The sequence below is a fragment of the Bolinopsis microptera genome, chromosome 1 (genome assembly GCF_026151205.1).
Source record: "Bolinopsis microptera isolate Bmic1 chromosome 1, MBARI_Bmic_1.0, whole genome shotgun sequence".
Taxonomy (NCBI): Eukaryota; Metazoa; Ctenophora; class Tentaculata; order Lobata; family Bolinopsidae; genus Bolinopsis; species Bolinopsis microptera.
In genome coordinates, this window is record NC_087072.1 from 4,723,141 (window position 1) to 4,966,077 (window position 242,937).

Consider the following 242,937-nt stretch of genomic DNA (forward strand, 5'->3'; position numbering starts at 1 on the left):
TATTATAAGTGTTATAAGTGCCTTATACATATCCTATGGGCAAAAAAACTTCAGAATAGTTGTATAAGGCCATTTTCAACACAATCTGTGATTTACAAGAAATTTAAGAAAGGTCGATTTTTTTGACAAAATTAGGTACTTTTGGCAAAATCGAACCTAATTTTGTCACCCTCTGTAACTTGAACAATAATTGCGCTAGAGACTTGAAAATTTGTACGTATACTTCTGCTGTAGAAGATATTTGAAATATGCAATGGCATGAAGCTAGCTCAATTACTTTTGAAATAGCAATAAATCAAAATTTTGAAAATTCCTTAAGAAAACCTTAAGGATCTCATTTATTTTTCGGGTTAACAGTTTCGCCTTCATTTTTGACACAGATGCAAAAGAGCTAGAAACTTAAACTTTGTACGAGCAGTTTCAGCAAAGTCTAAGCTTTCTTTTTATACACAATCCTTTTCTTTCAAGCTGAAATTCCGAGCCGAGGCAGTTTTTCAGAGCAAAATGACAAAATTAGGTACCCTGACAAAATTATGTGCCTTACCCTATTGGTTATTGGTAGAATATTTAATGTGTTAACATTTTTAAAGACTTTTAAAACATTTCAAAAAGCAAAATGATTCCTTACAGTTATAAAATCTTGTATGATATGAATAATAGGTTGCATAACGGATCTTATTTGTTTTAATTTCAATCTACATTTATTTTTGAAAGCTAAATATCCTTCAATTACAACAGATTACAGTAAAACACAAATTCAAGAAAATCAATTCATTTATTTTCAAGAAATAATACAGCACAATAAAGAGATTTAATCTAAATCAGGGAAGGTCACTGCAACAATACAAACAAAACTTTTTAGTTTAATCCAGGAAGTTAATAGTTATCAAAAATTTTCCAGTGCATACAGTAAAACCCTAATTTTCAGGGATTTCTAATAAAAATCATGGTACAAAAATCCAAGAAAATCAGGGCTCCCGGTTTATAGGGGCACGGTAACTAGTGGCCGGGTATAACTGGTTATCAAAGCAATCTACAGTCATTATTCATCCTTAAAACTTGAGGTTTTGAGCAATGAAATACAAGTAAGCCCCACAAGTACCCATTGAAACCAAAGACATAATCATGCTGAAACCATGGCTAATTTGGAAGTTTGTTAACAGCTTCTTGTCATCATCAGTAGCTTTATCACTATCCTTCAATGGGCTCATCTGTCCAATTTCATCTTCCAGCCCCAGTAGGTTCTCTCGAGCGTGAATTTTAAACATCAGCTGAGTAGTGGCAGGAATGAAGTACAGTGAGTTTGCCAGATTTCCCAAAAGACCACAAGCCAGCATAAGTCCCTCCCATTTATCACAAATTAGTGACAGACCCTCAGTGGGCCCAATCTCATTCAACTGGAGATATGTCACCAGGGCCAGCAGCGAACAAGACGTGTTGAGCATAGCGTATTTAGGGAACAATTTTGATTGTACTCTACCAAATGTGCGCCTCTTGAGAGCTCTGAACATTGTAAGTCCTGCAATGGATCCCACCCAAAATTGGGTTCCAAATGAAACACTGCATGAGCCAACATTCATAAACTTGATGATCCCACTGGGCACGTAAGGAAGTACTGTGGGCATAACAGCTGTTCCTGCACAAGTGAGTAACACCATGCCACCAGACGAAGTCAATAAATCCATGTTTGTGGGATCTGTGTGATAAAGACTGATTAACTTTTTTTCCTCTAAAAATACCAAATGTATAAAATAATGTATATTTATATTGTGTGGCAACTAGTACTATATTCTAAAGTCAAAAAGTGTTAATATTCCAGCAATAGAATCCTCAGAAAAGTTATTAATCACAAAAGCTATCTTATAAAGAAAAAAAAGCAAAGTAAAATTTATAAAGTCAAAAAGTGTTAATATTCCAGCAATACAATCATCAGAACAGTTATTTATCAAAAAAAATATCTTATTAAGTAAAAAAAGTAAAGTAAAATTTATAAAGTCAAAAAGTGTTAATATTCCAGCAATACAATCATTAAAGTAAAAAAAAGTAAAGTTAAATTTATGACATCACATCATCTACAAAATATCATCAGGCAAATCAACATTTAACAATGATGGCACTCATTGTTCATCATCAAAACTTAAGGTTTTGAGCAATGAAATACAAGTAAGCCCCACAAGTACCAATCGAAATCAAAGACAGAATCATGGTGCAAACATGACTTATTCGAAAAAATTTTAACAGCTTTTTGTCATCATCAGTAGCTTTATCACTACTGTTCAAGGGGCTTTTCTTTCCTATTTCCTGTTCCAGCCCAAGTAGGTTCTCTCGAGCGTAAATTTTAAACATCAGCTGGGTTGTGGCAGGTATGAAGTACAGTGAGTTTGCCAGATTTCCCAAAAGACCACATATCAGCATAAGTCCCTCCCATTTTTCACAAATTCGTGACACACCCTCAGTGAGTTCAATTTCATTCAACTGTAGATAGGTCACCAGGGCCAGTAGCGAGCAAGAGGTGTTGAGCATGGCATATTTAGGGAACAATTTTGATTGTACTCTACCAAAAATTTGCCTCTCAAGAACCTTCCTCATGGTCAGTCCTGCAATGGAGCCAACCCAAAACTGGGCTCCAAATGAAACACTGCATGAGCCAACATTTATAAACTTGATGATGTCAGTGGGCACATAGGGAAGTATTGAGGGCATAACAGCTGTTCCTGTACAAGCGAGTAACACCATGCCACCTGACGAAGTCAATAGATCCATGATTTTGGGATCTGTGTGATCATATAGATATCACTGGTTAGAAACTTATATAAGACTGGTTAGATTGCTTTCTTTTTAAGATATCATGAGTATGTGTGATCTTTGTATCATAACAACAAGTATTATATTCAGAGCAGAAAAGGTCATTAAACAATATAAACATTCAATTAAATCAAGTGATGCAATTGGCAGAGCACAATACTTAGGTAACGGGAATGGTCCATTGTTACCAATATTGTTGAACTTGAAACAAACAAGTGTTATATTCTAAACTCAAAAATACATTATGCAAGCTATCTAATGTCTGTTGAAGTCCGGCACTTTAAGCATACTTATAAAAAGTATTTACACAATTAATATACACAAATAATTCCAGCAATGGTCCTTGTCCAGCTATAAGGTTAGGGGCCATCAACTACGGACGTCCGGCAAATAGGGAGGGGTGGTTTTGAAAATTCAGACACACCCGGACAGGGGGAAGGGGTGGTCTGAAAATCTGCAATTTTGGCGGACGTCCTAATCAAAAAAACAATACTAAGCATCAGTGCCAAATAAAAAATTAATTGTAGCGCTATGATCAGTGGCGTAACGAAAGGCCCTGCTGACCCCGCTGACCGCTGTGCAGGGGGGCGCCGTCTTAGGGAGGCGCCAAATCGTCTTTTGAATGTGAGACAATTTCGAAAACTTGACTAAAATACTAGCAAAACTGCGCGTTTTGCTCTAGAGACACACTTTTTTAAAAATTTTACCGGCGTATTCTTTAAAATCTGAACCAGACTGAGTGAATTACGACCTCCATCGCCCTGAAAAAAGTGCGAATGCTCATTGGATGTTAAAGCGCACGTGACTTGCATTCACGTGATCGTTCAGAACCAATTACAGCCGCGCAAAAGATCACGTGCACGCTTGTCATACGTTGTATGACCCGCCGCGCACGAAGTGCGCGGCTCCCCCTGTAGCGTCGAAGACGCTACAGGGGTAGCGTCTATAGTGAAGCGACCGTGGGGGTCACCACGTGATACAAGTGCACGCCAACTACCAATCAGAAAGAAGTGACGTATTTACTGGGCCACGCTCAGCCTGTCATTCCGCCGAATCTCTATTGTGTTAATGTTTATGAACATAATAGCCTGAGGTCCCCAGGAAATGACGTATGCGCTACAAAAGCCACGCGCTGAGTTAGATTGTAAAATCTGATCATTTGATTGTCAAATCGCATAAACAGCGCCTATGTGCGCGTTTTAGAGGGTTCAATTACGCCAGGCTATGTTTATAAACATAATAGCCTGGGGTCCCCAGGTAAGCTAATTTAAAACATTTCCCAAAGTTTCAAGTTCATTGCTCAAAATTTGGCTGAGTTATGACTATTTCAAAATCTATCGGATACGTGATCCGAGCACTCAGTCAGTGATCTTTGTACTCATTCAGTGATCTCGTTACCCAATCTGTTGCTCTATCCAGAGCCCTTGCGCTTGCAGTAGCGCGCGCCCGCCTCACGGCGGTAAAAGGGCTCTAGCCATCAACCCACCCAACGATTTTGGCACCACTCTACAGTGGTGCCAAAATTACCCGCGCTTTTGTCCTCATATGCGACGTGTGTAGCTTTTCAAACATGAGGTGTCGTACGTCACCTCAAGATCGGGTGACAGGGGGCTGACCATGCCCGAACCTAATTGATCATTGATTGGGTCTGAGGTCACGTGATTATGAGCCTATGAGATCACGTGACTATTACGTCACCAGACCTTGTCCTCCGTTTCCCGCTCATTGGACCAGGTGAGCTTGCATGCTTGTGAATGTAGGTGTAAGTACAGCTGTACTGTAGTTTATACCTAATTAACCCCTATACACTGTCACTATGCACTATAGAAACCGGAAAAGTGGTTACTGCATACTGGAGGGAAAAGTGCCAAGACTACCTGCGCTATATAGACGCTGTTGTCAGCACTGCGCACGCGCGCACGAACCTTCCCATCGGGGTTCGTGGATAGGTGCTTTTCTTGACTTGTGAAACAAGCGCGCCCGAAGTGGCGCGAAAGCACATGGTTAGGTGAACCCAATCTGATCAAGAGTAAGTCGTTAGCGTTGCTCTAACCAGAGCCCTAGCTCTTGCTTGCAGTAGCGCGCGACCGCCGAAACAAGCGCGTCACGCAGTACGCGTATACACATGGCTATGTGAAGCGTAAGCGTGTATTAATGAGGTTCATTAGGCTTTACCAAACATAATGGGGAGATGACGACCTGATCATCATTGATTTGCTCTAACCAGAGCCCTCTCGCTTGCAGTAGCGCGCGACCGCCGTAGGCGTCACGCAGTACGCGTAGGCACATGGCTATCTTAAATCATAGATTGGATAGCGATAATGACTTTGCTTGACAGGGAAACACAAATTTTTAGGATGAATCAATAAATGAAATCAACTGTACTATTTTATTATGTTGTATTTGATTCACAATGTCAATCCTTCGCAGCTCGGTGAGGTACAATGGTGCATCTCGCCGATCTACCGAAGTGGTTGCGAGAAGAATTATTTGATGCGCGGCGCGACCCAGTAGTGCATCGCGCTACAAATGTTGAGTATAATTTTACAGATGAAATGATCCCAGGGGGGACTCCCAACCCATCGCTTCGGCGCACCTTTCACAAGCAAGAGCCACTTTGGTCTACTTGCTGTGAGGTGTCTCAGCTTGTCATACGTTGTATGACCTTGTATCACGTGGTGACCCCCACTGTCGCTTCGACGATACAGGGGGAGCCGCGCACTTCGTGCGCGGCGGGTCATACAACGTATGACAAGTATGACCCTCCACGCACGAGTGCGCGGCTCCCCCTGTATCGTCAAATCAGGACGACATAGTGAAACGACCGTGAGGGTCGCAACGTGATACAAGTCTCAGCTACATGGGTTGGGGTCCCCCATTAAAAAAGAAATGAAATCAACTAATCAAAATTCTAACACAAAGCAATTCAATAAGTTCCCCAGATGCAATCACCTTGTGGCATTGTAGGTTTACAACCTACCAGGATGCGCGCCAACCATATTAAAGTATATTAAAGTATATCCCCGGGTCAAAATCGGAAAAAATCCTACATTTTAATATACTTTAATATACCTACAATTAGAAGATTTATATTCTTCGTTAAGATTTACATGATGAACTATATTTTTCACTCAGATTCGCAAGATAAGCCTGTTTTAGGACGAGTACATGAATTTCCATCCAGATTGGTCAAAAATTGGCTGAGCTATGACATATGAGCTTTAAAAAATATACCCATATTTGGGCATACGCTTTTGCCCAAATTCGCTTTTACCCTAATTCGATGAAATTTCAATACTTTTTAATGAGACTAACTCTTGAATCGATACAAAAAAGAGGTATCAAGTGGATCCTTAATGATATTTACTTGAGCCTTAGGGACAAAAAAAGGTATTTCATAGCGTGTAAGGAACTAAATATCCTTCCACTCTCGGTAAGGTTTGATTACAAGGATATATTATATTTTCATAATATTTTTTATGACATGTCAGTTGTGACATTTCCACCTTACTTACGACGTTTCATGGGAAGTAGGTTAAGGCGATCACATCTAGACGATCTCAGTATGATTAGTGACATTTCTCCTCAAGTTCCACAAAACCTTACGTCAAGCCAGACCAGATGTTCAGGCATATCTAAGTCTTACTTTAACAGAGCACACATTCTTTGGAATAAACTCCCTTATGAATTAAGGGAAATCTCAAGGCCATCCGTGTTTAAAACCCATTTAATTAAGTACCTCTGGACAGTTCTAAACGACCATATAACATCCTCTGACAGTTAAACAATTTACCTTAATGTAACTATATTGTCTAAATATAAATTGATATGAAGTATAATTAATAAAATATGTTAAATAAAGTGTGTTTATAATTATGATTTATGGTACATTGTTATTTATTATATTTATATTTTAGGCTGTAACCTTATTAGTTCAATGGAATAAACCTAGCATGCCTTGGTTGCAGCATCGCTTCACTTATAGGTGCATTTAGGGCCCGATGTAATTGCTATGATCAGTTTACTGGTCAACTGGTGTTTCGGTGTCCCTTATTTTGTTTACACTCGGTCACTTGTCAAGGCATGTAAGGTCATTCGGCGATATTTTTCTTTGAAATAAAATGATGTATTTGTGTAACAATTTGAAAGTTTATTGATTAAAAAAAATGTAAAAGATAGGGGGGGCACAGTGGGGCTCCATGCTGACATTAAGCAAAAAAAAGTCATGTCTCCAAAATCACTTTAAACTAGTTTAATCTAATAGCCAGGTTGTTTCTGAGCTCAGATTTTGATTTTTGATTCTATCTCATTCCTGAGCAAAGTTACAGCCCTGTAAAGTCAGGCGCTGGGATATTTATAGATTTGGCAGTGAAAAATATTCTGAATGTGCATGTCCAGGCAAGATATCTTAACATCGTATTTTTATATTAACACTATTGGGATAGTCCCACATGAGTTTTCCTAGTAATGTCAAGCTCGTTGGTAGTCAATTTAAGCAAAATTGAGATCCTTTTGGCAAAAAATCGAGATTTTGTGAACTTTTAGGGATAATGTTGATAAATTTGCCAAATTTCGAAGGTAAAATTGTCATTTGCTCTGATGTCAGGCTGCTGGAAAAGTTATGCCTCTATATGCCCCATATCAACTATACTTTAAATGATACCTCAGAATGTCTATAAACACAAAATAATCGATTTGCTTCAGAACAATTCAGACTTTTGGATTAGATTAGATTAGATTAAGAATAATGACATAAACATCATCACTAGTTTTAAACATTCTTTCTGATTTCCTCATTATCAGAACTGTGAACATTTCACAGCCTTCGTCATTAAAAAACAAACAAATTCTATAAATAACATAATTGTCATAATTTATTTACATATAAAAAAGTTTAAAAAGTTAAAAACCGTTAATTTAAAATAAATAAATAAAAACAAATTCATGAGATATTTATTCCCTTTCTCTTGGCAACACGAGGATTTTTATATAAATATTGGACTTGTTGCTTCTTCTTTTCGATATAATTTACACCCTCTATTTTTGCTAAAACTATATTTGACACTTCCCAAAAGTTGCCTGTGTCTACTAAATTATTAGTCTTTTTAAATTCTTCTAGATTAATTTTAAAATCAATAACAGACACTGAATTTCTAACAAAAGATGGCAATTTATTCCAAAAGCTGATAACACGCTCTGATAAAAAATTATTAGACAAGGTTTTAATATTTCTATCAATATTGTTATATTGGAGAAAAAAAAATTTTTTCGAGCCCAGCCTCACGCTATTTTGCTCACTTAAAAAGCTCACTGATAGACTAAAAACTGATATTTTTCATTTATTTCATAGCTTTTTGGGGCACACTTCGATCTTTTATGCTAATACCAGCAAAGTTCAATAGGAATAAGCAATATTTGGATGGAAAAATAATGCGGATGAGCCAAAAATAGCCAAAATCTGGCAATTTGAGCTCGGAAAATCCAGGGGCAACTCTGATTTCATAGGATTTTTCTTATGTTTTGGTCATATTGCATAGTTTTTCTGGTTCTCCTTTCTGAAATATCATTATTTACAATCACATCAGCATGATTGATGACCATTTCCATACGAAAAAGCAGAAAAATGGGACAGAAACCGCTTAAAATTCGATGAAATCTTAAAATTGCTAGTCAAAAAAGATGCTTTTTGTGTGACAGAAAGTGCCAAATTTTCAAAAAAAATGATTTTTTTGCCCAAAAAAGTAGTGAAAGTTGTCCTATTTCACTGAAATAAGTCATAATTGACGATTTAACCCAAATTGACACCACCAAGATGTGGCCAGAGGCATAAAAAGGCAAAAAACCCAAAAGTCATAATGCCCTATTAGATTGCCCCTGTGGGGGGGGGGGGGGGGGGGGGCAACCATATTAAAGTATATTAAAGTATATCCCCGGGTCAAAATCGGGAAAAATCCTACATTTTAATATACTTTAATATGGTTGGCCCCCGGCCCCCCCCCCCCCCCAGATATAACTCAGTGTTTGTTGAATACAGTGGATACTAAGTAAAAAGACCTCCATGAACAAAATTGGGAAAATTGCACATAATATCTCGGTTCGGAATACTAGCCAAAATGACTTCATTAAAATTGAAATAACTCCATCAGTTTTCAATATTTTTTCAAGAACTTTTTGGAATCGATTTAGAATTGCATTTCAAGCTTATTTTGAGCAACAATTTTTGATGTAGGCCTCCAAGGAGATAGGGATATATTAAAGTATATTGTAGGTATATTAAAGTATATTAAAGTATATCCCCGGGCCCGGGTCAAAATCGGGAAAAATCCTACATTTTAATATACTTTAATATGGTTGCCCCCCCCCCCCCCCCCCCCCCCCCCAACTTTGCATACTTTTTCCCCAAGTTTGATTGCAAATTGAGTGTTGTTGATGTCAATCCTTCACGGATGATGATTAATCACTCTACACTCGACTGTCACGTGACTTTTTCACTCTCTTCAGCAGATATTGGTACTGAGACGTCTTATAGAGGGTGTCAAGAGTCAGAAACTGCCAGCTGTTCTGACATTTATAGACTTTAAGAAGGCTTTCGACAGTGTACATCGTGGGAAAATGCTCAAGATTCTAGAAGCTTACGGTATTCCAGTCAAAATCGTACACCTTATACGGCTCATGTACGAGAAGACAATGACCAAAGTCCAAACTCTAACCAGAGCCCTCTTGCTTGCAGTAGCGCGACCGCCGCTACAAGCGCGTCACGCAGTACGCACAGACACATATTGGCTTGTACTGGAGCCATATTTGAAAATTCATTGAGGGGGTGTCCTGCCAAAACATAGTGAATGTTGTAAAGGTATTTCAGCAGTGTCCTGTAAAATACACTGGTTTCCTATTTATGAGTCAATTTCGTTGATAAAACAGATCACATCCGTTATTATGTTTTAGTTCAACAACAATTCTAGACTACAAGCCATGTCTTATGCTAGGATCTCATTCTTTAGAAAATGCTGAATAATTTTTACAAGAAGACATTTTCGTGGGATCGGCCTACAATTTGGGACCTCATGTATGCCCCTTGAAAGAAATGCACAAAACAAAAGGATCATTGAAGTGGAACATGGACTCGACCAATTGCACCAATAGTCCTATTAAAAACTGATGCATGGAATGGAAAGAGGAGCAATACCTACTTTGAGAAGCTAGCTGATAAACTGTTCAGAAAATCAGGTCAAATATATGGTATCAGAAGAAGAGTAAGATTTGACCGATAAAGTAGTAGTGCAGTGAAAATATCAGATTTAGACATAAACTTAGAGTCTGTAAATTAAATCTATGCACATTACACGTCTGTAATTAACCGTGATTAATGGTTAAATTCCAAAAGATCAAAAACTTTCTCAGGATATCCCTTCATGTTCAGTACATCTACATCTACATTGTAGTGTGAATAATAAATACCTATTTACCCTCCGATTTCAAAATAGGTATTTATGTATATTTATGAGGTTCCCCCTACCATATTGTTTATATGTTTGGTTGCATTAACTAAGATATGATTGGTATCATGTCAATTGCTGTAGATAAATTCTATGATTGTTTACTGATTACTTCTAGATGTCAATGAAACAAGAAATTTAATTTTAGCACATTTTACAGAATAAAAAGATGTAAAACAATTCATAAAATATAATGCCCATTTGGTGTATGACTTTTTGTCCTTGACTGCTAGTTTGGGTTTGGAAGGACAGGTAACTAACGGGGCAAGGAATGCGCGTGCTTAAAAGCTTTTGCACACACCGAAACGCTAGTTCAGTTAGGTTTTTAAAGACAAGGCTCATATTAGGACTAGAAGATGTATTATAATAAGTATAATTACACTCACAACTACTTTGTTTAGAAAGGTACACTTATGGTTTAAAAGAGATGACGGAACACACGATAAGGATAATAAAGAGGGGTGGAGCAGATGGAACAAAATACCCTGTAAATCAGAAAGAAATTACTTTTGGAACGTGAGTAACAAATCCAAACCTGTAATTTTTTTCTTTGGGGGTTCACACAGAGTTTATACAATAGTTATCTGTTGCACTAACCATTCCTAATTTTTCAATGTAATAGAAATCTACTGACTTTACCTAAACAAAACTTTTCAGTGAGTCAACATGTGACATACGGGTGAAGATCCCAACAGTTGACAAAGTTCACACTCGTCTGGAGTTTGAACACAAACAGGTATGTTAGAAATGAGGTTATTATAATTTTTCATAATGTAAATTTTAGCTTAATATTTCGATTATCGGGGGGGGGGGGGGGGGGGGGGGGGGGGACAAAAGAGACAAGAGGGACAAAAGGGACAAAAAAAGATAATAGGGATAAAAAAGACAAAAAAGACGGGGCAAAAAGGACAAAATGGACAAAAAGACAGGGACAAAATGGACAAAATGGACAAAATGGACAAAAAGGACAGGAACAAACGAAACAAATAGACAGGGACAAAATGGACAGCAAAGGGGGGGGGGGGGGGGGGGGGGGGGGGTGTCACGTCCGTCTATGTCCGCTTGTCTCATAGAATCCAAAAAGGACAGGACATAGGCGGACATAGGCGGACATAGACGGACATAGGCGGACATAGACGGACATAGGCGGACATAGGCGGACATTAATGGACACCTAAATTACTAAATAAAATGTTAAATTTTTGCTGTTATAGGGGGGATCATGTTTTTTGTCCGTTCGGTACCCTATATTTTCAAAACGGACAAAAAATAGAGCGGACAAAAATGGACAAAAAACGGACAAAAATGGAAATAACATTTAGATGCTTCCTCCTCCTACTCTTCCTCCTCCTCCCCCTGGGTCTTCCTGATCTTCCTCAGTCCTCTTCCTCCTCCCCTCCTCAGTCCTCCTCCTACTCCTCCCTCGTCCTCAGTCCTCCTCATCAGTCCTCAACAGTCCTTCTCCTCCTGGGTCCTCCTCCTCCTCCTGAGTCCTCCTCCTGGGTCCTCCTCCTGGGTCCTCCTCCTCCTCTTCATCCTCCTCCTCTTCCTCCTCAGTCCTCAGTCCTCCTCAGTCCTCCTCCTCAGTCCTCCCCCAGTCCCCCTCCTCCTCCTCCTATTCAGTCCTCCTCCTCCTCCTCCTTCTCAGTCCTCCTCAGTCCTCAGTCCTCCTCCTCCTCCTGAGTCCTCCTCCTCCTCCTCCTCCTCTTCCCTCTCAGTCATCCTCCTCAGCCATCCTCCTCAGTCCTCCTCAGTCCTCCTCCTCAGTCCTCCTCCTCCTGGGTCCTCCTCCTCTTCATCCTCCTCCTCTTCCTCCTCGGTCCTCAGTCCTCCTCCTCCTGGGTCCCCCTCCTCATCCTTCTCATCAGTCCTCCTCCTCCCCAGTCCTCTCCCAGTCCCCCTCCTTCTCCTCCTATTCAGTCCTCCTCCTCCTCCTCCTCCTCAGTTCTCCTCAGTCCTCCTTCTCATTTCTCCTAAGTCCTCCTCCTGAGTCCTCCTCCTGAGTCCTCCTCCTCTTCCTTATGAGTCCTCCTCCTGAGTCCTCCTCCTCCTCCCTCTCAGTCATCCTCCTCAGTCATCCTCCTCAGCCATCCTCCCCAGCCATCCTCCTCAGCCATCCTCCTCAGTACTCCTCAGTCCTCCTCCTTCTCAGTCATCGTCAGTCCTCCTCCTCAGTCCTCCTCCTCCTCCTCCTGGGTCTTCCTGATCCTCCCCAGTCCTCTTCCTCCTCCCCTCCCCAGTCCTCCTCCTACTCCTCCTCCTCGTCCTCAGTCCTCCTCATCAGTCCTCAACAGTTCTCCTCCTCCCCAGTCCTCCTCCTCCTGGGGCCTTTTCCTGGGTCCTCCTCTTGGGTCCTCCTCCTCCTGGGTCCTCCTCCTCCTGGGTCCTCCTTCTCCTCCTCAGTCCTTCTCCTCCCCCTCCTCAGTCCTCTTCCTCCTCTTCCTCCTCTTCCTCCCTCTCAGTCATCCTCCTCAGCCATCCTCCTACCCTCCTCCTCAGTCCTCCTCATTCTCAGTCCCCTCACTCAGTCCTCCTCCGTCCTCCTCCTCTTCCTCAGTCATCCTCCTCAGCTTCCTCCTCCAGTCCTCCTCAGTCCTCCTCTGGGTCTCTCCTCTGGGTCTCCGACTCCTTCATCCTCCTCCTCATTCCTCCTCTCAGTCCTCCTCTCTGGTCATCCTCACTCTCAGTCATCCTCCTCAGCCATTCCTTCCCAGCCTCCTCCTCGTACTCTATCAGTCTCCTCGTACTACTTCTCCTCAAAATGTTTGTCCTCTTATATTTCCACCAATGTCCCGCTAATGATCCACCATGTCCATCCAAGTCCGCCTTTGAGTCCCTCCGAGTCCGCCATGCCTCCGAGTCCGCCATATGTCCTCGTACCGTCTCGCCAATTCCCAAAAAACCGTCCCGTTGTCTCATAGAATCCAAAAAGGACAGGACCTAGGCGGATCATACGTCGTCCTCCCCCCCCCATCCTCCTCCTCCTGCCTCCTGGGTCTTCCTGATCCTCCCCAGTCCTCTTCCTCCTCCCCTCCCCAGTCCTCCTCCTACTCCTCCTCCTCGTCCTCAGTCCTCCTCATCAGTCCTCAACAGTTCTCCTCCTCCCCAGTCCTCCTCCTCCTGGGGCCTTTTCCTGGGTCCTCCTCTTGGGTCCTCCTCCTCCTGGGTCCTCCTCCTCCTGGGTCCTCCTTCTCCTCCTCAGTCCTTCTCCTCCCCCTCCTCAGTCCTCTTCCTCCTCTTCCTCCTCTTCCTCCCTCTCAGTCATCCTCCTCAGCCATCCTCCTCAGCCATCCTCCTCAGTCCTCCTCCTTCTCAGTCCTCCTCAGTCCTCCTCCTGAGTCCTCCTCCTCCTCAGTCATCCACCTCAGTTCTCCTCCTCCTCCTCCTAGGTCCTCCTTCTGGGTCCTCCTCCTCCTGGGTCTTCCTGATCCTTCTCCTCCCTCTCAGTCATCCTCCTCAGTCATCCTCCTCAGTCATCCTCCTCAGTCATCCTCCTCAGCCATCCTTCTCAGCCATCCTCCTCAGTACTCTTCAGTACTCTTCTGTACTCTTCAGTCCTCAAAATGTTTGTCCACTAATGTCCACCAATGTCCGCTAATGTCCACCAATGTCCATCCAAGTCCGCCAATGTCCGTCCGAGTCCGCCAATGTCCGTCCGAGTCCGCCAATGTCCATCCGTGTCCGCCAATGTCCCAAAAAACACGTCCGTTGTCTCATAGAATCCAAAAAGGACAGGACATAGGCGGACATAGACGGACATGACACCCCCCCCCCCCCCCAGTAAAGAAAATAAGGTCAATTATCCGTTGAAATGCAAAAAATAAGTTTAGGCACAGTTCCAGCAAGCTAATAAGTTGGGTAAATTCAGACAGAACAGTAAAGTCAATCTTGGTTATATATCAGCCTTAGTGTACTCACTGTTCAAGACAACTTGGTCTAGTCCGATATGCCTGCTCACTGATTCACATTTGACGTTTGAGCTGAACTTGCATTGCAAACAACACTCAAAAAGCAAGAGGGTACAGTGTTATGATATTAAAAGATTATGACTTTTTTGATATCACCACTTGATTAATGGGATTAATGAAATATTGACTGAACCGTGTACACATTTATTTATGTGATGCCGTTGATGAATTCTGCTTATTTAAGTCCCTTCAGTGGTTTCAGTTGAGTCTAAGTACAGCAAAACACTGACGTGAAAATCTAAATTGTTGATGTCGAGTAGAATATATATATACATTCTCTTCATTTGAGCTTGTCTAATTTTTTGTCTCATTTGTCCAAAATTTTTGTCCCTTTTGTCCCTTTTGTCCCTAGTATTGTCCATTTTGTCCCCAAAACACTGTCCTTCACAAAAAAATGTAAAAAAAAGACAAAGACAAAATGGACAAAATGGACAGTGATACCCCCCCCCCCCCCCCATTATCCGATTGCACACTCATTCTTCTAGCTCTAAAACACGTTGTCGGAAAACAGCAGTCTATAAAGTGTTGTCCAATTAATGGTCAAGTCACTTCTAATTAAGCGATTCTTAAGTATCAGAGCTTTCTTTTAGAAAAGTTTGTAATGACAAATGAAGGAGACTCACAACTTGTATATCCTAGAATTTATATATAGAAGAATATAGGAGTGGGATTTATAGTCGGCTGTATGACATATGAACTGTTTATAAGATATGCGGCATCACTTGAAGTATGGCTTATGGCAATTTGGAAAATTGTCTTCTCTGAATGATTGTCACGAGAGATGTTCTACAGTTTAGAGATTATTATTTGCTCACATAAGATCTACACAAGCTGAAGACAACTGTTTATAATATCTAATACAGCAAGGATCCCGTTTGAACAATATTATTTCAGCAATAAAACAGCACAATTTTAGTATCACAATTTACAATACAGCTCTTATACGTTATTGATCTAACATCATATAATGCTTTTCAAACAAGATTCAGAATTTTTAAAGTTTACCAGAGAATGAATATTATGTAATCTTAAGAGAGATCAGAATAAAAATCAGCGTTGATCCCCATTCCCCAACCCTCTGTGTGTACTGAAAACATAATCTCTCATTTAAAAGCAATGCTATCAATACCAAATGATTCTAAAGATAATTTAGCAATCTCTGTCTGCGCATTCTTCTCTTATTCTAACTTTCACAGTTTCACAAAGCTGAATTGTTTGCGATTTTCTCTTAGTTGTCCTCTATCTTGATGTTAAAGATTTAGCGCCTGATCGTGACTTGAATGAACACGATTCAACTGTGTTCTTATCTTTCTCTTTTTTGCACAAAGATAACGCTATGAATTTACCCCACAACTCTTTAATGTGTGCTTTCATGTCCTTTTTCCTGTAGAAGTATACTACAGGGTTACATGCAGAGTTCAATGGAAGTAGGATGTGGTTTGAAACTTCTATTACTTCATCAGGAATTGCAAAATAGCTTGTTAGAGAGTAACAGGGCATAATGAACTGAATAACAAATCCGATGTTACAAAGACAGTAGATAACTGATATTATCCCGACTGTCACTGTAGCTTTCTTTTTCCATGTCTCTGTCTTCAACTGCGACAGATACAACTTTCCTATGTTTAAAACATTTGCTAATACAATTATTACAAACAAGCTAGCTATTATCAAAAATTCTATATGAAAAACAACTCTAAAAACAATCAATAAGGCTGGAGTAGGTGCTCCTGCTTCATTAAAAATATCGTATAGAAAATATGGATAACCTGGTTCGCCAGTTAGCATTCGGATATAAAATGCTTGTAAAGCTGAAATGATCACACCATAAACTGTAATGGACACATAAACTGCACTCCAATTAATCACCTTTAGAGGAAGAAACATGTGTATCGCCCTTACAACTGCCAATAAACATGTCAGAAATCCAGTGGCGTAGACTGATATTCGACGAATAGCGGCAAAGGTATCAAATAAGAATGGAACATAAAAGAACTCAAAAAGTAGCCGCAATGCAGACGAAACACTGACCAAAAGATCGAATATGTTCAAGGCAAGAAAGAGTTTAGTGTGAGCTTCAGTGTTTCTTGTTTGGTTGGTTGATTTTAACTTGGCGACGAAATAAGATAGGGATATGATGTTGGTTATTGTCCCGAAAATGGCTATCAATATAGCAACGTATTGTATAACTTGCTTTGATGTGTCGGCACTTGTTGATGTTGTCCAATATGAAGTTGATGATAACATATTTAACTGTTGATGGCGAGATGAACGAAGTTCTTCTAGTGCGCTAGATTCTTCCATGACCTGGCAAGAGTTGAATTATTGTTGTTGTCTTATATATTATCTAAATAGTACGTATTTAATCCTGATCATAATTCATATTAATACAGCTATTTATTTACTAGGCACGGCAAACAGCATGAGCTATAAGATATTAGAATAAAATCTCCAGTTGCCATAATAACTTGCATTCTCTCAGTAACAAACCTAGATGAGTAGATGCTTGACGCTAAGAAATTTGTAAAACTACCGGGTCAAATCGTCCAATGTTTTATTCGATTGTATCTATCAAACATAGAGATTACTCGGCTGAAATTTTACGTATTCAACCAATTAACGACCGCCGACTAGGCACCAAGAATCCTTGTTCTATAATATAGAATGATTAAACTATAGAAACCCCAGAAAGAAACACATTTTAAAGATTATTACTAAATCTTGGTACAATCTAAGTGAAGATATCGGTCGTTTTAATTTAAATCGTTTTTAAACGACCCTGGGGCCTGGGGCCTGGTTCAAATTGATAATCACTTAAAAGTAATTATCAATTTTGAACCAGGCCCCAGGGTCGTCGAATTAGTTAATAGTTGCTGAATAACAAATGACTCAGAACGATTATAGAACTGCTCTTATAGCAAAGCTACAAATTCGTAATAAAAACGCAGCGCTCAAAGCAATTGAACCAACCGTCCTTATCAATTGTCAAATAATGTCACGTGCATCGTCTAAATTCCACCACCTCGCCACTAATTGTTCCCTAATCAATAAAGAAAGAAAGGGAATGAAAGTAGCTTTATCTGACAGTAGCTTAACAATCCAATACAGTTTAATCAATGATCACCTTAACAAATTGATGAAAATTGTGTGAACTAATTTACTGTGCTGCCATTTCTGTACACCTTGTGTCCAACAAACACAGGGAGCAAGGATAATCACGTACTAGTCTGATCACGTGACCAGTAGCTTCTCTCTATTCTCGCTCTTATAAGTGAGCTTCTTACTTCAAACTAGATACTTTTAAAACAAGCTTCAAACTGGTCCCTATATCTGGACTAGAAACCTAAACAATAAGCACTAAGCAGGCTACAAAACGGAATAATAACAATACACGACCCCCGGCCTGTCCTGAATGCTAATGGTGGCTAGTTGTCAGTTCGGCGTTAAACAACGTTACCATCATTACACTGCTGAATTTGTTGGCTTCACTTTGGGTTCCTCCTACATTATTACTTCATGTGTCAATACTCAACATATTACTACATTTTCTGTAATTTAAAATATACATGACTAATATACCTTAATTCCCAAAAATTTGGGCGACCAAAAATTTGAGCGGGCCTCTCGCCCAAATTTTTTGCAGACCAAATTAATTGCATAAATCTTTTCCGCCTGCTTAATTTTTTGCCAACCAAACTTTTGGCATTTGGCCTGTGGCCCTGAAATCTATAGAAAGATGGCTTTTTCTTCATATCCAAGTGAAAAAATATTTGAAATTTTAGTTTTCTAATCTGTCATTCATGGCGTGACCAAGTAGCAGGGGTCTGGGGGCGCAACCCCCAGTGTGGTCAAGGGGCGGAGCCCCTTGTCGGGGGGATAGGGGGCGAAGCCCCCCGGAAAAGTTATAAGGAAATTAGACAATTTTGACGCATTTTCCAGTACTTGAGGGACACGAATTTACGTTAGCAGCAACTAAAAGAAAAAGCAAATTAATGTAAGTAGTCCGAATTTAAGCTTGACAGTACATACACGGAATTCATCCATTGTTCGTGGTAACTGGCATGGTATTTAAAGATAACACAATGTAGGGGGGGGGGGGGGGGCTACAGTGCAGTGGGGCTACAGAGCAGTGGGTGCGAAAACAAAACTGTATACCATAGCCGTCTGGTTTAATGTTATGTTGAAGAATACATTTTCATGTTTTTGTAAACTTGTCCCCCAAATCCCAGGGGGGCAGCTGCCCCCCTGCCCCCCGGTGATGTAGCCCATGCGCAACACACCTTTGTTTCTCCAAAGCTAAGCGTATGTGCCGCTTAGTTTGATAGATCATGATGTAAACCTTCTAATTTTCTTCCAAACCTTTCGACCATCTGGTGAGGCGTCATAATGATAGTTGTATGTGAAAGGGGTATGATAAGATATGCTGAGTGTAAGTAGACTAAACTATCTGATTGAGAGACTAAATATCACTATTATATATCTATCATTTTGTACTGTGCCATCATCACTGTATTTTTTAGTAGTTACTGGGCAGATCGTAAATTTCATAATGTGAAACAACTCAGACTACCACCTACATGCTTAAAATTGGCAAATATCTAACTGAAATTTTAGTGGAAAATCTTTCATTTTTCGAAGAATTTGTGCCCAAATTTTCGGTCGCCCAAATGAGTTCAAATTTTCTGCCCAAATTTTTCGGGCTCAAATAAATTGTGCTCAATATAATGGCACACAAATTTTTGGGAACTAAGGTAGTAAGGTCGGTTACTGTTGCTCATTCTTCACCAGTGATGACATCATGGATTAAGAGTGGCTTTGTATAAGTTGAAGTTGTGTAATGTTAAAAAAGTAAGTTTCTGAAATAAGCGAAAACTGACAAAAATTTCAAACTTGTACGCTGTCAGTGTTGATTTATGCACATAGCAAGATAACGAAAAAAAGTTGTGACCATCCTTCTTTAATTTAGTTTAATTGAACCCATTGAAATTGCTATACCAAAGATCCTTTTACTCATTATAACTTATAAGAAGTAATGATATGAGAATCGAGAGTTAAGTCGAGCATAAAATTCTACTGAAGAATAAAGTAACTGTAAAAGAACATTCTTTTTATAGCCTAAAAATCAAAATTATGCAATTTTTTGTTTGTCATGGTATTCGTAAGAAGTAATGATATGACAATCTAGACTAAAATAAGTCAAGCATGATTCGTACGAAAGATCATTCTTTTAATGGTATAAAAATGAAAATCGTGCAATTTATGCTGGTTAATTGTCAAGATATTACTTATATAAGTAATGATATGAGTATCAAAAGTTAAAAGTCAAGTACGACTTCTGCTAAACGATAAAGTACAGGAGACCGACCATCCTCTTTATGGAGAAAATTATATAATTTCATAGATAGTTCATGCAACATTTTGCGATCAAGATATCATATTTCTTAAATATTTAGCTTGAGTATTTAAGCTTAAATTACTATGTCTGAGCATTACTACGTCAAGTTACTACGGCAATTTCAGGAATAGATCGGCTTATATCATACTTAGTTTTGGTATCGAGTTTGCGTAATACTAAGAGAAGAAGATATGGTCATTGTTCATTTTGATCATCCTAACCACGACTACAAATCCAAAACTGCAGATACAGTTGATGACTGATATTATTGGAACTATTATTGTTGCTTTTCTCTCTAACTGCCAATTAAATCACGACCTACACTACACTATTGAAACTAAGATGGCAACAGTAAAGAGTTACATGTACAGCACAGCTGAGGTGGTCTCCATTAAAACCAACTACCACTATTATGGGCTATAATCAACATGCGATGACTGCAGTGGTAGACCAGCTGTTTCTGAACAAAAGGTACACTTAAAGAGTAATAACAGAATAATAAGAAAATTAAGAAAGAGAGAGAAACACCGAGCGAAGCGTACTAAGAAACCACGTTGCTATTCTGAAGCTCACCTGCCTGAACGAGGTTACTAGCAATACATACGGGCACGTCGTGAAACAGAGTGGTCTATCTATCAAGATAGGGCAACGGATAAAAGAGAAGATATTACTGATAAACTAATGTACCACTTCCACAAACAACTTTAAAACATGCACAGCACTCACAAACTAGACTGTAATATGATATCACTTTTGAGCTAGACAACAGTTCTCAGACCTCAGTTCTCCGACCTAAAGGGGGGGAGACACGGCCACTGAGCTGCAGCTTCGGTCAGCACTACCGTAGTGCTGACAACCAATGCAGCAAAATCATAATCTATAATCCACTAGCAAAGCACTGTAGCTTAGGATGGAACATCTAACTCATAGTGCGCAGCCTGCTCAAACTCGTGATTGTAGATATAAGGAAAAACACTTAAATTTAATGAGAGAAATCCAAAGATGCACGTTTCCTTGTCTACAACAAACCAGCAAAATGACAAATCAGAGCTTTGAAAACTAATTGGCCAAATTTCTAGGCGAATGATTTACATCGTATAATTTACTGTTTGTGTTTACCGCAGTTAATATTTTGTCTTCGTTTGTTTCAGCTTACAGTTACGTCACTGACCGCATTTTTCAGTTAATGCTGCACTTTATATATTTTTTATTATGTTGATTATGTATTACAGCATTACTTAGAGTCAACTTGTCGCTGCCACGGATCAGGGTTGATCGTCATAATATATCATATATTTGTTTATCTAAGAGATCAGCTAAATTCAAGATCTGCAGTTTTATCCAGTGTCCCGCCTGTTATACCACCACCATCATAATTACATCGTTACTAATACCAACTGTTCTCTTCTGTGCACAGAAAGTATTGTACCCTTTAAAAAAATGCCGTGTCAGACTCTAGTTAGGACCAGATGTTACTAGATAATGCAAGCCATGTAATAAGGCAGAAAGTCATGCTGAAAATTACCGAAATTTTGAACGATACGATCAATAAATACAATACTGCAGAAAATTGTTATCAAAATCAAGACTTTTAAAATAATATATTAACTTATGTATTAATATATTAACAATATGAGTATTTTGTTAACATTCTCAGACAATTAAAACGAAGAGAGATATATTAAAGCCATCCAAGCGTGACTAAGTATAGAAAAACAACTTGCTCGTATAAATGAACATGCCGTGCCCTACCCGGGCCGTGGCCGTTATAGATATAATTCTAACTGCTCAGCTATACTACCAGCTTTTCATATTTAAATTTTATAGGTAAATACGACATTGATCCTTCAAAAATGACGTAAAATTATGGGCATCATGCGTGGAGAGATTATGGTAGACTGGAGCTAATAAAGTGATGAGCAGACACGCGTTAAAAAAAGAAATTACGGAGGAGAAAAGTAAAAATGAAAATTATAGAAAGAAAAATAAGTCTGGTGACGTGAACATAGATAAATGAAGTGAGAAAATTTATTTACACTCCGCCCATATCAACAATCCACATGGTTAAAGGTACAGATAGACGGAATCAAGGCGGCTTTCCGATACGTGTCTCGCCAGAAAACTTAAAAGTAGAATAATTAAAAGACAAATATAGGTTGAAGTACACTTTGTTTAATTACAAACAATCAAGGAAAACGACAGAGAAAATTGTTGAGTTTTAAAATGTTGAACTGAACACACAAAGATAACGACGAGTTTTCCCATCCAGTCCTAATACTGACTACTCAGCGAGAGAGTTCCTCAAGATAAACGAAAATATAAGAAAAGTAAATACAACACTGTTAACTGCTAATCGTACAATTTGAATCATCCAATAGAAAATTGGGTCAAATTGTTTAACTCTAGCTCAGCTCTGATTTGTCACATAAAGTTGGTTTGTTGTTGACAAGTCAACCACGCTTCTTTGAGTTTCTATCAATAAGTGGGTTTTCCTTGTCAACAATCTCAAGTTTGAGGTTAAGAGGGCGGCTTATGGTTGGATTTTTCTCCTTGTATTGCATTCCTAATTTCCTAGCGGTTTATCACTGTAGGATTTTAAAGAAGGGTTCATCGAACGTGGAGCTCGGTGGTCGATATGTTCTCTGAAAAGGAAACACTAAACTGCTATCGATTTGTCAAATTGGCATAAACGGGTGAGCGCATATTTTCCTGCTGATGTCAGAAACATTCCAGATATGAGTGTGATAATAAACTATGACCGTTATTCATATTCCTACAAATTAAAGGAGCTCGTGCCTGACAAGCCTGATAAGCCTGACAAGCCTGACAAGCCATGCACTGGATCAAATCTAAACAAGGAACAAAGGCTTACACAAATACAATAAACTAATGCAACTGCATATTATCACTATATCTATCTACTGATAGACTAGACGTCATGATACGTCATGGTACCTTAACTATACCTCTAGCCGTCTCAATCTAAGAGATACGGCAGAACCCCATCACTCACCAGGCTTTATTCGTCTCAAAATACCAGAGACCCTTAAGGAACAGCCATCTAAAATGTTGTAATTATAATTTTGTACATACTATGGTGCTCCGTGACTGCAGTTGTATGCAGTTTAAGTGCACACCTTACTTTTTATTAACAAAATATTTGAATGAGCACCGCTATGCCTCATTCGCCCCGAATGGGACCAAGGTTATGAGACAAAAGCCTACACAAAACACTAACTTATACCACAAAAAATACGTTATCGGCATATTATCAATCTGTATATTACTGTGGTAGGCTGCACGTGGTACCAATAACACTGAACATATAAATAACTAGTCGGAGGAACCCATGCTTACAGCCAGAGCTAATGCTGTGAGTGCCCTTCGTGGCCTACACTTGTGGCTCAAAATACTAAAGACCCTAAAGTTTAAAGAAGTAGTGACCGGAAATATTTCCATAAAGTATTTGATGAACCATGACTACAGTTGTAGAGCTGCAGTTATAGTGAACACGTAATAGAGGGTGTGAGGTGGTATGTAGGGTATGTATGACATAATGGTTGTGGTTGTAGTGGTCATGCTAGATATTACAGCTGCACTCTGGCTTCACAACTACAGAAGTTATGTATGAAATGTGGGGTTCTCGCGAACCTATTTTATTGCCGTAAAATCTATTACCTGTTGCATAGACTCTCCAAATCGTTTATATAAATTTGATTTACAAATAATTCAAAGGCTCTTGAATTTGTCGACTTAGGACCTGCAGTATAATAGTATAATTTTCTTGAACTTCTTGTATTTTTACTCCCAAAAGATATACCCTTTAATTAGAGTATTAAAGGCTACTGACAGAGCACGTTGCTTGATAACAATGTGTAAGAATTTTAAATTTTACCACAAATCATTGAAATTCCTGTTTTAGAACTGAATTTAGATATAATTGTCATATTATGATGTACATATCATTATGATTCATAGCTCAAAATTCTAACGTACATATTATGATTTTGAAAGAGTTCTACTGAAAATCGTGTTGCAACTTGCAGTTTGGTAGCATTTAGTGTTCGTCCACCAATAAGAATACACTGGCTGCCCTCTTTAAGATTATATTCTCCATCTCTGAAGTGCACAGATCTGCTTCGTTCTCAATCTTCTTCTTATTTCCTTCGACAAATAATGAAGATTCTGCTTTTGAAGTATATGAACCTGTTGCTGTGTTTTCTTTTTTGTTCCTGCATAAACACGATGTTATGAACTTGTTCCACAAGGTTCTAACATAAGATCTCATGTCCGCGTTTCTGATGAAATAAACAACAGGATTACAAGCAGAATTCAGCGGAAGGAGGATGTGGTTTACAATGTTTATAAGTTCATAAGGAATGGACTGGTAACTTGCTACAGAGTACGCATCGTACGTGACCGTACCGACTACGATTACAAACCCAACATTGCAGACACAGTAGATTACTGATATTATTGCAACTGTTATTGTAGCTTTTCTTTTCCAGTTTGTTGTCCGCGGTGAGTGTGAAAGATTTAGCCTTCCAATGTTGATCATATTCGCTAATACAACTATTATGAATAAACTTAATAGGATACAAAACTCAATATGGAAAATAACTGTAAAAAGTTTAACAAAAGCTGAATTCGGCCTAACACTCAAACTTTCTATATATTTTTGAAAAAACGATTCCCCAGAACTTAACAGTTGGTTAAGATAAAAAGATTGTAATATTAAGATGATAACCCCGAAAACAGCAATAGAAAGTTTAATTGCCCTCAAATTAATGACATGCCCAGGATATATTAAATGTATCGCCCTCAAAACTGCCAACAAACAGGTTAGAAACCCTGTCATTAACACCGATATCTTACAAAACAGAGCCAAGGATTCTTGTACATAATAATCAGATCCCAGCAATTTGAGCCACATAAGTACGGACAAGGAGGCGCTTACTAACAGATCGAATATGTTCAGTACTAGGAAAAGTAGGGTATGTCCTTCAGTATTTCTTGTCAGATGGACGGATCTGATTTTGCTAACAAAATAAGATAAGGACAGTATGTTTGTGAATATCCCCACTATCACTATCAGTATGCTGAATCCAGATATCACTTGCGCTGCTGTCTTGCCACTTGTTACCCAGGGCCAGGAACTCGACGAGTAGGGAACTGATGTTGTGGACATGTGCTGCAGTTTCTGGAACTGTTCCATTTCCTGTAAAGAGTTCAACATTGAGTTCAAAATTGAGTTCAAAATTGAGTTCAAAATTGAGTTCAAAATTGAGTTCAAAATTGAGTTTAAAGAGTTCAAATTGGGGTGGTCACACAATGTGATGGCCCTGTTAAAGCTTAACGAATCTCAATATAGGTCACATAGGTCACAAATTAGTTTTAAAACTTCAGTTCAACTGCATCGTCAAATACTTAGATCACATTTTAAACGTTCTGAGGTTAATCGATAATCGCCTAGGTTTCAATCTTCATGAAGATTGATGACTATTGACTGATCATAACTACTGCAACTGATATAATGGCACATCACAATGCAAAATTGAAACGATTCAAATATACTATAAAACTGGCGAGGTGGCCGGAGTAGTGCTCATTTGTTTTGACGTATATTCAGACGTATTTGACAAAGCTCTCGTCAGCTACCAATCAAATTCTAATATCGCTAAGCAACGTACAATGGAAAATATATTATACATATGTTATATTAAACATGATGCAATCTAAATTATAAAATGCTGACGTATCGCATAATGCTTGATTTGATGAGTAATGCTAAAAACTATCAAATGAGGAACCCGTTGACGAAATCTGGATAATAAGTCAAAAAGTTGCGCAAATAGTACTTCGAAATAATGAAATAACAGAGTGTATAGATTGATTAATTTCCAGCATAAAATTTTGGTCAGGATCAAAACGAGATTTTTTAATGAGTTAAAAAGATCACGATAGGACTGTAGATCATGATAGAGCTATAGATTTCGTTTTCTAAATTGATAAACTGCACTTCAACAGTACACGCCAATGAACACAGCTCGATTACCGACAGGAATTTTAAATGCTCAAGCTGAAATCGTATAATTACTAAATATAAATGCATACATGTTTCATACGAGCAGAAAAGATATGTAAGCAAGCTGGAATTGATTTTATATATCCATTCCATTAATTTCGGTAGGGTCAAAGAGATTTTGAGCATAGTTTGAGTCATACGATGAAAATATAACTCTGGATAAGTCGCTAACAATAAATAAATAACGATAACCAACTAACCGAGCCTGAGATGTGTACTAAGTAGATGAGGTAACATCTACTTCTGATGATACAGCTGTTTAGTGTCTATACGTAACGGCAGGTCAGCAGAATCACCACAAAAGCAAAAGTAAGCGTAGTCTCACATTTATACAGCACCAATTGTGTAATATCTATTTATCGACTGACTAAGCTTGCGTCAGTAACCAATTAAATTTAATATCGCTCAGATTTAGAAACAATATAAAATAAATATAATTTAAGGCACAATGCTCGGCTCGAAGTAATGAAATGAAATGAGGTATTTATATCCCGCTCATATGATTAACCAACAACACAAGGAAGGTGGTTAACCATGTCAAAGCGGCTACCTGTGAGTGATGTGACCAAGTATAACTCATCATAAGGCAAAGACAAAATAAAAACATCTTTTATTGTAAACCACACTAAACTAAATAGAAGCAGAAACCATGACAATACATGTAGGTATAATTAAGGTACAATGACATAATAAATAAAAAAGAGACAGATCCTAGAAAGGTAGAGATCAAGACATAAAATGGAGTGCGGCAAAAAATAAAAGCCAAGGTGTCTTGCAAAGTGAAGACAATGCAAATGGAAAGAAAAACATAAAAACTGATTATATAAATGGTTTCTCAACATCAGCAGAAGAGTTCCATGCAACCAGTGCATGGCTTGAGAACAAATAAATTTGTAAAGTGACAACTAAAGATCAGGATGCCCACGCCATATAACTGATTATCTAAGACTTCGACGAAAAGTAGTCATGAAATACCAGAGAGTGCGATTGATTCCTTTCTATCACGTAAACGATCATGATAGCTTGAACGTACATCTCATCTTCTATTAGTAGAAAACTGTCATCATACAAGCTGACAAAGTGTAATCGAAAACAAATGCATAGTGGACCAGGTGTATTGTAGGCGTAACACAGTCAAGCTGACGTTATGTCTTTATTTCTATAATTTCAGTTTAGTCAAATAAATCGAGAGTATCATGTTTCTTAAATTACAGCCATGTGATCAATAGTCAAACCCTAATTACAATAGCCGAGCCTAAAATTTTTACTTTAGTACATAAACTATACGAAGATCATTCTAATGATTCAGATTTCAGCCTGATCAGCTGATACGCCCCAAACTGTACCAGGTTAAAATGAATGCGGCATCTGTTGGGTAACTCCCCGTTGTCTATACACGCTATATACTACACAATCACACAATGATATTTTGGAGCAACGAGACAATATACTACACAAAGTGAACTTACAACAGGGCAACCCTCCCGGCGCCTGCGTCAGTTCAATCAAATGGCCATGCTACAGTAGATTAGTTGTATTGCATGGGAAATTGGGGTAAGTTGCGCAGGGTGGGCCAGAATTAACATAATGTCGAGATGTCAACATGTGAACGTATCTAGCTGCTAGAACTAGCCTACAATAGACAATATAACAAGTCTATTAGATGTGAACTGGCTTGCACGATGTAGTTATTGTGGTCACATCTGTACAAGTTTGACCTGTAAACCAGGTTATGCTAAGTGAGCCTTGTTACTAAGCTTTCTAATGCGTTGTCTTGTAATTTCCTTGTTAGAAAGTGGAGATGCAATAATAATACAGCGTTGAATTTCAAGTTAGTGGCTGTCACTGGTCATCATTAACTTAAAACAAAAGATGAACATGAAGTTAACTTCAGAATGTTTCACTTAAATTGTTACTTCAATACTCAAGAAGAGTTAACTAAATAAGAAGTAATGCTGGTAAATGTTGGGATTGTAAGAGTGAGCGATTAGAGTGAACAGCACACACGTACTAGAGGTTGGAGAGGGTTCTGGGATCATATAATAGAGTTACAACATTACAAGCTACTTGATCCACATACTTTAGTGCGATATTTACCCTAGTGTGACATGTACCCTAGTGCGACATGTACCCTAGTGCGATATTTACCCTAGTGTGACATGTACTCTAGTGTGACATGTACCCTAGTGCGATATTTACCCTAGTGTGACATGTACTCTAGTGTGACATGTACCCTAGTGCGATATTTACCCTAGTGTGACATGTACTCTAGTGTGACATGTACCCTAGTGCGATATTTACCCTAGTGTGACATGTACTCTAGTGTGACATGTACCCTAGTGCGATATTTACCCTAGTGTGACATGTACTCTAGTGTGACATGTACCCTAGTGCGATATTTACCCTAGTGTGACATGTACCCTAGTGCGATATTTACCCTAGTGTGACATTTACCCTAGTGCGACATGTACCCTAGTGCGATATTTACCCTAGTGTGACATGTACTCTAGTGTGACATGTACCCTAGTGCGATATTTACCCTAGTGTGACATTTACCCTAGTGCGACATGTACCCTAGTGCGATATTTACCCTAGTGCGACATGTACCCTAGTGCGATGTTTACCCTAGTGTGACATGTACCCTAGTGCGATGTTTACCCTAGTGTGACATGTACCCTAGTGCGAAAACCTCCAAGATCGACACTTTTACATCACGGTTATCCATATATTGTTGTATCTATAAGAACACGGTTACAATTGCAGTGCAGTAGGGAGTTTCATAGTACCTTACAAGACATATTTATGGCGGCCTAATTTGCGACGACCGTAATTTTGGCGGTCCGAAAATATGGCGAAATTGAACAAAAATCGTCAAATTTCGGACGTCACAGAAAATAAGGGTATTTTTCATCATTCTTTGTGACGGTAAGCAGTAAGGAAATTTCTGAAATTCGGTAAAATCATGTTCAAACTTAGTCTGTATTAAGACTGTAAGACTTTCATGTTAGCACATACATGTATTTTAATGCAAATTTAAACTGTATTGCTTGACATTCAATTCGTCATTGGTGTGGTGATAATTTGTCCCAAGATGCAAGAATTTATTTATTTATTTTACTTGATATTACTTTTTAGAAACAAAATAAAGCAGTGAAGGCACAGTCATTGAAATAAGCTAAAAGATAATGCGACGGATTCTATTACGACGACCGAAATTTTGGTGGTCCGAAAATATGGCGAAATTTTCGGAAAACCGCCACATTTCCGTACGTTATAAATATGTCTTGTAAGGTATTTCAAAATAAATATTCAAAGATGCTCTGCGATTGGACAATTAGTATGATTTGGAGCTTATGAATGGACAATCAGATGGCTACGTTGGAATGTAAAATCCTCTTCTACATAAAGTAAAACTCCTTTAGATGTTAAATATATTATATAACGTACTGCCACATAATTGGTCTAGAAGGATCACGATCACATGCTCTAACTGATAATCATACCACCACTGCAGACGACTCATGACCGTAACCGGGGAGGGTTCAGAATTTACGTCAGAATTTTATGCTAAGGAGGTGGGGTTCGAAAACGGCCGTAATGTATGAAATTGCTGATCGAGGGGGTATGAAAATGACAACATATTCCTGACGAAATGGGTACTGTAGCTACCATCGCGGCGCCGGTCTATGGCAAACTATGAATTCCTATTGGACGAAATCGGGTGTTTTTGGTGCCATATTGTTGAAAGCAACTCAATGGTTTCATTCACTAATTACCAACGGAATCTAATCTCCTAACAAAGTAGTTGCCTAATGAACAGGTTTCACAAAATATAACAGGTGTTATTTCTCATTCATTATTTATTATCAGTATTATTATATTAATATATTATTATATTAGGTGTGATTAAGGCTAGTGGCATTAAAATTAAAATATTTCGCTATAGTCTTGTTAAATCATTCTATTTCAGGTAAAGTTATATAACTTGAGCGTGAAGAACCCAACCAGAGTGAACGGATCGCCGATAGCGGGGGAATGTTTGTTGCGGCACGGTGACGTGTTTACTATTATAGACAGAAGTTTCAGATATGAATCTACTTTGGAGGGTCAACTTATTGCTGAAGCGGTACGAGGTTTTCATGTGTTTTTAATTAAGTACTAACCAACAAAAATGATAAATTCATAGGTAGCAGAAGTATATTATCACATTACTTGAATTGCTGGCATGGACGAGCAAGTCTTCACAGATACGCGGCTATTTCAAATTCTTTGCTCAACATTGCGTAACGCGCGACGACTTTTATTTGATTCAAGACTATTTTGTAATGAATGGCAAAGTGTTTCGCGCCTAATTTAACAACAATTTTGTTTGTTTTTACCGCGCGACTTTAGAATTTTTCTACTGTACCTCTCACTTCCTTGAGGTAGCGTTATTAGCAGGGGCTATCGATAATAGTTTTAAACTCACCCTGATTCAAAGTACGGGTAAACCGCCCCTAAAATGTCACCCACCCCTAAAACGCCACTCTTGATTGATTGGATCCCATCTTCTTAGAAAGTATCTTACCTAATCATTTGTAACTCCTAAACATAAAAAATATCAGTCAGACCCTGCCACATCCTGAAATTGAATCTAAATGATGCCATAAGGGCATTTTTTTCACTTTGTACGAATTTTTTACTTTTGAAAAAAATCGCACAATTTTATAACTCTGTACATATGACTGGAGATATGGAAAGTTATACATTACTCAATATTACTACCCTCCCCTAAAATGTCACCTGGCCGCCCCCTAAAATGTAATTTTATCAGATTCTGGCTTTGAGACTACAAGCACCATAAAATGGAGGTACCAGCCTATTAAACATCATATTTAGCATCTAATGGTAATATTGGAAAGCTTTGGCAGCTCAAGGAATTAGTTTTATTTTATTAATCGCAATAAACATCCCCTAAAATGTCTAATTATCCCCCCTAAAATGTCATTTTAACCTGATCAAATTACTCAGGCTTTTCCTAAGATGCAATGCATACTCACATTTCGTTAATAGTTGATGTTAATAATTAACAAGTGCCAAAACAAGAGCTATTATCGCACACCATGCGAACAAAATACAAATTTGACATTTTAGGGGAGAAAAAAATGACATTTTAGGGGGCATATCATAGGTTTACCATAAACTAGTAAGTACCAAAAACCGTAGTTTTTGACATTCAATTTTGCTAAAAGCAGTCAAATCTAGTCTATAGAGAAGGTCAGATCGATTACTGGGTTGGCTTAGTTAACTACAGGTCACTAAAATTGCCAAAATGCAGGATGATGTTAAAAATCCCAAAAAAAGCAATTAAAACATGCAATTTGCACTAGGTTAAAATCACATTGAATCCATTTCTTTTGTGCCAATTGTTAGTTTATAACTAGATAATCCAACTACAGGTGTAAATTTTGTTGACTGAGTTACTGTTTTGCCGTAAGTTCTGGGTATTAAAAAAAAGTCCCCAAAATGTCACAAAAAGTAAATTGACTAAATTCCACCATTTTTTTTCAGCAGAGAGAGAAATTCTGGTCGACACCTCTCAGAAATAGGTTATATTTGTCCCAGAAGTGATTAAAATTAATAATTGAGCAACATTCTGAGTGCTACACAACCTGTTTTAGCTGACGTTTAAGGGGTGGTGCACGTGACATTTTAGGGGGTGATTACGGTTTTGAGGTACTTCCTTTAGTGAGTGAATGTTTTCAAGTAGCTTAATGTTTTAATAAGACAAAACAAATAGTACTAGTGACAAAAGATAAATCAGGCCTCTTGTACATTTTGTAATTATCACACATATAGAGTTGACATTTTAGGGGTGGTGTTTTAAAAGTGACTCCATTTCAACGTCAAAAAAATTGTACCTGATTTTATTTTCAAATCTCCAAATCTTCCTGGCAGGCTAGAAAAAGGTTTAAATATTATTCCTAGACACTTCAGAACCCTGTAAATTTAGCCCTAACTCGGCAATCTGGGCCCAAAAAACAGGTGACGTTTTAGGGGCGGTTTACCCGTACCTCTTAGACTAAAATCTATATCTCACGGTCCCATATCTAAAGTTTTTATTCCAGCAGGAGAAAGAGAACGTTGAAGTGACTCCTCCACCGAAACCAAGGAAGAGTAAGATTATGTTTGGACCGGAGCTGACTCCAGAGGAGTTTGACAAGAAACTGCCAGTTATTAAACCTATTTCTAAAGGAAGGACGCCGCCCCGCCGAGGATCTACCGGTTTCTCGATACTCAAGGGAACTGGCAAAACTAAGACTGCCGGCATTCTTTTTGAAGCTGATGAATCACCAGATAAGCTTACAGTTGTTGCTGAGATGCCTGTCACACCTGTTAAAGCCAATAACGACGACTCTGACACTGTTCCTGTCATGAACTTAAACGAGAATGTTCGCGAGGAACGGAAGATTGAAACTGTTGAGGAGGATAAAGAAGATATTCCCTCTAGCGAACCTCAGGAACCAGAAGTGGAACAAACTGAGTTGAGTGAAGAAGAGTGTGATTTGGAGAAAACGCAAAAAATTCCTTCAAACGATTACAGAAACTCTTCAGAACCTACCAACCTCAACAAATCAATGTCTGAGGAACCAGACACAACTCCTCGACTCTCACAAGGCAGCAGTGCCGCGTCCTCTGATAATATCGTAATCTATGACTCTGAATCTGGGGAACCAGACACAAATTCTCGACTCTCACAAGGCAGCAGTGCCGCGTCTTCTGATAATATCGTAATCTATGACTCTGAATCTGGGGAACCAGACACAAATCCTCGACTCTCACAAGGCAGCAGTGCCGCGTCTTCTGATAATATCGTAATCTATGACTCTGAATCTGGGGAACCAGACACAAATCCTCGACTCTCACAAGGCAGCAGTGCCGCGTCTTCTGAAGATAATATCACAATCTATGACACTGAATCTGAGGCATCAAACACTAATAAAACTGATAAGGCAGATTCCGCGATCAAGCCTGAGCTAAACAATACTATTAATGATTTCTTAGCCAATAAAACCACTGATTCAGCCCCGATTGAAGACAATTTAGATGAAACTCAGAAATCAGAGATCATTCAACTTGAAACAAGCAACAGAGTGAGTGAGCCGGTGAAAACACCAGATGTTTCCATGCTGGACACATCCTCTCAGTCCGAGATTATCAATCTCAACAAGTCTGCTTCTGATGGGGACGAAAACAAGGAAACCAAAGCTCGGTTACTCTCTGAAGGTAGCAGCTTAGTTTCAACGGAGTCGGATGACAACATTGTGATTTATGATAGCACTCCAGAAAGTTCTCAACAACAATCTGATAAAACTGATTTAGTTGAGTCTGTAGTGACGGAGCCAGGGCTTAACACCACAATCGATGATTTCTTGAAAGATAACAAGACACCAGCCACAACTCCGGACACAACTCCGGCTCAGGAGAAAGCACCTGCTACTCGTAAGTCCACTAGGAAGAGTGTAAGGTTTGGACCGATGTTGTCACCACAAGAGTATGATAAGGACATGCCTGCTAACACTCCCATCAGACGAGGAGGTATGCCCGGGAGGTTCTCAGTTCCCAACCCTCAGCTGAGTGCAGGACGCACGCCACTTCGTAAAAGTGTTGCTGTGTGCAGTGGCACTCCAGTAGGCCAGCTCAAGCTGGACGACAGTTTGGAGTCTTTGGGTGCGGACTCTCTGGGCTCACTTGATTCTGCTAATCAGGACAGTGAAACCAAGGCTAAGAAGGAGAGGAGGAAAACTATGACTCCAAAAGAGGTTAAAGCAAACATCGCATGGGCGGACCTTAGTCTGAACTCGGAGCAAACGAAAGCCCATGTCGACTCGCCTATTGTTACTCAGACTCCTAAATCAATGCCTAAAGCTACCATTCCATTCGTTTTGGTAAGCAGAAATTTATTAGTGAGTAGGCTGTAGAATTCAGATGCGTGTAAATCATGGGGGGGGCCAACCATATTAAAGTATATTAAAGTATATCCCCGGGTCAAAATCGGAAAAAATCCTACATTTTAATATACTTGAATATACCTACAATTAGAAGATTTATATTCTTCGTTAAGATTTACATGATGAAATATATTTTTCACTCAGATTCGCAAGATAAGCCTGTTTTAGGACTAGTACATGAATTTCCATCCAGATTGGTCAAAAATTGGCTGAGCTATGAGCTTTAAAAAATATGCCCATATTTGGGCATACGCTTTAGCCCAAATTCGCTTTTGCCCAAATTCGATAAAATTTCAATATTTTTTAATGAGACTAACTCTATGTGAAAGATATAACTCAGTGTTTGTTGAATATAGTGGATACTAAGTAAAAAGACCTCCATGAACAAAATTGGGAAAATTGCACATAATATCTCGGTTCGGAATACTAGCCAAAATGACTTCATTAAAATTGAAATAACTCCATCAGTTTTCAATATTTTTTCAAGAACTTTTTGGAATCGATTAAGAATTGCATTTCAAGCTTATTTTGGGTAACAATTTTCGATGTAGGCCTCCAAGGATAGGGATATATTAAAGTATATTGTAGGTATATTAAAGTATATTAAAGTATATCCCCGGGTCAAAATCGGGAAAAATCCTACATTTTAATATACTTTAATATGGTTGGCCCCCCCCCCCCCCCCCAATCATGATATGTATTTGTTTTTTCAACTATTATTTATATTATCGTTCATTTTTATCTCCATGATGAAAGACATTTACATTATTTATTTTATTTCGATAACTTTTTCATGAATTTATAATCTATTCAGGAAGAAGAAGAGTCAGTTGAATCCCCAATGCCAACGAAGCCCCGGTCCACGCCGAAAGAGACTGCATCAGGAAGCAAGGTCTTCGGTAAGCTGTCCACTTCAGCAAAAACTCCTGTATCCGCTAAAGTTCGGAACCCCGCCAAATGTAGAGCGTCTCCTCCAACTCCTGTTCCGTTCTTGTAAGTAACAGCTCTTTATTATTAGCGTAATATTCTTACGCAAACAACAAAATAATTTGATTATTGTGCGAAATCAAATATTATATTGCTGCTTAATTTCTCCTTACTGAGCTTGCAAATGAGAAAGTCAGAGAAAGGCCGATTTAGCACGAGCATGATATTTTATATTTGAACGTTTTTTGATGTCTTATATAATCACGATTGATTATCTAATTTACATTTGAAATTTGAGAAGTGTGGTGATATTACCGTCATTATCATGATTATGATATCGCCCCAATAGCTATTATGTTTGAGTTAGTAAGCCGCGATTAAATTAACTGAGTGGAAACTTACATTCATTGGTGGGATTGTTAAGTATTATGGTATTAGTAATATTTATATATGTAATCTCTACTATGATCTATTTTTAAGCTTACATTTTCAGTGCGAAGGGCCTGCAGAAACCGCAGAGTTTACACACTGCCCTACAGAAGGCGGCTGGAAGGAAGGCAATGATTCAGCAATCTCAGGTTTGTGATTACCAACGTTGATAGGATTATAAATTTGTAATACTCATGAGTCATGATGACTTATAACTTATTAGTAATAATGAATTGATGTGGAAATGATGTTCATATTAATTTAATCGATCAATTTGACAGTGAAAGGCTAAAAACAGCATTTTAAACAAACAAAACTACTACACAAACAAAGCGAGGCCGCTCAGAACATTTCTTAATTTTTACTGTTTCTTTTTGCAGATCCCAAAACCGAAGACGCCTCTGAAGAGAAAATCAACATCTGCCACTTCTCCGGCAAAGGTTGCCAAGACTCCCCGAAAGTCAACCGGAAAGATTCCAAAAGACTCCTCAGAAGACTCGGTTGAGGAAATACGACAGAAAGTTCTGGAGAAGAAAAAAGAGATCCTTGAGAAGAGGAAATCTATCCAGCAGAAAAGAAAGAGTGTTGGACCAAAAACTTGGGCCACTGTTGCTTCCAAACTCACAAAATCTCCCTGGAAGGCTGTTCCCGCAGCAACTGTCGTCAAGTTGCCTCCTAAGACTCCTTTGAGAAAGCGAGCACTTAAAGCTATGGGCAAAACGAAGGTTGTGAGGAAGAACGAGCCGAAACCTCCCTTGAAAATCGGATCCAAACGTAAATCAACAGGTACGATAAAAATATTTTCGCTATTAAGGTCCGGTGAGCAACTTGATGGTAAGGGTTTAAACTAATAGGCCTATTAGTTAAAACTTTTCAGTCAAAACTGATGACAGCGGGGTAACAGCACTCTAACAGCTGTTTTATTGCCCGCTAATAGACATAACCAAAAGCAAGTAAGCGCCGGCTATTAGCTGTCTATTAGAGGGCTGTTAAGATTTTCCCTAAATATTAAATGCTAGGCGAGCTGAGGTGGGAATTTAATCTAATTTTCTTTGTCCACAGGAATGTTGAAACCTGTAACGAAGCCAGTGGTGAAACGGAAAAGTATTTCCACTAAAACTCCCGCAAAGAAAGCTCTACAGTCTAAGGTGGGTAATATTTCATGGGGGCCATACCAGAGTAAAAGTCCAAAGCACATGTGCTCTAACATGGATGTTACTGGTTTTCCCCGATCATATATATAGTACAGCTAATTTCTGATTACCTGTTCCTGCCCTAACCAATCTGAGCATTTTCCCAGCCTAAACATTCTTTGTCGCCATTGATTTTATTCAAGTTCCCTTGCTGTATTATTTGATGAAAGTTTCAAATCAAATCATCTAACATAATATGCTGTATTTCAAATATTTCATTAGGGTGAGCAATTGAGTCATGAAATTGAATTTTTGAATTTTTATATCAAACTAAGTTTGGTCCAGTGTGAGAGCTAGAAATTTGGCTGAACTCCCTGACCCTCCTTAGACTCAGCGCCCAAATAAGTCTTGACAATATTTTGAATTTTAAACCCAATATCTGACAACGTCATATTTCAGGTACCAGTCCCGGTGCCACAATCACCTTTGGCTGCAGTGGTGAACGCTCAGACACTGGAAACACTTCTCAAAGCTCCAAAAGGATCTCCACAAGCTCAACTGATCACCAGTGCGATCATGAAGCAGTGCGAGGAAGTACTCCAGAACAGCTTCTCTGAGGACCCAACAGAGTCTAAAGAGGTTCCTCTGAAGAAGCTGGAGGAGGTACTGTGTGACGAGAACATGGAGATTAAGAAGAGTGTTGATGTCGAGGAGCTTGTTGAGATCTTTTCTGACGATTACCAGCCAGACTCTGTTGATCAGCTCTGTAAGATGATGGACCCCATTGTCATGATGCAGTACGAGAACGATCCGGACTTTGAGTTTGGAAGCGTCAACAATATCATGAAGGAGACCGAGTCAGGCCCAGAGATTGATCCTGCCGCTTTGAGAAAACTGTTCAAAGCTACGAAGAAACCCAAGAAGTCTGAGTGTCTGGATGCGGTCGCCATGATGAAACTGTTCGCTAATCCAAATCTGATTAAGGAGAAGCGGCAGTCTGCCATCATCGATGGTGAAGCACTTAACAGCCTGTTCGACGAGGCAGTGGAGACATGTGATGTGGAACAACTCTACAAAGCTCCGGACTCCGAGGGGAGGATTGTTACGGAGAAAGAAGCGACTACCTTTCTCAGACGATCTTCTCTGGCCCTCCGCAAAACTCTTCTTCCTGGTGACCTTAGTAGGCTGTTCACTGTAGAAAACTATTACACAGATTCAGATGGTAGTGAGGATGAAGAACCCTTGCATTTAGATGAGACACTTCGAGAATTTGAAGAAGAAATTTACGAGAACATTGAAGAGAAGATGGAGGACACGAATGACGAGTCAGTAGAACTTAAGGAAAACATAAATGAAAAAATGAAAGAAATTGATGAGGAGATAGAGGAATCAGATGAGAAGGTAGGGGAAACTGAAGAAATAACGGACGAAACTGCTGACAAAGCTGTTGACGTCCTGAATGAATTTGACAATCAGGAACCTCAAGAAGCTTGCGATGAACTGCAAGAAGATAACGCTACGCCAACTGGGGAGGATACTTTTGACGAACTTGTTGTTGCTGATGATTCTAACAAAGAAAACGAAGAGCCAATGGTGATTGAAGAAGAACCATCTGAAGAAGTACCCGAATCTTCAAAGAAAATCGAGAATATTGATACAGAGCCCGATAATCTTGTCATCTCTGATGGAGAAGAAAAATTAACTGATGTGATCACAGATGACGCTGAGCCTACAGTTGATGAAGAGGCTCCACTTGAAATTGAAGAGGGAGTTGACGCTGAGAAGGTAGAAGACAGCGAGTCTGACGAAGAAAGCGATTCTGAGGAAGAAATGGGCGAGGAAGATCCAGAGTTACAACAGCAAGTTAACACTCTGTGTGCAGTCATCACCCCCATGGTCAGAAGACGCTGGTCCCAAAACAAGAGCTACGATTTCGGCGCTTTAAGCACTGTCCTGACGTTGGAGGATGACGACCAACATCCTGAGGTTGACCCCATTTCTATGAGAAAAATGTTCGGAATACCCAGAAAAATGACCTCTGCAAACGAGGAAATGGTCCTCGATCCTGTTTCTCTGATAAAGCTCTTCTTGAATCCCGATGTAACGAAGAAGACCTCGGAGGAAGAGTTAGAACTTGATCCAATAGCGCTCCAGAATTTGTTTAGACTGCCCAAAGAACCAAAACAGGAGCAAGAGTCCGACCTGGACCCTGAAGCTCTGATAAATATGTTCCACTGTGAAGTTAAAGAAGAAGAGGTCACCAAACTTTACAAAACTCTAGAGGTGGAATCGGTGACAAAAGTGCTGGACAAGGCAAAGCGTACTAGCACATTGCCCGGTGACATATGCAAACTTTTCGTATCAGAAAATGTTCCTAATTCTCCTGGAGCCCCAAATGTAGATGAAGTCATTTCAAAGTTTGAGGAGGAAGTTAAAATTGAGCTTAGTAAGCCTACATCTAGACGAGGCGGAAGAAGGAAAAAACAAGAACCTGCTAATACAGAAAATGCAACAGCTATCAAACCAACGCGGGGTCGACGTGGGAGAAAACCAGCTGTTGAAAAAGATGGTGCTTTGGTGAAAGCTGAGGAAACTGTAGCTGTTACAGAAGATATAGTGGTAGAGGTTGATCAACCTAAGCGCAGAGGTCGGAAAGCAGCCAAAGAAATAGTTAAACCTGAGGATATCTCCGTTCAGGTGCCAGCTATAGAACTGGTCGAAGACGCTCCTAAGAGGCGTGGGCGGGGAAGACCAGCAAAAATTGAGGAAATAGTTGCTGAACCCGAGACTGTTGAAGTAGCTGAACCAGAGACTATAGAAGTAGCTGAACCGCCAAAACGTCGTGGGCGTGGAAGGCGAGCAAAATCGGAGGAGGAAGTAGAGACAAAAGAACCTGAACCACAGCCGATCACTGAACCTGAGGAATCTGACTTAACTGTAGAGAAAGATACCGAAGCTCAGCCGGCTTCAAGACGTGGAAGGAGGGGCAAAGTAGTAGAGTTTGCTGCAGTGAACGTAGCCGAATCTGCAAAGCGTGGACGAAAAGTGACGGCTGAGAATGTAGAGAGTGAGATAATTACCGAGACTGAACCAGCCACAGAGGTCGTAGCACCAGCACTAAAACGTCGGGGGAGGCCCGCAAAGGTAGTCAAGGAAATAGAAGCACCTGGGCCAGAGAAACCAGTTTCAACCCGGGGCCGTAAAGGCAAGGCCGCTCTAGTCTCAATCAATGATGAAATCGAAACTCATGAAATTGAATCAGTGTCAGTTGAGAAAAGCGAGTCCATTTCAAAACCCACTCCAAGAAGAGGACGCAGAGCAAAGTCAGAGGAAGAGCCAAAACCAGTAACCCCTGCTAGAGGACGAAGAGCAAACTCAAAAGAAACACCAAAGGCTGAGAAAACCCCTGTCAAAGGCAGAAAAGCTAAAGCAGTCGAGATTTCTGAACTAGAGGTAACAGCTCCAACTCCAAGACGTGGTCGACGAGGCAAAGCTGCTGAGATCGAAGAGGAAGTTTCCGAAATGCCGGCAAAGAAAGCCCGACGAGGAAAAACGCCCACTCCTTCAGAAAAAGTGGAAAGCTCCTCGCCAGCACCAAACACCAAACGTGGTCGATCTGCTAAGGAAGTTGAACCTACAGAAAAATCGGTAGGCAAAAAGAGAGCAACCAAAGGTAAGGAGCAGCCAGACTCGAAGAGAAACAAACAGGATGATACTGAGGATGAATTAGCTACCCTACAGAAAGCTTTGATTGCTCTAGAGAAAGAAGACCTCAATCTTACCATGGAGGAAGCAATGTTAGACGAGGTCATCGCAAAGTCACCGGCAGCAAAACCTGCTACTCGTCGTGGCCGCGCCGGTAAAGCAGCTCCCAGCCCTAAGAAACCTGCAAGCAAAAAGGTCGCCGCAAAAGCGACTCCTAGCCCAAAGAAGCCAGCTGCCAAAAAACCAGCCGCCAAGAAACCTGCTGCAAAGAAACCAGCCGCCAAGAAACCTGCTGCAAAAAAACCAGCTGCAAAAAAAGCTGCTGCTGCTAAATCAAAGAAAACTGCTGAAGTCGAGGAGTCATCCCGTTTAGTCAAAAAACCTAAACTATCCGTGATCAGAGAAGTGAATACTCCTGCGAAGACTCCAGCGAAAAGGAAGCCGGCTCAGAAGAAAGGACCTGTGGTGGAGAAGAAGACCCCGGTGAAGAAAACCCCGGCTAAAAAGGCCACTCCGAAGAAGAGTCCTGCTCAGAGGGTCACAAGAAGTAGGCGCCGGTGAAAAGCTTTCCTCTTAACTTCTAAAGAAGGACTTTAAATCTACTGTTCGAGTTGAAATGTCACGCCATTGTCGATTTCACTGTTATCAAGAACAGTCCGCGAAACAAGATCTACAGAAAACTTAAAAGCACAATTTCTTGATTTTGTTAATTCATACTGGAACAGCTAGGTTATTGTTTTTTTTGTTGACGAAACAGCGTCCTTTCATGTGCGAATTGAAAGCAGCTTTGACCGAAATGTATTATTTGTGAGACCAAGATATCGACATAGGGAGTATTGAATTAAATTTTCGTATGGCACTACGCTTACAAGCTATAAGTTAGAAAATTTACTTTTAATAATTTTATTTCAGCAATTTGTATTTATAATGTTAGTTATTGAATTGCTCGATGTAGAATGCAGTGGATGCGTGTTATTTAATGATCTATAATAATTATTTATAATTAAGGTTAGAGGGATATGTGAAAGGGCTTCGAGCCTGAGAAAAGAGGATGCGATCTTCAATATGATTACGTAACTACTTAGTTTAACAGATTAGTTTTGATCACTTGGTGTCAGGGTTAAATTATTTTCAGAATTTCTAGAAATTTGAATCTTGATTTCAGAATTAGCACCGTAAAATGTGGGAATACGTAAGATAAGTTCCGGTCTCCTGAAACAGTTATTATAAACTAATCAATCGTAATCTTATTGATTGGACGACGCTTAATAAAACTGCGACATCGTTTATTTTGACATTTCACTCATTTGACTGACAATGTAATGTAATGATTGAACGGACGGGAAGCTGACTATTTTTATTATTAACTGTATTGTAATCATTGCAACAATTATATCGGTTTTCAATTTAGCAAGATATACTTTTTTCCTTTTCCATGGGTAAATTAGTGTAAAGATCACAGACTAGATAAATTGCAATTATCCTAAATCGAAGACAATGATACCGAAAGCGGAAAGATACGACCACAAAATTCCATAACTCTTTAGTCCGATTCAAAGTCTAGGGAAACTTCACATTATCCTTGCGGGTTAGGTGCTCTGAATCCATCCCTGTACAAGAACTAGAATTATTGGATCATGGATATCTCTTGGCATTGCAGATAAGTTACAGACTCTAGTGGGGGGGGGGGGGGGGGGGGGTGGGTACACTACACTTTTTTACACCATAAAAGGCAAAAGTGTAGTGTACAAAAGTGTGGTGTAAAATAGCCTAAAATAGCCTAAGGCTGGTGTCTGAGGTTCAAAGTGTAAATTATATTTTCGTCCCCAAATCATTAGGTCATCGGAATTATGTCTGACATAAATATGTCTCGTAAGGTATTTAAACATTTTTTTGTACGTGAGCGCATACCCGCTTTGACAAAGATCACGTTTGTGATTAGATTGCACCTCCCTTTATTTTACCGGCTTGCACGCACACAGGACATGCAACGTGGAGCAAATACCCGCTGCAAAAGCAAAATTTCCTTTCGGCGTCTTTCGTCCTTTTTGTTGTTATGATTACGATAACTCTCATTAAATATTGTTATTCAATATAACAATGACTGGAGTGTGGAGGCTTCCCACTTCGGGGAATGCTAATATAATAGTAGTACTAGGAATTTCATTGGTCATTGGCCGCAATAATATTGCATTATGCAATTGTTTTACTTTTGAGTGCGAACACTTGTTTTAAGTAATTTGACCAAAACCCATAATCATGGGTAGAGTGAACCGCTGCCAGTGTCTCTCTTTTCCAAACAAAAGAAAATGATATTAATTTGAGGAACCGTCCGCAAATGCAAATTGATACCGAGAATGAAATCGGTCGCTCGCTTTTCCCATTCAATAAGCTTTATTACAATACGTAAGCCGTGAATGAATGGGAAAAGCGAGCGACCGATTTCATTCTCGGTATCAATTTGCATTTGCGGACGGTTCCTCAAATTAATATCATTTTCTTTTGTTTGGAAAAGAGAGACACTGGCAGCGGTTCACTCTACCCATGATTATGGGTTTTGGTCAAATATCATCTCTTTTTGATTATAATGTCAGGATAATTTACACAGTCGAAACTTAATAAGGAGGTAATTTCAACGATTTCGAAATTTTACCTTTGAAAACGTTTCCTTGTGTTTAGGTAGGCATATCTGTCAATAACAGACTGAATATAGCACTTTTTACTCATTCAAGTTGGCATTAAATTCATATATAATGCCATTTTAATATCGTGGGAAAGCAGAATATATTCGAAATCACGAATGAGCAAAATTCTCACCTTTCGCACGTGCAAACTTTGAGCGGACGTTGCGTGCGCATAAAATATTGAATCACCATAAATTTTTGCATAGTGTTATTTAATATATAGTTTGATAAGCATGAAAAGTTTCAGAAGATTTCAAAAAGAACTTGGATCACAACGGGACTCCAAAGTTGGTAAAAATCGTGAAAATAACAATTTTTAGTGATTTTAGCTATTTTAAATGAATTTGGGCGTGTCCCCACGTGTGCAACTTTTCGATTTTCAACTTTAAAACTAGCCTATAACACAATTTAGACCTTTAGGAAGCAAAATTGAGCTCCACAACCCAAGGGATGGCCCAACACCAGAGAATACTAATTCACAACTTTTGTGTTTTTATAAAATTATTCTTCAAAAAAGCACAAACTTCAATAGCGAATATCTTTATGAAGGAGCAAGGTAGGAAAACTTTCCGGTAGATTTTCAGAATGCTTGAACAATTATCTAAGATAAAAATGTCCTCAGATTTTGAATAAAATTACTCCTTAATGCTTTAAAATCGATTTGAAAAGTTGTTATTTTGTCAAAAATCAAGTTTTAAAAACACTTAAATTGATGACGTCATCAAGTGATGATGATGACGATAAATTATTTTTCGATATAATGTAAACTAAAGTATAAACAATTATCTTTAAAACCTGTGGTTCGAAATGACTGTATCTTTTATACTTTTGAATCTACGGACACTTAAATGTAGGCTACAATTTACTGCAAAAGCGTCTATACATATATATATATTTGACCAAAACCCATAATCATGGGTAGAGTGTACCGCTGCCAGTGTCTCTCTTTTCCAAACAAAAGGAAATGATATTAATTTGAGGAACAGTCCGCTAATGCAAATTGATACCGAGAATGAAATCGGTCGCTCGCTTTTTCAAATCAATAAGCTTTATTACAATTCGTAAGCCGTGATCGAATGGAAAAAGCGAGCGACCGATTTCATTCTCGGTATCAATTTGCATTAGCGGACTGTTCCTCAAATTAATATCATTTCCTTTTGTTTGGAAAAGAGAGACACTGGCAGCGGTACACTCTACCCATGATTATGGGTTTTGGTCAAATATCATCTCTTTTTGATTATAATGTCAGGATAATTTACACAGCTAGTCGAAACTTCATTAACAAGGAGGTAATTTCGACGATTTCGAAATTCTGCCTTTGAAAACGTTTCCTTGTGTTTAGTTAGGTATTTCTGTCGATAACCGACTGAATATGGCACTTTTTACTCATTCAAGTTGGCATTAAATTCATATATAATGCCATTTAAATATCGTGGAAAGCAGAATATATTCGAAATCACGAATGAGCAAATTTCTCACCTTTCGCACGTGCAAACTTTGAGCGGACGTCGCGTGCGCATACAATATTGAATCACCGTAAATTTTTGCATAGTGGTATTTAATATATAGTTTGATAAGCATGCAAAGTTTCAGAAGATTTCAGAAAGAACTTGGATCACAGCGGGACTCCAAAGTTGATAAAAATCGTGAAAATCAAAATTTTTAGCGATTTTAGCTATTTTAAATGAATTTGGGCGTGTCCCCACGTGTGCAACTTTTCGATTTTTAACTTTAAAACTAGCCTATAACACAATTTACACCTTTAAGAAGCAAAATTGAGCTCCACAACCCAAGGGATGGCCCAACACCAGAGAATACTAATTCACAACTTTTGTGTTTTTATAAAATTATTCTTCAAAAAAGCACTAACTTCAATAGCAAATATCTTTATGAAGGAGCAAGGTAGGAAACTATTCCGGTAGATTTTCGGAATGCTTGAACAATTATCTAAGATGAAAATGTCCTCAGATTTTGAATAAAATTACTCCTTAATAGTGTAAAATCGATTTAAAAAGTTGTTACTTTGTCAAAAGTCAAGTTTTAAAAACACTTAACTTGATGACGTCATCAAGTGATGATGATGACGTTAAATTATTTTTCAATACAATGTAAACTAAAGCTTAAACAATTATCTTTAAAACCTGTGGTTCGAAATGACTGTATCGTTTATACTTTTGAATCTACGGACACTTAAATGTAGGCTACAATTGACTGCAAAAAGCGTCTATACATACATATATATCTTCACGACAATCTGTTGTAAAACAGGGGTTCCAGAAAACCCACTTCCCGATACTCCTGAAACATAAAATTTTTTTTACAGTCGATTTGGACAAGGTCTAGACGCCCTGCAAAGTTTCAGATCTCTAACTCAATTTTAACATGGTTTTTAAGGCACCTGAATATGGCGATTTTGGGTTTTTTACCTAATTTCGTATAACATGCTGGCGCGTATTTTGCGCAAATTTCTTAAAAACCTCCATACAACTATTTCTTATTCCTGTCATCTTCAACATTGAATTAGAATGTTTTGAACTTAAATGTACCTGCTGAACTACTTTCGATGAGTCTTAATGCCTGGAAAACAATAAAGGGGATATAATCGTATAGGGGGTAAATAGTGTTGTGAATATAAGGGCGACGGTAATGCTTGCCAGCATTGTGATATATATATCTTCACGACAATCTGTTGTAAAACAGGGGTTCCAGAAAACCCACTTCCCGATACTCCTGCAACATGAAATTTTTTTTACAGTCGATTTGGACAAGGTCTAGACGCTCTGCAAAGTTTCAGATCTCTAACTCGATTTTAACATGGTTTTTAAGGCACCTGAATATGGCGATTTTGGGTTTTTTACCTAATTTCGTATAACATGCTGGCGCGTATTTTGCGCAAATTTCTTAAAAACCTCCACATAACTATTTCTTATTCCTGTCATCTTTAACATTGAATTAGAATGTTTTGAACTTAAATATACCTGCTGAACTACTTTCGATGAGTCTTAATGCCTGGAAAACAATAAAGGGGATATAATAGTATAGGGGGTACATAGTGTTGTGAATATAAGGGCAACGGTTATGCTTGCCAGCATTGTGATTTACTTGATTTGACTTTTGGTTTGTACAAGTAAGACAGCTATATAAAATGTGGTGATTAGAATAGCGTCTCACATTAAAAGTGGTTCAAACATCCTCGATCTTATAAAGTTTGTCATCTTTTCTGTTTGTTTTTCCATCCATTTTTGATCGTCAAAACACACGTCCTCGTTAAAACATCCATCTTTAACTTTCCGCAGTCACTCCTGTCGACAGGATATAAATACCTTATCGGACCTTATTTAGACGGACATTAAATGAACGGACATAATTATGAACGGACATTAATATGAACGCTAGAAGGCATTCAAACCCACCAAGAATCCGAATTTTTTCCCCCATTTTTTCTGACGTTTTTTATTTCAGCAAATTGTTTTTAAATCTATTTCTTATACAGTAAGTAAGAAATACAGTCGTTAAGCAGTAAAAATGTTAAAATATGTGTACACGATCAGTGTCTAATATCACATATCACATTCATCAAATTTTTAGTTTTCGTGCATGAAATAGTCCATGCTTAAAGCATCAGTGATTTTTAGCTTTATGGAAACCTTTTTTTTGTCAAACTACGCTACCCCGGTCCTGCATTTCAGTGTGAACTTTTACAAGCCATTATATTCGGCGTGAAGTGGTTTTATCTTAGACAACTTTAGGCTAACCTTAACATCACGTGAAGCTTTCCTACCCCCCCCCCCCCCCCCCCCCCCCCCCCCCCCCCCCAGTAATATGAACTATAACAACGTCGGACAATGTCCTTGACAACACGATTTACCGTAATATCTAGAGGCTGGAACAAGTTTGTCATGTTATGTTAGCGGGGACTAGCTCATGAACTATGTTGTTGAGTGCACCATAATTTCGTTGACTTTTTCCGCCAAGTGACCCTTGAAAACATCATATACTAGTACATAGTAGAGTTTTCTGTGCCTCCGGCAGACCAAGGAGAACCTTTACGTCGTTAACTTACGGCACAATAAAGTTCTCATATATTCACAATAATAGTTGTCATATTCTGGACAAGAAGTTCGAAGTGGAATTTATTAAATAAGGTCCGATAAGGTGTATATTTGATTCACGATTGGATGTCAATCCTTCCCAGCTCGGCGAGGCCCGGTGGTGCATTTCGCCGATCTACGGTGGTTACGAGAAGAATTATTTCATGCGCGGCCCAGTAGTGCATCGAGCTACGAGGTATAACTATATATGTACAATTGTGGACTCGAAGGTTCCCCTTGTAATCAGTAATGCGATTTCGGAAGGCAGGCCTCCCCTTTTGCAATTTGCCTTTGCAGTGCGAGCTCGGAAGCTGGAGCTCTGCCTTCAGCGGTACGTATCGAGGATGACTCGAACCGAACTGCGAACATTTTTCTACATTTGAGTCAAAATCTTTTCAAAGTGTTTCTGGAAACTACTTTTGTTCACGTTTCATGCTACCTTGATGGATGTTACTCGTCTAAATTTCTTCGAAGTAGCGCGCGCGCACCGCTTTCTTCTCGAAATATTATGGCCCGAATATGTCAAGTGCTACGAAGTAGCGCGCGCCGGGCCAAATCATTAACAATTAACAATGGTCAACATTTTGTACTATACATTGTAGCGCGATGCACTACTGGGTCGCGCCGCGTATCAAATAATTTTTCTCGCAACCACTCGTATGCAGATCGGCGAGATGCGAAGGATTGACATCGTGAATCAAGTCAACATTGAACATGCTACCCTGATCATTATTAGGCGAAAATATTTTTCGATTTTCGAAGTCCGGACATAACACTACCCTCCGATATACGAGGGTTCCCCCTTGTAATGCGATCTCGGAACTCGAAAGGCAGGCCTCCCCTTTGCAGTAGGTAGTGCGCCATCGACAGTGAGCCGCGCGTGCCGACTGTAGGATGGTTTTTTAGCGCTAATTTCGGCCAGCACAATTTTCTTCAAACAAATGGATATTAAGTATCCTTTCCGACCTCCGATTGCAACAAAAATTGGTGAGATTACTCATAGACTTACAAGGAAGGTGTCCGAAAAGTTTAAAGCATATCCAACCATCAGACATTATGTTACAGTAGGGGGTGCACCATAAAAATAAACTTGCTCGGATTTTACAAATTTTTGCACCGTTGTTTTCTAGAGACTGTGAGAATTTTCACAATACCAAATTTGTCATACCTTTTTGGAAAGATCAGTGAGTTTCGCTTAGGTGCCATACTTGATGGTGCGCGGCTTTTGGAGCAAAATTAGCTGTAAAAGTCGCGTAATTTGACCAAATTTGGCCAAATTCGTTGATTTTTGTCGTATTAGTTGGATATATCTTCAGTTCCTTGAATGAGATCATTCTGAAAATTGGCAACGACCTTTCAATAGGGCTTTCACAACTGTCCGAAAAATTTGGTGGATATCGGAGTTGATTTGTCATACGTTGTATGACCCGCCGCGCACGAAGTGCGCGGCTCCCCCTGTAGCGTCGAAGACGCTACAGTGAAGCGACCGTGGGGGTCACCACGTGATACAAGGAGTTGATATAGTGATCAAAATGGGGCAAAATACGCTGCTTTTAGCTGTAACATAATGTCTGATGGTTGGATATGCTTTAAACTTTTCGGACACCTTCCTTGTAAGTCTATGAGTAATCTCACCAATTTTTGTTGCAATCGGAGGTCGGAAAGGATACTTAATATCCATTTGTTTGAAGAAAATTGTGCTGGCCGAAATTAGCGCTAAAAAACCATCCTACTAGTAGAGGCTCTTACGGGGATTTTCTGCTCGATACACCAGAGTCATCAGACATGTCTTAAAAGACGTATTTTTGGCCCCTGAATCGATTGGTGATAGTGGGGAGTGTTTAAAATGGAGGGAACCTGGTTTTATTTAGAAAAAACCGATTTTTGGCCCCAAAAATGGCCATTTTTTGAGGTTTTTTAGAAATTTCGACAGGTTAATTCAATCGAAAAGCTTGGATATTTTGGTTTCTTGTACATTTTTATTTGCCGCACTAGCTTATACCAATATAATAACCATACAAAAGAGTTAACCTGGTCAAAATTTTAAAAAACCTCCCAAAAAAATGTTTTTTTGCGCGCTAAATTTTTTCTGCTCTTTATACATCCACAATGAAATATTTTTGCCCACAAAGTGTTTTAATACTGTTCAATAATAGTATTTGATAGTTTTTCAGCGTCAAAACAAGTTTTGAAAGCGGAAGAAAAAATTATATTTTTCGTGGTGCTGAGCACTTTGAAAATTTTTGAATAAAATCGAGCGCTACCGTAAAATTTTAGTTACCCTTCCCTGAAACTCATTTAAGTTTTTGTACCGGTATTGTTTTGTCCTTTTCTGAAGTTCATGCCTTCTCTGGCTTAATTTCATTTAATATTGTTTAATACAGTACAGTTAAGTGTTTTATAATAGTAGAGTGCCATTTCTAATACTTCAATGTTATATTGTTGAGATACCTTTACTTGGCTGATTACCTTTTGTTAATACAATTTCACCAATTTAGTATTGCATTGCTTATGTGACTATTTGGATTTATAATTTATCGATTGTGGGTATGAATAAACTTTTGGTTCACAATCAACAATATAATGTCTACTGTGTGGTACCCTTACAAGATTAATTATAGATCTTTTGACAGGAATGCCTGACTTAAACCCCCTCATCCATCACTCATTCCGTGTTACCTGTTGGATGTGGAGGAACCCTACCACAAACTAAAATATTGTAAAGGTACCCTTCAGTACATAAATAGAGCACTGTAAATAATATAGATTAGTTACTGCTATCTTCTCAATGCAATTTTGAATACATGTCAGGAATACCTGACTTAAACCCCCTCATCCATCACTCATTCAGTGTTGCCTGTTGGATATGGAGGAAATCTACACCACAAAGTGGAATATTGTAAAGGCACTCTTCAGTACACATAAAATAGAGCACTGTAAATAATATAGATTAGTTGCTGCTATCTTCTTAACATGATTTTGAATTTATAAATAGTAGTAGAGTAAATGTCAGGAATGCCTGACTTAAACCCCCTCATCCATCACTAATTTCGAATAAATGTATAGATGCTGCATTGAATTCATGAAGATATCATTCGTTTTGAGCAATCATTCCCTTAGCTCCCCCGTTCTTTGATTGTTTCAAAGAAGTAATCAAACTACAATATGTATTGTTTAGTTACATCTATTGCTTGTTATTTAAGCCATTTCATCTCTAGTAGATTCAAATAATTTCTGTAATTCTGAATTATGTTGCTGAACAAACTTGACAATCACCATTAGAAAGAAGGTGACATGTTTATGGACCCAGAACTAGCTAAGACAGTTCTCTGTGTACATGCGAATCACTTCAAGAATCTTCTTGATGAAAGAAGCTTGTGTGGTTTGTTAAAAGACTTCGATCCGCTCACAGCCATGCAGATTAAGACGAATTTAGAACGACATTATTTTGATAACAATGAAAACTCAAATGGTTTGATTTTTAGCTAAATTACCATTATTATTATAATTAATTAAATACAGGCTGACAATGTTTCATTTCACAAACTGTATATGAATAATGTAAGCTGTTCAAACAGCTTTGTTAGATGATGTTATCGATGCTGTATAAGTTGAAACCTTTTGATGATGAGAGGTACATGAACAAACCTACACTAAACAATACTACATTCCAGCTTGAAACGAAATGAGTGGAGTTGAACGACGCCCTGTTTATCGAAACTACATCAATCAACTTTTCAACTATGCAGGTTATTAATGAAATGAAATGAAATACTACTACTTTGTCGGAACTAAGTCCGATCTACGCCAGATAACCCCCTCCATATATCCCTGTCCCGCAACCAGGGTTCACAGTTCCTCTTTTGAGTTTGTCCCAATTTCCTTCAGTAACATAGACAAGTAGCTTTGTCTTGGTCGGCCTTGCTGTGCTCTACCATGCATAGGTTTCCATAAGACTAAATCACTGGCAAGTAGCTCAGGATGTCTGATGCAGTGTCCCGCCATTTTTAGTCTCCTGCTTCGTAACTTGTTTGACAGCCTTGGTAGACTACCATACAAAGTTATATGGCTGACCTTGTCCTTCCATGAGATACCCAGCACCATACGTAGCATCTTTGTGTATGTCCCGTCCAATACAAATGAAACAAATTATTTTTATCCCGCTTATATCAACAATCAAAATTAAAAACTTATGGACGTATATCACTCATTATTATGTATCACTCTCTAACATCTTGTCCTCACTACAAATATTACCACTTCTGATATAATAATGTTTTTTTGTGTCTTCTTTGGCTCAGGCATGGCTCCAGCTCAAAATCTTTGGGTGGGTGCAGCTTGGCGCACGGCGGGGGGGGGGGGGGGGGGGGTTGAAGCCCCCTAGAAAATTTTGCAATTTTACTCTCCTAAACGTATTTTAATATCTTCAAAACAGTCTCAATTGATTACAGAAGTCAATTGACCCTTAGTTTATACAAAATTTGACAATTTTTGTGTGAACATTTTCAAATCGTTTGGGTGGGTGCAACACCCTTTGGGTGGGTGCGCACCCACCCGAACCTACACGGTGGAGCCATGCCTGCTTTAGCTATCTGTTTCATTTCCAAGACCAACCGCTGATGGATAACTCGATCTTCAGGTGATCGATCTGGAGAGATGAAAACAGTCTTATGATCTTCACATAGTCTCAGCTTTTTGGCATTTACTAATATCTGATGAACGGTTAGTTAGAATTATCTAGCGAAACTTTGACTGGTCTCGTCTTGTTGGCTGATTTTCTCCCAACCCAGATAGCTTCAAAACGTGGTTTTTCTTCAATCTGCTGAAAAATCACGGTAGCTTTATTGCACAGTTCCTCTTCATCAGTCTCCTTCAAACCAAAGATGAACACATTCCTACTGCGATCCTCTTCCGATACAGCATTCTGTACAACCTTTTTAAAATTATCTTCTGCAAGCGCAGGTGCATTTTTAGTCACAGCTTGACTGTATGACTTCATCTCAGCTTGGACAGTGTCTTGAACGGCGGTCTTGACGGTGGAGTGCATGGATTCCAACTGCTTTGATTTAGTTTCCAGAAGTTCAGCCTGCAGCTTGATAACAGTACTTTGCGATCGGATAAGATCGCTCTTCAACTCCTCCATATCTTTCTTGTTATCCAGAAACGTACTTACATGATTATCGGTAGTCTGGTACGCAGAATACAAATTATAAATGTTTTACTGAAACTGACTTCACTGGCTTTTTGAACGTTTCAACTGAAAACTCAGATTTATTGTCACAGTTCGTAGCTTACGCGAGTTCAGTAATCCAACCGTTATAGACCTCATACTCTTCAGTAATGTAGGTAGAATAAACTGACAATCTTTGAAGAGTATCCATTTCCTCCATCGTTTACTTGTACTTGTATAAAGTAAAAACACAGTACCAGCAAAATGGCAGTTGTAATGTAGCGATAAAATAGAGATAAGAGCTAGATTATCAACACGTAAAAAAACTGTAAAACTGTATCATAATATTATTGGGGGGGGGGGGGGGGGGGGGGGGGCAACCATATTAAAGTATATTAAAATGTAGGATTTTTCCCGATTTTAACCCGGGGATATACTTTAATATACTTTAATATACCTACAATATACTTTAATATATCCCTATCTCCTTGGAGGCCTACATCAAAAATTGTTGCCCAAAATAAGCTTGAAATGCAATTCTTAATCGATTCCAAAAAGTTCTTGAAAAAATATTGAAAACTGATGGAGTTATTTCAATTTTAATGAAGTCATTTTGGCTAGTATTCCGAACCGAGATATTATGTGCAATTTGCCCAATTTTGTACAACAAAACACTGAGTTATATCTTTCACACAGAGTTAGTCTCATTAAAAAATATTGAAATTTTATCATATTTCAAGGGTAAAAGCGAATTTGGGCAAAAGCGTATGCCCAAATATGGGCACATTTTTTTAAGCTCATAGCTCAGCCAATTTTTGACCAATCTGGATGGAAATTCATGTACTAGTCCTAAAACAGGCTTATCTTGCGAATCTGAGTGAAAAATATAGTTCATCATGTAAATCTTAACGAAGAATATAAATCTTCTAATTGTAGGTATATTAAAGTATATTAAAATGTAGGATTTTTTCCGATTTTGACCCGGGGATATACTTTAATATACTTTAATATGGTTGCCCCCCCCCCCCCCCCCCCATTATTATGCTTTTAACATCATCTGTTGTGATATACATGACAAAGGGTTGGAAATGTACAGTAACCTTACTATATTGCAATTACACAATATTATGTGAACGACCCCTAACCCCTTATAGGCTCTATAAGTGTTGAATAATGATAACTGCAGGATTTCAAAATGTACAAGGCATCATATCAAAGATTGCATATGCCCGAAAGAAGGACAAATCCAATTTGGCTCTCTGGATGTATGGAAAGCTCTCAACCTTCCAGAAAAGGACTGTTCAAAGGAACACTTAAATCGCTCCGACAGGTAATTATTATAAATAATAATTTAGTCTACACTTCATTATGTCAAACCACCTACTATAATGAAGAACTAAAATTGTTGTGTTAACCAAGTTTAATGTGACTCAATTTTGGTGGAACTTTAGAATTTGGACGTTATATCTATCATGTTCATCTTAAATCTCATATTATATACTCAATATTCAATTAAACAGACAAATATAACCTCTCTAGGCCCTCTAGTGGTGACGTATAAGTGCTTTCTCAGTACTTTTCTCGCTTTTGGACAAATCCAGTGAGTTAACTTTTTATTTTAGGGCCTACTTTATTTATACTTTTTCTTAATGACATTACAGAGGATTTGTCACCGGAAACAAATATAACCATGTATGCTGATGATACAAAAATATGGCGTAGAATCACGTCCCAGGATGACCATTGGCTGCTCCAGCGGGATATTAACAGTCTTCAAAGTTGGGCTCATCATAATAAGATGGTGTTTCACCCTTCAAAAAGTCACGTTCTTTCTATTACCCGAGCATATTCTATGAATCGTAGTGTTAATTTTGTGTACTCAATGAATGAAACGGCTATCGAATACACAGATATTGAAAAAGATCTTGGAGTACATATCAATAGTAAGTTAGATTGGTCACATCACTGTGATATGATATACTCTAAGGCTAGTCAGAGGTTAGGCCTTCTAAAAAGAACATGTTACTTCACCAAGAACACTAAAAAACGTCGGGCCTTCTATCTATCTCAGGTTAGAAGTCATTTCGAACACTGCACAATTGTCTGGCGGCCTCATTCAGAAACCTCGGTGGAGAAACTTGAATCGATACAAAAAAAGAGGTATCAAGTGGATCCTTAATGATATTTACTTGAGCCTTAGGGACAAAAAAAGGTATTTCATAGCGTGTAAGGAACTAAATATCCTTCCACTCTCGGTAAGGTTTGATTACAAGGATATATTATATTTTCATAATATTTTTTATGACATGTCAGTTGTGACATTTCCACCTTACTTACGACGTTTCATGGGAAGTAGGTTAAGGCGATCACATCTAGACGATCTCAGTATGATTAGTGACATTTCTCCTCAAGTTCCACAAAACCTTACGTCAAGCCAGACCAGATGTTCAGGCATATCTAAGTCTTACTTTTACAGAGCACACATTCTTTGGAATAAACTCCCTTATGAATTAAGGGAAATCTCAAGGCCATCCGTGTTTAAAACCCATTTAATTAAGTACCTCTGGACAGTTCTAAACGACCATATAACATCCTCTGACAGTTAAACAATTTACCTTAATGTAACTATATTGTCTAAATATAAATTGATATGAAGTATAATTAATAAAATATGTTAAATAAAGTGTGTTTATAATTATGATTTATGGTACATTGTTATTTATTATATTTATATTTTAGGCTGTAACCTTATTAGTTCAATGGAATAAACCTAGCATGCCTTGGTTGCAGCATCGCTTCACTTATAGGTGCATTTAGGGCCCGATGTAATTGCTATGATCAGTTTACTGGTCAACTGGTGTTTCGGTGTCCCTTATTTTGTTTACACTCGGTCACTTGTCAAGGCATGTAAGGTCATTCGGCGATATTTTCTTTGAAATAAAATGATGTATTTGTGTAACAATTTGAAAGTTTATTGATTAAAAAAAAAATCAGTGGTCGACCGGGGGCAGGATTCTGACCGGGGCCGGGGAGCCCCAATATAGCCGGGGGCCGGGGCTGACCACTGAGAATTGGCCGGGGCCAGGGTTTACCCCCGGCGAATTGCCAATTTTTGGCCGGGGCTGGGGGTTGTGATTTTGGCCGGGGCACCGGGCGACCACTGCTTTTTATGTCACGATTTTTAAAACTTTATTCATAAGTTTATGAAACATCAAAACTTTGCATGCTCTGCATTATGTAAAGTCAGTCATGCACTAGAGCACAGTTCACATATAATAACCTAATCCAGCCTAGGGGAGGGGGTTTGGAATCGCTTGTGCTAGAGTGATTTATACTCAATAGCTATGTGAAAAGTGGCTCAAGGAGGGGAGACCGACGTAAACAATTTTGAATTGGTAGAAGTTAAGTTTAGGCTTTAATAAAAAACTATTTAAAGAATATCATTCTTTTACCACAGACATAAGACTTTGCCGTAGGGTATACAAAAATGTGACCATTCATCAATTTTCAGAGTGCTGTATCTGTACCCGAATAGAAATAAAGGATTCAAATGGCACAGTTTTCTTCCGCTCTGAAAGTGAACGAATGACAAAACAGTCTAGAGAATTCCTCGCCCTGCTGCAGAAGATCAATCCTGGGTTGTGCTCACCAAAGCAAACCTATTTTTTGTGTATTCAGTGTCTTAACTATGTAAAAGACAACTATAACAGGGTGAGTGGTTTCCTCCTGTTTTACTAACATTTAAAAACATTATTATTCAAAGGTAAATAGACAGCGAGTAGTAATTTTTAATCCTAGTACAGGGAAATCCGTCTGAAAAAATCGATTTGCCGACACACAAAGCTTACAAAGGATTTTTGACGTTTTTGTGTCCTAATAGGTGTCCTTTATGGCTGACCAACTTTTCCAAACTTTTCCACGTGTCTTAAGGCCACTTTTTGCCACTTTACCACTTTTTACCACCTTTCTTGTTTGTCAAATATCTTTAGTTGTGAACATCGTAGAAAGTTGCAGATTAAACGAGGGTGTTCATATTATCAAGATGAAAAACTTTTGTTGAGACAATTTTTTCCTCAGATAATCAATTAATTGGATAATTATCAATTAGCTAATTAGCAAAAATTTAAAAAATTTTTATTGGCTCTAAATGATTGGAATAGCTTAAAACACGGAGAAAAGTAGTTTTTAGAAAAACTTCGAAAATTTTTCACTTACATTTTTTTTTCAAGACTTGGAAAAAAATTTCGAATTTTCGAAATTTTTTTTCGCCAAAAGTTATCAAATTGCATGAAACGTAGAGAAAAATGCTTCTAAAAAAAACTTCGTGAATTTTTGTTTTCAAGAATACTAAAATCACTTATATTTGTAGTTGGAGTTCAGTAAATCTCGGCAGATTTTAGTAATCAGGAATTATTAAATCGAAATAGATAAAAGGACTGAAACTGAAAAACGTTAACCACAGGATATTAGAGTTTTATAATTAATTACAGTATATCCTTATCGATTTTTACAGAAACTGCACCAAAGGCACATTTAAGATCGAGCCGATAGCCTGCTGTACTACGATAATATGTAATAAATAAAACATCTCTGAGTCTGTACCGTCAATCGTGCTAATCTGAACCAGCCTACCTGGATTACCAGCTACCTCTTCTTTTCATCAATAATTAGACCGAGTTGTGCAAGAAATGTGATTTATCATAGCTCATATTGCATTTAGTGGGTGATGTAAGTACTTATCGAGCTGTATTCAATCACAATAGTAATATACGACACAATACCTTTGTATTAAATGGCCCTTAATGCGGTATATGAAACGCTTTATACCTCGATAGACCCGGTATAGTTTATCACGAAAACGTCTCCTTGGCCTCATGGCTCATTTACAGCTCGAAGAAGGCAAGAAGAGACCATGGATACCAAGGAAGAGCTAGGAAGTAGGAAACAAGTGTAAATACACCTTCCAACATCTATTGTGACTTGTTTTCTATTGTTCTGCATACCACTTCATTCGCTATGCGAGATACCTCATACCTCAAATCACCCCCATATGTCAGGGTTGGCTAAATTCAAAAAGAGTAATATACGGGCAAAGATAAGATCTAGATACGAGCGTCGGACATGGGCAAGAGCCGTGGGGTAGTCAAGAAACGGTAATGATTATGCTGGTTTGCAATCCGGATGTTATGAAGTAAAAAGACAGGTTCTTGCCGCAGGATATTTGGGGGCCATGATGATAAGCTCGGGATCAATGTGGGACGGATCGAAGAACATTAAAATGAGCGAGTTGACATTTTAGGCTTTCTGATGTTTTCTTGCCTTCTTCGAGCTGTCAATGAGCCATGAGGACAAGTAGAAGTTTTCGTGATACAGTAAAACCTCTCTATACCGGCCTTTCGCGGGAGAAACGAGAAGTGTACGGTATAGTCTATAGATTTATAGAAACACCCCGATAAAGAGCGTTTCATATACCGCATTAAGGGCCATATGATGTACACGTATTGTGTTTTATTGTGATAGTGTGATTGAAAACAGCTCGATATTATTTACAGACCCATCAAATGCGATATGACTCATATTGCATTTGGTGGGTGATGTAATTATTATGAGCTACAATAAATCACATTTCTTGCACAACTCGGTCTAATTATTGATGAAAAGAAGAGGTAGATGGTAATCCAGGTAGGCTGGTTCAGATTAGCACGATTGACGGTATAGACTCAGAGATGTTTTATTTATTACATATTATCGTAGTACAGCAGGCTATCGGCTCGATCTTAAATGTGCCTTTGGTGCAGTTTCTGTAAAAATCGATAAGGATATATTGTAATTAATTATAAAACTCTAATATCCTGTGGTTAACGTTTTTCAGTTTCAGTCCTTTTATCTATTTCGATTTAATAATTCCTGATTACTAAAATCTGCCGAGATTTACTGAACTCCAACTACAAATATAAGTGATTTTAGTATTCTTGAAAACAAAAATTCACGAAGTTTTTTAGAAGCATTTTTCTCTACGTTTCATGCAATTTGATAAGTTTTGGCGAAAAAAAATTTCGAAAATTCGAAATTTTTTTCCAAGTCTTGAAAAAAAAATGTAAGTGAAAAATTTTCGAAGTTTTTCTAAAAACTACTTTTCTCCGTGTTTTAAGCTATTCCAATCATTTAGAGCCAATAAAAATTTTTTAAATTTTTGCTTATTAGCTAATTGATAATTATCCAATTAATTGATTATCTGAGGAAAAAATTGTCTCAACAAAAGTTTTTCATCTTGATAATATGAACACCCTCGTTTAATCTGCAACTTTCTACGATGTTCACAACTAAAGATATTTGACAAACAAGAAAGGTGGTAAAAAGTGGTAAAGTGGCAAAAAGTGGCCTTAAGACACGTGGAAAAGTTTGGAAAAGTTGGTCAGCCATAAAGGACACCTATTAGGACACAAAAACGTCAAAAATCCTTTGTAAGCTTTGTGTGTCGGCAAATCGATTTTTTCAGACGGATTTCCCTGTACTATCCATTTCTATCGGATTTGCAAACTTTTAAAATGATATTACACTTGTACGATTTCAAACTTATGTGATATGATACTGTTGATATAAATGTGGGAAGTAATAAAGTATTTGCAGGTGTACAGTGCTGTTTCTGAAATTGACGAATCCTCTTGTGATGAAGATTGAAGAAGCTATTGCCATCCAAGTGGAAAAAGTCCCGCCTTTGTCACCCTCCTCGAATAGAACTAAGAAAATGTGGAGACTTCTTCATTTAGTTCCCAATCAAGTGGACCAGATGTTGATTTGTTTGAAATGGACTGAGACTTGTGTTTCATATGCCAGGTTGAACAGGTTTGTGTGAAACTTGCTCGCAAATATAATTATTATACATATTATCTCGATTTAATTTTAAGAGTATGAGAGGTTATTCTTCTTTAACAATACGAATTTCCCTAGACGTTAGAAACGAAAAAGGATAGTCTGATTCAAGGAAAAGATAAAAGTTTCTTCGTCGATTTCGCAACATACTATCTGTGGACATCTACAGAAATCGTCAGGATCTGTGCAACATCGATGTTAATCCTAATTCGCACATGAACAAGTGCCCTGTTCTTAACCCGGAGAGTCTCGGAAAATATCTCTATGGCAAGCTAGGTAGATATCACAAAACATGTCGTTTGAGGTACAGCAACTCGAGGGTGAAACAATTGAAGGGTAAATTATCTGAAGCTGTAAGTTTAAAACCTGTCTCTAAGGCAGGTTTTAAAATGGAAAGACACGTGTCCACGCACGACAACACCAATGCTGCATTAATGAGTGCAGGTATTGATGCTGTACGGACCTTTTAACTGGAGCAGGAGAATGTTTTACCAGAACTGTACCTCGTGTCTGACCTGAAGCTTAAGTACAATGACTATGTGACGTCTAATTTATCTGAGAACGCTGCAAACTCCAGCAATGTTTAATCTGATCACATCAGTTCTCAGAAAGACAATGTCGGTAAGACGAGTTTGTTTCGACAGCAGGATCGTATCTAATCTTGCCGCAACAATAGATGCGGATAGAGATGATAACACTTTAACAAAGACAGCACTCATAAAGGAGATTAGAAAAGAAATCTTTCAATGTAGAAACGAATTCTATCAGAAGATTTATCTTCAAAAACATGTTCGATTTACTGATCGGTGGCATCTGTAGAAATATAGTGTTTATGTGGATTAATCTGTTAAAGCAGGGCTATTGTATCATTTTAACATTAACTTTGCATAGTATAGTGATGATACGTTTATTGTGTCTCTTGTGATTATCTATTTCTACAGTGTTACTATACGGTACCACGAGGTTTCTGGCGCAGTGACGCGCTTTCGAGCAAATATCGTGCTAGATACGTCACGCGCCGCAACCGAATCAGATTTAAGTGCACTTTTTCTATTGTAAACACTACATACGACGCGCAACACGTTCTACGAGGTCGAAATTTTCGAGGTCTCTAACACCAAAATGGAGCAATATTTAAACGATCTGACACTTTCTAGGGCTTAAGCAACCTAAGAGAAATTAGGGGAACAACTCAGAAAAAATTTTTAGTCGATATTCCGGTGTCTGTAGATGTCCGAAGTTTTGGCAGTAAAGTGCTCACAACACAGCTTCTGAAGGCTCTAGAAGGTTCCCGATACCGTCAGAGTGTTCAGTACAATCCATACTATCATATAGGATCCCTAAAAGAAGTCCCAGGGCTCGTGCAGAAAAGCGTGATATTTGCCCGTAACAGCCTCTACTATACAGTCGGCACGCGCGGCTCACTGTCGATGGCGCACTACATAGTTACAGCTAAAAGCAGCGTATTTTGCCCCATTTTGATCACTATATCAACTCCGATATCCACCAAATTTTTCGGACAGTTGTGAAAGCCCTTATGGAAGGTCGTCGCCAATTTCCAGAATGATCCCATTGAAGGAACTGAAGATATATCCGAATACTACGACAAAAATGGTCAAATTTGGACGAATTTGGTCAAATTACGCGACTTTTACAGCTACTTTTGCTCCAAAAGCCGCGCACCATCGAATATGGCACCTAGGCGAAACTCACTGATCTTTCCAAAAAGGTATGACAAATTTGGTATTGTGAAAATTCTCACAGTCTCTAGAAAACAGTGGTACATGACAAAATTTTAAAATCCGAGCAAGTTTATTTTTATCGTGCACCCCCTATTTGCAGTGCGAGCTCGGAAGCGGGAGCTTTGCCTTTAATATAAAGGCCCTTAATATAAAGGTACGTGTCGATTAACGGGTGATACTCGTATAATATTTGTTCCAGGACTGTCGATGAGTCCAACTCGGCGCGCGTCCTGGTAGGTTGTAAACCAACAACGTGTCGAGGATGACTCGGACCGAAAATTGTCGAAGTCAAAAAAGTTATTTTGATTATTATGACTATGAGCCAAAAATATTTTTCGGAACCTTAAGAATTTTTTCTAAAAATTAATGAAATTTCTGATTGATATTCGGCCAATCACCTTTTGATATATAACTACTTACTATTATATATAGCCGGATATCCGAACGATTTCTAAATTGTATATCACTATCAGAGTGAAATTGAGTGGAATTTGAATTGCAAAATGGTCGAATCGATCTTGGCCTCTAGTAGTAGTAGCCTGTTAATTGACAATGTCAATTTAGCGCCGATTAAGCGAGAAGCATAATTGAGTGCGCGGCGCGGCCCATTAACGCATCGCGCTACAAGTAGCCTGGTATTTGACGGATGTTATTCGTCAAAATTTCTTCGAAGTAGCTTGTAGGTTTACAACCTACCAGGACGCGCGCCGAGTTGGACTCGTCGACGGTCCTGTATATATATATATTCCAATATATGGAACAGATATTTTACGAGTATCACCCGTTAACGAAGTAGCGTGCGCTGCTGTCTTCTCGAAATGGCAAGTGCTACGAAGTAGTGCGCGCCGGGCCTGATCATTAACAATAGTCAACCTGGTATGTGTCTCTAGTTGCCTGGCATGAGCCTCTAGTAACTTCGTATGAGCTTTGAGTAGCCTGGTATGCGAAAATAAACATGTTAGTGCATAGTGTGTCCAAGTAAGCTGCCACATACCGAATTCAATGATCAAAATTCATGGCATAAAATGAAGAATTATTTAAGGGTTTTTACTTTTTCCATTTTCTCCATAGAGAAAGTCTCTTAATTTATGCCATTTTATCCTTGCCCAGGGGCCATGCTAATCTTTTCTGTATCGTTCCAATTTTACTTTTAGTTTAACTATATGCACTACCGAAGTAGTACAATTTGGGTGGATATGGATGTCTCACCTTCGGCTACCTGGGGACCTCAGGCTATCATGTTCAGTAACATAGAGATTCGGCGGAATGACAGGCTGCAGAGCGCCGCCCAGTAAACCTTTGGGTGAGACATTTTTAGAGAAACACAGTTTTCTCCTGGAGACGCTGCATGGTTGCTGCTATTCGACTTCGACCAGCCCCCCGACACAGTGCCCGATCCAAAAGGTCTTAGTACCTGTCCGGTGAGGGTAATTGCAGATGCTGCACGCCACGTCCCCAACACCAAAAAAAAAACAGGTAAAAATCATTATTAATATTACTCTGTTACTCAAATCAACCTTAAACGCAAGTACAACGCTTGGAAAACCCTGCTGGTGAACACTCATGGCAGGAAAAATCCTATTGTACTCGCGACTGAACCATACACCAATAACAAAAACCTAATCCCACCAATTGGCAAAGAACTAACCGAGTATTAATATTATTACCAAGGCGGGGACATTATGATTAGGCCCCGTGCCGCCATACTCATAGTAATACACAACAACCTAGCTGAAAAAAGTTGGGAACTATCGCAATTCACAACCCCGGATCAGGTAGTTATTAAGATTCAACTTAGCTCGACAGAAGTAATTCTGGCAGCTTCGTACATGGATATTAATGGACCAGCTCCATCCCACGAAACCACACCTCTAGCCAAATACGATATAGACAACAAAATACCGCTCATAATAGGCTCGGACACCAACTCCAAACACACTCTTTGGGGTAACAGGCTGTGCAATATAAGAGGGGAGGAACTCCTTTACTTCCTGTCGTCGCTAGCAGCTAGGGCTCTCGATCCTGTTTTAACAAAGGTTAAACTCCAACATTCCTTAACTCATGCGGTCATAATTCCATCATTGACCTCACCATAACCAACCAACTGGGGGCTGAACTGATCAGCAACTGGCACGTTAGCGATCTTTACTCAAACTCCGATCACAGATATATTATGTTCGATATTACATCTGGTCCCAAAAAAGAACCAAAACAAACACTGACTGGGTGAAATTTGACGAGATTCTTTATAACAACATGAACAACGATCTCCAGCGCAACAGGCTACCGGACAACTGAACCCAATTTGGACTTTTCCTAGGCAGGGTAGCTTGGGAAAATAATTTTAAACCGCATCAGTCTACCTGATCAACTTTGAAACGACAACTGCCTTTCGATCGCGAGATATGATCTAACAAGCTTACGTGTTCACGAAGCGTGCCAAAAAGGATACGATCCACTGCTCCTCAAGCATCGAGATCCGACCCAAGGCTCGAGATCTGAACCATTGCAGGCCCTCCCAAAGCATCAGAAGAAACGAGATCTGACTCTGAGCCAATTAACCTGAACCACTTTATTGGCTAGTGTAATCATTCGGAAACCCCCCCTCAGCTGATAACGTAATACTAATATGTGAACGACCCTTATCTTACTATATATAAAGCGAGACGATATATATATATATATACATTTATCCGTGCCATTTTACTGACATCACGGCATCAACTTTAACGCAAATTTCTGCAAAAACCGTCAAAGATATACAACTGAAAATTGTTTGACTGGGTCAAATGCTTTAATGGCCTCCAAATCAGCATGAAAAAATAAAAAATAGGCCAAGAAATAGGAGTTTTAGAGCCCAAAATTTGGTACCAGAAGTGGTGTCAAAAACGCGAATTAAATAGGTAATAATTGTTTTAGTCTCTTGAGTCTTGACACCATTTTAGGGTTAGACGGGTTCCTGCTAGTAGTGATAATGACCACAGTCTCCTGCGAATAAGGAGAACCTGAAAATCCGATCGTTGGGTTCACTTGTCCATTGTCGTATTTCCGATTTCGGTGCAGTTGTGATATGACCTGGGTTCAGTTGTCGTTTTGGGATTTAAGCTGATTGGACACCCAATTAAGCTGATTGGGTGCGTGTTAACTGCGTGAGAACTAGGTTCAGTTGTCGGTCACCCCCACAACACTTATTTCTAGTGACGATTGGGTTCAGTTGTCGTTTCAAAGTTAATTGGGTAGACTGATTGGGTTTAAAATTATTTTCCCAATGCTGGCCCCCAAACTAACCTGAAAATCTGATCTACAAAAATTTGGGTTCAGTTGTCGCATTTCGGTACAATTTTGATATGACCTGAGTTCAGTTGTCGTTTTTTTTACGCTGATTTTACGCTGATTGGTGATCACCCAATTAAGCTGATTGGGTGCCTATTAATTGCATGGGAACTAGGTTTAATTGGGTTCCGTTGTCGATTACCCGAGGACAGATCTTGCGATCGAAAGACACCTGAGACCTTTTCATCGCTTGTTATACAGATCGGATCAATTACATAAGGAAGAGAGATGGTGGTCACAGTATCGAATCATGGTTGTCTTCAGCAAGTACACCAACGGACAAAGAGGAGCTCAACTACTTCTGGACACAGACGGTTTCTCTAACAGTAAAACCCGGAGAAAGGATCGAGATTTTAATATGATTTAAACATGTTTGTGGACAAAAATCAGTCGGTGGCTGTGGAAATATTATTATTACTAGTGTAACCCGTGCCTTCGGCCGGGAATTTACTGTCACAGTTGCAATGTAAAAGTATACAACCGCATTATATATTTGATATCACGCATAATGCTGTCTTATGAAAGTATGAAATCTCCCTACAGTTAAAACAAAGCGGCCGCAAGAGTGAGCTCTGATATTACGTGGGGCTAAACTAATTACGGTACATGTTATCCTCCTCGTTCTCTCTCCCATCCATTTATGTCACATTTCTGGAACAAAATCATCAATTAAACCACTTACCACCGGCCGATTTTTATAAAATTTTCTTATGGGCTTCATCAGAGTTTTGTCGGCACTATACCGAAAAAACCAGTCCTGTAACTATTACCGTTTTTTTTGTATAACTGTTCGGAAATTACACACAGACACACAGACACACAGACACACAGACACACACACATTCTGGTGTTATTAAGTTGATGGCTAGGAATTAGATTCTTAAATTCCTCACTTTATGCCACTGGGCCTCTAGGCTTGTGTTTTTCTGGCATTTTACCAGGCAGTAGCTAAACTAGAGCGGCATTTTGATACCTGTTTATCTGTTAATTATTTCTAGTGACGATTGGTTTCAGTTGTCGTTTCAAATTGTTAATTAGGTAGACTGATTGATAATTATTTTCCCAAATTGGGTTCAGTTGTCCGGTAGATCGGATCAATTATCGCATGTTTTGTTGTTAATGTTATTTTGTTGTTATTATGTTATTTTGCTATTATGTTACATTATGTTGTTATTTGTTTTGAGTTATTATTATTTGTTCTTTTGTTGTATCTTTGCATTAGTATTATAATTTTGGTGTTCAGTAATGTTTTTAAATGTTTAGTAAATTTTGTTTTCGTAATTATATTTATTCAGGACGTTACGGAAGGAATGTATTTAATGTAGTTATCGAGGAGTCCTAACTCTCCTCCCGTCCGTAAATGGAGTTTTCTTTCTACCATATATAATATAATATATATAATAATATATATTATACGACCGGGACCGGGATTGGGACCGGGATCGCATAGCTGAGCAAATTTACTTTCAATATTCTTTGATCTTTTTACAAACGTACCTTGATTGCTTGATGCTTGTTTACGATTAAACGAGTTTGTACTTTTTTGTTTCAACATCGATAGTGAACTCCCGGCCGTAGCTGCCTGGGTTACACTCAAGGATCGACCGGGACCGGGACTGGAAAAAAGTGCCGGGACCGGGATTAAGCCGTTAGCCGGGACCGGGAATAAGACCGGGACCGGGAATAAGACCGGGACCGGGAATAAGACCGTGACCGGGAATAAGACTGGGACCGCTGGGAATAAGACCGGGACCGGGAATAAGACCGGACCGGGATTGGGACCGGGATCATAGCTAAGAAAATTTTTTTAAATTTTCAATATTCTTTGATCTTATAAGGTATAATATAGCGTTAGGTACCTACAGTATTTTAACAATATTTTATGTCAGCAGTGTATTGGATTTCTAGAATATTCTACATTTGATTTTAGCGTAAAACATACTACTGGTATTTGGTTATCCGTATCTACTGGAGTCCGAATAGCCGTCGCATTGTGGTTTATCAGAGCGACTCTTTACCTACAAGTCTAAGAGAGAGGTAGGTTTCTGATAAAGAAAGAGTACAAGAATCAGTGTGGACGATGATATCGAGAAAGGAAAAACAATGATACTGACGACTCAATCAGAGAGATTGGCGATGATGCAGCGACTTGGAACCACCTGACCAACTCCTACGCAGTACTTCAGACGAGCCCAGATCTCTGAACAACTTGCCCTTGGTATGGAACGAGGTTACCAGATATTTAAACATTAAAGGACAAGCTGGAGCCCCAGAGATGTAATCACCTAGAGTTCTATAACCTTGGTTATACATAATATATTGTATTTTCCAAATTGCGGAATTTTTATTTTTAATGAACCGCTTTTTATATTACAAACATGGTTCTACCCTGATTTTAAAATTTTCTACAGTTCTATTACATTTACTGTATTTATTATAAGCATATATTGTTAAAGATGTCTAACTCGAGCGTGCCAAATCCAAATCACTCTACAGTCAATCTTTGAGCTTTTTATAAAAGAGCCCCCGACAGTTAAAACCAACTTGAATCGATGTATTTTCGGACGCTGATTCCGAATCACCCCCATGGCATAGGGTTAAAATGCTCCCCTGACGAGATATTGGCGAAACATTGTCTCCATCACGTGATATAAGTCATAACCAGATAAGGAAGTTGGTCCAATTTCTCGTTAGGGTTAGTAGGGTTAGTAGGGTTTCACATGTGCTTTTGTTAGGGATTGGGTTAGTGGTTAGGGTTGGGGTCAGTGAAGAGGGTCAGGGTTTCAAAAAGTTTGTAGGTTTATAACCTACCAAGACGCGCACCGAGTTGGAACAAATTACAAATATCTTACGAGTATCACCCGTTAACGAAAATTCAATCAGTGCTAACCATGCCATGCAGAGAACGGGTGTATATTGTTTGAATAATAATTTTAAAAAAGCTTTAGATAATAACCAACCCCCTTTCGTCTATATGGGCATTAGTTGCACCCATAATTTTATAGTTTCAACCGGTTGAATTATTTTCTACCGATCAACAACTTCGCCGTCTAATTTTTCGCTGATCATGATTTTCACCTGCCAAATATTTTCCAGCTATCGTATTCTTTTATTGAATTGTGTTCTGCAAATACGTTTTTCATATATTATTTTGAAAATTTGGTACGGTAGCTATGATATTATTACACTGTGCTTGGAGCACTCAAAGAATCTATAACTTGTATCGGTCAATTGTTCTTCAAACCGAAGCTTGAAAAAATGATCTTTCAACAACCTTTCGAAAAGTACACACATCACATAAATAATAAAAGATCCATGTATTTTGAAGGGCACGATGAAACTCAGGAACTAACATTTTCACTCAATTCGATTACTTTCGGTCGGGTATAAAAAGGTTTGAGAAATTAACAATTTGGCAACTCGCCCTATACCTAAAATAATTATAATACCTATATTTAGGTCTTTTTTTCAAAGTTCAAGCAGAAAGTGAAAGGTGCTGCAGTGCTATGAACGGGGAATACCAAATAGTAATCGAATCGGATAAAGAGGTAAGGGACCTATCACATCTTAAAGTTACACAATAATCTCAGAATTTGTGTCTGTATGTGTGTCTGTATGTGTGTCTGTCTGTGCACGTGTAATTCCGAGCGGCCTTATAGAAAACGGTAAGAGTTACGGGACTGGTTTTTTCGGTATAGTTTCGACAAAACTCTGACGAAGCCAAATGAATAAGGTTTTTCAAATTGGTCGGTGGTAAGTGGTTTAATTGGTCGGTGGTAAGTGGTTTAATTGTCACATTTTGTACCACAAATGTGACAAAAAATGGCTCTCTTTTTCTCCCTCCTCGCTCTCTCTCCCATTACTGCATATTATGTAGCGTTGGTACATGAATCATAATTAGGTTAGCCACAAAATAATACTATAAGCTTATTAGGGGGGATTGCACTCAATATTGCGGTCTGTTTGGACTGTAGAGTAGAGTTCATAGAGAGAGTTCATACTTTCATAAGACAATGTTATGCGTGTTTTAAAATATAATAGGCGGGTTTATAGTGCGATAATGAACTCCCGGCCGTAGCTGCACGGGTTACACTAGTATTACTAGCAGAAACCTGTCTATAACCCTAAATAACCTGTCTACAACCCTAAAATAGTGTCAAGACTCAAGAGACTAAAATAATTATTACCTATTTAATTGGCTGCACGACGGCCAGGCCCCCTCATTATTAGGGGTCCCACGGAGATCAGATCATGTCACCAATTAGTGACGTATAATTAGTGATGTGATCCATCAGTAGAATTTAACTGACCTAGAAATGGGCTTAGGGCTAGATACAGGGTAGACTCTACGGTAGAGTTGATCACATGTCAACTCTGTAGTTTGTATCATAGCCTTATATTATAGTACGTTTGATTTATATTAACAAGTCAATACAGTTGAATACTGAATACTGAATACTGAATACTGAATACTGAATACTGAATACTGAATACTGAATACTGAATACTGAATACTGAATACTGAATACTGAATACTGAATACTGAATACTGAATACTGAATACTGAATACTGAATACTGAATACTGAATACTGAATACTGAATACTGAATACTGAATACTGAATACTGAATACTGAATACTGAATACTGAATATAGGTGGTAATCCTGCGCGGTCGATCGCTTATTTCGAGACGTAATACAGCTTAAAAGTTGAAGACAAGTTCAATCAAATGGATCTTTAGACACTTATTCATCTTTCGTGCAATTATCTTGAAGTAAAGTTTTTTAGAATGGAAATACTTTTAGCTTTACTGATGGAAAGTTTCACGATGTTCTAGAGTCAACGTCATCCATTTAAGTGACAAAAGGACGCTACATGTCACAGAATGACTTGATTTTCCGTTAAAAGTAGCCATTAGGTAACTTCATGGCCTTAGCAATGTTTATTTCGTGTTGGAAGTAAATTATAAGCTCTCTGTGGAATTTGGCTAAACGTGGTATTGACGAAATTTACGAAATTACGTATAAATTGACAAAATGGCGACAAAATGGCGTACAAGGTCAACATTCGTAACGGAAACAAAACAGCGCGCCAAACAAGGTAGACTGACTCGAACATTTCTCACGTGCGAGAGCTCTACTGCGCGTTCCACAGACTCTCTGGCGCCATTTCACCGAAACTGCAGTTGTTTTGCGACGTTTGTAGCTCGAGTTATAGTTCAAAATGTTTGCGAGTAGGCGTGTTTCTGACTTGACTTATATTATTGCGTTTATCAAATACACGGATATTTGTAAACTTATCATACTTTATGCTATCGTTTGGAAAAGTTATTTGTACATAGATTCCAGAAATTTTCATGATTGCATCATTTTATTACAATTTATCATGAGCTTTTGAAAACAGTCCGACGCTGAGCCCAAATTTCAGCAAAATAACGCCGTTTTTTCGTAACACTTTTTTTGATTCAAGGCCGTTTTAAAATCACGATATTCCAACAATGCAAGTTTTCCCAGAATTATGGCCGTGTGTTCTGATCTCATCATCGTTAGAACTATACCATGATACCAAAAATTTATAAATCCGAGAAACAAAATAATTATTGATTATCACCTACTGAATACTGAATACTGAATACTGAATACTGAATACTGAATACTGAATACTGAATACTGAATACTGAATACTGAATACTGAATACTGAATACTGAATACTGAATACTGAATATTCGCGTTTTTGACACCACTTTGGGGTCCAAATTTTGGGCTCTAAAATTCCTATTTCTTGGCCAATTTTGATTTTTTTCCCTCTGATTTGGAGGCCATTAAAGCATTTGACCCAGTCAAAAAGTGTTACTGTTCAGTTGTACATCTTGTACGGTTTTTGCGGAAACTTTTTCTTGAGCCTTTGTCAGTGTCCAGGTTTCTGATCCGTAGAGCAGTACTGACTCACAAGCCGCTATGAACAATCTAATCTTTAGGCTCTTTGAGAGTTTGGATTTCCAGATATCCTTCAGTCTATGTAGGGCACCCGATGCTTTTCCCTTTTTAACCCTTATCTCCCTATCTGTGCTGTCAATCCAGGAGCCTAAGTAGATGAAATCATCCACATTTTCTATGGCTTTCCCAGATCGACTTTGGAGGTCGCTAGATCGATCCTCCATATTCAATGTCATAACCTAATTGGTCTTGCCTTCGTTTATGTGAAGCCCCACGCTCGCTGCCGCCGATTCTACTCGGAGCAGGAACTCGTTAGCCATGTCCATGTCCTCAGATATAAGTGCTATATGGACACGTTCATTGAAGTTTGAGGATATTGGTAAATTCCTAAAATAGCGTTTTCGACGATAGTGGCTTAATTTTAGCATCTATCTTACTATGTTACTATAATATATAAAGCGAGACGATAGTTTTCCGTGCCATTTTACTGACACCACGGCATCAACTTTAACGCGACTTTCCGCAAAAACTGTAAAAGATATACATCTGAAACTTTTTTAACTTGGTCAAATGCTTTAATGGCATCCAAATCAGCATGAAAAAATAAAAAAATGGCCAAGGAATAGTGATTTTAGAGCCCAAAATTTGGACCCCCAAGTGGTGTCAAAAACGCGAATTAAATAGGTAATAATTATTTTAGTCTCTTGAGTCTTGACACCGTTTAGGGTTATATATTATACGGGTTCCTGCTAGTATTATATAAAGCGAGACGATATATATATATATGGATATATGGATCCGTGCCATTTTACTGACACCAGGGCATCAACTTTAACGCGACTTTCCGCAAAAACCGTAAAAGATATATAACTGAAACTTTTTTGACTGGGTCAAATGCTTTAATGGCCTTCAAATCAGCATGAAAAAATTGAAAATTGGCCAAGGAATAAGAATTTTAGTGCCCAAAATTTGGACTCCCAAGTGGTGTCAAAAACGCGAATTAAATAGGTAATAATTATTTTATTCTCTTGAGTCTTGACACCACTTTAGGGTAGACGGGTTCCCGCTAGTTAATCTAACGTGTTCATAAGTTCCGAACATTAGCCACGTGACCCATACTCCCATATGCACTGCTCAGAAATAAAATATATTGCTTTTAGGCACTATAATGTAAAAAATGTCACATTATTGTGACATTGTTTACCATAGCTGCCCAATTAGCATTTTTTGGTCTAAAATATAGTAGATTAGGTCAATCTAACAATTATGATACAACGTAGGCCTTAAGGGCAGTGATCGAACGGCTTTAAGGCAATATTTCGAAACTTTGTCACACTCAGAATAAGAGACCTCTTTTCTACTGTGAGGTGTCCTCAAAATCCTTTCAACTCATTATTTGATGGTTCTTCTGCCAATCATAGCCCTAAAATATGTTGTTTGAAAAGTTAGCAAATACATGCACTTGGTTATTGGGAAATGATGTAAATTCTGTCACATTATATGGAATTTGAAATTCTGGGTGAATTTCCGAAATCATTTATATATGATTTTGGTTTGGAAGGCGGGAAAACTCTATATAAGGACGATACACGGATACAGTCGATTCAAGTATAGAGCAGTCGATGTAAACATCGTCACAAAATGATACGACATCGTAAATAGGTTAAATCTTGCGGGAAAACTTTATATAAGGACGATACACGGGTACAGTTGATTCAAGTATAGGGCAGTTGATGTAAACATCGTCACAAAATGACATCGTAAATAGGTTAAATTTGGAAACAATGATTATAGAATAAAATAGTCAGTGATTAACATATTACGCACATTATAAAATGGGTATGGGTTTTTATATTTCCTGCATCTCTGTATTAATCATTTCAGACTGTAATAAGGACTGTTCACGTGAAAGAAATTGTATCTATATTTTACAATGACGTACGCGTATGTGACGAAATTTACACTTCTTGACCCTATTTTGAAGAACCATACCTCGGTTAGAATTCAATGTTCTTCCAGGAATTATTGGTTGGTTATTTTTCAGCAAATTAGAACTCAAGTTTAACAATGCTGAGTTTAATTTTACTAAGTTACTGAAATGTGACAAAATTCACTTTTTCTGCCCCAACAGTATAATTTCAATGTGACGAAAAATTGGCATGGGTTTCTACATTTCTTGTATAAATCCATTCCGACTATAATAAGGACTATTGATATGAAAGAAAATCTATATACATTTTAAAATGACGTATATGAAGAAATTTACATTTCTTGCCCCCTATTTTGAAGAATCGTACCTCGAATAAGATATAATTTTACTTTATCACCATACCTATGTCGATAAACTAGTTATTTTGCCAACAAATAGCAAATAAAGGTATCATATTTTTTTACCATGTTCAGGTGTTGAAATTTTGCCAATGTTAACATATCACTGCCTTATACAAATTTATATGACCGGTGTGTGGTTGAAATATTGTTAATTAATCCATAGTACGTAATACTAATATAGGGTGTTTAAGTTGGTATACTAATATTTACTCAATTTCACACATGTTGAGATATCATACAAATGTATGTGACAAATTTGTCCTATTTCTGCCTTCTGTATTTGTATTTGCCTATAACAATGAAATATGTGAACAATTCCAAACACATTCAGCCCACATAACAATGCTAGACTATTCGGCATTTCTTGTCAGGATGTCATAAACATCCCTCATATAAATTTCTTAAATGTGTGACGGAGTTTACATGGTGCTACCATGGTGCTAAATATGTAGATAATAGTCATATGCGACTATCCTATAAATTTGAAATTGGAAAATTTGGTCAAACACGGCAACAAGGGGTCCATATAAACTCTGTCACGTTTTTATAGTGTGACAAAGTTTACAACTCACTGCCGGCCGCATTTAAGCGATATCTTATCGTCTGATAAAGATATCGTTATGCGACAAAGTTTATCTAGAGGATGAAACGATTATCCTAGGCATAGAGGGTTTATATAGTTTCATAGTGTGACACATTTTACATCATCGTGCCATTTAGTAGGGTCACTAATATTTACCAATATCCTCAAACTTCAATGAACGTGTCCATATCATCTGCAAAGTCCACATCGGTGATGATCTTGGACCCCACTCTTCTGCTTTTTCTACGTTCGAGACTCGAGAGTGAGTCCAAGTCATTCCGCATCATCACCTATCATGGCTTGCCTCATACAGTAGTTGATGACTATTGCAAAAAGGTAAGGTGCTAAGGTATCACCCTGTAACACACCTGCTAGTATCTCGAACAATTCCGTTTCTCAGTCTGGAGTTAGGACTTTTGCCATTGTCTTCTCGTACATGAGCCGTATAAGCTCTACGATTTTGACTGGAATGCCGTAAGCTTCTAGAATATTGAATATTTTCCCACGATGTACACTGTCGAAAGCCTTCTTAAAGTCTATAAATGTCAGAACAGCTGGCAGTTTCCGACTCTTGACCCTCTCTATTTGACGCCTCAGTAGTCAGTACCAATATCTGCTGGGCTGTTGACCTTCCTGTTCTGAATCCGTTCTGGTTTCTGCGCAGAATTGTCTCGATTTATGGTTTCAGTCGGTTTCAGATCAGGTACTAAGTTCTGTACGTGACGTCGACTAAGTGTAATTTTGGAATTTTGTCAAAAGATCCACCCACCCCCTTCGCGGTACTAACTGTTTTTTCGGATAATAATTAAGACACCCACCCCCTTTTGCCGGCTTTTGTACCATGTACTAACTGTGTTTTGGAAGAAAATATGACCCACCCCCCAACGTCACGTACGGTACTAAGTGTATGATCCCCCCCCCCCCCCCCCCCCCCGTTTCTCGCCTTTCAATAGAGCATTGTTACAGAAGTCTAAGACAATTTGATCAAGGTCGCATCGTTTTAAGACTTTTGGGGCTATGTTGTTGTCACCCCATGCTTTCCCTTCCTTTATACTGGACTTTGCTTTCCTGTACTCATCCAACGTGAACGCTTCTGTTTCGATATTCAGAGGTAGGTGGACTGGATCATCAATCAATATCCTTTTCCGCATTCGTTACTGTTGGTGCTGAGCCTAGAAGAGTAGCAAAATTGTCCTGCCATTTCTGAACTCGTTCCGTTGGTGAGTTGCCCTTGATTTTGCCAGTATACGATCGAGCTTTACCCGTAATCTTGTTGATCATGGTCGTAATCTTGTTTTAGCATGCCTGCCCCGCCAACTTGCCTCTTCCAGTTCCCGGACCTGCCCCTCCAGCAGTTGCTCTTGGGCTGCATGATAGGCATCGCCTAACTTCTGTTTGCCTTCTTGAACAGTTATACGGTTGTCCTCTGTAGTCTGTAGCATCTGAGTGGTATTTTATGCTACATTCCCTCAGCGCCTAGCAATCTCAACACTTGGAGTCGTTGAGATTTTTAAGTTTAGACCAGTCCAGAACCGGATCCCTCTTCTCCGTTTTGCTCATCCGGAGACTATAAGCTTAACCCTTGCTACAACTACTCTATGATCTGAGCCAATACTGTGGAAACTACCATATGCTTCGGAATTCTTGACGGAGTTCCTCCATTTCTTCCGACAAATGATGAAGTCGATTTGAGATCTACTCTGACTCATATCTGAAAGATATGTTCAGAGTTTCCTACGCATTGAGGTCTCCTACAACGAATAGTTAGTTGTGGGCTGGTATCTGATCGTTCTCTTATTGTTGGTACATTAAGAGTTCCTATAAGAATTTCCTTCTGGCCACATAGTAGTAGAGTGCCAGCCTTCGAAAGAGTTGGAGCAGGAGATTTGGGTGTGACCCGCCGGTCGAGAGATTAAGGTCTGTGCCCGGGGTAAATACCCCACACACTATGTGTTGAGTCTATGGCGGCGCCCGGCCAATAGGCAGGTCACAAATTGTTTGTTGTTGTTTATATATATTAAGATGCTAATCTTATTTTGCGTCATTAATTTGGTCATAGAATTCATATTATGATGCCACAAAACTAAAAACTTAGATTGCAATAAAAGTGTTGACAGCACGTATTGAGTATTCACTAGTCAGTCCTTATAGTAAGGCGTTTTAGCACAACGCACAGAAAAACTGAATAGTGTGGGAGCATTTTTCAATGCAGGGCTTAAATCAATCATTTCTTTTTCAAGAACACCAGCGGCCACTTTAAATTATGGGTTTGGTCAACATATTGATTTACATAAATATTTTAATTAAATAACCCAGTCAATTTCCTATATTGGCAAATGTAATACTTCATTTGCACATATTCGGCAATTCTCTTAACTACATAATTTCTATCATTCATAATGCAGTGAAATTTGATAATTTTTAAATATAAAGATTCATTTACATTAATCTGACAATCGAAAGTTGAAATTAAAGATTTTGACTTAGATCTTCTCTGAGTTACCGGAGTCGCTTATGCTGGAAAATGTAGGGATGAAAAGTGATGTAGTAATAGTAACCGCATAAATATGTATGGCCGTAAACAGTCATTTTTGCCACAGAACATAAAGTAATTGCCTCATCTCCTTTAGCAGTACCAGTAGTAAGTACACTAGTATTGCAGTACATTTGAGTGTCGTTCAGCATTAACTTTAACAGCTTCTGTGATGACTTTGTAATGATCGTAGAGAATCCACTAACTGTGTCAGTTCAAGAAAATGTTGGTCAAACCATTTGTAATGGTGCTCTGCCGAATAAATATAATAAGGTTAGCGTCTTCTTTTTTATCATTAAAACTGATCCGCAGCTCGATCGGCTCAGATCTATGATGCAGCTTGATAAATATAATGGTTTAACTATAACTGCACAACTAGCTGTTTTTGTTGATTAATCCTGGAAACATTATGAAATGTGTGTCTCATTGTTACGTGATGTTCATATGAACCACTACCTGGTTTAAATACGGAGGTAACCACTTATCAAACTTGTTAATCAACAGACTCGTTACTGATCAGTAGTGTATTTTATGATATATGTAAGTATTTTCCTTCTCTTTCAGCAGGCTACTAAAAGACAATGGAAACTTGGTAGTTTTAAGGAGTTCACAAATGAGGCGGGACTCAGAGCACTTTTTGCTGAATTTCTTGGAACCTTCATGCTCGTACTTTTCGCTACAGGTACAAATAATACAATGTCATCACTGGATTGTAAATTGAAACTTTAGAATTATTGTCTCCTTCAGTGTTTCTCTACATCTACTTTTAGGCGGCATGTTTCAAATGCAGCTCAGGGCCGTAGTATAACTAAGTAACTATAGTAAACATAATTCGAATAAATAAAAATCATAATAACTATATTACTATGTATTATAGATTATGTAGTATTGATCTTCAGGTGGAATAAACCCCAGGATCATAGCGAGATTAGATGACAGCGGAACCACGGATCTCTTTAACTTTTCCACATCCTTCGGAGTTGGGATGAGTAAGTAGATGTAATAAATATTCTTAGGACAGACGCTCGGTAATTGGTACTGGTAGTTCTAATTCTGTCAAAATAGTAATGTTTAAAAATCTTTCTTCCATCGCTATAGACTACTTATTTTCGTCAATATTAAGCATTATGATGATACTATGATGATAACTGGTACCCCCCCCCCCAGCTGTATGTTTGATGATCTACCTATGTGCGGATGTGTCAGGAGGTCATGTGAACCCCGCCATCTCACTAATGTTCTTCCTGGATACTCAGATCTCCTTCATCAGAATGATTTGTTACATTTTCGTGCAGTTCTGTGGTGGTTTCGCTGCTGCAGGTATGAAACTCTGCTCTTTGGGCATACTTGAATGTCAATGAGGCGATTCATTCAAAATATATGGCATAACACTTGAGGTCGAGTAACCATGGCTTCAAGCAAACTCCAAATAAAAGACTTTAATGGTTTTCTTTTTAGGTTTACTGTGGGGAATTGGTAATTTTGAGGGTCTTCCAGATTTCGCACCTCCAACATTTGAAAATTTTCCTTTTATCAAAGTGAGTACCTACTCTTTATTACCGTGATTATTTTTATACAAATACAATAAACTAACTGAATGATGGGAAGCAGACAATCTTTTAGTTGGCGCAGGTGATATAGTGTTACCATCGGAACTCCATATTGCAGGTAATAGTGTTCATGGTAGCTGGTAGCTGGATGTTGATACTGGTCACTCTGGCAGCAATTGACACTAGAAGAGGTCATGCTGATTGTTTCCTTCAACCATTCGCTATCGGAATGAGTGTTCACGTTGCTCTCCTCTTCATGGTAAATACGCGTTATACGGTCTCAGTAACATCAAACTTGGACTATTATAGATTGAAAAATGCAAGTTTACAATATCAAGTTTGGATATGCAAGACTCACATTTTCAGGCTTTAAATCTGCGTAAGCCATAGCATTAGCAAGAGGTCTGGCGACCAATTTAATGAAAGTTTACCATAAACTATTTACTATGGTGATAAATATAAACTGTTAGTGTTTTTGATCAAACATTACCTCCCATCAGGGACCATATGTCGTGACTGGTCTTAATCCAGTAGTGATTTGCTGGTATATAGTCTGCGGAGTCTGGACTCACCATCTATGGGTAAAAATAGGCACCCCTTAATTTTTAAGCTCTCGTTTCCGTTTCCAGATTTAAGGTCCGGTATTTCAGCACTTTGCTCATCGGACATATTCTATAAGTACCACTGGTACTACCAGCGATCCACTATATTTAAACTTCTATCGATTACCATGACAACACATAAAATTGCCCTACTCCTCAGGCTTTTGGACTTCTTCCGTTTTTGGGGACAGCTACTGCAGTTGCTGTTTACAACGGAATCCTGCGTCCTTACAAGGCGTGAAGGATGAGCTACGTGTAAAAAATTATTGTATGGCATTCTTATCAGTTTTGTGGTTATCTACTTATTACGTTGTGTTTAGATTGTTTTACAAAATAATCGGCTGTATCTTCGGTAAGGGTGGATAATTTTTGATGCAAAAAAAACTGACTATCAAAAATGTATTTACTATTAGCTTCTTCCCTGTGACCCTGGGCTTTTAGTACATAGTAACATATAATACTCAATTGTTTACCGCCGAGTTCAACAAACGTTAACATAATTATCGATGATATATTTAAAATGTTTTATTATGCCTATGGTTTATTACAAATTTGAAAATATTCTGAATATTTCTCGGTCTGACTCCATTCCGATAATTAGCGAGGATTGCTTCTCTATTCGATTCTAGAGCTTTTTCTTTGCTTATTTGAAGTTCAGGTGGTTTGTAGCCACTAGCCAAAAATTTGGCCTCCGGCTACATACAGCCACAGGAATTAAACATGAAATGACCAAGGAGAACACATATGTAGTCAACGCTCTTTTCCTGTTCTGCCACGTTGGAGCATAGGGAATGCCTTTAAACACTTAACACATAAGTGCTGTGGTCTTATTTGCGGTTTAGGTATCGTTTTAAATCAGTGGGTTTAACAAATACCGATTTTTCCATTTCACCATCTTTTAAGGTCAACTTTACATCAAGGAATTCCACTTCTGAGTCCACATTTTCTTTTAACGTGAAACTATCCTCGCTACCTACTTGATTAAGTGTGTTTATGAAACTCCCAAACTGGCGCTCTGTCCCTCTCCACACAAACCAGATATCATCCAGAAAATGTTTCCTTGATGCCATTTTTTTCTTCGGAGTGATGGCAGGGTGAATCAGTAATCTCTTATCCAACATCCATTTCACGTATATATGTTAATTAGCGATAGACCCGGATTCAGGACCACCTGTTGCCACACCATCCTATGATTTGAACTGATATGATCACGTAACGTGACATGGACATATATAGGGACAAAAGAAAATCGCGATTATTTAGGGCAAAAATCGCGGCGCCGCGACATGCCAAACTAAGCAAAATTGCAGCGAAAATCTCCAAAATCGCGGCGAACGATTCGCAGAGCAAAGTTAAATGTCATATATTCGTTAACTAGCTCGTTAGTCTAGTTAGATTAGCTATAAATACTGAGCAAAGGTTGCTTTTAGATCAGCCCTTCTAGACGATCTCGAAGGTTCCTCCCAGCTTGCCAGACCTCGCCAGAACGGAACTCGATGTTCCACTTCGAATCTGTACTCATATACATAATAGTATTAGTTAACTTGTGTTAATACTTTACCATAATACACGTAATCAAACAAATAAACCCTGTTTACAATGAGATAACATCACGTGATCGAATCACGTGTTTTGATAACAAAGCTAGAGACTAAGGGAATTAAGGAGTACACTGATTTTCATGTGTTTTATAATTATAGACTGACCATAAGTTCCTTTTCACAAATTGTACTACTAGTCTTAACTGTTCTAAAGATTATCTTTTGTGGGGACCGAGGGCTCATCGTTCGAGAATAAAGTAGACACTTCGGCACTTTGAGTCAAGGATCGGGAAAAAATCAATAGCCTAAATCAAATTTCTAAGAATGCTATAACGGGCGCATTTCCTTTTTTCGACAACTTTGTTAAAACTCGCGGGTTTTCAACCCCATTTGCGAGCTGAAATTGGTCAGAACGAAGGGTCTGTTTTTGGTAAATTTTCAGTGTTTTTTAATGTCCTCGTTGCCGGGGAGATTTCGTCAGGTTTAAAATATATTATAGATGAACCTTTGTTAACATTGCTTTGATCATTCCAACCCCACCCATATTCTTTCTACAGGCGGTCACCCATCCAAGTACTAAACCGGCCTGCAGTTGCTTAACTTCCAAGATCGAACGAGATGGGGTTATATATTCAGTGGATATGTATTATGTAGCTGTCTGATGGTTTAGGTGTCCGTGTAAGAATGAGTGTCTCTTTGCCAAGTATGTCAGCTGTTTCAAAGAGGGAGTATAGTGATATAGGGGTTCTATATTTCAAGACCTTAAAGGCTAAAGATGTCATTAATACAATGGTAGAAGTACAGATTATGGGCGCCAAATCGGCGTTTGAATGTGGGACAATTTCGAAAAACTTAACTACGGTATCATCTTAACTCTAAAATCATCTACTTTGTTCAATTTTAGGGAGGGGCGCCAAAATAGTAGGGGGCGTCAACAGGCAACGTTATGCTAACGTGTTGGATAGTCAGGAATTTGATTATTAGAGATAAAACTGTGATGTTAGCAATTTATAAATCTTTGATAAGACCACATCTTGAATGCTGGATAGTTAGTTGGATAGTCAGGAATTTGATTATTAGAGATAAAACTGTGATGTTAGCAATTTATAAATCTTTGATAAGACCACATCTTGAATGCTGTGTACAGTTGTGGAATCCATCTGCTGCTCATGGTAGTTGGTGACTCATCCTTGAGTTGGAAGCTGTCCAACGCTGGTTCACCCGGTTAATCGAGGGTATTGGCACATTGCCATACAGCAGCAGGTTGGAAATTCTGAATTTAACTACATTAGCTGAAAGAAGAATCCGTGGGGATCTTATAGAAACCTTTAAAATATCCAGTGGTTTAGTAGAATATGGTTCAGATATTTTCAATATTATTAGATCGGGTATGAATATTGTTTCAAAGATAAAGTGCAATATTACAAGCTCTAAATTAAGGAATCTTCGTAAAGCTTTTCTATCTGAGAGAGTTATATCTTATTGGAATGCCCTACCAATGGATGTTAAGAATTCTTATAGTGTTAATAATTTTAAGATAAATCTAGAATATTTTAAAAAGGACTGTATTAATTGAATTTGAAGTTATTAGTATTATTATTACCTGGGGACCTCAAGCTATCATGTTCATTAACATAGAATAAAGATTCGGCGGAATGACAGGCAGAGCGCGGCCCAGTAATATTATTAGTATTAAATTTTTTTATAAATAGTTCCTGTTCGTTGTGAAGGTTGTTGAAATTTTCCACACTAACTGTAAAACTTTATTTTGACATTAATTCCGCTATTACGTGCAGTGCTATTCAACATAATCAAAATGGATGATATCAAAATGGTAATTTACTTCGATTATATTTATTATTATACAATTAATTCAAATCTTTAGTTTCTCAAAATTGCATGCATTAATTATATTTATGTAATTGATAATGTGGCAACTGGCAGTGAAGTTAAAAATATAAAGATTAGATATTGGAATAAGTATACGTTATAATGAAACGTCTATAAGTATAAACTTTAAAAGCCCGCAAAGTTTGACTGCTACCAATGACCATGGCCCTGGTCTCTTTCCGTCATCGACAACAGCCTTAAATCCCGTGTAATCATTGTTTAAACTAAATTTTTGGAAAAAAATTATTTTCCCCGAAAATTTTAAAGTCAATAATTTTTTAAGTCAACAATTATAAATTATAAATTTTCTAAGTCAAAAATTTTCAAAGTTTTCTTGGAAACTACTTTTGTTCATGTTATATGCTAGAGCTATTATGTTACATTATGTTGTTATTTGTTTTGAGTTATTATTATTTGTTCTTTTGTTGTATCTTTGCATTAGTATTATAATTTTGGTGTTCAGTAATGTTTTTAAATGTTTAGTAAATTTTGTTTTCGTAATTATATTTATTCAGGACGTTACGGAAGGAATGTATTTAATGTAGTTATCGAGGAGTCCTAACTCTCCTCCCGTCCGTAAATGGAGTTTTCTTTCTACCATATATAATATAATATATATAATAATATATATTATACGACCGGGACCGGGATTGGGACCGGGATCGCATAGCTGAGCAAATTTACTTTCAATATTCTTTGATCTTTTTACAAACGTACCTTGATTGCTTGATGCTTGTTTACGATTAAACGAGTTTGTACTTTTTTGTTTCAACATCGATAGTGAACTCCCGGCCGTAGCTGCCTGGGTTACACTCAAGGATCGACCGGGACCGCTTTTTTGGCCGGGACCGGGACTGGAAAAAAGTGCCGGGACCGGGATTAAGCCGTTAGCCGGGACCGGGAATAAGACCGGGACCGGGATTGGGACCGGGATCATAGCTAAGAAAAATGTTATTTTCAATATTCTTTGATCTTATAAGGTATAATATAGCGTTACTGTTAGGTGCAGTATTTTAACAATATTTTATGTCAGCAGTGTATTGGATTTCTAGAATATTCTACATTTGATTTTAGCGTAAAACATACTACTGGTATTTGGTTATCCGTATCTACTGGAGTCCGAGTAGCCGTCGCATTGTGGTTTATCAGAGCGACTCTTTACCTACAAGTCTAAGAGAGAGGTGGGTTTCTGATAAAGAAAGAGTACAATAATCAGTGTGGACGATGATATCGAGAAAGGAAAAACAGTGATACTGACGACTCGATCAGAGAGATTGACGATGATGCAGCGACTTGGAACCACCTGACCAACTCCTACGCAGTACTTCAGACGAGCCCAGATCTCTGAACAACTTGCCCTTGGTATGGAACGAGGTTACCAGATATTTGAAGGACAAGCTGGAGCCCCAGAGATGTAATCACCTAGAGTTCTATAACCTTGGTTATACATATAATATATTGTATTTTCCAAATGGCGGAATTTTTATTTTTAATGAACCGCTTTTTATATTACAAACATGGTTCTACCCTGGTTTTAAAATTTTCTACAGTTCTATTACATTTACTGTATTTATTATAAGCATATATTGTTAAGATGTCTAACTCGAGCGTGCCAAATCCAAATCACTCTACAGTCAATATTTGAGCTTTTTATAAAAGAGCCCCCGACAGTTAAAACCAACTTGAATCGATGTATTTTCGGACGCTGATTCCGAATCACCCCCATGGCATAGGGTTAAAATGCTCCCCTGACGAGATATCGGCGAAACATTGTCTCGATCACGTGATATAAGTTATAACCATATAAGGAAGTTGGTCCAATTTCTCGTTAGGGTTAGTAGGGTTAGTAGGGTTTCACATGTGTTTTTGTTAGGGATTGGGTTAGTGGTTAGGGTTGGGGTCAGTGAAGAGGGTCAGGGTTTCAAAAAGTTTGTAGGTTTATAACCTACCAAGACGCGCGCCGAGTTGGAACAAATTACAAATATCTTACGAGTATCACCCGTTAACGAAAATTCAATCAGTGCTAACCATGCCATGCAGAGAACGGGTGTATATTGTTTGAATAATTATTTTTAAAAAGCTTTAGATAATAACCAACCCCCTTTCGTCTATGGGCATTCGTTACACCCATAATTTTATAGTTTCAACCGGTTGAATTATTTTCTACCGATCAACAACTTCGCCGTCTAATTTTTCGCTGATCATGATTTTCACCTGCCAAATATTTTCCAGCTATCGTATTCTTTTATTGAATTGTGTTCTGCAAATACGTTTTTCATATATTATTTTGAAAATTTGGTACGGTAGCTATGATATTATTACACTGTGCTTGGAGCACTCAAAGAATCTATAACTTGTATCGGTCAATTGTTCTTCAAACCGAAGCTTGAAAAAATGATCTTTCAACAACCTTTCGAAAAGTACACACATCACATAAATAATAAAAGATCCATGTATTTTGAAGGGCACGATGAAACTCAGGAACTAACATTTTCACTCAATTCGATTACTTTCGGTCGGGTATAAAAAGGTTTGAGAAATTAACAATTTGGCAACTCGCCCTATACCTAAAATAATTATAATACCTATATTTAGGTCTTTTTTTCAAAGTTCAAGCAGAAAGTGAAAGGTGCTGCAGTGCTATGAACGGGGAATACCAAATAGTAATCGAATCGGATAAAGAGGTAAGGGACCTATCACATCTTAAAGTTACACAATAATCTCAGAATTTGTGTCTGTATGTGTGTCTGTATGTGTGTCTGTCTGTGCACGTGTAATTCCGAGCGGCCTTATAGAAAACGGTAAGAGTTACGGGACTGGTTTTTTCGGTATAGTTTCGACAAAACTCTGACGAAGCCAAATGAATAAGGTTTTTCAAATTGGTCGGTGGTAAGTGGTTTAATTGGTCGGTGGTAAGTGGTTTAATTGTCACATTTTGTACCACAAATGTGACAAAAAATGGCTCTCTTTTTCTCCCTCCTCGCTCTCTCTCCCATTACTGCATATTATGTAGCGTTGGTACATGAATCATAATTAGGTTAGCCACAAAATAATACTATAAGCTTATTAGGGGGGATTGCACTCAATATTGCGGTCTGTTTGGACTGTAGAGTAGAGTTCATATAGAGAGTTCATACTTTCATAAGACAATGTTATGCGTGTTTTAAAATATAATAGGCGGGTTTATAGTTTATACTTTAGCATTTCTACTGCGATAATGAACTCCCGGCCGTAGCTGCACGGGTTACACTAGTATTACTAGCAGAAACCTGTCCAACCCTAAAATAGTGTCAAGACTCAAGAGACTAAAATAATTATTACCTATTTAATTGGCTGCACGACGGCCAGGCCCCCTCATTATTAGGGGTCCCACGGAGATCAGATCATGTCACCAATTAGTGACGTATAATTAGTGATGTGATCCATCAGTAGAATTTAACTGACCTAGAAATGGGCTTAGGGCTAGATACAGGGTAGACTCTACGGTAGAGTTGATCACATGTCAACTCTGTAGTTTGTATCATAGCCTTATATTATAGTACGTTTGATTTATATTAACAAGTCAATACAGTTGAATACTGAATACTGAATACTGAATACTGAATACTGAATACTGAATACTGAATACTGAATACTGAATACTGAATACTGAATACTGAATACTGAATACTGAATACTGAATACTGAATACTGAATACTGAATACTGAATACTGAATACTGAATACTGAATACTGAATACTGAATACTGAATACTGAATACTGAATACTGAATACTGAATACTGAATACTGAATACTGAATACTGAATACTGAATACTGAATACTGAATACTGAATACTGAATACTGAATACTGAATACTGAATACTGAATACTGAATACTGAATACTGAATACTGAATATTCGCGTTTTTGACACCACTTTGGGGTCCAAATTTTGGGCTCTAAAATTCCTATTTCTTGGCCAATTTTGATTTTTTTCCCTCTGATTTGGAGGCCATTAAAGCATTTGACCCAGTCAAAAAGTGTTACTGTTCAGTTGTACATCTTGTACGGTTTTTGCGGAAACTTTTTCTTGAGCCTTTGTCAGTGTCCAGGTTTCTGATCCGTAGAGCAGTACTGACTCACAAGCCGCTATGAACAATCTAATCTTTAGGCTCTTTGAGAGTTTGGATTTCCAGATATCCTTCAGTCTATGTAGGGCACCCGATGCTTTTCCCTTTTTAACCCTTATCTCCCTATCTGTGCTGTCAATCCAGGAGCCTAAGTAGATGAAATCATCCACATTTTCTATGGCTTTCCCAGATCGACTTTGGAGGTCGCTAGATCGATCCTCCATATTCAATGTCATAACCTAATTGGTCTTGCCTTCGTTTATGTGAAGCCCCACGCTCGCTGCCGCCGATTCTACTCGGAGCAGGAACTCGTTAGCCATGTCCATGTCCTCAGATATAAGTGCTATATGGACACGTTCATTGAAGTTTGAGGATATTGGTAAATTCCTAAAATAGCGTTTTCGACGATAGTGGCTTAATTTTAGCATCTATCTTACTATGTTACTATAATATATAAAGCGAGACGATAGTTTTCCGTGCCATTTTACTGACACCACGGCATCAACTTTAACGCGACTTTCCGCAAAAACTGTAAAAGATATACATCTGAAACTTTTTTAACTTGGTCAAATGCTTTAATGGCATCCAAATCAGCATGAAAAAATAAAAAAATGGCCAAGGAATAGTGATTTTAGAGCCCAAAATTTGGACCCCCAAGTGGTGTCAAAAACGCGAATTAAATAGGTAATAATTATTTTAGTCTCTTGAGTCTTGACACCGTTTAGGGTTATATATTATACGGGTTCCTGCTAGTATTATATAAAGCGAGACGATATATATATATATGGATATATGGATCCGTGCCATTTTACTGACACCAGGGCATCAACTTTAACGCGACTTTCCGCAAAAACCGTAAAAGATATATAACTGAAACTTTTTTGACTGGGTCAAATGCTTTAATGGCCTTCAAATCAGCATGAAAAAATTGAAAATTGGCCAAGGAATAAGAATTTTAGTGCCCAAAATTTGGACTCCCAAGTGGTGTCAAAAACGCGAATTAAATAGGTAATAATTATTTTATTCTCTTGAGTCTTGACACCACTTTAGGGTAGACGGGTTCCCGCTAGTTAATCTAACGTGTTCATAAGTTCCGAACATTAGCCACGTGACCCATACTCCCATATGCACTGCTCAGAAATAAAATATATTGCTTTTAGGCACTATAATGTAAAAAATGTCACATTATTGTGACATTGTTTACCATAGCTGCCCAATTAGCATTTTTTGGTCTAAAATATAGTAGATTAGGTCAATCTAACAATTATGATACAACGTAGGCCTTAAGGGCAGTGATCGAACGGCTTTAAGGCAATATTTCGAAAACTTTGTCACACTCAGAATAAGAGACCTCTTTTCTACTGTGAGGTGTCCTCAAAATCCTTTCAACTCATTATTTGATGGTTCTTCTGCCAATCATAGCCCTAAAATATGTTGTTTTGAAAAGTTAGCAAATACATGCACTTGGTTATTGGGAAATGATGTAAATTCTGTCACATTATATGGAATTTGAAATTCTGGGTGAATTTCCGAAATCATTTATATATGATTTTGGTTTGGAAGGCGGGAAAACTCTATATAAGGACGATACACGGATACAGTCGATTCAAGTATAGAGCAGTCGATGTAAACATCGTCACAAAATGATACGACATCGTAAATAGGTTAAATCTTGCGGGAAAACTTTATATAAGGACGATACACGGGTACAGTTGATTCAAGTATAGGGCAGTTGATGTAAACATCGTCACAAAATGACATCGTAAATAGGTTAAATTTGGAAACAATGATTATAGAATAAAATAGTCAGTGATTAACATATTACGCACATTATAAAATGGGTATGGGTTTTTATATTTCCTGCATCTCTGTATTAATCATTTCAGACTGTAATAAGGACTGTTCACGTGAAAGAAATTGTATCTATATTTTACAATGACGTACGCGTATGTGACGAAATTTACACTTCTTGACCCTATTTTGAAGAACCATACCTCGGTTAGAATTCAATGTTCTTCCAGGAATTATTGGTTGGTTATTTTTCAGCAAATTAGAACTCAAGTTTAACAATGCTGAGTTTAATTTTACTAAGTTACTGAAATGTGACAAAATTCACTTTTTCTGCCCCAACAGTATAATTTCAATGTGACGAAAAATTGGCATGGGTTTCTACATTTCTTGTATAAATCCATTCCGACTATAATAAGGACTATTGATATGAAAGAAAATCTATATACATTTTAAAATGACGTATATGAAGAAATTTACATTTCTTGCCCCCTATTTTGAAGAATCGTACCTCGAATAAGATATAATTTTACTTTATCACCATACCTATGTCGATAAACTAGTTATTTTGCCAACAAATAGCAAATAAAGGTATCATATTTTTTTACCATGTTCAGGTGTTGAAATTTTGCCAATGTTAACATATCACTGCCTTATACAAATTTATATGACCGGTGTGTGGTTGAAATATTGTTAATTAATCCATAGTACGTAATACTAATATAGGGTGTTTAAGTTGGTATACTAATATTTACTCAATTTCACACATGTTGAGATATCATACAAATGTATGTGACAAATTTGTCCTATTTCTGCCTTCTGTATTTGTATTTGCCTATAACAATGAAATATGTGAACAATTCCAAACACATTCAGCCCACATAACAATGCTAGACTATTCGGCATTTCTTGTCAGGATGTCATAAACATCCCTCATATAAATTTCTTAAATGTGTGACGGAGTTTACATGGTGCTACCATGGTGCTAAATATGTAGATAATAGTCATATGCGACTATCCTATAAATTTGAAATTGGAAAATTTGGTCAAACACGGCAACAAGGGGTCCATATAAACTCTGTCACGTTTTTATAGTGTGACAAAGTTTACAACTCACTGCCGGCCGCATTTAAGCGATATCTTATCGTCTGATAAAGATATCGTTATGCGACAAAGTTTATCTAGAGGATGAAACGATTATCCTAGGCATAGAGGGTTTATATAGTTTCATAGTGTGACACATTTTACATCATCGTGCCATTTAGTAGGGTCACTAATATTTACCAATATCCTCAAACTTCAATGAACGTGTCCATATCATCTGCAAAGTCCACATCGGTGATGATCTTGGACCCCACTCTTCTGCTTTTTCTACGTTCGAGACTCGAGAGTGAGTCCAAGTCATTCCGCATCATCACCTATCATGGCTTGCCTCATACAGTAGTTGATGACTATTGCAAAAAGGTAAGGTGCTAAGGTATCACCCTGTAACACACCTGCTAGTATCTCGAACAATTCCGTTTCTCAGTCTGGAGTTAGGACTTTTGCCATTGTCTTCTCGTACATGAGCCGTATAAGCTCTACGATTTTGACTGGAATGCCGTAAGCTTCTAGAATATTGAATATTTTCCCACGATGTACACTGTCGAAAGCCTTCTTAAAGTCTATAAATGTCAGAACAGCTGGCAGTTTCCGACTCTTGACCCTCTCTATTTGACGCCTCAGTAGTCAGTACCAATATCTGCTGGGCTGTTGACCTTCCTGTTCTGAATCCGTTCTGGTTTCTGCGCAGAATTGTCTCGATTTATGGTTTCAGTCGGTTTCAGATCAGGTACTAAGTTCTGTACGTGACGTCGACTAAGTGTAATTTTGGAATTTTGTCAAAAGATCCACCCACCCCCTTCGCGGTACTAACTGTTTTTTCGGATAATAATTAAGACACCCACCCCCTTTTGCCGGCTTTTGTACCATGTACTAACTGTGTTTTGGAAGAAAATATGACCCACCCCCCAACGTCACGTACGGTACTAAGTGTATGATCCCCCCCCCCCCCCCCCCCCCGTTTCTCGCCTTTCAATAGAGCATTGTTACAGAAGTCTAAGACAATTTGATCAAGGTCGCATCGTTTTAAGACTTTTGGGGCTATGTTGTTGTCACCCCATGCTTTCCCTTCCTTTATACTGGACTTTGCTTTCCTGTACTCATCCAACGTGAACGCTTCTGTTTCGATATTCAGAGGTAGGTGGACTGGATCATCAATCAATATCCTTTTCCGCATTCGTTACTGTTGGTGCTGAGCCTAGAAGAGTAGCAAAATTGTCCTGCCATTTCTGAACTCGTTCCGTTGGTGAGTTGCCCTTGATTTTGCCAGTATACGATCGAGCTTTACCCGTAATCTTGTTGATCATGGTCGTAATCTTGTTTTAGCATGCCTGCCCCGCCAACTTGCCTCTTCCAGTTCCCGGACCTGCCCCTCCAGCAGTTGCTCTTGGGCTGCATGATAGGCATCGCCTAACTTCTGTTTGCCTTCTTGAACAGTTATACGGTTGTCCTCTGTAGTCTGTAGCATCTGAGTGGTATTTTATGCTACATTCCCTCAGCGCCTAGCAATCTCAACACTTGGAGTCGTTGAGATTTTTAAGTTTAGACCAGTCCAGAACCGGATCCCTCTTCTCCGTTTTGCTCATCCGGAGACTATAAGCTTAACCCTTGCTACAACTACTCTATGATCTGAGCCAATACTGTGGAAACTACCATATGCTTCGGAATTCTTGACGGAGTTCCTCCATTTCTTCCGACAAATGATGAAGTCGATTTGAGATCTACTCTGACTCATATCTGAAAGATATGTTCAGAGTTTCCTACGCATTAAGGTCTCCTATTTGGGTGTGACCCGCCCGTCGAGAGATTAAAGTGTGTGCCCGGGGTAAATACCCCACACGCCATGTGTTGAGTCTATGGCGGCGCCCGGCCAATAGGCAGGTCACAAATTGTTTGTTGTTGTTTATATATATTAAGATGCTAATCTTATTTTGCGTCATTAATTTGGTCATAGAATTCATATTATGATGCCACAAAACTAAAAACTTAGATTGCAATAAAAGTGTTGACAGCACGTATTGAGTATTCACTAGTCAGTCCTTATAGGCTAGCCAAGCACAGAACTGAATGTGTACGCATCTAATCGCTAAACTCATCTGTCGTTTCAAGAAAACATGAACTTGAGAATAATTTCTCAATTGTCGGGGGTCAATTGTCGCAGTACCATCATTTTGCATATGCGGACGGTCATTCAAATTAATATCATTTCCTTTTCTTTGGGAAAGATAGACACTGGCAGCGGTCCACTTTACCCAATTATGGGTTTTGGTCAAATAGATACATATACTTCTTTTTACAGTCGATTTGGTCAATGTCTAACTCTAAACGCAATCGACTGAATATAGTGATTTTTTTACCGCACTTCGTATAAGTCTAACAGTGCTGGCGCGTATTTTGCGCAAATTTCTTAAAAACCTCCACATAATTATTTCTTATTCCTGTCATCTTTGACATTGAAATTTGAATTAGAATGTTTTGAACTTAAAATATGCCTGCTGAACGACTTACGATGAGTCTTAATGCCTAGAAAAACAGTAAAGGGGGTATAATTATAGTATAGGGGATGAATAGTATAGTGAGTATACGGGCGGCGGTCGTGCTTGCCAGTACTGTGATATAGGTACGATAAAAGCTCGTTATTTGTCGACAATGTAGCAAAAAGTTGCAATAAAAGTTAAATTGCCTTCTATTGACCCAGTCTCTTTAGCAGTACCAGTAGTAAGTACACTAGCATTGCAGTACATTTGAGTGTCGTTCAGCATTAACTTTAACAGCTTCTGTGATGACTTTGTAATGATCGTAGAGAATCCACTAACTGTGTCAGTTCAAGAAAATGTTGGTCAAACCATTTGTAATGGTGCTCTGCCGAATAAATATAATAAGGTTAGCGTCTTCTTTTTTATCATTAAAACTGATCCGCAGCTCGATCGGCTCAGATCTATGATGCAGCTTGATAAATATAATGGTTTAACTATAACTGCACAACTAGCTGTTTTTGTTGATTAATCCTGGAAACATTATGAAATGTGTGTCTCATTGTTACGTGATGTTCATATGAACCACTACCTGGTTTAAATACGGAGGTAACCACTTATCAAACTTGTTAATCAACAGACTCGTTACTGATCAGTAGTGTATTTTATGATATATGTAAGTATTTTCCTTCTCTTTCAGCAGGCTACTAAAAGACAATGGAAACTTGGTAGTTTTAAGGAGTTCACAAATGAGGCGGGACTCAGAGCACTTTTTGCTGAATTTCTTGGAACCTTCATGCTCGTACTTTTCGCTACAGGTACAAATAATACAATGTCATCACTGGATTGTAAATTGAAACTTTAGAATTATTGTCTCCTTCAGTGTTTCTCTACATCTACTTTTAGGCGGCATGTTTCAAATGCAGCTCAGGGCCGTAGTACTAGTATAACTAAGTAACTATAGTAAACATAATTCGAATAAATAAAAATCATAATAACTATATTACTATGTATTATAGATTATGTAGTATTGATCTTCAGGTGGAATAAACCCCAGGATCATAGCGAGATTAGATGACAGCGGAACCACGGATCTCTTAACTTTTCCACATCCTTCGGAGTTGGGATGAGTAAGTAGATGTAATAAATATTCTTAGGACAGACGCTCGGTAATTGGTACTGGTAGTTCTAATTCTGTCAAAATAGTAATGTTTAAAAATCTTTCTTCCATCGCTATAGACTACTTATTTTCTTCAATGTTAAGCATTATGATGATATTATAATAATAACTGGTACCCCCCCCCCCCAGCTGTATGTTTGATGATCTACCTATGTGAGGACGTGTCAGGAGGTCATGTGAACCCCGCCATCTCACTAATGTTCTTCCTGGATACTCAGATCTCCTTCATCAGAATGATTTGTTACATTTTCGTGCAGTTCTGTGGTGGTTTCGCTGCTGCAGGTATGAAACTCTGCTCTTTGGGCATACTTGAATGTCAATGAGGCGATTCATTCAAAATATATGGCATAACACTTGAGGTCGAGTAACCATGGCTTCAAGCAAACTCCAAATAAAAGACTTTAATGGTTTTCTTTTTAGGTTTACTGTGGGGAATTGGTAATTTTGAGGGTCTTCCAGATTTCGCACCTCCAACATTTGAAAATTTTCCTTTTATCAAAGTGAGTACCTACTCTTTATTACCGTGATTATTTTTATACAAATACAATAAACTAACTGAATGATGGGAAGCAGACAATCTTTTAGTTGGCGCAGGTGATATAGTGTTACCATCGGAACTCCATATTGCAGGTAATAGTGTTCATGGTAGCTGGTAGCTGGATGTTGATACTGGTCACTCTGGCAGCAATTGACACTAGAAGAGGTCATGCTGATTGTTTCCTTCAACCATTCGCTATCGGAATGAGTGTTCACGTTGCTCTCCTCTTCATGGTAAATACGCGTTATACGGTCTCAGTAACATCAAACTTGGACTATTATAGATTGAAAAATGCAAGTTTACGATATCAAGTTTGGATATGCAAGACTCACATTTTCAGGCTTTAAATCTGCGTAAGCCATAGCATTAGCAAGAGGTCTGGCGACCAATTTAATGAAAGTTTACCATAAACTATTTACTATGGTGATAAATATAAACTGTTAGTGTTTTTGATCAAACATTACCTCCCATCAGGGACCATATGTCGTGACTGGTCTTAATCCAGTAGTGATTTGCTGGTATATAGTCTGCGGAGTCTGGACTCACCATCTATGGGTAAAAATAGGCACCCCTTAATTTTTAAGCTCTCGTTTCCGTTTCCAGATTTAAGGTCCGGTATTTCAGCACTTTGCTCATCGGACATATTCTATAAGTACCACTGGTACTACCAGCGATCCACTATATTTAAACTTCTATCGATTACCATGACAACACATAAAATTGCCCTACTCCTCAGGCTTTTGGACTTCTTCCGTTTTTGGGGACAGCTACTGCAGTTGCTGTTTACAACGGAATCCTGCGTCCTTACAAGGCGTGAAGGATGAGCTACGTGTAAAAAATTATTGTATGGCATTCTTATCAGTTTTGTGGTTATCTACTTATTACGTTGTGTTTAGATTGTTTTACAAAATAATCGGCTGTATCTTCGGTAAGGGTGGATAATTTTTGATGCAAAAAAAACTGACTATCAAAAATGTATTTACTATTAGCTTCTTCCCTGTGACCCTGGGCTTTTAGTACATAGTAACATATAATACTCAATTGTTTACCGCCGAGTTCAACAAACGTTAACATAATTATCGATGATATATTTAAAATGTTTTATTATGCCTATGGTTTATTACAAATTTGAAAATATTCTGAATATTTCTCGGTCTGACTCCATTCCGATAATTAGCGAGGATTGCTTCTCTATTCGATTCTAGAGCTTTTTCTTTGCTTATTTGAAGTTCAGGTGGTTTGTAGCCACTAGCCAAAAATTTGGCCTCCGGCTACATACAGCCACAGGAATTAAACATGAAATGACCAAGGAGAACACATATGTAGTCAACGCTCTTTTCCTGTTCTGCCACGTTGGAGCATAGGGAATGCCTTTAAACACTTAACACATAAGTGCTGTGGTCTTATTTGCGGTTTAGGTATCGTTTTAAATCAGTGGGTTTAACAAATACCGATTTTTCCATTTCACCATCTTTTAAGGTCAACTTTACATCAAGGAATTCCACTTCTGAGTCCACATTTTCTTTTAACGTGAAACTATCCTCGCTACCTACTTGATTAAGTGTGTTTATGAAACTCCCAAACTGGCGCTCTGTCCCTCTCCACACAAACCAGATATCATCCAGAAAATGTTTCCTTGATGCCATTTTTTTCTTCGGAGTGATGGCAGGGTGAATCAGTAATCTCTTATCCAACATCCATTTCACGTATATATGTTAATTAGCGATAGACCCGGATTCAGGACCACCTGTTGCCACACCATCCTATGATTTGAACTGATATGATCACGTAACGTGACATGGACATATATAGGGACAAAAGAAAATCGCGATTATTTAGGGCAAAAATCGCGGCGCCGCGACATGCCAAACTAAGCAAAATTGCAGCGAAAATCTCCAAAATCGCGGCGAACGATTCGCAGAGCAAAGTTAAATGTCATATATTCGTTAACTAGCTCGTTAGTCTAGTTAGATTAGCTATAAATACTGAGCAAAGGTTGCTTTTAGATCAGCCCTTCTAGACGATCTCGAAGGTTCCTCCCAGCTTGCCAGACCTCGCCAGAACGGAACTCGATGTTCCACTTCGAATCTGTACTCATATACATAATAGTATTAGTTAACTTGTGTTAATACTTTACCATAATACACGTAATCAAACAAATAAACCCTGTTTACAATGAGATAACATCACGTGATCGAATCACGTGTTTTGATAACAAAGCTAGAGACTAAGGGAATTAAGGAGTACACTGATTTTCATGTGTTTTATAATTATAGACTGACCATAAGTTCCTTTTCACAAATTGTACTACTAGTCTTAACTGTTCTAAAGATTATCTTTTGTGGGGACCGAGGGCTCATCGTTCGAGAATAAAGTAGACACTTCGGCACTTTGAGTCAAGGATCGGGAAAAAATCAATAGCCTAAATCAAATTTCTAAGAATGCTATAACGGGCGCATTTCCTTTTTTCGACAACTTTGTTAAAACTCGCGGGTTTTCAACCCCATTTGCGAGCTGAAATTGGTCAGAACGAAGGGTCTGTTTTTGGTAAATTTTCAGTGTTTTTTAATGTCCTCGTTGCCGGGGAGATTTCGTCAGGTTTAAAATATATTATAGATGAACCTTTGTTAACATTGCTTTGATCATTCCAACCCCACCCATATTCTTTCTACAGGCGGTCACCCATCCAAGTACTAAACCGGCCTGCAGTTGCTTAACTTCCAAGATCGAACGAGATGGGGTTATATATTCAGTGGATATGTATTATGTAGCTGTCTGATGGTTTAGGTGTAAGAATGAGTGTCTCTTTGCCAAGTATGTCAGCTGTTTCAAAGAGGTAGTATAGTGATATAGGGGTTCTATATTTCAAGACCTTAAAGGCTAAAGATGTCATTAATACAATGGTAGAAGTACAGATTATGGGCGCCAAATCGTCGTTTGAATGTGGGACAATTTCGAAAAACTTAACTACGGTATTTAACTCTAAAATCATCTAATTTGTTCAATTTTAGGGAGGGGCGCCAAAAGGGTAGGGGGCGTCAACAGGCAACGTTATGCGAATGTGTTGGATAGTCAGGAATTTGATTATTAGAGATAAAACTGTGATGTTAGCAATTTATAAATCTTTGATAAGACCACATCTTGAATGCTGGATAGTTAGTTGGATAGTCAGGAATTTGATTATTAGAGATAAAACTGTGATGTTAGCAATTTATAAATCTTTGATAAGACCACATCTTGAATGCTGTGTACAGTTGTGGAATCCATCTGCTGCTCATGGTAGTTGGTGACTCATCCTTGAGTTGGAAGCTGTCCAACGCTGGTTCACCCGGTTAATCGAGGGTATTGGCACATTGCCATACAGCAGCAGGTTGGAAATTCTGAATTTAACTACATTAGCTGAAAGAAGAATCCGTGGGGATCTTATAGAAACCTTTAAAATATCCAGTGGTTTAGTAGAATATGGTTCAGATATTTTCAATATTATTAGATCGGGTATGAATATTGTTTCAAAGATAAAGTGCAATATTACAAGCTCTAAATTAAGGAATCTTCGTAAAGCTTTTCTATCTGAGAGAGTTTTACCTTATTGGAATGCCCTACCAGTGGAATTTAGGAATTCTTATAGTGTTAATAATATTAATTTTAAGATAAATCTAGAATATTTTAAAAAGGACTGTAATTGAATTTGAAGTTATTAGTATTATTATTACCTGGGGACCTCAAGCTATCATGTTCATTAACATGGAATGAAGATTCGGCGGAATGACAGCTGCTGAGCGCGGCCCAGTAATATTATTAGTATTATATTTTTTTATAAATAGTTCCTGTTCGTTGTGAAGGTTGTTGAAATTTTCCACACTAACTGTAAAACTTTATTTTGACATTAATTCCGTAATTACGTGCAGTGCTATTTAACATAAACAAAATGAATGATATCAAAATGGTAATTTACTTCGATTATATTTATACAATTAATTCAAATCTTTAGTTTCTCAAAATTGCATGCATTAATTATATTTATGTAATTGGTAATGTGGCAACTGGCAGTGAAGTTAAAAATATAAAGATTAGATATTGGAATAAGTATACGTTATAATGAAACGTCTATAAGTATAAACTTTAAAAGCCCGCAAAGTTTGACTTTGACTGCTACCAATTACCATGGCCCTGGTCTCTTTCCGTCATCGACAACAGCCTTAAATCCCGTGTAATCATTGTTTAAACTAGGATATCGTGTTAGAACCTTGTTAAGAACACATGCTGGTAGGCAGGGGTGTAGGAAGCGGGGGGGGGGGGGGGGGGGGGGGGGGGGGGGGGGGGGGGGGGGGGGGGGGGGGGGGGGGGGGGGGCATCGCCCCCCATGAAACCTGGGCAAGGGGCCAAAAAGGGCCATTAATTTAGGGTTCTAAAAATTTTTGGGAAAAAAATTTATTTTCCCCGAAAATTTTAAAGTCAATAATTTTTTAAGTCAACAATTTTCTAAGTCACAAATTTTCAAAGTTTTCTTGGATACTACTTTTGTTCATTTTATATGCTACCCTGATCATTATGAGCCAAAAATATTTTTTTTCGGTTTTCGAAGTTCGATATACGATTTTGGACTCGAGGGTTCCCCTTTGTAATACGACCTCGGAAGCGGGAGCTCTCAAAATTTTTCTGGAAATTACTTTTGTTCCTGTTTCATGCTACCCTGATCATTCTGAGCCGAAAATAGAGAATGTGTAGTATAGGCTTACCTTCCATATAAAGTTGGTTTCATTCAAAAATATTGATATTTGACCAATTTATAGGCCAAAATCGATCAAATTTGGTGCGTATGCCCAAATATGGGCATATGGTTTTTGGCTCATAACTCAGTAATTTTTTGTTTAATCTTGATGAAATTTCATGTACGAGTTCAAAGGACCACTAGCTACAAGTAGAGCACCTAAAACCTGGGTTTCGGGCATGTTGAGGGTATTTGGCTTAATTGGGCCTAATTTGGACCAAACCCGCGGGCACCATTGGGGTCCGGGACCCCCTCTCAAAAGTTCGGTCACCGGTCCTAGTTTGTTGGTCAATTGGCTATCTCGAAACCAAGTTTCACAAAAAATCAGGGTGAACCCCCCCCCCCCCCCCCCCCTTAAAGGAAAATGCGCAATTTGACGCGGAGAACTGAAAAAATCGCGATTTGTCGTGAGGCCAGGATCTGAAAAATCGCGATTTGTCGCGGAAACGTGAAAAATCGCGATACTGCACATGCTGCAATTTCCTTTTGTCCTTACCCTCGAAATTCAGGCTTTATTGGCGCGAAGCAGCCAAAAAAAATTTAGAATTTGGCCCCCCCCCCCCCCCCCCCCCCCCCCCCCCCCCCCCCCCCCCCCCCCCCCCCCCCCCCCCCCCCCCCCCCCCCCATGAAGAAAATCATTCCTACACCCTGCTGGTAGGCCATATTGTATTTTCTTGCATAAATCGTTCAAGTCCAAAATATTCAGGGAGGACTTATACCCTGTGAATCGCAGTATTTAACGCTAAACTTTTCAGTTTCCTTCTCGTTTTTCGGGGGCGATCAGGGGGGGGGGGGGGGGTCGGCAACAGGCAATGAGGCAACGTTACACCACTGGAGTGATGTGGGAATGTTATCTTTAATTCTATTTAGCATGCCACTACCTGGGGACCCCAGGCTATTATATAATATATTACCTCTATGTGCTGTGCATTCCAGTTTAGGTACCGCACCGTCTCGATATTAAGCTTGTCATCAGCCATGGACAGATCAATCTTCTGAACAAACTCATCTGAGCTGTAATATTCCCATACAGCGCACTTAATTGAGCGCAGTGCCAGTATTGAATTTGAAATACCCTCACGAATACCACGTCACCGATATCAGATATTGATATCCCGACCCGCTCAAAGTCAACGTACCAGATCACTGATCGTAATACTAAATCATAAACAGTTTCTGTTCGTTGTGAAGGTTGTTGAAATTTTCCACACTAACTGTAAAACTTTATTTTGACATTAATTCGACGCTATTACGCGTCAGTGATATTCAACATAATCAAAATGGATGATATCAAAATGGTAATTTACTTCGATTATACAATTAATTCAAATCTTTAGTTTCTCAAAATTGCATGCATTAATTATATTTATGTAATTGGTAATGTGGCAACTGGTGGTGAAGTTCAAAATATAAAAATTGGATATTTTAATAAGTATAGTATACTGTATACGTTATAAATATAATGAAAAGCCTAAAAATTTTATAAGCCCGCAAAAGTTGACTGCTACCCTGGCCCTCGTCTCTTTCCGTCATCGACAGCAGCCTTAAATCCCGTGTTATCATTGTTTAAACTAGGATATCGTGTTCGAATCTTGTTAAGAACACATTAGGGGTTGGTTGTTACTTGTTGATTACGAAATCAAAATTTTCTTTTTTCATAGAATAATAACAATCAACTTAATAACACCAGAATGTGTGTGTGTCTGTGTGTGTGTCTGTGTGTGTGTCTGTGTGTAATTTCCGAACGGTTATACAAAAAAAACGGTAATAGTTACGGGACTGGTTTTTTCGGTATAGTGCCGACAAAACTCTGACGAAGCCAATAAGCAAATTTTATAAAAATCGGCCGGTGGTAAGTGGTTTAATTGATGGTTTTGTACCACAAAATATGTTACATAAAATGGCTTGAGAAGAACGGCAAGAGTTACGGGGCTAGCTCTCTCTCTCTCTGCATATGTAGCGTATATATTACATGGCGTATATATTACATGGTCATATAATACTATAAACTTATTAGGGGAGGGAGTGCTCAAACGGTCTGTTTGGACTGTAGAGAGAGTTCATACTTTCATACGACAATGTAATGCATGTTCACAAATATGATAGGCTGGTGTGGTGCATGGTGTTAAGGGTTAATTTCTATTGATTATTGATTAAGAATTACTATCTTTTAAGCATACTATTGGATACGTGAGGGCACTCCGAATAGAATTGCTCGCCTAATCCGGGTTTTGACTCAGCGGGTAATTACTCCTACCCTTTTTAACTGCGGCAGTGAAATCCCGGCCGTAGGCCGGGTTACACTAGTTTGACATAATTTTAATTCAAATTCCACTCAATTTCACTCTGATAGTGATAAAATTTAGAAATTGATCGGATATCCGACTAAAGTAAGCAGTTTATAAGGTGTTTGGCCGGATATCAATCAGAAATTTCATTAATTTCCAGGAAAAAATTTCGACGGCTTATAGGTCCTGAAAAATATTTTCGGCTCATAATGATCAGGGTGACATGAACTGTGGAGAATAGTAGTTTCCAGGAAAGTTTTTGACCTAGAAAATTTTCGGCCCGAGTCATTCTCGGTATGTAAATTTAATGGCAGACTCCCTGCTTCCGACCTCGTATTGCTAAGGGAGGCCTGCCCTCAGACTCAGAGATCGCATTACAAAGGGGGAGCCTCGACTCAAATATCGTATATCGAGGGTGGGGTGGCTGGTGGGGACTCTGAAATCGGGATAGAAAACATGAAAACTTATAAATTTCGGAAATATTTTTACTGGATTGTTTTCAGCTTGGAAAAGCAAAACTTTTAATTCCAAATTTTGTTGTCATAGTTTAAGTCAAGCTAATAGCTCAGTCACTGAGTGCCCAATTGAAACAATCATTTTTTTGGTATGATTTACTACCACCACTGGTTCGAGGAATTTGTCAAATCGAAAAATATTCATTTTAATTCATTTTTTTCAAATGAAGGTTCATTTTTGCAATTATTTGATAGTTTGGATAGTCGGATCGAGCTACATTTTATTGAATTGTGTTTGGCCATTCTTACTGGGCCGCGCTCAGCCTGTCATTCCGCCTATAATCTCTATTTATCAACATTAAAGCCTGGGGTCCTCAGGTAAGGCCATTCGAACTACTTAACTATACATTTGTCCTGAATAAATTAGAGCTGTAGCTTCTCAGATGCAAGATGACCGAGATAAGAAGCATAACGATTTTATTCATTACGTGTGATCAGGTGAAATTGGCTTACCTAATCACGTGATTATGTGACCCCGTTATGTGACCTCGAATTTTCAAATTTTGGCGACAGAATCCTCGAACAAGTAGGTAAAGTCCAGTATAAAGGAAGGGAAAGCATGGGGTGACGACAACATAGCCCCAGAAGTCCTAAAATGATGCGACCTTGATCAAATTGTTTTATGTTTTAGACTTCTGTAACAATGCTCTATTGAAAGGTGAGAAACCAGACCAATGGTCAACTGCCAACAATAAACATTATACCATTTCCAAAGAAGGGTGACCTTAGCGAACCAATGAACTATCGGGGAATAAGCTTGTCATCCCTAGTTGCCAAGGCTCTAAACAAAATGGTCCTAAACCGGTTGAAGCCAGAAATCGAGACAATTCTGCGCAGAAAGCAGAATGGATTCAGACCAGGAAGGTCAACAACTCAACAGATATTGGTACTGAGGCGTCTTATAGAATTAGAGGGTGTCAAGAGTCGGAAACTGCCTGCTGTTCTGACATTTATAGACTTTAAGAAGGCTTTCGACAGTGTACATCGTGGGAAAATATTCAAGATTCTAGAAGCTTACGGCATTCCAGTCAAAATCGTACAGCTTATACGGCTCATGTACGAGAAGACAATGGCCAAAGTCCTAACTCCAGACGGAGAAACGGAATTGTTCGAGATACTCGCAGGTGTGTATTATAGGGTGATATCTTAGCACCTTACCTCTTTGCAATAGTTATCGACTACTATATATATAACTATGAGGCAAGCCATAGGTGATGATGCGGAGCGACTTGGACTCACTCTCGAATGTAGAAAAAGCAGAAGAGTGGGGCCCAAGATTATCACCGATGTGGACTTTGCAGAGGATATAGCACTTATATCTGAGGACATGGACAAGGCTAACGAGTTCCTGCTCAGAGTAGAATCGGCGGCAGCAAGCGTTGGGCTACACATAAACGAAGGCAAGACCAAGGTCATGACACTGAATATGGAGGATCGATCTAGCAACCTACAAAGTCGATTCGGGGAAGCCATAGAAAATGTGGATGATTTCATCTACTTAGGCTCCTTGATTGAGAGCACAGATAGAGGGATAAGGGTTAGAAAGGAAAAAGCGTGGGGTGCCCTACATAGACTGAAGAATATATGGAAATCCAAACTCGCAAAGAGCCTAAAAATCATATTGTTCATAGCGGCTTGTGAATCAGTACTGCTCTACGGATCAGAAACCTGGACACTGACAAAGGCTCAAGAGAAAAAGTTAGACGGGACATACACAAAGATGTTGCGTATGGTGCTGGGAATCTCATGGAAGGACAAGGTCAGCAATATAACTTTGTATGGTAGCCTACCAAGGCTGTCAAACAAGTTAGTAAGCAGGAGATTAAAAATGGCGGGACACTGCATCCGACATCCTGACCTTCTCGCCAGTGACTTAGTCTTATGTGAACCTACGCACGGTAGAGCACAGCAAGGCCGACCAAGACAAAGCTACTTGTCTAATGTCTATGTTACTGAAGGAAGTTGGGATAAAATCTAAAGAGGAACTGCGAACCCTGATGCGGGACAGGGATATATGGAGGGGATTATCTGGCGTAGATCGGACTTAGTTCTGACATAGTAGTAGTAGGTACAGACACAGTATGCCATCTGCAAAGCAACAACTCTCAAATATGAAACACGGCGGAGGTATAAGACCCAACGTAGGGGGTACTGACTTATGGCCCACACTGTGGCTGTAGTTACAGAATGTTCAACGATTCAACTTTCTTGTGATTTCTTACAAATTGTTTATATCTCCTTTATTCCTCTTCTACTTAGATTTATTGTTCTTGTCTAGGGTTCTCCAGGTACCATGTTTCCTTCCTGTAAGTGTACTAATTGCCACTTTCGAGAATAAACCCCTTTTCGGCTAGAGTTTTCTGATTAATATTGGCAAAAAGGAGCTCATTGAGGGTGCAATTTAATTTAATTGTGCAGAACGACCGGTCAAATCATTATATATGGCCGGTCAAATTATCATTTATGGCAGACGAATGAGAGTTTTTATATTTCAATTTTCCAAAACTTGAAATATCTTAACGGGTGATGCTCGTAAAATATTTGTTTCAAATATATTAGAGTTAGACCGTCGACGAGTCCAACTCGGCGCGTGTCTTGGTTGGTTATAAAACTACAAGAAATATTTCGATTCGGCTGGTATGTTAACCCAATTTCTTGTTCCGATTCCTGTAGTGGGTCCCCAGGCCCTCGAGCATGCCTATATCAAAGTAAATTTTAATTCTTTGCGATCACATTGGAGCTCCTAGACATCAATATTTGGTTAAACACATTTCTTGCATAATCCGAAAAAACAGAAATGTCAAATCAGGGTTCTACGTCTTAGGGCTTTAACATTACGAATATTTTCTGAGAATTAATTTGTCAAAAGCATTTCTGTGCAGGAATATTTTGTCAATAGTCTCATGAACCATCCTGCATGAAAGAGTTACTTGTAAAGGTAGATCTGATGGGCACAACCAGCAATAGCATGTTTTCTCCAGGCGCCTTAATAACGAATTACTATGTGTCAAAATAGACCGCAAGTTTTGGTTCAGGGCATGTTATACAAGTACAACAAGTAATCCACCGAAAGATTGGAAACACTGCAGACTAAATCTGAGTATATAGTACTGAGTAGGTACTCTCTTTATGAAATTGAATACGTATGATTTGATCATGAGCCGCTGTAATCCAGTGTCGTCAATACTCAGATCCGCAAAGTCAAGACTTAGGTTCAGTGAGCCTAATGTTTGAGCCAGTCAGCCAGATATCTGAGCAGTTAAAACTCGTGATTTGTCGATAATCTAACAAAAATAATGTAGTAAAAGTAAAATACCCCCTAATGACTCGAGTGTCATTAACAGCACCAATATAATAGTAAGTACACTAGCATTGCAGTACATTCGAGTGTCGTTCAGAATTAACTTTAACACTTCTGTGATGACTTTGTAATGATCGTAGAGAATCCACTAACTGTGTCAGTTCAAGAAAATGTTGGACAAACCATTTGTAATGGTGCTCTGCCGAATAATAAGGTTAGCGTCTTCTTTTTTATCACTAAAACTGATCCGCAGCTCAATCAGTACTGAATACTGATATATACTGCAGATTCAAATAATTGGTCAACTATAATTATAGACGCATACTTAATGTTTTGTTTGTGTCTTATTGTCACGTGGAGTCCTGCATCCGAACAACTTGCTTTTTTAGATACAATATCAACCACTTTAACCAGATTTCACTCCTGACTCGTGACCTATTTTACCTTGGGAATAGGGACCTCAGGTTTAGTGTTCAGATTGAAGATATGGCGGAATGACAGGTTAAGTGTGTTCCAGTAAATACCATTATCTGATTATGGGTAGGGAAATTTGGTGGTGGCGCACATAAGAAACCGCAACTTGCACTTGTTGAATTTTGTTCTCTTTCAGGAGCTCCCTAAAAGACAATGGAAACTTGGCAGTTTTAAGGAGTTCACAAATGAGGCGGGACTCAGAGCGCTGTTTGCTGAATTTCTTGGAATCTTCATGCTCGTACTTTTCGCTACAGGTGCTATGTTACTGATGAATTATAAATCGAAACCAGAGCATCATTGACACCTTCAGTGCAACCATGAACCATTGTTGTTCTAATTCTATATCTACTTCTAGACTTCATGTTTCAAATGAAGCCTTGGACCGTGATATAGCTAGAGTTTATAAATACTTCCAAATTATAATAACTATTTTATAATTAACTTACGGTATCACCCTTCAGGTGGAATAAACCCCAGGATCATAGCAAGATTAAATGACAGCGGAACCACGGATCTCTTCAACTTTTCCACATCCTTCGGAGTTGGGATGAGTAAGTAAATGTAACAAATATTCTTAGGACAGACGCTCGGTAATTGGTACTGGCAGTTCTAATTCTGTCAAAATAGTAATGTTTAAAAATCTTTCTTCCATCGCTATAGACTACTTATTTTCGTCAATATTAAGCATTATGATGATACTATGATGATAACTGGTACCCCCCCCCCCCCAGCTGTATGTTTGATGATCTACCTATGTGCGGATGTGTCAGGAGGTCATGTGAACCCCTCCATCTCACTGATGTTCTTCCTGGATACTCAGATCTCCTTCATCAAAATGATTTGTTACATTTTCGTGCAGTTCTGTGGTGGTTTCGCTGCTGCAGGTATGAAACTCTGCTCTTTGGGCATACTTTAATGAGGCTATTTATGTTATTAATAAATCATATAAGAAGACTTGAGATGCCATGGTATGTGCACTGTTTGATTTCAGGTTTGCTGTGGGGAATTGGTGATTTTGAGGATCTTCCAGATTTCGCACCTCCAACATTCGAAGATTTTAATGTGATCAGAGTGAGTACTCTTTAACACCGTGATTATTGTTATGCAATAGACTAACTGAAATCTGAATCATGGAAATCAGACGATATTTTTTAATTGGCGCAGGTGATAGTGTTACCATCGGAACTCCACATTGCAATTTGCAGGTAATAATATTCATGGTGGCTGGTAGCTGGATGATGATACTGGTCACTCTGGCAGCAATTGACGCTAGAAGAGGTCATGCCGATTGTTTCCTGCAACCCTTCGCTATCGGAATGAGTATTCATATTGCTCTTCTCTTCATGGTAAATACACTTAACTTGCTCTCAGTATACAATGTACTCAAGAAAACAAGCTGGACTTTAAAAAATACATAACCCAAGGTTCTAGGCTTCAAATTTCCATGCTGTATGATAACAAGAATTCCGCAGACCGATTTGATTATTAGAGCTTAGCAGAAACCTTGATTGCTAACTGTTTACAATATCAAACATTACCTCCCATCAGGGACCCTATGTCGTGACTGGTCTTAATCCAATAGTGATTTGCTGGTATATAGTCTGCGGAGCCTGGACTCACCATCTATGGGTAAAAATAGGCACCCCTAAATCATTGAATTCGTTTCCAGATTTTGGGCCCGGTAGTGTGGCTCTTTGCTCATTGAATCTATACTTTATGTTTCAGAAATCCACCATATTCTATCTTCTATTAATTACTATGACACCACATAACAACACTCTACCTCTCAGGCCTTCGGACTGCTTCCGTTTTTGGGGACGGCAACTGCGGTCGCTGTTTACAACGGAATCCTGCGTCCTTACAAGGCGTGAGATACTTCTGACTCTTTAATCGAGTGGTTCTAAATTGTTTCATGTTTTTAATCTAATGCGGATGTCAGGTCATTTAAAACGAGGAGACGAGGAATTTTTGAATTCATATTTCAAAGTTCAAACAGCTTTAAAAATGAAGAAACACTCACAAACAATGGGCAATCGATCCAATTCAAAACCAAGCACGTTTTACTGGAACGTATCTCATGTTCCCCTTGACTGCATGTATTCTTTGCTCCAATTTTTAATGTGAACTCTGGGCCCAAGTATGATATCTGTGTTAAATAAAAAACTTTGAGTTACGTTACATTTCACCCCCTTAATCTTATTCGTAGGCATAATATAAATATAATAGTATCTGCTTTGAACTATGTGTATTAGCACTTCGATACATTTTTAATTTTAAATGTTAGAATTTATATTATAAACCAATATCCGTTGTTCGTATTTATTAGTTTCGTAGACCTGAAATCTGGTACAAAATACCTACTTTGGGGTGGGGGTACCAAAGATTGTGATCTCTGCCTTACTGAAAAAACCTTAGGTATATTATTTAAGATAAAGATGACAATCTACTAAATAGGAGAAAAGAACTTATTAGCAAATGTACATTGTATAAGGCACACCAAAAAATTTTTGTTTTTCGTTTCGTTTCGTTATGTTTTGAGTTCATTTTATGAAGGAGCTTGTAAGGAAAATATGGATTTAGTAAGGGGCCATCTACTTAGGACGTCCGGCAAATAGGGAGGGGGGGGGGGGGGGGGGGAGGGGGGTGGTTTCTGAAAATCCGGACCTCTGGAAATTTTGGTAGAATTAATTATTTCAACTCTTTGAATTTTCTAACAATGAATTTGAGTTGGTTTTATTTGTACTCTTAAAAGTAGCTGGAAATCCGGACGTCCAAGGGAGGGGGGGGGGGGGGGGGGGTTGGTTTTGAAAATTCGAGCACACCCGGACAGGGGGGGGGGGGGGGCGGGGGTGGTCTGAAATTCTGTGATTTTGGCGGACGTCCTAAGTAGATGGCCCCTAATAGTAAGTTATTCTAACACTAATGATTGCATGAAACTTAAAGTTTGTTGAATCGCCGTTTTATTTGTAACACTAAAACTATATACTTGGTTTGATATCTGAGTTTAGGATCAGTATTACGGCAACATACAACATAATTTTTGCCCAAAAGTCCGAAATTGTAAATTCATGCTCCCCTGGGCATTGATTGGTTACCTGATCGTAAAATATAATATCATACAGCTGTGCATAACTAAGAGTAAGATGAGAAGTACGGACTAGTCGTACTTTTCAATTCGACAGTCTCATACGTACTTTTAAATTTTTACTGAAAAGTGCTGTCCCAAAAAACCATGCAATAGAGAAACATTTTAAATACGACTGTTTGAAAATATATTTAGGACTGTTTGAAAATATAAATACGAGCTAAGTCGACTTTTATTTTTATCCTGATTGTTTAGTACCTGAATATTTACCTTTTAAAAAATACGAAGTTCCAAAATATTGCGTCCAATATTTTATATTACAAAAAATTCAAATCTTATAAAATTTTGGTACTAAAAAGTACGTGATACTAGTCGTACGGGCCCATACTTCTCATCTAAGCCTAAGGTGCATAATGCATAGCCTAATTCTCCAATCTCGACCGCGCCTCAGTTCCCAATTACTCAATTCCTCTAACCCTGATACTTCCTTACCTGAGGACCCCAGGCTATTATGTTCATTAACAAAGATTTGGCGGAATGACAGGCTGAGCGCGGCCCAGTAAATACTTCCTTGAAATTTGCTCTTTATTTATGTTCTCTAAGACATAACATGATAAATCTATTAATTATAGGTTTATAAGTTTATTGGTTTATGAACGATTCATATTTATTCAACTTACTTGGGTCTAAAAAGTTATTTGAGCTTTTGCAGTCGTTTACTGAGGTTGATCCAATGGCCGACTTCTTCCCGTTGGTACACTCCTGGCAAATTCCACTTTCCATGTATCGATCAGCTAGACATTTGCAGTCAGAGACTGAAGTTGCTTCCTTCTCCGAGGTGGAATGTTCAGGACAAGAATTGCAGTTCAGTCCGTCATCTCCATAAGTGTCCTCAGGACAGGACTCACAGATGTTTTGAACACTTTTCTTTTCGCCGGCTGAGCAGGTTTCGGTCTCGTCACTTGATCCCTCACTTGTTGCTTTTATTGAGGTGAATACCAAGTCGTTATTGGACTTAAGTTCCATCTGTGGAAATGGAAATTTGTCAATTTAGGTTATATTTCAAATGAAGTATGGAAGTTTGATGCCCAAGTTCTTAAAAAGTGAAAACCTGTAAGATATTGGAATAATAAAGATCATTAAAGATCACAAAACTGTCCATAATTCAACCTGCTGGACTAAGGTAACCAGAATTAATTGATGGAGGACCCGGGAAGACGGTCAATAAAAGCTGACAAGGAGCAGTAATGTGGAGTGAGTTTCTCAAGAAATATTGTGAGCCATATTTGATATTTATACTGTAAAACTGTTTGTAAGTTTTGAAATCGATAACTATGCATGTACAATTTCGAGAAAACTATAAAATAATATCATGTACAGACCTCTATATTTTTATTCTTCCAATTGGATAAAGTGACTGTAAAGGCGAAATTCGGTCTCCCAACTGAAATAATCGATTGCTGATAATCTTATTTAGATTGTAATATTATATATTTTTGAAGTTTATTTTAAATTTATTTAGAATGGGCTTCAGATATGTCAGTACGTTTGAAATTGAATTTTAAGTGAGCTGCACTTACGTGTGAAGGAAGTGTCCTCTGATTTGAGAGCAAATTCTAGATTGCCTTGCTTGTTGATATTTATTGTTAACTCAATATCCTCGTCTTTTTTAAAGCTGTAATTTTTTCCAATTTTTTTGAATTTCGTATACATACCACCTGGAATATACAATTAGGTAGGTTATTTCATTTTTAGTCGGGATTTTGCCGCATGCAGAATGGTGAAAGTCGTATGATTGAGTTGAACGCTAGTTTTATTTTTTTATTTAGCTAAATTAGAAACATGCCACTTCAAAATAAATCATGAGCCGTGCTAAACATGACACATCGTGTTTCTTAATGGACGGGATTTGGATCAGAGCAACTGTTTAAATAAATCGTTTACATTGTCATTAGAACTAAAAGCCATTATCATATGGTACGAATTCGGGGATTTTAAAAAATCGCCAAATGTACTAACTTACTAATTTTTGCTGCTATGACGTCAATACCATTATTGAGCTAAATTCACAAATTTTGTAACGCTATTTTTTCAATGCCTCTTAACTTATTAGCGTTAATGTCAAGCTAGGGCCGGACAAAAATAACCAAATAAGCAAAGCTTAAACTTACTCTGTTTGTTGGTATCGTATGCCCAAGCATTAATTCGATGTTTCTGTATAGCTATTTCGTATCCTCTGTTCGGTTCGTCAAAGGATCCGTCGGTTAAATGTTGCCCTATGTACACGGTTGCTGTGCCTGATGTTGAAACGAACGTTCCTGGAAAATACAGTCTCAGTTACCACGTACAAATATTTAATAAAACAAATATTTATTTTTACAAGCAGTTAGCAATACATTGGAATATTAACTTACTAGGATCACATGGGTAGCATTTTTTTTCGTCAGGGTCATGGGCAATATAGTGGGATTTATCACGTGGAAAACTCGAAAACTACTATAACGGACAGTGTCTTTTACCTTTAAACACAAATATCGATGTGTCGCCGTATTTTGTGGAGGCTTCAAACTCTTGACTTTCTTGCATTTCTTGTGGACTCACGTCGAAAACTGAAACAGAAATGATAATTATACTATTGTACAGTGTATAATGTATTCGAATGCTTTATAATTAATATTATTATTTTTGTGAAAAATTTTTGTTTTCAGTACACTAAAACTTAGCAAATGGCTGTTTCTGAAAACACCAAACTTAAAACCAATAATTAAGTTAAGTACATACTGGTATAAACAGAAGCGTCAGCAAAACTTCCGCTCAAGATCGCTAACATCCACATCAGCATGTAGATAATCATTTCTCTTGATTCCTTGTGCGAATTATTGTAAATGTGAGTGAATCACACATACAAAAACACAAATAATTGAATATGTTTGATATTATTGGCATACACTGTACGACCCATCATCGCATCTATTACGTTCAACGCTGGCGTAAGATCTGTAACAAAATCATTCTATCTGAGACTCGATCTACGAAATATCATCATACAAAATGTGCATATATACATATATATTATTGTCTCGCTTTATATAAGTATATAGTAAGATATGACTTATAGAGATTTGTGGCTATCGCAACTGATATAATATCAAGTTGATTGACTTTTCCTCGTTACAAAATATTTCAACCTGTTCCGTCATGCACCATGCGGTAGTAGATCATATATTTGTTATTATACTAAGAGTAATGAACATAAACAGAATATAAAGAAACGCAGATATTAAGAAACGCATCATTCACAGAGATCAGATCTAACTGGGTTCAACAGTTTATCAATACACTGGCCTGTGTTCAAGGTTCGACCGGGATCCCGGCTTAATCCTGGGAATCCCGGTCCCGGCTAAAATGCCGAATTTTCACCGGGACCGAACCGGGATTTTTCTAAATTCAAAAACATTTTTTTTGCTAATTTTGTTAAATTATCGAAACACTTTTCGACGACCTATATCGTCTCGCTTTATATACAGTAAGATACGGTATCTTAGAACTTTAGAAGCCATAATAAACCCCAATTGAGATTATATATCAATTTTAGATAAATATTGATTATATTGGTGAGCTTGGGCCTAAACTCGCTTATATCAGGGGGATTAATATAGATCGCAAATACATTAACATATTAAATCGGTAACGGATTATAACAGCGAATTGATTAAACGACACGTGTACTTGAACGAAAAGCAGACATTTGAACTTTTGTAGTACAAACTTCCACAGATTTACCAAATAAATTAAAATTTAAGAATGGTAAACGAACATCCGAGTCATGTGTCCACTGAAATATGCAAATGCTTATGATGATCGTTTCAAGACCATACTTTTTAAAACCGATTCGAATACAATTACAAATATTTGTTTGTATCGTAGATTCAAAATTTGATCGTAAGTTGAACTTTTGGTTGATCGTAGAAATGGCATTGGCGAGACATAATTATAACTCACGACACCTGTTTGTCAACTTTTAGGGACTTACGATCAACTTGGAGGTCGATATTACGCTATTACTGAATCTTTTATCTTAAACTTATATTCTTATACGTTGTATGATTTTTAATGGTACTGATACAAAATATTCTGTGATCGGATACAAGTGTTGATAGTTGCAATTGTAGGTATCATTTCAGCTATCATCAAAGGCCGATTCACCCTTACTGTAACCAGCGAGGCAAAGGAGAAATTGTGGTTATTAATAAAGAAGTAGGCGAACGCGCGATCAACGGTAAAGGAGACAGAGAATGGCGGGATGTTAGGAAGAAATGGATCGACACTTCATGCTCTGCTAGTTCCGACTGCGTGAATTAACTTTTGTTGCGAATCTCCTATTGGTCAATGTACCGCGTCACGTGATAAAACAATTTGCTCTACGATCAACCTTGAATTGAACCTTGTTTCGTGGACAAGATTCCGGAGGCTAATTAAATTAAATTACATGATCTCCGAGTACAAAATGTTTTTAGGCGCGATCGTAAAGTTACGATCGATCTTAGAGTATACGATATAACATACGATATAACTTTCGTGGAGGACACCCAGGTGCTGAGAAAATAATCTCCTGCAAAGCACAATTCAAGGAGTGAGGTGAGAAACTAAGCGAGTTAATTTTCCGAACCTCGCGACTTGAAAAATCGTAATCGACAATTTGCTCTCCTTTTTGCCGTAATTATTGTCTGAAAATCATGTCTTTAGCCACAAAAGTACCATTGCCGAAGCACAGAGCTGGGGATAATTTTCAAAGAAACGTTCATGCAGATGAAAATTGTTCTCAATTTTCGACTAATGATTACTTTTAGATTTTTTGAAAAACAGATTATCATGATCGTAAGTTATATGAAGAAGCCACTATTATATGTAGTATTATGAAAATTACTGAAAGACATTACTGTACAAGTTCGGCTCTTTGTGGGTGACAGATAGTAACGTTACGCTACAAGCACTCGTACATAACAACGTCTTGGTTGATGCGGTTAGTGACCATTATTCAACATTTGCTAGATGTGATTGTGACCACTGACGTGCCGGCAATTTGGTAATCTAGCTAGGCACACTTGGGGCACAAAATTGAATTTTCTGGGGCACACTTGGGGCACACTTGGGGCAAAAAGTTACTTGGGGTAGATGCAGTTGGGGCACACTTGGGGCACACTTGGGGCACACTTGGGGCACACTTGGGGCACAGTTGAGCTGCAAAAAATGACCTGAAGAACAGTTAAAGTAAACTAAACACACTTGGGAGTTGGGGCACAAAGTTACTTGGGGCACACTTGGGGCAGATACAGTTGGGGACCAGCTGGGGGCACACTTGGGGCAAAAATGACTAAGGTAAACAATCTTCTGGCGTAATAATAAGTTACAATGTACCTTAATTCCCAAAAATTTGGGCGACAAACAATTTGAGCGGGCCTCTCGCCCAAATTTTTTGCAGACCAAATTAATTGCATAAATCTTTTCCGTCTGCTAAATTTTTTGCAAACCAAACTTTTGGCCTGTGGCCCTGAAATCTGGCTTTTTCTTCATATCCAAGTGAAATAATATTTGAAATTTTAGTTTTCTAATCTGTCATTCATGGCTTGACCAAGTAAAAAGGCTTATATTTTAAATGAATAGAAATAACTGGAATAGCTAACAGCTACTAATAAAACAAATGGATAGAGGTACGGATAGCTAGAGATTTAAACAAGATCTGCAAATGGATTATCATCCACCGCGTAAAGTCTGATCTACAAGCATCAGTTATACCCGACTTCTCAAAGCCTTTCCTTATGTCATCTGGCCTCCCTTTTAAATATACAAAAAGTTTGTTGATCCAACGAGCGTGTACTTCACGGATCACTGTCAAGCGGATATCAATTTTCACATTGTCTGATGAAACTCCTCCATTGAGCTGACACACTATGTTTTTCGCGTACCAATTTTCGCACTTATTGCGCATGAATTTCTTAGCCAGTCCATAATTGATAGATATGTCCAGGGGCTGTAGATGATGGGTCATATTAGCTGGAACTTTCTGTAGGATGCAGTTGTTGGCTGTCATAAGATATTTTAGTGTCTGTGTGTGTTGGGCCCGAAACACATCTGATATCAGTAGCGCTTTCTGCTCAGGGTTGTTGATGGAGGCTCGAACTGATTCTATGTGGGGAAGAAGGATTTTCTCAAAGAACTGGACACTGGTCAAACCTTTCGACCATCTGGTGAGGCGTCATAATGATAATTGTATGTGAAAGGGGTATGATAAGATATGCTGAGTGTAAGTAGACTAAACTATCTGATTGAGAGACTAAATATAACTATTGTATATCTATCATTTTGTACTGTGCCATCATCACTGTATTTTTTAGTAGTTACTGGGCAGATCGTAAATTTCATAATGTGAAACAACTCAGACTACCACCTACATGCTTAAAATTGAAAGCAAAATGACTGGAATAATAAAGAATAATAATGAACTAAGGCAAATATCTTACTGAAATTTTAGTGGAAAATTGTTCATTTTTCGAAGAATTTGTGCCCAAATTTTCGGTCGCCCAAATGAGTTCAAATTTTCTGCCCAAATTTTTCGGGCTCAAATAAATTGTGCTCAATATAATGGCACACAAATTTTTGGGAACTAAGGTATACGTAATTTTTAACTTAATTAAAATTAACCTAATTCCTGAATACCAATACAACCAATACATTAATATAATTATACATTCAACTATTCAGGATAATACTCTTCTCATAAGCTTAGGGATTTCGCTATTAAAGGCTCTTCTCACAGATGAGTCCGATCGGGTGTGGTGGTCCCTCCGAATGTTAGGACATTCCACTAGAAAACACTCGTCTGTAGTCCTACATAACAAAATCCCCCAAGTATCCATTTACCAACAACTCTTTTTCCTCGGTTGTATTTTTTCTTTCAAAATTTCGATTCATCGATCTCGATAATATGGCCGGTTCCACCAATTTTTCTGTGAGCTCCGTCCTCCAGGATGTCTTATTGTCTTCAGCCATGCACTGAAGAAGGGCATTGAAAAGGGATCGGACTGTTTTCGTGTTCATGGACAGTAGTCGGGCGGCATCCAAGACACTGATGCTGTTGCAGAACATCCAGAGGAGGTGCAGGTTAAATTTCGTTTGTGTAGAATACTTCCTTCTCGAATGGATAGATGGTGAGGACTGAGGGGCTCCTGGGTACGTCCAGCAGTAGCCGTCGCTAAACATAGAGGTAGGGCAGACTTTCATATGCATGTAGCTCTGGCATTGAGTGCAGAAATGGTGTGGACGTAGTATTTCGACATCAAGGCAGTACTAAAGAGCGGAGGTATGGAAGGGGGATATGGTGGCGCTGCAACACGGAATACTGCAACTACGAAACGTGAAACTGAAGAATGTCTTCCCTATCGCATCTGATTGAGGAGCACTACCCGAAGGCATTACTCGGCACTAACGCCTTAAAATCTTTAATTACAATCAAATATAAATATATGCACACAATGTATAAAATATTAATAATGTATAAAATATGATTATGCTATTAGCAAATTAAAATAGTACTATTAAGAATTTTAAATAACTCTTATCTCTTGACATAAATTTAGAACAGCGACACAGGGTCTGAAGAATGCGCGGTGATATTTTTATCTTTTAAAAGTTGTAAATGACAGTGAAATTGCGCGGTATCGATAGCATTGTAAAAAATGCTCGAAGATAGTCATATTTCGTTATGAGGTTAAAGTTTTGTTGCTCGTTATTATGATCAACGTATGTTGTGCCAAATTATTTAAATTTCTAAAAGTACGAAATTTGAGTTGTTCCAGTCCTTGTCATCCGGGTTAAGTGCTTGTGCAGTAAGCACATGCTTGCTGACTGTAGACTTGAATGAATTTAGGAATTTGTCTTGTAGGCAAGTGGTGACGTATTTTATGTCCTTGTTAATAATGTTGACTGTTTTGTTATATAACTTAGGCCCAATGTAAGAAATGCTCTTGTCTGAATTACATAAACGGTTAAATGGTACTGCAAAGAACTCAGGTTCTCTTCTAGGTGCGTTTAAGTTTGAAACAGTGAACATTCTTATAATATTTGGTGGTGCAGTGTTAAAATAAACTTTGTGCATTAAGCATAATATACATTTAGCTATCACGTTCGGTAAAGCTAATACTTCTAGTTTATTGAAAATTTCCTTTGTGTGTGAAGGTGTGCTATTCAGATCTTTGTCATAAAAATATCGGTGGTATTGGTTATCTGCAGCGCGAATGCCCTTTTTCTGGGCCGAGAAGACTCTTTTAACGGAGTTTAGCGATTTGTTTAGCAATTTGTAACAGGAAATCAGCTGAGCTGAGAACTCTGCATGCTGCAGGAACGGTTCTCAAACCGAAAAGACAGTATTAGATAGAATGTATAATTTTACTAATGTATTAGTTGTTTAATGTATTGGTATACAGGAATTAGGTTAATTTTAATTAAGTTAAAAATTACGTATACATTGTTACTTATTATTACGCCAGAAGATTGTTCACCTTAGTCATTTTTGCCCCAAGTGTGCCCCAGCTGGTCCCCAACTGTATCTGCCCCAAGTGTGCCCCAAGTAACTTTGTGCCCCAAATGTGCCCCAAGTGTGCCCCAAGTGTGTTTAGTTTACTAAAACTGTGCTTCAGGTCATTTTTTGCCTCAAATGTGCCCCAAGTGTGCCCCAAGTGTGCCCCAAGTGTGCCCCAAGTGTGCCCCAAGTGTGCCCCAAGTGTGCCCCAGCTGTGCCCCAACTGCATCTGCTTCAAGTGTGCCCCAAGTAACTTTATGCCCCAAGTGTGCCCCAAGTGTGCCTAGCTAGATTACCAAATTGCTGACGTGCAATATCTTCGTCCCAGACAATTAATAGAACAATTATTTTAAATGAAAGGTTATTTTAATCTATAAAGCAGACCTATGAATGCAATTGACCACTCAAATCGGCAAGTTTCCATAAAAGCGCTTATAAGCGCTTTTAAATAAAAAAAAGCGCTTTTTTGAATTATGACATCAATTATAGTCGATTATAAGCGATTTTTTTTGAACCGTTTATAATCGTAAAAAAATCGATTATAAACGGTTTTTTTTTTAAAAAAGCGCCGAGAAAGCGCTCAATAAGCGATTATCGGCGCCGATCATAAAATATCGTTTATGGAAACTTGCCCTCAAATCATAAAGTTTTACACTTTAATAGTTTCCACTTTGGTTTTATTTCATTATTTCTTATAATTATTATCTTGAAAGATTTGTTCGAGGACATTTTTAAAATTAGTTATGTATTAATTTCTCTTCATCATCTAGATTTGTACTGTAGTATGGCTTTTATTTGGCAACGACGAAAAGGTTGTTATAATATTTGGATTCCCTAAACGATACTTTTTACCGCATCAAAAAATATCGATCACAACCAAAGATATGAATAGTAATAATATTGAGCCTAAATGTGGGCTAGAGTCATGACGTATTTCGTCAAGTTTAAAATATAGTATAGATATATGTAATATTAACTCTAGATGTAAGGTACAAGATAATGATAAATTTAGATATAAGGCACTAGCTAATGTTCTCATCGTCACCAGCACTTTCACTAAAATCACCAGCCCTTTCACTGAAGTCATCAGATTTGATTCTGATGAACGGTATAGTTGTGAAACACAACAAGAAAATTGAAACTCTAGACGTAACGTTAACTCTAGATGAAAGGTATAATGTAATGTTAACTTTAGAGTCTAGATTTAAGATATAAATTATAATGTAATATTGGCAATTCGGTAATGTAATTGTATCTACGCACGGTTCACCCTGATTTTTTTGTGAAACTTGTTTTCGAGATAGCAGTTGAACAACAAACTACCACCGGTGACCAAAATTTTGAGGGGGTCCCGGACCCCAACCGCCAAACAGTGCCCGCAGGGCAGCCACGCCCATATTTGGTCCAAATTAGGCCCAATTTAGCCAAATACCCTGAACATTCCCAAAACCCAGATTTTAGGTGCTTTACTTGTAGCTAGTGGTCCCCTGAACTCGTATATGAATTTTCATCAAGATTGGACAAAAAATGGCTGAGTTATGAGCCAAAACCATATGCCCATATTTGGGCATACGCACCAATTTTGATCGATTTTGGCCCATAAATTGGTCAAATATCAATATTTTTGAATGAAACCAACTTTATATGGAAGGTAAGCCTATATTACACATTCTGTATCAGCTCAATATCTACATAACTGTGGATTCTGTGTCCAAATAATCGCAAAAAATGAACGAAATTGCCCATATCTCAGTTCGCAATATTTGCAAAACTGACTTCGCTCAAAACAATAGAACTCAATAGGGTTTCAATATTTTTACTTGAAATTTTCAGAATCAACGTAGAATCGCATTTTGACCTTAAGTTTTGGGACAGAATTTTGAGTTAGGCCTTTAAAAAAATTTGGCGGCCAAATTCTGAAAAATGCCCGGCAAATTTTGGAATTTGGCCGCCAAATTTTTTTAAAGGCCTAACTCAAAATTCTGTCCCAAAAATTTAGGTCAAAATGCGATTCTACGTTGATTCTGAAAATTTCATGTAAAAATTTTGAAACCCTATTGAGTTCTACTGTTTTGAGCGAAGTCAGTTTTGCAAATATTGCGAACTGAGATATGGGCAATTTTGTTCATTTTTTGCGATTATTTGAACACAGAATCCACAGTTAACCAAGGCACAAGGGTTACATATTAAGGCACGGTTGAGGCACGGTCACTAAAGCACGGTTAACGCACGGTTAAAACACTGTTAAGGCACGGTTGGGGAAATATAACCTATAAACATACAAGTGGTTAACTAAGGCACGGTTACGGTTATACGGTTAGGGAACAAAGCTGAGGTATGGCACAGTGAATAAACAGCCACTTAAGGCACGGCTCCCGTGTCCTGATCGTAAAATGTGTTTTTTGCGTGATACCACATGCCCTCACACTTCACAGGTGTTGGTATGAACTTGGTATAAACTCCGGTGGTGGTTGTACCGTTTCAGAATATCCACAATAGATGTAGAAATATGGATAATGAGATATTCCGATTAGAGAGGATACTTCCAGCTCTGATGGAGAGGGTGTGCACAGCTCCAGCACAGGACCAATACAATCCATCTCGGAACAGAGAAGGGGAACAGGGCTTCAGCTCCATGTAGGTCTGACAATCTTCACAGAATTGGTGAGGTGTGCGGGTGGTGTCAGCACGCAGCAAGGTTGGGTGATGTGATCTGAGCTACTGGTACATGACTGCGAAGTAGGTTGTGCAGATCACCTCGCTCAAATAAACAGGTGTGCAGATGTGAACTCGAAGAAAATTGCCGTCTAGTGAGTACATGAGTCTAGTGAGTAGCATGAATCTCGGGATTCTTGCTTAGGAGATGTAACTTAATTTGAAGAGCCTGGTTACTTGAAGAGATCGTTAATCGAAACAAGGATTTCAAATATAGGACGGTCAGTGGTCACACGAAGCAGGGCTGTTGCTTTAAAATTAGAATATTTATTCATAGCGGGAATCGCACTGTACAATTTACAGATCGTCACATTCAGATCATGTGCCTTAGTTAACCACTTGTATGTTTATAGGTTATATTTCCCCAACCGTGCGTTAACCGTGCGTTAACCGTGCGTTAACCGTGCATTACCGTGCCTTAACCGTGCCTTAACCGTGCGTAGCTACATTACCGAATTGACTCTTTAATTCATATTTCAAACAGCTTTAAAAATGAAGAAACACTCACAATCAAAAACCTAGAATGGGCAATCAATCCAATTAAAAACCAAGCACGTTTTACTGGAACGTATCTGTTCCCCTTGACTGCATGTATTCTTTGCTCCAATTTTTAATGTGAACTCTGGGCCCAAGTATGATATCTGTGTTAAATAAAAACTTTGAGTTACGTTATACCTCACCCCCTTACTCTTATTCTTAGGTATAATATCAATATAATAGTATCTGCTTTGAACTATTATATATATGTGTATTAGCACTTCGATACAATTTTAATTTTAAATGTTAGAATTTATATTATTAACCGATATCCGTTGTTCGTATTTATTAGTTTCGTAGACCTGAAATCTGGTAACACTAGTCATATATAACACTAAAAGTATGATATTTATTTGGAGAAATTCAGTTTCAAGAGTGTTCTACCCGGGAGGGGAGCTTCGTACAATTATAAAACGGCGATTCAACAAACTTTAAGTTTCATGCAATTAATACCGAACGCAATCATCAGTGTTAGCTAGTGTTAGCTAAAATAACTTACTATTACTAAAGGATCTTGTAAGGAAAATATGGATTTAGTAATAGTAAGTTATTCTAACACTGATGATTGCGTTCGGTATTGATTGCATGAAACTTAAAGTTTGTTGAATCGCAGTTTTATTTGTAACACTAAACTATATATTTGGTTTGATATCTGAGTTTAGGATCAGTATTACGGCAAGATGCAACATAATTTTGGCCCAAAAGTCCGAAATTGTAAATTCATGCTCACCTGGGCCTTGATTGGTTACCCATACGTACTTTTAAATTTTTACTGAAAAGTGCTGTCCCAAAAAACCATGCGCTAGAGAAACATTTTAAATACGACTGTTTGAAAATATATTTAGGACTGTTTGAAAATATAAATACGAGCTATAAGTCGACTTTTATTGTTATCCTGATTGTTTAGTACCTGAATATTTACCTTTAAAAAATACGAGTTTTGATTTGTTCATTGGCTAAAAACTTGAAGTTCCAAAATATTGCGTCCAATATTAATTGACGATGTCAATTCATGGCAGCTCGGCGCGGCACAGTAGCGCATCTCGCCGATCTAGCCACAGTAACCGATCTAGGCCTAGCCACAGTAACGCATCGCGCTACAACGTCCAATATTTCATATTACAAAAAATTTAAATCTTATAAAATTTTATTTTTAGTACTAAAACGTACGGGGTACTAGTAGTAGTCGTACGGATCCATACTTCTCATCTAAGCCTAAGGTGCATAATGCATAGCCTAATTCTCGAATCTCGACCGCGCCTTCCTTGAAATTTGCTTTTTATTTATGTTCTCTAAGACATAACATGATAAACCTATATATAGGTTTATAAGTTTATAGGTTTATAAACGATTCATATTTATTCAACTTACTTGGGTCTAAAAAGTTATTTGAGCTCTTGCAGTCGTTTACTGAGGTTGATCCAATGGCCGACTTCTTCCCGTTGGTACACTCCTGGCAAATACCACTTTCCATGTATCGATCAGCTAGACATTTGCAGTCAGAGACTGAAGTTGCTTCCTTCTCCGAGGTGGAATGTTCAGGACAAGAATTGCAGTTCATTCCGTCATCTCCATAAGTGTCCTCAGGACAGGACTCACAGATGTTTTGAACATTTTTCTTTTCGCCGGCTGAGCAGGTTTCGGTCTCGTCACTTGATCCCTCACTTGTTGCTTTTATTGAGGTGAATACCAAGTCGTTATTGGACTTAAGTTCCATCTGTGAAAATGGAAATTCGTCAATTTAGGTTATATTTCAAATGAAGCAAGGAAGTTTGATGCCCAAGTTCTTAAAAAGTGAAAACCTGTAAAGTGGAATAATAAAGATCAATAAAGATCAAAAAAATTTCCATAGTTCAACCCGCTGGACTAAGGTAACCAGAATTAATTGATGGAGGACCCGGGAAGACGGTCAATAAAAGCTGACAAGGAGCAGTAATGTGGAATGAGTGTCTCAAGAAATATTGTGAGCCATATTCATATTGTAAAACTGCTTGTTTTGAAATCGACAACTATGTACAATTTCGAGAAAAACTTTAAAATAATATCATGTACAGACCTCTATATTTTTATTCTTCCAATTGGATAAAGTGACTGTAAAGGCGAAATTCGGTTTCCCAACTGAAATAATAGATTGCTGATCATCTTATTTAGATTGCAATATTATATATTTTTGAAGTCTATTTTAAAGTTATTTAGAATGGGTTTCAAATATGTCAGTACGTTTGAAATTGAATTTTAAGTGAGCTGCACTAACGTGTGAAGGAAGTGTCCTCTGATAGCGATTTGAGAGCAAATTCTAGATTGCCTTGTTTGTTGATATTTATTGTTAACTCAATATCCTCGTCATTTTTAAAGTTGTAATTGTGGTTTTCTCCATCTTTTTTGAAGTTCGTATGTATACCACCTGAAATATACAACTAGGTAGGTTATTTCATTTTTAGTCGGGATTTTGCCGCATGCAGAATGGTGAAAGTCGTATGATTGATTTGACCGCTAGTTTTATTTTTTTATTTAGCTAAATTAGAAACATGCCACTTCAAAATAAAACATGAGCCGTGCTAAACATGACACATCGTGTTCCTTAATGGACGGGATTTAGATCAGAGCAACTGTTTAAATAACTGTTTACATTGTCATTAGAAGCCATTTTCATATCATGGTACGAATTAGGGGATTTTAAAAAATCGCCAAATATATTAACTTACTAATTTTTGCTGCTATGACGTCAATACCATTATTGAGCTAAATTCACAAATTTTGTAACGCTATTTTTTTAATGCCTCTTAACTTATTAGCGTTAATGTCAAGCTAGGGCCGGACAAAAATAACCAAATAAGCAAAGCTTAAACTTACTCTGTTTGTTGGTATCGTATGCCCAAGCATCAATTTGATGTTTCTGTATAGCTATTTCGTATCCTCTGTTCGGTTCGTCAAAGGATCCGTCGGTTAAATGTTGCCCTATGTACACGGTTGCTATGCCTGATGTTGAAACGAACGTTCCTGGAAAATACAGTCTCAGTTACCACGTACAAGCAGTAAGCAATACATTGGAATATTAACTTACTAGGATGACATAGATAGCATTTTTCTTTTCGAAAACTACTATAAGTATAACGGACAGTGTCTTTTACCTTTAAACACAAATATTGATGTGTCGCCGTATTTTTTGGAGGCTTCAAACTCTTGACTTCCTTGCTTTTCTTGTGGACTCACGTCGAAAACTGAAACAGAAATGATTATTATACTATTGTACAGTGTATAACTATATGGATTCGAATGCTTTATAATTAATATTGTTATTTTTGCGAAACATTTTTATTTTCAGTACACTAAAACTTAGCAAATGGCTGTTTCTGAAAACACCAAACTTTAAACCAATAATAAAGTTAAGTACATACTGGTAACAGAAGCGTCAGCAAAACTTCCACTCAAGATCGATAATATCCACATCAGCATGTAGATAATCATTTCTTTTAATTCCTTGTGTGAATTATTGTAAAAGCGAGTGAATCACACAAACAAAAACACAAATAATTAAAAATGTTTGATATTTTTTGTCAGACACTGTACGACCCATCATCGCATCGATTACGTTCAACGTTGGCGTAAGATCTGTAACAAAATCAGTCTATCTGAGACTCGATCTACAAAATATCATCATACAAAATGTGCATATGCAAAAAACTTATTCCTGGGCAACTGACCCAATAAATAACTTTTAAAGAAAAATAGAAATTAACATGAAAAAACGAAAATTACAACAGAGTTTGACAATTTAGAACTGAAAGACAGAATAATAAAGTTACAGTAACTGTCTGATATAATTACTACTACAGGCTACTTAGTGCTCCTATAACGCTCCTAACCGGTACTTCTCTAGTACAGGTGCTAAAATACAAATGCAGCTGTGTTCCGTTCATTATAATGGTTATACTGTCACTAGTTAATAATTGATATAGTAATACGTCAGCTTGCAGAGTGATGACTGAGGGTACTTAACAAATTCAGTAATACCCCTTAGAATATCTAATGAAATATAACAAGACGCATTTGTTTATTTTGTAGGTTTATACAATTATAGCCTACCAAGACGCGCGCCGAGTTGGACTCGTCGACGGTCTAATATTTGAAACAAATATTTTACGAGTATCACCCGTTAATTGTATATCCACTACCAAATGCTGTGTCGTCTTTTAATTAGAAATTTGAGCAAATTGCATGCTTTTGTTTATAAACAATAGCTAGTTGGGGTATTAGCCTATAAGTCTGCAATGGGGGAAATTATATTATTACTATCTAAACGACCCTTCCGATCATCAAATTCAATGATTCAATAATCATTTATCATTGTCATTGTTAATGTTATCAAAATCATCCTCGGTCTGGTAATTATTGACAATTGTCAATTATATCTAGATTCTTCAGAGACGAAATATAATTATCAAACTGTTTGCGATTTAACATGGCAGTACGGCACTTGCCCGAATTATCTAAATGATAAAACTAAGCCTAAGGCTAAAACTATACAGATACTAGGTACTTAGTGGTTAGTTTTATAATGAAAGTGTAATGTGAATGAAGACTGAAGTCCAAAGATGCAATGCCGATTTAGCGCCTTGTGGCGCGTCACTGGACTTCGGTAAAAAACAAACTAAGCTTTTCAAAGATAGGTGATTAAGGATGGTTAGGTCAATTGGTAACGCGCGATTATTCGTAATCGTACACTATTTGCGTATTTGCGCCTTGACCGTGATCTTCAGGGATTTGGATTCAAGCTTGTTTTAATATTTGTCTATCGCAGTTATCATATCAGAGATGTAACACAGCCTAAAAATGAACCTTAATTTAATGCTGATATTAACACAGCAGCTAATTTATTAAAGTTAAAGTTAACACTAAACCTTATATTTATAATGACATTGTGATTGATGGATCAATGGTCTTTTCAAGTACTAGTAGAGAAAGGCGCAATGGTACGACCAATATACCTCATGTCCAGGTCATCATGACGTTGTATATTGTACATTGTATAAGTATAACACCTTCGCGTCCAAAAAGTCTAAACCATTAGAAAAGTCTAAACCATTATAAAACGTTCAGACTAAGAGTTAAAAACAAAGAAGGTTGTCTGATTCTATGTCCACCGTCCAGGTCCTTTTCCTCCCGCGGCTATGATAACCACGTGATAGATAATTATATCCACGTGACTATGAGCATACGCCATAAATAGCTATATGTAGCGTAAACTAACGTGAGGGTTGCCGGTTGGTGCTACTACAGTGCGGAGGAAATGAGTCTCGAGAGTCGAGACAAAGAGCTGCGGAGGATAGAAGGAACAGCATGTGCAGCTGTGCAGACACCACGGTACAAGTGTGAATATATAGTTTAGACATCTGCTGTATAACTGAAACTATTCTTATAATTACGTCATAATAAAATTTAATTTCTCCGACAAATTGAATTAATGACATATTCAGACCAACTTCATAATCATTTCTCATCAATTTTGGCAGACAGAATTATCATTTGTTCAAAATTGGCAACTTTGTTGCTCTTTCATTTTATGCTTCAACAATTTACATAATATTGATCAATAACTTGTTTACCAAAACTCTGGAAAGAACTTTGATGGGTTGTCTAATATGAACAACATGGTTGTGACAAGAAGTGGCTACCTTTATTAAAACCACTGGGGCTATTTTTACTGTAACCGAAAAACAGTTTTTAAGGTCTAAAGACTGGTTTAATCTTGTGCATTTCATGCTTAGATGCATGTTCGTCAGAGTGATCGAATGAATTCGACGAACCTCTAAAAAATACAAAAATCAGATGGGCTGCTTCAAGAAAACTAAAATGTTCCCCTGCTGTTTGCCAGTTCGCCATACATTACAATTACAGCTAATTGAAGTTATAAATTATAGCATATATTGCATGTGCTTTCCCTTTATGTTGTTAGCAGGAAAATAAGAACGTCGCTATGTCTTTAAAACTCTGATATAATGGCTAAATAGTATAATCGTTAAAAATTATCGACCTATAATTACGTTTACAGATGCATTAGTTGATAGCCCGATAAAAAGCAAATGGACAGCTGCTACGTTAGCGTTTATAATGGACCTCGTGAACAGAGTTCGATTATGGTTTCATCGGTTAAGTACTTGCAATGTTGAATGTTATAAATATATATTTTAATAAAGCTTTCGCTGACGTTAAGGAAAGTAGAGATTGTCCAGCAAGGGTGTTAATTAGCCGCAATCCTCCCAAGATAAAATACGTTAGGATCTTAAGATTTTTTAGATATCATTGAGCATAAGCAGTGATACAACGTATCTCGGGATGATCCGCAGAGTCTCGACTAGTTTCGGCTTACCGCCATCAACAGGATCGATGAATCATCTAGCGGGAAATTTGAAATCAATTATCAATAAACAACATTCCGAAAGTATAAAAGTAAAATTCAAAAGAAAAAGTCAGTAGGAAAATGTACGAAGTAGGTAATGTAAATAAGGTAACTACTGTGAAAGCATGGAGTGGGCCAAAACAACTACAAAACGTGCAGAGTAAGACTGAACTGAGATAGGAAGTTAAAAGGAGGAAACACGTTCGCAAGCAAAAAGTACACTTTACTGCTAATAACCTAAGAGAGAGTGTGTGTAAGTGTAAAGGGTAAAAATAGCCAAACATCGGACCTAATTCCCGGTAACTTTGCTCCTATTTAACCCAATAATCCTCGCTTTAAATTTCTCGATATAAATATCTTCAAACATGTTAAGTTCCTCCTAATGGCCCCCATTTCAACAACCAGGAATCGAAGAACTGAAAACAGAAATGAAACAACTTGTAGATACAATAGTACTGAGCAGACCCACCCCCAACCTGACAAAAGCGGAAACTAGAGGCCAAAACTGGTGTAATCTAGCATGATGCGCCTTGGTAAATTGGTTTTCACAAGAGCTGATAAAGGAGGAAGTGTCCTTGTGATGAACCCCCAGGATGTGGATAAAGCTATAAGAGCTGAACTTAGCAAATCAGATGGTTACAGCAGTCTACCAGAAGACCCTAATGATGGAATTCTTAAAAACCAGAAGTTGCTTATTGAAAATCTAATCAATAACGGCTCTTTCAACAACAAGATTTTAGAAACCATTACAGGGTACACAGAAAGAGGAGGGAAAATGAGAAAAACCTGTTTTAAGACAAGGACAGGAATACCATACCCACTATTCAAGATCCACAAACTAGACCCCCAACAAATCCTAGACAGGACCATTCCCCCATCGAGATTAGTACACGCTCTTACCCAATCTCCAACAACCAGGCTTGAACAATTCCTTGCTCACCACTTCGGCCAAGTTTCACGTAACTATGCTAGTGATGAATACATCAAGGATACAAACGATTTCCTACACCAAATAAAAGAAGTCGGAATAGAAGAAGGCGAATTACTCTATACTCTAGACGTGAAAGCCCTTTACCCGAGCATGGACCAGACCATCGTTCTACAGTCAGTCAAAGCAGCACTGGAAGAGGATAGAACCCTAACCCCTGAAATCAGAAGCGGCATACTCCCATGCATCGAATTCTGTCTTCAAAACTCTACTCTAGAGTACAGAGGCATGTATTTCAAAGCCATCAAAGGAGTACCAACAGGCGGCTCCATATCCAGACCTTTGGCTGACACATTCCTCAAATTTCTCAAACTACATCTCAAATCTAAAATACCAGAGTGGGATGTACTCATCAGACTATGGAAAAGGTATATCGACGACATTTTCGGTATATGGAGAGGTACGAAAGAGGAATTTGAGGATTTCGTCTCTAAACTCAACAGTGAGTCATCAACTTACGGGATAGAGTTCACAGGGGATGGAGGTAGAGAGCTAAGCTTCTTGGATGTTAAGGTCAGGATAACAGATCCAGAACACGACACACCAGTAACTCTGGCTACCTCTCTGTTCAAGAAACCTACTGATAACAGATCTTTTCTACAGAGGAACAGTCACCATCCTCCTCATGTCTTCAAAAGCGTTCCTTACTCACAACTTCTAAGAACAAAAACCATATGCTCAGATGAGGACACTTTTATGGAAGCAGCACAAGAGATTATGGGAGACTTCAAGAAAAGCGGATACAGGGATGCAGAACTTAAGGCAGCATTAACCAAAGCTAGTCTGGTTAACCGGGATCAACGCCTTACACCGAGGGAGAATACCAATGAGTCTATGCCAAATAGTGAACACTGCAACTTGATCCTCTCAACACAGTACTGCAAGGAACTCAACGAAATCAGGAGCTTCCTTGAAGATAAGAAACAAACTATTGAGCATATCATTGGTAAGCAGGTATCCATAACAATAGCTCACAGAAGGGACAACAACATCGCAGATGAAATGTTCAAGAGGCGGAGATTTGCGACAACACCTGCTGACTCAGCACCCAACTCCATCAATACGGCGGACATAACATCACAAGCTTGCAATAGACCTCGCTGTCTTACATGCAAGCTAACTAGTGGAACAGCAAATGGTACTTTGACAGTTAACAAACAGATTATCAGAATTGACATGCGGCTTAACTGTAGTAATGAAAACGTGATTTATGTAGCCCAATGTAAACTGTGCGATAGTGGCTTTTATTTCGGCCAAACCTGGTTGACTTTAAGCACACGAATGAACAGCCACAGGGCAGCTTTTAAACCAGTTTGTTACACTAAATCGGCCCTTTCCATGCACATATCTGAAATGCACCAAGACAAACTTTCTGAGAAATTAAGCAATTTTAATTTGGGTATTATTAAACAATGTAGTAGAGAGGAACTTAACATGTTTGAAGATATTTATATCGAGAAATTTAAAGCGAGGATTATTGGGTTAAATAGGAGCAAAGTTACCGGGAATTAGGTCCGATGTTTGGCTATTTTTACCCTTTACACTTACACACACTCTCTCTTAGGTTATTAGCAGTAAAGTGTACTTTTTGCTTGCGAACGTGTTTCCTCCTTTTAACTTCCTATCTCAGTTCAGTCTTACTCTGCACGTTTTGTAGTTGTTTTGGCCCACTCCATGCTTTCACAGTAGTTACCTTATTTACATTACCTACTTCGTACATTTTCCTACTGACTTTTTCTTTTGAATTTTACTTTTATACTTTCGGAATGTTGTTTATTGATAATTGATTTCAAATTTCCCGCTAGATGATTCATCGATCCTGTTGATGGCGGTAAGCCGAAACTAGTCGAGACTCTGCGGATCATCCCGAGATACGTTGTATCACTGCTTATGCTTAATGATATCTAAAAAATAAATATATATTTATAATACCTATACGTACGACTAATTAAATAATATTCTATGTTATTATTAATAGTTATTGTTCTTGAATGCATAACTTAGTTAGGATGGGCAGAACAGTTTCCATGGAAGTAATAAGTATTAAACGCCGCAGTGTACCAGAAAATAATCTAATAATAACTTGCTGCCCACTGATAACGAAGCAGCAGGAGCTGAGTCGGTTAAACGGCATAATAATGATAATATCGATAACAGGGTATAATTTTACTGGTTATGGCGGGTTATAATACTACTTAACTCTAACATCATCTGAGAATGGGTTGGGCATGGCTGGCCGGTTTTGCTAGGCAGATCAGATCGAAAATTAAAAGAATAGTCACTAGTCTTACTTCCAATGCTCATAATATTCAATATTTATATATCCCACTCCCAGGGGTATAACTATATTCTAGATAAGAAATAAAACATAGCAGTAAAATAGATGAAGCTAATATAGTGTTATAAGTTATAACTACAGTGTCATAGTCGCGGAGAAGAGATGCATACAACCCTTTTATTTGTCTCTAATGACTCATATTTATCCGTAACATGACCTAATAACAACCTTTTAAATTTGATATCGTAGAGCCAAAATACGGCTGTATCTGGATCACAGTCAGGAGTTATCACAAAATATGACTCAGACTAATTTAGGATAACAATATGGCCAATGTGATGTTATTGGCTTATTTGGCAGGGGTCGACTCGGACTATCATATTCAATAAAAAGATCAGTACGGGGCCGTCAAAAGGTAACGGCTCACGACATAGGAGCAAAGCTGTCCCACATTAATGGCGCTCTCGCATTTATAATCGATAAAAACTATAGCTCTAACTTTTTGCTATATTAATGAGAACTGTTTCATGTGTCATGGTCACTTTCATGCGACTAAGAGCATAACTATTGAATATAATTTTAACGAATCACATAATTTGGAGTAGAAAAGCACCCAAACTTGACCAACTAGATTAAATACAGGGGGCTGCACCAATGGTCACTCCTTTGGGTGGTGACGAGTAACGGGTCTGATCAAATGACCAGGCCACCTCATGCTCAGTTATGTGACTATTTTTGCAGCTGAACAGCTGACGGATTAAAATACGTGGCAACAGGAATGTTGGGCACCAACACCAGCGTTTGGTGTTTTCAACTAAGTCATTATACCGGTACATCCTCATTTTGACAGAGGAGGGTCTGTGTTGAGTGTTCTGTTATTTACAGTTGTGGGAGGGGATATTTGTCATTTCATTGTGGTGGGTATAAGTGAAATAACTAAATAAGATACAGCGGTACTTTGGCAATATACTACATATAATATAGGTAAATGCAGTGTGCAAAATACGCAACCAGGCGGAACCATCAAAACGAATTAATAAACAATTCCTGCTATGTTACTACAAACCAAGGTTGTAACTAAAAATTTTTGACAAGAAGCACTCGGAGACAACTGTACCTATGCCGTCCGAGAAAAGTGGTTTAAGTTTAACGTTTATATTTAAGACGCCCCCCCCCCCCCCCCGAAAGATTTTTGGCGCCCCTACAAACATTTTTTGACCTACAATTCGGGAACCGCAGACCCTGCATGCTATCCAATTGTGGGCCATCTAGGTTCAGCCTCTCTTAAAAAGGTTCTGCGGGATCCCCTCTGTTGTACCAACTGTACTGTCCGATAGCTTGCCCAGGATAACATTAGTATTTGAAAATTGAAGTAGATTCCAATGATTCTGGATTTACAGAATTAAAACGGAATTGGGAAAGCAGTTCGTTGGAGCGAACAATGACAAAGCAAAAAGCAAAGATAAGACGGATATATAATATATGACCTAATATTCTAAAAATATAGCTAGGCAGCGTCAGTTAAATTTTATTTCTATTATCTTGCTTAACCGTATCATTGGATATTTAAATGTCGCCATCTACATGAGTCCTTTGTTTAAACGCAAGAGTGACGCTAAGACATTTAACAAGTTGCTTACTCGAATCGATTCACTTCGTCCTGCTCAGATCCTAGTACCCAGGACCTTGGACGCAAAATTTTAAACCTCCTTGACTTACTGCCCAAGATCGAACGTGTTGGCACCAGAATGTTATGCCCAAGTTCATCAGCCCCAGAGCATCGTGCCTCATGACCTAGTAGTTGTATCACAATTCACAGTGAGCTTCAGTGTTCAGGCTACAGTGACGTGAAGCCTTAGCCCTAAGAGCTGAGGATAACGTCATAGCTGATGAGATCATGAGAAATAAATAATAATAATTGCAATGCCAGTAGACATCAAGGATCTTGGGTACAATCCGTTTATTTAGGATTAGGATTCATGCTTAATATGTAATGGGAAAAAGAAGGTCGTTGGGGAGGTAAAGACAAAAAACCAAGCCACGGTGGATATATATTAATGATATCTCAAGAGATATTAGGGCAGTGTGAGTTATGTTTCTAGATTTCTTCTCGTCCGGCTTACCGTCAATATATTTTCCGAATATCTAAGAATTGCCACCTCCGAGGAGCCATTGTTTAAAAATGGTTTGAGTCGTAAGTTAAGAAATTCAAACAATTGCTTTCTCATGACAGTGATTTTTAATACATGGTATCAACAATAACTTTTTACAATGATTTCAAGCTCGTATAAATATAGATACTGATCCTAAACATGATCCTATAAGCTTGTATGCAGATTCAGAGTTCTTCCAAAACACCAAAATTAACACAACCATAACATAAGAATATTTTACATAATGATATCGTATGATAAAGTGGGACGGTTATGTACAATTTACAAATACAGGAATACTATTCTAATAACGATGCAACATTCTTCGGGTGGAATTCTAAAAAGGTACCAGTAAAAACCCTAGCCCTAAAAATAATTAATTTATGATAATAATATTATTCTTAAAATTATACATTTTAAAATTAACAATCACCTTTGATCGTGCTTACAAAATAAAAGCTACAATTACAAAGTATACAATAAACCAGCAATCGTCTTGGTTTTCACTTTCAGCCTAGCCTAATAATATAAAATCAACAATACAATAATGGACATCCATAATGAATCACTATCTACACGGTGTCCAATAGACTGGGTGGCGAACCATATTTTTCCTGATGCGTCGACAGCGATTAGCCAATCAAAACCCAAAATCACTGTCACAAATCAAAACAAATATGGTTCGCCCTTCCAGATATCTATAGACGAAACTGATAAAGTGATATTTGCCACTAAACAAGTTCCTGATTTCAATATAGTCACTGACTGATAAAATCGAAATCGATATTGATCTGAATAAGAAAGCATGAGTGAGATCCGCCCATGATTTGAGGCTATCTCGACACAAACAATGAGTAACTAGCGAATGATGAGACTTCAAATTGTCTCTGAATCCAGAGAGGGTGTTGGTGACTGGATCCTAGCTCCACTCATGAATACACAGTAACTACCTGTAATGAGGGGTTACTATTAGTGGGCTATTTCCTCGCGATAATTACAGGGTGTTTAAAGACTCGTGTCCAAATTCTGAATGGCCGTTAAAATCTAACAAATAGGTCAAACAGTTCGATTTTTCTTTCAAATTATAGATAATAATATAATATGTATGGTAAGTTGCATTCCGATCAGGAACTGATCCTATTGCATTCCGATTTCCGGAGAGACATCGTCAGTCTAAGATTTTAATCTGACAACGCATGTCCCGGCCCCAACCCTTTGTAGTATTTCATCTTCAGTTCCGGAGAAATAGAAGTAATTGTCGTTAGTATAGATCGTGAGTTAGCCAGATGGAGGAGTAGGAACACGTCATGGTTCATCATGTTAATTACCACTACAAGTCACAAGTAACACCTGTAACTTGTTCTACAATTATTGAGCCTGGTAATTACAATCCAATAATTACCAGAGCCAGGCGCCATGCAGCTGTCTTGACAGGAGAAGAACGTTAGTTCCTTAACTTCAGCTAACGACTCAAACTTCCTAATTAAATAGGGACTCGACTTCTGCTGCTATTCAATGTTTCATTTATGCAATATTTAATATTAATTAGATTGATCTTCGCCAGTCTTTGGGACTTGTTAGTCTCGACTCAAAATTATATGCTGTCCTTGTAAAGTGTTTCAAAGGTGTCCCTTTGAATTAAAATATTTAGTAAGCGTCTTGATAAAAATGTTTGGATTTGTTCAGGACCAAAGTTTATGACGATCAACTGCCACTCAAAAAAGTCTCGATTGATTTTTAAGAAACAAAAGTTGACCTGAAACGTGGCCATAGAAGACGCTACCCGTAAAACTAAATACATCAATACACAATAAGTACACAATGTACACAATAAGTACATAATGTACACAATAAGTACATAATGTACACAATAAGTACACAATATGTACTCAATAAGTACACAATATGTACTCAATAAGTACACAATATGTACTCAATAAGTACACAATATGTACTCAATAAGTACACAATATGTACTCAATAAGTACACAATATGTACTCAATAAGTACACAATATGTACTCAATAAGTACACAATGTACTCAATAAGTACACCTCGTGCTCCTATTGATCCTACCTCTGTACCAGATCCCCTAACTAGTAGAACTCTATTGAGCCCTTCTGTTAACACGTCCAGGTACTCTACATAGTTCTGATCTGAAATGTAAAGGTGGTATTTAGAGTCATTATATGTGGACAATTCTCAAGATTATAAATGCAAAAATAAGTCTGGATCAATATTTTCACAAATATTATAACTCTAAGTCTAGAGAACTTTTAAGGAAAATAATTCCTTGTGTTTCACATGAAACAAAATAGTAAAAGATTTGAAGAATATGAACCTGTCATAGAGTCGACGAAAGGAGTTACAGGGGGAGGCATGTTCATTAACACTAACACTGCCTCACTGGAATGTTCTCTGACTAAACCGTTCAGTTTTACACTAGTGTCCATCGCTAACAGCTGGTCCGTCTTCAACTGACTCCTTCTTACCGTAACTGATACGTGGAAGTGTTAAACTCTGTGGTTTCAGAGACCGGGCTCATCATGCTTCATTCCTACTAATATCCCAATCCTTTACTCATTCTTATTCAAGCATGTTTGTACTTATTCCTAATCTCATTCAAAGTTCGCAAGCTCATGCCCGAAAACATTACTACAGCGTCATTCATAGCAGTGTCAAACTGAAAGTGTGTCCTCGTGAAGACAGATTTTTACCAGTGAGTCAGATTGTGTTCCACTTCATAGCTCCAATTGACTGGCAATATAACAGATTGTATAACTGTGTGCTACTTTATTTATTGTTTTGTATAAAAATTGTAAATTAGTGATACATTTTCAGATAGATGTGCTCTTAATCTTGAAAACTGTAGTTGTAATGATCGTTACTATTTTCGAACTTTGATTTCGTCAATCAGTTAAAGGGTGAGTCATGATATTGAAATTGATCCGAAAAGTGAAAGTAGTCTTCCAATTATGGTAATTATGATTAATCCGGAGGCTCAATCTTTATTTTACAGTGTCTATCTTTGTCTCTTTTCTTTTTGTCCTTATAGCGCCGCAATTTTACATTTTGACTGTGAGTACGTTGACGTGGTGGTTCTCCTAGGTAAACTCGATGAACAAATTTGATAAACCCTTGCTTTTACTTTACTTTAACCAGCCATCCCTTCTAACTGATTAAATAATCGCAAAGAACTCCATAAAAAACTGCCCAACTACCCACTCCCCTTCCCGTATCCACCTCACCCGTCAACTTTCACCCAGTACCCCCTCAACAATGTAAACCTCCCCCTCCCCCGGCTCCTCAGAGTTAACCCACTGTCCCGGCTCCCCAGAGTTAACCCACTGTCCCGGCTCCCCTCAGTTAATCCACTGTCCCGGCTCCCCTCAGTTAACCCACTGTCCCGGCTCCCCTCAGTTAATCCACTGTCCCGGCTCCTCAGAGTTAACCCACTGTCCCGGCTCCCCAGAGTTAACCCACTGTCCCGGCTCCCCTCAGTTAACCCACTGTCCCGGCTCCCCAGAGTTAACCCACTGTCCCGGCTCCCCAGAGTTAACCCACTGTCCCGGCTCCCCTCAGTTAATCCACTGTCCCGGCTCCCCTCAGTTAATCCACTGTCCCGGCTCCCCAGAGTTAACCCACTGTCCCGGCTCCCCAGAGTTAACCCACTGTCCCGGCTCCCCTCAGTTAACCCACTGTCCCGGCTCCCCTCAGTTAACCCACTGTCCCGGCTCCCCTCAGTTAACCCACTGTCCCGGCTCCCCTCAGTTAATCCACTGTCCCGGCTCCCCAGAGTTAACCCACTGTCCCGGCTCCCCAGAGTTAACCCACTGTCCCGGCTCCCCTCAGTTAACCCACTGTCCCGGCTCCCCTCAGTTAACCCACTGTCCCGGCTCCCCTCAGTTAACCCACTGTCCCGGCTCCCCTCAGTTAATCCACTGTCCCGGCTCCCCAGAGTTAACCCACTGTCCCGGCTCCCCTCAGTTAACCCACTGTCCCGGCTCCCCAGAGTTAACCCACTGTCCCGGCTCCCCTCAGTTAACCCACTGTCCCGGCTCCCCTCAGTTAACCCACTGTCCCAGCTCCCCTCAGTTAACCCACTGTCCCGGCTCCCCTCAGTTAACCCACTGTCCCGGCTCCCCTCAGTTAACCCACTGTCCCGGCTCCCCTCAGTTAACCCACTGTCCCGGCTCCCCTCAGTTAACCCACTGTCCCGGCTCCCCTCAGTTAACCCACTGTCCCGGCTCCCCTCAGTTAACCCACTGTCCCGGCTCCCCTCAGTTAACCCACTGTCCCGGCTCCCCTCAGTTAACCCACTGTCCCGGCTCCCCTCAGTTAACCCACTGTCCCGGCTCCCCTCAGTTAACCCACTGTCCCAGCTCCCCTCAGTTAACCCACTGTCCCGGCTCCCCTCAGTTAACCCACTGTCCCGGCTCCCCTCAGTTAACCCACTGTCCCGGCTCCCCTCAGTTAACCCACTGTCCCGGCTCCCCTCAGTTAACCCACTGTCCCGGCTCCCCTCAGTTAACCCACTGTCCCGGCTCCCCTCAGTTAACCCACTGTCCCAGCTCCCCTCAGTTAACCCACTGTCCCGGCTCCCCTCAGTTAACCCACTGTCCCGGCTCCCCTCAGTTAACCCACTGTCCCGGCTCCCCTCAGTTAACCCACTGTCCCGGCTCCCCTCAGTTAACCCACTGTCCCGGCTCCCCTCAGTTAACCCACTGTCCCGGCTCCCCTCAGTTAACCCACTGTCCCGGCTCCCCTCAGTTAACCCACTGTCCCGGCTCCCCTCAGTTAATCCACTGTCCCGGCTCCCCTCAGTTAATCCACTGTCCCGGCTCCCCAGAGTTAACCCACTGTCCCGGCTCCCCAGAGTTAACCCACTGTCCCGGCTCCCCTCAGTTAACCCACTGTCCCGGCTCCCCTCAGTTAACCCACTGTCCCGGCTCCCCTCAGTTAACCCACTGTCCCGGCTCCCCTCAGTTAACCCACTGTCCCGGCTCCCCTCAGTTAACCCACTGTCCCGGCTCCCCTCAGTTAATCCACTGTCCCGGCTCCCCTCAGTTAACCCACTGTCCCGGTACTCACGTTTGTCTTGTTCCTCCTCCGGTTCCACTATCGCGGGACCTGCTAATGAACTAGTTGAAGAACAGTTGCTAACTGTAATCAGAGGCACATGTCCCCACGGACTAAGCGGACTTCCACCTGGTGAAACAGCTTAAAATCATGCTACAGCTAACACTTAACAATTTTACATACTGATTGCTGAACACAGTGTGTCGAGGGCTGAAAAGTCATCTCCCCTTTCACGACAATTAGGTCAAAAACATTCTCCATTCGGTTGTTTGTTTACATACAGTCGCAATTTTCAACATCACAATTTGGTCGGGCAAAGAGATTTAATCACTTACGTTTACTTCTGTGTGATATCATGAATATACAGATAATCACAGTTGTCTGAACATGTATAAGCAGATCTATTCTATGCAGCGTTATTCAATTATCATTAACATGACCACACGGAAGACTTTGGAGTCCTCATAATTGTGATAGCTTCTAAACTCACCTTCATGTTGCTGTGTTGCTGTCTCCATCTCGTTGAGAACTTCCTCTGCTTCCATGAGAGCAGGATCTAACTCTATACCACTAGTACCCGGGGTATGAGCGGACTCAACTACGAACGAGAGAGTGCGCTTCTTTTGCTGTTAGTGGGCCGTGTGTTACTGTGACGCTCACTATCTAGGGTAAACAACAAGCCAGCTGTTTATTGATAACTCACATACTGCTGTGATGGATTATGCAGAGAAACGATGCCTTTTAATCTTAGGAATTCTTAGACTTACTCTTTTTGTGAGACCCATGTATTCCATCATCTTGTTCCTTTCAGCCATGTTTACAGTACGTTCGTATGTGTACGCTGATATGTCTTTGTTACTCTGTGGATGTGAACCAACGTTAACGATATATCGCCAAAATAAATTATCGAGTGGCACCAATGTTTTAATAACAACGCGTGAATGTAATAAATTACCATGATATCTCAAATATGGCTGTTGGAATGTCCGGAGTAAAATAAGTATTAGATAAAAACAAAGGTTGTTTTAAGCAAAGTTAGATAACTTACCATCTCAATAACTTGTACGGTGGCATCAATTCTCAGTTCGTATAAGATGTTCTTCAGATCGTTCCTCATCTTCACACTGTCATCCTCCAACTGAATGGGGTTTTAGTCATGGTATCAGAAACATTAGAATATGTCTAGGATGTCATTGTTGTGGATAATTTTAAGATCTCTCATCTTCAGAAGAGGAGCAAATTGAATAAAAAAGGCAATTAACGTAATCCCTCAGTACCTAACCCCTCCCTTAATTAAAGAGTAACCCCTTCCACTCTAAAATACCTGAGCTACAGTGAATATCCTGAGTCTGCATTTCCTCCAGGTCTTATGCTGCTTAATTAGATGAGCGATTAACAACATCATCCCACCATCATGCACCACCCACCACACGTCTATGGTTCCTCCTGCTAACTTCTGTTTCCTCTGAGGGAAAGAACCTCGTGCTACCAGCACAGACTGTCGCAGTACTGTTGCACATCTGACAACTCGGGAGAAGTTTTCGAAGCTGTTTTTGGTCTTCCAGTTTTCCGGCCAACCCATGAGAATGGTGTTTGGTTTAAGTCCTCCCAGTCCCGCTGTTTGTAACCTGTAAACAAAGTTGGATACTAATATGAAAATACACTATGTTTTTCTCTTCAATAACTCTATTCAAAATCATCCCCCTGAACTCCTCTAAAGATTACGTTTTTAAATATCCAAAAAGATAAATAACTAAACACAAGTCTGAAAAAGCTAAGCATATTAAATCGGTCACAAAACGAGCACACCGAGTTTTACTCACAATGTGGTGGTTCCTTTAGGAATGCTCTCTTCACACGTGACTTGAATAAAACCTGCCAACTTGTGCTCCTTCAATCCCTGCTCCAGGAGTGACCTCTGTTTCTCCAGTACATCATTATCATCAAGCAGCTTTATCAGATCATACGGCACCACGGTGCCCACAATGACCAGACCGTTACCGTGTTTCAAACTCCTACTGAAAGAGAGAAGCCCCTGGTTGTCCTCAGTCAGTGTTTCTTTGTAGGAGAGGAGAGCTAGAAGCTGGGGTCTCCAGTTCTTGATGTGCAGTGACTCCCGATCGGCAGATAGCAGAGAGTATTTAGCAGCTTGAAGCTGCAACCCTCTGATACCATCTCCCCATTCCTTCTCAGCTCCTTTGAAGTCTATGTACTTGTAGATGCCCACGGCTATGGAAAGGGCTACAATGGCGTATATCCAATTGCTGATGAACATGAGAGTGAGGCACATGATAAGGCCCAGAAGAGAAGTTGCCCAGTGATAGAGTGTGAACCTAGGTCTCCAGTTAGGAGCTTGTAACAAGCTCTGGAGAGTACAGGCCAGGTTTACACACGAGTAACACACAAGGAAGAACATAGTGATGATGGGAGCCACCAGATCAACATTTCCAATAGCACAGCCAATACTAGCGATACAGAAAGTAGCGATCAGAGCTCGGAAGGGTTCACCATTCTCAAGGGTGACGCTAAAGAACTTGAGAACGGGGATAACGTCATCAGCGGCAATAGCGTAGAGGAGTCTGGGAGCCCCGATCAGGCACTGTAGAGCAGCCCCTATAGTGGAGAGGAGACAACCGAACACCACAACGTAAGGGTGAGGGAATGCTATCAGGGACATTACTAAACCACCGTCAATACTTTCTCCGTATTTGTCACACAACACTAAGGGGGAGGCAGTTAATATTAGACGACTGGAAGTTTCTAATTGTTCATCAGTAAATAATTTGACGAGCCGATTCGTAAAAAGGTAACAACAGCTGTTTCAAATTCATTGAACAAATCGTTAAAAGCTTGTAACCTTGTCTGGTGGCAGCAGCTCCGCAAAGAATAGCAGTTACAAGATAAACGACCGTCGTGGTGAGATTAGCCGCTATCGTCCCTTTGGGTATACTCCCTTGTGCGTTCTTTAGATCACCGGATCTGTTGCTACCCGCCATTATACCTGAGGAATGTGGAATTTGTGTTGTGGTTATATGAGGTTTATATAATGAGGGTTATATAATTAATAATATGTCTTCTCTGAGCTTTATTATCATCGTTGATCAATTGCTGACTGCAATCGGATTGTGTTGCCAGACGTAAGGAAGTGTTTGAAATATATTATTGTGCCACAAAAACATACAACTAACCAGTGACGGATGGGAAGAAGATAGCGAGAAGGATGGTGAAAGAAGTAGCCAGATCATTGTACACTTGAGTATCTTTATCTCCCACTTGGACACCGGGTGCTATATCTCCGGCACCCTGGTAGTAGGGTCCAATGTTGCTTTTAAAGTTCTCAAAATCCAGCAGATTTGTCAGCCCAGTCGTGACTGAGGGTGATTTAATGTGATTCATTTAGAAGATTGGGATTGTTAACTATGATAATTGTGCCACAATCGGTGTACGTTCAGTTCACAAGATGGGCTAGACAAAGGATAGAATTATGACGATTTCTAAGGCAGTTTATGACATGGTTTCTTCATCTAGATCATTATTACAATTGGTCGAAATTTAGCTGTGTTAACTTACTATGTCCACCATAAGTCTCATTCTCACACTCAGCTAGCAGTAATTTGTCTTTACCCACTTTGAGCAGGTAGCTGAAGGTTTCATTGTTATACTCAACCGACTTCTCACACACGTCTACAGATCCCAGACTCCCGAGTATACCCACGTAGATACATAGGATGGACAGAATCACACAGGCTAAAAACAGGGTCGCTAGCTTGTTCACCTGAGGAATCGGTCTGTTTTAAAACCGAATTTTTGGCTCAATTCTCTCTCGTGAAGTTTAGGAGCATATTTATCTTATATAAATAGCACAAGTAAACTATGGATATAAATAGAAATATTGTTGACAAGAGCTCACCAGTTTAACACCCACAGCTACAATACAAGTCAACAGTATCAGCATGAGTTCACCGTACAACCTCATGTTGTGCCATATGTCATCAAATATTATTATTTGTGGGACTAGGTAATTCTGAAATACAGTTTTATAGTATTTATATTTTATATAATGAATCCTTTTTGAATAAATGTTGAAGCAGGCGAATGAACTTTTCTTAAAACAAACTCAGGATCAAGCAGAGGCTTCTTACCAGCAATATCTCTATCGCTCCCACGATGTACATACTAGCAGCAAAGCTAACACCCAGGAAGAATATAATGCCCACAGAACCACCAAACTGCGGTCCTAGAGTCCTACTTATCATGAAATAACTACCACCAGCAGGAACCACCCCGTTAGTTGCTATCGCACTCATAGACACCGAAGTCAGAAACGTCTGCAAAACATCATTGAATTAGTTATTAGTGATAGAATTCAGATTCAAGATGGATGTTGTGAAAAGGCAAACAACGAAGCTGAAAATAGCGCCGAATATTTCGAATTTTATATTTTTCAATATCTTTTCTTATGCTAGCCTAAGCCTAAGAAGTAAACTGAATTGAACTTACGGTTAGACAGCAAACTGCGATGATCAAGCAGGCCTGAACAACCCCCGCCTGCCCGACAATCCATGGCATTCTGATAAAGAGAATAACTCCGAAAATATTCTGTAAACAAGGTAGATATACACCCATCAGCGTTGACAAATCTGCCTGAGATTAAAACTTCATCAGAAAATGTATAAGTTTTGGGAGGTCTTAAAAGCTGGACTATCCAATTAATATTTTGCACAAGAGAAACGCGAGAAGGACTTGAAGTTTTCTAGATACATTCAATGTATTTCTTCTGTATCGTCATTAGTAAATGTATTTATTTGAAGTCGTCAAATTGATTTCAATTTTGTTCTAAAAATTGATTTGATGAAGGAGTTATGCCGATCCTGCCTGAACGTACGTGATCTGGTCGATACATAAGAGAACATGTGCGCGCGGCACAACCACTGTCACGGTGGGTAAACTTAATGAAAAGTTTCGAAGTAATTTTGTCGTCGCGCGCTCCACGAAAGTTATCAAAAATATCAGCCTTTTGTGGGACCGGTGTTAATTCTTCAACTAATGTGTCTCGGAAGTCGGAAGCCTCATCGTGCTTCGTAGAAGAGGTTTTAATCTTCAACATTTTTAACTCTATTCATTATCAATCAGACATGCATAATTAATGTCAACTTAGACCCTCAAGTTATTGTATTACGATTTATCAGTATATTTAGAATATTCTACTAGAATATTCTATAAATATGACTTATTATAGAATCAGATCAGAATTCAGAAAATACCGAGCCGATAATATAATTTCTAAGGCAGTGATACTGGTCGGATGAATGATGACTGGTATGGCGACTGCATGTAATTTGTAAAGAGTATTCATATCGCGACTGGCGTAAGATCATATATCATGGTGAAGATGTAGTAAAGTCTGAGTCAAGGTGGACACTGTAGTTTGTAGTCATGGCTTGAGTGAAATCCTCCTGCGATTGGATTATACAGCATTATATACAGTCGTACTATAACGCACATAAATTACGCAACCAAAAGGTGGTGACACCATGATAAATCATGGATGGAAGAACTACTCTAATCTTATTCTTAACCGAAAATCGGTCAATTCTTAGACTTCCACCTTCTCAGATTTTCAAACATGTTAAACGTACGTGACCCAACACCACGTGACCCAACACCACGTGACCCATTACCACTAAATATACCCCACACAAGCTTCTCCTACTGGAGAGAACTGATTAATTGAAAATACATACAAGTTCACAGAGAGTACACAATGTACAATGTATACCCGTGCACTGCAGAGAGCATGTATATGACGCTCTACTATTGTCAACACATTACTATGTTCTCCTTGCTAACTATATAACTACAGTTTTCTTGATATAAAGTAGCAAGACGTAGCGGCTTCAATTACAAGCAACTATACCTCATACTACATTTGAATTTGCGAGACTCATTGTTTGAAATACAGTGCAGTGTGCATATTCTTTAGTTCACATCAAGAAATTTTCAATCACCTGATAATGATTCACTGTAAACACAGACAGACAATGTTTGTTCAACAATCAACATGGTTTAAAGCATAAAACCTGTGATATTAACTGTGATGTGACAAAGAAATGCACTGATGTACATATTAACAGCTTAGTAATAGTTATTAACAACTAATTATCAACAACTAATTATTAGCTAACCTCTAGCTAGCTCACAGATATAAGTAGATCTTGATGAGTTAACAAATCCTAGAATCTTATATTGAGTAATTTCACGTATAGTCAAATTACTATCATCGTGAATTGACAATAAAACACGCATAATGCTTGTCTGTGTAGCGTGCTGTAGTATAAATAGTGCTCATCAATAAAACAAGTTAAGAACCCTAACAAAACCTAACCACTCACACGTCTTCATCCACTCATTTTTTGCATCTTATTATATTTTTATGTTATCATGTTTTCATCCTGACATAAATAGAACAATGTTGGTGTAGTTTCTGCTGAAACCAATGCCCCCCATCGAGTGCAACAATATTTAAATCTGTAGTAACAATGCAAGATATTTCTGTAGCACGCTCCAATTAATGAGTAAAATTACAAGGCAGATAGTGAGCCTGCATGTAACTGTGCTTGTCATTGAGTAACATCTTGATTCAGCTTTCAAAACGTCATATCAAATGTTATCATGTACACATAAATATGCTTGATATAATGAGTACTACTCGATGCTATAATAGTATAATATGGCTGAGAATTGCTTTATTGAAGAACATTCCCCGCTCAAGAAGTTGCCAGAGTAAATTGGAACAAACTTTTGAGTTTGGAAGGTAATAACTTAATAATATTGATCTTTTCCGTGTCATTTTATTTGGCTTATCAAGTTTTTACGGTTATTATTTTAATATATAATTATCAGTACGGTTAAAAATAGGGGAATTATTGACAGTCAGACGATCTGTTTTCAGCCACTTTAGTTGTTTTTTAATCGTAATACAGCAACTGTTCACATTTTTATCGCAACTATTGACACGAAAAGTTTTAATTTCTTAGTTTTAATTTTACAAAGCTCTGTCTGTTAGTGCAATGCTTTAGATTAACAGGACTAACGGACAGTTCAAATAACTCTGAAGAATCTATTCATTCCGGGAAGTCATGCCGCAATTTCCTATGAGCATTATATGAAATGAGCACATAATATGCATTGCATAATATGCATAATGCATACTACACAATTCACAGACCTGACAGTGCGTGGTACAGGGTGATCCAAAAGTTTGGCCCTAACTTACTTTCTGAGTAATTTCATAAATAATCTTGCACTGTTAAGTGCATATTGAGTCTCTGAGGCAATCATGCAATTGTACATAATATAGCAAAGCTACGAAGCTGAGGATGCAAGCCTTACATATCCGACGAAAGGGCTTTATAAAATCTTTATCTGTCGCACATAATCAATATAGGGTCGAGGTTGCACCGATCTCTTGACAATAACACCTAATAAGGCTAAAATTGTGGTTTTATAGCCTCACAAGGCATGATTGTCAGGTGATCCGTGATATTAGATTGCCTATCAATTATGACTTATTTGTGTGACCTATGTATTGTGTGATCTTACAAAATAGATGAAACACCAATTTCGAAAATGTCCAATATTCTCCCAAAAGCTGCTACTTGTGCCTGGATGAATCGGACGATAATTTCGTTTATTTCCGCAGTAATATCAACTACTTAATCAAGAAATTGAATTTCTTGATAATCGTAAAAACCGCTTGCTTATGGATTTTAAAACCAAATTTATACTTTTCTATTCAACCAAATTTATACTTATCTATTCAATCCTAAGATAGCTGACCAAAATTTAATGTGTTAAAAATGTTTTTTGCAAGACTTCAATAATGCCATTCAACGCTTACATCCAGACCACCCTAGTGCACTATCGGCCTTTTGTAAAATCTAACAATGGAGATTGTAAGTTGTAACCTACACCGTCTGTTTTATTCTTCATCTGCAGGACCGTGTTATAGCTACCAATCCTGGACAGGAACGTGCTCATTGTCGGGGCTTTCTTCGACTCGCTCTGAAATAGTTTAAGTTAATTGTGTTTAACAATTTTTCGAATACTTTAATTATTAAGAAAATATTTTGGGCTAGCTTTAATAGGTACTTTCAACACTTCTAAAAATTTTAGTAAGTTGTCTTTTAAAGTTGATTTAATTAAAGAATTTAAGAACCTAACCCTGGGTGTTGCTAGGATTAAATTTGTAGAACTAGAAGTGTACTTTATTAATTTAAGGTATTGTGGACCGAGAAGTGTGATATTACCAAGATTATCTCCCCGGACTATAAATACATATTATGTATCTAGATACATATCTAGATACATATATAGATACATATCTAGATTAAGGTTTGAAGTGCGAACGTAAAGTTTCCACAGAGCTAATTTAAGGGCACTAGACGCCCAACTATTAACATTTCATCACATCTAATTTCGCAGTTCTACGGTTTGATATATAACCCATAGCTATTAGCTAGGTAACCTCTATAATTGTTAGCAATGTGGGACTTTAGTGTAGATATATCAAGTGTAATACTATTAAACAGACTATAATATTTACAGCCGATAGTTATTCCTAAACCCTACAGTCTACAACTGGAGAGTAGTAAGAGAGACATTCTGCAACACACTATACATCATCTAGAGACTTGTCAGAAGTACGGTACAGCAACATTGACACCTCTGACTCTTCCAGCGTCTTTAAGTTGCTGACAAGTTGAATATGGTACATGTTCCTGAGATGGTTTTTTTCTAGGATCCTACAAAGCATATCCTTGTGGAACCGAATTGATTATACTAAAGATTAAGGACATAATAGAAGCAAAACAATTTCCTAAATTGGTTGCTTCTTAATTATTGTAGACTTCATCCTCTGAAACACCCAGCTTCTTCTTTAAAAACCTTGTTGACAAGCCGAAATTAGGTCATGGATTTTAACTTTGGGAGGAATAAAGCAACGATGGGAAAAATAAAGCAATGCCAATGGGTGAAATAAGTTTTAAACTAATTACAAAACTACAAATCTATTACATTTATTGAGGAAGTTACAGAAGGAATTAATTTAATGTAGTTTGAGGAGTCCTCACTCTCCTCACGTCCAACAATGGCGTTTCTCTTGTCGCTAATATAAATGATAGTAATAAACGGTAAAACCTTAAAATTGAAGCAGTGATTATATCACTGAAATTGGTTTAAGCTTCACACATTTATTTCCATTATATGATACATATAAGCGTCTAGCTGATTGCCTCCAACATAGTTTATTGCCGCCAACATTTGGCTAAGTTAAACGGTTGAATATTGTATCTAACTGATGCTGTCCATTTAGACGTGGCTTTAACTTCAATACTTGACCTGATGAAGGGTTTGTTCCCTCAGACTCTTACAGCAGTCAGTATTACTAGCGGTTTCTATGTATTAATGACATTATTGTGTACTCCGGGTAGCTCCTCTCAAATGTGTGCTTGTAGCAGTGCTGAGTAGTGTATATCAGGTAATACTAATACACTAATATCCAGTTACATGGTACTACACGATACATACTACGTACAACACTAGTCATTGACATTACACCACAACCCTACTATACAGACATCACCAATCATGGTGTAATACAGTGGTACTACCCTGCTAATCATACAGCATGACGTCAATGGCTTAACTCCTAGCTTTAACTACTGCAGGACATACTTCCTATACTTCCTATACTTCCTATGGTAGCGTAATAATATTTTGACTACGATCAGGATAGGACGAGGGTAAAATGAGGGATTAGAGTGAAACATTTCAACAATGTGTTAATCTTGTGACACTGTCACACTTTGACACTGTCACAACTCACACTTTGACAATGTCACACTTTGACACTGTCACACTTTGACAATGTTACATTTTGATGCTGCCACATGTTGACGATGTCACAGTTTATACCATAAGTTTTTAATGAATAATGAGGGACGAGGGTGTACATGCTCACTAGACTGGGGGTTTATAACAATATCCGATTACTTCTAGACTTAGAGGATACTTTATGACTTTAGAGGAATGAGATCCAATACTCAGGTGAAGATTCTGTAGGATATTAAATCACGTACCTCACCTACATAGCTAGGAGCTATTTATAGATTATGATATTAGTTAAAAGTTATGAGTTGCTGGGTTGCATGCAAAGAAATTGTAATCAGTGAGAAAATTGCACATCCTGTAGAGTGCAATAACATTAGATTTCAGTCATTATTGTGATAATTTCGTTCAGTTTAAAGGTAAGGTTCCCAGAAGAGATGGCTAAATTGCTATTATAAATTAATTAATACCATCCTCCTCAAGAGGACGGTCACACGTTCATTTTCATTACCTTATTGCTAACTATTGCACAGCGTTATTTATATTACATGATCTTCTAAAGACTGCATTGTCTTATATTGAACAGATGAGATTAAAATTCACTAGTATATTATATTTGAAATATTGCGTTCACTGATGTAGTCAGAATATCAATAAACGACTACCTTCGAAAATATCAGCCTACAATCTACATTACCCAATTGTAGGCTGTTGGGTAATTTTATTACCCAACTCCGATATAAGGGTCACTCACTCTTAAGGGGGCCGGGGGGGTCTTCATCAAAATTCTCTCGAAATTGACTTTGTAGTTGTTTCTGATGGAGGGGAGTGATATATATCAGCTGTTTTTGGTCCCATGGAAAAATATTGTTCCTAGCCGAAAATATTGCCGGTCAAAGGTCAGCGCTTATGTGTAATTGTATTGCGCGAGCGATTTTCAATCGCGCGCCCTGAAAATCGAGTCTAAAAATCTATCTTCTCTTACATTTTTTGAGCAATCACCCTGAAACTTTCAGGATATGTTCTAAGGACCATTTAGAAGAGATTGTAGGGCCAGAATTTTGAGATAGGCCTTAGAACATTTTTTATTCGATTTTGAAAATCTTGGACCTGAAAAAATCGTCAAAATACGAGGTCCAAGATTTTCAAAATCGAATAAAAAAATTTCTAAGGCCTATCTCAAAATTCTGGCCCAACAATCTCTTCTAAATGGTCCTTAGAACATATCATGAAAGTTTCAGGGTGATTGCTCAAAAAATGTAGGAGAAGATAGATTTTTAGACTCGATTTTCAGGGCGCGCGATTGAAAATCGCTCGCGCAATACAATTACACATAAGCGCTGACCTTTGACCGGCAATATTTTCGGCTAGGAACAATATTTTTCCATGGGACCAAAAACAGCTGATAGATATCACTCCCCTCCATCAGAAACAACTACAAAGTCAATTTCGAGAGAATTTTGATGAAGACCCCCCCCCGGCCCCCTTAAGAAGGTTATTTTAGATAATTTAGCTACGGAACTTACACTTCCCTAACGTGTGATCCGTGGAACGTGGCTAATTCACAAATTTAATAATTTTCATACTTAACCAGATGAATAGTTAAGCTAATAATAACTTGATGATCATTGAATTTCAAGCAATGTAAATATACCTGATATAGGAATGTATAAATCTTAGTGCCCGTTATCATACCTGATAAAGATATAAATCTTGATCTGCATCTGAGTCCCCATTTTCAACATCTAGTAAGTTCGTTCTTTCACTGCTCTTTGGCTTGCTATTTTGAGTATCCGGTACTGAAATTATTTAAAATTTATTCCAAAGAATAACATTATATTAATATGATAAATCTTACATAAATCCACCATTAATGGTTGCCTTGAAATTTTATAAATCCACACTCAGTTACAAATGAGTTTATCTACTTATTTAGTAATGTGCTATTAATAACCACCCAGGAGCCAGGACCACCGAGTATTTAAAATGCGGTCACGTGATTTTAAATTAATGAATTTAAGATGTAGCACGGCTCATTTTCATTATATTACTAACATTTATTGTGCAACAATATTGAATATTATTTTACACTGTAATACATTTGTCATGTTTGTGACTGCGAATAAAATGATTTAAGTAACTCAGTAATAATACCCGACGATAAAACTTATAAATCGTGGCCTGTGTCAGTGTATCTGGTATAATCGATCATGAGGACCGTAATTACGTAATTCACTCTGGAATAAAAATTCGGAGTCCATGTAATATGCCCGGGAATAAAGTCCTCTTTCATCAGTTGTTTAGTACCCAACTGATTTTATAATCTCTGAGTGATTACTGATTAGGGTATCAAATCATTGTGAACCTTGAAAAACGGGGTTTCCCTAGTATGAGATCGATTTGAAAATTCATTATTTACAGTTCTTATCGTGTAAATTTCTTCAATTCTCGTAATTAAATCAGAGGGATGAAATTTAATATTACGTCGCCGAGTACGCTTAGATATTATAACATTAGTGATAAGATTTGGGGGCAATTGTTGGGTAAGACGGACAAATTTTATTATCCGGTTAATTTCAGCACCCTAGCAGGAACCCGCGCCACTAGATAATATTGTCTAAATCTTCAGACATTGTGGCCACTGTGTTAATCAGGTATGATTATACAATTGAATATTATTATGATTACATTGATTCCCGTAAAATCAGTTATTAATAATAAAACTAGAATCAATGGAGATATTTTATGAAATTTGAATTAGTGGATTGCAGAAATTCCACTTTCTGCTGTTAAAAAAACACTTTTTAACAGCATAAAATTAGATTTGCCGTATTTGGCAGTTAAACATTTAAGTTCGTACCCAAAACACATGAATGCTGAATTCTTTGGTGAAAACAACTTTGACCTGGCATTGAACCATAATTAACGAGAATTTGCAGTCCATGAACCAAGGAAGGAATCAGGAATTTGAGCGATAAGATTTCATTGTTTAATGTAACTTGATCTGATGAAAACCACTTAATACTGGATGTTCAGGGAATCTAGTTCTCACATGCACAGTAAAAATGTAGGGTCCCGTGTGGGGCCTAATTTTATAAACCCAGGGGGCAGGTAGCATTAAACTGGGACAAAAATGCAAAAATAGAGCACCCTCTTCCACGATACTGTACCACACTATGAGAAAATCTGAAAAATGTTTCAAATATTTCCAAGTTTCATAATATGTGGCTTAAAAACTGAAATCCAACTATTCAACTGGTGTTCCTTGATTGTCACATAAAACATCGCAGAACGATTTGAATGTTAACTTTTAATAAATACAAGCTTAAAGAGCGTCGTAACCTTATGCTTGGTCTATTATTAAAGATATTCAATACATGCCGATATATGGTATAAACATGTTACTTGTCACGCGAATCAAGCTCCGTGGTCGGCCGGGATCATGATAATTGAACCTATTGTAGGGATGATGTAAATCCCCCAATTAGAGAGAGACCAATTACACAGTACACAAGCCGTGTATGTACACTAGAGGGCTACTTAATGTACCTTCAGCACTGATAAGAGATTCAGGTATAGTACCGGGCACTAAATCTACAAATAACTCCTGCGAGCATGTTACTTTTACCATAGAAAATTTCCATTGATCAGGTCGGATACGGGTTATTAAAGTATTAAGGAAGCTCCACAATCACAATATTAAATATAAGGAAGCCGTAGAATATTTTAGTTTTAAGTGACCTGGTATGAACGGTATTTTTCGAATAACTGTCAATTTCAGGTCTCGGGAATTTAGATTTAGGATTATAAATATAATAGGATCCATGAACAGTGTTAGCCTCATTCCTCTATTCAGATTTACATTCTTGTAGCAATGTAGCATGCCTCTAATGTAGCATGCCTCTAAGCCTCTTTAAGTCTTTACTCCAGATCAGGATAATATGATGAAAAGTATTGAAACCACCGTTCAAAAGTGTTTAATTAATAGTTCCTAATTGGGCTAATAGCTCAATTAAGTATCTCTAGAACTGTCACGGGCTTCTTCCTTAGCACCGGATACTTATTGAAACAGATGTTACCTTGACTCTAGTGGAGGAGGAGTTCAGATGTGGACAGTGTTTGGGGCTGCTAGGTGTATGCAGTGGGCAGTACACGGAAACTATTAATACAGTAATTACCAAGCTGCAAGTAGACACTAGAGGAGGAACCAGCCAGTGAGCCAGTGAGGGCAGGTATTCTAGTCACGTGATATGGGAACCAATGGTGTGGTTATTGGCAGTGATGTCATTGCATTACAGACGGCATATTGTGAAAAATACTTGAGATATCGTGACGTCAACATGCCTGTTATCAGATCTGTGTTGTAGTTTCCTAGCTCTGTGAACTTAATAACAAAGTAGACATTTGTATCGTATTTAGAGATAGCTAAAGAAACATTGTAGATCGAATAAAATCAATACATTTCCAATTCCATGATTTTTAAATATCTATTTATTTTAGAGCCAAAAAGTTGATTATTTTAAGATAAAATATTACAAAAATGAGTCTTTGTAGTGCATTAACAGGTAAACCATGTCTCAGTCAGATTGCTATATTAGGAGGGGGCATGCACCGACCACAACTTTTAGTACAATTATTAGTCATAAAACTTTCATAAATACTGTTAGTACAATAGCTCTGGCTGGCCCAAAGTGGACAATTTATTACATCAGAGTCAAAACAGTCCAGATCCCCCTCTGTAGGTTCCTCTTTAGTAACACACAAATCACAACTTTTGATACAATTACGAGTCATGTAAGCTTCATAACTCCCTGTACAATATCCCAGATTAGACCACGATTTACAATACTCATCATCGTCGAAACAGTCCTCATCTATCTCTATAGGTTCGAAATCCTCATCTGTCACCCCCTGGACTGGCACATACTCACAGTCCATCTTGAGAACCTGAGCATTCTCCAGCTCCCTTGTGGTATTACACCGGTCTAAAATTGTGTTGCCACAGGGAAACACTTGTTTTATCAGAGAGTAGAGAGGGAGATCGTACTCTTTAAGCTTTTGACGAGTGTTTGTAGGACCCTCTCTTCCGTTAGCGTATGGTGAGTAACTGTTAACGTTGAAATAACTTTGTGCACCCTCGGAAAACAGCTCCAGGTATGTGGACATGGAGTACGTGTTAGTCCATCTATCATTCTCTTCCTCCCGCCTGTAGTACAAGTCCTTCAATTTCTTGTCCCAGTCTTGTATCGCGTCAGCAGTTCCTAGAAGATGAATTCCGTGGTTGAGCTCGTGGACCATGATGTCCTGGTTGGGATACCACCTATCAGAGGAGTAACAGAGAATGTTCTCCTCCGGAGCTGTGGAAATGGGAGTTGATTTAGTGCCTCCCAAACCTCTTGCTCTGGCGTTCCAATAGGTGGGATCCAGGTGACTGTGTTCAGGTATTGAGGTGACCTGCTCCGAGGTAGCTATTACTCCGACACGGCCCCAGTTTTTGTAGAACGCTCTTCTGATCCCGGCGTGATCTGCAGCTAGGAACCTCATTACATAACACGCTCTCTTTAGTGCTTCGTCAGGAACGTTGTTGGAGGATATGATGGGGATGTTGTATGCTTCTGTGTACTTCTGGTAGTAATCACTTAGTCCCATGTTGGAATCCTTTCTCAGCAACTTGGGTACTTTTCTTACTTTGTCACAGGAATGTGTTTTAGTGGCATCCCCTCGTCGAAGACGTAGGTATCCTGGTGAAGTTGTGAGGCTAGTTGATGCCAAGTCTTGGGCAGAAATAGCGGACAAATTTAACCATGCAAGACAGCTGATGAAAACGAAAAGAGAGTCCATTATTCACAACAAGGTGAAAGCAGGTGCAAGTTGCATGGGTCATAGATTTATAAAAACCTCGCAAACCTGATTAATAATCCAATCAAGCCTGTCCGGCTCAAAATTTAGGGAAAGAGATAAGGGAATTATTCATTTACTAGTTCAGTTCATAATCTTAGGTTTCAGGTTTTTGAAATATCATTGCCAGTCCTCTTTGATCCAATAAATAACCCACAAATATGTTGTTACTGATTCTGATTACGTACGTGTAAGTGGTACTCTCCAATACGTTAAATCTACACGTCACGTCCATTCAATCTTATTACTTTACTACACGTGAGCAGTATGGGACAGGTGAGGTAGTATTGTGGACTACTAACTGTATACCTTGTTTATTTATTTAGTAATTCAGATATTGTAACTTGGGTTAAATATATTGTAGCTAAATCACAACAAGAAGTTTTAGCCAGATTCAGGTTTCCACATTCCAATGTTTTTTTATGCACAACTGTTTACATTTTATTAGCGGATGCTGCTTCAGAAGGGAAACATACAGCCAGTTTAGTTTCCACCAGTGATCAGATAATTTCAATAGTTTTAAACTCTACAAGATAGCGTTTCATCATATCATTAGTATGAGATATGAAAAGAAGAGTTGCTGTCGGTTGATAAATAAGGAGCAAAATCATATTTGTTCAGAAAATTTTCAAATTCTAAGGACTATTTGTCTATTTCGGTGATAAAGCAAATGATTTTTGATTAAGTGAAACGCTTGATACGAAATAAGCTTATTTATGTTAACACACTGAATTAAATGTTAAATTTACACTCACCTTGGATTGAATCTCTTTTGGCTGCAAAATTGAATCGCACTTCTTTAGGAGAAATGTCATCGTCCTTGAAAGAACTGTTGGCTATGGCTGATTTGGGTATTCTCAGCGTAACAGGTGTCACAGGATGTTCATTGATTTCAGCAGTTGTGGTGATGGGTTCGGAACCTGTTGATTTTGCAACAGCAGTATCTGCGTTGGGATCAAAAGTAGGGATTATACTGGCAAGTTCTATCTCTGGCTCCGCTGCTTGGACAGAAAATCTTGTCATGACTGAGTGGAGTGTGCATTAAAAGGAATCGAATGGTAATATAATAACATGTAATCTATTACAATTTACATTCTGAGAAAAAGTAAAAATTGAAGAAGATTTTAATCAATTACTACATTTTCATCACTAAGCAGTTAATTGGTACAAAGATCCAAATTTAGCACTTAATTCTCTCCTGATATTAAAGCAGGTTACAATTTGTGATCATTTCAAACGATTTTTGAAGACAAGGCTCATATTTGGACCAGATAACGATTGTGATTGTTGCTAAGAGTTATTGCTATGGATTCCAGTATTTTTGTGACAGATTGTCTACACTATATGCTTTAATTAATGTTGTGTAATAATTCGAGGACATAAAATGCAACTCGAAAGTTTATACGATTTATTAAGTAAAATACAATTTAAGTTTTTTTTTTAATTATTGAAGTGTCAGCGAAAGATTATGGCCTATGTATCAATGTTTATTATCACCATGTGACAGATCAATAATTTTTTACAGAATTATTATTCATAAAAAATAAATTACACATAATACCAATAGATTAAGGTGCACAATCGATCCTAAAATAATTTAAAACTGAAGTTACTGCTTTGAATAACTCAAGAAAACAACAATTTGTACAACACACAAACCGGTCATTTATAAGAATACAAATTTTAAGAATACAAATTTGAATTTTGATCTTTATTACAGATTATACATATCATAGATAACCATAAAAGCCGCGCGTCGGCTGATTACATCAACTTGGATTAATACAAATAGTAATTTCAGTTGACAGAAGCTGAAGGACGTCAGTTCAAAAGGCCCAGTGCACCATCGACAAGATCAAGGACTCGAGTTCCGATAATGGCTTTTCCGATCCCATTTTCGCCGATTTGCTCAGTGGTCCTAGTGAGCCGCGTCCTACTGCTAAACGGCACATGATGGTTTTTGTTTTAATACTTATTAATTTAAACGATAATTCAGTTGATGGTTTATAAATTATATTTTCATGTTTCTTTTTCGTTTAATAATTACGGCCTGACAATTCAGTCATACCAGAGTCATCAGTGTTGAACAACCAGCTTCCACAGTTGAACTGTTGGAGACCGAATAAATTTGAATTGATCGAAATTTACAATTCATCAAACACTTGGTCAAGTCAACAATAGTTACCAGACTGAATCAGGGAGATTGGACCAAGACAAACTAAGCCAAATACTATTAAATCTTGATAGATACAAATTTATTGAATTTGTAGCGCATATATGATATCAATTTAATTGTAATTAATCATTAGCTGTCTCTCAAAGTGGGCAATAACATACCAAGCTGAATCTAGGGAGCAAACGTGTCATCCAAAACCTTAATAAAGCATAATAAAGCCTAAGGATACAAGAATACAAGGATACAAAAGTGATAATTACTTTATTGAGTACAGAATAGCTGTAATTCTGAAATAATAATTTAGAAATGTTATATTATGCTAGTTAAATAAAACAAATTGAATTTGTTGGGTTTAATTTTATTTTGAGGTCCTATAGCATTATTCACTGAAATGAAATGAGGTATTTATATCCCGCTCATATGATTAACCAACAACACGAGGAAGGTGGTTAACCATGCCAGAGCGGTTGACTGTGAGTGATGTGAGCGAATGTGTAAAAGTGAACAAAAGTATAACTCATCATTCATAAGGCAAAGACAAAATAAAAACATCTTTTATTGTAAACCACACTAAACTAAATAGAAGCAACAACCATACAATAAATGTAGGTATAATAAAAGTAAGTACAGTGACATAATCAATCAAGAAAGAAACAAATCCTAAAAAGTTAGAGATTAAGACATAAAATGGAGTACGGTAAATAATAAAGGCTAAGGTGTTTTGCAAAGTGAAGACAATGGAAAAAAACGTCAAAACTGATTATATAAATGCAACTGTTGCATGACTTGAGAAACGTCTGTCATCAACTTTGGACTTTTTATTTTTTGGTATTGTTCCGCATCATCCACATCATTTTTGCTTTGCATCTGCATTTTATATCGTTGCTTTGCTTTTTAACAGGCGATATTCGTAAAATATTTGTTCCAAGACGCTATGATGATGATAGCTATTTATAAAGCTTTGATAAGATTGCTGCCATCCAGAACCTTGACCCCCATCCAGAACCTTGACCCCCATATCAAGCACCTACTGGTAAGTGACAAGGGCACTGCTCCAGCATGGGTTGAAGTGATGGAAGGAGATCTAAAGCAGCTGAAAACTTCAGTTGACTCTACACTCGGAAAGGTTTCTGAGTCTGATAGTGGCCTAACAGAACAGATTAAAGTGTTGAACAAGCAACTGCAGGACTTTTCTACTCCTCAAGTAAGTGCTCAATCTTCCTCCAAGACCAACGATCTCATGGAAAAAATAGAGAAGAATCTGCAGGAGCTAAATTCCAAGCAGTCTCTGGAGACGAATCAGGAGCTAACAGCCATTAGACAGTCTTTGAACACTCTTGAGCAAAATTCTTTGGCTTCTTCTGACCATTTAAATGCCCAACTTACCAATTCTTCACTTGCCCCTGGCCCAGACCTAACAGCTAATGAGCATCTCAAATCAAGAGAAGAACCAGTTGTAGGCGCTATAGAAGAGTTCATCACCACAGAAGAGCAGGATCTTCTCCTCCTTGCCTGTCAATCACTTGACGAGGATTTTGTTGTGGAAGGAGCTCGTGCTGTGTATTCTCTGGGAGAACCATACAAGTATAATGGCTCCAAGTCACCCAATGGTCAGCTAGAGTCAACCAGCTTCTCCAAACTGATGGACAAAATCAATGGGGCATTCTGTAGTGGTGAGAAACCGAAGATCAATAGTCTGCTGATCAACCGCTTCAAAGAGGATGGCTCCCTACCAAAACATTCGGATGATGAAGCCACCATCCACCCCGAATCCGAAATTTTCACTGTGTCCATCGGAGGCCAGTGCAGCATCAAATTCTTTGACAAGAAGACGGATGATATAGTCCTTGACCACCCATGTGTTCCAAGATCCATGTATCGCATGACACGAAGTAGCCAAGAGTATTACAGCCACTGTATCATGGATGGGGCAATAACTGGTGGGGTCAGATACAGCCTAACTTTTCGTTCAGTTAGCTTCAGGAACAAGAACTCTACGTGCATCATAGGAGACAGTCATACAGGGGGGCTTAAGTTTGGGTCAGATGCCAGGAAATCGTTTGGACAATGGTTCCCTGGGAGGCAATATTTTGCACCAGTGGTTGACCAGATTGACCCATATGTCACATGTGGTTATCGTAACGTTGTTTTGATGTGTGCGATTAATGATCTTAAAAAACCTGAGATCAAGAATACAGCTGATATTAAACGAAATGTATTTATTCCCTTTATTAAAAAGATTGAGAAAATTCATGCTATTAACCCTAAGGCACATGTATATGTTTGTCCAGCCCTGCCTACAAAGCTTGCTGAACTGAATAGAAAAGTTGTTTGCTTTAACCGCCTTATTCTGACAGAGCTGATCCCTTCAAATTTTGGTGTGACTTACGTTGATGGGTTCGGTGGGTTCTGTGATGATGCTGGGCTTCTTAGCCAACAGTTCTCCAGAAACATCGGCCGAGACCAGCGACCAGATTATCTCCACCTTAACTGGAGGGGTACAGCTAAACTAGGCACTTTGATTCGTAACACAGTGCTTCTTAGAATGAATGGAGGAGTTGATAGAAGGAAAAGGAGAACAGACGAGGTTGATGGACGCTCATATCGGAACGTGTTGAGTGGGACGGGTTCTACTACTGCTGCTGAGTCTCGACACCAGGATGGTTACCAGCCATTCTGACTCCCCTGAGTAAAGAGGTATGCCTAGTCTGTGCGAAGTTCATTAACGTAGGACAATTCATTGTTGAATGCTGTGAATGCGACTGCCCAATGCACCATAAGTGCTATACCAAATCCATTAACAATGACACATTATCTGACGATTTTTACTGTCCCAAGTGCGTACATTTAGCAGTTATTCGTTACAATCCATTTCGACTTGCATGCACTAATTTAAGTGATATTGAAAGTAGTGAAGTGGATGACACTATCATAAAAGTAGATCAAATACTAAATAACTGCGTATCGTACAATGTCAAGGAATTCAACAAAGCACTAGATAATCAAATGAATGAATTTTCATCGCTTCTCTTCCAAAACATCGACGGCAATAAGTCAAATTTCGACACTTTCGCTATTGAATCCCATAGGCTCACCAAGAAATTCTCGATCATAGCCCTAGCGGAAACAAATGAAGGTCCTGAATCCAGCAGTTTGTATCAATTAACTGGATACAACAGTTTCTACCAAAACACAATACCAGATAAAAAAAAGGGCACTGGAGTGGCTCTCTATGTTTGTGACACTCTTAGTGCCAGAGTAAACGGCAATGTATCCCATATCACTGAACATTTAGAAACTCTTTTTGTGGCCGTAAGTAGTACAACTTCCCCAGTAACAGTTGGTGTAATGTACCGTCCTCCAAGTGGTAATGTCAATGTTGCACTATCTGAACTCTCTGACATCCTTGACAGTCTCCCCAAGTGTAGTTACCTAGCGGGTGATTTTAACATTGATTTACACGATAAGAATAGCACAATCGTACAACGCTATGAAGAAATACTATTAAGTAAAGGATTTTCCCCCTAATTTCGTTAGCAACACATGAGAAACCAGGCTGCAAAGCATCCTGTATTGATAACATAATAACTAACGACGTAGAGAGTATAGTAGCTTCTGGAATACTGACTGACCGTATATCACACCACTCACCCATCTTCCAAATCTTTGATAGAAACTTGGACTCTAGCAGAATTGACCTGAAATACAAACAGTATTATGATTACAACAAACCGAATGTAAAAGCTTTTTTACAGACTCTGGAACATGATCTCAATAATAATGTTATCGACAATTTTACAACATTTCACGACATATTTAAGGACTGTATAGATAGAACTTGTAAGTTAGAAACCCCTAAATGCTCTAAAAGAACAGCACTGAACAACCCATGGATTACACCAGACCTTGTGGGCAAAATTTCATATCAGCACGAACTTTACGATAAATGGGTAAAGGTCAGAAAAGTTAAATGTAAATTTGGGGAAATTGAAAATAAAGGGGGGACATGCCAATGCCCAATATGTTGCTCAAAACGTGACAAGTATAAAAAATACAGTGACTGCAGGCGGAAGGTCAAAAAAGATCGCCGCAATGCTCAATCTAAGTTCTATGGTGGAAAATTTGCAGAGTTGCACGGAAACAGTAAAAAGACGTGGGAATTAATTAACCAAATACGGGGTAAACGAAAACGACAAACCAAACCTCTATTTACTATCAATAATGAAAAAATTACTAATCGTAGGGTAATAGCTAATGAGTTTAATAAGTACTTTGTCTCCCTAGCTTCTAATCTTAACGAGGCATACAATGAAATCGGCGAACTATTAATTAATGGCATCCCCAGTATCTATGACTACCTACCAAAATCCAACACGACCAGTATTTACATGCATGATTGTACAATCGATGAAGTATGTAAAATAATATCAGAATTGAAAAATGGCAAATCGTCTGATATCCCAATACATGTTGTAAAAGCGTCATCCAGAATTATCGCCCCCCTATTATCTGTACTATACAATGAATGTTTGAAGGAGGGAATATTCCCGGACGATTTAAAGATTGGCAGGATCAGTCCCATATACAAGAAAGAAAATGAAGAATTACTTGAAAACTATAGACCAGTCTCTACCTTAGCCGTATTTGGTAAGTTATTCGAGAAAATTATATATAGTAGGCTATACAGCTTTTTCCAGTCACAAAATATGATCTATGAAAATCAGTATGGATTCCGTAAAAATCACTCTACTAGTCATGCCCTGAATTTCTCAGTGAATTATATAGAATCATGCCTTAATAAAAAGCAGCACGTGCTCGGAATATTCATTGATCTAAGCAAAGCATTCGATACCATCTCAGCTGACAAATTACTGAGTAAGCTAGATAATTACGGAATTCGAGGCAATGCCAACAAACTCATTGCTAGTTATCTCTCTAATAGATATCAATACGTCTCGGTCCTAGGAGAAGAGTCTGACAAGCTTCCAGTTCTCTTTGGAGTACCCCAGGGATCTTGTCTTGGTCCGTTACTATTTATTATTTATATCAACGACCTATATAGGGCAACTGAACTAGGCAAGTTCATTCTATTTGCTGACGATACAAATATATTTGTCGCGGATGAATGTAAGATAAAGTTATATGAACGAGCAAACCAAATTCTCAAACTGGTACAACTGTATATGAAATGTAATCTCCTGCATATTAACATTAAGAAATGCTGTTACATTCACTTTAAACCAACGAATAGAAAAAGCAAGGTAGAACATAATGAAGAAGAACACGTACTTACTCTAAACAATGTAGTAATAAAGCAAGTCAAAAAGGTGAAGTTTCTTGGTGTTATTATTGATGATCAGCTTAAATGGGATGCTCATATACGGTCGCTCAACACAAAGCTGAAATGTGAAAGTGGGAAAATTTGTAGAATACGGCACATTATTCCAGAAAAACTCTACAAAGAACTGTACTACACACTATTTGAATCACACTTGCGATTTGGGATATCAGTATGGGGTGGCCTTAGTAACAACAGGCTTGAACCAATATTTATCACTCAGAAGAAATGTGTTAGAATACTATTTGGTAACCGAGAGGCGTACTTAGAAAAGTTTAGAACTTGTGCTAGAACACGAAGTAAAGACAAGCAAAAATTAGGAAGCGACTTCTATGAAAAACAGCACACAAAACCGCTATTTAAGAAAAATGGTTTACTAACCATACACAGTTTGTTCAAACACACATGTTTATTGGAAATGTTCAAAATCAATAAATTAGAATCCCCAGTCCCACTCCTAAATCTATTTAACAGATCATCAAGACGTGCTGATCGATTCATCACTCCAACCCCATCCACCTCCTTCATATATCAATCGACAAAAATGTGGAACGATTGTAGAAACACTGCTAGCAATATCAACTTCTCTACATCAACGAACCTTGTGAAATCCACAATAAAAAAGGAGTTACTCGGCATGCAGTCCAGGTACGACGAAATAGATTGGTGTGAACTGAACTTCGATTCCAACGAACTGAAATTCTAATGTCTACTCAATGAAGATATGCTGAGCGCTAAAGCCGATTGAAATGTTAATGTCTAAAGTATAAAATTTCGGCGGTCACGCCGCGCATTTTGCGCGCTGTGCCGCTATTTTTGGCCCATCTTATCAGATATTATTTACAATGTACTCGCACAGTACATGCAGGGCATGCCTCAAGATCATATTAGTGTAGGAATCATTATGTTTTCAACAATTCATTATATGTCGAATTCAGCAGTGGGTCCTCTCTTCGTCCGGTTTGTGTGTTTGTCGCCTGTCTGGACTCTCGTAGTCATGTAATTTTTAATTTTTAATTTCTAATTTGTTATTTTAATTTTAATTTTAATTTTTCAATTTTCTAAATGTGTGTTCTGCTCCGGGACTCGATTACCGTATCGGCTTTCTTGAGACTGTAAATTTGGAAAGCCAACTATGCGGGGCGCCTGCCCACCGGCACTGAAGAGTGATCAAAGAATTAACTAAAATTTCCTAATATAACGATTGAATATAGAGTTGTTTAACCGGCGCGGCCATGGGTGTGTGGCCTAGCTTTGGCTGCACACCTATGACTGCGCTGTTGCTGGTGGACAGGCGCAGTTTTTGTTGTGCAGTAGTGTTGCAAGAGAATAAAACCAACTTATTATGTACTAAATGGAATCAAGAATATTATTGACTATATTTGATAACGATGAATTGTAAATTTCGATCAATTTATATTTTTCGGTCTCCAATTATTGAACTGCGGAAGCTGGTTGCCTCAACAATGCTGACTATACATGGTATGACTGAATTGTAAAAACGTGATAATTGAACGAAAAATAAATGATGAACATGATTCAAAAAACTGTAAACCACCAAATGAATTATCGCTTAAATTTAAATAAGTATTTAAACAAAAACCACCATGTGCCGTTAAGCAGCAGGGCGCGGCTCATCTGGGCCACAGCAAATCGGCGAAAATGGGTTCGAAAAAGCCACTATTGGCACTCGAGTCCTTGATCTTTCCGATGGTTCACTGGGGCTTTTGAGCTGCCGTCCTTCAGCTTCTGTAAACTGAAATTACTACCAATCCAAGTTGAAGCAATCAGCCGACGCGCGGCTTTTATGGTTATATATGATATGTTTAATCTGTAATAAAGATCAAAATTCAAATTTGTTTCTCTAAAATTTGTTTCTCTAAGACCTCATCTTGAGTATTGTGTCCAATTGTGGAATCCAGTTGCGGCTCATGGAAGTTGGGGGACTGTTTTGGAGCTGGAGAGCGTCCAGAGGCGGTTTACCCGTCTTATTGATGAGGTGGGTACTCTTCCATACAGCTGCAGACTGGATATCCTCAATTTGACAACGCTGGCAGAGCGGCGAATACGTGGGGACCTTATCGAAGCTTTTAAAGTAACTAGTGGTTTGACTGAATATGGATCGGGTTTGTTCAGAATGAGCAGATCTGGTCTTAATCTAGTTTCAACCAATAGGTGTAATAAGAGTGTAACTAAAGTTAAGAATCTCCAGTCTTCTTTTCTTCCGGAGCGAGTCATTCCTTACTGGAACAAACTCCCTTCAGATGTCAAGAACTGCTCGACAGTTTTAAGCTTTAAAGTTAGATTGGAAGGATTTAAGAAAGAAATGATTTCTAAAAACAGTGTAAATGATTTTTATTTTTGGAATGTTTCGAATGAAGTTTTAGGGAAAATTGAAGGACCCAGTTATTTAAGCAATAAGGAGACACATAATGAATATCTTTGGTCTCATCCTTTTGTGGCAAAGAAGCGTTTCATAAATCTTTATTCCACTGGGAAGTATTAATGAATTATTTATAGATAATGTATTAGATTTTATTAATTAATAAAATTGAATTTGATAAATTATTAATGTTGATGGAAAAATATATTTATTTAAATTATTTTTGTATTTAGTGCAATGATATTTTGTAGACACTTGTGATGATGTTATGTCATAATCTTTACTTACTTACTTACTAAGACCGTCGACGAGTCCAACACAGCGCGCGTTTTGGTAGGTTATAAACCTGCAATTTGCTTTGCATTGTAAATCTCAATGGGTTAACATTGCATTGTCAACCAAATAGTGAATTTATAAAAACGCGCAAATGCATCTCAACATTTCATTCTATAGTATAATCCATAAAAATATGAAATCTATAGTAATATTTTCAAAAAAATTACAAAGCGTTCTTAAATTTTAAATCAAATCAAATCAAAATATAATGACACAAACATCATCACACATCATCAAAAATATATCTACTAAAGTTTAAAGATTAACTAAAATCTATTGGCCTAAACAGCCAAGTTAAAAATGAATCTAATTTACTTACTTTCCACTACTATATAAGTTGGTAAAGCGTTTTTAGCAACATGAACATGAGGATTACACATAAGATATTCATTGTGCTTCTTATCTATCTCTTTATTAGTAGCATAATTTAATACCTCAATCTTTCCTAATACTTCGTTCGAAACATACCAAAAAACATACCAAAAATACTATCATTTACAGATCCGTTTGAAATAGTCTTTTTTTTAAAGCCTCTAATCAAAAAAATTTTGTTTTAATTAAAATTTTGTTTTACTTCTTATTTTAAAACTTAACACTGTCCGTCCCACAATTCTTGACATCCGAGGGGAGTTTGTTCCAATATGGTCTCACCCTCTCCGGAATAAAAGAATTGCGGACTTTCTTCATTTTACTGCTACTTTTACTGCATCTACTGTTTGATATCACATCAAGACCCGATCTGCTCATACTGAACAAATCAGCTCCGTAATTGGCCAAACCACTTATCATTTAAAAAATTCAATGAGGTCCCCACGTATTCGCCGCTCCATGCCAGCGTTGTTAAATAAAGGATTTCCTAGTCGACGACTGTATGGAAGAGTACCCACCTCGTCAATCAGACGGGTAAACCGCCTTTGGATGCTCTACAGCTCCAAAATGATCCCCCAACTTCCATGAGCCGCAACTGGACTCCACAATCAAACACAATACTCTAAATGAGGTTTTCAAAACTTTGTAAAAATTATAACAGTTTTTGAGTCGAGATTAACGGGTGATACTCGTAAAATATTTGTTCCATATATACCGTCGACAAGTCCAACTTGGCGCGCGTTCTGGTAGGTTGTAAACCTACAAAGTCGAGAAACGTTTTAAATGATTTGGCCCCCATCGTTGACCATTGTTAATGATCTGGCCCGGCGCGCGCTACTTCGTAGCACTTGCCGTCGGGCAAGTGACATTTCGAGAAGAAAGCGACGCGCGCTACTTCGAAGAAATTTAGACGAGTAACATCCGTCAACCCCCATCGTCGTTTCACCATAGAGTTTCTACGATACAGGGGAGCCGCGCACTCGTGCGCGGCGGGTCAAACAACGTATGATAAAATTTTACTAATTCGCTCGCCCAAAAATCATCACGGGACTTAAGTTTTTATGGTTTTGCAGTCGAACAAAACGGTTTTACATAAACCCTTATCCCAAGCAACCCTAGCCCTAACCATAAACCCAAAGCTATCCATAATCCTAACCACAACTCAAATCCTTTAATAACCCAAGCGGATGATGATTAATCACTCTACACTCGACTGTCACGTGACTTTTTCAACCCGTTCTCTAGCTGGTTCTGAACGACTTTTCGAAACCCTTACCCTTTAATCTGATCCCAACCCTAACCCTAACCCAATCCTTAACAAAAACATATGCTGAAACTCTAACCCTAACGAGAAATTAGACTAACTTCCTTATACGGTCATATCACGTGATCGAGACAGTTTTTCGCCAATATCTCGTCAGGGGAGCATTTTAACCCTATGTCATGGGGGGTGATTCGGAATCAGCGTCCGAAAATACATCGATTGAAGTTGGTTACAACCGTCGGGGGCCCTTTTAGAACAATCTCGAAGATCGACTGTAGAGTGATTTAGCACGCTCGAACCCAAGCCCTAAACAATCAAATCGTTTTTAGGAAAACAAGGAAAACAAATTTAAATTTTGGTATTTATTAATAACAATCAAAACATATCATACCATAAAAATAAAGCCGCGCGTTGGTTGACTGCCTCAGTAAGGTGAATAATATAAGCTCGAAGGTGCCCTGTGCATTTACAGAACCTCATGCGGCGATCACATGATCATGAGGACCTGTGAGCGCCAAATTTAATTTAAAGTTTTTAGAGATCATACATCACTACGAGTTACTCATGCTTGCTTTTTTAATTTTTATAGGAGTGTAGGTTGTCAGGTATTTCATTCATTCATACTTAGTCGGTTTAAAGTTGATTGACGATGTCAATCCTTCGCATCTCGCCGATCTGCTTAAGGTGTGGTTGCGAGAAGGATTATTTGATGCGCGCGCGACCCAGTAGTGCATCGCGCTACAAGTTTAAAGCTGTTATATTTATGTTTAGAACTCACTATTGTTTAAACTATGAAAGCAGAACGTAGGTAATGGACAATATACCGACGACAATACCAAGGACCCGAGTGCCACAATGACTTTTCCGGATCTAGCGTGTCATGTGACCAAACAGTTTTTTCCCCATAACTTTCCAGGGAAGCATTTTTACTCTACGTCATGGGGTGGGGGGATTCGGAATCAGCGTCCAAAAATACTTTAAATTGATACCTTCAGGGCCTTTTCACAAAAATTTTCTTAAAATTTGGGCTTGGTTGACGATGTCAACCCATCGAGATCGTTGCTTTGCGAAGTAGAGCAAGAAGTCCTCCAAAATTTGGGCGAGCGATTTAGTGGAAGCGACCTTATCCACATATTTTAGTAAAACAAAAATTGTATATTTAAAATATACGGGTCTCCTGAATACTGGTGCAGCTCAGTAAAATGTTCTCCATCGCTTAATCGTAATTTTATAATCTTATCAGTGTCCGGGACTACAAAATATGGTTTATTTGATTATTCTCAACCTTGTATTGTTTAACAGGAAATAAGCCATGAATAGTTACTGAGTACAGCAAAAGGGTCTTGCAGTCCAGGACTAATGAAAATAAAATGAGAGAGAGAGAGGTAATATTCCTTTAAGGAAGCAATATTACCCCAACTTTCACTTTTTTCAGATCTCTTATCACTACTTTCAGATCTCTTATCACTACTTTCAGATCTCTTATCACTACTTTCAATTCGTTTTAAAAATCTTGCTCTGCCTATTTATTGAAATTTGAAGACATGTCTCATCATGGCAATTCTCAACAAAACTCGGATCGCCGACAGAGCAAGGCTTCCCGTAATTCCTACTGTCCCGTGACTTCTCAGTTGTGAAACTAATGTAACAGAACATGAGTCACAACCATTTTACATACCGGGTTATAATAAATTTGTACTTAATCGATTATTGAAGGAGGATGGAAAGCTTAAACACAAAGGTTCTGGTTTGGTAACGTTTTTGCGTGACAAATTTAATAATATTAATCAAAAATTTGAGCTTTGTTATTCTACCGTTGATTTTGAATCACTTTGTGTTGAAATAACAGTTAAATCTGAAAAGTTACTAGTTGTTAATTGTTATAGATCACCAAGTGGAAACTCTGATTCATTTATCGATATGTTTGGCAGTATCTTAAGTATATTGAACACATTTAAGGGACACAAAAGCTATATTCTTTTTAGGTTTTATCAAAACTTTGTAAAAATTATAACAGTTTTTGAGTCGAGATTAACGGGTGATACTCGTAAAATATTTGTTCCATATATACCGTCGACGAGTCCAACTTGGCGCGCGTCCTGGTAAGTTGTAAACCTACAAAGTCGAAAAACGTTTTAAATGATTTGGCCCCCATCGTTGACGATTGTTAATGATCTGGTGCATCGCGCTACAAGTTTAAAGCTGTTATATTTATGTTTAGAACTCACTATTGTTTAAACTATGAAAGCAGAACGTAGGTAATGGACAATATACCGACGACAATACCAAGGACCCGAGTGCCACAATGACTTTTCCGGATCTAGCGTGTCATGTGACCAAACAGTTTTTTCCCCATAACTTTCCAGGGAAGCATTTTTACTCTACGTCATGGGGTGGGGGGATTCGGAATCAGCGTCCAAAAATACTTTAAATTGATACCTTCAGGGCCTTTTCACAAAAATTTTCTTAAAATTTGGGCTTGGTTGACGATGTCAACCCATCGAGATCGTTGCTTTGCGAAGTAGAGCAAGAAGTCCTCCAAAATTTGGGCGAGCGATTTAGTGGAAGCGACCTTATCCACATATTTTAGTAAAACAAAAATTGTATATTTAAAATATACGGGTCTCCTGAATACTGGTGCAGCTCAGTAAAATGTTCTCCATCGCTTAATCGTAATTTTATAATCTTATCAGTGTCCGGGACTACAAAATATGGTTTATTTGATTATTCTCAACCTTGTATTGTTTAACAGGAAATAAGCCATGAATAGTTACTGAGTACAGCAAAAGGGTCTTGCAGTCCAGGACTAATGAAAATAAAATGAGAGAGAGAGAGGTAATATTCCTTTAAGGAAGCAATATTACCCCAACTTTCACTTTTTTCAGATCTCTTATCACTACTTTCAGATCTCTTATCACTACTTTCAGATCTCTTATCACTACTTTCAATTCGTTTTAAAAATCTTGCTCTGCCTATTTATTGAAATTTGAAGACATGTCTCATCATGGCAATTCTCAACAAAACTCGGATCGCCGACAGAGCAAGGCTTCCCGTAATTCCTACTGTCCCGTGACTTCTCAGTTGTGAAACTAATGTAACAGAACATGAGTCACAACCATTTTACATACCGGGTTATAATAAATTTGTACTTAATCGATTATTGAAGGAGGATGGAAAGCTTAAACACAAAGGTTCTGGTTTGGTAACGTTTTTGCGTGACAAATTTAATAATATTAATCAAAAATTTGAGCTTTGTTATTCTACCGTTGATTTTGAATCACTTTGTGTTGAAATAACAGTTAAATCTGAAAAGTTACTAGTTGTTAATTGTTATAGATCACCAAGTGGAAACTCTGATTCATTTATCGATATGTTTGGCAGTATCTTAAGTATATTGAACACATTTAAGGGACACAAAAGCTATATTCTTGGTGACTTTAATGTAAATCTATATAACTCCAATTCTAGTGTTGTTAGGAGATATTTAGACTGCATGTTTAGCAATAACTTTTTACCAATTATCTCACGTGCTACTCATTTTGGAGGCTTAAATGGCACATGTATTGATCATATACTTACTAACAATATATCTAACATAATTTGTAACGGCCTTATACGATGTAATATAAGCTGTCACCTTCCTACATTCGTAGTTTTGGACTATAATTTTGATCCTAACGAAAAGTGTAGAAATAGAAATAAAGTAAATATTAATGACTTTTTATTACAAGGGTTTTTGAATGATTTTAAATTATTAAAATTTGATCTTGAAAGTGATTCTGCCGAAAATATGTATTCCTTTTTTGACAGAAATTTTAAAACTCTGTATGATAAGTGGTTTATTAAAAGTCAGAAGTCTAGTGGTAATAATTCTCTTCTTCGCTCTGATTGGATTTCAATAGGAGTGGCCAAGAGTAGTGACACTAAAAACAAACCCTATGATATTTGGGTTATGAATAAAACTAGAGTTAATTGGAACAAATATGTTGATTACAAACGAGTGTTTGATGCTATTAGAAGTAAAGAAAAATTTGAGTATTTTGATAAATGTTTTAAAGCAAATCAACATGATTTGAAAAAGACTTGGAAACTGATAAACGGTTTACTAGGTAGGAAGAGATCAAACAGATTACTAGTTTTTCCTAATCAAGATGCAGCGCATAATTTTAATTATTATTTTGTTAATATTGCTAATGATCTTTTACTAAAAACGTATGGTGAAAATGCTAACGCGGATTTAACAGATTTTAATAAATATATGCCTGAGAGGAACATAAGCGAGCTATCGGATATTAATTTTTCAAGTGAAGAAATAAATAATATTATAAGTAAGCTTAATAATAGCAAGGGTACGTATTATTCTCCTAGGGTCCTCAAACTTTTAGCTACCACTTTAAGTCCTTTACTGGCTGATATTTTTAATAAATGTGCAAATGAAGGTTATTTTCCGAAAGAATTAAAAGCAGCAAAAATAATTCCTTTGTATAAGAATAAAGGATCTATTTCTGATATAAGCAATTATCGTCCTATTTCAATGTTACCTGTTTTTGCTAAGATTTTCGAGAAGTTAATACATAAAAACGTATCTGATTTCTTTAATAAGCACAATCTTTTCTGTGATAATCAGTTTGGTTTCCGCAGTAAGCACTCAACCTTTCATGCACTTGTTTCAGCAGTAGAAAATCTTCATGATGCTATCGATAATAAGAATTTTACATTAGGTATATTTATAGATTTTTCCAAAGCTTTCGATACAGTGCGGCATAATATCTTGTTAGAAAAGCTGGAGAACTATGGTATTCGAGGAAATGTCATTAAATTATTAAACAGTTATTTATCAGATCGGTTTCAGTATGTTAGCTATGGGGGATTCGAAAGTTGTCTCTTGAAAATAACCTGTGGTATTCCACAGGGGTCAGTGTTAGGCCCCCTGCTCTTCATTATTTTTATCAATGATTTGGCAAATATTTGTGAGTTAGCTAAATTTATCCTCTTTGCAGATGATTTAAACCTTTTTCTTCAAAATAAAGACCGAAATTTACTCTACAAAAATGCTAATGAGGTATTATCAAAGATTCACGACTATTGCTGCTTAAATAGGTTAATCATTAATTTTGAAAAATGCTGTTTTATGGAATTCGGAAGTAGTAAAGTTCCTAAGAATCAAAAGTTTGTTGGAATACTTAACAACCAGTTTAATCAAGTGAATAAGTGTAAATTTTTGGGAGTCATTATTAATTCTAATTTAACGTGGAATGATCATATTACCAATGTAATAACGCAAGTTTCAAAATCTTGCGGATCACTCTACTCCATAAGTTCTATAGTACCAGCCAAAGTGTTAAGACAAGTATATATTTCACTTGTTCAACCATATTTAATGTATTGTATACCACTGTGGGGTGCTGTTTTTCACCATCCTTTGCTGCAAAAACTGTTTGTGTTGCAGAAAAAATGTATTCGTATTGTGAGTAGAAAAACAACAAAGATTGATCACAAGTTTCAACATACAGTTACAATCTTTTATATCAGTTACAATCTTTTATTCAGTTACAATCTTTTATTCTAGCTTTTGCAACATTTTAATTGCTCTCTTATCGGTAGTGTTATCTCAACTTGCTGTTACACCGACACGTCGTGCTGTACGCCTTGGCTTTTGTAAAATGGATTTTTCCGTCGAACATCTGAACAGATTTGAAAAGGAGCTATCGTCAGCGATGAATGAGATTTTGAAGATGTCAAAAGCACAAAGCGTTACAGAACTGAATCATTCGAGATTAATGGCTGTAAATAAAGATCCCTTGGCTACTGCAGTTGAAAATCTTTCTAAGCTAATGACTAGTAATCTTGAACTTTGTAAATGTGCAGCCAGTACGATAGACAAACTTAAATCAGATCAGCTGAACTATCAGAAAGACCAGATTAAACAGCAACAGGAGCAACTCGACTCTTTTAAAACAACTGTTCATACCGAGATGAAGACAGCGTGGAGCGATATCGTGAAGAAGAACTGCGAGACAACTACAAGTACTCCGTCGATCAACAGTATAAAAACAGCTGTGAAAACCGTAGTTGAAGACGACATCCGTAGTAAGAATTTCATTATCTACGGTGTACCGGAGAATTATTCCCCTGATCCACACTTAGTGGCAGAAGAAGTGATCGAATTGATTTGGGAATCCTCAGGGTGTGATCCTAAAGTTGTGGCAGCAAATTCTATCGGGACTAAAATAACTTCAGGCAGTGGTAAACCGAGACCAATAAAAGTGACATTGGCTTGCGCGGAATCAGTAAAAATGGTTCTTGCTCGAGCAAGAAATCTGAAGAAATCTAAATGTACAGCGTACCACACATGGTACATCACACCTGATAGAAGCAAGGAGGAGAGAGCAGCTCATCAGAAACTTGTTGTCAAAGTAAAGGAAATGATCACTGATGAGCCAAAAAAGTATCATTATATTAGAGACGGCAAGATTTTCAGTGTAGATAAGGTTAAGGTGTAACATTCGGTGTTTTTGATATCTACATAATTACTTTGATTTAAATGTGTGTATGGCTCTTATTTATGGCTGTTGCGTGTATTTGTTGATTACGGCTAATAACGAGGAACTTTTAATTGTGAGTTAATAAACTGCAACCGTGATTGTAACTCAGGTATGTGATGACTTGTGGAGCACACATCGCTGAATAGCAATCGCGAAGCAGGTCTCACCAAGGCTAGGTATATTTAGGGTTTTTATTTTTCTGAGGACACTTTGCCAGTAGTTTAACTTTTTGTGTTGTGTGCTACGGTACAGTGTTTCAATTTTTGGATAAAGTGGTATGTTCTATCTTTCTATTTATTTATCTAATTCTAATGTAATATTTCAATATTATAGTAAACATTAACCAGTGTACCAAAAGCTGGTCCCCAAACAAACAAACATACGAAACCAATGTTCTTTCGTTTGAAATTATTAACCTTGTTTAACTTATTTACATACTTTACTGGATGTATTGCAATGAGGCTACTTAAAGAACAAATTCCTGTTGATGTTTATCGCCGGTTTAGCAAGTCAAGTAGATCATGCAGACTGCTATATCCTAAATTCTCAATGTCTAAGACCAAGAATAGTAATTTTGTTTTTAATGCATCCAAAATTTTAAATTATCTCCTTGATCATGATGTACCGTATCATATTTTGTCAATTTCACTATTTAAAAAGAGATTTAAGAACCATTTGCTTCATATACAAAACCTAGGGCTAAATGGGGATCATGGATGGCTACCATGTAATCACGATATCTTCTCGAATGTATCAATTTCATAAAATAAGTTAATTTCAACTAGGGAAATATAAATTGAAGTTAATGTTTTGGGGACGTTTGTGTGTTTTTTGTGTGTATTTTATTGTGAGTATTTAAAACAAGATGGGGACTATAATTGTAACGGTTTAAGTGTATACGTCTTTATTAATGTTGCCTCCGATTTCACTACACTGACAACATTCACTTTTTATTTTTTGTGTTATTTTTTACTTGAGATCTCATATCATAAAATTTTACCATCGCGATACGGGTATTAATTTACCTCCCAGCGGTGAGACACCGCTTCCCTCCATCGCCATGTTTGAAGCTCTCCCATCATCTGTTCTACTTCAGAGGGAAGTGACTTATTTTATATTTTAAAATTGTTATTATTCCGGTATAACAAATACATTTTCTAATCGTGTAATCGTGTTTATTTAGAACTTTTAACTTCCGTATCTGTCTCATATTCGCTCGAGAGTAGTATGGTTAACATGAACAGCAATGTCCAATGTCCATTGTGAGCATGTTATAAAACAACAACAAAATAATGAAGAATATGGTAAACTTAGTCTGGTTAAAAACGTGGTAGTTTTTATTTAGCTAAGCTTACCTGATAATGTCTGAGTTTGTAGTTTGATAACACATGATCTTTAACAATACAGCTAATACCTTGATGCCTTGACCCTTGGCCCCCCTGTCAGCAACTGTCAGCATTGAGCCCCCCCCCCTATTGTCAGCATTTGCCACTCACCCCCCCCCCCCCCCCTTCTTAATACGTACTCCCTTCTGTTAGCCAGGGAATGTGTTTTGAAATGCTGACGGGGGTGTAGGCAGGGAAAATTGATGTGTGACTTATTTGTACAGTTGGTCATCAGAGTTCAGTTCACCGAATTTCTGCTGACGTCAACAAGGCTCGGACCCCCTCCACCGTCAGCAGCCGTCAGCATTTTCAAACTCCTCCTCCCCCTTCGCTGCTGACGTCATATTATGTGAATGCTGCCACCTGTTCACAAACCAGTACTACATTTGATCCGACTGGGACTCATAAATTAAAGCCCCAATTTGCTTTCACTCTGATTTATCGTACCGCTGTCCTTTCCCTAAATGTTACCTGGTTGCAATGTGTAAGTAAATACCAGCAAGCCCTTTCTTTAATTGACCTCTACAAAACCTTAATTATCATCAGTGAACTGATGATTTTAGTGAAAAAATGAACATGTATATCCAGTGCAGTAGTCAATGAAACAAGAAATTTCAATGAAACAAGAAATTTAATTTTAGCACATTTTTACAGAACAAAAAGATGTAAAACAATTCATAAAATATAATGCCCATTTGGTGTATGCCTTTTTGTCCTGACTGCTAGTTTGGTTTAAGAAGGACAGGTAACTAACGGGGCAAGGAATGCGCGTGCCTGGAAGCTTTTGCACACACCGAAACGCTAGTTCAGTCACTGTATGAGTTTTTAGTAGAACTTAATTTGTAGGTAATTCATATTTCTCTCTCATGTGACAGCAATAACCAAGCAGCAGCCAATCAAATTTAAACCTCAGAATCACTTTAATCAGTCAAAACTAATACATTGCTCACCTCCCACTATTTCCCTAATTGATGTTGAGAATGGAAAACACCAACAAATTTATTATCAACATAAACATCGATTTGTACTTAACATCATATATCATTGCATTGTTCTTATTGAAAGTTTTCAAAAAGGTTTGAATGTCAGCAACCTCGACAAAGACCCATTCTGCGTCCAGCAAGTCAAGCCGACGTGTAGCTTTCGCAGATGCTGTCTCGGATCACAATTCTGGTGTAGGGACTGAACTTGAAAGTCGGGTTAGTCTTTAATAGTGGTTTAGAACATTTATGGATACATAACAACACTATAGTAATATGATGACCTGATTTACAATCGTTTACTCTCAATTGATTGATGATCATGGATCATCTTATGATTTGTTTTCAGAATGAGAGTGTTCTTGATTTAGCAGACATGGATCCAGGGGACCAGGTAGTACTGGACATGGCCGACCACCCTCCAGCTCCCACAACTGCAGCTAGTGATGGTCTGGAGTCTGCTTTAACCATCTATACTCCTGGTATGTTAACTTGTGCAATCATTTCAAAAACGGGTAATCATTTGGGTTGGGAGCCGGAAATGTGTGAACTGTGATTGAAGTTGTGATTTCTTCTATCACTACGAATTGCTAGTTGTATAATGATTTGAATATAGTGCTGTATTTAACCAGGTGATGAGATGGTGCACATTCCTCAACTAGGAGGATTGAGAAGGGAGAGTTGTGAGTGGACTAACACTAACCTGCCTTGTATCAACAAGGTATACCTTCAAACACTTGCTTTATTTACCACAATACTCATCCAGTTCCTCCGGCAGATGTTTAATGATGTACCAACCAGCTTTATGTCCAAAAACCGGATTTGAAAAGATAAGTTTTATTTTTCGAAATAAATTTAGCATCTGATTACAGCATGTAATTTCAGGTAGCTGCCCATCTAGCAGCATTACAGCGTCAGCTGGAAGTACCCCGAGAGTTGACGTACGATGAAATGGGGAGATTGGAGAACATGGTCGGCCCTACTCCTGGCATGGTTAACTCCATCAAAGTCACCTCTCTTACTTCCAATCCGGTATGTTACTCTCTCCTTGAATTACTCAGATTATCTCGAATATAACTTGTGGTTTAACTTCTGAATGATCGACAATTTATTTATTTAATGTTACATATAACTGGAATTACATTTTTTTTCCTTTTCGTTATTTGTCACAAAATAAACCAGAAATATAGATCTAGGTAGTAGAAGCTGTAAACGATTTCAAACGGTGTATTGAACAATTCCATAGCTTTAAAATGTTTACTCAAAAACAGCAAAGATCAAATTTGACGCTGGTCAGTTATAGTGCTATGTTAAATCCATAAAATATCCTTTTTCTTCAGTTAAATGGAATTCTTTAAAATCATGTCTGTTATTACAAGTATCAACTATCAAGTCTATCAAAACATTTAAAAGTTCGTACATAAGTAAATAAACCTAGATACCATCAGTGGTATCAGAGTGAAGGGAAGACACCACTTGATTTAATCTGCTCCTAAGAAAACGCCTGAAACTCCTCACCGTAACGCTGTATATAAAAACATTTGATGTGATGCTGAACCAGAGGAATGTCCAAGCTATTCTGTAGAAAGTTATTAAAGCTGGATCACTTCCCCCTATACTGTCTTGTAGAAGGTGAAACACGATGTAAGGCATGGTAGAGATAGAGTAGATAGTGGCCGTCAGTATTACAGTGATAATACCCTGTACTGGGGCAGTTCCACCGCATCTTTTGGCAACTTTCTTAGCTTCGAGAAGGTGTTTTACTAAAACGGTAGTACAAAAGATGATGCTAAGATTTGGAAAAAGAATGAAAATGACGTTGGAACCGATTACTAACCAAGTCAAACGGTTAGCAAAACTAAAGTCGCAGGTGTAAATTCGGTAGTCGAACAGAATGCCTTCTCTTCCAAAACTGAGAAAAATGGCAGAAATAAGCAAAGCAAATAACCAAATTCCGGCACATACCACTTGGGCTTGTTTCCTTGACAAATATCTGGTTTTGGCAGGATACTTTAACAGCAGCACTTTACAGATCGTCATAGCGCAAATAAATAAAAAGCCTACAAGGAATGCACAGTGGGGGGAATGCAACGTCAATTAATGTCAGTATTCCATGAAAACCCCAAACTGACATTGACATTAATTGACATTAATTGACATTATTTGACATTAATTGACATTAATTGACATTAATTGACATTAATTGACATTAATTGACATTAATTGACATTAATTTGTCTTGAAATTTGAGATTATCATTATTCGATAAATATTCAAGATATTCACGTCTATGTAAGTTAGACCGGTTCAAAAAAACAAAATGTCCTTGAATAATTATGAGTATATAATCAAGAGGCTTACATATGAACATATTGACATGGCTGTAGAGTTGAGCCTGTACGGAACCTAGTAGTTTCAGTTCCTTGTTTAACTTGCCGTACAGCAAGGACATTCACTACTTTAGCCCGGCGAGGCACATAGCTCACTCCACAACTCCGTGTCAAATGTTTCATATATACTAGCCAAGAACACAAGATATATCCTTGTGTGTTTGGGAAGCGCTCATTACCGGTCATTACATCATTACTGATGCAGTCAGGCAGAACTGCTTCCTATCCCTTCAGTTTCCCACAGTCTCTCGAGCTTCGTAACTGCCAGAGAAGTCTCTTAAACAATTACTAGACCCGGTGATTATATAATCAAGAGGCTTATGTTCTTATCTGTTGATCCTTAGGTTCAAAGACCACAACAAAAAATTTCAGCTTCCAACTCTTCCATCTTCGGTCTCCACCGGCCACGCCCATATTTTATTGGTTTCTTATACAGGTAAAATATCTAGAATCGGCTTTTTTAGTATGAAGGAGTAATGTTAGCTGTTTAAGATTCGTTATTCAAATATAGGGGGGGGTGTCACGTCCGTCTATGTCCGCTTGTCTCATAGAATCCAAAAAGGACAGGACATAGGCGGACATAGGCGGACATAGGCGGACATAGGCGGACATAGACGGACATAGGCGGACATAGGCGGACATAGGCGGACATAGGCGGACATAGGTGGACATTAATGGACACCTAAATTGCTAAATAAAATGTTCAATTTTTGCTGTTATAGGGGGATCATGTTTTTTGTCCGTTTGGTACCCTATATTTTCAAAACGGACAAAAAATAGAGCGGACAAAAACGGACAAAAATGGACAAAAACGGACAAAAATGGAAATAATCCTACTCTTCCTCCTCCTCCCCCTGGGTCTTCCTGATCTTCCTCAGTCCTCTTCCTCCTCCCCTCCTCAGTCCTCCTCCTCGTCCTCAGTCCTCCTCATCAGTCCTCAACAGTCCTCCTCCTCCTGAGTCCTCCTCCTCCTCCTGAGTCCTCCTCCTGGGTCCTCCTCCTGGGTCCTCCTCCTCCTCTTCATCCTCCTCCTCTTCCTCCTCAGTCCTCAGTCCTCCTCCTCATCCTTCTCCTCAGTCCTCCTCCTCCTGGGTCCTCCTCCTTATCCTTCTCATCAGTCCTCCTCCTCCCCAGTCCTCTCCCAGTCCCCCTCCTTCTCCTCCTCCTATTCAGTCCTCCTCCTCCTCAGTTCTCCTCAGTCCTCTTTCTCATTTCTCATAAGTCCTCCTCCTGAGTCCTCCTCCTCCCTCTCAGTCATCTTCCTCAGTCATCCTCCTCAGCCATCCTCCCCAGCCATCCTCCTCAGCCATCCTCCTCAGTACTCCTCAGTCCTCCTCCTTCTCAGTCATCGTCAGTCCTCCTCCTCAGTCCTCCTCCTCCTCCTCCTGGGTCCTCCTCCTCCTCCTCCTCCTGGGTCCTCCTGGGTCTTCCTGATCCTCCCCAGTCCTCTTCCTCCTCCCCTCCTCAGTCCTCCTCCTACTCCTCCTCCTCGTCCTCATTCCTCCTCATCAGTCCTCAACAGTTCTCCTCCTCCCCAGTCCTCCTCCTCCTCCTGGGCCTTTTCCTGGGTCCTCCTCCTGGGTCCTCCTCCTCCTGGGTCCTCCTTCTCCTCCTCAGTCCTTCTCCTCCTCCTCCTCAGTCCTCTTCCTCCTCTTCCTCCTCCTCCTCCCTCTCAGTCATCCTCCTCAGCCATCCTCCTCAGTCCTCCTCCTTCTCAGTCCTCCTCCGATCCTGAGTCCTCCTCCTCCTAAGTCATCCTCCTCAGTTCTCCTCCTTCTCCTTCTAGGTCCTCCTTCTGGGTCCTCCTCCTCTTGGGTCTTCCTGATCCTTCTCCTCCCTCTCAGTCATCCTCCTCAGTCATCCTCCTCAGTCATCCTCTTCAGCCATCCTCCTCAGCCATCCTTCTCAGCCATCCTCCTCAGTACTCTTCAGTACTCTTCAGTACTCTTCAGTCCTCAAAATGTTTGTCCGCTAATGTCCATCAATGTCCGCTAATGTTCACCAATGTCCATCCAAGTCCGCCAATGTCCGTCCGGGTCCGCCAATGTCCGTCCGAGTCCGCCAATGTCCGTCCGAGTCCGCCAATGTCCGTCCGAGTCCGCCAATGTCCGTCCGTGTCCGCCTATGTCCTCCTCCTACTCCTCCTCCTCGTCCTCATTCCTCCTCATCAGTCCTCAACAGTTCTCCTCCTCCCCAGTCCTCCTCCTCCTCCTGCGGCCTTTTCCTGGGTCCTCCTCCTGGGTCCTCCTCCTCCTGGGTCCTCCTCCTGGGTCCTCCTTCTCCTCCTCAGTCCTTCTCCTCCTCCCCCTCAGTCCTCTTCCTCCTCTTCCTCCTCCTCCTCCCTCTCAGTCATCCTCCTCAGCCATCCTCCTCAGTCCTCCTCCTTCTCAGTCCTCCTCCGATCCTGAGTCCTCCTCCTCCTCAGTCATCCTCCTCAGTTCTCCTCCTTCTCCTTCTAGGTCCTCCTTCTGGGTCCTCCTCCTCTTGGGTCTTCCTGATCCTTCTCCTCCCTCTCAGTCATCCTCCTCAGTCATCCTCCTCAGTCATCCTCCTCAGCCATCCTCCTCAGCCATCCTTCTCAGCCATCCTCCTCAGTACTCTTCAGTACTCTTCAGTACTCTTCAGTACTCTTCAGTCCTCAAAATGTTTGTCCGCTAATGTCCACCAATGTCCGCTAATGTTCACCAATGTCCATCCAAGTCCGCCAATGTCCGTCCGGGTCCGCCAATGTCCATCCGAGTCCGCCAATGTCCGTCCGAGTCCGCCAATGTCCGTCCGAGTCCGCCAATGTCCGTCCGTGTCCGCCTATGTCCCAAAAAACACGTCCGTTGTCTCATAGAATCCAAAAAGGACAGGACATAGGCGGACATAGACGGACATGACACCCCCCCCCCAATATAAATGTCATGAAAGCATTTCGTTTAATGTGGGTTTTAAGTTCTGATGATGTTGAGAACCACGCCCTTGGATGGCCACGGCCATTTAAGAAAATTAAATTTCGGAAAACCGTATTATTTTAGTTTTATTGTTTAATCTTTTGATGATCTACATTTTTTTCACATTTCACATTTCTATATGTGATAGTAGTGAATAAATTGATGATATAAACGTTCTAAAGTGCTAAAAATATGGTAGAACTACATAATCTCTGGTCGAAAAATATCGTGTCAATTAATGTCAGTATTCCAAAATTTTGCAAAACTGACATTGACATTAATTGACATTAATTGACATTAATTGACATTAATTGACATTAATTGACATTAATTGACATTAATTGACATTAATTGACATTAATTGACATTAATTGACGTTGCATTCCCCCCTGCACAGTAGCTCATGAAAACCCTAATGGTACACAAATGAAGCCCAAAGACCCATTTATTTGCTATGAGAGATGTTATAGATGGGAACAGGGAAAATACACACAGTATCAGATCAGAGGCAGCTATGTGTTCTATGAACACAACAAGGGTGCTATGAAGTTTGAAAGCTCTGTGCTTTACAGATCCAATAAGTATGGTACTGTCCCCGATTATAGAAGACATCAGGACCAAGATAAGCCATACCGCCCAAGTCTTCCTAGTTACAACGTCCTGGACTCCAAACATGGTGTAGTTGGAATAGTTGGCCATCTTGAATTTACCTGAGATTCTGAGGTGTGTGCAAATTATAAATAGTTTATAATTAGTTATTATATATCAGGACATTTTAATCGAACGAATAACTGAAAAGTTGATAAACGCGGTTATAAGAGACGAAGGTATTAGTCGTAAGTTTAAATTACCTTTTTGTATTGACTATTATATAATCAGCAAGAAAGCTTTCCGCTCAATTTAAAAAACGAAAATTAAGTATAACTGTATGTAGACACCTGATAGCGACATGTGCCAGTTGTGCCTCATACACAGGTGCATCATCTAGAGATACATGCATTCTTAGTTAAATATAATATTACAATTATATGCTTGAGTCATGAGTGGTAGCAACAACAGCATTTACAGCAACAGAAAGGTTCACAAATGAGAGAATTTTGCTGAAATTTACAGCAACAGAAAGGTTCGCAAATGACAGAATCTTGTTGACGTAATATGTGAACGGTCCCTAAACACAAAACACGTGAGTGCTGTAGCGACATTCAACAGGTGCCTCACAGAGATACAGAGTGCTTAGTTAGACGTAAGAATTCTAGAAAATTAAGTAAATAAATTAGATTTTTTGCAACATTAGACTTGTCTGGTATTTCAGACCAGTGCGACCCGACCCGGACCATAGTTTTTTAATTAGGATAGTGCCAGGTGATGTGGAACATGTAAGGTGTAAGCAACAATATTACAATAAGACCGAAAAAAGTTCACGACTTAATGAGATTGTTACGTTGTAGATCCTCATGGTTTGTTTCATAAACAATTGAAACAATGTTGTTGAGTAATAGCGTTAGACTGTGAACTCCATGCTACAGTGCAATAGGTTTTAGTACTATCGTGGTCCCATTTCAACCTCTACACAATAATGAAACGTGACAGCTCTGGACAATATATGTGTGATATTGTAACCTTGCTAAAGAAAAGTCAGCAGAAGTTGTAATATTCAACAATTTGGTCCTCGAACAGTTGGCTCAACACAACAGTGGTTTGTAGAAAACAAGGTTCATAACATTTGGCCTCATCTGTACCAGCTATTTGACCAGGTTTTACTATGGTAATAGCTAGAAAAATTACTGCATGCAGTTATGTCCATGAACCTGTGTATGAATATTATAATGACTGAGATATTGACCAACCACTTAGCTTATATTAAGTAAAGTGACATTCACTTAGCCCCTACAACCCCGCCTGCCTAAACCTTAAGTACCAAACAATGTTTTAAATCCCCCCATTAACCACAGCTGACCGTACACAGGGACTAGAAGTAGTGGACGAAGTAAAGACGCTGATAGCGCGGCTGGAACAGGACAGACAACAGACCATCAGGGCCTATCAGAGAGAGGTAGAGCGAGTCAAACTCCTCCAAGTTCAGGTGGACAAGGTGGAGAGACGGAGACTTTATATTTTACCTAAAGCTGTGCAACTTGGTGAGCTTGTCATGGCTTTGACGATGGTTTCAATGTTATCATTTTGTTTTCTCACGTTGCCGGCCAATTAGCTATCCTGTGACTGAGCGTTTTATGATGTTGGGGTCACCTAGTTTATTTTTTATCTACCGCATGGCATATGAGGTGAATGTTTGTCATGTTTTCAGGACAGTTCCTCAAGACATGACAAACAGTTCAACAAGTGACATGACTATTTAATGAGAAGGAATTATTCTCATTAAATTATCATGTCATGACGTGTCCAACTGCTAATATAATAAGCTGCTTAAATTTATAATTTACGTTTATCATAAATACTATAAGTAATAATATAAGTGAGTTTTTCTGTCACTGAGTAAGATGGGATATTATTTGGTTTCAAAGTTTTTTATTTATCAGCTGTCGAAAAAAGATTTTAAAATTAAGTTACAATTTTTTTTGAAAATTCTTTGATTAAAAGTAGGTTTAGTTTTAAACCATCTCCATCTTCAGAACACGAAGCGTGTACACAAGATATCTCGGAATTAAGGTGGGATCTAGATAACTGGTTGGAAGAGAAGAAGGAGATGGAGAAGCAGGTTCTTGCTGCAGTAGATAAGAACAGAAACCTTCAGAGCTCTATCGAGGAGCTAACTGCACAGTGGTGAGATAGTTGTGTAAACTTTTAGAGGGGCCAGTTATTATCGTTCTCGATAATAATTATTTATAGCGATTTCCCCCCGATTTGGCAGCATAAAGTAAATGGGGGCTGGGCCGCCAAATATTGAAACTTATAATAATTTTCCGTCCTAAATCATGTTTTTCCTGTTTTATGAAATTATATCCATTATCCATGATACCTCTACATCAGTCCGAATATCAAAGAGAAACTTGAAATCGACAAGGAGTGTTTGGAGGGAATTTCAGCTGACCTCAAGGAGGTACCATATTATTATTATCAAGATTTTTTACTCAAATCAGAGTTCACTCAGATTGCATAATACGGAGATTTATTACCTCATTTCTGCTAGAAACATTCTCAATGAATTTGTCGAGTTATTTACATGTGTTTTTAATACCGATTTTCAGAGTAAGTTAGCACTGAAATATACTCAAGATTTATACGCCAAAGCTAGACTTAAGCTTAAAAAGGTAACGCAGATCTGTGATTTGCCCAATTTTGATTAATTTAATCGTATATTACTTGACTTGACCCGGAATTCAGGCAAAGGCACAGCTGGAATCAGTTCATGTTGAGATGAACGAAGCTAAGAATAAGTCCAGTTTGGTAGGCCATGCCTTGAGCATTTGTATACGTGTTGTCCAGAGTAATATTAGATACTTTGTGTACAAGTAGTAGAGACTCCATTTCAAGTTGGTGGTTGAGCTGAACATTGACTTTCTCCTGATATTTTTGTGGGTACTTTGACAAGAAACATTATTGAATACTGAATACTGTATAGTGATTAGTGATGCAGCTCTGTTTCAGCCACCAATTTGAAATGTGTCCATTATAGTATTTTGTGGGCGATGTAAGTGTTGTAACCTATGTTTGCTGTTACGTTTGAAATGTAGAATGCACTGAAGAGTTTGTGACTGAATTTTAGTTTAAAATATGGCGTTTTAAACTGTGTGCAAGTTATTTGCATGCCACAAGAGTTGAGTGGTGTAAGAATGTAAGCATGTTTAGAATTTGTCAATCTCGGCAGAGTTGACTGCAAAATACTAGCACAACCTGAGAATATTCAATTTTGCACGAATCGCATTGTTTTCAGGAGCCCAAAAGTAGACTCCAATAAAACTATAGATCTAATACAAAATGTTCAGTGCTTTTTGTAACGACTTCATCTCAAGGCGGACGGCAGAGCTGAGTCAGAGAGGATACAGTTAAGAAGTGAGCTGGCTAGCATCAGGAAGACATTGGCCGGAGTTCAGTAAGTGACAAGCATATCTTATACTTCTTGTTAATACCGGGGTTTAGCTCTCTCTTTCATGAACCACCTACAATAACATACACTCAGTCGTTTTGATGTCTGATCTTGAAGGATCATAAAACACTCCCTAGAGGTGAGCTGCAAGAGGCTGAAGATGTCAACGCTACACACAATGCTGACATAGAAGAGCTCAACAACGCGATAGATACTGCTAAGATGGATGGGAGCGTTCTTGGTTAGTTTTCTCATTACATGGCTATTGTCATCTTTTAAGGAATCATTCACTTTCCAAATCATAATTTTTAGATATTTAGGATAATGCACTAAATAATGTTGGTGACGTTGTTTTTTCTCGGCTGAAAATTAAACTAATGTTTTCAGACAGTGAAATAGCAGAAGCAAAGAAACAAGAGAGAGAATCTCAATCGAGGGTTTGTTTCTCAAGTTCACTAGGCATACCTAATAATTACAACACTTTTCACCTTAAATGTCATATTGCATATTACATATTATTACCACACATAAATAATGCGAATTTGCAGCGACTTTTGTGGAATAATCATCCATCTAGGTTCTCAGGGATAGTTTATCTTCTGAATCCGATATTTCTCAATTTAGGAAACAAGTTTCCATGAGTAAAATACTGTATTATATACTAGATATAATAGGTGACCGATTAATATTAGGAGATCGAGTTGCGCAAATCACCTCATCCAGATTATGCTTTGTAAGCAAAATTGTCGTGTTTTTTTGGTAAAAATTTGGTCCTGATCGGATTTTTGATAAGAATCATATATCAGTCAAAATGAAAAACAAAGTAATGTTAGAATATACGAAAAAATAATGTTGTATAGTTGTATGCTTTCCAGATCTTCCAAATTCGAAAGATTTGTTCAATCTTAGAAACAGACATGTATTTTACGAATTTAAACTGGCTTTACATTAAAACTGGCTTACAGTTGGAAAACTAAAAATAATCGTGAGTTAGACCAAACCCTCGTTAGGCCAATCATACAGTGCATATTAAAGTGTATTATGACACTTTGTGTTCACACAAGAGTAGTGATTTGGTTGACTAAAAATCCAATATCTAAGTTAAAACTAAGAGTTCCATATCAGTGAGGAAGATTCCAATACCACTTCTCGTCACCTAGCAGATCAACTAGGTCTCTGAGATAGGGTTTGAAGAACTTCTCAAGTAATTCAGTCGTTTCCGTGAGAACATAGGGAAGCTTCTTGTTATTACTCATCGCGTTTTTTATCTTATGCTGCTCCAAAATGGTTTGCAATTCGTCATCAGGAAATCGTGGTATCTCCAGGAAGTCACAGAGATTATTGTAAGTTGTGATCGGGTCCCGGATACGTTCCTCCATCTGGAGTATATAGATCTGATTCTTGGGAAACACCTTCATGTAGTCGAGAATATAGACATGGTAGATACTTGCATATAAATGGGTCGCTAGTTGGTGGGTTTCAGTGCTATAAGTGCATCCTCTCAAAGTGTTCACTTTCAGGCAGTTATTAAACTTATCAACCGCCTCCACCACCAAATTATGATATTTCTCCGGTGTAATGGGCCTGTCGCAGTTGTAGGTATAAATATGGGTACAGAAAAACTGGTACGCTGATTGCATCCGCTTTATGGGGTCCCGCAAGGAGAATATAAATTTGGTTTTAGGATTAAGTTTTGCAAGAGTGTCTGCGGTAGTCACTGGTGGCTCTTTGTAACCGGGGTGAAAAGTTTCCCAAAACTCGTTGTCCCATACGTGGGAGGGGGTAGCGTCCACAGTGATTCCGTGAAACAGGACATCTGTTCCTTCAAATTCTTTATATGTCTTCATCAATTTGTCTCGACATGGTCCGGAATTAGAATAACCCATAAATGACGTGGGATTTTTGTCGGGCATTCGGTGCATTCGAATTGACCTTCCCCTCCTTCCCCTGTCAAAGTAGTGTGTTTCTTTCTTGGATCGGGCGCTTATGAGGATATGTTCGTTGAGTATGAAGAATAAATCTGTCGTTCCAGCTTTTGTGAAACCGATGATGTAAAAGTAAGGTAAGCAAAACATGGCCTCCCGGTCAAGAAGATCATTTCCTTTCCAGCAGGGGTTCTTAAATTCTTTCAGAAATTCTTCTTCTGGTGGGAGAAAGGTGAACATGTCTTTAGGATTTTCTGTGATATGCTCTTTTTTCAGAGTTCTCCCGTTCAGGTAACAAAAAGTGTCATTACAGTTCATCTCGTTCGGATCACCGAATGTAGATTTCTTTGGTACTCCCCTTTTTAGCATCTCTACATTACTTGGTGCGTATTTTAGGAACTCAATTTTCTGGTGCTTTTCAGTAACGTTGAAGATATTTGTATCGTTAACTTCTTCTAATTGCTGAACGAATGTTTCGTAAGGAGTGTCGGACGTTTTGATTTCATTCTTCGTAAAAATGTTGGATGCTGATTTGGTGATCACGTCTCCCTCTACGTTCTGTCTGTCGCTAGGTACAGTGTTCTTGTCGATCACAGCTCCTCGAGGTTGAGAAGTGAGAGTATCATCAATATCTAAGATTGTTCCAGTTCCATCTAGCTGTTCTGTGGAATCCTTAACATTGTCACGGACTTGATCTGTATTGTTGCTTAGAAATATGATATGGTCTTCAGTTGCACTTGAAATGTTTTTAAAGTTCTCAGTTTCTAACAACATCTTTATGAACTGGAAAGAAGCAATGAGGAGCAAGATCCAGACAACCTTACTTTTCAGCCCTCTGTGGGATATTACCATCTCCGAATCCTCTTCAGATGGTAAGGCACACCCAAACTCTGCAGGAATTATAGAGTAAGTCAATTTGGAGCTGGTGGAATAATTTAATTTAATTTAAGTTTTAAATGAAACTGAACCTCAGCAAATGTGGACAGTACAGCAAATAATTTCAATCACAAGTGTTTCCGCGGATCTTAAGCATGATATAATGAAGTGTACTGATCAGAGCATGCGTCGAGAAAACGGACGCAATTCTTGTTAAAATTTAAATACTGATCAGCGTGTTACTACAATCATTTTGGAGCAAATATGAATAAACTACAAGGTGGTGGAACGAATTCATCCACCTATATAAGTTACATGTATGAGACAATAATCATCATGCATCAGGGACACAGCATACATTTGAATAACACCATTATGGCCTAATTATCCTTTATCAAGTCTTAAGAATATAACATAAAATGAATGTCACTTAAATTTCAAGGCCATATTAGTCATGGATCTTAGAATATTCCCGTAGACACGTCTTCCGCCCCGAGGTTTGAGACCTGGAACGGCTCGAGAGACCCCTCAGAAACAAATTTGGCTTGGGTAGACTTTCTGAATATGGGACAGTTTTGGGCAATTGACCACGCCCTTTTTTGGCGCTTTCGCGATATCTAAACCCACATATCACAACCTCTGATTGGAGAAAAGAGATCAACTTGGGTATGAAAATGGTCATAATCAACATATTTCAAAGTCCTTACACTTAAGTTTGATGAGTTATATGACCACACCCTTTTGCGGTCTCACGAGTAACAATTATCACACTTATTTCAGGATATCTCAGCTTCTAATTAAAACGCTCATCTTGGCATTAAAATGGTCAGAATCATTACATTGAGTGGGGTAGAGAATGGTTTTAAAGTCTACAGACTTCAGGTTGTTGAGTTAATAGGTCAGACTTCATTTTATACGCTTGTATACAAGCACCATATACATTGTACAAGCACTATCTACAAGCAATAAGTACAAACATAAAACTTATAGAGAAAGTTCTGACTTTGGCACTTTAAAATTACCCGATTCCTCTATCAATAGCCTAATTGTTCAAGCAACAATATCACCTATGGGTAAGATAAATACACGTTAAGGCATCACGCTTATAGTTATACTTTATTATTATATTTTGAAGGTGATCTATGTCCATACACTGCACTATTACAGACAATTTAAGGACAATGGAGTTGAAATGATATGGATACGGATAGCTAGTGGTGCTAAGAGTAGGTTAATATCAATATATCACCTATATAATAACAGGATGCCCCGACCATTGGTAAAATTTTTACTTGCAGCCCATATTGCCACAGGATGTGACACTGCGTCAAGAGTAGGTACCAAATTTGCGTCATTGAATGCTATTCCTGAAATGTACCTTGAAGGCTTTGGTAAAGGAGAACTCGATGAAGCAGAGGTCAAGAAATGCGAGGAATACTTGGGGAAAGTTTTCAAGCTTACAAGAGACATTTGACATGTTAAGAGCCTATAATCAATATAGAAATAATGATTCTATGTTTGACTTGCCACCAACATCGCACTCTATTGTACACATCCCCAGTGCAAAGGGCACTATCTCGTAAAGGACCAGTACAATATCCTAAATAGAAACAGCGTACCCCTAGATCCTTGTGGTTTTCAATGGGTACTAGAAAATGAAGAACTTTTTCCGGTAAAACATCTTCATCCTCTTCCTGGAGAATAGAACTAACGGTTACATGTTCATGTTACAAGAACAAAGATATCGACAAAATTGTGGTGGCAGATGCAAATGCTCAAAGAAAGGTGTGCTTTGCAATGCTTATTGTGTCTGTCAAAAGATTTGTTGCAACATGGACAAAGATAGAGGCCCACCTAAGAGAAAGCAGTCATTGACATCTTTAAGAAATAAACGTAGAAAGTCTAACAAAGAGTAACAAAGAGTAAATTCCTAAATTTCCTAAGGTATTGATCAATCATATGAATGAAACAATTTTAATTTTCTTGAATATATAGGTCACACAATAAATATATAGGTCACACAATAAATATATAGGTCACAAACAAACAAAAGACAGACACAATGAGTTAAGATACCCCATGATTTAAGTGTGTATGTACTATGTTTAATAAAAGAGAGTTATAGGAAAGTAATGTGAACTATACAGTATACATCTTGACGACATGCCAAGTGACCGAAGTAGTGACAACTAGAAAATAAGTGAAAAAAAGTCTCCAGATGCTTCTGTCGCGTTAGGTGGAAAGGGGTCAGGCAAGTAGATTAGTGATTTTTCTTTTGCATTCGCGGCCAAGAAAAATCACTTGCTACTGCAAAAAATAGGGTTTGACCTAATAACTCAACAACCTGAAGTCTGTAGACTTTAAAACCACTCTCTACCCCACTCAATGTGATGATTCTGACCATTTCAACACCCAATAAGAGCGTTTAGCTCCAATTAGAAGCTGAGATATTCTGAAATAAGTGTGATAATTGTTACTCGTGAGACCGCAAAAGGGTGTGGTCATATAACTCATCAAACTTAAGTGTGAGGACTTTGAAATATGTTGATTATGACCATTTCCATACCCAAGTTGATCTCTTTTCTCCAATCGGAAGTTAACATTATATGTGGGTTTAGATATCGTGAAAGCGCCAAAAAGGGCGTGGTCAATTGCGAAAAACTGCCCCGTATTCAGAAAGTCTACCCAAGCAAAATTTGTTTCTGAGGGGTCCCTTGAGCCGTTCCAGGTCTCAAACCTCGGGGCGGAAGACGTGTCTACGGGAATATTCGCAGATCCTTGATTATAACACTAAATCGCTGGCAAGTCCCACGTGCAATGTTCAGTTGTTTTAGAATCTGGATTGTTATGACGTAGGCATTAACTTGACGTGATGAGTGTCATGTGAATGCTACGTTGTACCTTGCAATCATGTCACAGAATATGACATGTAAGACGGGCTCCATAGGGAAATAGCATCAGTGATGGTCCACACTTCCCGATCTTTCAAGTATACTAGCTACGAGGAGTTTCGAGATCATGGGATGTTTTCAACAGAAGCTAACTGCATGCAGTTCGTCGAACTTGGCGGTTGGCTGCATCCAGGATTTTTAGCTCCGTGATGGGTCGTTTCTGTAACCAGGTTCTGCCAGATATCTTGACAGTCTTCAAGATCTCTGGAAGCTGGAACAGATTGATTGATTTGAAGGGAGATGTAGAGGATAGTTGAACGATAGCTGCAGTAGGTAGCTGTATCATGTAGTTAGCTTCTGTTGAAAACATCTCATGATCTCGTCGTAGCTGGTATACTTGAAAGATCGGGAAGTGCGAACCATCACTGATTACTAGTTCCCTAAGGAGCTCGTCTTATATTCCATCTTCTGTGACATGATGTCAAGGACCAAGGTACAAGTTACAACGTAGCACGGAAATGCCGCGACAGTGCCATTCGGATCCGGATGTATGACCGCCACTTGCAGTAATAAAGTAAAAAGACACAAAATCAAATCGCAAATTTAAAATGAACACGTAGTAACTAATATCACTATCACAACAGCATAGTTATAACTCATATCAATAATGCTAATAATAATATGAGGTGGTACCTATTTATTATTTAGTGTACTTTAGTCGCATTGTTCAGCACATGGAGTTCTGCGTCAGGACACTACAAACAGCCCTCTCCGTAACATACTGTTCACTTTTTGAAGATATTATAACTGTATAGTGTATACTAGTGTAACCTGTGCATACGGCCGGAATTTCACTATCGCAGTTGAAATGCAAAAGCCTATTATATTCGAAAACACGCATTACATTTTCTTAGTTAAAACTTTGCGAAAGTATGAACTCGTTCAGTCCAAACAGACTGCAATTTAATTTTGGGAGCCCCTCACATATCTATAAAAAGAAGATATATATATTTAAAAAATAATAATAGGAGTTATACGAGAATGCTGAGGATGGCACTTAACATAGACTGAAAAGAGCGGCAGACAAACGCCAAGGTATATATGGACACCTCATCAGAGCATCTGATAAGATAGCTGAACGGAGGATGAGACTCGCTGCGAGTCTCATCCTCCGTGAGTCACTCGCAGGTCATCTAGCCAGACATGAAGAACTTCTGAGACATCAACTTCTCTTCTGGGAACCCCTTCAAGGACATCGTCGAAGGGAAGACCACACCTCACATATATTGACATCCTAGTCGGAAGGACACGAGGCTTGACGAAAGCAAGGAGATTAACAAACTCATGCTGGATAGACAGATTTGGGAAAAAACTATCTCTGTTCGGACGTTGAAGCCGCCCTTAGTCTTGAAGTAAACCAGTTACCACCGACCGATTTAAAAAAACTTAATTATTTGGCTTCGTCAGAGTTTTGTCGGCATTATACCGAAAAAACCAGTCGCATATCTCTTACCGTTTTCTTGATTTAATTTAACCGTTCGGAAATTTCTCAAAGACAAACAGACACACAGACACATCCTTGGATTATTAGTATATAGATTATCATAATATAAATTATTTCGATGAAAGATTTGGGTGGAACACCTTAATATTATGTCTGGTTCATGTCTGCTATGACTACCTCCTCTCCAGAGACAGTGATAGTGATATCAGGGTTAGGAAAGGAAGAGCATGGGGAGCATGCCACACTCTCAAAAAACTTTGGAAATCTAATCTTAGAAAGTCTATCAAGACCAGCGTGTTCACAGCACTAGTCGAGTCGGTGCTTCTATACGGTTCCGAGACTTGGACTATGACGAAAAGGCTAGAGACGATGGTTGATGGTTGCTATACACGAATGTTAAGAATGGCCCTTTAAAACATCAATCAATATCAAGACCATGTCAGCAACCACAGCCTGTACTGTGATCTTCCCAAAGTCAGCTCCAAGATTACCCAACGAAGGCTCAGACTTGCAGGTCATGCTCACCGACATCCGGAGCTGACACTGAACAAACTGATCCTCTGGAAGCCGAGTCATGGACATACTAACAGGGGGCGACCTTACTTAACACTACTAGATAACCTAAAAGCAGATACTGGGCTGAAATCAGTAGATGAGATAGCTAGACTGATGGAGGACAGAAAGCTGTGGAGAACTGTTGTCAATGGATCTCGTGAATACTACCCGCCTCAAGTCAAGGAAGTCAAGTCAGTCTAGTAAAGTAGTAATGTGTCTTGCAGTTAACATTAAAATGAAGGCCAACCCAATAATGAAATATCAGGACATTGGCCTCTTTACTTTAACATGAAAATATCATCCTCTATTCCCTCCGAAGGTTGTAACATTTTGCTAAATTATTGTAAAGTTAGCAGGTAGGTCCTGTACCATAATCCATATTACTGATCATTTCTATTTACTGGTATTGTTATCACCCAGACATCTATGCAGACATTTACTTAATTTCTTCCAGAGGTCTTCCATGTGGTGATGAGAGCAATCAAATGTGGTCAGCACCTCTCACTTTATTATCGTTACGTTATTATTAACTCATTATATTTAAGTTATACTCATCTGCATTATTCCGTGCTGTGACCTTCTACTTGTTCGTTTTGTATAGTTGTATGTATAATTGAGTGTTTTAGATGCATAGTAGTACAGTGTGACGCTATAATTGTAGTTGGCTCTCTTATTTCTAATCATCGATTAGTTGTTTAAGATAATAATAACTAGCATCAGAATTTATGAATTGAAATTAAGACGTCTTCAGAATTAAGGGCCCATAATCTAATTCTGTCCAGCCCAAATGACTCACAGAAAGTTCAGTGACCATCTTGGGTCATTTCCACATAAGCATAATATTTTTTACGACAAAATTATATCAAATCAGGAAATGCTCGTTTGTATTATATTATTGATTTTGATGTTCCTGGAAATTTGCTTATTCTATAAATCCTGCAGGTGTGCCTCGGCTTATTCGGCGAGAATGGTTTTATTTAGCAGATGGCTGAAAAGTAAGGTTGTATGGGTCTTGCTACTTTTTGCTAGTTTCCATCTCATAATGATCTTGTCACAAACTGAGAATACTATAAGAAATTCAAGTGGAGCTGAGGACGACCAGCTTGCTGTCGACAGAAGAAATCGATTCAGTAACATTTTGAGTGACGTCACAGTAAAGGTTTTAGAAGCTGACGGTATATTAGGTAATAAAGCACCTTCAAGTAAGATCTACGAGAAAAAGAAACCCGTCATCGGTTTAGGAAGCATAAACACAAAAAGGATGAAAAAATCAGCGATGAAACAATTGCCTAGTTCTATACCAGGAAATTTAACAGAAAATAGAGTAAGAACGCAAGATATACCCTACAAATCATTTTTCTCTCAACCAAGGCCAATGAAAGTCATTGAAAACCTTCCTGAAAAGTACCAGAATATCGGGTTCTTAAAGAAGCAGCCAAGTTATGAGGAAATGAACGTGGAGGAAGCAATCCCACAAAGGACTTCATTCGGTGATCCGAACGAGATGAACTGTAATGATACTTTTTGTTACCTGAACGGGAGAACTCTGAAAAAAGAATTAATCACAGAAAATCCTAAAGACATGTTCACCTTTCTCCCACCTGAAGAAGAATTTCTGAAAGAATTTAAGAACCCCTGCTGGAAAGGAAATGATCTTCTTGACCGGGAGGCCATGTTTTGCTTACCTTACTTTTTCATCATCGGTTTCACAAAAGCTGGAACGACAGATCTATTTGGACTCCTCAAAAAACACGTCCTTATAAGCTCCCGAGCCAGGAAAGAAACACATTTCTTTGACAGGAGAAGTCGAGGAAGAGCAATGCCAATGCATCGAGCTCCCCATGGTTTGCCCAGATCATTCAGGTTCTACGCTAATAGAGGTTCGTATCGAGACTATCTGATGCCAACTTACCAAGAAGTTGAAGGAACGGATGTCCTGTTTCACGGAATTACTATGGACGCTACCCCCTCCTACGTATGGGACAACGAGTTTTGGGAAACGTTCCACCCCGGTTACAAAGAGCCACCAGTGACTACCGCAGACACTCTTGCAAAACTTAATCCTAAAACCAAATTTATATTCTCCTTGCGGGACCCGATCAATCGGATGCGATCAGCGTACCAGTTTTTCTGTAAGAGTTTGCAAACATACAAGTGCGACAGGCCCATTACACCGGAGAAATATCATAATTTGGTGGCGGAGGCGGTTGATAAGTTTAATAACTGCCTGAAAGAGAACACTTTGAGAGGATGCACTTATAGCACTAAAACCCACCAACTAGCGACCCATTTATATGCAAGTATCTACCATGTCTATATTCTCGACTACATGAAGGTTTTTCCCAAGAATCAGATCTATATACTCCAGATGGAGGAACGTACCCGGGACCCGATCACCACTATCAATAATCTCTGTGACTTCCTGGAGATACCACGATTTCCTGCGAGGATATTGAAGAAGATTTTTGAAGAGCGGGAAGGAATCGCAAGGAATCAGATAAGTGATGAATTGAAGATCCCCTATGTTCTGCCAGAGACAACTAAACTCCTTGAGAAGTTCTTCAGACCGTATCTCAGAGACCTAGTTGATCTGCTAGGTGACGAGAAGTGGTATTGGAGTCGTCCTCACTGACAGAAGAACTGATGTAGATCGGTCATTAGCACCTTTGACCGTTTAACCATATAAAATTCGAGCTAATCAAGTTTTATGTTTGCAGGGTTCTATGACATTTTAAACCACAAAGCTTTCAAGTGTGTAGTATTAAGGTATTAACGTTAGTAATATTTGATTCAATTGGAAAACTTACAAATTTTATTGGAGCGGTCTTGTGAACTAAACCTCTTTGAGGAGCATTCCCTAACAGCCAATAAAGCTGGCATACGATACAATAATATGATGTGACATAACGTATTCATATCATTATTTACACGAAACAAAACACTCGGAACACTGGCGAGCTAACTGGTTAGCTAACGAGGTTTTCTTTGTATATGGTAGCTTGCGACCGTGCGAGCGTGCGTGAATACGTGCCCGCCCACGTTCCTACCTGCGCAAAGTTATTTTGAGTGATAATCTGAATTACCTTACTCGGGATTATTATGACCGGGATAAAGTGGTGGGTTTAGGGTAATTTCGCCATATTTTTCCCGAACCACATTTTCACCGGTCGTTAATAAACCCGCCTACTCAGCTTTTAGGGTTCCCAAGGGGTATGGGTGCTCATATTTTAATCGTTGTCTTATATTCACTAAAGAAGACTATTGGGACACTTGTTGTAGGTTTTTCGACTTCATTTGGCTAAAATTGCAATAAATTCACCTTTTTGCCCAATTCTTGTCATATATCCTTATTGTCAAATTTGATTTAAATAGGCCATTTTTTTATTTCTTAGGTATTGACTATCTCTACATAATGAAATAGGACTCAAAGTAAAAGTAACAGTTAAATTAAAACTTGAATTAATTAAAACTGATGAAAGGGATGATCCAGATGAAGATAACGAAGATGATTACAACTTATTGGAAGACTAAACATCTCTCCCTTTATCTTAATATCGATCTGGTTGTTACACTTCAAATGTTAAAAATTATTTTCGGGAAGTTGGTCGTTTAGCTCCGGACAGTCTATGCAACGTCTATGCAACGTCCGTGCAACAACAAAAGAACCGTCTATGCAACGTCTATGCAACGTCCCTGCACAATGAACACTCTATGCACACTCCCTGCACGGTCAGTCTATGCAACGTCTATGCAACGTCTATGCAACGTCCCTGCACAGTACCATATGAACACCGGCTACTAGCCGGCTACTAGCCGGCTAGTAGCCACTTTTGTAATAACAGATCCTCAACTTCACATTAACAACCGGCTACTAACCGGCACTTGAAAAGTGGTCACTAGCCGGCTACTAACCGGCTACTAGCCGGCTAGTGACCACAAAGTAGCTACTAACCGGCTACTAAGCGGTCACTAGCCGGCTATTAGCCGAGCTCTAAAGCAGACCTATTAGTAAGTGCCGGCTACTAGTAGGTCTGCTTTAGAGCTCGGCTAATAGCCGGCTAGTGACCGCTTAGTAGCCGGTTAGTAGCCACTTTGTGGTCACTAGCCGGCTAGTAGCCGGTTAGTAGCCGGCTAGTGACCACTTTTCAAGTGCCGGTTAGTAGCCGGTTGGTAATGTGAAGTTGAGGAGCTGTTATTACAAAAGTGGCTACTAGCCGGCTAGTAGCCGGTGTTCATATGGTACTGTGCAGGGACGTTGCATAGACGTTGCATAGACGTTGCATAGACTGACCGTGCAGGGAGTGTGCATAGAGTGTTCATTGTGCAGGGACGTTGCATAGACGTTGCATAGACGGTTCTTTTGTTGTTGCATGGACGTTGCATAGACGTTGCATAGACTGTCCGGAGCTAAACGACCAAGTTGCCTTATTTTCCATCTAGTTTGATTAACCACGAGTCATTATTTCTGTCTACTTTCAACAATTATTGATAATTCGACTTGTTTCACAAGTTTTAGCAATGCGAAAATTTCTAAACTTGCTTATCTCTAATAAGGAAATTTACATCTGAGACAAAATTTTTGAATCTAAAATTGAAAGGTTGGACACCGGTAAAATGGCGACCGGGAAAATGTGGTGGGTTTTGAGCAATTTCGCCATATTTTCCCCGAACCATATTTTAACCGGTCGTTAATAAACCCGTCGTAATAATCCCGAGTAAGGTATATAATTGTTGGCGCGCGACGCTGAACCAACCAAGTACACTATTAATTTCATCATGTACGTATCCCACTAGGCACTAATTGATAGCATATTATTATTATTTTGAGTTAGAAGTACTATCTTGCACAGATCCGTGTCAGGTTGCATAACCAATAAAAATATGGTTACATATGTTCAAATTCAATATAGAATTATATTAACTGGGCGGCGCTCGGCAGTCGGCATGTCACTTCGCCATATTTGCATGTTTATATAAACAGTAAAGACTGGGCCGTCCCCAGGTTGTATGGAATATGATAAATACGCCATCACGGATCGGGAAATTGAGCGGCCATCCACAAAAGAAAAGCGGCCGCATTTCTTGTTACATTAGACTATCAGCTAATTGGATAATTGCCAATTAGTTAATTACCAAACATTTTTATTGGCTTAAAACTTTAAAATGATTAAAATCGTTTGAAACACGGAGAAATGTAGTTTTTAGAAAAACTTCAAAACTTTTTCGCTTACAAATTTGTTTCGAGATGTGGATAAAAATGCTTTGCAGAAAAACTTCGAACATTTTCAGATTGGGGAATACTAAAATCATCAATATTTGAAGTTGAAGTTCAGTAGATCTCGGCATATTTTAATAATTAGGAATAGCTTAGCGGAAAGGGCTGAACCTGAAAAAGGTTAATCACACAATATTAGAGTTTCATAACTAATTACAATACAGCTTTATCAAATTCCACATAAAGAAACAGCACAAAAGGACCATTTAAGATCGAATCGATTTTACCTGATGTACTATCATTTTATTGATTTTAATGATCAAAACCTCTCTGTACCGTCAATCTTGCCAATCTATACCGGGTATCTGAATGTACCGGACCTCTACTTTGCCTTTATAATTAGACCCAGTTGTGCAAGAAATACGATTTCTCACGGGGGTTTCTTTTAACTGTGCACTTTTTGTCACTCTCGCAAGAGGCCCGGTATTATAGGGGGTACTAGTGTAAACCGGCCTACGGCCGGGATTTCACTGCCGCAGTTAAAAAGGGTAGGAGTAATTACCCGCTAAGTCAAAACCCGCATTAGGTGACCCAATAGTTTCTTAAACAATAATCTCATAATCAGTTATTTCTTGTGGATAATTAAGTCATTATTAGCCATGAGGCACCACACTCCATGATCATAAGGTCTGAACACCGAGTATTACACCTCATCACTCCCGTCTTGAACCGCTTTCTATTTTTATTTAAATCGTTATAGAAATTAACCCTTGTTAACTCCGCACCACACCCGCATATTATATTTGAAAACACGCATACCATTGTCGTATGAACTCTCTCTCTCTCTCTCTCTCTCTCTCTCTCTCTCTCTCTCTCTCTGCAGTCCAAACAGACCCCAAACACTAACAGTCCCCCCTCCCCTAATAAGCTTAAGGTATAACATTAAAGCGAATCTTCCGGGCTAATCCAATTATGACGCTACTTAAATGCAGCTATAACATATAACACAGTAATGAGAGAGAGAGAGCAAGCCCCGTTACTCTTGCCGTTCTGCTCAAGCAATTTTATGTAACATTTGTGGTACAAAACCATCAATTAAACCACTTACCACCGGCCGATTTAAAAAAAAATTTCCTATGGGCTTCATCAGAGTTTTGTCGACACTATACCGAAAAAATCAGTCCCGTAACTCTTACCGTTTTTTTTGTATAACCGACCGGAAATTACTGATATCTGGATATTATCCGGTTGGAAGAGACAAGGACAAGTGAAACAAGGAAGTTAGGAGTAAGGGCAAATTTTCGGCGTCAACGCCATCTTCAGGCTAAAATTGTTATAAATGTTAGTATATAATAAATGCTTCTATACTAGTTAAAATGCTAAATTAAAATTACACACACTGAATACAGGTTACATCAAATGGTATTGTACATTACAGTGAATGGTATTGTACATTACAGTGAATGTAATGTACAATACCATTTGATGTAACCTGTATTCAGTGTGTGTAATTTTAATTTAGCATTTTAACTAGTATAGAAGCATTTATTATATACTAACATTTATAACAATTTTAGCCTGAAGATGGCGTTGACGCCGAAAATTTGCCCTTACTCCTAACTTCCTTGTTTCACTTGTCCTTGTCTCTTCCAACCGGATAATATCCAGATATCAGTATTTCAATCATGAGACTAATAAACAGCGAACTACTCCGTTATTTGACCGGAAATTACACACGGACAGACAGACAGACACACAGACACACAGACACACACACATTCTGGTGTTATTAAGGTGATAGGAAGCAAGTGTAAATATACCTTCCATCATCCACTGTGGCTATTTTGTGTTTTTTCTGGGAAATTATCTATTGGGTCTACTTGTTTCCCTGGAAACCGGCATATATTTGCTTACCAAGTCTGCTATTTTTCGCGCATTGAGCCGCGCACACGTGGTTTATTAACAAATCATTACAGTACATGTACTATCGTATTCCGGCTCCGTATTATTTAATTTCGATCAAAGTTTGTTTTCTTGATTTCTCAAATCCAATCCAGGTTAACACAGCGAAGATAAACTTACTAGAGGTTGCCGAAAATATCAAAGCTAGAAGGAGAGCCAACAAGCGTCTCTCCGAACAAATGGCAGAAAAGGTTAGTCAGCGACAGTTCTACTCCAGTCCATTGGAAAAGCCTTAATAAATTACTTAAAGAGTTTAAATTCGACGATATTTCCTATTTTTTCAATGATTTAATTGCAAGGTTTAATAGAATATTCATTCAACCAATATTTATTTAATTGATGAAGTCTCTAATCAAAACATATTCCTAGCACTTATACGTGGTAAGATATCTGTTTGTCATAACAATAATGTTATAACCAGTTGTCCGTGTAGAATAAAGCCAATTGCCGCACTGTTAGTAATGTGAAGCTATTTTTCCTCCTTGGATCCAACTTATATTATCCCTTCATCTTATATCCTGCTTTTCCTTAAATCCCACTTTTCCTCATATCCCGCTTTTCCTTATATCCCGCTTTTCCTTATATCCCGCTTTTCCTTATATCCCGCTTTTCCTTATATCCCCTTTTTCCTCCACCTACACCTTTCGCAACGTTCTTCGGTAAGCTGAGTTATGTTTCCTTCTTAGAAAACAGAATTAGAAAACCGAGACAAGAAGCAGCAAAGAACTCTCAGATTTGATAAAAGCATGTTACGTGAGGCACTGCAAACCACCGTCAAGATGGAGCGAGAAATTATAGATTTTAAAAAAGAGCTAACCGTCAGGTATGAATTTCTTTGAATCAGACCCGGAGTAATTTCTTTTTTAGAAAACAGAATTGGAAAACCGAGACAAGAAAAAACAGAGAACTCTGAGATTTGATAAGAGCATGCTGCGTGAGGCACTGCAAAGCTTCGTCAAAATGGAGCGGGAAATTTTGGATTTTAAGAAGGAACTGACCGTCAGGTATGGATTTCTTTCTGTTCATTTTAAGAGTCACATTAGTTCCAGCCAGTGCCAGAGATTCTCATGTTGGATTTTATTCTTAATTTTACCGTTTTATATTGTCCGCTCTATGGCGTGAAAAGTTAAAATTTCACAGAACATAAAGTTAAAGTATTAAGCATAAGCCTTCAATATGCTAAAAAACAGCATAATGTACACTTGACCCATGTTCAGTATCAAGAAAGCACGAGATGACGAGAAGGCCACAAGCAGAGCACAAGCAGAACTGAAACATCTCGACCAGCAACTACAGGTCAGACATCACAACATCTCTCAGTTGTACATTCATTTTTAAATTGAGTAAAGTAACTGCTGACTGCAGGGGAGGGGAGGGGCGTTGGTGTGGTCAAATGGGCGTCGGCATAAACACAGCTAAAACTTGAGTTATGCTATAATGATGAAAATAACATCACCGTCGTGTTCGCTCACTGTCCTCTAATTAGTAAGTACGGCTATATTTCTGCAAAATAGATTATGTATCAGGAATTATGGTAATCAGCAAACGTACATTCAATCGGTCACCAGGTAGTGGTAGAGGAGGTGCAAAAACTGGCGGAGTTGAACGCGAAGCTCTCGTTAGAAGCACACCGTACAGAGGAAGATATCGTGAACACGGAGACTGCTCTACGTAACAACCTCACCATGTTGCGCAAGACATTGCAGGACGAGATCCAGGCCAAAACTTCACTTTCCAACAAAATGGAGAGCGAAGCGGAGGACTTTGAGAAGTACCAGGGGGATTCCTCAAGAAAATTGACTAGGGTAGGTGGATTTTAGAAGTTTCGTCGAACGAAAATTCTTTATTTCAATTTGAGCGCTAGTTTGTAGTTTTATGAACTGATCCTAAGTCAATAAAATTTCCTGCAGACTCAAAAGAAAAAGAACGACCTGGAAGCGATACACCAGAAGTATTCTAACAAGAAAGATGATTTGAGTAACAAACTGACTGGTATACACACGGATCGAGATAAGCTGCAGGCAGAGATAGATCACACTGCTACAACTTTCAAGGCGGAGAAGGAGGACCTTGAGAAACAAATCACTCTGCTCAAACCGGAGGAAAAACAGGTACTATATACAATATTACATAACCTTCAATCTAATTATTTGAGAAATTCACAATTTACCAATTTTTCGGGCTTAAATTCTTTGACCACAATTTATTCAATCTATTCATAACAGACCTTTTAAAACTACCCCTGTTTCTACCTCTCGCTTTATTTCTGTGAGCAGATGTTCCACTCAGACTCGCTGTAGTATTGAACTCAAATTGATTCATAAAATATATTTATGAAATAGAATAGCTGTAAAATAAGTTCGTGACGGCTGGGAACACAAATGTGTGACAACTCACAACAAGTCATTGGCCTTCACATCTGTGTCACTTCCAGCTATAAAAGTTTCCGTTATTAGGTTCGTGAGGAAAGTGAGGAGACCCAGAAAGCTATAAACGACCTGCAGTGGCGTAACGATCTCGTCAGCAAAAAGATACAGGAGTGTTTAGATGCCACTAGAGTCGTAATGAAGATTCAGAAACAAACTGACGATCAAATCGCAGATTTGGGGTAACTTTTTTTAACGTCTAAATTAACTTGCAGGAACACGCATATAGTTTGAGCGGATTTGATTGAAAATAAATTCATGGTTTCGAATTATATTACACAATCTACGTAACGATTAAAAAATGTCCAATTATTCCAGTAAAAAGATCGAAAACTTTGAGAATGATTTGACTGCGGGTCAAGAGACAGAGAAACAGTTGCAGTCCAACCTGAACCACATCAGAGATAACCAACTTCTCCTACGAAACCAACATAAGGCTCGACTCGACAAACGGGTCACAATTTTCAACGAACTAAAGGTAAAACAAAAATTTCAGAGTAACAAAAATCACACATCAAAAATGTTTATTTCCTTTTCACTATGATCAGATACATCGGACAACGGTTCCCAATGTTCGTCCTCATCTCCCAAGTTCATTTTTGATCCTTCTATCGTAGACAATCTGGGCTCCCGAGAAGTGTAAAGTTTCAGGAGGGTGGGGCTGTTCGTCATCGTATCCTGCTGCCAGCTGGACCTCGGACCCCCGGTAATACTGTCCCTGGAAACGTCCCAACTGTCTCTTTTCATACCATTACTGTACTGTTTCATGAACCCCATATTACGTGGTTCTTGTGCTGGAGCCGGGCTGTTTGTTGCCATGCTCATCCTGGATCTAGCTAATTCAAGCTTTGGGGTTATCGCCAGGGAGAATCTCTTACGAATCTGGTTGAAACTGAACCGTTGGTCCGTCATCTTGAAGTGGAGGAGTTTCTTCGGGATACGATTGTGTATCTTGATACTATCCCGGAGACGCCATGTGACGGCTAAAGCGATTCCCGCTAAAATGAAAATTAGTGTTAGGACTATCAGGTTTATTTTCCAGCCTACTACATGAACATGTGCTGTCTCACTCGTCGTGCCATTTGCAGTTGCTTCAGATCTAATCGACGTGTCCTTTCCAATTGTTTCGCTCTCGTCGCTGGAGTTTGTTTTTGTTACTTGGGATGAGTTGTTGTTACAGCCAGCATAGGAAACAAATGCAAGAAAAAACAGTAAAACTAGAATTACATTGCAAACCATGATCTTCAAACAAATTGCCGCCACCGAAAGTAATTGTAAGGTCGTTAGAAATGTTTGCGATCTGTAATAGTTTTTTATAGGTTGCTCCTTCGTAAAATTTGTCAAGGTAACAAATCTATAATTGTTTTTGACCTCATTTTACATTTATTCGAAACTCACAGTGTACCATATTTATCAGGAGACTGTGGCAGAACTGATCGGAGAGAATCAGAGGAACTCAGAAGCGTACACGGTGATGCAGAAGAGGCATCTCAAAGTAAAGGGCCAGTATCAGAGAATTCTAGACAGCAAACTCGGACTGGAGATCAGCGTTAACGAGATAACAAAGGTTAGAAGTAATAGATTTCGTGTTTTAAGTTGCTTGATCAAAATACAGATTTGATTTGATTTTTACAAACTCACGTTAAAAAATGCAGAAACCATAAAACAAGGCAAATAATTTGCGATCTTCCTTAAAAAGATGGAAGACTCGATCTAAAAATATGCTATGATTCATTGGTCTTCAATTGATCTAGAATTAAATTAAAATCTTAAGAAAAAACAAATCTCCATAACCTAGCTTACTAGCAAGCACCATTCAGCAAAGATTTTTTAAAACAGCTTGCTATCGTATATTATCAAGCCTCCTATGAGAGGTAGGAGTAGAAAGAGGAAACTGTCTAAGAGAGGAGGGAGTGTCGGGACAGGGTAGTCCTCCTCTCAATCTCGCAGTGTTCCCTAAATGTACACACATAGACGTGGGTGTGGTTGGGATGATCACCGTCTCACCTATTCGTGGAGTCAGGTTCCTTTCAAAACCTCCCATCCCTCCCCCTCCACAGCCATTTAACCTCGTTTTGCCTCGCAGCTTCATCGAGATCCTCAATCTTTTATTTGGGGCCGCGGTGGGTGCCATGCTCAACATGTTCTTATCAATCGTTATAGACCCTTTGCTCAATATTTTCAGAACCAGACTTTTAATGGAGGTTCTCAGAGAATGCATCCTGATCATATAGAGAACTGGATTTACTGCAGCGTTCAGAATAATGGTATAATAGTAAAGGAAATTCAGTAAATAACCAGTTGGATCTAAATTGTTTGCCTTATCAACCAATTTAAAGTTGTTGAGGATCCTGCTTCCCAAATTGAAGATAATGTAGACCACGGTAAAAAGAACTATGGTGACAGAAGCGTATCGTTTCGTATCCCGTTGCAAATCATGCAGTTGATCAGCATCCCTCATCAAAATAAAAACCGACACAATGCAACTCAGGATGATTGGAAAGATTGGTATGGAATATATAATCTCATTCAGAATGTCGCTAGGTTTCTCAAACTTGTTCGATGGCGCGTTAATATTCTCACAGTTACCAAAACCAGCAGAATACTGGAACTCCCCTCCCACCTCCCAGTATGGCATGGAAACTACAACACACTGCAGAAGGAAATGAACACCAACAGTCACGAGGACAACCTCCATCTTTAGGCGTCTGAAGGGTAGGAGGAGTACAAACGTCCGGCTTATACTCAACACAGCCACATAGAAGATACTGAGAGAGGAAAGTAGCCGCTGAACCACACCCCAAATGTTACAATAAACCCCACTCCTAAACATGATATCGTCTCTGAGCGCCATGTAGGTGATAGCCACTGGGAAACAGTTGACACAGGTGAGACAGTCCACCGCGCTGATACACGTGTAGACTATAGAGGAGACGCTGCGCCGTTGTGCTAGGAAGCACCAGAAGGCGAATATGTTAGCGGGGACTCCTATGAAGAAGCAGAGGAAACAGATGGCACCAAAGAGATAGTCTACAGATGGTATTACGTAGGGTGGGTAATCTGTTGTGAGGTTGCTACTAACATTTTCCATCCTGAAGATTAATGTGGGGTTACGGTTTGGTGGTAGCGTGGAAAATAAAAAATAAAACCTTGTGTTCATTTCCTGACGAGAAAAACGGAAACTTGACAACCATTTTAAATCATTAAAAATTTCATGATGATAACCATGTGCCAAATATCTGAAATAATACTCATGAAACAAGTAACATATACTGTTGTCCTGACTTTCAACTGATTCTAAACAGTGGAACAGCTCTATTGATCGGGTCTGACAGATATTAAATGAAGCGATGAAAGCAAGTCTAGCATACCAATCTTGTTCGTCGACTGTAGTTATAAGAATTCCTACGTTACAAACACGGCGCGGACTCAATCTGGGATTATCTTCCTAATTTGACTTCCGAAAAGCACAAGGAATGAATGTCTAGTTCACTCTAGCAGTAAGCATAAATCGCAGGAAAGTCTACGCCGAAAATTCCTATCTGTTCACAGTTCTAAGTATTGTGCTAGTCGCTAACAACTTAACGAGAGTTTGAGAATATGAGACTCATGGAACACGTGTTTCCTGCTACTATTTCAACTATACACCGAATTTATATAAGTTCACAAAGCTTCATTTCAGCTGTGCAGATAAAAATAGCTATCAAACTAAAGAACTATAAACACAAATTACAAATTGCGCTCAAAGCACATCCTGAAGAGGGTGAGCTTATTGAAGTGTTACAGCTCCGAACATATCCCAAATATCCTCCCACTGCTCTGAGGATTTAGTTTCCAGCAGTTATAAGTACTAAGGTTTGTTAAAATTACAATCTATTAGAATAATAGAATAACTGGCCAGGCGCACAGCCGCAAATTGGAGCTTAATAAAGTGCGCGTGTACCTGGTGACTTCATTGTTACAGGTGATGGGATGCTAGCTTTGATTTGTCATGACTCTGGAGTCTGATTATTATGGAGAGAATACCTTACAGTTACACGTATTACCTCTAACTGACTGGTCTGTGAATCTCGAAGCGTTTCACGAGCCTAGACCGCAGAAATATCAACATTGGATTTTACTAGTTGCAGAACATTGAGATATTTTAATATAGCATGCTCTACTGCACAATAGTCAGCAACGCTATGCTCTACCTCTACTTTTACCATAATAAATAAATTCATATCAAATGTAGTGAATCGCAGATCTTCACAATTTCGATTTCACATTAACACTTAACTTTGGCATTATAGTACGGCGGTTGCTGGTCATGCATCAGGAAATATAGGCTACAGCATTAACAGAACTGGAAACTTTTAATTAAAAAGACAAGACAATGGAAGTGGACAATGCTACTATCTTAATTGGAAGTAACCTCTTTAACCGTGAAGCTGGAAACCTTTGATTAGGTCATATGTCACCCGAGAGAATATTTATGGACCAGATCAGAGGTCGTGTCGGCGAAATGTCGATAACGGAGGACGAGGATAGTTGGTGGATAATTGTGGGCCTATTTAGGTTATTGAATGAGGCATACTATAATTCTTAACGGTCAATAAAATCATCCCACGGGATCACGTGAGTAAGTTTTAAAGTTAGAGGACGGTACCCTGTTTGGGGACAGTACTCTGTGGTAAATCTCGATAATCCTTTCAATTTGAGAAAGAGCCGACTATGTAGGAGGCATGCAATGACCAACATATCTGACTGAACCAGGGCACAAATCCTCCCGAACAATCCAATAATTTATCGACGATTATTAGAATGAACAATTATTTCTTTGTCACTCGAAGTGACCGGCTATTGACTTCTTATAATTTTCTAATATGGATTGAGTTTCGGTCCCGTTTCGGTTAATAACTTGTTAATGATGAAAAGATGCTGTCCAGATAAAACTGCTTTGATATCTCAAAAGACAGGTCCAACGTCAAATTAAAATATCAATCATTGTCGCTTTAATTACGACGATTCGTTTGGTGATTACATCTGCATCATCCAATATTGGCACGTCAATAGAAAGTGGCAACGATTAGGCATAACATTATAAGAACGAGCACTTAACCTTCCACTGATTCGAGACTTCGGAGGTGGAAACGGCTATCAAATAATATTGAAAAATCAAACTTATTTTATGCGTGCTGCACTATCTCAATCATTCTGTCTGGACAGTTTACACTTTTGAGCCAACAGTCTGTGAAGATGTCTCTTCTTCGTTAAAGGTAAGCACTAATCGTCACGTACATTCATTAAACTATTAAACAGAGGCGGAGTTTAAATATCGCCTTGTTATTGTTAGATGAGGTCGTAATATGTGGAAAATCAATATTACGAAATGCCGAAAATTTTAATTAGGGCTTGATGATAAAATAGAGGTGACAACTGTGACATTTATCATAAATGGATACATTGTTCGATCTCATTGAAAATGTGGCCCCTAATTTAGTAAGTTGATTGATGTTTAAGAGACTGATAATCGTATGAAGGCTCCACTTTGGTCATTTGTATTGATTTCCCAGATATTTCGACAATATTATGCTAAATATGCCCAGGTATTATGATAAATTTGAACAACGAAGCAGTCGGCTTGTGGCACACTTTTAGTCTCCTGTGTATTGTAAGTAAATTGTTGCTCCATATTTATGCATAAGTTATCGGTTATAATTGTATTGTATTAGATGCCATCGAGGAGTAGGTGGTATGAAAAAACATATGAATGCAACCTGCAATCCGAAGGTGATTGCAGCCCTTACGGAAGACTTAACTATTAGGTCTTCATTTTCCTACAATAAATGATACATAGCGATAACATCTAAACCCCAGAAGTTTCCAGCATCTTTAGGAATCTTTACAATCACTGAGCCTGGTGTCACAAGGCCATGAAGAAAGCTGAGACTGTCGTAAAATGTTATAGAAATGTCATAGAAATGAATTGAGTTTGAGTGAGGTGGATGGTGATTAAAAAGATACCACTCTTAAGGAAGTTCGATTAACTCGCTAAGTATAGGCCACGTGGCAGGCGATCAGCTGCAAGATGAACACATAAGCAGGAGGTCTGAATCTCTGCTTAATATTTGTTTTATTCTGAATATTTGTTTTATTCTACCACAGTAAGAAAGTGTGAACTGGGGGATGAAACAAGGATTGTCCGTGAGTAAGCTGAAAGTGAGCTGATTCTTAGAACCAGCGGTTCTAGAAGATCTTCTTCATCAATTTGCTGAACGGAAAAAAGATCTATAAAATAATTTACACAATCAAAAAGAATGAAATAGATGCAGAGAAAAGATGACGCCACGAAAGGACGCTGTAGAATCGAGTACCTCTAAAGATGACACAGTGTCGCTCACTCGTTGGAGAACGTAACTTCATAAAAAAAACCAACAAAATGTGCTAAAAATGACAGACTTCGTACGTCTGACTGAGTGTCATAAACATGCGCTGATCAGGTGATGGAGTACCCTCTGGAGTCCACCTCAAGAGTAGAAGGTATTGTAGTAAAGCTTTTAAGTTGTATTACTTGTGTTTTAAGGTAGGTATTGCCCTGCAGATGGGCGCTTTCTGGAAAAGGAGAACACACAGAAAGTATGTGAACTGTTTATTGAACGAAGGATTTATAAACAAATTGATTCTGTTTTCAATAAAACCATAATAACTAATGACTGTGCTGTCAAACAAAGAACCTGCTTTATTCAATATATTTCCCAGCCGGGCTAATGATCCTATCCTTCAAGTACCAGTGTGATCCTGAGCAGCATATATACACTCTACACTGATAGATAGGCTAATACTGACATTATCTTCTATCATTATTCAAGTAGTACTAGACACTAGACACCCCAAGCTGGAATGTCTATGCTCACACGACATTGTGGTGCTCACATGACGATCAACTATTGTCGGAAAAACGTACAGTAATTCTAAAACTTTGAGAACAAATGATAGAAAAATTGTGGCAAGGTTAAAGGGATGGTGAAGTAAAGAAAACAACAAAGGAAACAATGTGTATCAAGGAACTACTCCGTGACCTGGTGCTTGCTTGTACGCGTATACTAGGTATTATATATGCGGTTAGGTTGTGCTACATATGTGATGAGCCTACAACCTTAGTAATATGTGACATGTCAGTATTATAGCGGACAGATGTTTGGTGACGCATGGACCAATCAATACACCTGCTGAGCAATCATTGTGCCCAATATCCGTCATTTTTATCCATTCTAACCGGAGTAACCTGGAATAATAATAAGTGGGCTATTTTTGTGATATTATCCCAGGAAAAGGTTCAGGAATCTTCTACGGTTTGTGTGTGAACTGATAATTACAACTGTCAAAGATTCACAGACTGTATGGTGTAGAACAATATGAGCAATGAAACCGTCACACATTATTGTCAGGTGATTATTTATCAAGGCAAACTATATAATCACTACGAGCTACTCATCAAGATGGAGATCATACTGATGTAGATATGCCAGTGTTCTTCAACAGATCAAATACCAGTTGTAATTCCTGATTTGCAGATCAGGTATCTTAATCTGAATCTCGGGATTGCCGTCGTATCCTTCTGATAACATTCTTAATTCCCTTTTTTGCAGATCAAATATTTATGAATGTATGAACTGTATCGAAGAATTGGAATGACTAATTGAAGAATTGGACTTGTAAAAAACCACGAATCCATAAGTGACGTCATCCCACTCACACAATGCAGAACGGGTGAACTGTAAAAACATCCTCATCAATATTTAATGGATGTGTGATATAGTTGCAGGAACAGACTAACCATATCACATATTCGTAATACTATTCATTAAGATGAGTAATGACTATACTGGGCCTTTGACTAATAATAATGACGTCTAATGAAGCGAAGGCCTAGGTAGAGCAACACAAACCATGTTCATTGTTCATTAATGAAATAAGTAAAATCTCAGCTCACAAACCCTTCAATTCTAGTGTCGACTACCCGGGCACCAGGTTGTAAGTTCTGAATATCTACCAGAGTTTCTAATTTTAATAATATATAATAAATAATGACACCTGTCAGGTAAATCACCCGCTATATTCTCCGTTATCAGTAGTCAACATGAATACCATTGTAGAAACCAGACATATAACAGTGTGGGCATCTAGCTGAAGATAAGTCAGTGTCACGTATCCACGACATGGTATGAGAGGAGATAAGTGTGAGTAAATATTGCTAATTTGACATTATAAGATTATAGTAAACAGTGATCAGCCAGGTTTCTAGTTACTGCAACAGATGGGTAATGTCGCTAAAAAGTGTCAATTTGAAAACGCTGTTAGAACCTTTTACAGTGTAGACTGTAGAGGGGTTAAAAAACAAGCACGTACAAAATATATACAAATATTGCGCAATTGTCGTCAAATGCACTGTTGCGACTGTTTATAAGTTCGTAAGGCACATAAACATATTAGTTTCGGTAATAACATACTTTTTCTTGTGTGTCCACAATCAAACCAAATAATGCCGGCTATATTTACTTAGTTATAACTTATACTTAATTATAAATTACTGGTGTCAGTTACTAACAACAACGAAACTACCATTACTATTGCACAATTTCTGTACCAGATCTCAGACGCTAAATGTAAAAACTGTTGCGACACAGAGCTACTACGAATTTAACATCGATTACAGAACACAAGAAAATACAAAATTAAGGATTTGTTTAGGAAAGTTAGCAGCTGGTGGTATTGCTCTCAATCAAGTAATCTTTTAGCTGAATTATTCTACTTAGCATTTGAATTGTGAATCTAGCGCACATATTTCCTAAGATTGTTGAACTATTCTAGCCAATTTTGCAAGTTTAACTTAAAACTAAAATAAAATGACGGGTCTTCAAGTACGTAAATGTGATTGTTTATTTTTCTTTGCTGAAAATTTTGCCAAGAACTTATTTCCAGTCTCTAGAAGTTGATTGGAATGAGACTTGTTTGAGGCAACAAAAAGACTGAACTTTTAGATAAGGGTGATGGGAACCGGACACGAGGGCGGTACCAAACACCGTTATAAGTGATGAACTAGTAATAGACTTGTAACATCACACAATTTATGATCTAATTTATCTGATTAGACTTTACTGGCAAAACATAAGATTAAACGGGTTTTTTGATGTTCTCAACAGTCAGGTTAAGGTAAAACTTACCTCGAAGAATTGGGTCTACTCACGTGTAAATTTGAAACAAAACTCACCAGCAGATTTTGGGGTTTGGTAACATGCTTAGACCAATCAAACACTGCCTAGATGTTCATGTGACAAACTTGGTCATCAGAATATCGCAGTCGCTAGAAGTACACAATTTTAGATCAGGGGTAGTACGTACCAGGACGGGTATTTACTTTACAACATGACTTGTGAGTTATATTTTTGAACAAGATAGATACAGGCAAAGTTCTTCGAAACCTTAAGCTGATCGTTATTTATAAATTTATACATTCTTTATTCTCTAATTCCTCCACAAGCATAAGAGTTAATTTAAATGGCAGCGAATGGAAATGTTACTGATACTTCTGGTCATAAAATCAAAATAAAATGTGGTAGCTGTAGCGGCTGGTGTTATTCTTCCAAAAACATCCGCAGCTGCTCATGGTGTCAAAACAACGTCCACGTCAAATGTTTTAAGGAAAATTTAGGTTGTACAAGCTGTTGTGAAAGTCTTATTCCTGGATTTTACGCGACTTATTATGAAATTTACGATGACTACAATAAGCTTAACGGCGCTATTTATAATCCATACGCTCAAAACAGTCGATGTAATCTTATTGGAGACGCCATGACCAATGAAGAGCACCAGGATTCAACATGGAGTGACATTTCTGCTTTCCTAACTCACTGTCAGTATAAACAGCAACGTAACGTGAAAAGGTCGACATCCTCTCAACTTAAAACATTTTCCATGAATATCAGATCCCTTTTCAAAAATATTGATCAACTACGAGAAGATATAGAAATATATGATAAGTGTGATGTATTGTGTTTTAACGAAACTAACTGCACACTAGGAAAATTGCCCAACGGAATAAACGACATCACATTAAATGGATTCCATGAACCGTATATCCAAGATCCCATCCGCACAACGGGTAAAGGTGGGGGGCTTGCCATATACATACACAAACGTGTAGTTGACTCTGATAAAATTGATGTTTTCAATCCCAACCCTGAACCCTCAAATACTAGCGGCGAATTTCAATTTATCAAGATCCACCAGTGTAAAGGATATAATAGAACAAAGATAATTGGAAATATTTATCGCTCTCCCGCTAGAAAACCTGAAGCATTTCTTGAAATTTTTAAAAGTACACTTCACAACCTGGGAAGACACTCTCGCAAGCATATGACGTTACATGGAGATTTTAACCTAAATTTACTGAAGCACAGTAGTAACCAGGCTTGTCAAAGTATTATAGATATTGCATCCTCTTACGGTTTCATCCAAATTGTATCACGTCCAACTCGCATAACAGACCACAGTGCCACGCTTATTGATCATATCTACACGAACAATCTTGAAGATACAATAAGCTGCAACGTATTAACGACAGATCTGTCGGATCACTTAGCGATAGTTACTACAATTAATCTTGATAATACATCCACCAGCAGTTACCGCTCCGCATCTTATAATCAAAATCCAACTCAAACCAACGTACGTAGTTTTAATGAGGCCAACAACCATAAATTTAGAGATTTAATAATGGAAGAAAATTGGTCTGTAATACTAACAAATACCCATGATGCTAACCAGCAGTTTGATTGTTTAAATTCGGCTTACAACAGGATTTATAACGCTGCCTACCCGACAAAAAGACAGTCCGAGCGCAGACAAAATGAACGTGTAAATCCCAAACCATGGATACTGCCCTGGCTTGAAGAAGCTATAGAACGTAAAAATCAGGCATATCATGATTTTGTTAAGGAACCAGTTGATAGGAACCAGCTAAAATACGACCGTTTGAAAAAGTTTTGCACCAAACACGTTGACAAAGCCAAAAACATACACTACAAAAAATTCTTTGAACAACACAAAGATAATTCTAAGAAGCAGTGGCAGATGATTAACGGTCTTCTAAATAGGAAACCAGCTAAACCTACATCGATAAAACTGTCGGACGAAAACGGACAAGTCAGCACTCCGGCAGCAGTAGCAGAAAAATTTAATGATCACTTCTCAAACATCGCTCCAAAAATTAAATCTGAAATTAGTAGTAGGACCACTTTCGATCCTGGTGGGGCCCAGGGGACACTTCGCAACCCTTCTCCAAATAGTATCTACATAAAACCAGTCACAACTACCGAAGTTCAAGACGTTATTAACCTATTTAAGAATAAAGCTACTCTTGACACCAAAATCCAACCACTCAAAATTGCCAACAGCTGTCATAATTTTACCACAGTATTGGCCCACGTTGTTAACAGCTCGTTCGAACAAGGGGTCTTTCCCCAAGCCTTGAAAACGGCAAAAGTAGTTCCTGTACATAAAGGTGGATCTAAAACTGACATCAAAAATTACAGACCGATATCTCTACTTGCCACTTTCTCAAAAGTCTACGAAAAGCTTATGCACAATCGAGTCATAAATTTTTTGGATACCTACAATATACTTTGTGAAAATCAATACGGCTTCCGCCCAGGCAGGTCTTGTGAACATGCACTTCTTAATGCTAAAGACAGAATTCTCAATTCAATGTCCAAAAAGCAAGTTACTTTGCTCCTTTTGATTGACTTTAGCAAAGCCTTTGACCTTGTGGATCACTCTATACTCCTGAATAAGCTCGAGCACTATGGCATAAGAGGTCTCGCTCTAAACTGGTTTAAATCATATCTTAGGAACAGAAACCAGTTCGTATCTATTGGATCCTCTGAATCCTCAGCCAACCCCATTATTTACGGTGTACCCCAAGGTTCAATTTTGGGACCTCTCCTTTTTATTATCTACATAAACGATCTTCCTCAAATATCAGAAATAGCTAATTTCATCATGTACGCAGATGATGCAAACATTTTCCTAACAGGAGAAAATATAAACGAGGTTTATGATAAGCTCAAAATTCTTAGCGATGTCTTAGTTAAATGGGTAGATAACAACGGTTTAGCTCTAAATCTTAAAAAAACGAATTATATGATCTTTTCTCGGCAAAGAAACCTCATTTATCGCGATGTAGTAATTTCTGGTGTCACAATCGAAAGAAAAACAGAAGCCCGTTTCTTAGGAGTTATAATAGATAACAAACTGAACTGGTCGCAACATATTTCTGCCATGAAAATGAAAATGGCCAGATACATTGGAGTCATGTACAAACTTAAAAAATATTTGCCTCTGGAAGCACGTTTACAAATATATCACAGCTTTGTTCAGTCTCACCTTAATTACTGCTCCCTCGTCTGGGGTTTTGCTGCCAAATCCCATATAGAAACACTATTTGTAAAACAAAAAATGGGTCTTAGAGCAATACTACCAGGTTTTGTTAATTACTGGTACAAAGATGGTACACCACCAGCAAGTACCAAGTCTGGTTTCTATGTACACAAAATATTGACAGTTCATAGTATCATCGTGAAGAACGCATTAGTTTTTATACATAAGCTCAAAAACTTCCCAAGTCTAGTGCCTCCCTCTATAAAGAAAACAATACCTAACAGTGCACCAATATTTAACGTCGCCGATCCGTATTCGAGTTTTACAACTTTATGGTCAGATGAATACGGTAAACACCCTTACAATAATTCAGTATTCTACAAAGGTCCACTATTAGCAATAAACAGATATAGTGTCGCAGCAACTTCCTTACCAAGTCTCTTCAACCTTAACATCTACAAAAGGTGCATAAAAAACATGCTGATTGATCAACAAAACGAGGGCATCACAGACGAATGGCCTAACTTTATGTTACACAATATAACGGGACTAAGGAAATCAGAGCGCAACATCAACCGTAATGCTAATAATAACTCTGTCTCAATACCATAAGCACGCCATCACAGAATCAATTTCACTGCATACCATCTCAGTTACACTGCCATCAATTCGCCAGCAAAAACGGCATGACGCTATGCGACTGATAACAGTCGTAAAATTTTAAAATTTTGGAATAGCTAGCTAGCCGTAGCTATGCACCTGTTTCCACTCTAACAACTCTTATAGCGCATTAATATGATAATTTCAACTAAAGGCAACTTTATATGTGCTCAGCTATGTTTTGTTCGACAAGCTCCATTATATACATTTTAATCTTTTTAATGAGATCTAATCTTGTGCGAGTTTTGAGTTTGAATTGATAACACTTATTATATATATTATTTTTTGAGTAAACATTGGCTGGTACTTCGGGCCGGTCCCCAACAAAAAATCAGTAGGCCAGAATTTCGTGGGTTTAGGCAGCTTAGATTCTTACTTAAAACAAAAATGTACACCGCTATGAAAATGTATACCGTTATAGTAACAACACAAAAGATAAATGCGCAGAATACAAGAGTAGATACAGTGGTCTGCTTCCATCTCTAAACTAGCTCATGATCCTCTGTGAGCTTCAAACCTAATGACTGTTACCGCATAGAGTGCGTTCTGTGAGCTAAAGATTAACGCAATACTACCTGAAGTGAGTGTTGTGGGGTCAACTGGCGGTCACTATAAAGTCGTGGAGGAAAAGTGAAATTGTATGGTATATTAAAGATGTCTGTAATAGATCAAACTTGATATTTTGGAGTGTATGTGAAATAGATCTTGTAAAGAAGGCGGTGGGCTGGGTGTGGGGCTAGTAGGTTTACTTGCTCTCTTACTGTCTACTTCTCGGACAATGAGAAGTTCATCCTGTATAACACTGAGCAATGTGAGATAGTAAAAGTGAAGGGTCGGTACTGAGTACTCATTAACTAGACAAAGCTATAGCTTATGAATATGAGCAACAATAAATTATGGAAGCTTGTTGATAGCATGGCTGATAGCATGGATTGATCTTTCGATACTTTTATAAACAAGACCACAACTGTATCCTGTGCACAGTCTCCACGATAATGGAATATTCTAGAAATATAAAGTTAGAAACAGCTAACAACGGGGAAACCCTGTCTTTAGTCATGATAAGGACGCTTAGTGTAGGAAATTGAACTAACTTTGGTGCTAGTTCTTGAAGTGGCACCTGGTCAGTGCTCTTTGCCATATTATAATGATATACACATTGCAGCGTACCACCCATATGCATACCCCACACATTATGTCAGGCGGCATTGTCAACAATAGCAATAGTAGTAATGGCGTCAGGCACGTCTCGTGTTAACGTATACAATCTGTTAATCCTGCCACAAGTTCTATAGAATCTTCCCCCCCCCCCCCCCCCCCCCCAATTATATGACTCAATGATCCCAGCCATGCCACTGGTTATTAACCCAGCGAGTCTGTCTAACAGCATCAAGTTTAGTGAGATTCTAGTATTGGGGTGACAGTGTCAGCACTGCAGCTACTGTTGACCAGGTAGTTTAAGAGTTATGGGTTAAAACGTTTATGATAAGGTTACCTATTTTGATATAAAGGTAAAAGGCACTTAAGCTGTATGTGCCGGGGATAAAGGCTGGTCATAAAAATGTGTTATGACAAGGCAATGATGTATATATCGTAACAAAGATAGCAATAAATATTTCAGTTTTTTGTCATGACATGGTTTTATCGCAAAATATGATCGCTGGTTTACAGTTTTTAGAATCGTCTCTACCCCCACCTGGTGTCGTGAAATGATGACCACACATACTGTGACATAGGACTAATAGCCGACAAAGTCGACATTCACTCAAAGGTATAGCACGATCATCTTGACTTATGAACTATTATATTTATAATATATAATATATATGTCATGTCACGAAAAATACTGAATAGAATTGTCGCACAAAAAGGGTTCCGCTTGGGCCTTGGCTCCAAAATTTACAAAATATTCTGCCAATCGTTTAACTTCGGACAAATAGTGTGTGGATTGTGGAACGTCTAAATGCTTGTATAGGACAACAAATCTAGGCAACAGCAAAAAAATGAAAAATGAAGGCCGCTAAACAATTTGGCAGACATGCATAGCCATAATGACCAAAAGGATAGCTTTTGGTCATGGTGCGCGATAAATGGTGGCGATGAATTAGAACGTTACGCCACTGTGGTTACGACTGTTCTATCAATTGTCATGGTGGTTGCCCTTCAAAAGGGGATGCACAAAGCCCTCTTCTCCTACTTCATGAATAACTCCGTTTACACGTGGCGCCTGGTCACGGGGTATGCAGACGTCATTTCCTGACATGGAAATAACATCACGTGATCACAGTTCTAAATTATGTTACTATCCCAGGTGGCGGCGCTACAGAGGAGAATGCACAAAGCCCTGGTGTCCTACTACATGCACCGAGGCTACCACAACAGAATCGTACTGACGGACTTTGGCAAGGGTGCTGCTGTTAACTTACACCAGTTGGAGAAGATTCACAGAAACCTTTATGATGTCATAGCCAAAACTGACGTAAGTCAAGTGAAGGTTCTAAACGAAATTTTAAAGTTTATCCTATTATTCTTATTCAATTAAGTTCTTCGCAGCAAACTTTATACTATTAAAATAAACTCCACGGCCATCAATGAAAATAGGCAGAGGTTTTTAGAGCTTCAAGTGGATGCCCTGAAAGTTGTATACCGTCTCACTTAATATTCCCACTAAAATATGTTAACTAACATATCATCAACAAAACGTGTGTTGTGTTGAGGTTTAAAATGAGATTCCTTCAGTCGGCTATTATGATAAAAAGTTAATCAATATGCACACCTTTAAAATCGATATGCTTAAAACTTCATAAAAATAAATGAATTTTAATTTGTGAAATAGAATACTATTACTACTTGTGACTCGTCAGGCGCACCCTTTTGAATTTCAGAGACTTTTCAATCGTGTTAAAACAGCCTCTTTGAGCAGTCAGAACGTTTATTAGACGATAGGAAACGCAAAGTATTAGCACGTGTAAACAGTAGAACATATGAGTAAGAGATATTTACCCTCTGTAGCACACATTTTGCTATTGCACACATTTTCCGACACTTGTAAAAATTTCACGGATTTTCGACACTTGTAAAAATTTCACGGATTTTCGACACTTGTAAAAATTTCACGGATTTTCGATACTTGTAAAAATTTCGAGCATTTTCAACACTTGTAAAAATTTCACGGATTTTCGACACTTGTAAAAATTTCGAGCAATTTCATCACTTGTAAAAATTTCACATTTTCCGACACTTGTAAAAATTTCACGGATTTTCGACACTTGTAAAAATTTCACGGATTTTCGACACTTGTAAAAATTTCACGGATTTTCGATACTTGTAAAAATTTCGAGCAATTTCATCACTTGTAAAAATTTGTATTGAAGATGAATATCACAGAGGTTTTGTTATTGGGATCATGAGATTACTTGCTGTACATAGTTATTTGGTTACCAGAGCTTTTAAAAATTCCTTGAGCGCGGTAAGTGTTAACTATGGAACAGGACACACTGACACAGATGGTTTGATCATGACCTGTCTAGAACCATTAGGGTCGGTTCATTCAAGCATGCATTTAAGAGACCGCTCTGACTTAAATAAAGTGCTTTAAATAAAAAGAGATAGATGCAAAATATACTGGAATTTTACCATTGGTCGACCACTAGGCGAGGTAGCCGTCCATTGGTTGTAAGTCATGTGACTATTGTTGGTGATCAGGGTCAACTGCATTATCAAGTACATTAATTGTTAGTATTGTAGGTAAATTCCATTACTTGCTAGTATTCAAGATAGAGACAAGCATTAAGTCAAGCTACGAGAGCCGTCCAGTGGACTATTGAGTCCTTAATGTACTTGACAATGCAGCGGCTTGCCTGCATCGCTCAAGGGACAAACAACATGCAATGACATTTGTTTTCATGGTAACGGTCTGACTATATCAAGCCGGAGAACGCTGCGGGAAATCAGATTGAATCAGTTCGTTTCGCAGAAGTTTGTAATCAATCAGTTCTTGATTGATAAATCTACTCAACTCGTTCCTCCACAGGTTCTATTTTATCTTAAAAAGATGCACAGTTCGTTCTTTAGTCTTGTGATACATAGTTCGCTCTTCAGTTTGCTAATTTGATTCTAATTCAAGTTGCATGCTAACTTATCATAAATAGCAGGGGCTCGTATTATACAATAATATTTAAACGTAAATTCTAGCTTAACAGAACAACAACAGATCGTTATTCTAGATGTTCTTATTTTTCTCTATTTAAAATTAACAAATTTCAGTTGTGCTACAGTGACACGGACAGTTTTCTATACCACATACAAGAAGGCGATTTGACTGAAAAATTTTCGAGAATATCCTCAACTTTCATGGACTTCTCAAACTACCCTGTGAATCATTGTCTCTATTCCATTCAGAATAAACTCACCCCGGGCAGGTATTATCAGTCACTAAATCAAAATAAAAATCAATGTATGATAAATTAGGGATGAAGGCAATCGAATTTAACACTTTCACATTTTCAGATTCAAGGACGAAATGGCAGGTGGCGAAATCCATCAGTTTGCCGGGTGTAGAGCCAAATGCTACTCTATAGTTACAGATGAAGAACAGAAAATGGGAGCCGCGGGAGTGAAGAGAAATATGTAAAAGAGACTGAAGCATGTCGATTTTGTAACATGAGTCCATGTACTTGAAATAAAAATAATACATTTATAAAGTATATTTAATAAAGATATAAAAATAAAGAATCTGAAAGATATTCGAAAGCTCTGCTAAATCACTGGTAGTCTGACTATCACGCTGTGCAGTATGAGTCGAATTATATTTTAATAAAGATATAAAAATAAAGAATCTGAAAGATATTCGAAAGCTCTGCTAAATCACTGGTAGTCTGACTATCACGCTGTGCAGTATGAGTCGAATTATATTTAATAAAGATATAAAAATAAAGAATCTGAAAGATATTCGAAAGCTCTGCTAAATCACTGGTAGCTTGCCTATCACGCTGTGTGGTATGAGTCGAATTATATTTAATACAGATATAAAAATAAGAATCTGAAAGTTATGAGAAAGCTCTGCTAAATCACTGATAGCTTGACTATCACGCTGTGCGGTATGAATCGAATTATATTTAATACAGATATAAAAATAAGAATCTGAAAGTTATGAGAAAGCTCTGCTAAATCACTGGTAGCTTGCCTATCACGCTGTGCGGTATGAGTCGAATTATATTTTAATAAAGATATAAAAATAAGAATCTGAAAGATATTCGAAAGCTCTGCTAAATCACTGGTAGTCTGACTATCACGCTGTGCAGTATGAGTCGAATTATATTTTAATAAAGATATAAAAATAAAGAATCTGAAAGATATTCGAAAGCTCTGCTAAATCACTGGTAGTCTGACTATCACGCTGTGCAGTATGAGTCGAATTATATTTTAATAAAGATATAAAAATAAAGAATCTGAAAGATATTCGAAAGCTCTGCTAAATCACTGGTAGCTTGCCTATCACGCTGTGCGGTATGAGTCGAATTATATTTAATAAAGATATAAAAATAAGAATCTGAAAGTTATGAGAAAGCTCTGCTAAATCACTGATAGTTTGACTATCACGCTGTGCAGTATGAGTCGAATTATATTTTAATAAAGATATAAAAATAAGAATCTGAAAGATATTCGAAAGCTCTGCTAAATCACTGGTAGTCTGACTATCACGCTGTGCGGTATGAGTCGAATTATATTTAATACAGATATAAAATAAGAATCTGAAAGTTATGAGAAAGCTCTGCTAAATCACTGGTAGCTTGTCTATCACGCTGTGCGGTATGAGTCGAATTATATTTTAATAAAGATATAAAAATAAAGAATCTGAAAGATATTCGAAAGCTCTGCTAAATCACTGGTAGTCTGACTATCACGCTGTGCAGTATGAGTCGAATTATATTTAATACAGATATAAAAATAAGAATCTGAAAGTTATGAGAAAGCTCTGCTAAATCACTGGTAGCTTGCCTATCACGCTGTGCAGTATGAGTCGAATTATATTTAATAAAGATATAAAAATAAGAATCTGAAAGTTATGAGAAAGCTCTGCTAAATCACTGATAGTTTGACTATCACACTGTGCAATATGAGTCGAATTATATTTTAATAAAGATATAAAAATAAAGAATCTGAAAGATATTCGAAAGCTCTGCTAAATCACTGGTAGTCTGACTATCACGCTGTGCAGTATGAGTCGAATTATATTTTAATAAAGATATAAAAATAAAGAATCTGAAAGATATTCGAAAGCTCTGCTAAATCACTGGTAGTCTGACTATCACGCTGTGCAGTATGAGTTGAATTATATTTTAATAAAGATATAAAAATAAAGAATCTGAAAGATATTCGAAAGCTCTGCTAAAACACTGGTAGCCTGACTATCACGCTGTGCAGTATGAGTTGAATTATATTTTAATAAAGATATGAAAAATAAGAATCTGAAAGATATTCGAAAGCTCTGCTAAATCACTGGTAGCCTGACTATCACACTGTGCAGCATGAGTCAAATTATATTTAATACAGAATGATACGAAGCTATGAAGAGCAAACAGTCAATCATCATCTTATTGCAATTTACAAGCAGACGGTCCCATCCGCTCTATAGAGTTTGTGTTTCCAATGCCCCCAATGGATGTGGACCGGATTGTAGTTTAAGGCTACAAATCTGACTATCTCATGATACGGCTGGGCATTGTTTGTGTGAGATAATGGTAAGATCGCTTGTAAGCAAAGGGTTCCAGCAAGGCGGGGATTCCCGCTAAATATAACAAAATAAGAGAGTATTCTCTCTAATTCCAAAAATTGAAAAATGACTGTTTGCAATTCATACTGCTTCAATGTTATTATCATCACTGATAATTATAATAATGAAACCACTAGTACTGAAAGATAAAAGGATTAAATTAGGTGGGAATTCCCACTATATTTAATGTAATAGGAGAGCACTCTCTTCGTTTACTTTTTTTCTCTAGTTATACTACTGTTTGAATTTACTTGTTATTCTATTTTAATTTTAAATATTATCTTATTACACATTTTGCTACTATCTTTTCTTGCTATCTATTTTTAAAATGGTTAACCATACTTTTTTCTTTTTTTATTTTTGGGGAAAATTTGCCTTCCTCAGCTGGTCGTTACTTTATTTTTCTAATATTCTTATCATTTTAAAACTTTGATCAGCTGCAGGGGGTGAATTTGCGTCAAGGTTCTGTAATATGAACCAGTTTTCACAGAAAAAAGACCGCCCGTAGGTGGTGAATAGCCACATCCTTCACGAGGTGACCCCGTTCTCTGCATTTTATTTTACTCTACTTTTTGACTTATATTTTTATTTTCCAATGCAGAGGTTACTAAATACGGCGGATCGGTTATAAAATACTTAGTACTATATAAAGGCTTAAAAACAGACCTCTTATCACAAAACTATTAGCATGAGCGAACTGACTTTTAATGTAACACGAGCCTTGAATGACTCTGTCATTGAATTTAAGGTTAGAGCCCCTGAAACACAGTTCAACGGAACCCCCGAAGAAGGGTTGGAGGTGCTCTTGGGGGGTGTTGACACGATAATAGAGCACTCCATACAACGACGGAACTGTTTCAAGTTCCATGTCACTTTGGACGGAGTATTTCAGGTATTTGATTTGCTACTAACAATCTGTTAAAATAGTGATAAGGAAACTTTCAAATCAAAAAGAAGTGGTTTAACAAGAAAAAATATAGATAAATAGAAGTTAATATATTTCATTTACAGAAACATATAAACGGTGAAGAGCAGACATTTGGTTTCAAGACACGAACAACTGTGTGCCTGAGATCATCAAATAAGGATGAGATGATCAATGAAGTTCGAAATAAACTCTTGAACTCATACGAGTCTTTTCAAGGAATGGGTTGGTAAAGTTTTCTAATTTTTATTTCATTAACCTCCAACTACCTTGACCCTAATTAAACCAAGTTGAGTTACGTTAAAATTGCAGATACAAAGATTACTACAATTAATCTCAACAGGTAGCGGTTGGATATGGAGACGATGGCCAATGGTTACAGTGCTGGTCATAAAGTACAACCCTGTATCAGGATGATTGATTGAGTGATTGATTAAAGGTCTATATAGGGATCACTATAATGTTGAAAATTGTTGTTTTATATCTTACTAATTTCAATTAACTTTAAGAACTTTCAATAGTTTAAAACCACAAATCAATAACAAGAGTGATTGAAATTTAAAATGGAGATAGAAGACATATTGCGTTTTAGTTTGAATTATGACGTGATTTAAGAATGTAATTAACCATGTTATATATAACACTCTATATAACATTATATAAACTCTCTTAAATTCTAGAATGTCGACTTACTTGCCAACTCCCAAACTGTTGAAAAAGAGAAGATGTCTGTTGAACATACGGAATAAAGATAACCAATCATTCCTTTATTGTATTGTGGCTGCTTTGAAAAGACCTGATAGAAACCCAACACGACCCGGATTCTATAAGCGTTATGTCAAGAAACTGATCACGACAGGTATATATCAATTATTAACAGTTATAACATATGCAACCATCACATGACCGTAATTATTTAGTGAATATCTAGAGCTTAGTGAAGAATAGAAAATAATACTTGTACCCACAGGAATCAACGCACCAAAACGGTTGGAGGACATCCCCCTGTTTGAGAAACAAACCTGTAAGTCCCTTTATCCATATAATAAAGCAACTTTCCTAATTACACATTCATAATATTTTAAATTTATCTTTATTCTTATATCAACTACGATTTTCAGGTATATCCGTCAATGTTTTTGGTTACAGTGAGAGTGAGCCAAGAACACACATTTTCCCTATTTACACGACGAACTTCAAGTTTAAGAGGATAGTACATCTGATCAGTTTGACAGAAAGAAATAAAACACATTATGTTCTGATCAAATCCCTATCAACATTTTTGAGATTGGTCACGAAATACGAGAAAAGAATGTTGACATGTGAAAGATGTTTTAGAAGGTTCACATCCAAACTTTTTTTTGAAAAGCATGCAACGTTCTGTGAGACAGGAGAACCCTCTGTCTTCATGCCTGAAGACCCTGTATTGAAATTCAAAAACTTTCAATACAAATTTCCCTGTCCTGTGGTCATGTATGCCGATTTTGAGGCCTATCAGATCAGCATGAACGAGAGCACCGGTTCAAAAAGCTCAAACATCGCTGAACAGAAACCAACAGGGTTCGCATACATGATTGTGTCACCTCATGATGTTCTTTGTAGACCATTGAAGTTATATAGAGGTGAAGACGCAGCCGCAAAGTTTGTAGACTGTTTGATAAATGAGTGTTACGACATAGAGGATATACTCAACGAGGTGAAACCGATGGAGTTCACAGACGATAACATGGTGCAATTTCAAACAGCAACCAACTGCTCAATCTGTAAACAAAGCTTAATTTGGAGCGATTTGAACAATCCTGTTGTTCGCGATCACTGTCATATTTCAGGTTGATAAGTTAACTTATACTATTGATTAATACAAACGTTTACAATTGAAATATAAATCTAAAATTGATTATCACTAATGTAACATCTTATTCAGGTTCATTTCGTGGTGCCGCTCATTCTCAATGTAATCTGAAGGCTTGTCAACAAAAGAGGTTGTTTGTCTACTTTCACAATGGGAAGGGTTACGACAATCATTTCATTCTAACAGCTTTAGCTGATGACAAGAGAACAGGTACCATAGAGGTTATTGCCAATACTGCTGAGAAATATACCCAGATTAAGACCCAAAGATTCATAGTCCATGATTCAATGAGTCACCTCGTTGGCAGTCTAGATAATCTCTGCAAAAGCTTGCGACAGAGGGGTTTGGATGGGTTTAATCTAATGCGAAATGAATTCCCCCTCGATGATCAATTTCGATGTGTGTTGCAAAAGTTAATCTACCCCTACGACTATATAGACGGGTTTGACAGATTGGCCAATTCCTGGTAAACCAGCGTTTTTCAACAAACTCACCGATGAAGATTGTCTGACGAAGATTATGACACACTTTTAAGAATTTGCAAAATCTTCAATATAACTACTTAGGGGAACTTCACGATTTGTACTTGAGGTGAAACATTAATTACATTTTAATGCTCTTATTTTGATAGCCTATCATCCTTTTGCGATTATACTCAAGAAATCGCATGAGTTTGATATGTAACCTTGAATTCCCTCCTTCTAGAATTTTGATAAGCTTACGAGTTGAATGATATTTTCCTGCCTAATCTAAATTCATGCTTCAGAGTGGATGTTTTGATACTAGCATGTGTCTTTGAGGACTACAGACGGTTGGGTCTTGAAATGTTTGCTATAGATCCAGCGTATTACATAAGTTCACCAAGCTACTCGTTTGACGCTATGTTGCATCTAACGAATGTTGAGTTAGAATTGTTGACAGATGTGAACATGTATGAATTCTTTGAAAAAGGTTAGTTTCCTAATGTAGGGAGTAGATTATTTCTTCATGTTTTTCATTAATAAAAATACAGAAACCTTTTGAACTCACTTGAATATTGATTAAGGATTTTTCAGGAATGAGAGGAGGTTGCAGCACAGTTTTCAAACGTCTAGCCACAGCTAACAACAGAGGTCTACAAAGATATAACGATCAAATGCCTCAGTCATCGATTTTCTACACAGATTGTAATAACCTGTACGGGTAAGTTTTAAAATAAATTAACTGGCAAGTGTAACTCAATTAAGTGTAAATCATATTAATTACATTCTGTTTAGCCTTATCTGGTCTCTGTTACAAGGTTTGTAAACTGGATCGGGTAGATAAGGATGGTTAGTTTAGGTCTGCACCATGCTTTCAACCATACACCATGCTTTCAATATCATTATTTTCCTCTGCAGGTATTGCATGCAAATGAAGCTGCCCCACAAAGATTTAAATGGTTGACTGAGCAAGAGATATCCTCTCTGGATGTCACAAAGATCGACGTTAATGGTGATACAGGGATGATTTTGGAGGTTAGCTAAGAGTTTACTTAATTATTTCAAGACTATATAGTGTAATGTTTCTGACTTCATTACATTTATTCTAAATTTTTACAGGTTGACTTAGAATACCCTGACTCACTTCATTCGAGTCACCGAGATTATCCCTTGGCTCCGGAGAGGTTATCTATAACAAAGGATATGCTGAGTGAGGAGACGAGGCAGTTTTTTGATGATTTCAACATATCATATTCAACCCAGACCAGACTCACGCAAACTGTCTTACCTAAAACGAATTATGTCACACATGTCAAGAACTTGCTGTTTTACACACAGCAAGGACTTGTTCTCAAAAAGATACATCGAGCTGTGACATTTTACCAATCTTCTTGGATGGCTGAATATATAAAAACAAATACTATGAAGAGGATTGAAGCCCAAAACAAGTTTGAGAAGGACTTCTTTAAACTTCTGATAAACAGGTGATTATTGACAGAATCAAACAGGTTATTTTTACTAATTTCAGAAAAACGCGAATCTTTAAAATTTGTTGCTAAATCGATAATTTCAGTGTCTTTGGCAAGACCTGTGAGAACGTTAGAAAATATCGAAAGTTTGACTTGGCAACAACTGAAAAGCAAGTCAAACGCCTCTCTCAAAGAGTTGAACTGAAGTCTGCTGTCGTTGTATCCAAAAATCTCGTCATTTTTGAGTCAAACAACCTTGAGATAACGTTAAACAAACCTCTTTATGCAGGCATGGTAAGGATGTTCAAACCATGTATTTTAACCGTGGTCGCTCTCTCAATTATACGTAATTTACTCATGTTTTCCAAAACAAATTTATAGACAAACTCATTTGTAACTCTGCTCATTTTCCAGGTGATTTTGGAACTTGCAAAACTCCACATGTATCAATTCCATTATAAAGTTATGCGTCCTCTGTTCCCAGGGAAAATTGAGGTTAGTTCTACTAAAATTCTAACTTAACAGAACAACAACAGACCGTTATTCTTGGTGTTCTTATTTTTCTCTAATTATAAATTACAAAATTTCAGTTGTGCTACAGTGACACGGACAGTTTTCTATATCATATACAAGAAGGCGATTTGACTGAAAAATTGTCGAGAATATCTTCAACTTTCATGGACTTCTCAAACTACCCTGTGAATCATTGTCTCTATTCCATTCAGAATAAACTCACCCCGGGCAGGTATTATCAATCACTAAATCAAATTAAAAATCAATGTATGATAAATTAGGGTGAAGGTAGCCGAATTTAACTCTTTCACATTTTCAGATTCAAGGACGAAATGGCAGGTTGCGAAACCCATCAGTTTGCTGGGTGTAGAGCCAAATGCTACTCTATAGTTACAGATGAAGAACAGAAAATGGGAGCTGCGGGAGTGAAGAGAAATATGCAAAAGAGACTGAAGCATGTCGATTTTGTAGAAACAATCGCACATTCCACGTTTAAGAACATTACTCAGAACACCCTAGTATCAAAAATCATAGAATTTTTATGAGACAATCAGAGAGAATAGCTCTAAGTTTTGTAGATATTAAGAGGGTTGTTTTAGGTAATGGAATTGACACAATTCCATATGGGTATAATGGATATGTTGATTGACTTTTTATTTGTTTGTATCTTATTTATGTTTAGGTTATACAAAATAAAAGTCGCGTATCATTCGTTTATAAAATTAAAACGTAAATAATAATAACTAAATCTAAAACAATCAACTAAATCTAAAATATCCAACTAAACCTAAAAACACCCAAGAAAATTAAGATTCAATAAAATTTTTTATAGCAACACATTTCGCCTTGGCACAATATCTGGCATTGTGTGACCTAAAACAGTTTGCATCTGGCAACACGCCCGGCATCTGAAATCCTAATTCCTGTACATTTGTAACTATAGTTGTTGGTAGAATGTTTTGAATAAATTTCAAGGTAAGATCGTTGTAGGTATACACATGATATTCTTGAAATCTCCAAAATATTTCGTCCATCTTCTCGTAGGGAAACCAGCCATCATGATAGGACAGGTTGTTGAGGTTCTTGGTGGCATAACCGTATGGTTCTTTTATCAACATCATTTAGATCTCGATTCATAGGGGGTTTCACAAGTAGTGGTTGAATTCATTGTTGATAAACATACAGCAGATTTCTTTGACGATAAAACCGCTCGGTAAAGTATATCCGTCTGTAGTGATGTAGACATTCATGATTTGAAACGTCTGTAATTCGCAAAACAAGAAATTGAAGTGAGAACATTTCACTCCCTCTTTATAGCTTTGCTTTCTTTACTTTAACCATAGCCTCAGAAATGCAACTGTCGTTTAAACTGTTGATGTATCTCCCAAAGTACAATGCTTGAGGAGGAGCTTGTAATAGAAAAGTTTTTCCAAGATTACAGTAAATGACAGCATCTTTTTTTAGGGTCGGAACTATGAGGCAAGCTTGGCGCAAAAATTTGTACAATGTTGGCAAGGAACCTAAAACTTCGCCTCTGGCTTTTTTCAAAATGGTTCTGAACTCTATCCAATAGTGATAGCTGATGGTGTTGGTGGAGAATATCATTTTTCATTCCATCTTGACAACCAGGACAATCTGCTAATTCCATGAAACGCATTTTCTTATCACATTTTCGGTGAGGAAGCCAACCCAGTCAACATTATCGTAAAATGTCAATTTCAAACGAATTCAAGAATGTTTTAATGGAAATGAACTCTTTTATTGAGGTTAAACTTTTCAACAAAATTTTTCACGCTTGGGTTAATATTTCGGTCAAATTACTTGGTAAAACACAGAAATAAAACTCTGCAAGATTCTCAGGATGATGTCTTAACCAATACACATTAAACGTATGGTATTTTCATCGTGAAGGGCACACTTGGTCTTGATTAATTCTACAAACCGAACAAACAACCATGTTGAACGGATATTAACCGTCTTAGTTAGTAGGCTTTTTATGGATTTTCCATAGAGAACGTTTAGTTGTTAATTTTTTATTCGTATACATTATGATCTAGGACATAACAGTTACGGATGACTCTATGTTCATTAAGTCTTAAGCCTCCCTCAATGTAGAAAAAGTTAGACTCAGTGATAGATAGATCTAGGAAACTTTAGAAAATTTCACTCCATCAGGAAGCTTGAAGGATTTTTACCCATGTTTTTAGCCTCCTCTTTTTAATTCAAAGGAATACCTATAGTGCACTATCAAAAACATATAACACCAATAGTTGATATTATTGTATTGTGCAATTTGGGCAGAACAATTTGTAGTACTTTCAAGCTCCTTATAATAGGTGAAGGAAAAGAGGCTGTTGTAGTTCAATTTTATTGGAGTGGTCTCCAACCTGATTTTGTTAAATTCATAGACTTTCTCAATTTCAAATCCAATCCAGGATAAATGTGAATGTTGATTGATTTCTTGCCGCCTCAAAAAACAGTCAGTTTTCTCCCTGGTTTCAAATATGATTTACGATTTTCTGTTGACCTACACAAATGAGCACTTTGATTTACTACCTTCAAAGTATTAATATCTGTGGCGTTTAAGTTAAAGGAAACTTGAAAACAAAAGTAAGGGTTGAGGTGACATGGAAACTATTGGAGATTCATTTTTCCTGGTTTTAATATAGTTTGTGACACATGCTGACATAGGCCTAATTAGAAGATTGTATAGTTCTAGGTTCTCTGGCTAATTGATAGAGTCCTTGATAATTGTGAAGAGGTTAATAACATCACCGCATTATTTATAAGAATATTTTTTGCATTTGATGGTGAGGCCGTTTGTAGTTGCTCCACCACACGCGTTGTTCATGTTTACTGATCTCGCTGTGGTTGACAAATTGGTAGAATACAAATGACAAGTAAGTAGTAGATTTGCAGTGTCGGTACATGATTTTGAATTTAATCGAATCAACTCTGATGGTTATTGATCTAATTTTTGACTTTGAAAATTTCTCCTTGTTGTGCAATTAAATATCGCTTTTGTGAGGAACTACTTAAATCTTCGTCTTCATCTTTCACAGCCTTGAAGTTTGTTTGAGAGAAGTTTTATTTTTCTTTTGATTTCGTCGAACAATCATCCATGCTTTTCATGTGCATATTCACAATTTTTCGTAGCTTGACATGAGACTTTATCTTATACTCTTTCATCGTCTTAGCTTCATTTATTCCAAAGTCACGAATTTATTCTATAATTTTCTTTTAGAGAATCTATTTTTCGTCGTGCTTCTTTTATAATCTGTGATCTTTCTTTTGAGTATGTTTTCAAATTGTTTTTAGAAGCTAAACACTCTTATACAATTTCTTGTAGTAAATACCTAATCATTACTATCAACCATGTTAGACACTTCAGATTGTCATCAATGTCATAGCTGTCAACTACTGACAGTCTTTATCTCCTTGTCATATCAGATTAAAAAAACTATCAGAATAATTTTCAGATTTATCGTCAGCTTGTCCATGGATGTTTGTGGAGTCAGGATACGTTAAGCTTATCCTCGTCTCTAGGGATTTTTTAGGCTGATTCTGTTAGTACTGTTTGCTAAATCACGTTTGTTCGATCTGGGTGAGATGTGTTATACCTCTAGGATCGTTATTCGAGATGATGAACCATTGTGAGTGGTTAACCACATGAGTTTCGTTCTGGTGAGCAAGGCTTTGTGTTGATACAATGTAGGTTTGTTGTAAGATTTCCATACATTTATCAATAGTAAAAACTAATTTTAAAATTACCGTGAATTGGGTATTTTAGACAAAAAATTATATGAAAACAGAAAGAATTGAAAGACATGTATGAAGACCTACCTTTTCAGGGTCCTTTATGAAAGAATGCTTTCAAACAGCTTAGAAAAAACGGTCATTTGTAAGTCCTCGAGATACTCTGTGACAAGAAGTTTAAGGAGCATTGAAGCTACACACTACACAAACCCGATAAGAACATGGTTTTATCGCAGAATTGGACAAGGGATTGGATATTGTATCGTGTGATTTGTTGACTCTCGAGTTTACATAACAAACGATGGTAACAAATGGATTGTTCTTAGAATCGATCTCTTTAGTCAAAAAAAGCTGGTCTCTTAAATGAAAAATAAGACAGCAAATTCTGTTGTAGCTGTTATGGAACCCGTTTTGTGTCAGAAACACTCACCAAAAAAGCAGTTTGATCAAGGACAGGTTTTACAACAAGAAATTTTTGCGTTTATTAAAAGATACGTATAAAACTACAGAGTTTATTAGTGATAAAACGGGGCAATAGTTGAGCGGTTTCAAATAGACCCTTAAAAACGCGACTTGTTTAAGGTATTCAGTTAAGGGTACTCAGTTGGATCGATGTTCTACAAGTTCTATTTAATCGATACAATGAGCGTAAGGCATAGCCCATAAAGACACTCCCTAATGAAAAGTAACATCTGCAAATGAAGCATTAGTCGAAATATTTCTTCCTCAAGTGATAAAGAAAAGTAAGTTTATGAAAAAGCCTTCAAAGTGGGGGATACACGGTAAGGCATAAACCAGGCTCAAAAAAGAAATTTCAGAAAGGTTATGAACATTTATGGAGTCGAAGTCGTTACAATAAGTTAAATCAAAGGACATTATCTATCACTAATAGTTAGAAAGGCCTATAAAGGTCAAGCGATTAAGGGTTCATTTTCACTAGTGAATACCATTGGTGGATAATCTAAAGATTTATCAAATTGAAAAGTTTGAGGATAAGCGTACGAGACGAGGTCAGACGCATAGCTTGTCAAGTGCAAGGTTATCCAGACGAGAGCAACACTTGGGTACCTCAATTCGATCTTTCAGTTGTGATGCCCATAGTTTCTAGCTCCCTCATCTGTAATAATATTTGGACCAACAAGAGTGACAAGAATCCATTATATTGGCTCAGTCAGAAAAAACTAGTACACTGGCTAAAACGGATCCGTTTACATGTACAAAATAGAGCAAGAGTTTTATGAAAACTGGAATGATGAATAGAAAAAGAGCCGATAACATTTATCAAAGGACTTACTTTTGATATAAATCGATACTTCTGAACTAGTATGTTGGTTTGTTGTGTTTAATTTTAGTGTAAAGGAAATGGCAGAATGTTTCATTTTGGGTCACTACAACTCCAATATTACCTTATATAGACACAAAACCTCTTTTCAAAATGTCCTTGTTAGACTCATGAGTTCTAACAGTCAATTTTATTTTGTTCTCTTTAATAGTCAACGTCATTTTCGACAAATTAACATTGCAAGACAAATGTTTTTGTGGCTGATGCTTTTGAAGGTGTCAATACCGCCTTTAACAGAACATCAAACAGGGAGAGGGTAATATATCGTCTTGCACCCAATGTATACCAGGAGCTACACTGTAAAAACGCATTTTTGGTACTGGTTACCCAGCATTTATCTCTAAAGCAGGCGATATTGTTAATAAACATCGATACAATACTGGAGACTGTTAGCTGTAGTAATATAATAACCGTAAAATCAACTTGAAAAATTCACCTCCAGAACTTTCAAAGTTCTTGGAATCGTGTTCAATCTTTTAGCAAAAAAAAAACTGGATCTAGATAACAAACACATCAAACTTTGAGAAGGCATAGACGTTTAATTCGATCGACAAGTGGTTTAAAAGGAGCGGGTATGAAACAGAAACTAGTTGCACAACGTGGCGGAAGGCATACTACTATTATTAAGCACAGTTTTACCAATACTTGGAGGAATACTACAATCAATTTTCCTAACATGTCTCGATATATTATATCACCCTCTCACTGTAAAGATATGCATATGCTTTTAACCATCAGAGGGGGATCTCGGAACAAATCAAAACTATTGAACTACCAAAAAGGAATCTTCCCGGATTTTAACTATAATGAGCTATTAATTAAACTTTCAAAAGCAGATGTACAACGATCCAAAGATGGACTGATTTTGATTAGATATAAACCGATTAATATCAAATATGATGATTTGTCAATGATTGTTGTAATGGTGATTTAAGACACATTACGAACCTATTTTCTGTCATCTTAGAGATTTTGGAATAACATTTTAACTATAAAAGGAGGAGTTTCAATTGCTTTAGCAAAATGGATAACATTCACAATATCATTGTTGTTGGTGGTTATGAAGGCAATCAATCGAAATTTGTAACTCGGGTTAACCCCGTTAAAATAAAAAAAGAAGCCGAATTGCAGTTACATCGATTTTTCATGGTCAAGTGTTCAATATTAGTGATGATAACAACAAGATTCACTTTTACAATACAGTTAACGTGACGAATATGTTTACATCCATGGAAGTGCACACACTGATAACATATGGTGAACTTGATATTGAATTGAAGACAGTTACAATACCACCAGGGTTTTACCATTCAATTCATGCTATATGTCTTGCAATAGAAGAAGAGATATCTAGTGTAATAAACCAAAGAAATACAAACCTTTCACTGTATCACTTGATAAGCACAGACAAATTGTACAGTAAGTTTGGATAATCTTATTATAACGAACAGAAAAGATCACCATGGGGCTTTGTAGGTGTTGAAACTGATTTGTATAGCACATACACTCTTCAGAATACCTCGTTTGAAGGGGAATCACTACCTGCATTTTATCTACATTAACATTATCGAAAACTCTTACATTAATGGAAAATTATCTAGAATTTCTTCTGTGATTCCTATAAAAACAAATCCAGGATGGAATTTTTTTCATCAAGCTCATCCATATTTTGTTTCGATAAATGTAAAGGAATTCTCAAACATCTTGATCGAGATAAGAGATATATGGTAAAATTCTGAATTTCCAATCCTAGTTTCAAGACAATTCTAACTCTGAGTGTACGTCCTTCTACACTATATAAGGAAAGCAATTGAGAGAAGAGGAAAATTAAAATGGAGGAATTTAACTCTAGCTATCTGAAAAGTAGACCATACCATGCTGTGTTTGTACAGCAAGGTGGTGTCTTCAGATATGGACCGATATATTTACGGTATGCAGGGAGAAGGGTTGGGAAGTTTTCTTGGTTCCTTACTAAAGAAAGCGTTACCACTCGCTGGACAGGCTATAAAAGCAGTAGCTAAATCAGCAAAACCAATTGCAATCGCTGCTGGTAAAGAACTACTTACTGCTGGAGCAAAACAGGGAGCAAAAAAGTTAAAACGTTTAGCTAATACTTCTGGGGCAAAACAGGGAGAAAAAAAGTTAAAACGTTAGCTAATACTCAAGTGACACATAAAACATCACTCCAAACGTAAAAGAAAATGGCGAAATTTGTAAACTCTAGTGATTCAATGTCATCTTCTCTCCTTCTTGGAATGACACACCTACACAAGTTTCGATTCAAGAGACTTACGATTTGAAAGTGTGGGCCTGTAACAAATTTATTCAACGAGGGACCCATAAATTTCAACATACCACCACAACCAAAAGGACGTTTAACGGATTTTACACATAGTTACCAAGGTGAAGCTAATGCAAAATGGTCGAGATATCAGCACACGAGCAAAAGATGTTTCTGTAGTTAACAATATTGCAAACAGTCTATGGGTGAAGTTTCAGTTGTAACAGGAAATCGCATTGAGTTATGTCAAAGTATGCGGAATGCTTATGCTTACCAGAGTTTCTTGAATCAGACTCTAAGCTCGGATCAAAACCGTGATGGGTATTTGTTCTACAACGAAGGATTCCTGATGGATGAAGGTGTAACAAAAACATCTGAGGAAAATCTAAGAACATTTTGGAGGTGGGATGAAATTGATAGAAATATAACTTTATGGGATGATCTTGAATCTGTTCCAGGATTTGAGTCTCTTAAAGAGGGGATTGCTGCAAAAAGGGATATGCGTTTGATATGGTAATACCAATGGATATCGATTATAGGAGCGAAATGTTAGAGGTTATTAAGAATGGAAATTCAGATCTAGATGGTGATGATCTTGAAATAGAGTATCAGAATCAAATGTCACAAGTGGATAATTGGGTTCCAACTCAAAACAAATCCAGCTGCCAGTAAAAGAAGTACTCTTTTCAATAGAGGAAAAAAATGTTACTCTAAACACCAAATTTCACTGTCCATTGTTAAACACTACAAAATGTTTACCTACAAATATGAATTTGAGAATGAGTCTAACTAAAAATACTGACGATTTCTTGCTTTTGTGCAAAGCAGATACTGGATATAGTTTGGTTATTGAAGATTGTTTTCTTAACATTACTTACTATCGAGTAAGGGATGAAATTTTAGAAATGATTGAGGAGAGACTTAAAAAAGATCCTATTCCATATTTCATTTCTAGACCTGAAATCATAGTACGTCCGGTAACGCAATCATCGAGGATAGTTAGAATAAATGATATTTTTGCAAACTCTATTCTTCCTCCATATGCATTCTTTATGTTGCAGAGGAGTCGTGACTTTGATGGACATATGCCCTCAAATCCTTTTATTATGATACCTTACAAAAAATTTCAACTTTACCGTGATGGTGTTCCAGTCTTTGCTGATCCTTTAGAAGTTGGTAGTATCAGAAAAATTGGTGAGAATAACTTCCAATTCAAAGAATTTGGTGAGTATCTACGACAACTTTACCGCACCTTGGGTAAGGATACCCAAGGATCATGTCTTATAAATGAGAACAACTTTCATTTGAATTTCATGACTGCAATAAGCTTCTGTGCTGATAGATCTAGTATAAATGATCGTCATCTGAATCTTCAAGAGAAAGCAAGTACCAGCATTGAAATAGATCTCGGAACAGAGACTTTTCCAGAAGATCTCATACTAATTGTTTATGCTGTCTTTGACAGACAAATTCAAATAGATTCCGATCGTATTGTACGCATCATTGAATAATGCTTGAACCTCTTACCACAACGCAACTTGACGATATTCTTTTCAACACAAGCGTTACTAGCAAAAACTATATTGGTACTTACCCTTCTTGTTTCTCACCTACATCTACCAAACCATATTATGCTTTCATTTCAAACACTGAGGAGCATGATGAAAATGGAGAACATTGGTGTGCTTGGGCTGCAAAAGATGATACAATATGCTTCTTTGATTCATTTGGACGATCGCCAGACCACAAAACTCTACCTAAATATTATATGGATATTGTAAAAAAGTTTAAGTTTGTTAGATACACAAACTATAGAGTTCAAGGCTGGAATAGCAAAGCATGTGGTTACTTTTGCATTCATTTTATCTATGTGTTAAGTTTAGGGTTAGATTATAAAGATTTTTTAAACGCTACTCACAAGATTTTGAAAAAAATGATTCTGTAGCTTTAATTTTTGTTTCTTCAATAATTTGAATAAATTTGTTTTATTTGTACAAATGAAAACAAGTTTATAAAGACATAAAATAAAAACCAATAAAATTACAACTAATTGATATCAACTACATCGAGAAACTTTCCGTTTGGAGCAATCCATCCGACGACCCAGTATTTGTGTCCAATTTTCATATTTTCAAGTTTCTGGTATGCAAAGTTATTTGGGAAAATAACCGGAGCAAAGGCTTTGTTATCTACTTCACTGAAAAGCTCTAGTTTGAACCCTGCACTGTTGAATACTGCTTTAGCGTTTTAGAAACGATCTGCATTTGAGTATTCACTCTTTTCTTGTGTTCTTCCTCAGGTATCAATCGACATCCATCGCATCCAATCTCCATTCTTTGAGTATCAATACCCTCCAGTGAGTTAAAGCATATTGGACAATTGTCAACGTGAGATGAAACCATGTTAACGAGTATAGGATACCCATCCTTGTAGGAATATTCCACTTGTACTTCTTCTCCCACTTTGAAGGGAATCGCGGGGTACTGGATCTAGTACTTCCAGGTTTCTTTAACTGTACGGTATCCCAAACATTGAACTTAATCAATCTTGTCTTGAATGGTATATTCGTTGAGATCGTCAAGCGAGTGTATCCTTTTGTATTTGGATTAATTTCACAAATCAATCCATAGTTGTTGAAGAGTGCCATGTTTGAAACGTAACCAAAGTTCTGTATCAAGAAATGAGCTCTCTACATTCCAACTCGATTTATATAGGCGAGTCACTGGGCATTGAATTCATGAAGACCTTAAAACAATTGCGTAACATGTACTTGTTTTCATTTGCCATCTGAGTAACATCTGATAAGTTCAGCTCTTCTCGTATTGCTTGCAAAACTATATTTTCATGGATATTGATGATATCTTCATAACTCTTACTCTGAGCTGATATCAAAATATCAAACATAGGGAGTACTCTTTTTCGAATACGGTAAATGTCAAACATAGTTATAACTTTGGTTCTTTGATAGTATGAAAGCTCAGAGTGAAGCTCATTCAGAAATTCTGATGGTGAGTTGACAAAGAACTCTTGGAAATATTGTGTGCTGGTCTGCATCTTTAATCGGTCAAGGTTGGAACTCTAAGTTCTTATATATCATGCCTCCCTTCAATCAAAATGAACTCTGGATACTCTGAAAAGTAGCACCCATCTCCAAACCTCCGTTCATGTTTAACAGGGTGGTTTTGATCGAGATTGTTCCTGATGATACTGGGGACATTGGTTAAAAGCTGTGGCATGGTAAGCAAATATTTCTTTGGGGTGTCGTGTGGTTATGAATTAGTCTGTTCTTTGAAGAAATATAATTTACCTCGATAAATAAGTTTTGAATTAGCCCGATCACATTCACTCTCTTTAGTTTCGAGTATTTATCATAAGAGAATATGACACTCAACCTAGACCTATAACCGATACTACCAGGAAAGTTTACGAGATGCAACTCTTAAACCTTAGTAGCAAAGTCCGATCTTCTAGATCGGTGAGTAAAATCCAAGTTGAAAACTGAGCCGAGTCATGATTGCATCTGTATGGGTACAAAGGATGACATATCAAAACCTGTTGATCGAACAAAGGAATTATATAGTTTTGATGAGTTGCACTTGAAATATCTTATCGATCAAATTGGAGAGATTAAAATTGTTGTTGATTCTGTTGACCTAAGACTCTAAGAGACATTGGAAACTCAGAAATTCTGATGGTGAGTTGACATAGAACTCTTGGAAATATTGTGAGCTGGTCTGCATCTTCAATCAGTCAAGGTTGGAACTCTAAGTTCTTATATATCATGCCTCCCTTCAATCAAAAACTTTCTATTCATCCATCTGTATTGGCCCAACACCTCGATCGTTTCTGCAACAGCATTAGAACATTGTGGTGCATGTAGGTATTGGCTTTTAGTGTTATGATTGTACTTTGTAACACAGTATGGGTAGATGGGTTCATTTCCAAATATTTCCGTTTGCTTAAATCGGACAGACTTCTTAGTTTTTTTAGTTGATGTCTTTTTCAGTATTGATGTTCCTGGATACCATGTCTGTGGAAGTTCTATATCAAGCAAAAAGTATTCACTCCTATTATCAGCACATTTATGAAGGGTGGGTGCTTCTTTTCCTTGCATGTGTAAGAACAATCGCTTTTCAAACTTTTTGCGACGACGTTCACAAATTGTTAGAACCTCATAACCATAACAGAGTTTTTGCTCTTTCAGCTTTGTGCGCAGATCTTCAATTGATAAATCACGGATCTCTTGCATATTAGCTCATATCATTCACCTCTATAATATGGTTGCTTGCTGTTAACCACCCTACTACAACATAATTTTTACCTACTTTTAAATTGGGTACTCGATTAAAAACAAGAGTGTTTTCAAAAATCCTTGCTCTTAAAATTCTATTCTCTTTAAGATAGAGTAACTCTAATCTGAAAGCTCTGGTAACCGAATAACTATGTACAGCAAGTAATCTCATGATCCCAATAACAAAACCTCTGTGATATTCATCTTCAATAAGAATATCTGACATTGTAAAACTAACAAAAAGAGAAATGAGATATATAATGATGTTGATCCTTTTAATAACAAATTTTTACAAGTGATGAAATTGCTCGAAATTTTTACAAGTGTCGAAAATCCGTGAAATTTTTACAAGTGTTGAAAATGCTCGAAATTTTTACAAGTATCGAAAACCCGTGAAATTTTTACAAGTGTCGAAAATCCTCGAAATTTTTACAAGTATCGAAAATCCGTGAAATTTTTACAAGTGTTGAAAATGCTCGAAATTTTTACAAGTATCGAAAATCCGTGAAATTTTTACAAGTGTCGAAAATCCGTGAAATTTTTACAAGTGTCGAAAATCCGTGAAATTTTTACAAGTGTCGGAAAATGTGTGCAATAGCAAAATGTGTGCTACAGAGGGTAAATATCTCTTACTCATATGCTTGAGTTGTTACTCCTGCACGTGTGCAATATAATTACCAACACAGCCCACTCATATTATAAACAGTAATATTATGTATATTATAAACAGACTTTAAATAAAACAGCACGCGTCACTACTACTTAGAGTAAGTATGTGACTCTTTAAAAGTAAGAAACTGCATGCTAGAAACGGAGTGTAGAACTAGAAGTCCAGCCTCGTATTTTGATTCAGTTCCTAATGATATTGTTGAAATAGCGACAAAACATTTACCAGGTACATGAAACAATCAGCAGTTTAAGTTATTCTCGGCAGCTGTGTTAACTATATTTTGACATTTTTCTTTCAGATTCGTACCAGTTACGAAATTTCACTGAATTTAAAAAGTATCTATTTTTTGTCATAATATTAATAACGTTACCACCTCACACCTGGTGCGTATGGTGTAGCGGACTATTAATGACTTCTGTAACAAACAAATCCATTGGTAAATGTGGGATTGTATGTGTATGAATCCTGTGAGCATTCTTAGCGTGATTTTCAGTGGGGAGCATCACAGCTCTCAGCAATTTTTGTTAAACGAAAAAAATTAAACAGGACAAATGACTCGCGAGATCGAAAAGCAAAATAAGACAACCGCCGCGCCGATTCGGCACTTGTTGGCCTTAGTAACAAGAACCGTTGAGAGCCGTGATGCTTCATACCAAAACTTAATAAGTTAATAGATCGATTGTTAAAATGTCAAACTTTATCCTTGCATTCTGCCTTTGCTGCACCAGTCACTAGGGGCCATCATATCGGAAAATGAATATGGGGAATTTATGTCCGCTGAAATGCCAAGTTTTAGTGTATTCCAATTCCATCCAAAGCCCAGTAATTGTATCTGTCGACTGAATCTAATGTATTTAGGCGTGATGGTGTGATTTTTACCGGTCCCATAAACAAATGTAGGAATTCTTTAAATCGTTCAAATACTGACCTTTACAACTAAAAATAACTTAAGATGCAAGTTTAAACAGTCCACCTCGTCCCAGTCCACAACACATGTCTACTAAGCTATACTTGTTAATGTCTGTTCTCTGCAGGTGTATCTAGATAAGCACGGTAGCGGGGTGTCCAGAAAGCAGCCCAGGGTTTCCACTCCCGATCTGAAAAAAGCCGAGACGGACATGTCCCGTCTCCCCATCATCATAGAGACGCCTCCTCCACCTAAAGAAGCGAGGTCTGGTTCTGGGGCGGAAAGTGAGGCGACTACTGGAGCTCACACTAGACCTGCCACCACAGCCACTGAGGTGACTGCTCAGTGAACTGAACTTATAGACTGAGCCGAACTGAGAGAGCTGGGTTTTAAGCCACTGTGAGCTTTGGAGTATATTTGGAGTGAATTTTCTGTGATCTCACGAAATCTCTGAAATCCCAAGAAATTTATTGTTTGTAGTTTTCAGATCCATGTAATGTGTAAATAGTTTTTTTGTCGCAGACTTTTTATTTAATGTCACGGTGAGAAAGGTTTCGGTCTTTCGATTTCCAGACTTTAATTTAACAGTTGCTCACTGCTCAGCCAATCAGCCACATTTTTGAAACAAAAACAATACATATTTTTATTGACCCGGCTGGTAATATCAGACATTTTTATCTATGATTTATCGTTGTCCATGGCTTGAGCCGATAAGGTATATTATGAATACAATATTTGGTTTCATTTAATTAATTTATAATTGCAACTTTAACTCATAATACCCTATTCACTAAATGCTTCTTAATGCATTTAAGACCTTACCTGTATAACTAATAACTATCAATACCATAACGGTTACAATACTTCATTGCGAGTTCTCCTGTCTTGTTACTAAAACTGTGATTTTAAAATTTTAATTATAAATGTGAAATGTCATTGCGCATGTTTTTCAAAGATAAAGCTATTTTAAGTTTTATATATTTTGGAAATGCAATTGAATATTTCATTTGTTCTTTTCAATTTGAAGTTAACGTGAAACTAAACTTTTGATAAAATGGTAGAGTCACAATTTGTCTAGACCGACAGCTTTATAGTTTACTAGAAAACCCGTGGTCACAAGGAGGAACCTATAAATATTCTCTCATGATCAGTGTGTAACTGTCCATAATGTAAAAGTTGTTATCTCACTCTTGTTTACGCTAATATAATGCATTAAATAGGGGTGCAATAACTGGGAGGGAGATAACTATTGTTATCTCCCTGGTCCATCCTTAGTCGCTGAGATGTTGCTAATTATTTTAAAAACAGAAAGTGGTATAACTTATGTTCTGATAAATATTTTTGCTTCAAAATTTTACAGAATGTCAATAACAAGTAGTCAACCGTTTGTGGCAAGTTTTGTGTGAGTGTGAGCTTCACTGAGCTTATTTGACCAATTTAAAATAATTCGCAACATCTCAGCGACCTGTAACAATTTTAAGAGATAAGGATGTGTCCTCTAGAAAGTTTGACTCTGGAATGTTCTATGTAGTAATATTATCGGTCGTTAATTTCCGATGTAAATGCTGCATTCGCTAACATCATTTCGTAGATCATCAGAGAATGCATTTACATCACTGCTTATAATATGATAACATGAGTTATATCCCTCGGTCAAACCTCGGGATATAACTCGTTTTATCCAACTCGTCAAACTCGTTGGATAAAACTATTTTCACAACTCAAAGTTGTGAAAATAATGTTATCACATTATCACCCTACGCGCGTGGGGTGGACTCCTGGGGTGGACTTTTATTCAGCGCGTATTGTGTAGCCTGTTCAACTTGACGTTTTGAATCGTTACTATCTCAATGTCACAGATACACAGAATGTGAGGTGATCATCTTAAAGAGAAACGTCTCAGCTTTCACCTGGTGTAAAGTTTATCTTTGTTCTCAAAATATAGCTCGCTCAGTGTGCAACAGAAGTTGACATTACAATAACCACGTCCGCGACCGGTCGTCAGATACCGGAGTCTTGCACAAAATTGGGTCCCTAAATTAAAATTTTATGACACAGTTACGATGAACTAGTGTCTAGGGAAACATTTGGTGAAAATTTGAAGGGTCTACTGTTAATATTGCAAAAGTTATTGAAAACAAACTAGCTTAATCAGAAGTTTTTGGGAAAATTTCAAATTTTGTACGTAGTGGGGTCTACTGGGGTGGACTCTCGTGACGCGCATCTGATGGAGTGGCTTTTTCAACAGCAGTCAGTACGGCCAATATCAGAGCACAAATTATTGTGAGTAAGACCTTAATGGTCAGCTATGAACCCCTCACTAGAATAGTAACCGTATCTAAAAACAAGGAAATGTTATTCCGTCAAAGCTCAAATTTTTTACTCTTCTCAGTGCAGTTACTATGAATGTACTAGCTAAGTATCGTTGATCGTAGCTGCATTACACAGTAGAAGGTAACCAAGGAAGACTGCTGATTAACGAAGCAATTTCAACGTGAACAGTTCCAAAATACATAATCATGGCGACGATAGTTCAACTTGAACCTTTATAGTTTTTACAGTCTAAGATCACAATAAAATCACGTGAACTGCGAATCACAAAATCAAATCACTCAAATCTGATACAGTCCCGTTACAGTACACTTTCGTGACAACCTCAACGCTTAAAAAAATAAATATTCTGCAGTCTTGTGACCACCGATGGCCCTAACTCTCCCTTGTCCGCGAGGAGCATCGTTGCGACCATGGGTTTCAGTTCTTTGTTCTTCCCACTCGGCTTCGATAGATCGAATTGGCTGGAAGTCAATCTATCAGAAAGACCTTTGTCGATCTCAGGGGCGTGGTAAATTGTGGATGTCGGAGTATAAAGCTTCCTGGAAAGATTGAGACATTCACTCGGTCTGTTGTAAATATCGAATAGTCCTTGTAGGCCGAGATTTAATTTATGTTGGGTTTGATAACTAGAGAAGGCGATTTGATATTCATTGATAGTATAAGAGTATAAGCATATAAGCATAAGTGATAAGTTTATATACCCTTTTTATGGTACCTCGATATCAGTATTGAGTAATCATCACTCAAAATCTACTTATTAAATTTATTAACTAAACAAGTTAATGTATTACCGTCCTAGAGAGGTTTTCCTGAGAATTTGAAGTCTCTGTAGGTTGCTGACATGTCTACTAAGCTCTTCGATTGAGGAGTTTTGGACCCCTCGGCGGTCCAAATGATTTATAATGCTGTGGGCATTTTCAACATCTATCGAGCTAAACGCCCTCGCAGCATAACCTGTAGAGAATGAACATGTCATCAATGCAAAGTTCAATGATAAAAATCAGAGTGGCCGATTTCAACGGGCAGAATTCGAATATCATGGCCTTGGGGAATGGACTATTTTTTGTCGATTTTACTAACCAAACTGGCAAACGATTGTTGATTTTCGTCACTAGTCTAAAATGAAAGCAAACGTTCGGCCGAACATTTAAATGATTAAAAACTTACCGGTTTCTTTCGTTATTATGTACAGACATAGCCGGGCTTGGGTTCCGCATACGATGTCTTCTATCAGATTAAAGTTGAACCCACACTTTGTACTGCTCGTGGGAGGAGAAAAGCAAACTGATACCTTTTCCATGAGCATCTCGTGTAGTACCATCATCATTTCGATTCTGATATCAGCTGCAAAATTCGTCTATTACTAAATGCTAGCTTTTCGAACTTCGTATCTTGGAAATAACAACTTCTATGAAAGAACACACACACACACACACACACACACACACACACACACACACACACACACACACACACACACACACACACACACACACACACACACACACACACACACACACACACACACACACACACACACACACACACACACACACACACACATACACACACACACACACACACACACACACACACACACACACCACGCACACACACCGCACGCACACACACACACACACACACACACACACACACACACACACACACACACACAGACGCACAGAGACACACTCACACACACACACACAGACGCACAGAGACACACACTCACTCACACACACACACACAGACAGACAGACAGACACACACACAGACAGACAGACAGACAGACAGACAGACAGACAGACAGACAGACAGACAGACAGACAGACAGACAGACAGACAGACAGACAGATACACACACCCACAAACACATACAGACATAAACACACAGACACAGCATAAACACAGACACACACAGACACAGACGGACACACAGACAGACACAGATACACACAGACATACACACACACCCACAAACACACCCACAAACACACACAGACACATACACACGCAGACACATACACACACAGACACATACACACACAGACACATACACACACAGACACACACACATAAACACACATAGTTCACTTCAGTACACTACATTACAATTACAGACACACGCAGTACAATCAGAGACACACACTCGATACAAAGACAGACACAGGCACAAACACACAGAGTACACTTCAGTACAATCACAGACGCAGGCACAAAGACATATACAAGAAGAGCAGATTGAAGTACCTTCATTTGCAGATGTTGACGCATTGATCTGTGGGATATGTTCTTCAGTCTGTAACTGATCATCTGCTAGAACTGTCTCATCTGGATCAACCGGAGGAGTATCTTCCGGCAGGAGTCTGAGTGGGTCTATCGGGACAGCCATGGATCGCTCTCCGTACCTTGCTGAAATAAAGACAAAGGTCAACGACGGATGTCGCATGTCAGTCCTCAGTCCTGTAACTAAATGTAATGCAAAATAGTGAATAAATAATTTTTACATCTGAACGATTGTTCATTGATTCTTTGAATCTGTTCATTGATTCAAAGAATCAATGAACAAAAGTTCAGGATTTTACCTTCTGTTAAGCTGTTAGCACTGACTCTAGCCCCCTCTCCCTACAAAACGACCATATCTCGGGCTGGAGCTTTATACCGTCTTGCCTCAGCAGCCATCTAGCACAGTCGACCTGTCCTGTTAATTATGTGATCATCAAGTTACCAAATTTAATCCTTCAATATTCAAATAATTGATTATCAGACAAAACAGAGTTTAGAGCTCGACGTATGCTTCAGGGTTTCACACTGTGCTGTAATCAAACGCATGACTAAAACCTCTTGCTACTATTACCAATGTTAGATAAACCCATATTGTTAAGGCGGTCAAATGATTTACCTGAGTTGATCGCGTCCATGAAAGGGTTCAACTGCGCTCTGTCCAGCTTGTTAATGTCCGCTCCAGCAGCCAGCAGTGCCTCCGCCTCCGTCACTCTCCCTGCTTTGCATGGCCAGTGAAGCGTAGAGCTCCCCTCTAAGCTCTGTGACGATCCGACGAAGGATCCAGATTCCCTTCTTTTCTCTTGAGATTGCTTCAATTCTTCCTGGAGTATGCGGATTACCATTTTTATACTTCCATACAGGGCGCGTGAACAATCAGCAATGAATTATCAATTAATCAATCTAGTTTTTGAGTAAAAAGTCCACAGATTGTGATACATTGGATTTGATATTGGAAAAGACATGGCTTACCAAGTACCTTTTTATGTGCTTTTTGGAGGACAGGGATGACTTATTCCTGCGTGCCATTTCACCATAACTATCTGCTGTAACAGAAAAAATTAGAATTATGTCGGACATAATTCTAAAAAATTGGAACATTGTAGTTAATCAGTGTGGTGCTAACAACAGAGAGCGATTTGAACGGTAGGCAATTTCATAAATTTCATTAACTCGATATAAGGATGATTGGAACAGGCTAAAATCTACAATGTGGCATTAATAACTGGCTATATCGCTGCATTAAATGATTAAAGTATTGCTAACTATGGATATTCTAAGTGATCTAGGCAGAGGGGAACCGGCACAGCCAGATTGCGTTGTCTTCACTTTCAGTGACTAAGTTTCACGATAGAAAAATTGACCTTATGTATTAAAAAAAAGGATGCACAGTTCAAGCAATAAATCGATCGGCTGCTCATATGATATTTGCATTTAAAGGAGGGCCCAGTGCAGTGACCAGTAACTGTAAGTCTGTTAAGGCAACATTTAGATCTGAGATAAGCTGAGTCTTGACAAAGATAAGTGAGTTTCGAGAAAGTGCACACGGATAAAGTTATC

General features: G+C 38.1%; 11 protein-coding genes, 4 long non-coding RNA genes, 1 other non-coding gene and 1 pseudogene across 28 annotated transcripts; 11 read left to right on the plus strand and 6 right to left on the minus strand.

The window, feature by feature from the left end:
- Nucleotides 1-10,691: 10,691 nt before the first annotated feature.
- LOC134825791 (microtubule-associated protein futsch-like) lies at nt 10,692-41,350 on the plus strand. 2 transcript variants are annotated; one of them, XM_063838000.1, is made up of 9 exons: nt 10,692-10,817; nt 10,959-11,037; nt 29,720-29,875; nt 31,857-33,677; nt 34,555-34,733; nt 35,161-35,245; nt 35,477-35,882; nt 36,159-36,244; nt 36,689-41,350. In XM_063838000.1, exons 1-9 carry the CDS (start codon nt 10,729-10,731, stop codon nt 40,493-40,495), a joined length of 6,708 nt encoding a protein of 2,235 aa, XP_063694070.1. In that variant the 5' UTR covers nt 10,692-10,728; the 3' UTR covers nt 40,496-41,350. The 2 variants fall into 2 exon arrangements, with proteins under 2 accessions (XP_063694070.1, XP_063694075.1); XM_063838005.1 differs by having other exon boundaries at nt 31,860-33,677.
- A 20,207-nt stretch (nt 41,351-61,557) lies between these two features.
- On the minus strand, nt 61,558-61,663 carry LOC134826172 (U6 spliceosomal RNA). The gene has a single exon (XR_010161668.1). It is a non-coding gene; the product is annotated as a U6 spliceosomal RNA (small nuclear RNA).
- A 5,596-nt stretch (nt 61,664-67,259) lies between these two features.
- Nucleotides 67,260-77,940, plus strand: LOC134822879 (uncharacterized). 2 transcript variants are annotated; one of them, XM_063834147.1, is made up of 8 exons: nt 67,260-67,375; nt 75,778-75,895; nt 76,113-76,202; nt 76,381-76,533; nt 76,672-76,751; nt 76,882-77,022; nt 77,264-77,344; nt 77,526-77,940. In XM_063834147.1, exons 1-8 carry the CDS (start codon nt 67,334-67,336, stop codon nt 77,604-77,606), a joined length of 786 nt encoding a protein of 261 aa, XP_063690217.1. In that variant the 5' UTR covers nt 67,260-67,333; the 3' UTR covers nt 77,607-77,940. The 2 variants fall into 2 exon arrangements, with proteins under 2 accessions (XP_063690217.1, XP_063690225.1); XM_063834155.1 differs by having other exon boundaries at nt 75,781-75,895.
- A 5,424-nt stretch (nt 77,941-83,364) lies between these two features.
- On the plus strand, nt 83,365-91,364 carry LOC134823096 (uncharacterized). The gene is made up of 3 exons (XR_010161248.1): nt 83,365-83,480; nt 90,972-91,089; nt 91,313-91,364. It is a non-coding gene; the product is annotated as an uncharacterized LOC134823096 (long non-coding RNA).
- Nucleotides 91,365-91,591: 227 nt separating this feature from the next.
- On the plus strand, nt 91,592-93,140 carry LOC134826090 (uncharacterized). The gene is made up of 5 exons (XM_063838358.1): nt 91,592-91,733; nt 91,872-91,951; nt 92,082-92,222; nt 92,464-92,544; nt 92,726-93,140. The coding sequence occupies exons 1-5, from the start codon at nt 91,592-91,594 to the stop codon at nt 92,804-92,806; spliced, it is 525 nt and encodes a 174-aa protein (XP_063694428.1). The 3' UTR covers nt 92,807-93,140.
- A 4,906-nt stretch (nt 93,141-98,046) lies between these two features.
- On the plus strand, nt 98,047-105,481 carry LOC134823103 (uncharacterized). The gene is made up of 8 exons (XM_063834452.1): nt 98,047-98,058; nt 103,475-103,592; nt 103,800-103,889; nt 104,070-104,222; nt 104,330-104,409; nt 104,544-104,684; nt 104,887-104,967; nt 105,129-105,481. Exons 1-8 carry the CDS (start codon nt 98,056-98,058, stop codon nt 105,207-105,209), a joined length of 747 nt encoding a protein of 248 aa, XP_063690522.1. The 5' UTR covers nt 98,047-98,055; the 3' UTR covers nt 105,210-105,481.
- A 19,752-nt stretch (nt 105,482-125,233) lies between these two features.
- LOC134826096 (uncharacterized) lies at nt 125,234-128,006 on the plus strand. The gene is made up of 2 exons (XM_063838364.1): nt 125,234-126,595; nt 127,977-128,006. The coding sequence occupies exons 1-2, from the start codon at nt 125,234-125,236 to the stop codon at nt 128,004-128,006; spliced, it is 1,392 nt and encodes a 463-aa protein (XP_063694434.1).
- Nucleotides 128,007-130,139: 2,133 nt separating this feature from the next.
- LOC134818223 (solute carrier family 12 member 5-like) lies at nt 130,140-151,958 on the minus strand. Of its 5 annotated transcripts, none has more exons than XM_063827698.1 (19): nt 151,693-151,958; nt 146,735-146,838; nt 143,123-143,215; nt 139,652-139,795; nt 139,294-139,479; nt 139,062-139,175; nt 138,722-138,926; nt 138,340-138,522; nt 138,009-138,152; nt 136,975-137,872; nt 136,476-136,779; nt 136,200-136,289; nt 135,919-136,011; nt 135,642-135,777; nt 135,164-135,202; nt 133,090-133,176; nt 132,414-132,569; nt 132,149-132,228; nt 130,908-131,022 (listed from the first exon to the last, which is right to left on the minus strand). In XM_063827698.1, exons 3-19 carry the CDS (start codon nt 143,189-143,191, stop codon nt 131,002-131,004), a joined length of 2,949 nt encoding a protein of 982 aa, XP_063683768.1. In that variant the 5' UTR covers nt 143,192-143,215; nt 146,735-146,838; nt 151,693-151,958; the 3' UTR covers nt 130,908-131,001. The 5 variants fall into 5 exon arrangements, with proteins under 5 accessions (XP_063683776.1, XP_063683768.1, XP_063683758.1 ...); XM_063827688.1 differs by having other exon boundaries at nt 135,164-135,205; XM_063827706.1 differs by lacking the exon at nt 133,090-133,176 and having other exon boundaries at nt 130,140-131,022; nt 135,164-135,205.
- Nucleotides 133,950-134,927, plus strand: LOC134822857 (gamete and mating-type specific protein A-like; annotated as a pseudogene).
- LOC134819258 (uncharacterized) lies at nt 149,451-150,947 on the minus strand. Its single transcript, XM_063829087.1, has one exon. The coding sequence runs from the start codon at nt 150,878-150,880 to the stop codon at nt 149,621-149,623; it is 1,260 nt and encodes a 419-aa protein (XP_063685157.1). The 5' UTR covers nt 150,881-150,947; the 3' UTR covers nt 149,451-149,620.
- Nucleotides 151,959-155,561: 3,603 nt separating the features above from the next.
- Nucleotides 155,562-159,147, plus strand: LOC134818058 (uncharacterized). The gene is made up of 2 exons (XR_010160601.1): nt 155,562-155,810; nt 158,926-159,147. It is a non-coding gene; the product is annotated as an uncharacterized LOC134818058 (long non-coding RNA).
- On the minus strand, nt 156,240-159,136 carry LOC134818045 (uncharacterized). Of its 3 annotated transcripts, none has more exons than XR_010160600.1 (3): nt 159,053-159,136; nt 156,707-156,811; nt 156,240-156,545 (listed from the first exon to the last, which is right to left on the minus strand). It is a non-coding gene; the product is annotated as an uncharacterized LOC134818045 (long non-coding RNA). The 3 variants fall into 3 exon arrangements; XR_010160598.1 differs by lacking the exon at nt 159,053-159,136 and adding an exon at nt 158,833-158,930; XR_010160596.1 differs by lacking the exon at nt 159,053-159,136 and adding an exon at nt 158,407-158,708.
- Nucleotides 159,148-171,807: 12,660 nt separating the features above from the next.
- LOC134813957 (coiled-coil domain-containing protein 178-like) lies at nt 171,808-237,815 on the plus strand. 5 transcript variants are annotated; one of them, XM_063821926.1, is made up of 22 exons: nt 171,808-171,932; nt 172,063-172,195; nt 172,346-172,434; nt 172,599-172,745; nt 179,006-179,177; nt 179,670-179,820; nt 180,028-180,097; nt 180,382-180,444; nt 181,011-181,090; nt 181,222-181,325; nt 181,472-181,521; nt 196,108-196,203; nt 196,382-196,393; nt 196,699-196,835; nt 197,230-197,308; nt 197,581-197,817; nt 197,923-198,123; nt 198,469-198,620; nt 198,757-198,916; nt 199,856-200,005; nt 213,830-213,997; nt 236,888-237,815. In XM_063821926.1, the coding sequence occupies exons 1-22, from the start codon at nt 171,816-171,818 to the stop codon at nt 237,107-237,109; spliced, it is 2,790 nt and encodes a 929-aa protein (XP_063677996.1). In that variant the 5' UTR covers nt 171,808-171,815; the 3' UTR covers nt 237,110-237,815. The 5 variants fall into 5 exon arrangements, with proteins under 5 accessions (XP_063677996.1, XP_063677989.1, XP_063678004.1 ...); XM_063821919.1 differs by lacking the exon at nt 196,699-196,835 and adding an exon at nt 196,880-197,016; XM_063821934.1 differs by lacking the exons at nt 180,382-180,444; nt 196,382-196,393; nt 196,699-196,835 and adding exons at nt 180,246-180,308; nt 196,885-197,016 and having other exon boundaries at nt 196,108-196,220.
- On the minus strand, nt 181,922-183,934 carry LOC134813992 (carbohydrate sulfotransferase 15-like). The gene has a single exon (XM_063821950.1). It carries the CDS (start codon nt 183,859-183,861, stop codon nt 182,206-182,208), a length of 1,656 nt encoding a protein of 551 aa, XP_063678020.1. The 5' UTR covers nt 183,862-183,934; the 3' UTR covers nt 181,922-182,205.
- LOC134820339 (carbohydrate sulfotransferase 15-like) lies at nt 189,741-191,625 on the plus strand. Its single transcript, XM_063830622.1, has one exon. The coding sequence runs from the start codon at nt 189,803-189,805 to the stop codon at nt 191,465-191,467; it is 1,665 nt and encodes a 554-aa protein (XP_063686692.1). The 5' UTR covers nt 189,741-189,802; the 3' UTR covers nt 191,468-191,625.
- LOC134825925 (uncharacterized) lies at nt 215,471-216,237 on the plus strand. The gene is made up of 3 exons (XR_010161640.1): nt 215,471-215,551; nt 215,785-215,939; nt 216,028-216,237. It is a non-coding gene; the product is annotated as an uncharacterized LOC134825925 (long non-coding RNA).
- An 836-nt stretch (nt 237,816-238,651) lies between the features above and the next one.
- LOC134811090 (uncharacterized) lies at nt 238,652-242,603 on the minus strand. Its single transcript, XM_063817815.1, has 7 exons — nt 242,357-242,603; nt 241,997-242,201; nt 241,680-241,795; nt 241,345-241,506; nt 240,262-240,438; nt 239,886-240,048; nt 238,652-239,633 (listed from the first exon to the last, which is right to left on the minus strand). Exons 4-7 carry the CDS (start codon nt 241,484-241,486, stop codon nt 239,417-239,419), a joined length of 699 nt encoding a protein of 232 aa, XP_063673885.1. The 5' UTR covers nt 241,487-241,506; nt 241,680-241,795; nt 241,997-242,201; nt 242,357-242,603; the 3' UTR covers nt 238,652-239,416.
- Nucleotides 242,604-242,937: the final 334 nt, after the last annotated feature.

What these genes read in the sequence shown, in the direction of transcription:
- LOC134811090 (XM_063817815.1), bottom strand. Translation starts at nt 241,486, where the DNA reads ATGGCTGTCCCGATAGACCCACTCAGACTCCTGCCGGAAGATACTCCT. An exon ending in CATAATAACGAAAGAAACCG is followed by an intron (nt 240,049 to 240,261) that starts GTAAGTTTTTAA and finishes CATTCTCTACAG; the next exon opens with GTTATGCTGCGAGGGCGTTT. An exon ending in AGGAAAACCTCTCTAGGACG is followed by an intron (nt 239,634 to 239,885) that starts GTAATACATTAA and finishes CAATCTTTCCAG; the next exon opens with GAAGCTTTATACTCCGACAT.
- LOC134813957 (XM_063821934.1), top strand. Translation starts at nt 171,816, where the DNA reads ATGTCAGCAACCTCGACAAAGACCCATTCTGCGTCCAGCAAGTCAAGC. An exon ending in AAGGTTAGTCAGCGACAGTT is followed by an intron (nt 196,221 to 196,884) that starts CTACTCCAGTCC and finishes TTTTTAGAAAAC; the next exon opens with AGAATTGGAAAACCGAGACA. An exon ending in CCTCAAGAAAATTGACTAGG is followed by an intron (nt 197,818 to 197,922) that starts GTAGGTGGATTT and finishes AATTTCCTGCAG; the next exon opens with ACTCAAAAGAAAAAGAACGA.
- LOC134826090 (XM_063838358.1), top strand. Translation starts at nt 91,592, where the DNA reads ATGATCTACCTATGTGAGGACGTGTCAGGAGGTCATGTGAACCCCGCC. An exon ending in TGGTGGTTTCGCTGCTGCAG is followed by an intron (nt 91,734 to 91,871) that starts GTATGAAACTCT and finishes TTTTCTTTTTAG; the next exon opens with GTTTACTGTGGGGAATTGGT. An exon ending in ACGTTGCTCTCCTCTTCATG is followed by an intron (nt 92,223 to 92,463) that starts GTAAATACGCGT and finishes ACCTCCCATCAG; the next exon opens with GGACCATATGTCGTGACTGG.
- LOC134826096 (XM_063838364.1), top strand. Translation starts at nt 125,234, where the DNA reads ATGAACCCCCAGGATGTGGATAAAGCTATAAGAGCTGAACTTAGCAAA. An exon ending in AGCATATCATTGGTAAGCAG is followed by an intron (nt 126,596 to 127,976) that starts GTATCCATAACA and finishes TCCCACTCCCAG; the next exon opens with GGGTATAACTATATTCTAGA.
- LOC134813992 (XM_063821950.1), bottom strand. Translation starts at nt 183,861, where the DNA reads ATGGTAATATCCCACAGAGGGCTGAAAAGTAAGGTTGTCTGGATCTTG.
- LOC134820339 (XM_063830622.1), top strand. Translation starts at nt 189,803, where the DNA reads ATGGTTTTATTTAGCAGATGGCTGAAAAGTAAGGTTGTATGGGTCTTG.
- LOC134823103 (XM_063834452.1), top strand. An exon ending in ATCCTTCGGAGTTGGGATGA is followed by an intron (nt 103,890 to 104,069) that starts GTAAGTAAATGT and finishes CCCCCCCCCCAG; the next exon opens with CTGTATGTTTGATGATCTAC. An exon ending in TGGTGGTTTCGCTGCTGCAG is followed by an intron (nt 104,223 to 104,329) that starts GTATGAAACTCT and finishes GTTTGATTTCAG; the next exon opens with GTTTGCTGTGGGGAATTGGT.
- LOC134825791 (XM_063838000.1), top strand. Translation starts at nt 10,729, where the DNA reads ATGACGGAACACACGATAAGGATAATAAAGAGGGGTGGAGCAGATGGA. An exon ending in TGGAGTTTGAACACAAACAG is followed by an intron (nt 11,038 to 29,719) that starts GTATGTTAGAAA and finishes ATTCTATTTCAG; the next exon opens with GTAAAGTTATATAACTTGAG. An exon ending in CAATGATTCAGCAATCTCAG is followed by an intron (nt 35,246 to 35,476) that starts GTTTGTGATTAC and finishes TTCTTTTTGCAG; the next exon opens with ATCCCAAAACCGAAGACGCC.
- LOC134822879 (XM_063834147.1), top strand. Translation starts at nt 67,334, where the DNA reads ATGAACGGGGAATACCAAATAGTAATCGAATCGGATAAAGAG. An exon ending in GCTCGTACTTTTCGCTACAG is followed by an intron (nt 75,896 to 76,112) that starts GTACAAATAATA and finishes ATTGATCTTCAG; the next exon opens with GTGGAATAAACCCCAGGATC. An exon ending in AAAATTTTCCTTTTATCAAA is followed by an intron (nt 76,752 to 76,881) that starts GTGAGTACCTAC and finishes TCCATATTGCAG; the next exon opens with GTAATAGTGTTCATGGTAGC.
- LOC134819258 (XM_063829087.1), bottom strand. Translation starts at nt 150,880, where the DNA reads ATGGACTCTCTTTTCGTTTTCATCAGCTGTCTTGCATGGTTAAATTTG.
- LOC134818223 (XM_063827688.1), bottom strand. Translation starts at nt 143,191, where the DNA reads ATGAGCACGTTCCTGTCCAGGATTGGTAGCTATAACACGGTCCTGCAG. An exon ending in AAGAGACAAAGATAGACACT is followed by an intron (nt 132,570 to 133,089) that starts GTAAAATAAAGA and finishes TCCACGTATCAG; the next exon opens with TTACGGTAAGAAGGAGTCAG. An exon ending in TTAGGGGATCTGGTACAGAG is followed by an intron (nt 131,023 to 132,148) that starts GTAGGATCAATA and finishes CCCTCATTACAG; the next exon opens with GTAGTTACTGTGTATTCATG.